Source organism: Peromyscus eremicus, chromosome 6 (genome assembly GCF_949786415.1).
Source record: "Peromyscus eremicus chromosome 6, PerEre_H2_v1, whole genome shotgun sequence".
Taxonomy (NCBI): domain Eukaryota; kingdom Metazoa; phylum Chordata; class Mammalia; order Rodentia; family Cricetidae; genus Peromyscus; species Peromyscus eremicus.
In genome coordinates, this window is record NC_081421.1 from 61,840,532 (window position 1) to 62,104,523 (window position 263,992).

At 48.2% G+C, this 263,992-nt stretch overlaps 6 protein-coding genes and 1 pseudogene across 9 annotated transcripts; 3 read left to right on the forward strand and 4 right to left on the reverse strand.

Annotated features, from left to right (window-relative positions):
- Positions 1–5,188: 5,188 nt before the first annotated feature.
- Positions 5,189–138,180, forward strand: Arhgef11 (Rho guanine nucleotide exchange factor 11). 2 transcript variants are annotated; one of them, XM_059265574.1, is made up of 41 exons: positions 5,189–6,364; positions 75,618–75,709; positions 76,636–76,734; positions 79,204–79,253; positions 79,901–79,958; positions 81,050–81,228; positions 82,010–82,081; positions 95,172–95,291; positions 97,227–97,272; positions 97,775–97,851; positions 99,086–99,223; positions 105,261–105,335; positions 105,554–105,655; positions 106,890–106,991; positions 109,329–109,371; positions 111,123–111,219; positions 111,331–111,453; positions 114,735–114,758; positions 115,787–115,931; positions 116,196–116,292; positions 116,997–117,026; positions 121,665–121,791; positions 124,729–124,908; positions 125,027–125,074; positions 125,488–125,672; positions 126,071–126,217; positions 126,485–126,564; positions 126,713–126,838; positions 127,316–127,433; positions 128,369–128,547; positions 129,105–129,180; positions 129,446–129,613; positions 130,325–130,415; positions 130,979–131,104; positions 131,553–131,614; positions 132,409–132,624; positions 132,902–133,252; positions 134,128–134,256; positions 135,085–135,299; positions 135,577–135,766; positions 137,199–138,180. In XM_059265574.1, the coding sequence occupies exons 1-41, from the start codon at positions 6,333–6,335 to the stop codon at positions 137,240–137,242; spliced, it is 4,659 nt and encodes a 1,552-aa protein (XP_059121557.1). In that variant the 5' UTR covers positions 5,189–6,332; the 3' UTR covers positions 137,243–138,180. The 2 variants fall into 2 exon arrangements, with proteins under 2 accessions (XP_059121557.1, XP_059121556.1); XM_059265573.1 differs by lacking the exons at positions 5,189–6,364; positions 75,618–75,709; positions 76,636–76,734; ... (14 more) ...; positions 114,735–114,758; positions 116,997–117,026 and having other exon boundaries at positions 115,712–115,931.
- LOC131912794 (small ribosomal subunit protein eS27-like) lies at positions 107,013–107,456 on the reverse strand (annotated as a pseudogene).
- A 936-nt stretch (positions 138,181–139,116) lies between the features above and the next one.
- Positions 139,117–148,712, reverse strand: Lrrc71 (leucine rich repeat containing 71). 2 transcript variants are annotated; one of them, XM_059265577.1, is made up of 15 exons: positions 148,178–148,712; positions 145,734–145,883; positions 145,522–145,650; positions 145,303–145,378; positions 144,917–144,994; positions 143,413–143,481; positions 143,097–143,256; positions 142,943–143,026; positions 142,778–142,870; positions 141,870–142,019; positions 141,586–141,679; positions 141,109–141,197; positions 139,983–140,097; positions 139,519–139,643; positions 139,117–139,327 (listed from the first exon to the last, which is right to left on the reverse strand). In XM_059265577.1, the coding sequence occupies exons 1-15, from the start codon at positions 148,335–148,337 to the stop codon at positions 139,217–139,219; spliced, it is 1,683 nt and encodes a 560-aa protein (XP_059121560.1). In that variant the 5' UTR covers positions 148,338–148,712; the 3' UTR covers positions 139,117–139,216. The 2 variants fall into 2 exon arrangements, with proteins under 2 accessions (XP_059121560.1, XP_059121561.1); XM_059265578.1 differs by having other exon boundaries at positions 139,983–140,094; positions 148,178–148,711.
- Positions 148,713–149,136: 424 nt separating this feature from the next.
- Positions 149,137–160,201, reverse strand: Pear1 (platelet endothelial aggregation receptor 1). Of its 2 annotated transcripts, XM_059265576.1 has the most exons (22): positions 160,039–160,201; positions 159,212–159,316; positions 158,821–158,921; positions 158,132–158,224; positions 157,743–157,986; positions 157,067–157,187; positions 156,748–156,884; positions 156,451–156,663; positions 156,021–156,195; positions 155,818–155,938; positions 154,869–155,032; positions 154,672–154,774; positions 154,438–154,584; positions 154,148–154,273; positions 152,503–152,631; positions 152,265–152,393; positions 151,916–152,128; positions 151,661–151,749; positions 151,423–151,546; positions 151,200–151,274; positions 150,866–151,111; positions 149,137–150,381 (listed from the first exon to the last, which is right to left on the reverse strand). In XM_059265576.1, the coding sequence occupies exons 1-22, from the start codon at positions 160,137–160,139 to the stop codon at positions 150,230–150,232; spliced, it is 3,108 nt and encodes a 1,035-aa protein (XP_059121559.1). In that variant the 5' UTR covers positions 160,140–160,201; the 3' UTR covers positions 149,137–150,229. The 2 variants fall into 2 exon arrangements, with proteins under 2 accessions (XP_059121559.1, XP_059121558.1); XM_059265575.1 differs by having other exon boundaries at positions 151,423–151,749.
- An 18,111-nt stretch (positions 160,202–178,312) lies between these two features.
- Ntrk1 (neurotrophic receptor tyrosine kinase 1) lies at positions 178,313–196,106 on the reverse strand. Its single transcript, XM_059264778.1, has 17 exons — positions 195,895–196,106; positions 192,908–192,982; positions 192,557–192,628; positions 190,775–190,843; positions 189,947–190,098; positions 189,626–189,768; positions 187,237–187,369; positions 184,754–185,083; positions 184,362–184,379; positions 184,149–184,204; positions 183,800–183,902; positions 183,230–183,376; positions 182,745–182,875; positions 182,433–182,605; positions 180,239–180,479; positions 179,786–179,944; positions 178,313–178,667 (listed from the first exon to the last, which is right to left on the reverse strand). Exons 1-17 carry the CDS (start codon positions 196,104–196,106, stop codon positions 178,482–178,484), a joined length of 2,400 nt encoding a protein of 799 aa, XP_059120761.1. The 3' UTR covers positions 178,313–178,481.
- Positions 196,107–198,303: 2,197 nt separating this feature from the next.
- On the forward strand, positions 198,304–217,166 carry Insrr (insulin receptor related receptor). The gene is made up of 22 exons (XM_059266529.1): positions 198,304–198,391; positions 201,290–201,841; positions 203,315–203,618; positions 203,716–203,858; positions 204,021–204,165; positions 204,966–205,180; positions 205,348–205,474; positions 209,628–209,866; positions 210,352–210,519; positions 210,608–210,803; positions 210,976–211,017; positions 211,096–211,316; positions 211,558–211,694; positions 211,774–211,936; positions 212,075–212,180; positions 212,650–212,702; positions 214,336–214,565; positions 214,960–215,070; positions 215,178–215,337; positions 215,638–215,767; positions 215,901–216,035; positions 216,580–217,166. The coding sequence occupies exons 1-22, from the start codon at positions 198,304–198,306 to the stop codon at positions 216,818–216,820; spliced, it is 3,906 nt and encodes a 1,301-aa protein (XP_059122512.1). The 3' UTR covers positions 216,821–217,166.
- A 34,562-nt stretch (positions 217,167–251,728) lies between these two features.
- Sh2d2a (SH2 domain containing 2A) lies at positions 251,729–258,104 on the forward strand. Its single transcript, XM_059264779.1, is given in 7 exon segments — positions 251,729–251,762; positions 252,312–252,466; positions 253,075–253,256; positions 253,788–253,884; positions 253,994–254,203; positions 256,414–256,545; positions 257,115–258,104. Coding segments are annotated over 7 exon segments (1,152 nt in total). The 3' UTR covers positions 257,457–258,104.
- Positions 258,105–263,992: the final 5,888 nt, after the last annotated feature.

Below are 263,992 nucleotides of genomic sequence, written 5' to 3' on the forward strand. Positions count from 1 at the left end.
CCAACGTCTGTCTTAGGGTTTCTATTGCTGCAAAGAGACACCATGATGGCAATTCTTATAAAGGAAAACATTTCATGGAGACTCACAGTTCAGAGGTTTAGTCCATCATGGCAAAAAGCAAGGCAGCATGCAGGCAGACATGGCGCTGAAAAAGCTGAGAATTCTACGTCTTGATCTGCAGGCAACAGGAAGGAGTCTGACTGTCACACTGAGCATAGCTTGAACAAAGAAGACCTCAAAGCCCACCCTCACAATGACACACTTCCTCCAACAAGGTCACACCTACTCCAACAAAGCCACACCTCCTAATAGTTTTACTCCTTATAAGATTATGAGGGCCAACTACATTTAAACTACCACATATGGTATGGTTTCTCCCATAGCCAGGATCCATGGGTTCAGGAATCAAGGGGTGGAAAAGAGAATAATTTCACTCACTATCACACTTAGTGACTACTAGGAAAATTTTCTTTCTGTTCCCATGACTTAAAGTTCTGCTAGCCTAGAAATTTTGATCCCACAGGAGGAAGTGCTCCTACCAGGAGCCACAACAAACATTATTGAACTGGAATCTCAGACTTCCCCCCTGGACACTTTGGACTTCTGATACTATTAAGCCAAGAGGCTAAGAAAGGAATAAAAGTATTAGGAGGGATGATTGATCCAGATTACCAAAGATAAATTTGATTGGTTCAAGAAAGATTATGTCTGCAATATAGGGGATCCTTTAGGGCACCTCTTAGTGCTACCATGTCTGGTGATTAAAGTCAATTGGAAACTACAACCTAATCTAGGCAGGATGACAAGGACACAGACCCTTCAGGAATGAAGGTATGAGTCACTCCTCCAGGAAAAGAGCCAAATGTGGGTTGATTTTTCTGTCCTGCCTAGCCAGCTCCCAAATAACCACACAGAGACTTATTATTAATTATAAATGATTGGCCAATAGCTTAGGCTTGTTAAAAACTAGATCTTACAATTTAAATTAACCCATATTTCTTACTATATTTTACCATGTGGCTTGGTACTTTTCCTCAGTACGGCATGTTCATCTTGCTTCTTCCTGTGTTTCCTGGTACTCTGCCTTTCTTTATCCCAGAGCTCTCTCTGTGTCTACAAGTCCTGCCTAACCTCTTCTGCCTAGCTATTGACTATTTAGCTCTTTATTAAACCAATGAGAGCAACACATCTTCACAGTGTACAAAAAGACTATTCCACAACAGCCAACATCTGCTGAGATGCTTGCTGAGGGTGGAGGAAATACAGAATAGTTAGTAGAGGAAGGTTATAAACACTAACTAAAGCCATGTGACCAGTTGCAGAAACAAGGATTATAATTGACATGAATGTTTCTGTCATATTTTGTTAAGCATGTGTTTGTACATATATCTGTGTTTTCTTTCCTTAATTTCTTTATAATGTGATATAACATCAATTAAGAGAGTATCAGAAGTTAGTATTTAAGTTTGAGATTCTAAAAGACTGTTCCTCAAGGGACAATGCCATCTATTCTAAATGTTTGCAGTTGTATGAGGGATAGTTATATCATGTTAGGTGTAATTATGATCTGACTTAAATATATAATGCATTTGCAAGTGTACATGGGACAGTTTTATCATGTTAGATGTAATTATGACCTGGTTATTGTTTTCACTTAGAAATTAAGCGTGACTTAAGGAGATATGATTGTGTGTCAAGTTGATAAGGAGTGGACTGTAATGGCTATTCTTGGTTATCAACTTGACTAGATCTGGAATTAACTAAAACCCAAGCTACTGGGTACATCTGTGAGGGAAATTTTCTTAATTAAATCATTTGAATGGGGATATCCACTTTTAATCTGGATCTTTTGAGGTGGAAGTTTCACCTTTAATCTGGGCCACATCTTCCAGTGGCAGCCTATATAAAGGACATGGAAGAAGGAAGCTTGCTCTCTGTGTTTACTTGTTCTTGTTCTGTAAGTCCATTCCTTCCCTGGCATTAGAGCTTACTTCTTCAGGATTCTAGCATATGCTGGAGACCAGCTGAGACATCCAGCCTCATAGACTGAACGGATACTGGATTCTTGTCTTGGACCTTCCATTGGTAGACAGGTATTGATGGACTAGCTGGACTACAGCCTGTAAGCCATTCTAATAAATCGATTATATACATATATATGTATGTATGTATGTATATATACATAGATATATAGATATATATATAGAGAGAGATTCATTCTTTAAGTTCTGTTCCTCTAGAGAACCCTAATATACCAGCATACCCAGCACTTGGGTAACTGAAGTGGTGCCTGCTCAGACACTGAGCCCAGCCTGAGATTTTATATTAATAAAATGCGGATTGGCCAGTAGCCAGGCAGGAAGTATAGGCAGGATAAGCAGAAAAGGAGAATTCTGGGAAGGGAAGGCTGAGTCAGGAGATGCCAGCCTGCCATCCAAGGAGCAGCATGTAATGGCACACAGGTAAAGCCACAGAATACGTGGTAACATATAGATTAACAGAAACGGGCTGAGTTTAAGTGTAGGAGCTAGTCAGTAGTAAGCCTGAGCTAACAGCCAAGCAGTTTTAATTAATATAAGCCTCTGTGTGTTTACTTGGGTCTGAGTGGCTTCGGACCAGGTGGAACACAGGAAAACATTTAGCTACAGAGGTACTCAGTGAAAACACTATCTCAAAACAAAAACAAACAAAAAAGCATCTAGAGATATGGCCTAGTTGGTAAAAAGTGCCTTGCAAACACAAGAACCTGAGTTCAATACCATTATGTGACAGACTTGCTCCGGAAAGGGACCAACAACAGATCACAGTACAGATCTGACCGAGGTCCAATGTGGTGAGCCAGTGAGTTTTATTAGGGTTGCTTACAGGAATATGGGTATGGACTTTCTTATAGGCACAGAAATGACTAAAACACACCTGTACCATCAAATGCCATCTCATCATGGGTGACAGACAGCTCACAAAAGCTCGAAACCTGGAGCACAGCACACGCTCTGCAGCAGCTCACCAGGCTGTAGTGTCCTTCCCAGATTGGTAGCTTAGTGCGTCTGACCCTCTTCCAGGCTGCTTGGTTGGTCTTAGAGTGCTCGACTGTCTGATGGTCTTCTTTGTACCTTGGCTCGTCTGAGAATGAACCCTAAGCAGTTCTTACTGCTTATATATGCTTGGAGAGGGATGGGCCTAGTGAATCTGGTCAGTTTCAGGGACTTCCTGAAGCTATTTTGAATTGTCTACTTCCTGTCTTAAGGAGCTTCTCTGTAGAATGGATGTTTTCCCTTCCCTTTGAACATCCTGCCCTAAAACATTCTTTTTCACCTCCATTTCGTGTCTTATGTTTTAAAGAGGAAGGTTTTAACTTGAGAGGAAACTGCCATACATCAAACCGCTAGATGTAGCATGATCCTAATTGGTCTTAATACTAAAAACCTGGAGTCAGATATTGGGGTAAATGCTGAAAGATCAGAGAAGTAAAGGAGCTAGTCACAGTCACTTCTTATCTCCACAACTCCTCAGACCGAAAAGGGCTGAGCTCCTGTCTCTGCCCAGCCATATCACTTCCTGTCTCCTGTCGGAACAGACCTCCAGACCTCTATGGTTAACTAATGGCTAGCTCCACCCTCTGATCTTGAGACAAGCTTTGTTTGTTAGAGCACAAAGTATCACCACACCTAGAACTCACACACAAAGGCCGAGTTTTGGTGGTATGAACTCGTAATCACAATGCTGAGAAGGCGGAAGTGTGGTGCTTGCTCACCAGCCATTCGGCCTACTCAGCACGCCAAGGCTGTTCAGAGACCCCTGTCTTCACAAAGGGGATGAGGCTGTTTGGCACTTGAGGCAGAAGGCTACCCACAGTTGTCCTCTGGTCTCCACAAGCATACCGTGCAAGAGCACACTAGCTGTTAAGATTCAGAAGGTACGCACTCAGAAATTTCAAGTCATTTCTAAAACAAACAAGATTCACAATACCCTCCCCAAGGTTAGAGAAGCAATAACAACTCCAACTGGCCCAACGACGGAGGTCAACAGTCCACTGTCCTCACCCATGGCTGGGTGTTTTTTGTTGTTGTTGTTGTTTTTGTTTTGTTTTGTTTTTTGTGGTACAGCTGCCTTTAACTGCTCATGGTCCTGAGAAGTAACCCCAGTAAATTCACTGGCTCACTAGGATAAGCTTCCGTAAAATTGTTGGTGTTCTATCTGATGTTCTATCTAATCTATCTCCCCAGGAAGTCACATCTTACATACACACATGCACCTGCACACACACACACACACACACACTCAAACTATAGCAAAGTTCATTCATCAGCCTGTGCAGGAAAAAAAAAATAGGGAAATCTGATTTTAGTAGGTCCTAAATAGATGCTTAATCAGTTTCTTTTCCCTTTTGCTAACACAGGTGGCAAGCTAGGAACTTGGAACGGGCTCAGGTAGGCCAAAACCGAGGCAAAGGGAAAGTAGTACAGGGAAAAAAACCAAAACAAAACCAACGCCTGCACAGCTTCCCCAGGCAAAAAGACAATTCCTCCTCAGTCTCAATGCTCCTTTTTACTTCAGTCTCGGGACCTCCTGATCACCGACAGTTACTTGAAGACATTTAGAAACCGTGATTTCACGAAGGGGGTGTGTGTCATGAAAATAGCATTGCCCTGGAAAAGCTTTTGCATTGAAGGAAAAACCAGCGCCCCAACGAGGCACCCAAGCTAATCAATCCGAGGGAAGCCGAGAGGGCAGAGCCGGCCGGTGGGCGTTCGGAGGGGCGAGGGCACAGCTTAGCGAGCGCCTGGTAACTGGGAAGGGGCCGCGACCAATGAGTGAAAAACGAGCCGAGAAGGACGGGGCAGCAGCGAGCGCGGCCGACGGAGGCGCGGCCGGCGGACACCGCGGAAACAAAGGTCGAACCTCTAGGACAGCAGCACCGGGAGCAGCTAGGCCGCACCGCGCGGGCCGGGGGCGCGCGGGGCCGCCAGAGGTTGGGCGGCGCCAAGGAGGGGCGAGCGGCCAGCCGGGGCGAGCGGAGTCCGCTGGCGGGGGCGGGGCGAGGCGGGGCGGGGCGGGGCGAGCGGCAGCGGGCCCGGCCTGAGCGAGCGCGCGCGGGGGCGGGGCCGGAAGCGCAGCGGCCGCGACGCGGACGCCGGGAGCGGCCGAGCGGGGAGGCTGTGGCTGGCGGGCGGGCACGGAGGCCGAGGCCGCGGCCCGGGCTCTCCGCGCCGCTGTGGAGGGCGCCCTGGCCCTTGCCGAGCCGCAACAATAGTGGGAGCGGGCCGCCGGACGCGATCGGCCGGCGAGGGGAAGCGGGAACGACGGTGCCGGGCGCTGCGGCGAGAGAGACTTTGGGAGCCTGGACGTGCAGGAGCACACAGCGCTGACTGAGGAAATTGTCTCAGAAAAAGGCCGATCCGAGGCTGGGTCTGAGCACGGGACTGGGCTAGGTGGAGGAACCTGCAGGTCGAAAGGGAAAAGAGCATTTAAGATATCCTGGGGTTTTGGCCAATGCTACCATTTTGAAGGTAAAAAGCATTGCGCTTCAGGTGTTTTGTGATTTGTGTGTGTGTGTGTGTCTGCACAATTGGCTCATTTCAGAATTCAAAACCTTTAATGTAAAAGATCGGTGTTTTGATTTTTAAGAAATCCACAAATTTTGCTTCCCAGAGCTCCACTGGACTTCGTGTTGTGTACATACTGCTGTATGGTTTTATTTATTTTAACTGGGCATATCATCTGGAAGATTTTTTTTTTTCCCCGAGTGCCATTTCGGATTTGTTCAGCCTTTTTTTGTTTTGTTGTTTTGTTTTCCTTCCCTGGCATTTTAAGCATTTGGAAACGAGAGATTTTTCAACCTTTGGAGCTTAAGGGTTCCCTTGTCAACAGAAGGACAGCTGGGAAAACTGGATTGAAAGGATGGTTTTTATCTGGCTACAGTTAAGACTGATATTTTGAAGTCACATTCTTTCTGTGGTTCGTTTTTTAGCCCAGAGTGCTACCCTTAAAGAGATTTGTGGTTGACGTTTTGGTTTCTAAGAAGGTCATAGTTTTTCCTCTTTTGTTTCTTTTTATTTTTTATTTTTATTTTTTTTCCACTTTCTTCTTTATTTTTTAAGACAAGGGAAGGGGAGGGTAAAGGGTCAAGAAAGGAGGAGACCATGTTAAGTGGTAGAAGTAGAACGGTTCTGCAGTTACCAGGCTCCTGACAGCTGGAGGAAAAAAAGGAATCAGTCTTCAACTTGGGAGGCCTTCCTCTCGCCTTCCTTAAGAATTGCAAGGGATTCAGGCCTGATCAAGACGCCCAGAGAAGCTACAGGATTCCGGAACTGTGGAGACACCAAGAAACCATGAGCATAAGATTACCCCATAGTATAGACAGGTAAGTTTGCAGATAATTTGGGGTTTTCCCAACACTTACTAAAAGGACTGGGAGGAGGTTCGCAAGGTGGGGACCGTGGTCTATGGGTATGTCAGTATACATGTTTATAGTCCCTCTCTGTGTGTCCATGTCCAAAACATACCTCCTAATTCTGAGTCGTTTATAACCAGTAAGCAGTGAAGCTGGAGAGGAGGGGGAGTGCTTTCAACAGCTTTTGCCTTAGACCAGGTGTAAGGCTGACTCTGAGTCCCCCACTTGCCAGCCTAGGGATTCCAAGCTTGGACCCAGCCTGGTCATGGGAACCCACAGGGTGAATGGGGACTAGCTTTAGATGTGTGAGGAGGGTAGGGGTGACTGGCAGGGTAGTGGGCCTCCATCAGGCTGACTGTTAGGGAATGGTGGGATACAGTGGTAGGGGTGGTTCCCATTTAAAATGAGGAAGATGCTCTTGGCCTGAAATGCTGGGACAGAAATGTATCCATATAATCAGAATTTTCACCAGTGGTTGATAGAGCTCCAAAATGTTTAGGCCACAGTAGAATTTCTTCCTCTTCAAGTTTAGAGTTTACGTTGAGACCCACCAACAGTCTGACGCTTCAGGTTTAATTTTCCAAGCTGTTCTTAATAAGCTTGACTCTGCAAAACAGGCCTTCCCTCTGCTGGAAGCCGGAAGGAGTGGTTTTGGCTCTTAGGCCCCTGAAATCAGCTGGAGGCACATGATGCCCCTTCCCCCATGAGCCTGATCTGCCTTCCCTGCTTCTGGAAACATTGCAGCTCCATCAGTCCGCCCTCCACGGGGCTGGTAGGACTTCGGCAGGTGTCTGCCTTGTCATTTCTTTCTTCTCCTCTTCAACTTAAAAATCCTCCGAGGGGGTGTGTTTCGTGGACATTCCATACATCCTGCCTGAACAGAGAGGGAGGTGGCTGGAAGAGAACAGTCAAACGAAAACATAGTATTTACGAGGTAGGGAAGAAAAGCTGTAAGTCAGCAGCTGCCCTGTCTGTGTCCGTTAACCTTTGGTTATACACGTTAATAGTAATTTCCTTTGGACTGCAGAATGCGGCCTGAAAATGCCTAATGACCTCCCCAACACTGCTGCTGTGTTTTCTCAGGGTCCCGGTTAGATCTGTTAAGTCGTTTTTGTGTAGGGAAACTGCCTTGCAATAGGGAAAAGGAGGCAACCACGAAGGCAGTGTGGCCAGTTGGCATCTCCCTTCCCCTTTCCGTTGTGGTCTTCTGTAATTTGCCCCTGGGAAAGGATAACTGAAACTGTCAGAGCAAGGGGGTGAAGGTGATTGCATGTCTGCCCTTTTCGTCCTTTTGAAGTTGGGGGATTAGTACACCCAAATTAAGATTTGGGTGTCGAACAGTTTCTCTTAATTCAGGGGTGTGAGCGATGGCAACCAGGTATGAAGTGGTGAGGGGCAGTGAGGGCTTGTGGGTTAACGTGAGATGTTCCTCTAGGAGCTTGCGTAACTTCACAGATACAGATCCCAGGGTCCTAAGTGCTTTCATTTCTCATGTGAACCTCATGATGTTTCTGTGAGGCAGGCAAACCAGATATTATTCACGCTTTGCAGATGAGGAGACTGAGTGGACTTCTGGTTTGTCCGGTGCCACTTAGCATTGTCTGACGGGTGTCAGGATCTAGTCTCAAACCTAAGTCTTCTGATTCTGAATCCCTGGGCCTTTGTGTTGCCCCTCCTGTCTACAGGGGTTTATAGACTCACCATCTAAATGAGTAAGACACCATTTTGCTCTCTCTCAGGCAGTTGGGTTAGGTGCTTGTCAAGTGTTCCCCTGTACTTTGGACCTATAATCTCCGGAGTTAAACACCATGTTCTTCCATGGGATGGTGCACTTTGTAGGGGAGACGTCTTGCCTTTACCGTGCCTGATTCTCTGCCCCAGTCACAAGGTCAGTCCTGGAACTGAGATCCCCTTCTGGCTTCCTCTAGCCAACTTCTCTGATCCTGCCGCGGTAGCTATGGGGTTACACTGTTGAACTTGTTGATGTCCTAGGCGCTGTACCTTACAAATGTAAATAAGTCACAATCTTTTCTTTTTGTCACTCAAACCGGCTTCCCAACTTGCTATGTATCTGGGATTGGCAATCCTCCTGCTTCCACCTCCCAGGGGAAAATTTAGTCTTCTGCTGTGCTTGTAGGAACGGATTAGATGGAAACATTCGTTGCAAATTATCATGTCAGGGCTTCTGTTCTTTTCGAGTTATCAATTTATTGTGTAAGGTTACGGTATGAGCGTTTTAGAAAAGTATTATTTCTTATTGAAAGCAGTCAACCTAATTGGGAAGTAGACATGATGGCACATGCTTATAACCACAACCCCAGTACTCGGGAAGCTGAAGCAGGAGGAGTTACAGGATTGAAGCCACGGGCCACAGTGGATTTAAGACCAGCCTGAGTTACACACCGAGACCCTGTCTCAAAAACACAACTCTCCCAAAGGCCACGTGGCAGTGCCACTGGTCTGAGCTCTGAAAGCAGGGGCTGTGTTGGCTTACGTGTTTTTGACCTGTCTGCTCAGTTTAGTGCCTGGTGTGTAGTCAGTGCTCCACAAATACTCAACAAATGCATGTTCGGATACGTGAACATGCCAACAAGTGTCGTGTCAATGACTTCATCACGTAGTTAATCTAGGGTACATTAGAGAACATTTCCTTGGTGATATGTATTCTCTAGAGGATAAAGGGACAGGATGGAGGCCCTTGTATTTAGAGACAATGTGGCTTCAATAAAGAAGACTGGGCTACCTACTTGGCAGCCTTTACGTCCGTTTTCTCCTAGGGCCATAGAAGGCGTCGAGTGTCTTTAGATAACTTTTCTCTTCATGATCACCAGTTGTTAGTGAAGGGTGAGAAAAATTGTGGCCGTCCTGTCCTTTGCAGTTTTTGTTCATAACATCCTTTTGGCCCTTCATCTGAATTGCGTTTGTATTGCAGATAGAGAGCATGTCTGATTCCTCGGGGTAAATGGTTTTGGGGGCTGGGTAGGTTAGGAGTTTGCATCCACAGAACAGCTTTTCTCTGCACAATGGTAGCTCATTGGAAGACCAAACCAGGAAAGTATAGTTATGCCAAGAATTCTTGCTCTTCTCCATTTCCTCCTGTATAAAGCAGAAGTGCCACACTAATGTCATCTCTAGTTTTCACGTTTACAATTGTGCCATTTGAAAATTGCTTAGTGTATCTCCCTTACAGGGCTGTTGAAAGACACAACTCAAATGAGATAAGATATTCCAAATTGCTTTTATAAATTGTGAAACTGTATAAACTAGATGGTAAATTCATGGATTTGGTTTAACTTTATGTACTACTTTATGAATTAAATAATCAACAAACAAATTAAAACTGGTGTGGTGCACACCTTTAATCCTAGCACTTGGGGGAGAGAGGCAAGTGGATCTCTGATTTCAAAGCCAACAAGGTCTACAAATCAAGCCTGAGGCCAGCCAGGACTACATATTGAGACCCTGTCTCAAGACAATAATGACAATAATTTTACAACTTAAGGAGTATCAGAAAGTTTCACTATTTTGAGAAATTGAAGAAGAATGAATACATTTTTTGTTGCAGAAATGTACAAGGTACATGAAATGTACAATAGTACTGAGTAGGGAGTATAGCTTAGTTGGTAGCATGCTTGCTGGAATGCAGGAAGGACTGGGTTTAATCACCAGTAATGTATGCCTATAATCTCAGCACTCTTGAAGTGGAGGTAGGAGGATCAAAAATCCAAGGTCATTCTTGGCTTCATAGGGAATTTGAGGCCATCCTGAGCTACAGACCCTGTCTCCAAAAGAAAAAAGCAATACTGATAGGTGGGTGTGGTGGCCCACCCTATAATCCCAGCAGCTGGGAAATAGAGACAGGAAGATTATGAGTTCAAGGTCAGCCTGAACTACTACATATAAGGTTAAAGTCAGTCCACTGAAGCCTTGTCTCAAAAGACCAAAAAGGAATAGTTTTCCAGTGGACACGAGAGTATATTTGTGCGCGCGTGTGCGCGCGCGCGCGCGTGTGTGTGTGTGTGTGTGTGTGTGTGTGTGTGTGTGTGTGTGTTTGTGTGTGTGTGTATACATATACTTGGTTGTGTGCACACATGTATGTGGAGTTCAAAGGTTGACATTAAGTATCTTCCTCACTCATATTCCATCTTACTTTTTAAGACAAGGTCCTCACTGAACCTGGAGCTTGCTGATTTAATGAGGTGAGGCTGGCTGACCAGTGGGCTCGAGGAATCCAAACTCAGGTCCTCATGCCTGCAGGGCCAGTGCTTTCCCTACCGTCTGTCTCCCCAGCTCCTCCCGAGGCATTCTGATGAATGGAAGAGACTTCTGCTTTGCCTAATTAGATGTTTCTTTGTGTGATACAGTTAGAATTTGTGGCTTTTGTTTTTTCCTCTTCGTTTTTTTCTTTCTTTTTGCATTGTAGGCAAGTACTCTACCACTAAGTTTCACTAGCAATCCCAGGAAATGTCTGATTGGTGATCCTATGCCATTGTAGAAGAATCTTTCAAAAGAAATGCAGACCCTCAAACTGTTACTGTCAGGGACCTCTTCCACCTGAGATTCCTGTCTCTATAGAACGCAAAAATCCCCGGATATTTAGTTTAGTGTATATTCATTCTTATTTAAAGTACTTTAGAAGACTGGTTTCCCAGCACAGCAATCATGATCTAGAACAGCAGAGTAAGTGCCCTGAATTGCTATGGATTTTCCACACATGGAAACCCGTGTTTCCATCTAGAATATGAGATAGGAGCTGACCGTGGATTTGCAGAAGAAATATTTGGCGATTAATCAGCATTATGAGCCAGCAGCAGGCTAAGCTTAATTTTGATACGCAAAATGTTCTAATAGAGCAAGCTAATACTTTTTTTCCTGGTCAGAATACTGTCTGGCAAAGAAACTGCCCTCCAGTTTAGGAGTATAAACAAAACATAAAGATGACCGCATCCATCAGAAGCCAAAAACAGATCTTGGTGGAGACTGTATAAGTATCTCCTAAATGAACACATAGATAAGGGGGTTCTAGAAGCCTACAGCCTCTGTGGAACAGGTTGTGGAAACTGGAGTCTGTGTCCCTGACTGCTTTAAAGATCCAGGACTTGTGTGTGTTTGAAATGGGTTGCTAGCTCTAAAATTCTGTAATACATGAGTTATTTTAATTTATACTGAGTCTGCGTCACAATATCATAGTGGCATTACTATTAAAAATAATATTTTACTGGGAGTGGTGGTATACATCTTTAATCCCAGCACTCAGAAGGCAGAGGCAGATGGATCTCTGATTTCAAGGCCAGCCTAATCTACAGAAAAACCAAAATATAAATTATATTTATATTATATTTGTAAGTTATTTATATTTTATTTATATTTCAAAATTTAAATTAGAAATTAAAATAAATATCCAGTGAATAAAAAAAGAAAAAAATGGAAGACATACAGCACCCAGGGATAAGTTTCTAATCCATATGATAAATCTTTCAATTAAAATTTTAAAATAATAAACTAGTAAAATATATTTTTGGGTTTGTTGTTGTTGTTGTTTTACTAGACAGGGTTTCTCTGTGTGTAGCCCTGGCTGTCCTGGAACTCACTCTGTAGACCAGGCTGTCCTTGAACTCACAGAGATCTGCCTGCCTCTGCCTCCTGGGTGCTGGGATTAAAGGTGTGTGCCACTACCACCTGGCTGATCACTTCTCCTCTTTAAAATTTATTTCTTTTTATCTTACGTATATGTGGGTTTTGTCTGCATGTCTGTCTCTTTGAATCCTCTGGCACTGGAGTGACAGATGGTTGTGAGCCATCATGTGGGTGCTGGGAATGGAACTCAGGTCCCCCTCAAGTCAGCAAGTACTTCTAACCATGGAGCCCTCTGTCTCTCCAGCCCTTCCTCTTTGTCTTAATCACTGTGTGGGGGAAAACCCAAGCTTAGACCTGTAAATGTCTTTCATGGCCCCTCCTTCACCCCAGTGGTCAAACAAGATAGAAGAAGTTGCTGATTCTAGTCTCAAAAAAATTAAAGACTATAAATCACATTGGAGTTTGTAGGGAAAATGCCAGCCTCTTGAGTTAATAGATATGGATGCTGTAGTCAGCTTTGCTTCTGGCTACATGGAAAAAATGCTTACCTACTCTGGATCTTCATTTTCTTAACCAGAAAAATTAGTCCATTGGGCTAGTCGGCCTCAAAAAGTTTTTCCTTGAAATTATAATGTTCTTAGAGCCTCTGGAAATGATGCCGTGCTTTCAGTGAGCCAGGACTTTTTTGTTTAGCAATTATTATCTTGTCTCCCTGAAAAGTCATGAAAAAAAGGAGGGAAAGAGTGCCTGATGAAAAGGGAAAGAAAAATAGAAATATGGGAGTGTGGAATGTGAAGAGGAACTGTGGTCCCTAATACAATTGGAGACAATAGATTTAGAAGGTGTTTAAAGACACCCAGGTTAGATGGATTTGAAGGGAGAAAATCACAAGAGTGAAAGAATGATATTGATAAAAAATGGTAGAGGATGGACTGGAAAGATGGCTCAATGGTTATGAGCACTTGTTGCAGAGGACCCTGGTTCGATTCCCAGCACCCACTTGGTAGCTCACAAACATCCATAACTCCAGTTCCAAGTGATTTGACACCCTCTTCTGACTTCTGTGGATACTAGGCATCATACGTGGTGCATAAACATGCTTGCAAGTAAAATACTCATATGCATAAATAAATCTGAAGAAAAAATTTAAATAGGCAGGAGAGGAGTAGTTAAATTTTTTTTAGGTGGAAGGGAGAAGCCATTTTGGGCAAAGGGAACATGAACAAAGCTAGAATGGGTGTGGACTGAAAATGGTATGCTTGAGGGTCTCTGGAGCAGAGAAAAATTAAGTTGATAATGTGTACAAGGTAGACGATAGTTCAGACTTTATGGAGGATTCTGCTGAGATTTATTATAGAATGGTTTTTAAAACAATATTTAAGGTCGGTTTGATGTTTCAGTGGGTTAAGGTGTTTGCCATCAGTCAAACAACCTGAGTTCAACCCCTGGAACCCACATGGTTAAAGGAACCAATTCCTGACAATTGTTCTGGCCTCCACGTCATGTGTGCTATGGCAGTTATGAGTGCACATACACACAATTAATTGTAATACAAGACTTTAAAAAGTGGTGGGTAAAGTTGCAAATCCTGGTGTTGATATTTGAATTAGAAGAGTTCAAATCTGAGAAGTCTAGCTGCAAGTTTTTATAGCAATCTTTGCAAGAGATGAGTCTCTTCTGTGTCCGGATAGATGGTGACAGTGAGAAGAAAGAAGAGGCTGGGTGCAGATGGCGTTTTGGAAGCAGAATCAATGAGGTGTGTTAGGGCTGCATCTAATGTGATTCCTGACTGTGAGACCAGTTGACTAGGAAAGGGACAGTGCTATTGATAGAATAGGAGCTTCATTAAAAGTCACTTGTCTCCCACTGGTACCCAGCAGTTCACTGAGTACAGAGTATTGAACAAATTTGTCTTGCTAAGACTCTTGGGTTAGGCCATTTCTTTCTTTCTTTCTTTCTTTCTTTTTTTTTTTTTTGGTTTTTTCGAGACAGCGTTTCTCTGTGTAGCTTTGCGCCTTTCCTGGAACTCACTTGGTAGCCCAGGCTGACCTCGAACTCACAGAGATCCGCCTGGCTCTGCCTCCCGAGTGCTGGGATTAAAGGCGTGCGCCACCACCGCCCGGCTGGGTTAGGTCATTTCTAACGAATAGTTTTTGAGTCCTTCAGTGCAGTCTTTCAGAGAGATGGGGAAAGGACAGTTGGTTTTGGGGTAAGCTCTTAGGAAATTGGGTCATGCTTTGAGAAGATTGGCATATATTTAATGGATCCTGATTAATCATTCATACTCTATTCCTAAATATCAGACCATATTCAAGGGATTTAGAAACCATACTAGTAGATGGGTACAGAAAACAGAGGACTTTAAGGACGAAGGTTGTTGTGTGAGCCCCACTCAGCCACTGACTAGCTATGATCAAGATAATTTTTATAAAGCCTTTTGTGAACTCTATAGTATAGTGGTAAGCGTTGTCAAAGAAATTGGTTGCCAAGGACCCAGATTAGCCTAAATTTAACCTCACTCGTCACTGGAAGACCCATGCTTGGGTTATCCATTCTTCTGTTGAGTCTCAACTGAGAATTGACAGGTATGGCTCTGGGATCATGGTGAACAAAAGCAGGAGTGGTTGAAAATCAGGTAGCTAGCTGGCATGGTGGCACATGCCCTTAAACCCAGCACTCAGTAGGCAGAAGTAGGCAGATCTTTGAGAGTTTGATGCCAGACTTGTCTGTACACTGAGTTCCATGTCTCAAGATAAGGAAGAAAGGAAGATAGATTACTTAGGTGTCTGAGATCTCAATCCAAGGCAAATTCTATTTTGCTTGAAACCTACTTGTTTTTCTTTTCTAGGCTTAGCTGTCTAGCTTGGAACTCATGGAGTCCTTCTTTCTTCCTTTCAGCCTACAGCTTGCTAATTGTGGTCATACTGTCATTTCCTACCATCAGGTAGATCAACCTATTTCTGAGCCCACTGCATTATTTTAACCCCTTTGTACCAAATGTTCTGTCTCCTCCAACCCCATTAGTCTTTTATTTCCTTAGTGATTAATACCACCAAACTCTACCATACATTTCTGTTACTCCTTCTTCACATACATATAGCAGTTTGATTCTATTATTCTTTATTTGTGCAAAAGAATTGATATAAAAGTTCATTTTAAAATAAACTTTAAAAAACTTGCAAATAAGTAAAAACATAACACATCAAAATTAACCAGACTCAGAACCTATGAAGCTGCACATTAAATTTATGCACCTATCCACCATCAAAACAAACAACAAAAAGCCTACAACAGAATTAGAACTAGAAAAGCAATTACCTGTGTGTCCTCTTTCACAACTTGGATTCATTACTTGTGTTTCTCATCCCCTTATATTAGCTTTTCTTGTTCTCTTTTCTTCATGTTAGACTGCACTCATCAGGTATCTTTGTTTACATATATATTATTATCTAGATCCCACATATAAGAGAGAAAATGTGATTTTTTTGAGATTATGTGACCTCACTTAATAGTATACATTCTAAGTCCATCCATTTTCCAATTTTTTAACTTCATTTTTTTCTCAGAGCCGAGTAGTATTCCATTTTTTAAATATATATATATATATATATATATATATATATATATATACATACCAAATTATTTTCATTATCCATTTTTCTGTTGTTGAACAACTAGGGTGATTCTAATTCTTTGCTATAGTGAATAAAGCAGCAGTAAGATAAAATCGGAATTTATGTAAAAGCTCATGCATAGCACCTAGCACGTAGAAGACTTTGATTAAAAAAAAAAGTGGTGCTGTCCCTTTCTTCACATGTTTTATGTCGATTGTCGTATCTTGTCCTGGCAGTAAAGGTTCAAGAACAGTGTGTCTTTTTTGCATTTCTGGGTGACCTTTAGTTCCTGGTTCTTGTTATATTAGGTGTTCTTTATACATAACAAATACTATTTCTAGACTTGAACTGTAGCTCACTTTTGACATTGCTGATTTCCTAAGAAAATGGCTCTAAACACTGCTGCCAGGTGGGATGGAGAGATGGCTCAACAGTTAAGAGCCCTCACTGACTGCTCTTCCAGAAGACCTAGGTTCAATTCCCAGAAACTAACAACTGCCTGCAACTCCAGTTCCAGAGTATCCAATGCCCTCTCCTGGCCTCTGGCTGGCACCAGTCATGTATATGGTACATAGACATACATGCAGGCAAGACACCCATGTGCATAAACACTGCCACCAGGAGCTGAGACCAGGAATCCTTGTTCACAGCTGGGCGGTGGTGGTGCATGCTTTTAATCCCAGCACTCAGGGAGACAGAGGCTGGCAGATCTCTGTGAGTTCAAGGCCAGCCTGGTACAGAGTGAGTTCCAGGACAGCCAGAGCTACACAGAGAAACCTGTCTCAAAAAAGAAAACAAAGAAAGAAAGAATTCTTGTTCATGTTGGATAGTAGGCCTTGGGTACTTGGTAGTTATTGTAGGGACAGGCCAATCTTGTTGGAATTGTTGCCTTCAGCTTATCAAAGTTTTAGGGGTTTCCCCATCGGCAGCTTAGTTTCTAGGCTACCTCTCCCCCACAGGAGTCTGAAGGCAGGATCTACCCTGCTGCTGTCTGTGCTGCCTACCCAATGCTGGCTCAATTCATTCCACAGAGTAGAGCCCTTAGAAGCTTCTCTCCAAGAGACTGCGGCTGCAGAGAAAGGCCACTGTTGTTCTGGGAGGTGGTAACTGAAGAGAGTATAGTGAATAGCTGTGTGAAAGGGACCTTGTGTTAGGCAAGAACTGCAGACCCCTTTTTCAGAGCCCCAGAGACAAAGGAAAACACCACTTAGGTTTCAGTGTCTTTACAGGAACAGGGGTTCAATATTAGGAGAATTCATTTATGTTGTCCCTCACATAAGGTTAACATAACAAATCCTCACATGCCATGGTGCCAAACACATGGATTCAACGTGAATAAGATGCCTACTGTCCTGTCAAGGACCAGATGGTTTTGTGGAGAGAAGACAGATGTGAGGGAGTACCTAAACTTACTCCTCTCGTACCATTTGGAATAGATGGGAAGGACACCTTGAGGTTTACAGACTTCCTGGAGGAAGAGACCTTCAGATTGGGACACAGAATGATAGCCAGGAAGGAGAGAGGAAAAGAAAATTAGGCAAAGAACATCTTCCTCTGAAGAGCAGTCTGAGCTTACTAGGTGGGTATCGTGGCCTTGGGAGTGTTGCTGGGCAGTGGTGAGGCAGAAACCACTTCATCCTGGGTTCAATGAGAGGAGAGGATAAGGAAATGGTGATAGACAGCCAGAGTTTAGTGAGAAAGGGAGAAGTCTAACTCCCTCTTTCTGACAAGAGGACTATTTTTCAAGATAGGACCATGTGCCCAGGCCAGAGGTTGTTTATCTCCAGTGCACATCAGAATCGGCTGGAAATCGGCCTGCTTAAAATATACACTGTTGGGCCCAGGTCCCTAATTCTGGCTCAGTAAGTCTGGGGCGAAGTTCTAGTCTCCTGAGAATTTACATTTTTAACGGCTCAGGTGATACTGATATCTGTGTTCCATGCTTTGAGAGTGTCAATAGTGCCTAGCGACATCTGTGCTGTTAATTAGCTCTTCATTTATGGGTGTGGAATGTGTGGTTTTTTCTGAAGCAGGGTCTGACTGTGTCAGCAGCCTCGGATGGCATAGAACTCACTTTGTAGCTCCAGCTGGCCTCAGACTCAGTGATTTTCCTGTGTCGGGCTCTGGAGTGTTGCCCCCGCTGCTGTTAGCTCTTGCATTCTTCCGGCAGCGCCTTTTTATTATTATGAACTGTCTGTGTCTAAACTTACACCGACATGGCTCTGCTCTCTTCTGTGAATTTCTTCAGTGGATGGTGAACACCGTGTCCTTACATTTACCACACTGTTAGAATCCTGTAAATAGTGCTTAAATGGGTTGAACTGTGAACCACATACATCACCTTCATCTGTGAAACCTTCCTCAGCCCTTTTCCTAGGATTGTTTATAATTCCAAATTCTGCTTTAGCCCTGCAGAAGTAGCAAAAAAATAATTCTCAGAGAAATGTCAAAGCTGACTGCCTAAATCAAATACATCTAATTTCAGTTTGGGACTAAATCAAGAGAATAAATTTCCTGACGTGATTCCCTAAACTGATGTGAGGTTCTGGATCATTCAATAAGAAGGACCTTTGGAATATCATTGATTTCTCTTAAAATGTTGGTACAAGTTCTCAGAATGTTCAGATTCCTCCTGAACACACTTTTCACTCTGTTGTTCTCAACCCTTGTAGTAGCCCACACCACAACCAGGCTTCTCTTCTCAAGGCTTTGAGGTTCTGTACTGGAGCCTTGGGCACTTCTCTTGAAATGGGGCCCACAGACCACACAGTAATGTTACCAGAGCACCCAGCCTTTAGTCTCTCATTGTGTCATGGGCAAACTCCATGATAATGGGATGTTTCTCATTATTTCTAGGTTCTCCATACCAGTGGCTCTGAGTCTGAGATGTAGGTCTAGATCAGGGTGATGGGAGATATACAAGGCCTGGCAGTTCCTGGGTCAGGGGTTTTTCTAACACTTCCAACCTTAAGGTCATTTAATTAAGAAATTAAAAGCCAGAAATCCTAGGCTGTGTGTGACAGCATATTCTGCCCTCCCCTGCCCCCAGCCTTAGGATAATAGCTGCTCTTCTGCGTTCCTGGAGACACACTCATAAAGTAGACCTGAACTTTAGGCCCGGCACGTTGATTAAGGAATAAGCAAGACATGGCTTATATATTAAGTGTTAGGCAGTCTTCTAGGCTCTGAGAACACATAGGACATTCTGTGGAAGCAAGAGCTTCAACAGGCAATTAAAGAATTACTAGTTGTAATGCAAAGACCTGGATTCATAACTCTTAGGAGAAAGGCAGGGGGAAAAATGTGACAGGATTAAAGGAAATATGAGACAAGACTTGACGTGTTTTGTTTTTGTTTGTGTGTTTGTTTGTTTCTTTTAAGTAGGGTAGGACAGTAATCACCGGGAGAAAAGGATTTAAAAGATGGAGATTTTAAACCGAACACTCTCATGACCCTGTTTCCCTGTCAGTGTGCTGCTAGCTGACCTTGGGCGTTGCAGAGTCCCAGCTCTGTTTTAGTTTATGTTTTACGTTTATTTACTTTTCTTGTGCATAGGGGGTGGCACATGCCATGGATCAAGACTGGAGATCAGAGGACCCTAATGACAGTTCATTCTCTCTTCCTACCACATGGGTCCTGCGGGTCAAACCCTTGTCATCAGGCTTGTCAGCAAGGACCTTTAGCTGCTGAGCCATCTCACCCCGCCCCCATCAGTCCCGTCTCATGGCTAGAGAATCGGGCTTAGAAAGCCTTGATGACTTGCTTAATGTCCGTGAGCTGGAAAGTTAATGGAGCTGGGGGTTTCTTTTTTCCTTTTTAATTCAGTGCTTAGCAAGTCCTGGGATGACTAGTACTGTTTCTGTTTTCCTATACTCTTGGCAAGGCTTAGGTGGCAAATAACTGCAAATCTTGTGAGGGAGCCAGACCTCACTGTTTCTGGACAGTGGTGAAGATGACCTCTAGGAATCAAGTCTCCTGAGTTGTTCCGTATCTTCCAGCTAAAATGTCCTTGCCTTACAAGCTGAGGTTTGTATTTGCCAACCAGGAAGAGGGTGACTCTGCTTTTGTCTTTGGGGAATGAGGAGTACCCTGGGGCTGGGAATTTCAGTGAGATTGAAGAAAATAAAATTTCAGAGTTGACTTGGCACTCTACCACCAAGCAGTGTGGCATCTTTAAGCTGCTCCAGGCTTATCTTCATATGTAGTACACCTGAGTAAGTAAATGATTGGTAAAATATACCAAAAAAATGTATAGCGTTTTAAAATATCTTTTACTTAGTCTTTGGCAGTTTCATAAGTGTATACAGTGTGTCTTGATCCTATCCACCTCTAGGACCCCTTCCCATTCCTTCTGGACAACTCTCCCAACATGTTCTCCTCCCCAATGTTTTATTTTTTATAACCCACAATGTTCAATTAATACTCCATGTGGAGTGCTGACTGCTCTTGGGCAGACTCTGTGCCCGTAATTATAAATGAAGTAGTTTCTGAGTGCAGCAGCCACATTATATCCAGAAGACAGCATTTCACATCACACCTCCCCATCCTCAGGCACTTAGGTTCTTTGTGCCCATCCTCAGGCTCTTAGGTTCTTTGTGCCACATCTTCTGAAATATTTCCTGAGCCTTGGGGTGGGGAGGGATGATACAGATGTCAAGTTTGGGGAGCTCCCAACAGTCAGTTATTCTCAGCACTTTAGCTAGTCATAAGTCTCTGTATTAATTGTTGCTGCCTGCTAAAAGAAGCTTCTCTGACCAAGATTGAAAGCAGCACTATCTAGAAACATAAATATTTAGAAGGCAGTTTGACAACATGTCCATTTGTAAAAACGTTGATGGGTTCTACCCAAGGGTCTATGACTTCCCAAGCCATGGGCTTTTGACTAGGTTCATGTACCAGACATGAATTCCCTCCTGTGGAGTACGCCTCACATCCATTCACAAAACAGTTGCTTATCCCATAACCTTCCTGTCACTGTTGGACTAGTGGGTACACCTTGCCTGGCAAATTGGTATTGTAGCATTTAAGATCCACTTCTGAGTAATACCACTGATGGCATTTCTCCCTGCAACAGCCTGACTGCACCTTCCCACACTAGGAAAGTCAGTCAGCAGGGAAGCAGTTTTCACATCAATTCCAGCTTGATTTCTCTGTCTTGTAACCAAAGTGTCTTCAGCTGTAGGGTCTTACCACTTAGCTATAATAGTCAAGCAAGAACAGTGACAATGGACTGTGCTACTTACAAGGGAGAAGGGTGGCCTCCAGCACTTGTAGGGAGCTACCCTACAACTGGCACTGAGATTTTTATTCAGTAACCCATGCCTCCTGGGAAAAGCATTATCCACATATGCAGCATGTTCATATTCTTTCTTTAAATTACACTTTTTAATTAGCGTACAAAGTAGTGGATTTTCATGAGGTTTTTAGACATCTTTAGTTTTGATTAACCAGTCACGCATCCTTTCCCTCCTTTTTCCTCACTCCAGTTCCTTCTTAAACCTTTAATCTCCAATATTTCCCCTCCTTCTAATTTCATGTCATGTGTACTTCTGTCCCCTCCTAACTCACCTAGGCCCTTTCTAGCTCTCGACCTCTGCCGACACTGCCGATTAAACACACAAATCTAAACGTGAAGCTAGGACCCACGTATGAGAAAACGTGACAGTTGCCTTGCTGGGCCTAGGTTACCTGATTTAGTGTAATGTTTTCCAGTTCCATCCATTTTCCTGAAAACAGTTCATAATTTCATTTTTATTTACAGCTGAGTAAAATTCTACTGCATATATGCAGTGTACTTTCATTATCCGTCATCAGTTACTGGGTCTCCAGTCTGACTCCATTTTCTAGCTGTTGTGGTTAGAGCAGTATGTGCATGGATGTCCATGTCTCTGTAAAACAGGGTGGAGTCCCTGGGTGTTTACTCAGGAATGATACAGCTAGGTTGTAGGGCCACCATACGCATGCTGGGAATTGAACCCTGGTCTTCTGTGAGAATAACAGTACCCTTAACCACTGAGCCAGCCAACGTGTTCAAGTTTTTGTAGAGACATATTTTCATTTCTCCTGAGTATATAGTAAGAGGGGAATGGCTGATGATACAGAAATCCAAACTGATTTCTAAAGTGGTTTCACCACTTTATGTTTCCACCAGCAAACTATAAGGGTGTGGTTCTGAATAGAACACCAGTGTCTGTTACTGCCTGCCTGCCTTGCTTCCCTTTTTCTTCTCAAATTTTTTTGTATATGTTTAACAGACTTACTTTTATTTATATATATGTGTGTGTGTGCCCTGTGTGTGTGGTTGTTCTTGGAGTCTAGAGTGGGCACCAGATTCACTGGAGCTGGAGACAGGGGTGAGCTGGGTGCTGGAGTCTAAGCTCAGGTTGGCTGGAGGTGCAGCAAGTGCTCTCAGCTGCCATCCTTCCAGCCCACTTTTGTTTTGGTTGGTTGGTCATTCGGTTGGTTGGTTGCTTTCGTTTTATTTTGTTTGAGACAGGGTATTGAATGTAGTGAGGGTTGCTTAACCTCGGCTTAGTCTCCTGAGTGTGAGGATTACAAGCGCACTCCATCTGTCTCCCTTGTTTCTTTCTCTTTTCTTTTCCCTTCCCCTTCCAATGTTTTTTTGTTTGTTTGGTTTGGTTTTGTTTTTTGGTTTTTTGGTTTTTTAGGGGTTTTTTTTTTGGGGGGGGGGTGTTGAGACAAGGTTTCTCCGTGTAGTTTTGGTGTGCCTGTCTTGGATCTCGATCTGTAGCCCAGGCTGGCCTCTAACTCTCAGAGTTCCGCCTGCCTCTGCCTCCCGAGTGCTGGGATTAAAGGCGTGCGCCACCACCGACCGGCTCCCTTCCATTGTTTTTTAAGTTGAGATCTTATGGGACTAGAGAGATGTTTCAAAGGTTAAGAGCACTTGCTGCTCTTCCATAAGATCTGAGTTTGATTCCTGGTACTCACATTGTGGCTCACAACTGTCTAACTTCAGTTCCAGGGGTAATCTGGCACCCTCTTCTGGCCTGAGGGCACTGGGCATGAGTATGATGCTCAGACAAACATACAGGTCAAACACTCATATACATAAAATAAAATAAAATTTTAAATCACACACACACAAATTCAGTCAGGCTTGCTGTGTTGCCCAGGCAAGCCCCAAGTTCTCCTGGGTTCTAGTAAGCCTCCTTGCCTCCACCTCCCTAGTGCTAGGACTACAGGTACAGACCTTTTTCTGTTTGATCACAACCATCCTTGTGACGTGAAGGAGTATCGAATTTGGGGTTGATTTACATTTACCTAAAGACTAAAACTGTCACACATCTTTTTTTATGTTTACTATTTCCATATCTCTTATCGGTGTGTTTATTCAGATCCTTTGCTTATTGTCTGTTTGGATTATGTTTTTAATTATTAAGGAGTGGAAACAGTTTTAAGGCTGGGGATATAGTTCTGTTTATAGTAGTGTTTGCTTAGCATACATACATGAGGCCTAGGGTTCAACTGTCAGTACCTCCTTGGTGTGTGTGTGTGTGTGTGTGTGTGTGTGTGTGTGTGTGTGTACAAACCTCAATCAAAGATACAGTTTTAAATTAAGCCCTTTAGCTTTCATTGGCCTCCATTTCATCAACTTTTTAAGACTGTATTTATTGCCTGGTGGTGGTGGTGCACACCTGTAATCCCAGCACTAGGGAGGCAGAGGCAGGCAGATCTCTGTGAGTTTGAGGCCAGCCTGGTCTTCAAAGTAAGTTTCAGGACAACCAGAGCTGTTACACAGAGAAACCTTGTCTTGAAAAACCAAAACAACAACAACAAAACAACCACATTTATTTATTTATTTATTTATTTATTTATTTATTTATTTATTTATGTGCCTGTGGGGTGGGGGGAGCAGGTGTAGTCAAAAGACAACTTCAGTAGTCTGTTCTCTCTACAATGTGGGTCCCAAGAATCAGACTCAGGTCATCAGGCTTATGGCAGATGCCCTTCTTTCCCGAACCATCTTGCCTGCTCTCATTGAGCTTAAAAGTGCAAAAGTTGGATTTGATTACAGAGTGGGTGTTGTTGTTGCTCTTGTCTCTCTTGTTTTGTGACCTGGTCTCATGTAGCCCAGTAGCTGGAGCTGGCCCTGGTCCTCCTCATTCTGCCTTCCAGGTGTTTGTTTTACAGGTGTGCACCACCATACCCAGCTTCAACTCTAGTAGTAAGTCTGTGGTATTGGGTTGTTACTTCTGAGTTTGCAATCATCATCTTGTTGCAGTACTGTCTATTAGGAGTATGAATTTTGTGTCAAATAGATCTGTATTTCTTGTTATTTAACCTTTTTAAGCCTGTTCTCTCTCTAGAAATTGAGAACAATAGTATTTCTTTCATAGGGGTCTTCTGAAGATTAACTGATACAGCATTAGTAATTCAGAATCCCATAGCTGCCAGGTTTTATTATCCCATCCTTTCCTCATCTGATAGTCTGCAGCTGGGATCTGCTCCCTGGATGACGTGTCCTGGTAGTGAAGCTTTGAATGGACCACTGTTGTTCACTCTAACCATTGCTCATAACAAACTGCAGCAGCAGGAACTTTATGTGATATTGCTCATTTACTTTGCTTATTTTTCAGAGGGTTGATTGGGCTGAGCTGAGCAGTTGCTCTCAGATGGAGTCTCTGCTACAGCTATAGTCATGTTGGAACAGGTCAGGGCTTCAGATACCACTCTGGAACCTATGTTGACAGGACTTAAACAGCCAGGGCCTTGCAACAGCTAGAGCTCCTTAGGCATCTCTTTCTCCATCCCCACACGTGATACAGAATCTCCAAATTTTCATTCTGTTTGGTGCTAGACTTATTTGTTGTGACTTCAGGCTTCTTGGGTAAGCATCCCAAACATTTGCAGAGCTAACAACCTAGCCTCAGGAATCTGCTAGTTGAAGGAGTTACAAAGGCCTGCACAGAATTAGAGAGAGGATGCAATGTAAGCTCTTAGGTAGCTAGGTGACTAGGTGGCTGGGTGGGTGGGAAGGAGGGAGGGAAGGAGTGAAGGAAGGAAAAAGAAAAAGTTTAGTTCTTTGACAGTTGGGAATATGAATGTGATATATTTTGGTCATTTCCCCCTCCATATCTTCCTCTTCCTATTTCCCTTAAACCCCTTCTTCTAAACAAGTGTTCTCCTACTTTCACATCTTTTTTGTTGTTTTGGTTTATTGTGACCTCTGGGTTTAATTAAGGTTGCTTTGTGTGAGCTTTGGAGGGCAAGGGGGCAGATACACTGGAGCGTGGGCAACTACCGGTGGCTACACCGCTGAAGAAAATGACTTGTCTCCCCCAGCAGCTATTGTCACCTGCTCAAGGAGGGCTCGGCTTCCTGATCCCCCAGCAGCTATTGTCACCTGCTCAGGGAGGGTTAGGCTTCCTGATCCCCTCCTCCGTCCATAATGGAATGGTGCTCCTAATCTTGTGTAGGTCTTATTCGGGTGGCAAGCTGCAGCTACTGCGAGTTCATGAGTCCAGAAGTGTTTTACATTGCTCCTCCACAGCATCCCGCTCTGACATTCTTTCCGTCCCTTCTTCCCCATGTTCCTTGGAGGGCTGATATAGGTGTCACTTTAAGTCCAGAGCTCAGCTTCTCGATGAAGAGTGGCAAGACTCTGGACAGACAGTTCACTCTTTCATCATTATTTTTGTTTGTCCCTTCACTCCTTTAAATACATGTTCAAAGTTAAAAGACTAATGAAATCTTACTGGATTAATCACCTCTCCTTAATTTGGGTTTCTTCTTTCTTATAGATCTCTCCCACATAGGTCCCTGTTGATTCTTACATGACATCTGATTATTTATTTTTGTGCCTATTATTTGTAAATACTTCCAAAATATCTGCAACTGGACCCTATATTATTTTTTCCTTTTTTAAGATTTATCATTTTAATTTTATACACATGATGTTTGGCCTGCATGTCTGTCTGTACACCACTTATGTTCCTAGTGCCAGCAGAGGCCAGAAGAGGGTGTTGGATCCTCTGGAACTGGCAGTTGTTACAGGCAGTTGTTAGTGGCCATGCGGGTGCTTTGAATTGAACCCCAGGTCCTCTGTAAGAACAATTAGTGCCCTTAACCACTGAGCCACCTTCCTAGTCCCGGGCTTTGTGTTCTTTAAGAGGTAACAGACAGCTGCCTGAAATAAATTATTAAGATTTCTAGTCAGGTTTTTCCAGTAACTTCAATGGTAACTACTTTGCTCCTGGCTAAAAGTTTTCATAGATTTTCAGACGGATCCTTTATACTAATACAGTTGATCCTGCACATTGGTGAGTCTATATATCACACTCCTTTGTTCTCCCAAATAGATCCTCCCATTAAGACATGTGAAAGGGCAGGTAGAGGGAGATCCATTTGCCTAGTACTTGCTCATTTTGGAAAGTGCTTTAACAATCTTTCTGATACATGTCTGTGACAGTTTTGTTTGTTTGATTTGTTTTTTTGAAATGAGTCTCACTGTATAGCACAAGGTATCTTAAAACTCACTATGTGGCGCAGGCTGACTTCGACCTTTAAGCAGTCCTCCCTCCTCAGACCTGAGTACTGTGATTACAGGAATGAGCCTCTGTTCTTAGTGAACTGGGGTGTACAGGCATTAAAGCTCAAAACTACATACAGTGAGCTTAGTGCTCAGACTAAGGAGGCAGAGCAAGTCATCTAGTTTCCCTTCCAGTTTGGTGATCTTACCCAGAACTCCAAAGAGCCCCCAAAGGGCTGACGTCAGGAATCTCTTTCCTACCTTCCAGTCTTTTTTTTTTTTTTTTTTTTAGATTTATTTATTTATTATGTATACAGAAGAGGGTACCAGATCTCATTACAGATGGTTGTGAGCCATTGAACTCAGGACCTCTGGAAGAGCAGTCGGTGCTCTTGACCTCTGAGCCATCTCTCCAGCCCCCTGCCTTCCAGTCTTGAAGAGCCTCTTTCCTCCACAGTGTACCACTCACTCCTCTAATGACCCGGGACTCTGGGCTTTGTTTCCTCCCATGTCTTGTCTTTGCTACTCTGAGATTTATAACAAGGAGTGTGTGGCTTGGAGCCCTATCAGCCCTGTCACTGTCCTGGGTTGAGTGGAGTACCAAGTACAAAACTGGCATCTCTGCCCGTGATAGCCCTGCCTCTAGACTGGCATTCCCAGCAGTGCAGTTTCTTCATTGAGGGTCTGGTGCATGTCGTTTCCTGGCCTAGTGTTTGGATACCTGGTATGTTTTCTTAGGGTGTAGATACTTGGTACTTTTTATTAGGGTGCTGTTGCCAGAACTAGGATGTAAACCAGGCAGAGAGTAAGACCCCACTTAATAATCACTGCAGTACCATTTACCATGGGGCACTTTTATTCAAAGCAGTCTCCATCTACTGCTGTACCTTATTCTCACCATCTGCTCGTGAGGGAGAGCTTAGGGATACAGAGGAAGGATTGCTTTCCAGGGAACTTTAGTTTCTGTTTTCTCATCTCCTTGGCTACCCAGGGCACTGCTTTTCACAGCTCTTTTAGAGTTGCCTCCCTTTTGATCCAGCCTGCCCTCCCTTGAATGGAGCACCTTCCCTCCCTCTTAGTGATTAACTGGGGAGCTACTTATCTGTGTGGTCACCCAGTTTGTCCCCCAGCTCTTGGAGAGCCTTTCCTATGCAAGCTATAAGATTAGAAAGTGAATTAACTAGGGCAGGAGGATTACCAACTCTAAGGCTAGGAACTCTTGTCAGAAAGATGCAGGGAAGGGGTGCTGAGGAGGAAAGATGAGGTAACGCCTCCTGGCGGCATGAGCCCTGCTGGATGGAGTCTGTGGTCCTTTTCCCTGTACCAGCCTTCTATACTGTCTTATGTAACAGCTGTCGCCCTCTCCCTGGCACCTTCTCTGGCCCTGTATTGTGTGTTCCTTGCTCTTCCACCTGCCTTGGAGAAGGTAATGAAGGTAAGATCTCAGCATTTGACTAACCTAAAGGCTAACTGGGAGGCAGAAGGCCTTAGAATCTAGAAGCAATGCAGTGCTTTCTAAGAGGGCAGGTTAAAGGCCTGGCCCTCACCAGGAATGCTCACAGTGGGGTTGGTAAAGATAAAGAACCTACTCTCCTTTTTTATTTACTTTGAAGTCATATTTGGCAGTTAACAGCTTCAAATAGAAATGTTTGTTGATCCCAAGTTGATGTGCTGGGTTTGCACTTGAGGCTGTAGGGATTTAATATTGATAAGCACATGCTTAAGCTACAGTATGTGGTCAAAATATGAAAAGAATAGTCATACAGGATGCCAGGGCAGTGACATCTGACACATCTTTTCAAGGGTCAGTGGGCCTAATTGCTGAATTAATAACCTCTAGTTATTTAACTGTGGCACAGATTTCCTACACTGTAGAGAGGAATCGGCTTTTGTTTCCTTCCCCTGTGCATTTAATCTTCAGTGTTGTTGGTCAGAGATGGACTGCAAGTGAAATAAATGTAAAACACTTAGCAGGCTGGGCACCTCCCTATCTACAGACACATTTTTTTGAGGATTAGTAAATTGGCTAGTTTAATTGCTACTTCATCTAACCTTCATGACTTCATAGTCCACAGCCACTTATTTTGAGTTATAATGGTCTCTTACATTTGTGCAACACTTTGCAGTTTTAGAGTTGTTGTTTTTTTTTAAACATATGTTCTTTTTATAAAACAGCTTTATTGAGATATCATCACACGATGAAGTTTACCCTTCAGGGTATGCAGTTATCATTGTAACCTAATTCCAGACATTTTCATCATCCCCAAAAGAAATCTGTTAGCTATTAGCACTCACCCCCACCATACACTTACACAGACCCAACCACTAATCTACCTTTTGTTTCTATGATTTACTTATTTAGGCATTTCATATAAAAAGAATCATACAGTATGTCATTTAGCATGATATTTTGAAGGTTCATTGTTTTATAGCATGCTTAATTCTTTGTATTGCCAGTTAATAAACTATTGTATAGTTAGTACTACCTTTTGTTTTTATCCATTCGTTGGTTGGTATATAGTTGGGATTTTTTTTTCTGTTGTAATATTGCTGTGAATATTTAGGCACAATTTTTTGGAGTCGTGTTTTTCTCTCTCTTGGGTATGTGCCTTTGACAGAAATCGCTGTATCATCATATGGTAGCTCTATAGTTAGCATTTTGAGGTACTGTCAGAATGTTTCTCAGGACTGGAGAGAGAGCTCAACAGGTAGAATGCCTACTGTGCAAGTGAGGACTGGAGCTCAGCTCCCCAGAACCCGTGTAAAGGGTGGGAGAGTGTGGTGGTTACTGTGCAAGTGAGGACTGGAGCTCAGCTCCCCAGAACCCGTGTAAAGGGTGGGAGAGTGTGGTGGTTACTGTGCAAGTGAGGACTGGAGCTCAGCTCCCCAGAACCCGTGTAAAGGGTGGGAGAGTGTGGTGGTTACTGTGCAAGTGAGGACTGGAGCTCAGCTCCCCAGAACCCGTGTAAAGGGTGCGAGAGTGTGGTGGCTGCTTGTAAACCCGTGTGAAAAGTGGAGATCGAAAATCTCTGGAGAAAACTGGCTTGTCAGAGCTGTAGGTTCACTGAGAGACCCTGCCTCAACACATAAGGTAGTGTGCAATCAAGGAAGACACCCGTAATCAACCTCAGGACTTCATCCACATGTGCTCTCACATACATAACACATACATATACCCCTCCTCCAAAAAATGTTTTCAAAAGTAGTCGCACCAATTTGCATTCTATCAGCAGTCTACGGGGGCTCCAGTTTCTTCAGTGTATGAGGGCTTCCAGTTCCCCAGCGCTTATCAGAGGTCTTTTTCCGCAGTCATCCTATGTGTATACTGGGATTTCTGTGGTTTGGGTTTGTATTTTTGTTAATGGTGTTGGACATCTTTTCATGTGCTTATTGGTCCTTTGTACGTTTACTGTTCAAATCCTTTGCCTTTTGTTTTTGTTTTGAGACCAAATATCACTGTGAGGCTCTGGCTGGCTTGAACTTGCTATGTAGACCAAGCTAACCTCAAACTTGTAGTGATTTTTCTGCCTCTGCCTTCAGAGTGCTGGGATTCCAAGCATGTCTCATCATACTTGGCTCTTTGCTCATTTTTAATTTGAGTTGTTTCTCCTTTTATTGTTAGTGGTAAGAGTTTTGTTTTATTGCTGTGCTTTTGGTGTCAGATCTAAAGCCATTGCCCAACCCAAGGTCTTCCAGTATTTTTCTTCTAGATGTTTTATTGTTTTTGCTCTGTTCTGGTTTTGTTTCCATTGCTGTAGTAAAGACCATGACCAAGAGAAAGTTGGGGAGGAAGAGTTTATTTAATCTTACATTTCCAGGTAACAGTCCACTACTGAGGGGAGTCAGAGCGGGAACTGAAGCAGAGACCATAGAGGAACACTGCCTACTTGCTTGCTCCTCATGGCTTGTTCAGGCTGCTTTCTTCTATACCACAGGACCACCTGCCCAGGGGTAACATCACTCACAGAGGGCTGAGGCCCTCCCAGATCAGTTATTAATCAAGAAAATGTCCCACAGACTTATCTACAGGCCAGTGTGATGCAGGCATTTTCTCAATTGAAGTTTCATCTTCACAGATTTAAAAAAAAAAAAATCTAGTCTATGGATCACTTGGAATAAGTTGTGTACATAGTAGAAGATAGGACTTTAACCTCATACTTTCATATGTGGCTATCTGGTTGTTCTAGAATTATTTGTTGAAAATGCTACTCTTTCTCCACTGAATTGTCTTAGTAGCCTTGTTGAAAATCAGTTAGCCCTTGGGGCTAGACAGATGGCTCAGTAGTTAAGAGTATATACTGCTCTTCCAGAGGGCTTAAATTCAGTTCCCAGTACCGCATCAGGTGACAAACAACTGCCTGTAACTCCAGCTCCAGGGCCTTAACTCACACCGCACATACCCATACACATGTACGCATAAGTTAGAAAATAATATGTCTTTTAAAAAAGAAGATTGCTGGAACTGGCCATGATGATCCACACCTTTAATCCCAACACTTGGGAGGCAGAGGCCAGTGGGTCTCATGAGTTCGAGACCAGCTAGGTCTACATAATATGACCCTGTTTAGGGGTGGGTTATTGAACCCATAAATGTGAATTTATTTCTAAGTCTTAATTTTAATCTGTTGGTTTATATATGTCTGCCATTTTTGCCAGTATCACATAGTAGCATAATGAATTTTGAAGTTAGTATGTATACTTTTCCAGATTTAAGTATTTTTAAAATTGTCTTGGTTATTCATTTGTATTTACATGTGAACTTTGGAATGAGCTTGTATATAAAGTTGTGGATTACTATCTTAACAACATGGAACCTCCTGATATCTTTCTACTTACTCGGGGTTCATCTGATAGGATCCCTAGTCAGTTGTAGTCTTCAGTGTACAAGTCTTAAGTCTTGGACAAATCTTTCAAATATTTTTGCTAGTCTTCCTTTTGTCTTTATAGAAAAATGTTTTCTTAGTTTTTTGATATAGATAGAGTGATAGGGAAAGATTGGTAGAATGACAGAGGTGTTGGGACAGTGTCAATGTAAACTGGATATTGATATTGTATCCTGCAACTTTGCTGAGCTTAGTAGTTTATAGGATTTGTTTCTCTTTCTTTCTTCCTTTCTTTCGTTCTTTCTTTCTTTCTTTCTTTCTTTCTTTCTTTCTTTCTTTCTTTCTTTTGTTGTTGTTGTTGTTGTTCTTCTTCTTCTTCTTCTTTGTAGAATCTTTGGGTTTTCTACGTCAAGATTATGTCATCTGTGCAGAGTTAAATCTTCTTTTCCGGGGCTTGGAGAGATGGCTCAGTGGTTAAGTGCACTGACTGCTCTTCCAGAGGTCCTGAGTTCAATTCCCAGCAACCACGTGGTGACTTACAACCACCTGTAATGGGATCAGATTTCTTCTGGTGTGTGTGTAGACAGAGCACTCATATACATGAAATATATTAATAAATAAATCTTTAAAAAAAACTTCTTTTCCTCCTTCCTAATCTGGATGGTTTTCATTATATCTTCTTGCCTTATTGCCCTGACTAGATCCTTTATTAAAATGTTGATTAGACATGGTGATAGTTATCATTCTTTATTTTTATTCCTAATCTTAGAGTCTCCATCTTTTTAACCATTACAAATGATGCTACCTTGAAATTTTTTTAGACCTCATTAGGAAGAGGAAAATTTCTTCTAGCCCCACTACTATGTTACTCTGACAGCAATTGATTGTCATACATTAAACCAGCCTTGCATTCTTGAGATAAATATATCTCACTTGGGCATGCGTCTCGTCCATTTTCCATGTTGTTAGATTCAATTTGCTAATGTTTTAATAAAGAATTTTGCATTTATTTGAACCTTACAACAATCTGTGATTATAGTCCTCCAGAAAAACTGAAGCATAAATTAAATAGTTTGCTTGTGACTACATAATGTCAAGACTGAAACAGGAATGAAGACGTTGCCCCTCGTAGCATAAATAACTCACTATTGGTTTCATTTCTTTGGACTGTTTGTTTGAGACAGGGTCTCACTATGTAGCCCAGGCTTTCCTTGAACTCAGAGATTCATCTGCCTCTGTCTTCCAAGTGCTGGGATTGAAGGCCTGTGCTACCATATGCAACCTGCTTACTTAAAAACAACTGTCAATACCATCATGGACTGGAAACTCCCAGAGAGGGCCTTTCTAATGCTCTCATCATGGCCATACATTAGGATATCACATTGATTGCATTTTGGTTGTTATTCCTGTGCTTTTCAATGTGCTCATTATGTCTCATGAGCACTAATGATGGGCAAGGTATGTGTATGATTCCACTTTCTTTTTTGGTACTCAGAACTGATGATGCCTGTCCATTCCCCTTGCCTCATATCTCTTAAACAACTCTTTACCTGGGATTGTGTACTTATCCCCTCCCCCTCCTCTGTCACCATAGCAACTGCTTTACCAAAGACTATAATTGCAGAGAATTTACTGAAAGAATCTCAAGATTAAATCCTTTCTTTGTCTACCTTTTCTGTTGTGTATACAGTCAGACTGTTACACATTTCACATTGAATCTAACCACTTAGATACCCGGACAGTTTTTTATGGCAGCTTGCAAGAGAGAATAGAGAATACAGGGCAGACATTTGCCCATGTACATGTTGGTGGGAGACACATGGATTCTTTTGAATTCTCAAAGTCTACATGTAACACAATTGCTTCATCAATTTCAGCATTGTAATTTTTTTTTTTTTTTTTTTTTTTTGGTTTTTCGAGACAGGGTTTCTCTGTGTAGCTTTGCGCCTTTCCTGGAACTCACTTGGTAGCCCAGGCCAGCCTCGAACTCACAGAGATCCACCTGGCTCTGTCTCCCGAGTGCTGGGATTAAAGGCATGCGCCATCACCGCCAGGCTCAGCATTGTAATTTATCCCTGCCACTTAGGAATTCCTGCCACTCCTATTCCAGCATACAGGTTCTTAACATTTTTAATGTGTATGTGTGTTTTGCTTGATATATGACTGTGCAACACTTGTGTGGTGTCAAATCCCCTGGAAATGGAGTTATAGATGGTTGTGAGCTGCTGTGTGGGTGCTGGGAATCAAACTCAGGTCCCCTGGAAGAGTAGCCAGTGTTCTTAATTGCTGAGCCATCTCTCCAACCCCTAGTATACAGCTTTGAAAAGACACTTCATGGACCAGGAAAGTGGCTAAGTGAGTCAAGACACCTGCTGCCAATCCTGATGGTGGAAGGGGAGCACCAGCTCCCAAAAGTTGTCCTCTGCCCTCCTCTTCCAAGCCATGACACACATACATCCACAACACAAGCATGCACACACACACACACACACACACACACACACACACGCATATTAAATTTAAAAACAATCGTCTTAGATCCTTGAGAGCATATCTTTTGCAAGCCATATACTAATGTATTACAAAGGCAATAAAATGCATTTTAAAAATTATATGTCCTGATTATTTGTGTTGCCTCTCCATTGATATGTGTATTTGGAACTTGCCTATGTATTAATCAATTAAATAACCATATGTATGTTTAAACATAAAATGCAAGAGTATATGTACTTACTAATTTTCTCCCATTTTAAATTCAAACAGCATTGCCTCATTTTATAATTTAACAGCATTCTGAAAAGGACTGACTTTTATTGCCAGCACAAAGAATGTGTTTCTACATCTCTGTATTTGAGGAGTACAGTTTATAGTCTCTAATACAGTTCCAGTGCTGTAGTGCTGTTTTTTCTTTTAATAGCTTTATTAAGATATATTTGTTTATATACATGCATAGATTTATAGAATTTAATTTGATGCATTTTGACATATGTGTGCATATATGACACCATCTCCCAAATCAAGATAAAGAACATAACCAACATTCTTCTCAAAAGTTTCCTCATGCCTCTTCCAGAATCATAATGTATACCCTCTTATTGTTAACAACACAGTTGGTTTAAAGTTAGTCTGTGTTGTCATGTATATCAGTAGTGTGTTCCTTTACATTGTTCAGTATTCTATTTTGTAGATATACCTTTTATGAACACCCACTCATGTGCAGGTCTTTTGAGTTTTTTTTTTTTCTTGTGTAAATATTAGAAAAATGGCTAGGTCGTGTGCTAGGTATATGTGTAATGCGTTGGTCTGGGCAGTCATACTTTATTGTTATAAGTGACATAGATAAACATCTGTATGTGTCTGTTTGCTGTTGTCTTAGTTTTCTTTGTGTTGCTGTGACAAAACACTGACCAAAACCAACTTGAGGAGGAAAGGGTTTAGTGTACAGACTAGTGCATCATCAAGGGAAGCCAAGGCAGGAATTGAAGTAGAAACCGCAGAGCAATGCTGCTTACTGGCTTATTTCTTCTGCTCAGCCAGCTTTCTTATGCAGTCCAGTCTACCTGCCTAGAGATGGTACAGCTCCACGCACACAGTGCACTAGACCTTCCTCCAGGGTCAATTAGCAAACAAGAAGATGCCCACAGACAGGCTCACTGGCCAATCTGATGGAGGCTACTCCTCAGTTGAGGCTTCCTCTTCCCAGGTCTGTCAAGTTGACAACCAAGATCAGCCATCACAGCAATATATATGTCCTTTGTCCTTCTTTCATGTGTTTAAGTCTTTTATCCATTTTAAAGAATTTTATTTATTTATTTATTTATTTATTTATTTATTTATTTATTTATTTATTTGTGAGAAAAGGCCTCATGTAGCCCTGACTGTCCTAGAACTCTGTAGACCACGCTGGCCTCAAACACACAGAAATCTATCTGCCTCTGTCTCCAAATGGTGGGATAAACGGTGTGCACCACCACTCCTGGCCTAAAGAAACTTTCTTTAACACTTATTTTGTGTGTGATTGAGGGAGGGTGATGGATATCAGAGAATGTGGTGGTTTGAGTAGGTATGGCCCACAGGGAGCACTATTAAGAGCAATAGAAACTCTAAGACAGGGAACAGCTTAAGAGTTTGTCCTTTTTCACCATGTTGGTTCAGGGGATCCAACTCAGGTCGTCAGGTTTAATGACAAGTGCCTTTACTTAGCCATCTTGTCAATTTTTAAAATTGGATATATTGCAGTATTGGCCCAGTTACTGCATTGTGAGAACTCTGTGTGTTCTGGACAGTTTCTGTGTTGGATGCCCTTGCTCTGTTCTCTCCTGGGCTGTGGCTTACTATGGCTTTGTTCTCTCCTGGACTGTGGCTTGCTATCTATGTCTTTGCTCTGATCTCCCTTGGACTGTGGCTTGCTATATTTTTGCCACTGTTCTCTCATATTCTTGTTTCATTTTGTCATAGAAAGATGTCATTAAATTTGCACACAGTGAAGTACATTGATGTTTGAAGAGCAAACGTTCTTAATTCGGATGAAATCTAGCATCAGTTTTTTCAAAAGTTTGTACTTTATGTGATTAATCTCTGCAACTTCAAAGTCTTAAGGTTTTCTTCTAGATATTTTGCTTCTGTCTTTTAACTGTGTTATGGTTTTGGTAACTTTGTACCATGTGTGACAGAGCAGTGAGGTCTGTTTTTGTATGGTATGCACTTGTTGGAAGATTATTCTCTGTCATTGAGTTACACTGGCACCAATGCAGAAAACTAGTCATCAGATACACTTAGTCTAGTCTACTCTGTCCATTGACATGTGCCAGCCACAAGCTTTTATGATTGTTGTAGCTTTAAACTACACCTAGAAGACAAATAACACAATTTTTCCAACATTGTTCTGCCTTCAGAATTATTTGAGTTTTTCTGTATTGTTTTCCTTTTCATATAAATTTTAGAATCAGCTTGTCAGTTTCTACACAAAAAAAAAGTAAATTAAAAAATGTTGAAGCTATAACATTTGGCAATCACTTTGGAGAAAATTCCATTTTAGCAATATTCAGTCTTTTGACCTATGGACATGGTATATTTCTCCAAATATTTATGTCTGTTTTTGTGATGCTGGGGTTGGACGCAGGTAGTAGGTTTTTTCACTATTTCACAAGCACTTTGCACATAGTAGCTCCTTCAGTCCTAGCAACCCTAAAAGGAACTATACAGCCCAGAGTAATTAAACATGAGAGTTATGCACCTTCCCCAAGGTCATGAAGCTGGTAAGTAGTAGAACTTGGTTTCAGATCCTGCCAGTTTGGCCACGTCTTAGGTTTCTATTGCTGTGATAAAACTCCATAACCAAAAGGAACTTGGGGGAAGGAAGGGGTTTATTTCATTCTACATTTCCACATCACTGCTCATCAATGAAAGAAATCAGGGCAGGAACTCGAGGCAGGAACTGATGCAGAAGCCATGAAGGAGGACTGCTTACTGGCTTGTTCTCTGTGGCTTGCTCAACCTGCTTTCTTATACAACTCAGGACCACTGCCCAGGGGAGGTACCACCCACATCAATCATTAATTAAGAAATTGCACTGCAGACTTACCTATAGGTGAATCTGATGGAGGTATTCTGTTAATTGAGGTTCCTTTTCCCAGATAACTAGCTTATGTCAAGTTAAGAAAAAGCCAACCAAGAAAGAGCTTTGGAATCTTGGCTCTTGATCACTATCCCATGCAGTCTCTGGAATTCCCAGAGCAGATGCAAACATGAGAAGTAGAAACATCTTTATCGTATTGGCAGAATTATTACTTAGTTGATTGGCCATGAGAAAGACGTAAGTGGGAGACAGAGTGGAGAATGGGAAATGAAGTTTTCAGTGTATTGGACTTGAGTATCTATAGGATATCCCCCAGGATGTTTCAGAGAGGAGTCTGAAACTTGAGAGAGTCTTAGCACTGAGAAGTATTATAAGGTTGGCTAAAGCAGAAACAGCCTGAAAAACATGAGAAACCCCAGGTAAAAGACATCAGCTTTGTTGAATGAAGTGAGACATCCATCTCAGTGAGATCTGATAAATAAAACCCTTCAGATTTTTCAGTTGATGGGCTGGCTAGTAATAATATTTTTTTTTTTTTTTGTTTTTTGTTTTTTGTTTTTCGAGACAGGGTTTCTCTGTGTAGCTTTGCGCCTTTTCCTGGAACTCACTTGGTAGCCCAGGCTGGCCTCGAACTCACAGAGATCCGCCTGTCTCTGCCTCCCGAGTGCTGGGATTAAAGGCGTGCGCCACCACCGCCCGGCTAGTAATAATATTATTGAAAATAATTTTATCAAAGTTCTGGCAGAAGCCAAATTGAAATTCCTTTGAGCAGTCAGTAGAAGGTGGAAAAATGGAGGTGGTAAATGTGCACCACACTCTAGATGTCTAGATGAGAGGCAGGCCAGGAGACTGCTTGGTAATAGCTAGAGGGCTGACTGACTGTGTCAAGCAAATATTTTTTCCTCAGGATAAAAAGGATGTGGTTGTGGTCTGAGTAGGTAGAGCCCAGAGAGAGCGATGGGGTCAGAGTCATGAGTGGGATATGAACTTGTACTAGAAGTAGAAGAGACTAGGTGAGTATTGGTGTAGTGGGAGAGGTAGAAAGTTGAAAAAAAAAAATGTATAAAGGCTCCAATTGTGTTGGTACTATAAGAGTATCTTTATATTTATTATAGCCTTAAAAATGGTAATTGAGAAGAGCCATCAAGTTTTGGAGTAGTGGAAGAACTGGCCAAGGCTAATAAAGCTGGACCATGGCCTTGAAAGCCTGACCATGGCTGCTGGCCTTGAAACTGCTTGCTACAATGCACAGTGGTATGATTTTCCCCTAGAAGTCAGAGCAGAGCCCACAGGTGGGCTCTTTGGTTGGTCAGATCCAATGAGAAAATTGGACATGCAAAGAATCAGGATGCCTGCAAACAAGAAATCAAGAAGCTGCTGTCACCTGAGAGAAAGCGAGACGGGTGTAGTGAGGTCTCTAGAAAGCCAGTATGCTAAGATTAAATATGTGTGGAAGAGGGGATTGAATCTGTGCATGTGTGTTTGTTTGATTGATTGATTGATTGATCGAGGATATGTTTATTGGGATGTTTCCCACTCATCTTGATTCAGATACTTCCACTACCGCTTCCTCCTAGAGGAGCATCCTCCTGGCAGCCTTGTTTTTATGTGTGTAGGTGGACAGGACAGTGGAGCAGTCAAGTCTCAAGACAGCATTTGGGTGTGGCCAAAGACCACGAGGATTTAAAGAATCTTGGGCATTTCACATCCATAGCATAGGAATTGGGGCTCTGCATCAGGCACTGCTTCTTCTGTTTCCTCTTCTGTTGGGGAAGGACGAAGGAGATCCTTTGTGAGAGGCATGTTAGGGAAGTCACCGTAGGAAGGCAAATCTGTGTTTTTGAACGTGGCCATGTTGTGAGTAATGTCAGGATCCAAAGTGTAGTTACACAGTAAGTACTAGAAGTGAAACCATAGGAATTAAAGGAAAGTGTATTTAAGGAATTCAAAATGGATTGTGAGACCCCAGGTTTTTTGGGTTTTGGTTTTTGGTTTTTTCGGGTTTGTTTGTTTGTTTGTTTGTTTGTTTTTTCTTTGCTAGACAGAATGAGAGGAGAGGGAAATATAAGCATTGTATCATTGATAGTATAATATTTTTATTTTGAAATAGCCCCACCCACTAGAAAAGGCTTTCGTTATGTGGGATATGGAGAGGGAGGGTTAGGAATAGACCCCAGTACAGTAACAAGATGGGAATGGAATTCAGCCCTGCAAAAAGACAGGTCTCCATAATATGGAGCAGCCTTGACCAACCTCAGTCCAAGTAGGTAGTCTGTTATTGATGTCCAGGCCCAGATGGCTCCATCCCCACCACCATGTGCCTGCCCAGTAGCTCCCAAGAGCAGCACCTTTACCTAAAGACTGGAGGACAGTACCAAGGAAGGGGAGTCTGATTTCTGTCTTGTCCATTTATCCCTTCAGTCTTGCAGCACTTCTTCATATAAACTGTTAATATATGACCTAAAAACGTGAAAACGGTGATGAGAATGATTACTCTGTGCCAGGCATTGATCCAAATGGTATTTAGTACTTAACAATGCTGTGGGGTAGGTTCTCTTTTTATCTAGAGTCAACATAGATGACCCATTAATACCTAGACAGAGCACTAGGCATCCAGCTAGCCTGTGTGTGAAATGTGAGGAAGTTGTATGAGAGTAAGTGCCAGGAAAGACCTTTTTGACATAGCCTTACTGAGATACATTTCACATGTCATAACCTTCACTCATTTGACAGTTAAGGGGTATTGGTGAAATTATTAAGGCAACTCCATGTAGTTAAAAGGGAGGTTTATTTTGTGGGGTAACTTACAAATGAAGGGATAGTTTACAGGGTCTGGGAAAGGTGTGGCCTAGTCCGGTGGTGTTCTCTGGAGAACTCTGCTTGGTCTAGCTCCAGTGTCCAGGATCCAGGCATGACCCTTACCGAAGCCTCAATGGGGGTTGGAACTTCCAGGTCAAAGCTGGAATGGCTACCCACTACAAAGGGGTATATTAGAATGGCCACAGTTTTGCCATTACCACTGCCAAGTTTCAGGATTCTTTTAAGGCCACAGATGGGAACGTCACAGTCTTTCCCTTTGCTACTCTTTTCAGCTCAGCCCTAGCTAGCCATTCTTTGTGAATTTGCCTGTTCTGAATATTTCACAGACATGAAATCATGCAACATAAAGTCTTTGTGGCTGTCTTTTGCTTGGCCTGATGTTTTGAAGGCTCATCTATGTTGTGGCTCCTATCACTTCTTTGTGGTTGTTTTTAACTGCCAATTAAGATGGCATTACTTGTTCATTTGTTAACAGACATTTGGGTTGTTTCTTCATTGGGGTTTTATACATTCTCTTGTTGGAATATATACATTTGTGTATATTTCAGGTGAATGTAGGTTTTGAACCTTGGGAGTTGACTGCTGAGCCATACAATGCCTCTGTTTATCTTTTTGAAAAGCTGCCTGTTTTCTGAAAGTGGCCACACTGCTTTGCATTCCTACCAGCAACTTGTGAGTGTTCAGGTTTCTCCGTGTCTTAATCTACATTATATATTTTTGCTGTGGCCATCCTAGTGGATGTAAGGTAGTATCTCATTATTGTTTTGATTTGCCTGGAAAGTCATAGGGAACTAATAACAAATTTTAGCTTTTAAGGTATTTATAGGCATGAGTGTGCACATGCATGTACATGTGGAGAGAAAGGTATATTCAAATATTTGCCTATTTCTAATCATATTTTTATTGTTGATGTCCAAGAGGTTTTACATATTCAGGTTATAACTTCTTTATACATATGTGATTTGAAAATATTTTCTCCCATTATGTGTGTTGTCTTTTCAATCTCTTGATGGTATGATTTGAAGCACAAAAGTTATTAATTTTGGTGAATTTCAATTTTTCTTTTTTCTGTGACTTACACTTTTGATCTCATATCTAAGAAACCATTGCATAACTCAAGAACACAGAGATACAGTAGATTTTGAAATCAGGAAGTGTGAGTCCTCCAAGGTTGCCCTTTGCTCAATGTTGTGTTAGCTCTTCATTCTCACATGGATTTTATGGGTAACATTCTGTGCCAAAAACACGTCATGAAAATCTGAGGTTCCAATAAAGCCTTTGTTGAATTGTAGCTTCATATTCCAAAATCTCCTTCCCTTTGAGCATACCTTTCTGCTTGATTTTTTTTTCAATATTTTGTGAATTTCGGGGTACAGATTTTTGTATATATCTTGTCAATTTATTCCTATTGCTTTAGTCTTCTTGCTGTTCACATGGGATTGTTTTGTATGTTTGTTTGTTTGTTTGAGATAGGGTTTTACTAGGTAGCCCTGGCTGGCCTGAAACTCTTTATGTAGATCAGGCTGCCCTTAAGCTCATAGAGATTTGCCTGTCCCTTTCTTCTAGGTGCTGGGATTAAAAGCATATGCCAATATTACTTTCTTAATTTCACTTTTATATTGTTCATTGTTAGATATAAAAATATATATACTTTTTGTTTGGCAATCTTGTATCTTTAAATTGTTTTTGTTGTTTAATGCTTTACTTTTGGATGACTGGTGTTCAGCATATCTTGTGTAGAATTGTGGATTTGGATGTATCTTTTTGCATTTGTACATTGCACAGAGTTAAGTTTGTTTTGTCTGTCTCCAGGCTTCTCAAGAACTTAAGTCTCCCAAGGACATTTTATACCTTAAGATATGTCCCAGATATCTAAATCATTTCTTTGTACCAGTCAGTACTTGTTGGCCATTGGCAAAGGTGAACATGATTGTAAAGGTGAGCCAGGCATTGTGACAGACACCTAGAATCCCAGCATTCAGGATGCTGAGGCAGAAGGATGGGGAGTTCAAGATCAACCTTGGGCTACAGAGTAAATTCTAGGCTATCTGAACTACAAAGACAAACTCTGGCTCAAAAATGTGATTTAAAAAAAAACACAAAAATCTAGGTTACTTAGGAAGCATATGAAGTATAAATTTGTTTCACATGTGATAGCAGATTTTTCATCAAGATGAAGAAGGTCATTTGACAGTTTTGATTTTAAAGGTCTAATGGTATACAAAAATCTTGGTATTAAACTGCCTCCAGGATTTCATTGAGTCCAGTCTTATTATTTACAGGGAATTTTTTACTTAATACCAATTTGTAACTCCTTTTTTTGTTGTTGTTGTTTTTGTTTTTTGAAACAGGGTTTCTCCGTGTAGCTTTGTAGTTCTGGAACTCACTCTGTAGCGCAGGCTGGCCTCAAACTCATAGAGATCCACCTGCCTCTCTCTGCCTTCCGAGTGCTGAGATTAAAGTCATGTGCCACCACCGCCCAGCCCAATTTGTAACTCTTAATCCTAACTGCAGCCTTGAGGCTCAATAGTAACTAGGAAGGGGCTGGGGAGGTAGCTCTGTGGGTGAAACTCTTGCCATGGCAACCTGAGTTGATCCCTGGGGCTCATGTAGAGGTGAATGGTGAGAACAATTGCACACGTGCGCTCAAACACATACACATCATGTACACGCACAACAATAATAGATTTTTTAAAATAGCTAAGTGGAAAAGCCTTTGAAGGCAAAACCATGCCTTAGTTTTTGTTCCTCTCCTTATCCTGTGAAAGAACAAGAAATGAAGCAGGGCTCAGCAGAAGCAGGTGAGAAGCTCTGGGAAGTTGAACAGAGGGAAATCTAGGATAAGCTGCCCATTTTTCCAGCTTCTCCTTATGTCGTTATCTTCACAATCTGGATGAGCCAACTGGTTACCCAGGGTAGAGTCCTGCATTCCAGTTCTCACTCTGCCACCGAGGGACCTCTGAAATGAGCTTGGGCTCTCTCTGTCTTGGTTCCTTTTCCTGTGACAAAATATCCTGACAAAAGCAACTTAGGGAGAAAGGGCTTACTCTGGCTCACAGTTTGAGAATGTAGTCCCATCAAGGTGGGAAAGTCGTAGTGGCAGGAGCTACATCCACAGTCAGGAAGGAGTACTCAGCTAGCTTTCCACCTCAGTCAATGTAATCTATATAATGCTCAACAGACGTTCCCAGAGGGTAACCTTATCTATGCCCAGAGGCTTGTCTGCCAAGTCGACAATCAGTACTACCACAGGCTCCTATAGAATACCAAAGACTTGCTAGCTTAAATAATAGACATTTACTTTTCTCAACTCTGAAAGCTAGGAGTCTGAGATTAGAGTGAGAGTGGGGTTGAATTCTGATAAAACATCACTGGCATGCAGTTGGTCAGCTTCTCACCCGTGCTGATGTGGCCTTTCTCCACACTGTGCTTGTGAAAAGAAACAGCAGTCTCTCTGGTACCTGTTTTTTTCTATGAGTGCTAATCCCACCGTAAGTGCCACACTCTCATGACCTCACTGACCCTAATCACCTCCTAAAGGCCTGTTGTGTGACAAAACTTTCCCTTGGGAGATACAACACACGTCTACCACCCCAGATAGGCAACCCATGACAGATACCATCGAAGTCCAACTTGGTGAACCAAGAGTTTTGTTGGGGTTACTTACAGTAACATGGGTGAGGGATTACTTACAAGAGCAGAAATGACTCAAAGACAGCTGCATTACCAAAGCCCACCCAGCAGGGGTGACAGCTCACAAAAGCTGGGAACCTGGAGCACAGCATACTCAGGTCAATGAGTTGCAGAGTGACTTTTCCAGATGCCTCAGGAAGCATCTTCCAGGCAGCTGGTCTAGTCTGAAAATCTTTGCAGCTTTTCTCCTCACAGAGTCTTCTTTGTAGCTCAGTTTGTCTGAGAGTCTTTGTCACTTGACTTCCCTCTAAAGGGACTCTGCTTTTATTGCTTACTCTGGCAGGGAGGGACCTAGTGAATCTGGTCAGTTTCAGGGACTTTCTGAAGCTGTTTTGAGTTGTTTACCTTCCTGCTTAAGGAGCTTCCTATAAGATGAAATGTTTTTAATCTCAAGGAAACGTTTACACTACAAGGCCCTCTCTCCAGATTCCATCACATTGGGGCTTAGGCCTTCAGCATATGAATTGGCTGGGTCCAGATGATTGTGTAGACACAATCACTCAGTACATAGGAAAGATTCATTCTGCTCCAGTTTCTCAGATGTGAAATGATGTGAAATTCTCTCTAGCTCTTAGCTTTTATATGTGAAAAGTGTTTTTGCATTGTTTTGTAGTTTGAGGTGTAGGAAGTATTTTCCCCCTATGTTCTCTGAAATAACGGAACTTCGTAAGATTGGATTCAAATAGCGATAGTCTTGTCTTGTTCTTTCATTCATTAGGTACTTTTTGAGTGCTTCTGCTGTGTTCCAGGAACTATTGCTGACACTGAGACATTAATAGTGAACAAAATGAACAAAACTTCTTGTCCACTTTGAACTTAACATTTTTTAAATTAAATTAGAGATGATTAAAAATATATGAGGTAATAATGACTAAGGAGGTAAAATGGGTAATATTAGCAATGTGGAGCTTACAATTTTAGAAAAGGTGATCAGAGAGAAGGTCACTTCAGGTAATATTTTAGTTAAAGGATGGGAACAAGTATTGACTTCTTTATGGCCAGATTGGAAGCTGAGATGCTCCAAGGGAAAGAGCCTTAATTCAGAATCTTACATGAGCCAAACCTGCTTCTTGTTCTTAGATGCCATCTACTCACTCCTGCCTGCACTCTGCTCTCCTCAGCACCCCTCCTGTGTTGTGTCAGACACTCCGCTCTGATTAACAGTTTTACAGCCTTTTGATAAAACAGTCTGTAATAGGATGTCCCATTCTTACACCAGCGCTGCCAGAACTGAGCACGTCTGGCTTGGCGTCTGCACCAGTGCCTGTGGAGTGTGCCGTGTAACTAGTTCTCTGGGCCCTTCTCCCCTCTCGATGCTCAGGTGCGTTTGCCCTGGTCTCTGCTTTCTCCACATCTTTCTGTGTCAGCCTCCGCCCAGGTCTTTACTCCCATTCCCTTACTCTAAGTCTGTCTTTTGTGCTGTCCGTTTTTCTCTTGCTGCGTTTCACTGCTCATCTGTGTTTCATCTCTAACTCGTACCTTCTCCCTGTGTTTTTATTCTTTCTCCATCTTGTACCTTGTGATGCGTGTGAGAACGAAGATAACCCAGGGGAGGAGTTCTGTCCATTTCTTCAGAGTAAGTCACATGTTGGTATCAGTAGCCTCCCCTGACTCAGCTGTCTGCACATTCAGAACCTGCAGGGGAAAGAGTCTAACCTTTAGCCTGTAGTCAGTTAGGAGAGAAGCAGCTGCTAATCTTGGCCAGCCTGGCCTTGCAAGAGTCTGTGTCCTCCGACCCACGCCCGTGGCACATTCACACTTAATAAATTATGGGGATGACATTCCATATTAGTCAAGTCATTAAAGGTTCAGTGTGATCCAGGGAAGGAGGTAGCAGCAGGTGAAGAAACTTGGCTGTCACTCTTGCCGCTGTCTTCACACTACCTCTCTAACATGAGCCTGCCGTTCCCAGGAACAGTCCTAAGTCTTCGTCTATGGCAGTCTTTTGTCCCTAGAATCTTTCAGTACCTTTCCCCCCAAGACCTGGAGAGACACAGAGAGGCAAGAGTCTACCCAGTTCTGTCCTGTTATTGCAGTGCTTTTGGTTGAATGCATCCTAGCTCCTTCCTTACCTCCTCAGTCTTCAGATCAGAGTTAGAAGGACTCTTGTAATCATCTGATTAACCAACCCTCAGATGCCTAGTCCATAAGATTGTGTGGTTCCATTTTGAATATCCCCAGTTTCTCTTTAGCCATCTGATCTCTTAGATTTGTGGCTATCCCAGTTGCCCATTGTCATCTGGTTTGCCAAACAGATGGATTGAACAATGCAGAGTGTATGAGTTCTGCATCTTGTGGTAGATACTCTGTATGTGCAAGTGTGTGCGTGCACTAAACTACCACTTACTCATCCAGCTGGCCAGCAGAAAAGGAGGGAATACAGAGACACTTTAAAAGTGGAAAGGTATCCTCTCCCTTTGAAGAGCTGATCCCCTCCTGGGGAAATGAGAGGTGTGGAAGTACACTGAGAACCCTTCAGTACAGTGCAGAACTTTGGAGAACCAGCTCCAGGATGAAGTGTTGGTATGTTGGTCGTGCTAGATGTGTCAAATGTAACTTACAGTGGTGGATGGAGCGGCTGTGTAATGTGTGGTTTTCCTCTTGATCTTGTTGTAAGAAACTAAGCGATGACGTGTTTCTGACAACTAAGATAAGCTAGCCTAGAGAGAAGATCATTCAAGAGGCACTAAATCAAAGAATACTTCCTGGAGTTAACTGTTTCAGGTCAGGTTTGGATGAAATTGGGTCTGTGCTCGATTGCTCTGGAACTTTTCTCCATCACTTGTGTCACCACAGTTCTGGGGGCTCTAGAAACTGTCCTGAGAACCTTCAGCTCCAGAAACCCTTTAGCATTTTTAAGTCCATTTCCTATTTGGAACACCATTCCATCCTTATTTTCTGTACCATCACCTTTGACATCACCTCCTGAGAGTCGCTGGAGGTGATCCAGTGTTATGTGACTTCCTAAAGGCTTTCAGCATTATCAAGCAGGGCTCGGTGGAAACCTTAGAGCCCTGAAAATCCAAGGAGCTGTAAAGGAAAGCATACACTTTTTAACTGATTTGTTTGACGCAGTCATAGAACTAAACTAAGCAAATCTACGTCAAGAAAGAGGCAGTACTACGGAGGGAGAAAGGTGGCACTGAGCGTGCTGCTGTGCTGGGGTTTGAATAAGGGGAGCATCAGTCCCGCCATTCAGGGTGAAGAGCAGCATGTTTAGAAATGAGGGCAGCTGCTGCTATTCTTCCTTCCTGAACCAAGTTAGGAGCAGGTTAGAAGAGAGCAGTGGTGACCCCTCCAGGACCCCTCTACTAGCTGAAGATAAAGTAAAAGTTAGAATCCTAGATACCTTTGACCTTCAATATGTCATATTCCACATCCTGTTTCCAGGACTAATCCCATTCTGGAGAGTTGGAGGTTGCTTTCTTCCTTCCTTTCTCCCCCACCCCCTTCAGGTTTATTTTTATTACTTTTGTATGTATGAGGGGTGGGGAGAGAATGTCATATGTGTGAAGGTGCCTGTGGAGGCCAGAAGAGGATATCGGATCCCCTGGAACTGGAGTTCCAGGCAGTTGTGAGCCACCATGTGGGTGCTGGGAACCACACAGTTCTCTGCAAGCAGCCGGTGTCTTAACTGCTGAGCAGTCCTCCAGCCTCGAGGTTTCCCTTTCTTGTTTCACAGATCCCTTTTCACATTTGGGAGAAGAAAGGACTCTCCTCCAGGAGGTCCTTTCCAGTGTTCTTTGTGAGGGGTAGGAGGAAGATGAAGGGTAAAGAATGTTTCTCTTTGTGTGAATGTTATTACCATTCAGCATTATTTATACACGAGAGTTAGGTTCTTTATTTTCTCTCTCTAATTCTTCAGTTTCCTGGAAGTGGGGTAAGGTAGGAAGAGAGGACAAATGGAAATTTCCGTTGCATCTCTCCACTATGCAGTGATTGAGATGGGGTTTGGGTGAGTTGGGGGTGGGGTAGAGAGAGATGGAGTCAGCCCTGGAGGGAGAACTGCTGAGCTGATGGTATGGGTCTAATTATTCCTCTGCTTTGAGCTTGCCTGTAATTGTGGTTTCTGGGAGCCAGCACGTCCTGGAAATCTGCTGGAACAGCAGAGATTTGGGGTTTCCGCCTGGGATGGAGTTGAATTTTCCACTTGGAATAGCTTGCCCAGCACCCATTTTTGGCTGGGAGCATGATGAAGCCCTAAAGTTCAGAAGGGACAGTAATCAGTATAGTTGTGCGACATAGAGCTTCCTTTGGAACTGAGTAAGAGTTATATACTCTGAAATTCTAGACATTTTTGAACGATTCAGAGAGGCCGTAGATAGCTGGGTCTGGTGAAGGGCAGATGCTGAAAAGTTAGATCAAACTCTGTCCCTTATCTCAGGCAGGGGATTTACATGTCAGTTCCTCCTTTTTATAGGGCTGTCCCTAAGTAATAATAGGTGGGGAAATATTATACTAAGTCATCAAGTTAACTTCTCATTTCTCATGGTAGTAAGGTGTGGTAAGAGCTGGCATATTCTGAACATGTATTATGTACCCTGTACCAAACACTTTAGTGAATTCCACCATCTAACTTCCTAATGATGCAGTGTCATAGTTATCTCAACCTCAGATGAAGCTGACAGGTTAAATGTCTTACCTGAGGCCGATGAGGGTGCACTTCTGGGTTTGCACCTGAGACCTGAGTTCAAGTGCCAACTTGAGGTCTCATGAACCCCGGAGTCTCAGCCAAGTACTTTATCTTCTATAGATGTTTTCAGAGTTGCTCTGAGTACCAAATACAATACTTTCTACTCAGCCTCTGTGCCACCCAGTATTTAGTAAATGATAAAGAGTTTTTTTAATTTTCTGTAGTACTGGGTATGGAATTTAGGACCTTGTGCATGCTAGCAAGCTTTCTATCACTGATCCCTACTCACCCATCCCTCAGTTTTTTCAGACAGGATTTCACTATGTATTTCAGGCTGGCTTCAAACTCAAGATCTTCCTGTCTCCACTTCCTGCATGCTGAGATCACAGGTATGTGCTCTGTATGGTCATAATTTGAATTTGAATGCAGAGAAAACAAGCAGCCAACATTTGCTTTCCTGAGTTTGAGATCTGAGGTTTCAAAAGTAAGTTTAGACAGATCTGTGATAAAGGAAAGTAGATGTTGAGGACTCCATGTTTCTCTCTAGCCAAAGAACAAAGCATTGGTGAGACATTCCCCTGTGGTACTGGGAATTAAACCCAGGTTTTCATGCATGCTAGGCAAGTGCATTTTTACTAAGCTACATCCCTAGCCTTTGAAAGCAGTGTTTATAGAAGATGTGCTCTTACACTGAACTGCTTAGGTTCAAATACCAGCTCTATCTTACTGGATGCTTGTAATCAAGCTTGCCTTTCCATAGTCCTGCTTCCTCATCTGTAAAGTAGCAAAGTTGTGTCTGTCTGCTCAGGGGAGTTGTAACTGAATACCAGAACCTGGCTTGAGCATTTTAAAGGTGTGTTTTTAAATAATCCAGTCGTAGAAATCCTGTGAAGTAATGGGTACCATTATTATCTCTGTTTTATGAATAAGGAAGCTCAGGCAAGTTATTAAGTAAACTACTTGAGGTAACATTGCTAAGAAGAGTCTGGGACATTAAAGACTGTAGAAGAGGCTCAGGAGCCTGTGCTTATAAGTGTGCTTTGTTTCAGTAAGTGCTTGAAAACAGTCTACCTCTTGCTTTTATCATTACTCTGTAAGAGCTTGCTAAGCATATGCTCAGCACTGTAGGATTGGTCAACACAGGAGATGGCAGGCAGGATTTGGGCTCTTAAGTTGTTTATTATACAGTTGGAAGGAGACAGGACCAATACTGATGAAGTAATTTGAAGTAAAGTAATGCAGTATGAACTCAAAACACACTAAAAGTTAATTTCATTCTGAAAAGGTTATTGAGGAAGTTAGACCAGTTAAGAGAACTTATTGGAGATTGTTGTATTTGAATTCAGTCATAGGAAACTGTGCTGAAGGGCAACAGTGAACCATTTGGAGTCCTGGGGTTTGGAAAAAGTTTGAATTTCAAAGTTAGTCATTCATCATTCAACACATTTTCATTGAGTATATATTTAGACACCACACATTGAGGCTTTAATCATCCTTAGACCACATTTCTGATGATGGTTCTGTAAGATGTTATCACCCATTGATGTCATAGCCATCTTCGTTTGTCTAAGTACACTATGATGTTCAAATAGCAATTAAATCACCTAACACCCTTCTTGGGATATGTCCCTGCATTAGGCAACACTCAGTGGAGACTGAGATCTAAGTGGATTGCTCAACTGCAATTGCTTCTCCCCATCCATCCAGATTTATCTTCTAGAGATAACTTTTGCAGATTGACATTTTCCAAGTTGAAGTACTGTTATTTCCATACTGTGGGTGGGCCCTTGTCATAATAAGAAATCATTATAATGTGACTTGTGCCTGGATAAAATCAATGTATGTCCCTGGTCCCCAGGAAAGAAGTAGAGTGTATCTGGGTCATTCATTTCTTCTATCCATTACTCCCCAGCACACCACACTTTAGAACTAAGACTGTACTCTAAATTCTCAGACCCATAGTGTACCTTATTTAAACCTCTCTGCTACCTGATAATAAACTTAGTCAAATTGCATGCTCTGAAGCAGATGTTTGTCATTTATGTTAATCTATGGAAAGTACTATAAGCCCACTTTCCTGAACCAGTAATTTTTGTCTTAATACTCTTTTCATTGTTCTCCTCAAAATAAAATTTGATTCAATAGAAGAGAGTGTGTGTGCATGTGTGTATATGTGTGTGTCACAGCAACATTGGCTGGAAGTAGCAGAAGCTGTTCTACAAACCCCTTATCTTCCACAAAATGGCCTTGGACCTCCCCCAGTAGAAGACAGCAGCTGATTTCCTCTTTATGTGAACAGACTAGCCCTGCAGACTTGAAAGACCTGGATGGGCAAGACTACTGGAGCATTCTCTTGGTTTGTAGCCTGCCTGTTCCACCTACAGTCAGGCAGACACAATCAGAGTTTGTTGCTGTGGATTATCTTAGGCTAGTGTGGTAGATTGAATGTAATTGGCCCCTATAATCTCATAGGCAGTGGCATTATTAGGAAGTGTGGCTTTGTTGGAATGAGTATGGCCTTGTTGGAAAAACTGTATCACTGGGGGCAGGCTTTGAGGTTTCATATGCTCAGAATACCTCCCAGTGTCTCAGTTGACTTCCTGTTGCCTGCAAGATATAGCACTCTCAGCTCTAGCACCACATCTGCCTGCACAGCGCCATGATGATAATGGACCGAACCTCTGAAACTGTAAGTGAGCCACCCCAATTAAATGTTTTCTTTGTAAGAGTTGCTGTGGTCATGGTGTTTCTTCACAGCAATAAAAACCTTAACTAAGACAGAAGTTGGGCCGGGCGGTGGTAGTGCACGCCTTTAAACCCAGCACTTGGGAGGCATAGGCAGGCAGATCTCTGTGAGTTTGAGGCCAGCCTGGTCTACAGAGTGAGTTCCAGGAAAGGTGCAAAGCTACACAGAGAAACCCTGTCTCGAAAAACCAAAAAAAAAAAAAAAAAAAAAAGACGAAAGTTGGTACCAGTAACTGGGATATTGCTGTGATAGGCCTGATCATGTTTTTGTTTGGAGTGATAAGGACTTTGGGATTGTGGATTAGAAAAGCAGTAAAGTGTTGCTTAATGGGCCATACTGGTAGTAGCATTGAAGACAGTGGTGTTGAATTGATTTGATGAACTGTGAGGGACTTGCTGAAGAAGTTACAGAGGACAAGAATTTTAGTATGTTGCCTAGAGATCATTCTTGTGATATTTTGGTGAAGAAAGTGACTGTTTTTTGCCCTTGTTCGAAGAGTCTGCCTGAGGCTAAATTGAAGAATTTTTGGATTAATTCCATTAGCAGAGGAAATCTCAAAACAGCCTAGTAGAGACTGTTTTGTGGTTACTAGTGAATGAAGATATATAATGAAAAGGAGCAAGCTGAGCAAGGATTTGAGGAGAAAAAAGAGCACCAGAAAGTGGACTGGAGTTCTAAGTCCTGTGTTCAAGGAGATAAACAGATTAAAAAATGGAATAAAGGGAGTTGTGACCTCAGAGCAAGATCCTGCCTAGCTAACTTTATAATTTGTGAAAAGGAACTAAAGAAAAGCTTAGAGCCAGGTGTGGTGGGACTAATCCCAGCACTGGGAAGGCAAAGGCAGGCAGATCTCTGAGTCTGAGGCCAGCCTGGTCTAGGGATCCACTGTCAGGACAGCCAAGCTTAGTCAGTGAAGGACAGAAAGCTGGTGAGATGTAATAGAACAAGGGAGCCATGTTCCAGCCTCAGCAAGCAGCAGAACTTGGCAGCTTCAGCCATGTGGTTCTGGCTTTATAGAGTTAAGGATAGAAAAAAATGGGTTATAGAATTTGCCTCAGTACCTAAAGAAAGCCTCTGAGGTCAGGCATGTGTCAAGGGTGTCCCCAGATGGAGGCCTAGTAGAGAGACCATTGCGTGAAGTTGTAAAATTGAATCCTGGATTGCCTTGGAGACTCCAAGATGTTGGAGATGCCAGAGTTAGTTGTGGGATACCTGCCGAGGAGAGCTGCTAACAGGGAGTGGAATTCGTCCCCAAAGAAAGAAGTGTGTTACAGTCAACAAAGCTGAAAGGGGTTGGAGATCTGAAGAGCATTTCAACATCAAACTTGGAGATGCAGAGTTTGGAGTTTGCCCAGCTGGTTTTCAGTCTTGCTTTGGTCCAGTATTTCCTCACTATGCTCCCTTCCCTGTGTTTTGGAACAGTGATGTATATCCTATGCCATTACATGTTGGAAGTATGTGATCTGTTTTTGTTTTTTTTTAATTTTTTTATTTTACAGGGGATTACAATTAAGAGATTGTATGCATCTCAGAAGAGACTTTGAACTTTGGACTTTTAAACATTGTTGAGACTGTGATGGACTATGGGGACTTTTTTTTTTTTTTTAACTTATTTTATGTGCATTGATTTGAAGGTGTCAGATTCCCTGGAACTGGAGTTACAGACAGTTGTGAGCTGCCATGTGCTAGGAATTGAACCCAGGTCCTCTGGAAGAGCAGCCAGTGCTCTTAACTGCTGAGCCATCTCTTCAGCCCCAACTATGGGGAGACTTTTGAAGTTGGACTAAATGCATTTTGCATTATGATATTGTTACAAGCTTATGGGGCCAGGGAGTGGAATGTGGTAGTTTGGATGTAATTGGCCCCCATAATCTCATAGGGAGTGGCACTACTAGGAGGTGTGGCCTTGTTGGAGGAAGTATGTCACTGTGGGAGGCAGGCTTTGAGGTTTCCTGTGCTCAGGATACTGCCCAGTGTCTCAGTTGACTTCCTGTTGCCTATAAGATGTAGCACTCTCAGCTCCAGCACCACATCTGCCTGCATGCTGCCATGTTCTCTGTCATGACAATAATGAACTGAACCTCTGAAATTGTAAGCAAGCCACCCCAATTAAATGTTTTCCTTCTAAGGGTTGCTGTGGTCCTGGTGTCTCTTCCCAGAGTGAAAACCCTAACTGAGACAGCTAGGTAGGTTTGTGCCACAGACAGTGCCTTGTTTCTGTCGCACCAGCTCATCAGTCAGCCCAAAGGGATGGTGAGGATCAGAAAGAACCAGAAAGATCTCTTGCTGATGGAACTGTAATGAGAGCTGCAGAATCTGGCTACAGGAGAAATTGATTCAATTTTCCCTGGTTGGCCTTCTGTCAATATCCTAACCAAATATGTGTTAAATTGGAAAATCCATGAGGGACAAAGAATTATGCAGTATTCGAACAAGAAATGACCCATAATAATTTGTCTCAGCCTTTCACTGAAGGGAAGACAAACCAAGGAACAGAGAAGAAAGAGTGGATTGAGTTCCTACGCTATCAATTAATAGTTTTTCTCAATCTCATTACTTCATCTGTAGAAGAAAGTAGCAGTGTTACCTCACTGTGTTATTGTCAGGATTATGTGAGTTCCTCATTCATATTTATGCTTGTTATTTACCATTTCTTCTGACTTTTCATGGGCATACAAAGAGACATAGAGTTGATTTAGAACCCAGGTCTCTCACTGAACCCTACCCGCTTGCTTCCAGGCTTTGTCCCTTCTCTCCTGTGGCAGCCTCGGTGATTTTCTTCTCTTGGGCTTTGTCTGCCTTAACCACTCTCAGGCAGATCTTAGATCTTCTGAGACTTGGTTTGCTTATGATGTCAACTTGTACAGCTTGTAAGTGGTAGAATTGGTACCAATGTCCCAGTCTCCTTATCTTCAGATGCTATCTTAGATACTGTTCTTTTCATCAAAGGTGATCATTTGCTGGAGGACACACAACAAAAACAAATTAATGTTGATTAAACATGATGGACAGTAGTGAACCATTTATATTAGAGATCTCTAAGATGGGCATATCTATGTTGGATAACTCAATTCATGTATTTTGTTTTGCATGACAGGATGACAGGTTGTAATTGTTTTGGCAGCAGCAAACTAATTATATTTGTCTTCAGGCCCTATAACAAGAATAGCAGCCTTTTATAAAGTATTACTATATGCTGTGCATCTGCTAGATACTTATTAATTATGCCAGTCTTGTTTGTTTTTGAGACGTCTCACTATGTAACCCTGGCTGGTCTAGAACTCACTGTGTAGACAAGTTGGGCATCAGAATCTCAAAGATCCATCTGTCTCTGCCTCCTGAATTCTGGGATTAAAAATATGCACCACCACACCTGGATGTGCCAGTTTTTAAATAGTGCTGTATGATGGTTAGTTAGTATTATAGTTTTGTAGATAAGAAAACTAAAGTATGCAGAAAGTAAATTATTTGCCTTAAGTCACAGATATCAAAGATAAAACCAGGGTGCAAACCCATTCTGTTTAATTCCACAAATCACCACACTGCTCCTTGATAATAATTTGAATTTCCAGACAGCTCAGAGACACTATGTCAGACATAGCTTTATATGAAGAATATGTAACAAATAAAGTAGAACCCATTGGAGGAGCTAGGGAGATAGTTCAATGGTAAAGCACTTACCACACAAGGATGAAGACTGGAGTTTAGATTCCCCAGCCCCCACATGAATGTCAGGTAGGTGTAGGAGCCCTCCTGAAATCCCAGAGCTCACGGGGAAACAGCAAATCCTTGGACCAAGATGGCTAACTAGACTTGCCAAATCAGCAAGTTCTGGGTTCTAGTGAGAGGCCCTGTCTCAATATATATTAGGTGGGGAACAATTGAGGAAGACAGTTTGACATCAACCTATGGCCTCTACCCCCCACCCCACACACACACACACACACACACACACACACACACACACACACACACGTACTGGAGATCACACACATGAGCATTCATGCATAAGCACACATAGCAAACATACATACACACACAAAAGAAACCCCATAATGATATCTAATACCTTGTGTGGTAGTTTTACTTTTTAAAGACTTGTTTATTTTTATTTTATATTTATTAGTGTTTGGCCTGTATGGATGTCTGTGCACAGTGTGTGTGTGTGTCGTGCCCATAGAAGCCAGAAGAGGGTGTCATATCCCCTAGAACTGGAGTTAAAAACAGTTATGAGCTGGTACGTGCTAAAAATCAAACCTGGGTCCTCTAGAAAAGCAGCCAGTTCTCTTAACTGCTGAGCCATCTCTCTAGTCCCCTGTATGCTAATTTTAAAAATTAGGAAAAAATATTAATTGTGAGTCTGTTCTAATAAAAGCTGGTAGGCCAGTGTAGTGTTGGTTTAAAAGTGAAGAGACGATGCACAGCCCAGAGCTATCGTGATTGTTTGTTTGTTTGTTTGTTTGTTTCTTTAGATGATATTTTTCCTTTGTTTATTCATCTGTTGACATCATCTAGGCTGCATCCATAAATTGAATATTCTGAGTAATTGTTTGGTAAACATGAATAAGCAAGTAACTCTAAGCTTTGCTGACTGACACACCTTTGTCATGTTCCAAAAGAGGTACAGATGGCCCAGAGGACAGTTCAAGTTTTATCAACTGAAGCAGCCATATTTGGCCCCTCACAGTGACTGCTTTAGTTTCAACTCATACTAGAAATGTGTATAGGCTCTGTCTTTCCTCTGTACATGCTCACTGATTTTTCTCTTTTTTCTCAGTTATATTGCAGCTTTTACTTTTTTTCTTTAAGAATTTATACAATACATTTTAATCATATTTACCTCCTCCCAACCCCTCCCAGATCCATCCTCATTCCATACCCATCCAACTATATGCATTCTTTTTTACCCCCATGATTGTCTCTCATTTGAAAAGAACAGGGTTTTAAGAGATAACAACCAAACATGACAAAATAAAACATAGTAAGATAAAATAAAAACCATTACATTGAGGCTGGACAAGACAACCCAACCGAAGGAAACGAGCCCCAGGAGCAGGCACAAGAATCAGAGACCCACTTATTCACACACTCAGGAATTCCATAAAAACACTAAGCTGAAAGCTCTAATATATACGCAGAGGTCCTGGTGCGGACCCTGTGCTTGCAGCTTCAGTCTCTGATTTCATATGAGCCTTGCTCAATTGATTTAGAGGGTCTTGTTCTCCTGGTGTCCTCCATCCCCTCTGGTTCTTACACTCTTTCCACCTCCTTTCCTCTGGGTTCCCTGAGCTCTGAGGAGAGGGATTTAATGGAGACATCCTATTTAGAGCTCTGTGTTCCATAGATTCTCTCTCAGCATAGTGTCTAGCTGTGAGTCTCTGCATCTGTTCCCATCTTCTATAAGAGGAAGCTTCTCTGATGATGACTGAATAAGGTAGTGATCTGAGTAGAGCAGAATATCATTGGGAGTTATTGTATTGATCCCCTTTCTTTCTTTCTTTTTCTTTCTTTCTTTCTTTCTTTCTTTCTTTCTTTCTTTCTTTCTTTCTTTCTTTCTTTCTTTCTTTCTTTCTTCCTTTCTTTTTTTGACCAGTAGTGTTCGGCTTTTTCCCAGGTCCCTGGGCTATCTAGTCTCTGGTTCTTGGTCACCCAAGCAGTGTCAGTCAGATATGGGTTCTATCTCAATGCCTAGGCCTTAAGTTAAATCAGACATTGGTTCGTTACTCCCACAAGTTCTGTGCCACCATTGCGCTATCTTGCAGGCAGGGCAGATCGAAGGTCAAAGGTTTTGTGGCTAGGTTGGTGTTTATGTTTCCCTTTTGGTAGCCTAACAGAGTACCTTCCCCCACCAAAGACACTAGAACATAGGGGTGAAGGCTCGATGTAGGCACGAGCTCTACTTCTCCATATTCAATGAGTTGTGTGAGTGTTGTTCTCAGCAATGGGGTCCTGCTGTCCATTTGCAGAAACAACCTATTGTCTTAGCAATGGCCTGGGTTGTTTGAGGCAGCTACTTTTGCTTCTACAACTGAAAAGCAAAGTTTATTTTTAAAAAAAAAAAAAACTGTAGAAGTTCAGCTGTAGAAATTCCCTGGGGTTGCTTATGTATACTATCATATCGTCTGCAAATAAAGATACTTTGACTTCTTCCCTTCCTATTTATATCCCCTGATCTCCTTCAGTTGTTTTAATGCTCTAGCTAAGACTTCAAGTACTATATTGAATAGGTATGAAGAGACAGACAGCCTTGTCTCATTCCTGATTTTAGTGGAATTGCTTTGAGTTTCTTTGCATTTAATTTTATGTTGGCTATAGGCTTGCTGTGAACTGCCTTTATTATGTTTAAGTATGTTCCTTATATTCCTAATCTCTCCAGGATTTTTATCATGAAGGGATGGTGGATTTTGTCAAAGGCCTTATCTGCATATAATGAGATGACCATGTGGTTTTTTTCCTTTAGTTTGTTTATATGGTAGATTACATTTATTGATTTTTGTATGTTGAACCGTTCCTGAATCTCTAGGGTGAAGCCTACTTGATCATGGTGGATGATCTTTTTGATGTGTTCTTGGATTTGGTTTGCAAATGTTTTATTGAGCATTTTTGCATCTATGTTCATAAGAGAAACTGGTCTGAAATTCTCTTTCTTTGTTGGGTGTGTATGTGGTTTGGGTATCAGGGTGACTGTGGCCTCGTGGAATGAATTGGGTAATTTTCCTTCTGTTTCTATTTTGTGGAATAATTTGAAGAGTTTTGGTGCTAACTCTTCTTTGAAAATCTGGTAGAAATCTTTGCTAAACCATCTGCCCCCCCCCTTTTTTTGGCTGAGAAACTTAAAGACTGCTTCTATTTCACTAGGGGATATTGATCTATTTAAATTGCTTATCTGATCTTGATTTAACTTTGATATGTAGTACCTATAGAGAAAATTACCCATTTCTTTTAGATTTTTCCAATTTGGTGGAGTACAGGTTTTTAAAGTATGTCCTTCTGATTCTCTGGGTTTCCTCAGTGTCTGTTGTTATGTCCCCCTTTTCATTTCTGATTTTGTTAATTTGAATATTCTCTCTCTGCATCTTAGTTAGTTTAGGTTTGTCTATCTTGTTTATTTTCTCAAAGAACCAACTCTTTGTTTCATTGATTCTTTGTATTGTTCTCTTTGTTTCTATTTTACTCATTTCAGCCCTCAGTTTGATTATTTTTCTTGCCATTTACTCCTCCTGGATGTGATGGCATCTTTTTGTTCTAGAGCTTTCAGGTGTGCTGTTAAGTTGCTAGTATGAGATCTCTCCGGTTTTTTCTTTTCTTTTTTTTTTTTTTTTTCTTTTTATGTAGGCACTTAGTCCTGTGAGCTTGCCTTTGTGTCTCATAAGTTTGGGTATGCTGTGTATTCGTTTCCATTGAACTCTACGAAGTCTTTCTTGTTTCTGTCTTGACCCATTTTTATTCAGTAGATAGTTGTGCAGTTTCCTTGAGTTTGTGAACTTTCTATTGTTTCTGTTGTTGAAATCAAGCTTTAATCCATGGTGGTCTGATGGGATGCAGGGAGTTATTTCTATTTTTTTTTAATTATACATTTTCTTTGACCATTTCTTCTATCATATCTTCAGTGTCTGAAATTCTCTCTTCCATCTCTTGTATTCTCTTAGTGAAGCTCGTCTTTGTAGTTCCTATTCAAATTCCTAAATTTTTCATTTCCAGAATTCCCTCAGTTTGGGTTTCCTTTATTGATTCTATTCCCATTTCTAGGTCTTGGAAAGTTTTATTCATTTCCTTCCACCGTTGGTGTTTTCCTGGATTTCTTTAAGAGGTTTATTAATTCCTTCTTTAAGGACCTCTATCTTCTTCATACAGACAGTGTTACAGTGGTTTTCTTGTGCTTCAGCTATGTTGGAATACTCAAGGTCTGCTGTGGTAAGATAACTGGGCTCTAGTGGAGACATAATGCCCGGCTATTGTGTTTTTACACTGGCATCTAGGCATCAGGGATGAGATGATTATAGGTCTAGGTGCTGGTTGCTAGGTTTCTCTTGGTTGGGTGGGTACCTTGTTTTCTGTTTCCTCCCTGGATTTTCAGAGTATGATGGCTGTATGTTGCCTGGTAGGAAATTTTCTTTGAACTTGATAGTTGTCACTGAGGGTTCCAGGTAAAATGTGTTTCTGTGTATTGAGAGCTGACACTTAGGAGTGGGGATAGGCTAGGAGTCTAGGGGTTCCAGGAAGGAGGAGAGCAGAGTGTACAAACAGGGTCTGTTTATTTTGTCTCCTTAAAATTGGGGAAGACAGTTAAGAGAGGTCACCCAGAGGGTCGGCTATGGCACTGGGGATGAGACTGATACATTGGCTCTAGAGGGACAGAAGGAGAGGGGAAGATCTGCAGCCTACCTGCTTTTTTGGCAGGGGTGGTTTTGGTTTAGCAGGGAGTGCCTACCGGAGTTGGGGGCTGGGATAAAGCAACAAGTGAGGGGAGGAAGCCTTGGTAGGAAGGTCTGTGGGCTCCACAGGAGATGGGGACGGAGGGGAGGAAGGCTGCAGCTGGTGTTCTGTTGCAGAACTAGGGATAGGACTGGGAGATTGGGTTTGGAGGAGAAGAGGGGGTGGGGAAGGTCTTCATTTAGCTTGTCTGTTTCCCAGTCTGGTCAGCTAGTGTGTTGGAGGCTGGAATACTAGAATGAGTTGAGGGAAGGAAGGTTGAGGAGGAGATCTTTGTGATCCATCCATTGGGAATGGGGTCAGAGAGGAATGGAAGACCCAAGCAAACTTTCTGCTGGGGATGAGACTGGGGGGATTGGATCTGGAGAAGCAGAAGGAGACCTGTGGCCTACCTGTTACCCTGACAGGATCAGCCCTTAGGTTAGCAGGGGTACCTGCTGGGTTAGGGGCTGAGGTAAAATAACTAGTGGGGAGAGGGAGGCTAGAAGGTGAAGATCTGTGGGATCCACAGGAGATAGGAAGCGGGGGCAGGGAAGGCTGCCAAGCTGTTCTGCTGCAGAGCTGGGCATGAGACTGGGGGATTAGATCTAGGAGAAAGAGAAGAAAAATCTGCAGGTGGCCTACCTGGTTTTCTGGTAGGCGAGGCCTGTGGGCAATACAGGTTTTGACTGCCAGGAGTTGAAGTTGACCTTCAGGACATCTCGGGCTACCAACACAGGAGTATAGTTGGCAGCTACATGGAAGATGCTTTGCAGAAATACCTGCTAGGTGCTGTAGGGAGCAAGTTGACCGGAAGAGTTACTTTCCCTTCCTTTAGTCTAAAGGGCTAGAGGCTCTGATTGCAGAAAAGGGCAGAGCATGGTTCATCTGTGGCCAGAGTTGACTAGACCAGTGCTGTTCAATGGGAACAACTCTGTGGTTTAAATTTTGTAGTAACCACATAAAAGTGGTAAGAGACAGGTGAAATTAATTTTGGTGGTATGCATTTCATTTAACTGATTACATTCAAAATGCTGTTTTTTCAATATAAAAGGTTATTGAGACCATTTATTTTTTACACTAAATCATTGAAATCTGGTATGCATTTTATTTTTGCAGCATATTTCTGTATGAACCAGGTACAGTTTGGCGGGTACTCTTAACATGTACTATTCAGTGCAAGACAAGGCCATAAAGAGCACCCAACATCAGCTCCTGACAGCCTGCCTGTAGGACTCTCTCCCTTGCCTTTCTGGCATATTCCGACTGATAGTCCTCTCCTACAGGTGTATGTCCTCTGCCCTACTCAGTCTCTGGGCTCTGGTGGTTTTTCATCAGTACACTCTGGTCACTGGTAGTCAGACTCACCTTTTTAAAAAACTCTATATGATCTTACTAGATATGTGCTATGCCTTTAAGTAAACCCACATCTCTTCCATGTAAGGATGATATGTGTGTAACCTGTCCCAGTCCTGCTTCCTACCATTCTGCTTCCTACCATTGCTGTGTTGCTTTTCAACTTGCAGAGCTTTTGACATACTAGATCTCACTTAATTTTCATAGCTGCCGTATGAGATAGGAAGGGCAGAGCAAGTAAACCATTTATCCTATTTAGGTGGAGAAACAGACTTGAGGAACTTAACAGGAGATTTCCTAAGATTCTCCTAATAAGCAGCAGAACCAGGCTGGAAACTCATGTCCTTGGAGAATCTTTCCAATTCTATCTCTTGCTAGTTTCGTTTCCTTCTCTTTCTGTAGTGCATTGGCGCTGACAGTTCCCCGGGGTTGCTGTGTCTTTTACTTTTTTCTGTGCCTATATATGTTATTTCCTCCCTGTGTGTCCTTCCACAACAGAGCCACTGCCAGAATCCTGTCCTTTCCTGAGTACCCTGGGTAAAAATCTTGCTCTTTACGCATTCCTACTTTGGCCGGTCAATTCTCGACTATAATATGTAGTTACAACACATTTAAACATGTTTTTGCTTGCTTAGCAGATGCCTCACTGATTAGTGTATGGGACTGCATCCTTTTCTAGTGGAAGATGACACATTTAGGTATCCTACAGTGGCTCATATTTCTTCCCTTCTTTCCCATGGAAAGCCTTCCTACTTCATTTAGTCTTTATTAAAACTATGAAGTTGTGAATTTAGTTTTAATGTATATGCATGGAAGAGGTCACCCAAAGCCAGACATGCTTTTGATACTTTGATGTCTGAAATTTTGTTGCCTGTATTACCTACTATAAATGTGTCCTGTGTTATGTCTTCTGGGGCCACTGTGTGCTTTAGAGTGCAAGCCATGACCACTGTTGAACTGGAAGGGTAGATACTAATCAAAAAACACTCATATAACAATTTAGTTCGTGTTGAGGTTGGCACCATAGAGGGAGGGTTTGGGGAAATCCAGTGTAGCTTCCCTGAAGTAGACCTAAAGCTGAATCCTAAAGAATGAATGAGTCTCAGAGAGTTGAAAACTTGTCAAGGGGAGTGAAGCGAGAGGTAGGGACTTGTAAAGTTCCTGCAAACCATGTTCAAAAAATGTCAATTAAAAAAAAAAAAACAACCCAGGAACCTCTAGGCTGGGCATGGTGGCACACACCTTTGATCCCAACACCTGAAGGGTGTTGAATGTTCTGACTCATTTCTCTAAAGGACAACTGTGAGGGACAAGCAGTAGCTCCTACAATAGTTGAAGCTGAAAGTGGATGGAAGGAGGCCAGGTCTTCTGAGGTGAAGTCAACGGTGCTGTATGCCATTGTTGAGGCCGTGCTATGGAGGTGGATTCCTGGGATGCCAGGCCGTCATGTGAGAAGGGCTCAACTGATTCAATTACAGATCAAGGAACTTGTATTTCTGGCATGGGCCTGTATAGCACTGCTAGAAAGGAGTGTGTGTGGCCAGAAGCAGGGCTGGGCTGGGCCTAAGGACATTGGCTTCAGTTTTAACATTCTAGCTTTAAGGAGTTGCTGAAGGTGATCTGGTCTTTTTTTTTTTTTTTTTCCCATAGCCTTTGAGAAAGCTAGTGGTACCACATTTTGTTGTTGTTGGGAATCAGATCTGGGGGCGCAGGGGGACTGAACCTAGACTTGGGATTGTGTTTTAACTACAGAAGCTGTGGGGGTGGAAGAGATGTTGTTGATTTGTTGTGTTGTGGTTTGTACCACAAGGAGGAGTATATGTGCCCATGCATATATGAAGTCCAGGGGTAAACTGCTGGTGTCATCATCTGTTGTTGTCCAACTTAGTTTTTGAGACAGGTTCACTGACTGGCTAGAGGCTGGCCAGTGAGCCCCTGGGTTATCCTAGCCCTTCCTCTGAGCACTGGTATTATAGATGCACAAAGTACATCTGAGTGTTTTGATCTCAGCCTGTCCCCCAGCCTCTAAAGCTGTGTTTTTAAAACCATGTCACATTGTTTTGTGCTCTGGTGTTGACAAGCTAACCAAGCCTCAGCATGCTAGTTGTGCCTGCCTCCTCCACACACATTGCTCCGCTAGCCAAATCCTCCTCCTCTAATACCCTCCTGAAATTAGAAAGGAGAGCGTTCCTGGCCATGGCCTGCCTGGGACTGGAGGCCTATGGATCTTGTTCACCTTCCACATACAGTACCCTTGTTCATTCTAGTCCTGTTTCTCTTACCACTGACATTTGTCACGCATAGATCACTCTGATCCTGGGAGGAAAACCAAACAGTGGAACTGTTTGTCTGGGATTTTCAAAGCACTTAACCGATATTCCCTCTTTCAGAGTCCTCACAGCAGTTCTGGAAGAAAGAAGGTGTATCTTGCTTCATTAAGTGTACTTGGAGTAGGTGTGCCCACTCCACACATGGCATTGTGTTGGAACTTGTCCCGTAGCACAGGACTATTCTGGGGAAGGCCTCAAAGTAAAGACAGACAGGTGTTATCAGTATGTGTTCATTTCACACTTGAGAAAACTGATGATACTTCAAAAGGATTTTGGTGTTTGTTTTTTTAAATTTTATTTTGTGTCTATGAATTTTTGTCTGTTTGTATATACACCATATGTATGCAGCACCCGCAGAGCCCAGAAGAGGACAGTTGTAAACAGCCATATTGGTGCTGAGAACTGAACCCCAGGTCCAGTGCAAGAGCAGCATGTGCTCTTAACCACTGAGTTCTCTCTCCATGCCCCAATAAATTCAAAAGTTAAGGGATTTGGGGGGGGGGGTCAGAGATTTAGTGCTGTGAGCCCAGTATGAGGAGGGCACACAACTAAAATTCTACCACTTGTGTATGTGTTGCAGCTCAAATGGGAAGGGATCCTGGCAGTTGGGAGCCAAGGAATACCACAAAAATCCATACTATACAACAATCCTTACACAAGCTATTTTGGGGAAGGAAACCCCCAGGAGGGTGGCTGAAGCAGTAGAGAACTGGGCAGAAGACAGGGATTATATAGAGGTTTGGGGGAGGAGGGGCAGAGGGCGGAGAGGAGCTTTCCAGGGTGGCCCAGGATTGGAGGAATTATGTGGCCTGATCTTAAGGCAAACTCGGAGATTGGTGGTATTTTTTTCTGTAGGGTGGGGGCTGGCCACTGTCCTCAAGGGACTGGAACATAGCTGTTAGGGAAAGTTAGAAAAGTCTGGGGATGGGCCCTGGCCTTTGGAGCTCCTCAGGGGCAGGGCCTAGCCATTGAAGATAGACTTAGAGTCAGAGGTGGAGCCTAAAGGGGAATCTCTGTACAAGGCCTGAGTCAGCGGGACTAGCCAACACTTAGAAGGTGGAGACAGGAGGCTTGCTGCAAGTCAGGGCGATCATGAACTACATAGCCAGACGTAACAAAACAACAAAAGTTTTAGACCTTTACTTAAAAATAATTTGGTCAGGGCCTGGAGAGAAGGCTCAGAGGTTAAGAACACTGGCTGCTCTTTCAAAGGTCCTGAGTTCAATTCCCAGCAATCACAAGGTGGCTCACGACCGAACACCTGTAATGAGATCTGGTGCCCTCTTCTGTGCATGCTAGCAGAACACTATATACATAATAAGTCTTTTAAAAAAATTATTCGGTCAGCTTGATGAGTAAAAATTGATTCTATTCCTGAAATCCACATGGTGCAAGAAGAGAAGTTGTGTACACACACACACACACACACACACACACACACACACACACACAAAGTATTGGGTTTTTTGTTTTTGTTTTTTTAATTTTGGGTGGTGGGGGGGCGCTGAAGAAATGGCTCACTGGGTAAAGCTACTTGCCACCAAGCCTGATCGCCTGAGTTCATTTCTCATACTCAACATGGCAGAAGGAAATTGTCCTCTGACATTTTGGTGTGCACTATGGCACACAGACACATTGATTTGTGTGTGTGTGTGTGTGTGTGTGTGTGTGTGTGTGTGTGTGTGTGTAAGGAAGGGGGAGACAGGGTTTCTCTATGTGGCCCTGGCTGTTCTAGAACTTTCTATGTAGACCAGGCTGGCCTCAAACCCAGAGATCTGCCTGCCTCTGCCTCTCAAATACTGTGTGCCACACCATTTGGACACAAATGAGTTCTGGGACATCCAGGGCTACAAAAAGAAGACCTTGTCTAAAAAATGATGATGATGATGATGATGATGATGATGATGATGATGATGATGATATGCAGATTCATGAAGCATTTCATGCTTTTGAGTCTCACTGGATGTATGAACCACTCTTAAGGACAGGCCCCATGCAGAGTAGTAGGTGACAACACAAAATGAACTCAACAATATTTTTATAGACTTTCAGTCTCATATTCTGCTTTGTTTGGACATTTTTTTTTCTTTCTGGTTCTTTGCTTGTAGATTATGGTTTCCAATTTTATGCTATTATAGATTTTGTCTGTCTGTCTGTCTGTTTTTTGTGCTTTTTCTTTGTGTTTTTCAAATTTTTTATCCCAGTTTGTTTGTTTGGCTTTCCTGATTTTGAGAGAGAGAAAGGTGTAGAATTGGGTGGGTGGGGAGGAAGGATCTGGGAAGGGTTTGGGGAGGGGAACCCTGATCAGAATATATTATATGAGAAAAGATATTTACAGTAAATACATATATGTACATAATACATACATATATGATAGTGGGTAGAATGATAACCTGTTACTGCTGACTATGTGAACACCTTAGAATCACCTCCACTTTTTAAAAAAAAAAAAGATACAAAGCAAAGAACAATCAGACTGCAACCCATAGAACCAGGGAGGCTACATAGCAGGGGAGACCCTAAGATGACTGTGGCTTATAGTAAGTTTTGGTTTTATTCAATCACTGGGCAAGCCTCAGTGAACCATTTCACTATTAGGATAAGAATTTGTACTATATCAAGCTGATAATAGGAAAATAAATAAATAAATAAATAAATAAAAATGGAAAAAAAAAAAAAGAACTACAATATAGCTGGGAAGTAGTGGCACATGCCTTTGATCCCAGCACTTGGGAGGCAAAGACAAGTGAGTGTCTCTGTGAGTTTGAGGCCAGCCTGGTCTACAAACTGAATTCCAGGGCTGTAACTTGAGTTTTCCTGCCTGGCCCATAGTCAGGACAAATCTCTCTCACCTGCCAGTCCCACAGCCGCTCAGACCCGACCAGGTAAACACAGAGACTTATATTGGTTACAAACTGTATGGCCGTGGCAGGCTTCTTGCTAACTTTTCTTACAGCTTAAATTAATCCATTTCTATAAATCTATACCTTGCCACGTGGCTTGTGGCTTACAGGCATCTTCACATGCTGTTTCTCATCATGGCGGCTGACAGTGTCTCTCTGACTCAGCCTTCCACTTCCCAGCTTTATTCTCCTCCTTGTCCCGCCTATACTTCCTGCCTGGCCACTGGCCAATCAGTGATTTATTTATTGACCAATCAGCAACACACTTGACATACAGACCATCCCACAGCACAGGGCAGGCTCCAAAAGCTACACAGAAAAACCTTGTCTCAAAAAACAAGAAAAACAAAACGAAAAAAGAACTACAAATGTGAACTGTCTTATTGTGCTAGTGAGTCCCAAAGCCTAGTCCTTGTACCTTGCTCCCCCGGATAAGCAGATAGCAATGAAGACTTTTTGAACCATTTCACCTCTTATTGGTATATTTATTAAAAATATGGGTGGCAGAACTTGCCAGGAAGTTACAGGGGACTGGCTGTAAGCTTGATACCCTAAGTTTATTCCCTGGGAACCATATAGTAGAAGGAGAGGTCTAACTCCCAAAGTTCTCATCTGACCTCCCCCTCTCCGCAGGCCAAGGCAGGAATATTGTGATGTGCATATGCACACACAAGATAAATAAATAAAATGCAGGGGCTGAGGAATGGCTCATCAGTTCAGAGGGTTCACGGCTCTTGAGGAGAACCTGAGTTTGTTTGCAACTCCAGTTCCTCAGGCTGCCTCAGGCTGTGCACTCCCAAGCTCATACCCGCATCCGAATCTACATAGTTCAAAACAATAAACCTATAAAATGTAAAGAAAAAAAAAAGGACCGTCTTACTATGTAGGCATGCACTATCATAATCATCTTCTAGAATACTTTCTCAGATATATATACTCACTTGCCTTTTGAGTGTGAAATAATGAGAGTTCCTTTTATATAGCTTACATTAAAGCTAAAGTTATCCACAGTAGAGCCAGCCTTGTTGGCGGAGGTGTGGGTGAGCCAGCCCTGAAGTTGTAAGCGTGGGAGAGTTGTTCCCACTACTTGTCTGCTATATGGTGTGTGAGAGGGAAGAGATGCCCCCATTACCCCTTACAACCCTTACCACCTGCAGTAGAGGAGAGAGCCGACCATGCCCTTCACCAAGGCAGCACAACAGAGCTGCCCCGTGGTCAAAGGTGAGGGTGACCCAGCCCCCATATTATGAGCAAAGGAGAGCTGTCTCCATTATTCATCTGACGTGTGGTTGCATGGGCAGAGGAGAAATGCCCGCCCCCCACCTCCTGCCCATCAACGCCTGAGATAGATGGAGGAGCTGGTCCTGGGGTCCTAAGAGCAGGAGGGCTGTCCCTGCCCCCCACTAGCTGCTGCACTGGGGAACACAGGTAGGCAATACCTACCCTAATGATGTAGGTGTGGGAGAATTGACCCTGAGGATGTGAAAGCAGGAGAACGGCCCCACCCCTCACTCATTGCTGCGAGAGGTGAATTAGCCGGGACAAGGCTGGAGAGCTCACCCTGGTGGTGAGGGCAGGGGAGAACTGGAGGGCTGACCAACTCTACAGCTGCCCGGGCCCAGAACCAGGGTTATGACTTGACCTACCCCAACATCCACCCCATCTGTCTGCTGGAGCACATGAAGAGACCTGACCCACAGACCCAAAGCTCCAGGATCTCCACAACACAGGGCAACAACAGAGTATCCAAGAAGAGTCCTAGTGTAATAGAAACTAGAGTTCTCGAACCAAACCAATGACTTTTTGCAGTGAACACTTGCAATTTTTTTCTCTTAAATTTTGTTTTATTGGGGGGGGGTGTGCAGGGGCAGAGGGCAGATTTGAAGGGACAGGGAAATGAATAGGATCGAGATACATCATGTAAAAGACACATAGAATAAATAAAAACAAATTAAAAAAAAAGCTAAAGTTGTCTTAGAACCTGGCATGGTGGAGCACTCTTGTAATCCTGGACTCTGGAGGATGAGACAAGAAGATCTAGAGTTTGAGATTAGTGTGGGCTCTGTGGTGAGATACTGACTTAGAGTAGTTAACTGGTAAGAAAGAACATTGCCCCAAACCCTTTACATTCCATCTTCACCTCTATTCAAAGTCTTTATGTAAAATTGTGTCATATATAAAATGGAATGTTTCCAATGAATTATCATTAATCAAGCATTAACATTTTTTATTTGTTAATAATCTGGAGTAATTCATGTACTGAATCTCAGATTTAGTCTGAGGCCAAAAGAAGTGAGGAAACCTTGATTCAACGGGATTATTGTTACTGACACTGTAGTAATTCTAGAGACCATCTTGGTTGTATTATGGAAGAGAGAAACCAAGTAAATATACTGGCATTGTTCAGGAGAGGGATTCTCACTATCTGAAAAGAAAGAGGAAGTTTAGCATGGAAGGCTGGGAATGTAGCTCAGCAGTAGATTGCCTAGCATGTGTGAGTCCGAATTCAGTTCTTGACAGTGAAAAGAGAAAAAGTATGGAATGGAGAGAGTGAGGAAGCATCCTGTCATACTGATATCAGTTTGGAAGTTGTCAGTTTGAACGTAAAATGTGGGAAGTATGTTGAGAAGGGCACTCGGGAGCAGTGTCTGGCAGATCCTAGCTGCTGTGTCAAAGTTCATTTCCTATCCTACTTAAAGGAACCAGGGGTCCTCAGAAAATCATTTTATTCCAGGTCGACATACGGAACAAGGTGAACTGGAGTGTCTTTCTGTGTCAGAGAACAAAGACATTGTCAGTGGCAGATGGGGACTTGTTAAAAGAACACAGGGGTCTTGTTTGTAGACGTTCCCATTTCCTAGTTGGGACTTTGTGTTTCTCTTTTATTTGCATTCACTTTATGCTGAATTTAAAGTTTAGCGTTACAGTCCATATTTTTTAAAAGATACTATCTTTAATTATGTTTTTATGTGTGTCCATGGGTTTGTGCCTGAAGTTCCTGCAGAGGCCAGGAAAGGGCATTGGATCCCCTGAAGGTGGAGTTACATGCACTTGTGAGCCACCCAGCTTGAATGCTGGGAACTGGACTCAGGTCCTCTGGGTGAGCAGTCCACACTCTTAACCAGGTCCCTTCTTCAGCCCTTCTCCAGTACACACACAACCTAGGGCATATCCATGGAAGTGAAAGGACAGCATTTAGGAGTTGGCTGTCTTCCTCACCTTGTTGGGTCTGTCATGAATGTCACACTCTAGGCCAGCTGACTTTCCTGTCATTCACCACCTCCTTGTAGGAATGCTGGGATGTACTACTACATCTGGCTTTTCATGTGGGTTCCAGAATTGAAACTTAGCTCGGCAGGCTTATTTGGCGCTTTCAGCCACTGAACCAGGGAACAAACAACAAAAAAGCATTCTAATCAATCCCAGCACTCTGGAGGCAGAGACAAACAGATCTCTCTGGGTTCGAGGCAAGCCTGGTCTACATGGGGAGTTCCAGGCTAGCTAGAGCTACACAGTGAGACCCTGTCTCAAAACAACAGTAACAAAAACTCAGTACTCTTTTTGGGCCACCAACCCTGTGTCGAGCCCCAGAGTTTGGCTTGGCACACCTCCCACCTATGCCACTATATCAGCCAAATGGTTCCTTAAAGAAACATCTTTCAGGTACTTGGTGGCTTTTCATCACTCATACCTGTGGCATCCTAGGCAGTAGTTTCACGAGTGTTATTAAAGGAATTGTGAAAATGTGAACTTTTTTTTTTAATGTTTTTTTGCGTTTTCTAGGTCAAGTGAATCATTTTCACAAGTCACCCTAGACTGCTTATGGGATGAGAAGGCAATATTTTAAACATTGTTTTAAACGGTGGGAGGAGATTTCAGGTGCAGCTCTATGGTAGAGCCATGGGCTAGCATGCAGAAGGCACCAAGGGGGCAAAGGCTAATGAACTGGAATGTGTAACTTCAGGGGAGGAAACATAGGTGTGATCACTTGTTATCGGCTTAAGAGAGCGATGGAAGTGTTTCAAACGAGGAGCAGTAGTAGAGAGAGCCGGCTAGAGGGACGGCTCAGCCGGAAAGAGTTCAGTCACCGACATCAGGCAGCTCACAACCAACCCCTGTTACTCCAGCTGCAGCGAGGCTGATGCCCTCTTCTGGCTTCCATGGTCACCTTCATACACATGGCAGAAGCACAGACAGCACATTAATAAAAAGAAATCTTTTAAAGTAAAAAAATAGTAACAAATATAAACACTTGGATAAGTGGTTGTTAGAGAACAGAATTCTCCAAACACAGCCAATTTAAAAGGAAAGAATAGATTTTTACCGATGAGAGATCTCAGGTAATCATGATACTGTCATGTTACCAACATCACTTACAGTGTGTCAGAATATTCAGCTTGGGTGGGCATGGTGGCCCATCCCAACAATAACAATGCTTGGCAGGCTGAGGCAAGAAGATAACTAATTTTAGTCTAGCCTGGGCTACATAGTAAGTTCCGAGCTAGTTTGGGATACAGAGTGAGATTCTGTGCCAAGCAAACAAAAATATTTAACCTGATTTTAATCATGAGGAGACATCAGACATTTCCCAAATGTATGCCATTCATTCAACAGGACAACTGGCTTGGACTCTTCAAAATATTGTGTAGGGGTGGGGAGATGGCTCAGTCGGTAAAGAGCTTGCTGTACAAATGTGAAGACCTGAATTCAGAGCCACAACACCCATGTGAAAAGCTGGAGCTGATAGATCTGTAATCCCAGTTCTGGGAAAGCAGAGACATTGGAATTAGGGGACAGATGGCAGTCAAGGGACAGATGTAAAGAATATTGATAAGACAGATGGGGAAGTTTGAATACTACCCCATGTTAGATAATACTCTATCAAAGTTAGCTTATCGGGCATGCTGATGACAGTTCCTATAGAGTCTCTCAAGGTACTTAGTATGTATACACTAAAGTAATTAAAGGTAAGATGTCACGATGTCTCTACAATTTTTAAATGAGAAAAAATGTATAATGTAGAAGAAGCAGTGGATGTGGGCTGAGGATGTGACTCGGTTGCAGCGTTTACCTGTGCAAGCATGAGGACTGAGTTAGGATCACCAGAGCCCGTGGAAAAGCCAGCACACGTTTGGGGTTTTGTTGTAGTTGTTTTGCTTTATGTTTTTGTTTGTTTTTTGTTTGTTTGTTTCTTTGTTTGGTTTTTCAAGACAAGGTTTCTCTGTGTAGCCCTGGCTGTCCTGGAACTCTCTCTGTAGACCAGGCTGGCCTCAAACTCACAGAGATCCTCCTGCCTCTGCCTCCCGAGTACTGGGATTAAAGGCGTGCGCCACCACTGCCCGGCTAGGCCAGTATAATTTTAATTCCACTTCTGGTGTACAGAGAACTTGCTGGCTAACCAACCCTGCCAAATTGGTAAGCTCCAGGTTCCATGATAGTTCCTATCTCTAAAACAAGGTGGAGAGCAATAGAAGATGTCAGCCTCTGCACCCCTCCACCCCATTCTGCCCCGCCTGCCGTGTGTATGCACTGGCACAGGCACTTCTATGCACACATATACCACAGGTTGTCCTTTGACATCCACATGCCCCTCCCAAAGATAAAGAAGTGTAAAGCTTATAAGTGAAAACAGAGGGAATGGAGGTGAAAAGAAGGGAGAGACTGGCAAACAGTGTGACAACAGGTGGGTCTAGAGCAGGGTCCTCACCTTCCTACTGCTGTGACCTTTCCTCATGTTGTGCTGACCCCAACCATAAATAATCTCCCTGCTACTTCAGAACTGTAATTCTGCCACTGTTAGCAATTGTAGTGTAAATATCTAATATGCAGGATATCTGATATGTGACCCCTGTGAAAGGGCCGTTTGATCCGAAAGGAGTGGCACCCCACGAGTTGAGAACTACTGATCTAGATGAAGAGTGTTACCGTCTTGCTCCTTCAGCTTTAGTACTGCTTGAAATTACTCAGAATTGAATATGGACTAGGGTAACTTGATGGAGAGGAGAAGGGTGTAAGCGATTAAAAAGGAGGATGATGGAGAATGGGTAGAGGCCATAAGTGAACATAGCATTTCTTAGGTCTCTTAAATGTAGAGAAGTAGTCAGGGATGAATTTTCCAAGGTTTTAGGTCCGCCTGATGAAAGGTATTTATTCACACATCTAATTGTGTAGGTAGTTAAAGGCTGAGGAATCGTGTTCTTGAAGAGCTGAGGGAATGATGTGCCAGAGTGGGAGAGTGAAATGAGGTGATTTGAGTTGGTAGTGGTAGTTTGTTGGTAGCTCATTGGTTTATTCCAGTATTTCAGGCTTGAGGCAGTGTACCTACTGAAGGTGTCATTGATAACATTTAAAAAAGACAGTCCCCAGTGTTAGAAATAGGGCTTCCAACTGACGTTTCTGAACAAGGCAAACTTTACTCTCAATCAGATATGCTGAGTGAAGAGCAAACACATAGAAAGAAACAGGAAATTTGTCATGCTAGAAGAAGGTTCTAAAGGACATTGAAGTCTCTAGTTCGATAATCTGCATCAGAAAACCTGTCTCTGGAGAGTGCATACTTGAGTGGAAATCTCTACTCTCCAGGTTGAAGCTAAATGGAACCTGACCTTTGGTGCTACATTTCTATGGAGGAAAGACCTGCACAAGCTCTGTTTTTCTCCTGACCACCTCAGTCTCATGCCAGACTACTTTATTTTCTCCTTTACCTCCTCCCTGGTCTCTCATGTTTTAACCTGAAGTCTTCCTCCCAGATCTGTACTCGGACTTGAACCCAGGATGACCCAAACTTTCTCTTTCTCTTTCCATCTACCAGGCCTGCCTAACATAGGCATTTCTTCCTCCTTCACTTCATCGCTCATTTTCCCTCTTTAAGCTCTTAGTTTATTTAAAGTAAAAAAAAAAAAAAGTATGTGTTTGCTTAGGTAAGGGTACAGTGAAACCACCAAATTAGACCACTCCATGGGTAGAAAGAAAGGTTTATTGGTGATCAGACTGCCAAGGCTATTTCTCAGTAACAGAGAAGAACAAAGTGGTGGAAAAGTAGTCGGATTTTATGTGACATCCAGCAGGGTGGGGTCTTTGAGCTGATACTGGCTGTTCAGATTGATGGGAACTGAATGCCCTTATAGGAAGTAGTTAACTTTTTGGGTAGGATTAAGGGAGGTTCCTGGTGGTTTAAGGGAAGTTCCTGGTGAGCAAAAACCCACCTTTAGGCCTTTGCTTAGCCCATAACAATCCTGTTTACCAGACCAAAATCATTGGAGGTCCAGGGGTTGGGGATGGGGACCTAACATGACAATCTGCTTGTTCTCCATCATACCTGCCCTGTTGTGTATTGTTGGTTTGGTTTTTTAGTAGAGCCTATAGTGGCTGGTCATGTCAGCTGATCTTTGTCCATGCCCCCAGCAGTCTTCTTCAGTAGATAATTGACACTTGCTTTCAGTTTTGTAGCCCTGATCATGCCACAGCTCAAATGCAGTCCACTAAGCTTGAACTCAGTGTTAGACTTCATGCTATAGACTCAGTTCCCACCTCTCAAAAACAGAAAAGTGTTTCCAAGTTCAAATAAACCTCAGTTTTGCCGGGCGGTGGTGGCGCACGCCTTTAATTCCAGCACTTGGGAGGCAGAGCCAGGCGGATCTCTGTGAGTTCGAGGCCCACCTGGTCTACAGAGTGAGTTCCAGGAAAGGCGCAAAGCTACACAGAGGAACCCTGTCTCAAAAAAAACAAAACAACAACAACAACAACAAAATCTTCTCAGTTTTGATAGGGGTATGGAAAGCCAGTTTCTTTCCAGAGTCAAGAAGAAGGTAAGAGGAGGCCCAGGGTGTACCAAGGTAAAAATGGACTTGCTCTGGAAGTCTCTGGGTGGATTCAGAGCCAGCTTGAAATTGGGAGGAGGATGTTATGGGTACACTGCAAAAAGCAGCGAGCGGTTGGCACCAGAGACAGTCTTGACAAGCCCTTTCCAAGAGGCCCTTTCTGGCAGGGGCTGCGGACCCTGGGGTTTAGACTAAACCTGCTTGTCTGTATCCCTATTGCCTGGCAGTGTCTGAAGCAATGCTGTTCAGTAACGCTCCCTGTTAGAGGAAGACAAGATACTGGACCCCATAGGACAGTTCAGAGAAGCACCTAGACAGACATCAGGCCATACCTCCCATTAGATGCTGTGGCTAATGGCCTGGTTAGTATTTACTCCTGAGGACAGGATGAGGCTCTGATGAATTTTTTGTTTGTTTGTTTTTGTTTTGTTTTGTTTTGTTTTGTTTTTCGAGACAGGGTTTCTCTGTGTAGTTTTGTGCCTTTCCTGGAACTCACTTGGTAGTCCAGGCTGGCCTCGAACTCACAGAGATCCACCTGGCTCTGCCTCCCGAGTGCTGGGATTAAAGGCGTGCGCCACCACCACCCGGCCTCTGATGAATTTTAAGTAGACAAATAGGTGAATTTGCATTATAATAAGCTCATCACTATCAACTCCCGGCTCTGCTTGGTCCTTAGTTCTATTGAGATTTTTCTTTTGAACTAACCATCTCCAGTGTCTTGTCTGTTTTATGTTGTTTTGTTTTCTTTCTCTTTCTTCCTTCTATCCTGCATCACTCTCTCCTGGGTCCTTCTTCTTTGATGTCTTCCTCTCTCTGACCCAAAGATCAGCCAGTAAAAAGCAGTCTCACCTGTCCAGGTAAGAGGGATGCCTCTGGTGGAAAGATCCCCTGCTTGGCATTTTTAAATTTGTGTAGGGTGGTGGTGGTGGTGGTGGTGGTGGTGGTGGTGGTGGTGGTGGTGGTGGTAGTGGTTGGTTGGAGAGTAGGGAGTACTGTTTTGTTTTTGACACTACAGTCTCACGGTATAACCCAGGCCAGTCTGAAAAGGCCAGACTGCCTTAAACTCAGCAGTCTTCCTTCCTCAGCCTCCCAAGGGCCGGGGTTGTAGTCGTCTACTACCTCATCTGGCTCTCTTGAAAAGTTAGTATCCTCACAAAGTTCAGAATTAAGCACAAAAAGAATATAATGAGACGTCTCCAGTCCTGTGCCTATTCCCCAGGCAACCACTTTCCCACCTCGGAGACAACCAATGTTGTTTCTTTTGTACTCTGCAAAGATATGCTAGATATTTGCATATATAGCAAATATGCAAACATACCATCTTTTCCCTTTTTATCTACTGCTTTAAATGCCCACATAAATCTCATCTTTTTCCTTAATAGCATCATAGAGGTCATTCGTTACACACAGTTCTGTAAGGACAAGTTCTGTATTGTTATATAGATATGAGCTCATTTCTGGTGCTCTCATTGTGCACAGGGATTCTGTACATAAGCTTTCACTTAGTCACTATTTACAGCTAGGAAGGGAACTGCCCCTTCCTGAGAGCAGCAGTACTGATTCTGGAGCTGTGAACTTGAACTCATTCTAAAAAGCCAAGCCACAGCAGTGTTCTAAGTTTGTTTTCTGTTCCTGTATCAGCTCTAATTAAAGAAGAGATCAATAAATAAATCTATCGGTTGGTGATATGTGGTACTTAGAGGGTTTGGGGTCTTAAATTTTAAGCAGGATACCACAGGCTAGCTGTAGGGATGGTCTGATTGTGAGGTTGGAGTACATGGTCACCAATAGACCAGACTCCTATTCATTCTTCCATGGTATCCAGAAGATAAATTGACTTTTCAGAGGCTCAGGCTATTGGTATGCTCCTGTTCAGGTTGCCATTTCCCTGGTTTGTTAGTTCTAAATGTTCAGGTGCCACCTTAGAGAGGTGAGATTTTCAGGGACAAAGAGATGAAGCCATTCAGTGCTCTGCTGTGCTCATAGAGGCCTCTGTATGTGCCGGCCCACCATGTCCTTCCAGTCTCCTCCTCGTTTGCAGATCATCACCAAACACTAACTAGCTGTTTGTTTTTCTTGCATTCATTTTCCCTGCTGCTCCGTTCTGTTCCATCAGCCCCATTGCAGCCTGGTAAGACCCAGCAAGCACATGGATGTTTGCACAGTCCTGCTGTTGTCTCTCTGTTGTCTGACTCTCTTCATACCTGCTGACTATTAAAGAGACCATTCTAGCCCTGCCCAGCCAGGATTCCAGACAGGTGGTGTTGCCAGCAGCATAGACATGATTAATCTCTTATTGGGATGACCAGGTTACAAAGTGGGTGGGTTAGCTGTCATTGTTCAAGACTCTGGGCCTCCTTTAACAGAGCCTCTTCCACTGGTCCCTCCCTGCCCAGCTTACTGGTGTGTTTTCTTTATTTCTTCTCCAGGTTAAGTAGCCTGTCTTCTCTGGGAGACTCTCCACCTGAACGCACGTCCCCCTCCCACCACCGCCAGCCTTCTGACACCTCTGAGACCACAGGTAACTACCTACCTTATTGATTGATACCAGCACATAGACACAGGTGTATACCCCATAGAGAAATCCTGTACACCCACATGTAAAACACCTGAACTTCATGGTGAGCACATATGTGTGTTGGGTTTTATGTTAGGAGTTTTATATCAGTTGTCTCCTTATGCCAACCTAGGAAGTGGGTTTTATATTCTTATTTTGCGGATAAGGAAACTGAAGCATGGAGAAGTTAGGAAATTTGCCCAACCTCACCCTTACTGGAGACAGAGTTGAGGCTTGAAACAAGTTCTATTCTAACTCTAGAGCCAATGCCCCTATCATCACAGAGTGCTGTCACATTGTACAGTGTCTGGTAAAAATCCGTAGCAAAGACAGTTTGTGTCCACCACCCCTTTCTCCTTTCCTTCCTCCCTTTTTATTCTGTGCATGAACATTGATATGAATAGAAGATTTCTCCGGACATTTATCATTCCCTGGACTTGGCAAGGAAACAACCCTAAGTTATCTTCACAAGTTATCCAGCTCTGTAACATCAGTCAACAAGCTTTGGAGTCCCATTTGCTGTGTTCACTGGGTATAACAATGTAAAATTTCCAGTCAACCCACAGGGCTACTACTTATCTTTAATACTAGACTTGAGGAGCACTGCTGGACTTAGCCCTACCCCTTCCTCAATCAGTATCATTCATACAAGCCTAAAGGGACAACCATTTCAGCACCTTAGAGAAGGGTCACTTCCCTTATAGAAAAGAAAGTCGATTATAGGTGTTTACCAGTCACTGAGGATGGTATATATTACAGCAGTATATGTGGACAGGGTGAATCTGGGGAAATGGGTTAGTCTGGGGAGGCTACTTAAAAAAGAAATTGGCTGGCTTAGACACTGACCTCCAGTGTGACTGCCTGCCCAAGTCCTACCCTCCACCTCACAGGTCTTGTTCAACGCTGTGTCATCATCCAAAAGGACCAGCATGGCTTTGGCTTCACAGTCAGCGGGGATCGAATCGTGCTGGTGCAGTCTGTGCGCCCTGGTGAGTGCTGTGACCCTCCTGTCAACAATGGGCAGTTCTCAGAAGGCTGTGTGTGTGTGTGTGTGTGTGTGTGTGTGTGTGTGTGTGTGTGTGTGTGTATAATGGTGCTGTGTGACTTGGAGACTGTTTGAATGGGGGGGATCTCCAAGAGAACAGTGAATGAATTATTCTAGAACTAGCAGCTCCCTATGGACACATGGGGAAGTCTCCATCATACTGAGCCAGTAGGTAGAATTTCCCTCAGTTGTGTCCAGCAGCTTCATTTTTGGTTGATTCCAGATGTAGTCAAGTTGACAACCAAGATCAGCCATCACAGACCAAGTGGTAAAGTACATTGTGACATACACACACACACACACACACACACACACACACACACACACACACACTCTAAATAAATAAATAAATAAATAAATCGTTTTAAAATGTGCTGTATATGGAAAACTACTGGCAGATAGCTTGTTGTTAGATTTTCTTTTACTCTAGCCCCACATTGGAACACCAAAATGTAGTCGGTTGTTTTTGCTCTTTTAGGGGGGCCTGCCACCCGGCTTCAAATAAATCACTCATGGAGGCTTACTCTTAATTATAAGTGCCTGGCCTTAGCTTGGCTTGTTTCTTGCCAGCTTTTCTTAACTTTAAATTATCCCATCTACCTTTTGCCTTTGGGCTTTTTCCTTTTTCTCTGTGTATCTTACTTTCACTCTTACTCCATGCCTGACTGGGTTGCTGGGTGGTTGGCCCCTAGTGTCCTCCTCTCCTTGTTCTTTTGCTCTTTCTTCTTTTCTTCCCAGATTTCTCCTTCTATTTATTCTCTCTGCCTGCTTGCCCCACCTATCCTTTTCCTGACTCACTATTGGCCAGTCAGCTCTTTATTAGACCAATCAGGTGTTTTAGACAGGCAAAGTAACAGCTTCACAGAGTTAAACAAATGCAACATAAAAGAATGCAACACATCTTTGCATCATTCAACAAATGTGCCACAGCATAAACAAATGTAACACATCTTAAAATAATATTCTACAACAGTAGCTTGAAATTAGAGAGGAAGTAGCTATCTTGGCTGAATATATAAACATCAGGGTACTTCTAATAACTAGTAATTTAAAAAATTAAACTTGAGCTGGGCATGGTAGAACACACTTTTGATTTCAGTACTTGGGAAGCAGTAGACAGATCTCTTTATGTGTTTAAGATCAACCTGGTCTACATACTGAGTTCCAGTATGAGACTACATAGTGAGACCCTATTTTAAAAAACAAAACAAAAAAGAAAAACCTCCAGATGTTTTGGCACATACCTTTAAACTCAGCACTTGGGAGGCAGAAGCAGGCCAATCTCTTGAGTTTGAGGGCAGCCAGGGCTACACAGAGAAACCTTGTTTTAAAAAGCCAAAATAATAATAAATAATAATATAAAAACCTACCCAAAGAGGCCAGAAGAGGGCATAGGATTCCCTGAAACTGGAGTTACAGGTGGTTTTGAGTGATTCTGGGTACCAACCCAGGTCTTCTGCAAAAGCAGCAAGTACTATTAACCACTGAAACATCTCTCTAGCCCTAAATAGTACATTTTAGATGAGGGGAGTCTTATTTTCTATTTTTAAAAAAAAAAAAAAAAGCTATAATGGAGAGTAGACTTTATATACCAGAACCATTTAGATGTACTTTGTGAGGAGTTTAACAGATGAATATAACTTATAAGATTTAATGACCATCTTGGGGCAAATTTACAAAATATAATATTTATGCTTCTCATTAACTTGTTTTTGTTAAGTGTTCTTGTGCTTCTTGGGTATAAATTAAGGCTAAGAATAGAAGCTATTTACAACTATATAGTGAGCAAAACCTCTGCACCCTCAGTTGAAAAGGGCAAGAGCATATTCTTCCGAGCACCTCTCTTGGTCAGCCAACATCAGAAGGCCTTAATATGATCTGTCTCAAAATGGTCCATCTCAAATGAAGAAACTATCAATGGTTTAAAAGGTCATTTTAGTAGAATGTCATATCATTATCTCTAGTGATAAGAACCCAGAGAATGTCTTTATGAACTTCTCAAGACTTATAAGCCCCCAGTTTGAAAGCTATTGTTTCTTCAGTTCTTAATATTACTTTACTACCTATATTTAATACAGTAAACTTACCTTTCCCATGGAATAATAACAAATAACTCTATCTGACCTTAAAACATTCAAATGAAGCAAAAATACAGTCTTCTCAGTTCCTAGCCGCACTTGTCTCCCACATTAGCTGGTTGTGAGAGCTAGGTAAAGAGCAGCAGGTGTGACTTTATGAAGTCCACTCTAGATTAAAAGTCATCATGTTGCTGGAGCAAAATTGGACGTCCACCCAGGATTTGAAGTTCTGATATAAAATTTCAGAGCAGGTAATCTAAGACTGACTTTGGTATAGATCTGGTGGCTTTTAGGAGTGGTTATAGGACTTGGCTGACTGGCTCTTCTCCCTCCAGGAGGTGCAGCCATGAAAGCTGGTGTGAAAGAGGGTGACCGGATCATCAAAGTGAGTAAACTTGACCTCTCCTCCATCTTACAGTGGTAGCAGGTTCAGGGGCTGCCTAGTGATTTGGCCTATCTTGTACTTCATTTCAGTACTAACTCTGGCAGCCAGTAAATCAGGGTGGTACCATAACGGGGAGGGATGAAGATAGCTGGCTTTTATGTTCTAGGCTCTTCAAGTTCATTGACCTTGAAGCATTCTGGAATAGGTTTTATTTATCCATACTTCACAAAATACAAAAAATAAGGTTAAGAGGAAGCAGCTGTGGCCTTCGGGTTCTTACCTTAGTCTGACCTCACACAGTGCTGACATGAGAGAGTCTTCTGAATGTAGGTCTGGCTTTGCAGAATGGAGTCCTGACTACATTAAAGAAATCCTAGCTGCAGAGACTTCTACTTCCCCAGTAAGGAAGAAACCCATAGGGCCAGTAGATACACAGGTGTAACTGAAAAAAATTCATGGATGGAGGCATGGGTCTTATCCCTGAAAACTTAGAAGCCAGTTTGGAACAAACTGACAGTGTGAATTTGAGTAAACACATAACCAGAGGTAACTAAAAGCGTTGGGAAATGGCTTCCTAAAGAAATAGCATTTTAGACTTGGAAAAGGTTTCCAGCACTGTTACTCAATGTTATTTGTCCCTCCAACAGGTGAACGGAACCATGGTGACCAATAGCTCACACCTGGAGGTGGTGAAGCTTATCAAATGTGAGTTGGTTAGGGCATAACAACTAAAGGAAATAGACTTGGTGGATTCTGGGACAAATTGGCAGGTTTACTGACCTGAGAGGCTTCATTTGTAGGTAGTAGATATTGAGGCAGCTGAAATCTCATATTTAGTCTTAACATGAGTGATCAGCTTAAACTACTGCAGAGCCCTAGTATGATGTCAAGTAGCAGCACTATTAGTGTCCCAATAGATAGCTTCATTTTTAGCAGACCATCATTGCCACCACTCCTGACCATATCCTACTAAGACCACATTTCATTTAAATGTCATTCTGTTCCATTCACATCTTCCTTATTAACTTCCAAAGGAGGCAGAAGAGGGCCAAAAATACTCTAGCCAGGAATACCTAACAAGTGAGTCTATACAGATAATCAAATAGAAGCAACAATATTAAGGAAGTAAATAAAGAATGTGGGAAGTTTTGGGAGAATGGAGTTTGAGTGGCTGTTGTGTACCAGACATGCAGTGTGCTAGGCTTTACACTGGTTCAAAGTTTAGTGAGATTAAGAAGGGAGCTGGGCATGGTAGTGCACCCACACAATCCCAGCGCCTAAACTGAGGTAGGAGGATCTTGAGTTTAAGGCCGTTCTTGGCTACATTGAAAGACTACCTTGAGCTGGGCGGTGGTGGCACACACTAGTCCCAGCACTCAGGAGGCAGAGGCAGACGGATCTCTGTGAGTTCAAGGCCAGCCTAGTCTATAAAGCTAGTTCCAGGACAGCCAGAGCTATATTCAAAACAAAACTATCTTGCGGGGCGGGGAGACAGACTATATTGCAAAAGCAAAAAGTGGGGGTGGGGGCAGGGTTGGGTGAGGTGGCCCATAGGGAGTGTTTCCAGAGACATTTATGGGTGGAATTTTGGTTGAGGTCTCTGTAAAGATTGAGAACTTGGTTGGTGCAGGGCAAGAGGGCAGAAATTAGAAAATGGCTAAAACTACAAGGAGGAGGTTTTAATCTGTAGGATTGTGGGACTTAATGAAAGGAGAAAAAGAATTTTCTTTGTGGTTTAAGTAACTCCTCTTCTTGAACAGTGGCATTCAAGCAAGCCTCTTTTTCTCTTCTTCTAGCTGGTGCTTACGTTGCACTTACCCTCCTGGGCTCTTCTCCTTCCTCCATTGGTGTCTCTGGGCTCCAGCAGAACCCATCTCTGGCAGGAATACCCAGAGTTAACCCCATGATTCCTCCACCACCTCCTCCTCCACCCTTGCCACCTCCACAACACATTACAGGACCCAAACCTCTGCAGGTAATAGTTTTCCTGATGCCTACTGATCACTCTAGGCCCTAGAGTCTAGAGACTCTTTGAAGATCTCCCTCAGTGGAACTTAAATTGAGTGGGCTGTGGTAAGCAGAGATAGGCCTTAGAGACATGTGAATACCACCAAAAAGTTAAACAAAAATGAAATCTGCATAAAAGGACATTCATACCTTAGTGTCCTACTCCTTTGTGAATGCATATGAGGCTTTACAATAGCATCCTCACTGTGTGAAGACTCTCACAGGGGACCTACCCGGGCCCCAGGCATGGAGAGAAGCATCCTTTAGAGATTGTTGCCAGTTGGTGTTGGGAGGGTGTGCTTGAAAGTCCAAGAGGGAGAGACTGGCTTTCCAGAGCAAAAGGGGGTTCCTGGAAGAGTGGACTGTGGAGGACAATCAATAAAGGAGAGAGTCAGAAAGAAGAAAAATAGGTAGTCCTCAAGAGTAGAAAGCCTGTGTGAAGGAAGACTTGAAAGAGGGCAAGATGAAGAGATGTGTAAGGAACAGGATTCTAGGTTGAATAGAAGACTGAACCAGTTCTTTGAGAATTTAGAAAATAATTCAGTATTAAAGCTGATTACAGTCAGTAGTTTAAAAAAAAAAAAAGAAAAGAAAAGATTGCGTGTTTATTTCATGCTAGCAAGGTGTTGAATTATCCAGAATGTGCTCCTGACTCAGCACCTTTCCTCACTCAGGAATGAGCACATATAAGAGAGTTAAGCTGTTGAGCTAGTCCCCAGGTCTCACTGCTGTTATATTTCCATTCCTAGGATCCTGAAGTTCAAAAGCATGCCACTCAAATCCTCAGGAATATGCTGAGACAGGAGGAGAAAGAGTTACAGGTGAGATCACTGTTAAAGATAGCTGGCCTTTACCTTCGTGAAGGAATCTCTAGCACAGCAGTCTGCCAGTGTGTGCAACTGAATTTTGTAGACCATATCCAATTATAGTAAAACATGTGGTAGAACACATACTTGAGACCCTAGGTTCAATCCCCAGCAAACAAAACAGTACTGCCTCAAGACCATTAAAGACAGGACAGGCACCAAAGCTACACAGAGAAACCCTGTCTCAAAAAAACAAACAACAACAACAAAAAAAAAAACATTAAAGAGTTGCCTTTGGTCAACAGAATTTGTTAAAGCAGACTGGTAGAGTGAGTAGTGCGGCGCGCCCCGACCAGCGGGGAAGCAAGACACGACTCCAAGATTCTTCCTCTATCACGGTTTATTGAACGCTGCTTGGTTGTGGCTCATCGGGAGAGCTGGTGTGGGAAGAGGGCCCCGGGCGCCGGGGCAAGCTGGCTTATATGCAGGTTCTGGGGGCGGAGCTTGGGCGGTAAGCTGATTGGTCAGTACTATATGGGGTGATACCACGTCAAGGTTGCATCAGCCTTCGGGCGGGAGAGCGACACGTTAGCATTCGGGATAAACAGGAAACCAGCGCCATCTTGTAATGGCGTTTGAGCCAGCGGACTGCTGCAGTTCCCCCTTTTTGTTTTTGGCAACCCAGAGCTAGGAGTCTCCTCATGATGAGCTTCCTGCTCGATGGGCGAGTGCTGAGTAGGAGGAACAATGATACTCTCTAAACGGGTGCAATGAGCAGAGCTCTCCGTGTGCAGGAGCAGTATCATAGGCTTCCTAATCGGGTGCAATGGGCAGAGCCCTCCGAGTGCAAGGACAGCCTACAGTTCCCTCAGCTGGGCCAACCAGATACTTGGGGAACCGCCAGCATCCAGGGCGGCCATAGCATAAGTGTACGCTCTGTACGATTGCGCTTTATCAACCTACAGAGGATCCAACCCAGTATGACTAGACCAATCAAGCCCACTGTTCCCATCGCCCACACCCCAGCCCATTCCTTCACATAAGATACAGCTGTGACCAAAAAATCAGTAAATTCTCCCAAGGTGGTCAAATGAGCACGCGTCTGATTTAGGGCAGCAATAGAGGCGGTGAAATTCAATTGTAACATTTCAAATTCTCTTGACCAATTGCCAGCCAAATATCGCCCTAGAGTAGCAGATTCATTCAAAGAAGCGGAATAAGGAGTAACACACATAACAGCTGTGCGATAAACACAACTCATAGAAATTATCTCAAACATCCTATTAATCTCATCCTGAATGATGTCTATCCTTTTATTTTGTTGTTATATGCCTGAAACAGGGATCCTAACTTATTCTTGGCTGGTTTAAAAGGTTTACTGTTTAAGCACTGTTTTTGAACTGGAAAATAAAATCAGTGCTATTATAGCTTGAAGTTTGATAGGTGGTAGGATAACAAACTTCATCCTCCAGCCTGCAGATGGTGGAATGAAATTGTGGAAAGAGAGTATCCGTTAAAAACACAGGAGCGGGCACAGGCCAGGCTCAAAGGAAAGCCCAGAATATGTCATCCTGAGTCCAGGCCAGATTCAGGGAGAGGCTGATCGTCAGGAAGGTCAGCATCATCTTCTCCATCTTCCTCATGTTGTTGTACCCCTCGTGTTAGTCTTGTCGGCACCCAAATCGGGTCTCTTGCATTCTGTGGGAAAACACAAAGAGATCCCCTTGACCTACGTAATACGGGGTCAGGGCCCATCCATTTATTTGTTAGCACATCCTTCCATAACACCATCTCCCGAAGGACTGGTGTTGCGCCCACATGGCGATCAGCAGAGGTCTTAGATGCTTCATCCAAAGTTAAAAAATTAAGAGTGAAAAGAGCCAAGGAGAGGCGCTCGCCAGGGGTGCGCCCTATTCCCCCTTTTTGTTTTTGAAGCAGTTCTTTAATAGTACGATTTGCACGTTCCACTATGCCTTGTCCCTGTGGATTATAAGGGAGGCCAGTGGAGTGTTGAACATCCATTGTTGCACAAAAGGAATGGAATGAGGAAGAAGTGTAAGCCGGACCATTATCCGTTCTCAAGAACAAAGGCTTACCCCAGCTGGCCCATGCAGCTAGACAATGGGCAATGACATGGCGTGTCGTTTCACCAGTCATGGCAGTGGCAAAAATAATGCCAGAAAAGGTATCCACTGAAACGTGAACATATTTTTGTTTCCCAAACTCTGAGATGTGGGTAACATCCATTTGCCACGAGGCTAGGGGTTTCAGCCCTTTGGGGAGAACTCCTATATGCGGTGGATGGTGAAAGGCAACACAATGTTGGCAGTTTTTGACAATCTTACGAGCTTGTTCCCTGGAGATATTGAACTTCAGGCGCAAGGTGTTAGCAGATACATGAAAATTATCATGGAACTTTTGTGCCTGTTCACAAGGTGTACTCATAATCCAAGCAGCTATGGCTATGCGGGTGGCCTCATCTGCCAACGTATTCCCGGCTGACATTGGCCCTGGAAGCCCGCTATGTGCTCGAATATGAGTCACATAAAAAGGTTGAGAGCGAAGTAACATCAAGGCTTGAATCTGTCTTAATACCGGCGCCACCATACTAGAAGGTTGTATATAGGCAGCAATTTCCAAATTTTTAAGTAAATTGACAACATATAGGGAATCAGAGACCAAATTAAAAGAAATATTAGGATATTTCTCAAAAACCTTTTGTATAATAAGACATTCTACTACCTGAGGGGAGGTGGTAGGAAACTGGAAACTGTAGGTCTGACCATCGATGGACATGGCACCCTTGCCGGTCTTTGAGCCATCAGTATAAATTACAGGGGCATTCATGATGGGATTTTGAGATGTGATTCGAGGAAAATAAACAGTATCCTCCGAGGCAAATGTTAACAGTGGATGTTTAGGGTAATGGTTATCAATATATCCTGCAAAACTAACCACAAGAATAGCCCACCATGAGGTCGCACCTGTTAAAATCTCAATTTGTTCTTTGGTGTAGGGCACTATCAATGTTGCTGGTGGCTCGCCGAAAAACTCAAGGCACCACTTCAGGCCATTTAACGCCTGCCTTGCCACTAAATCAGGATAATAGTGGACATTTTTAGATCCCAATCCTTGTCCATGCAGCCACCAAAGAGGTCCATTCTGCCAAACCACTCCTAGAGGGACAACCTTTGTAGGGAGGATTACTAATTGGAATGACTGAGTATAGTCTAATCTTTTTAATTGAGCTGTTTTTAACGCTTCCTGTATCTTTTGGATAGAATTTTGAGCTTCCAATGTCAATTGTCGGGGAGAGGTCAAATCAGGATTACCTTCCAATATCTTATATAGGGGCATAAGATCTCCTTTTGGTATTTTCAAATATCCCATTAGCCAATTAACATTTCCTAAAAATTTTTGAAAATCATTCAATGTATGAAGGCATGAAGTTTGTAAGGTAATATTCTGGGGCATAATCTCATCTGGGGAAATACGGGTACCAAGAAAATCAACAAGTATGCCCTTTTGTAACTTCTCAGGGCTAATATAAAGCTCTGCATTTGCTAAAGCTTTCAAAAGGCTTTGCAAGCATTCTTCTACTTGCTCAACCTTTTCTCCAGTTATAAGAAGATCATCCATATAGTGTATAATTTTCAAATTGGGAAACTGACTTCGAATAGGGTCAATGGCGCGGCCAACATAAAGTTGGCACATAGTCGGGCTATTAGCCATGCCTTGTGGTAAAACTCGCCATTGAAAGCGTTCATCAGGAGCTTCATGATTAACGGCTGGAACTGTAAAAGCAAATCTAGGTCTATCCTCTTCATGAATGGGAATAGAAAAAAAGCAATCCTTTATGTCTATTGTTATCACAGGCCATCCTTTTGGTAATGCTGTAAGCATAGGGAGACCTCGTTGTACGGGCCCCATAATAACCATCTGTGCATTTATGGAGCGTAGATCATGTAACAATCTCCATTTTCCTGATTTCTTTTTAATAATAAAGATGGGAGAATTCCACGGTGACGTGGAAGGCTCAATATGATGTAACTGAAGCTGCTCTGCAACTAATTGTTTTGCCGCTTGGAGCTTCTCTTTTGACAAGGGCCACTGAGGTGTCCAAACGGGTGTATCAACTTGCCAGGGTATCTTTAATGGTTGCTTATCCTCAGAGGCCCCTATGAAAAACCCAACCCTTCTCTATACCTATGGGATGACGGCTGAACTGGACTACTTCTTCCCTGAAGGTTCCTTCCCAACCCCTTTCCTGGAAAATATCCCTGTTTCCTCATGATAGCTTGTGATGCAGGGGAATACTCATTGGTAAGCTGCAAATGCATCTGTTGCTGCACATCCCTCCCCCATAGATTAATGGGGAGGGATACGACAAAAGGTTGAAATTTTCCGTCTTGTTCTTCTGAGCGCCAAGTAAGTTCTTTAGCACTCATGCTAGGTGTTTCTTGGTATCCTAAGCCTTGAAGGGATTGGGAGGCGATAGTAAGTGGCCACTTTGAGGGCCACTCTTCCTGTCTTATGACACTCCGGTCAGCTCCTGTATCCAATAATCCAAGGAATCGCCTTCCCTCTATTATCAATTCTAACATAGGTCTCTGATCCAAACCCATGGCAAGCATGAAGGCATTTTTCCCTGTAGCTCCAAACCCATTAAGGCCTCGTTCCCTATCAGAAGCTGGAAATCTAGAATGATGAGAGGGGAGAACTAACATCTGAGCTATGCGGTCTCCTGGAGCAATTGAAAACAATCCCTTGGGAGACCAGCACATAATCTTGATTTTCCCCTGGTAATCAGGGTCAATAACACCTGGCAAAACCATCAATCCTCTAATGGAACTACCTGATCTCCCAATTATAAGGCCCACCTCATTTTTATTTAATGGATTCATAAGATCAGTTTCAATGGCCTGCACCCCCATAGAAGGAGTCAGTACCATTGAGGAGGCGGCACACAAGTCCAACCCTGCGGCTGCTGACGTGGCTCTTTGCCCTGATTGGAGGGAGGCGGGGGGAATTCCCCCGATGCCTCGTTCTGAATAGCCCCGAACACTTTCGGGCCCCGGGGTCGCGGGCCCCGTGATCCGTTTTTTGAGACCGCAGGGAACATCGGCTGGAGGGGCTGCCCATTAACATCTTTCACTGATCTACATTCATTTGCCCAATGTTTTCCCTTTTTGCATCGGGGACAGGTGCCTGGCATCCTCTGTTGGTTTCCTCCTGAAGGAGACCGACACTCTTTCTTTAGATGTCCTGGCTTTCCGCAATTATAACATTTTCCTTTAGAGCCACTTCCTCGGTTGACAGCTGTCATAACTGCTGCAGCGAGGCCAGCATTGGTGAGAGGGCCCCCTATCTCCCTACATGCTTTCAACCAAGCCTCAAGCCCCTTCTGTTTCCAGGGCGTGATAGCCCGTCTGCACTCCTTTGTACATTGTTCATAAATAAGTTGCTGCGTTAAGGGGAGAGCTGTTTCCATATCCCCAAAAATTTTTCCCGCAGCATCAAGCATCCGGGCTACGAAATCAGCAAAAGGCTCATTTGGTCCTTGAATGATCTTAGTAAGGTTTCCACTCACTTCTCCTTTTCTGACCAGTTTTTTCCAGGCGGATACGTGTATCTCTTTCACTTGATTGTAAATTTCAATGGGGAAGTTTATCTGGTTATTTACCCATTGTCCTTGACCCAACAACATATCCGCCGTCCAGGCTGGCTGGCCATTTTGTGCATTACGCCGGGCCTGAATTTGGGCATGGTCTGTGACCAGAGACCTCCATTCTAGATAAGTACCAGGGGGTAAAGCTGCCCTTCCAACTTCCTGATAGTCTGCCGGAGTCAAAACATCCTTAGCTATTCTGTCTAAAATAGACAGAGGATAATGGGCAGTTGGGCCATAGGTCTGAACTGCTTGTACTAGATCTTTTAACATCTTGTAAGATACAGGCTCATGAGACCTGACCTGTGTGTTTGGGTCCTCGAACACCGGGAAAGCATTTGCTAGTTTAGTCCAGGTTTTGGGAGGAATGCGATGACTTCCTGCGCAGCTTCCTGTACTCACTTGTGAGTTAGGAGCGAAGGGCGGTGGTCGTGATAGCTCGGCTCCGGGCCCTGGGCCATAGCGTTCACGCTCATACTCCGCAGCCTCCCTTTCTAGGTCTATCTCATCCTCAGTATCTAACTCTGAGTCAGAATCAGACAAATTAATAGCGGCCAGCTCCGACCATGGGTACGCTGGCGCTGAAGGTTCCTTTTCTGTATGTTGTAATTTTTGTTTTTTCTTTTCTCTTTTATTTTCTTTATGTTTAGAATTTTCTTTGCTAGCTTCTGTTTCCTTACCGGTTTCGGACTGACTATCCTGCCATTCTGCCATAGCCTTTCTCCCCTTTGCTACTGCTTCCTGTGCCTTTTCCTCATCCAGACAAGATTTCACCAATCTCCAAAAAGGCAAGGTGGCTTTTCCTAAATCTTGTTTGTGTTTTTCTAAATCTTTTCCTAGCTTTTCCCAGGAACTCATCGTGAGATCACCGGATACCGCGAACCATGGCGCATGTTGATCTATCTCTTTAAGCGCCCTTTTTATAGAACCGGAGGAAACATTAATATCCCTTGCACCCAGTAATTCCTTCACAGGTTTGACAAAAAACTCAATATGTGAGTCAAAGTTCCCCATCTTTGAAACTGATTTATCTACACCAGGTTTACTCAAAGAAAACAACGAGCTAACGAAAGACTGTCTTATCTCCGGCAGTCCCCACTAAGGAGCTTTACTTTCGTTTCGCTCGCAGCAACACAAACAAGTTTCCTCCGCGCGGTGGCAGCGCAGCCAAAAGCAGCACCCAATCACCAAGATAACCCACACAAAAAATATCAACGGGAAAAAGTCCAGCAAAAAGGCAAGATTGGTGTCATAGGCGTCAGTCATACCTTATGAGTACTCACCGTTCCCGTGTGAGGTTCTGAATCTTCGGCCCTCCTCCGAGTCGTTCGCAAGGTCCGAAGTTTCCCGGGTTTCGGCACCAGTTGCGGCGCGCCCCGACCAGCGGGGAAGCAAGACACGACTCCAAGATTCTTCCTCTATCACGGTTTATTGAACGCTGCTTGGTTGTGGCTCATCGGGAGAGCTGGTGTGGGAAGAGGGCCCCGGGCGCCGGGGCAAGCTGGCTTATATGCAGGTTCTGGGGGCGGAGCTTGGGCGGTAAGCTGATTGGTCAGTACTATATGGGGTGATACCACGTCAAGGTTGCATCAGCCTTCGGGCGGGAGAGCGACACGTTAGCATTCGGGATAAACAGGAAACCAGCGCCATCTTGTAATGGCGTTTGAGCCAGCGGACTGCTGCAGAGTAGGATAGCAGAATCCCATGGCTAATACATTAGGATGATGACTGTGTAAACTAATGATAAATAAATAAACAGACTAAAATGAGGAACTAGTAGAACTCAGGAAAATTGATGTTCATTGGAATAGTTCTTAAGAGGATTCCAAGGAAGAGAAAGGTAAGCATGGGAGATAGGGATGGGCAGATGAACGCTGGGCTAGACTGATGAGGGAGAGGATGAAGAGAGATTGCCAGTCTAGGAAGTGATGGGCACAGAGACCAAGAAGATTAATTTGGCTGGAATAGGTCACTCTGTAAGAACTTACTATGTATAAAACATCGCTTTAGTTCCTGTGGTATATAAAAATGGAGATGAGGTAGTTCCTACCTTCAGTGTGCTTCAGATCTAATGGGGGAAATTTCAAATTCTAGTAAGAGGGAAGTAGGAAGAACAAAGAGTTTGTAATAAAAATTGAAAGGAAGAACAGTTACAGTGGCATGTAAAAGCTTCACGGTAGAAACGGTGTTTGGGTGGGGTTTGGAAGAGTGGACTTTAGCAGATAAAAAGAAGTGAGGGATAGCCAGGAATGATAGCACATACCTTTAATTCCACCACTTAGGAAGGAGAAGTAAATGGATCTCTGTGAATTTGAGGCCTGCCTGGTCTACATAGAAGTTTCAGGCCAACCATGGCTGCAAAGAGGGACCCTGACTCAAAAATAAACAAAATTTAAAAGAAAAAAAATATTTGAGGGCATTGTTAGTGAAGAAACAGTTTAGGTCAAACTGGAGTTGTGAAAACACACTTAATAAGTAAGCATTGTGTTCTTGCCGTGTGCTAAGTATCCCGTTAGAGCAATGACTGGGGTTACCTTAGGGTAGGAGTGGGAACGGTTGCAGAGATAAAGGAGAAGTTGCAGTAATACCACAGGACATGACGGGATAAATGAAGGCAGACTACATTATGAAGTGTTACTTATGTACTCACACTGGATTACTAAGTCACTGTTACAATTTAAGGCTAGACATATAAGTCAATGGACTAGAATTCAGAGCTCTGAAATTAATCCATACATTTACGGCAGCTTGTTTTCAACAATGGTACTAAGACAATTCAGTAGTGTTTGTCTTCTCAACAAATGGTACTAGATCAACTGGATATCTACAAACAAAGAATTAATCTGTACCCTTATGTCACATAATTAACAAAATTTAATTAAAAATAGATTAATAAAATCTCAACAAATAAGCATATAAAACTCAAGATGGAGAAAGGGGGACTTGATCTGAACTGAACATGCACAGATGTTTTTCTTGTCATTATTTCTTCAGTACTGTATGTACAGAGAATTTCCATTATGTTAGATATAAATAATGAAGAAAGGAAAATATTAAACTTTAGAAGGAAACATGAGTATGAATCATCATAACTTTGGATTAGCCAATGGTTTCTTTATGGTACTAAAAGTACAAGCATTCCCCCCAAAAAGATAATTGGATATCATCAAAATTAAAACATTTGTGTATAAAGAAATAAAATAAAAAATAAATAAAAAGGCAGCTCACAGAATAGAAGAAATATTTCATAATCATACATCTATTAAGAGTCTTATTACCTTAGAATATGTAAAGAGCTCTTCCACTTCAAGAATAAAAAGACAAATAACAGGACTGGAGAGATGGCTCAGATACTAAGAGCACTGGCTGTTCTTCCAGAGAACCCAGGTTCAACTCACAGCACCCACATGGCAGCTCTCAACTGTCTAAATCTAACTCCAGCTCCAGGGGAACCAATGTTCTCTCTGACCTTAGTGGGCCCTTCATACATGTGGTACTCAGATACACATGCAGGCACAATACCCTTACACATAAAATAATAAAATAAAACAAAACAAAAAAATACAACACAGTTAAAAATTTGACAAGGGCTATGATGTTTTCCAGTGGTTGGAATGCTTGCCTAGATCCTAAATTCAATTTCTACTCATCACTAGAAGCAAGCAAACAACGACCAAACTTAAAAAAAATTAGGTAGGAAGCTGACTAATTCAAAATGGTATTTGAATATTTTAGATATTTTTATAAGCTTTGTTCTTTTTGAAGTGTTTTTATTATTTTGTTAAGAGTGTGTGTGTTCAGGTCCCTCAAGGTCCAGAAGAGGGTGTCAGATCCTCTCTCCAGCCCCATAAGCTTTGTTTTTATACTAAATAAAATGAGCAAAGAATTTGAATAGTTCTCTAAAGAAAACACAGGCCAGGCATTGTGACATATACCTGTAATTCCAACACTTGAAATCTGAGGCAGAAAGATTGCAATTTGGAGGCCAGCGTAGATTATGCAGTGAAAAACAGCCCTAAAAATAACAAAGAACTACAAATGGCCTATAAGCATGTGAAAAGATGGGGAACTGCTTCTCAAAATGACAAGATACTAGGATTTTTATAGCCAGAATAATGGAAAGTCGCATGCTGTTAAGAGTTGTAAACAGGGGCTGGAGAGATGGCTCAGGGGTTAAGAGCACTGACTGCTCTTCCAGAGGTCCCGAGTTCAATTCCCAGCAACCACGTGGTGGCTCACAACCATCTGTAATGAGATCTGGTGCCCTCTTCTGGCCTGCAAGCCTACATGTAGGCAGAATATTGTATACATAATAAATAAATAAATCTTTAAAAAAAAAAAAAGAGTTGTAAACAAACCTGAGAAGTATTTGTTTATGTTCTGTCTGCAAGCTCATTATCTAATCTATTTGCATCACTGATGGTGGGAATATAAAATATACAGTCACAGGGAAACATTACGCAGTTCTTCCTAATGTTAAACACAGATACTGTATAATCCAATAAATCCACTCCTAGATAAAGGCCAAGAAGAACTGAAAATACACATTCACACAAAATTTGTACATGAACATTCATGACAACTATCTCCGTAATAGCCAAAAGGAAACAACCTAGAGTCTATCAACTGATAGAAAAATGTGGTATATCTATAACATAGTAGGATATTTAGCCATAAAAAATAATGGAGTACTGATACACGCTATAAGTGGAAGAACCCTGAAGGCATACTAAGTGAAGAAAGACAGACAAACATTCACAAATGTTACGGTTCCATCTATATGGAATGTCCAGAATAGGCAAATGCTCAAAGACAAAGTAGACTTGTAGTTACCAGAAGATGGAGAGTTGGGGAGGTAGACTGACAGTGATTGCTTACAGGTACCAGCTTTCTTATTGAAGTAATGCGAATGTTCTGGAATTTGGTAGTGAGAATGGTTACACAATTGTATAAATATACTAAAAACCTCTGTATTATATACTTTAAATAAGTTTTAATTATATGAATTATATCTTAATGACAAACTTTAGAATAATTATTGGGCACCATGGAAGCCTGAAAGCATGAGTGATTTATGCAGTACCTATCAAAGCTTTCAGGAGGTAACAGTTGAGTGGGGTTCAGTCCACTGTGACCAAAACACTGAAATAACAGTGCAGGACAGTGACTGGGAAGTGATTCGGGTCACTTAAAGATCTTGGAGTTTCTCCTAAAGACTGTGGGAATTAATCAAAGATTTTCAAAGCAATCTTCTTAAGAGATGTGTGGTTTTGGAGCTGGAGAGATGATTCTGCCATTAAGAGTACTTAAGGGGGGGGGGGGAGTGCTGGAGAGATGGTCCTGAGTTTAATTACCAGCAACCACATGGTAGCTCACAACCATCTGTAATGAGATCTGGTGCCCTCTTCTGGCCTGCAGGGATACATGCAGACATTACACTATATATACAATAAATAAATAAATCTTTGAGAAAAAAAAAAAAAGAGTACTTAAGGGTACTTGCCGCTCTTGCAGAGGACCAGAGCTCAGTTCCCAGCATCCACACTGGGCCACTCACAACTGCCTGTAACTCCCTTTTCAAGGTACCAGATGCCTCCTCTGGCCTTTGCAGGCACCTGCACATACATAGTGCACATGCGTACACTGAGGCATGTGCACACACTCTAAAAAAAATAAAAATAAGTCCGTGTTAAGTGATTGACATAAAGAAACTTTGGTGGCGGCTACTGTAGTGTACAGGAGATGATGACAGATTTGACAAGAACTAGACGTTAGAACAAAAAAGAGAGAACAGGAAAGAGACGTCTCAGAAGTCACATTAGGGAATCTTACCATCTGGTAAGGAGAAAAAAAGAGTGAAGGATGGCTCTGAGTTGGGAGCCTGGGGTGCCATGGGTGGAGTCAAATAGGTCACAGGAGCAGGCCTTACAGGACAGAAATGAAGGTCAGCTTTCGGTGAATTAAGCATGCCTGTGAGGCACTTAGGTAGATATCCTCTGGAAACAGCTCTGGAGAAAGGAGATTAAGGTATCCTCAGCAACAGTATAATCACTGAAGCTGGGATCTGGCTGAAATCAACACAGTAAGTTAGAGAGGCAGTATCTAAAAATTGATTGAAGATTTGTGTGAGCTGTGGCAGTGTACCAACCTCTGACATCCACATCGATTGATTGAAGATTTGTGTGAGCTGTGGCAGTGTACCAACCTCTGACATCCACATCATTTGCTGCTGTTTGATCTTTTAAGGGGTAGCTGCTGAGGTGGTGAGGAAAGCAAGAAAAAATGGGCTGTGGCTTAAAAAACAATCTGGATTGACAGAAATAATTGTATTGTGGGAGTTTGCTTTTAATTTAGGGAATGTAGATGTCTTTAAAGGGAAGGAACCACTTGAAAAGGATTTTAAGGGTATCTGGATGGTGTCTAAGAAAGACTCAAAGCAATCAGTGGTTCAGAGTGGTAAAGAATTTGACTTCTGAGTCAGGAGAAAAGATGATGCAGATGTTTTGAAATGGAGTAATGTTGGAAAAGTTCTTTTCAGATAATATTATCTGCTGAGACAGGGAATGTTTGGGGCTTGATAGGCATGGAAAAGATAAATCTAAAATGTAAGGAATTTTAACAAGGTCGGCAGGTAGCTGGAAGCTTCAGATGAAGTCAGTTCATGTATAAACCTAACATCTTCCTTTAGTAAGTTTTACTGCTGGTTCCTTTTGTACAAAAGCATATAACTGCCACAGCCACTCTGGCGAGCATGTTAGACGGTGTTATTCACATCTTAGGGTCATCTCATGATACAGATACTGTCTCCATTCTTGACAGATGTAGTCAAGCTTGCCTAAGCCTACACAGCTAGAGGTGCCAAGATACAATGCCAGTCTCCTCCGCCCTGTGCTCTCACTCTGCTGCTGCTATAAATGCATTAGAGGAGGTAGAATAGACACTTCTAATGAAGCAAAGCTTCTGGCTTCTCTAATTAAACTTTTCCTCTCCTTAGTGGACATTGTCCTGATGTTAGGTTTGCCTTAACATTTTCTGTGTAGTGATCTGGATAGTCACTTCAATACTTCACACAAGTGCAAGGTGAGGAAGATCTCATGTACGATGTGGGACCTCATCCAACCCTTAAAAAATAGGTCAGACTAAGGAAGGCCTTTTGGTTTTTTGGTTTGATGTTTTTGTTTTTTTCCTTTCTTCAGCTGTTTCATATATTCTGTTTCCCACCAGTCACCCCTTTTTTTCTGATCCTAAATGATGCTGAAATAGCAGGCATCTGCTAGCAGACAGAAATCTCTTCTCTGTTTTGTGATAGCTGTCTGTTCTTACTGCTGGTAAGTCATCTATCCTCTACTAACCACTCCTCTGCCTTTCCCTCTCCTCCTCCTCCTCCTCCTCCTCCTCCTCCTCCTCCTCCTCCTCTTTCTCCTCACCCCTCCCTAGCGTATCTGTGAGGTGTATAGTCGGAACCCCGCCAGCCTGCTAGAAGAGCAAATCGAAGGTGCCCGGCGGCGAGTCACTCAGTTACAGCTGAAGATCCAGCAGGAGACTGGTGGCTCAGTGGTGAGTGAGTGGTAGTAGGCGTTGCTCCAGGGACAGCACCATGCAGAGGGACTAGATAGAAGGAGAAAGGCAGAGCAGAAAGCCTCTGGGGCCATGGCAGGATGAGCACCAAAGAAGCTGAGTATTAGTGCAGTACTACTGGTGATACCATAGAAAGACACAGCCCTGTTTCATGCCCTCCTACTGAGAAGAAGAAATAGAAATCAACTAGTCTGCTTCCGTCTACTAATTACTCCTCCCTTCTGAGTAGTTTCTTCAAGAGTATATATTCCTACTCTGGCATCACTCAGCATCATCTGGTAGCTTTTCTTTAAGGATCTCCTCAAAGGAACCCAAGTCTTTCCAAGTCAGCCTCAGTTAAGGGTCCCAGTCAGTTGAGAAGGAGCTAAATGTACTTTGTAGAAAATGCCACACAGGAGGAGGTTGTTTATCTATTCTTCTCCTCAGGGACTTTACTATTACTATCTTGCTTATATCCATCAAGCCTCAGTTCTTTGGGTAAGTATAAGTACTAACATTAGGAAATTATGGTATCCAAAACAGTAGTTTCCCTAACCCATAGAAATGTTTAAGGTGGAGTTGGAGAGATGACTCGCAGTTAAGAGCACTAGCTGTTCTTCCAGGGGACCCAATCCCTCCTCTGGCCTTCGTGGGCATAGCACACACATGGTACACATACATAACGTGCATGCAGAATACCTATACACATAAAATAAAAATAAATAAATCTTTTTAAAATATTTTTTGAAATTTGTGTAAGGCGTTTGGCTTTCGTTTTAAACTGTTCTGTTCCGAAGTTGGTAAGAACACAGGCAAATAAAACTTTAAAAATTCACTTTTCTGAAGGAACTTTCATATCATGTGGTAGATGGCTTAGATTATGGACATAGACCATCTAGTTTTAATTACCAGGTCCTGTTCCCCTCAGCTTTCAGACTCATGGCCAAGTAACTTAACCACTAAGAGCCTCTCTTCATTTTCTTATTTATAGAAGGACACAACAATCTACCTAGTAAGATATTGCAGAACTGAAGCACATCACCAGCACGTGTGTGTGTGTGTGTGTGTGTGTGTGTGTGTGTGTGTGTGTGTGTGTATGGCTGCTGCCACTGTCAATGTCTGTGTAACAGGAACCTGAGATTCTGAGCTGAGAATCAGGACACCAGGGCTCTAGCCCTAGTTTTTTGTTGTTGTTGTTGTTGTTGTTGTTGTTGTTATTGTTGTTGTTTTGTTGTTGTTTTCATTTAGAATGTGGCTTAGAAAGATCAGTAAACATCTGAGCTTCTTTCTGTCTCCTTATTTGTAACATGGGAATAACCTCTTCTACCTGGAGTTGCTGAAAGATTGAATGCAGTTAAGGACTGAGCTCCATGCCAACACCAGTACTTCTCCACAGACATGGATGTTTTTTAAACAAATCTTTTTATTATTTATTTTTATTTTATTTGCATTGGTGTTTTGCCATGGTTGTCTGGTCCCATGGAACTGGAGTTACAAACAGTTGTGAGCAGCCGTGTGGGTGCTGGGAATTGAACCTAGGTCCTCTGAAAGAGCAGCCAGTGCTCTTAACCACTGAACCATCTCTCTAGCCCCGACACAGATGTTTAACATCTTTCCTCAGTGCAGGCTTGGGATTTTTTTTATTCCTTGATGGTTAGAAAATCCTTTCCTGTATCCAACCCAAATAAGGCCTTTGAAGTCCAGGGTGAAAAGTGAAGGGAGGTTTTTGTTAAATTTTACCATGATGGTAAAGCTCCTTTCCACCATTAGGGGTCACCACCTCCTCAGGCTACACATGTAAAGCGGGGCATTTCCCAGCAGTGAAGCAGAAGTGGCCATGTGCTATAAAAGCAAGCACAGCTCTGACTGGAAGAAGGAAAGAGGAGAGGGAGAGGCTCGGAGAAATTTCCCACCATCTGGTCTTCTCTCTTTTAGGACATTCTTCCAGTCTATGGTGACAGCAGCCAGAGAACATCTGAAGGTAAGTCCCCATCATCCTGTGGTATATATGAGTTCTCTCCTATGTTGGTCTCTCCCAATAGGGCAGATTCTAGAATAATGAGGAAAAAGCGATACCCATACACAGGGCAGTTGGATGTAGAGAAGTAAGCGATGGCTGAGTAAGAAACAGGAGCTCCTGGGGTGACGGGTCCAGACAGCAGCTGGCTTGACAGATGTGGCACTTAGGAAGAGGGCCGGTGACGAAAAGAGGGTTAGGAGTGAGCTGGAGACTAAGAGCGGCTGTAAGAGGACGCCAGGGTCTTATTTTAGGACGTGACGTGGTCTGTGCCCAGATCCAGACGGAAGCAAAAGCTGGCTATGAGGAGAGTAAGAGAGAGTGTGCCAGAAGCCTGCAGGTCCTGAGATGAACGAGTTGAAGGGAAGATGGCAGCTCCCCTTCCTGCCTGGTGCCCAAAATAAAGGCCGTTCTTCACTCAAGGCCTGAGAACTTTTCTAAACTGTCTGAACTGGTTTCTTCTCAGGCCGCCTCTCTCTGGATTCCCAGGAGGCCGACAGTGGCTTGGACTCTGGGACAGAACGCTTTCCCTCCATCAGTGAGGTGAGTGCCAGCAGGCACGGGCCCATTTAAAATGTGTGCATTCAATTTCCCACCCTTGGGGCACTAGACGGCTCTGCTGCTCACTGGCTGCTGAAGGCCCTGTCCTGTCATCTGCACACCTCCTCTACAATTCTAGTTTTAGGGGTCTAGTCACTGTGCTCTGGTTCCGAATGGCTTTGACATGCGTCCTTATGCTGGATTATCACATCCGGCTTGTATTTTATCATGGGTGATTGGCTCTGTTGTGATGTAAAGTGTGAGGTGAAGAGGTGGGCAGTGTTATCACTGTACTCAGCTTTGAGAGCAAGTTAGTGAACCCCACCAAGTCAGGTGGGGTGCTTACTTTTTTTTAAAAAAAAGATTTATTTATTTATTAGGTATACAGCATGTATGACTGCAGGCCAGAAGAGGGCACCAGATCTCATTACAGATGGTTGTGAGCCACCATGTGGGTGCTGGGAATTGAACTCAGGACCTCTAGAAGAGCAGCCACTGCTCTTAACCTCTGCACCATCCCTCCAGCCAGTGATGCTTACTTTCTTTGCTGCACATCTTTTTCTACTTCAGTCATAAATTTTCAGGTTTTTTTGTTTTTTGTTTTTTTGTTTTTTGTTTTGTATTTTTTACCTCCAAGGTTATCTCTCTTCCAGATGCTCTCAGTTGGCATATAAGATGAATATAAAAATGAGAGAGAATAAAATGAGTAGAAGAATGATGACAACAGTAAAATGTCTATTTAGCCAGACTTATTAAACATGGAAATAAGTGTTAAAAAAAAAACATACTAAAAATGTAATTTAGGTCACATTTGGAATTTCCTTTTCTGAGTGCTGGTGACTGACTATTGGGGAGAGAATGACGGATAGCTGTAAGAGAACAGATATGTGGGAAAGTCACCAGAGAGTGGCGGGATGTACTGTGGGCCTAGATAACCTGTAGTTTGCATACATGCCAGGTGATACATTTGTCAATGAAGTGTGTGAACTGTGACCGAAACTTCCTGATTGAATATATACTACAAGCTCTTTGGCCTTCAGTGACTCTCATGACCTTTCTGAGGCCTGGCTCCCTGTGGGAAAAGTGGGTTGAGTTTCCCTCATGAGCTGTTAGAAGGTTAGTGGAATAATAGATAGTCAAAAATGTTGTGGGTGTCAGCGCAATACCATTACAAAGCAAGCTGAGCCCAGAGTGTTGTCTGAATGAGGTTCCTTATCACAGAATTCTCTTCCTCTAGTCTTTGATGAATCGGAACTCAGTATTGTCAGACCCTGGACTAGACAGCCCTCAGACCTCCCCTATAGTCCTGGCGAGAGTGGCCCAGCACCACAGGCGACAGAGCTCAGATGCACCAGCGCTCCCACCCGACGACCAGGTGAGATGGGAACCACCCCAGTTTGTCTTTCTGCTGTAGGCTAGGGTTATCACCAGTATGTAGTCTTGAATAATCTGACTAAACTCTGCTCTGACAACCCACAAGTTGAGATAGTCACCTAGAGAACAAATAGAAAAGAGTGAACACGGTGTAATAAGGAATTCAAGTAGATCGGTTTCTGTGTGAAGAGTCAGTAGATGTGTCTGTCAGAACACCGAAGTTAAGGGAAAGACTGCTGGTAGATCTTTAATGTCTGGAGAGAATAAAAAGTAGTATCTGTTCAGAATACTTACCTTCCCTTAGCAAAACTTTGCCTCAGTCAAAACTGAGGGCAAGGGGATGAATAACAGTGAAATACAGTGATGTAGCTGTATGAAAATGTCATATTGAAACCCATTTTTGTGTATTAAATAATAAACCTTATTATTGGAATCCTAATACAGAAAACAAATAAAAGTTCAGCATGCTTGGGATCTTTCCTTGTTCAGCTACCTTCCAAGCCCCACCCTCAGGCTCCTCAAAGAGTGCAGAAAGTGACTTGAAAGGCCCTGCTCTCAAAGGTGGGACTAGGTCTGGGAATATTTCAGAAAGACGGATATTGGCTCAAGGCAAAATCCTTCAAAGAACCCAAGCTGTGTAGCCATGGGTGGGATTGCCTGTCATAGTACAGATAGATGCTAACAGACACTGGCTTCCTAAAACAGTATTCTGTAAAATTCACCACTGTACTAATGTTTTTCCAAATCCACGTTCCAGTTGTATAGTGTTATTTTCCTTATAATGTATTTTCTTCTAGCTTAATTTTTTATTTCTTTTGTTTGTTTGTTAGAGACAGTGACTGTGTAGACCAGACTGGGCTTAAATGCACAGAGATTTGCCTGCCCTTATCCTGGGGTGCTGGCATTAAAGGCATGTACCACAATGCCAGGCTAAGCTTACTTTCTTAAATTCATTTTAAAGGATATTTGTCATTGCTTCAAATTAAAACCAGTATCGCACACTGTAAATGCAATGTAAGTGTAAGTAAGGCAGCACACATGTTTAGAAATTATTTTGTAAAGCCTCATCTAGAAACATACAGAACAAAGGAGAAAGAAAGCTGCCATTTATGTTGAAAGGATGCCTCCCTCATGAGCCGTCTCCGGATGAATGCATAAGAAGCTGACAGCTATTGCCTCCAGAGCCTCAGAACAGAGGAAAGACATCATTGATTTACCCTTTCTATCATTTCGGTTCCCAAACTATGTGACTGTATCATGAATTATAAAAATACATAAAATTCAGGGCTGGAAAGATAGTTCAGCAATCAAGAGCACTGGCTGTTCTTCCGTTAGGTTTTCAACATCCACATGACAGTTCACAGCTGTCTTAGTTAGGGTTACTGTCACTGTGATGAAACACCATGACCAAAAGCAACTTGGGGAGGAAAGGGTTCATTTGTTTACACTTCCACATCACAGTTCATCATCAAAGGAAGTCAGGACAGGAACTCAAGCGGAGCAAGAACGTGAAGGCAGGAGCTGATGCAGAGGCTAAGGAGGCATGCTGCTTACTGGCTTGCTTGGCCTGCTTTCTTATACAAGCCAGAACCACCAGCCCAGGGATAGCACCTCCACAATGGCCTGGAACCTCCCTCATCCATCACTGGTTAAGAAAATGCCCAACAGCTGGCTCTTCTGGAGGCATTTTCTCTCAGTTGAGGTTCTCTCCTTTCAGGTGACTCTAGTCTGTTATCAAGTTGATATAAAACTAATCAGAACAGCAACCGTCTGTAACTCCAGCTCCAGAACATCTCCCACCCTCTTCTGGCCTCCATAGTCACTGCGTGCATGAGTATATAGACATACATGCAGACAAAACACCCATACACATAAAATAAAAACAAAGAAATTAATAAAAACACATAAAATTTATCTATTTAAATTTAACCTAAAATATTTTAATAATAACAAAATTTATCTATTTAAATTTATTATCTATGCATAAATTTTGTATATTATCATATTTTCACTCTGGCTAGATTCTTTTCCTTGTAATTAAGTCTGAGGTGGAATTTCCCTTTGTAAAGATACAAAGATAGACTAACAGCAGGCTGAAACTTTATTTGGATTAATCAAAGGGATTGAATGGGAACTGAAATTAACTCTCTTACACTTTGACTGACTACTGTTTAATATCATGTCTAGGTACACTAAAATTGTTCCAGCCTCACCAAATATCACTTCACCTGAAATCACCCAAATCAACCAGTGGTAAATTTCTTACCCTGGAAGGCATTGGTGTAAGGAAGTTCAAAGGTGTTATTTCCAAACTATCACTTTTTGATGGATCATTTTAGCAGTAGTAAAGGTCAAGAACAGTGTTTATTGTAATGAAGTAGAATCTATTAGTATTCAATTGATTTTTTTTCAGTAAAGAAATTTTATAATGTAAGCTGGGCATGGTGGTGCACAGCTTTAATTCCAGCACTTGGGAGGCAGAAACCGGTGGATCTCTGTGAGTTCAAGGCCAGCCTGGTCTACAGAGTGAGTTCCGGGAGAGCCAGAGCTATGTAGGGAGACCCTGTCTCAAAAGGGGGGGGGGGGAGGAAGGAAAGGAAGGAATTGTATAATGGGAGGGGTTTTTTTGGTTTTTTTTTTAAGATTTTGTTTATTTATTTTATGTATATGAGTATTTTGCCTGGGTGTATGTCTGTACCACATACTCAGAGGCCAGAAGAAGGCATTAAATCTCTTTGAACTAGAGTTACACATATGCATAAGTAAAAATAAAATAAAATCTAATTGAAAAAAATACCTAAAGTATACAAATATCATAAAAAACTAAGAGAAACTTTAAAAAACAGCAAGAAATCAAAAACTCAGTTAATAAATGGGCTAATGAAGTGAAGGAACAGTTCACAAAATATGGGATACAGCCGGGTGGTGGTGGCACATGCCTTTAATCCCAGCACTCGGGAGGCAGAGGCAGGTGGATCTCTGTGAGTTTGAGGCCAGCCTGGGCTACAGAGTTCCAGAACAAGCTCCAAAGCTACACACAAAGAAACCTTGTCTTGAAAAACAAAAAACAAACAAACAAAAAAATATATATATGGAATACAAATGGTCAATAAACTTGAAAAGATATTCAACTTCACTAACCATCAGGGAAATGTAAGATGTTGAGATCCATCTTATCCCATACAGAATGGCAATTATTAAGAAAACAGGGCCGGGCGGTGGTGGCGCACGCCTTTAATCCCAGCACTCGGGAGGCAGAGCCAGGTGGATCTCTGTGAGTTCGAGGCCAGCCTAGGCTACCAAGTGAGTTCCAGGAAAGGCGCAAAAGCTACACAGAGAAACCCTGTCTCGAAAAACCAAAAAAAAAAAAAAACAAAGAACAAAAAAAAAAAAAAAAAGAAAACAGGTAACAGGTTGGTGAAGATGTAGATTAAAGGGAACCCTTATATATTGCTGGTGGTAGTATAAACTAGTCCTAGCCACTGTAGAAGTCAATATGAAGATTTCTCAAAAACTAAAAATAGGTCTTCTGTGTGACTGTCGTGTGACACTATTTCTGGGGCAGCCTGAACAAACATCTGCTTAACCCAGATAAAGAACAGATGTCAGACTAAAGTATGGATACCACCAAAGTTTAACTTGATGAACTTGAGTTTTGGTTTTTTTTTTGTTTTTTGTTGTTTGTTTTTTGTTTTTTGTTTTTTTTCGAGACAGGGTTTCTATGTGTAGCTTTGCTCCTTTCCTGGAACTCACTCTGTAGCCCAGGCTGGCCTCGAACTCACAGAGATCCACCTGCCTCTGCCTCCCAAGTGCTGGGATTAAAGGCGTGCGCCACCACCGCCCGGCGAACTTGAGTTTTTATTGGTGTTACTTATGGGAGTATGGGTGAAGAGTTAGTTACAGGAGCAGAAATATTCAAAGATAGAGGCATCATCAAAAGCCCACCCTAGCATGAAAGCGGGAAACCTAGAGTATAACTTACAGTCAGCTTGACAAGTTGGAGAGTGTCTCTTCCAGGTCTGAGGGTATTTCTCAGCAGTCTGTTTTTGTATGCCTGGGGAAAGAGTGGCCTAGTGCATTTGGTCAGTCCCAGGAATTTCCTGAAGCTTCTAAGCTGTTTACTTCCCGAGTCTTCAGGAGCTTCCTGCAGGATGGACTGTTTGATCTTAGAGAAAATTGCTTTATAACAAATGATGGTCTGTACCACTCCAGATTACAGACACTTGCACGTCCATTTTTACAGCAGCACAGTTCACGGTAGCTGAGTTAAGGAACCAGACTTGGTGTTGAGCAACAGAGGAATAAAGGAAATGTAGTGCATGTACACTGTGGAATTTTTCAGCCAAAATGAAGAACCAAGTCTTGTCATTTGCATAAAAATGGATGCAAATGGAGCTAATTACAAGAATAAAGCCAAGTTAAGAGAGACAAATAGCGTATGTTTTTATTTGTCTGCTATTTTTTGACTTTCAATAGATATAGAAAATCATGTATTATGTCTATGACATGACTGTCCCCATAGACAAAGGGGACCAATAGGAGGAAGAGGCACTAGACAGGGGAAAACATGGAGCAGGGGAGTATGCTCAGTATCCTATAGATACTTGTACAAACACTTCCTTTAAATAAGTTTATTTCTGGGCCGGGCGGTGGTGGCGCACGCCTTTAATCCCAGCACTCGGGAGGCAGAGGCAGGTGGATCTTTGTGAGTTCGAGGCCAGCCTGGTCTACAGAGCGAGATCCAGGAAAAGGCGTAAAGCTACACAGAGAAACTCTGTCTCAAAAAACCAAAAAAAAAAAAAAAAAGTTTATTTCTAAAAAAATCTCCCCGAGCAAGCTAAAATCTGGTCTTGTTGGTGCTTCTGCCAGAGCCTAGATAGCGTGGGCTTCAGAGACTGGGTGATACAAGGCTGGAGGGTCTTGGATGTGTGAGAGGCTCTCAGGGCCTCCCTCTTCCAATACTTTCAGGGTCTTTCAGTCACTCTGGGGTTAGAGGTAGGTGACTGTCCAGAAAAACAAGATAAAGAAAAGCGTTAGGGAGAGCTCCTTGAGAAAGTGCGTGAGTAAAGTAGGTCGGTTCCAGAAGCAAAGCCTTCTTAGAGAATCACTAAAAATGGGGCAGTGTAGTCACTAGAAAAACATTGATAATCCCAGCATGTGGGTGGCAGAGGCAAGAGGACCTTGTGAATTTGAGGCTAGCCTGGTCTACAGAGTGAGTTCCAGGACAGCCAGGGCTACATAGTGAGACCCTGTCTCCAAAACAAAACAAAAAAGCACATTTGGTAACTCAGGGAACCTTTAGAACAATCTGACATATAAAGCATTTGAAAAGTTCATGTAGTGTGAAGTCTCTTGGAGTCATTACTGGTATGTCAGTTAGGGTTAGTATTTTATTAAAATTCATAGAAAAAGAAAAGAAAAAGAAAAGCTGGGGTAAAGGGTTTGTGTTTTAACAAGGAATAAGGATCTACCATAGATTGTTAAGCAGACAAAGGAAATAATAATGCATGTTAGTGTTTGAGGAAGATCAGCCCCATCCTTCCTCATTGAGGGAGAGGCAGATCTGCTGCTCTGGTGTCTAGCAGTTACTAATCCATATGCTTGCTTGTCCACACTAGTCAGCAGCACTGTGGTGATTGCATTATTAGATTTGGAGAGTGTGTTTAGGGAGAACGGTGGGGATTTGGTCTGTTTAGGAAAACACAAGTCTCCAACCCAATAGTCCGTTAGGTGCTGTCAGCTAGTTCTTTGTTAAAGGACACTCCTTCCTCATCCTTTGCAAACAGAAAGAACATTTTTCTTATTTCCCATCTTCCTGTGTCATGTGACCAAGCAGTTCTGTGTCTAGTGTGCCCCACCCAGAAGCAGTTGTCTTTCTGCAAGTGGAAATGGATACATCTGTGCGAACCTGGAGGTGCTGGTTAGACCCGAATGGCCTCTCTAGAGTTAGGCTCCTAAAGAGATGCCACTGAGGAGGTTGAATCCATGTCTTCCATAATTTCTCATCTCTACGTCTCAACTCTCTCTCTCTCCTTCAGGGTGTAGATCAAAGCCCAAAGCCTCTGATTATTGGCCCAGAGGAAGATTATGACCCAGGTTATTTCAACAATGAGGTAACCGTTTTCTGGTTTACTCCTTTTATCTTCTTCCCTTGCTTTGCCCATACTGCCCTTGACTGGAAGCAGTTTGATTGGCACCAGCTATGAAATGACCCTATGGGAAAGGAGGCTCAGCTAACAGAGCCCAGAAAGTAGAGAGTGTGAGAATAAAGTTGGCTTTCTGTCTCCGGTCTCTGTGCCTCCTAGCCATTCTCAAGTTTTCTGCCTTCCAGAGCGACATCATCTTCCAAGATCTTGAGAAACTGAAGTCACATCCAGCTCACTTGGCAGTTTTTCTGCGTTACATCTTCTCTCAGGCAGACCCTGGTCCACTGGTGAGTCTCACAAGTGTCAATCTTGTTTGAGTGCCGCTTGTACTCAACAGAGAGAATCTCTGACCACTGTGCCCGAGTTCTCTGTATCTAGTTTTTATGTCAGATCCATAGCAAAGTCAGGCATCTCAAGGACAGAGACAAAACAAAAAAGAAGATGAAACCTATTGTATCATGTGGCTAGCCATACCTGTACCTTGAAGAATATCAAGAAGACCTAGGCCAGGAACACTGTCATTCTTCATCAGTTTAGGAAGTCTTCAGAGTTTTTAGATGAAAGTAGATACAGATTGACTGAGGAGCTGAGAGAATCACCCTTGCAGATTTACAATGTTGCTATAAAGAATTTTAGCAGGAGCAACACACTAAAGAATCTTCCATGTAAGATGATGGCAAGAAGAAATACCAGCAGGGCTGGTGGCACCTTCCTTTAATCTCAGCACTCAGGAAAGAAAGGCAAGTGTTCTCCGAGTTCAAGGCCAGCCTAGTCTACAAATTGAGTTCCAGGCCAGGGCTGCACAATAAGACCTTGTCTCAGGGGCGGAGGAAAGGCATCCGAGGAGATGGATGAAGTCCACGGTGCCCCAAGGTGATGCACAGAGCATCACCTTACAGCTGCTCTCGTCCCTCCTAGCTGCGTAGAAACAAGGGCTGATGGTAGAGGAAGACTGGTGTTGTGTTCTCCAGAGTAAGTCTGTTGTCCAAGTAATGAGTTGCTGTTTTTTTTCTTTCTGGAAATACCACAATTAGAGTCCAGAATGAACACTGATTTGATCAAAGGGAATTCATTGAATACCTGTTTGTTTAGTCCCAAATGCTGATGTCTCAGACGCATTCCTGAAAAAGACAAAGCACATCACCAAGAGAAACAAAACAAAAGCCCTTCAGGAGCAATACATAAACAAGTGAAGACACCACTAACAATGTCAAGTGTGGAAGGAGACAGAGTAGAGGAGTTATCAACCTGAAACATACTCATGGGAAGGAAACTGAAATCGTTTAGGTTTTCAGCCTCAACGTTGTTGACAGTTTAGACTGGAGAATTCTTTGTTGTAGGAGCTGATCTTAATTTGGGGATATTTAGCCACTTACTGGACTCTACCCCTAGATGACAGTAGGAACCACTCCCTAGTAAATTCAGCAACTCAGAATATCTTGAGACATTACCAGACATCTTCCAGGTAAAGTCATCCTGATGAAGATCCACTGCTCTAACCCAGTTTCTCTGTCGTTCCAGCTTTTTTATTTGTGTTCAGAAGTTTATCAACAGACAAATTCCAAAGATTTCCAAAGAAGTTTGGGGAAAGACATCTGGAGTATTTTCCTAGGGAAAAATGCGGTAAGGCTGTCATGGGTTAGATTACAATTCCATACTCTGCATCACAAGCAGAGGAAAACCAAACAAAATATTCAAGCCAAGTAGAGACAGGTTGTTTTGTTTTGTTTTGTTTTAACAAAAATGTGTTTCTTGGGCTGGTTCCCACTCATCTTGAACCAGGTGTGTCCAGTGCTGCCTCCTCCTGGAGGAGCATCCTTCTGTCAGTCTTGCTTTTCTTCCTATAGGCTGACAGGACCCTGGGGCAGCCAACACACAAGACTACTGTTTGTGTATGGCTAAAGACCATGGGGATTTGATAGGATCCTGGGCATTTCCCTTCCATAAAGTAGGAATCAGGGCTCTACACCAGGTGCTTTTTCCTCTCCTCCTCTTCTGGAGAGGGATGAGGGAGATCTTTTGCAAGAGGCATGTTCTCGTAGAGAGGTCGTCACCACCAGAAAGCTAGAGACAGGTTTTTAAAGACCTTTGCTCACTAAGAAATTAAGATTCCTGGATTCTGTTCCTGCCTCTCAAAGTTCTACCTCCCCTAGGGCTGGAGATGGCTCAAGGGTGAAGAGCACATGTTGCTCTTCCAGGGGACCCAGGTTTGATTCCCAACACCCACATGGGAGTTCACAAACATCTGTAACTCCAGATCCAGGGGATATGACACCCTCTTCTGGCCTCCACAGGCACTAGCCACCCACATGTTGCACAGACATACATACAACAAACTCCCAAACACATAAAATAAAATATTTTTTTTTAGTTTAAAGGATTTATCTCCTCTGTATGTCTCTTTATTTCCACATATAGAATGTACACTACCTTTCTTCACAATATGTAGAGATAGAACAGTGGTTCTCAACCTGTGGGTCGAAACCAACCCTTTCACAGAGGTCACCTAAGACCATCGGAAAACACAGATATTTACATTATGATTCATAACCGTAGCAAAATTACAGTTGTGAAGTAGCAGCAAAAACAACTTTCTGGTTGGGGGTCCCACAGCATGAGAAACTGTATTGAAGGGTCGCGGTTAGGAAGGTTGAGAACCACTGAGATAGAGGGTTCTAACCACTTTCCAAACCTTGTCTGCCTTTCCTTTCCTGGTGAAGAGACAGGCCCAGGAGCATCAGGTGATCTGGATCAGTGAGGCAAGGAGAGTGCAAGTTTCTGAGATTCAGCCAGACTTGCTGTCATTCCCTAAAGAAGGAGTCGAGAGAGAGAGCTTGTAGTGTCTGGAAGGAATGAGCCTCCCTGCATCTGAACTGGCTTCTCAGGGAAGTGTCAGGATCCCGCCTGGAACATCTGCCTGCAGATGACATTCCTTATCTTGACTTTATAATCTGATCAACTAAACTAATTCCAAAATGATTTTATTCTTCTTGCAGTTGGCTACTAGGGCTAATGAGGTTAGGGAAATTTGGTTTTCCTCAGTGTTTTGCATTTATGCCTTCAGTGGGTCTTGAGGAAGGAGGTTAGAGTGCCAAGTACTCTCTGCCATCCTTTACAAAACCGTATCAACATCCAGCCACATGGCAAGAGATCATGCTAAGTGCAGGACTAGGTGACACATACCCAGTTTCCGTTGGTAGCAAAGGAGAAAAGCAGCAATCCATCAAGTAACAAAGGTTGTCCTTTTGGAACCACTCAAAGTCAAAGGAAAGTCTAGCAGTTAATTTAACAGTGGTCCAGTTTTAGGACATGCCATTCTATATTCCGTGCTTCACAGTAAAAAACCACCAGGCCACCCTCAGAATGTAGCATCAACCTGTCTTGTAAACTCATGTGCCATTTCCCAAAGGCCTAGCCTAGAATTAAAGTCCGTAATTGAAAGATGAGAAAGACGGTGTTGCACGAACCCTCAATGGTCTTATAATAAAAACCCGGAGCCAGATAGCAGGGTGAAAGCTGAAAGATCAGAGAAGCAGAGCAAGCCACAGCCACCACCTCTTACTTCACCAACTCCTCAGCCTGACACAACCAGGCAGTGGTGGCGCACACCTTTAATCCCAGCACTAGGACGGTTGAGACAGGAAGTGATATGGCTGGGCAGAGAAAGGAATATAAGGCAGGAGGAGACAGGAACTCAACTCTCTTACAGAGGCTCTGTCAGGCTGAGGAGTTGGTGAGGTAAGAGGTGGTGGCTGTGGCTTGCTCTGCTTCTCTGATCTTTCAGCTTTCACCATGATACTTGGCTCCAGGTTTTTATTATAAGACCATTTAGGGTTTGTGCAACAAGAGGGGAAGGGTAGGTATACAAGAGAGAAGATAGCATCACCAGGTCCTGTGTACCTGTCTAGCTGCTTGGTGCTTGCAACCTCATTACTTCTGCCCCCACTCTTTGTTTTATAGCCTCTCAGAGTGAAGATCCCTGAGATGTTGCAGGCCGAAATCGGTAAGTTCACTCATGGGTCAGGTTGCCTTTTTTAGTGCCCTTCTTATACTGAACTCTCGGGAGACACCAGAGACAGAGTCCCTGTCCCTGGGTAACTGTCCTGTACTGGGGGCAGAATGCAGAGATGGTTACTCCAAAACACTTCACACTTAGAACAGGCATGATTAGACAGCACCCTAGAGCTCACTCTGCCCTGTCACAGGAGGATATTGGATCGGCGTTAGGAGACCTGAGCTCATTTCTGCCAGCTTTCCATGGGACCTCTGGGCCTTACCTTGTAGGCTCACTTGTATGAAGAGGAAATTAGACTTAACCAAGGATTTCTAAGCAAGGACAGATTGCTAAAGGTAACTTGTAAAATTACAGAGACCAAGCCTTACTCCATCCTACCTGCTAAGTCAGAAGCTCTGGAATATTGTTTTGAGTGGATTTTTCAGTTGGTTGATTCTAGGGTGGTTGGGTTTTAGTTTGCAAAGTTCCATAACAATACAGATAACAGGAGTACCAGAGTCGGAGTGGGACCAAGGACTGGATGATAATGCTGTTCCTTCCAATTCCAGAATAATTGAGGCAGTGTAAAGAAGATAGCAGCTTGGGGCTGAGGATGCAGCTCAGTTGGTAGAATGCTTGCCTAACATGCACTAAACCCTGGGTTTGAATCCCAGTACCCCGTAAACCAAGTATAGTGGCACACCTCTGTAATCCAAATACTCAGGAGGTAGAGACAGGAAGATCAGAAGTTCAAGATCATTCTTAGCTAGACAGCACATTTCCAAGGCCAGTCTGGGAAATATGAGACTCTGTCTCAAAAAAGAAGAACACCTTGCAAAGTTAGGCACAGGTAGTGTTTTATAAGCTGGAACTGGGAGTCTGCATTTGAAAAGAAACAGTTAACGGCAGAGACACAGGGAAGACAACCTACATGTAAACACAAAGCAGCTTGCTCAAAAACAGACTGAGAAGCCTGGCATGGTGGCACATGCCTTTATTCTCAGCACTCAGAAGGCAGCAGTCAGAGCTCTGTGAATTCGAGGCCTGGTCTACATAGTAAGTCCCAGGACAGCCAGGGTTATGTATTGAGGCCCTGGAGAGAGAGAGAGAGAGAGAGAGAGAGAGAGAGAGAGAGAGAGAGAGAGAGATTGATTGACGTTTCCAAGGCCTTGGCCTAGCCTGCATGATGCTAGATGGCAGAACAGGAAGGGCACACCTCTTGGTTCCATGAAGTGTGAAAGGCTTCTGGTTTTTTAGGCCTTTGAAATGGTATCAAGGCAGTAGAAAGAGTAAGTCTATAAGAAGACTGTATGGTGATGTCAGCAGACATTTAAGCATATACCCAATGAGAAGGGGCTTCAGTATTTCCTCTCATGAAGCATTAGATATCCAGAGAATAATTTTGTCCTTGACTTTGATAGGACCAGAAGAATGATTCAGTCTTAAGCCTGACAACTTAAGTTCAATTCCTGGAATCCACATAAAGGTGAGAGGGGAGAACCAACTCTACAGAGTTGTCCTCTGACCTCCACATGCACACCACAGCACATGCAATAATAAGTGAAACATGTTTTTAATTAAATAAGAAAGAAGACAATATCAGGGTGGAATGCAGGCCTCCACTGCTTTCAAACTAATGGGCCAAAAAGCCAGTTTTTCCGTGCAGCATCACAGGATGCAAACACCACTTAAGGTGCTCAGAAGTTATCTCCTCCTCCCCCAACCATACCTGTTCTGCCTTCCCTGCCCTCCCACTACAGACCTGCGCCTGCGGAATGGCGAGGAGCCTCGAAGTGTTCTCTGTGAAGCTCAGGAGGCGGTCACGCTGGAGATCCAGGAGCAGATCAGTGATTATAGGTTTGCAGAGCCCCTCTGTTCTCTGCGCCCTGGAGTGTGTGTCTGGCTCCCCTTTCTGTGTACACACGTGTTCAGTGTCACATGTGTTTCCCTGTTGTATCTCTGGTGTAGATCAAAGCGCACTCTGGGGCTGGGCAGCCTCTATGGTGAAAATGACCTACTGGACCTGGATGGGGACCCTCTTCGAGAGCGCCAAATGGCTGAGAAGCAACTGGCTGCCCTTGGAGATATCTTGTGAGTATCCGATTTCACTGATACCCTCTGAACTTCCCAGACAGGTTGGCAGATCTTGTAGGACTGTTTTCTACTTCCTTCTACATCTTGCATGATCTCTTTCACCAAAAGACAGGAGATCCTGCTGCATTTCCTGTGCTGAGGGCCCCACTTTCCAGCCTAGAGCTCCTGACATTCACTGGTGGTGGTGACAACACGAGGCTCCAAGAGTACAGTGAGCTTTCTGCTCCCCTTCCAGCCTTGTCGTGATCCTCCTCCTTCTTAGCCTCTGAGTTCATGGCTAATACTCAGATGAGACTGCAGCCTGCCAGGGGAGGGACGTGTCTTCAGGAGGTGGTCAGGATTGACTTAAGGAAAGCGGCCAGTTTTTCACAAGCACAACAGAAAACTAGAGCTCCTCCGGCTGTGCTTGTCCAGTACTGTTTTCTGTTTGTTTGTTTGTTTGTTTGTTTTTCATTTGATTTCATGTATGTGAGTGTTTTGCCTGCATGTATGTCTGTGCATCATGTGCTTGCAGTACCTACAAAGGCTATAAAAGGGTGTCAGATCCCCTGTAGCTACAGTTACAGACAGTTATAAGCTACCATCTGTGTGCTGGGAATCAAACTCAGGTCCTCCAGAAGAGCTGCCAGTGGTCTTAACCACTGAGCCATCTCCCCAGCCCCTCGAGTCCCGTTTTCTAAAGCATGTGTTGAATCCCAGGGCAGGATTGATTGATGACTTAACTCTGAGCCTAGACAGCTTTTCTTCCCAGTATTGTCTCCTGCTCAGGAGTGACCCTAGTCAACCTGTTCTGTCTCTCTGGGCCTCACATACTAAATGACAAAAGTTAGCCTGAGTGACCTCGGTAGTGTCAATAACATGAGCCTTTCAGTTTGGCATATATCATATGTGTTTCCACTGTGCCAAACACTTCTACATGCGGCATCTAGTGAACAACGTGGTCATTTCCTTCGTGGGGATTATGTAATGATGGAAAGAGACGGCAATATGTAAGAAGTGAGTGGACTGGCAGTATGTGAGAGATGCCGCTGGGGGAGGAAATAGAGCAGGATATAGACAGCTGGGAGTACCGGAGTCGGTAGGTTGCAGTTTTAAATAGGCTAGTCCAGGTGAGCTACCTGGAAAAAAGAGACTGACTAAATTACCCTTGACATCTGGGAAAGAGCATGGCAGACAGAAGATGTCAGGTAGAATGTGCTCAACACTGAAGGAACAGCAAGGAGAGCAGTAGAAAGAGAGAGCAAGGAGAGCAGTAGAAAGAGAGAGCAAGGAGAGCAGTAGAAAGAGAGAGCAGGGAGAGCAGTAGAAAGAGAGAGCAAGGAGAGCAGTAGAAAGAGAGAGCAGGGAGAGCAGTAGAAAGAGAGAGCAGGGAGAGCAGTAGAAAGAGAGAGCAAGGAGAGCAGTAGAAAGAGAGAGCAGAGAGAGCAATAGAAAGAGAGAGCAGGGAGAGCAGTAGAAAGAGAGCAGGGAGAGCAGTAGAAAGGGAGAGCAGTAGAAAGAGAGAGCAGGGAGAGCAGTAGAAAGAGAGAGCAAGGAGAGCAGTAGAAAGAGAGAGCAAGGAGAGCAGTAGAAAGAGAGAGCAAGGAGAGCAGTAGAAAGAGCAGAGAGAGCAGTAGAAAGAGAGAGCAGGGAGAGCAGTAGAAAGAGAGCAGGGAGATCAGATCAGTAGAAAGAGAGCAGGGAGAGCAGTAGAAAGAGAGAGCAGGGAGAGCAGTAGAAAGAGCAGAGAGAAGAGCAAGTGGTGGAGCCAGGTAACTGGAGGCGCAGGGCTGTGGGGAAGATTGTCGTCTTCACTTAGCAAGTGGGGAGCTGTTGGAGCTGCAGGAGGCTGCACTGTACAAGAGACGGGAAGCTGAGAAGTTCCGTTGCAAGGCTCCTCCTAGGAATCCCCACAAATGATAGTAAAGCGACAGCTATGAACATTGTGATAGCTCTTGGTGGAGTTGAGGAACAGAACCATTAAGAGAACTTCCTAAAACTTGAGTGTGGGGTATGGAAGAAAAGTCAAAGGAGAGATTCCAGGGATTTCTTACCAAAGCACTACAAAGACCATCATCGGTCACTCTGGGTGCAGTTAATAACACAGGGAGCAGTTTGGGACATGTTAAGTCCGAGGTCTCTCTGACATGTCAAACTGCAGTTCTGAAGACACAGCTGCTTGTGTGAATCTGTCATGTGGTGACAGAGCTGGGCTAGCGGGGGCTAGGGTTACAGCTCAGTGGTGGAGCAGTTGCCTAACAAGCACAAGACCCTGGGTTCCATCTCACTAAAAAATAAAAAATAGCTGAGCCTGGTGGCACACGCCTATAAACCCAGCTATTTTGAGAGGCTGAAGTGACAGGCAGTGGTGGTGCACACCTTTAATCCCAGCACTTGGAAGTCAGAGGCAGGTGGATCTCTGAGTTCGAGGACAGCCAGGGCTACGTACACAAAGAAACCCTGTCTTGAAAAAAACCAAAAAGGGAGTGGGGGCTAAGACAAAATTCAAGGCTTCCCTGAGCTACTGAGAGGTTCAGAGCCAAACTTAGTAGGATCAAGATATATTAAAAAAAAAAAAAAAAAATGAAAGGCAGAGGATATAGCTCAGAGGTAGAGTGATTGCCTGACATGTACAAGTCCTGGGTTCAACCCCTAGTACTAATGAATAATAAAGAAAGAGGAAAGAGGCGTGGAGAAGATGGGCAAGAAAGGACAGGAAATCTGGATTAGAAAGAAAATCACACAGAAAGCATGGCCTTTGCAATCCAGCCTCCTGGCCTTCAGTAGTGAGGTGGCATGAATTACTTCTGGGATGCAAGCAGTAGCTGACTGAGCCTGTTTGGAGAGTCTAGGGACCCAACTTACAGTAGTTTCTATTTTTAAATAATGTAATTCTTTCTTGCCAAATGGGAGCCTTTTTGTGCATAATTTTTAAATTAAACGGTTTGTGTATAAATAGCTTATAAAAATGTCTGTCCCATAGTAATACCCAAACATTGGTTGCTGCTGCCTAGATGCGGTCTCCAGGTTTCATCTTGTCCTTCTGATGACTTTGTACTTGACACAGAGCCGAGGCTGGATTTGCTGTCCCCCTTTGTACTAGAAAGATGTCATTGTCATTGTCGTCATTGCCAGTTGAATCCTTGAGGAGGTAACTCTCACCTCCTGAGCTTCAAAGGCTCCCGAGCTATGACCTTGTGTCCCCTACCAACCCTCCTCTTCCCTCCGAGCTTGGCCTTCCAGCCTCTGGCCAGAGGCCAGCCTGTCTCAAGGTCTGAGTCACCTGTCCTTCATTGCAGGTCCAAGTACGAGGACGACCGGAGGTGAGCAGACCCAGTGTGGTTCCTTTGCAGCGTTCAAGGTGGGAAGAAGTGGGGCTGAGCTCCTCTGTGCTTTTATGTCTGCTACTCACAAGGAAGCTGTGACATTCTAGGACATGAGTCTGTTCAGGGTCAGTCCCCAGGTAACTTCCGTTAACATGCAGGACTTAGAAGGTCCAGATCCTTCATGCATAAGGACTACTGCCTGGTATATGAGTCTACTCCTTGGTGTGACAGGCTGGCCCTCAGCTCCTGGCTTCCCAGGCCTGCTTCTGTACGTCTACCCACAATACCCCTGAGTCTGTCTTCCCAGTTCTTTCCCTGAAGAGAGATTTCACCTCCCAAAGAAATAATGGTATTAGAATCAGTCTGTGATGGTGGCTCCAGCAGAGAGGAAAAGCATCTCCTTTCTTTTTTTTAATCTTACAGATTGACCTTACTATTTTTGTCAACCTAAAATGTGTTTGCATTCCCTGCCTGCACACACTTTGTAAGGGAAGAGATGGGCCACGCAGCCAAAGTGGGATGTTGCTGTACTGCTTCACAGAGCAGACAGTCCGCCAAATACATTGTGAGCACGGAGCTCTGGACAGTTTGATTTGTTAGCGGCAATTAGAAGTGCCGTGACAGCCCTTTCCTCTTTCTCCTTGTTCTCAGGATGGGGGCAGGCAAAGGCAGCCTGCCTACTTCAGACCCCCATCTATGTGTCTGAGGGTGTTGGCTATAGGCTTAACCTGTCCTCCAGGCCTTAGATTTTAGGGACTTTGTATTCCCATCCCTGACCATCATCCCTTCATGGGGAGAGAATACTGCTTAGATTGCTCATGGGAGCAATGAAGAGCTTTTGGCCAGCTTCTAACTGCTGTCGCATTTGGCCATCCAGACTTCACTTTGAATATGTTAGCTCATAAGAACCCCTTTCCTTCTCCAAGGGTTGGCTGTGAGGAGATTGTCCTGAGCTGGGTTTTGATCCTTCAACCTTCTGTTAAGAAACATGACTTGACCTGGTTCACAACACTCCTGTCTTGCAGTGTTCCCATGGACTTCGCCCTTAATACCTACATGAGCCATGCTGGGATCCGTCCTCGGGAGTGGAGACCCTCCAGCACAGCAGAAAAGGCCCAGTCTGCTCCTGACAAGGACAAGTGGCTGCCCTTCTTCCCTAAGACCAAGAAGGTAACAGAGCTGCCCTAGAACACAGCTGACTTGGAGCAGTCCTCCCTGCTGAGTAGACCAGGAAAGCCATTTCACAGCTTTCCCGCTACATCTCCCTCCTTTCTCTAAACCCGACCATAGGTGGACCAAGTCCGTTAGGATAGAAACCTGAGTCGGCTTTCCAGTTATTTGTTTAGGGCCAGTCTTGGGAACAGGGCAAGAGTGATCAGCAGTCATATCTGAGTGTTGGAACCACCTCCAAACTAGTGTCTCCTGTCTCAGCAGAGCAGCAATTCCAAGAAAGAAAAGGACGCCTTGGAGGACAAGAAGCGGAACCCCATCCTCAGATACATTGGGAAGCCCAAAAGCTCTTCTCAGAGCAGTGAGTATTTTGGAGAGCAAAAGCCTTGGCCATCTTTTGGTAGAGAACTCGGCTCTTCGCCTACACAGGAAGTGGAGGAGGGGCTTGCTGTGTTTCTGAGAGCTAAGGCCTCGACCCTGGAGACTGTGGCTTCCTCTTAGTACGGCTGCCTTCTCCCCTTGCCACGTCTAGTGCAGTCTCACTGAGGGAAGGTGAGTGCTAAGAGCCAGAGGGGCCGAGCTTACCCTTGGAGATCAGTCCGGGAACTGGGAAGCAACTGTAGCTACTGAATAGCTCTATGGAAGAACTTCTGCCCCGGTGATCTGTAGTTCCCTCTGTCTCATCCCTGGGGTTCATGTGATTTTTGTGTTTTGGGCCCTTGACGAGGGTTCGAGTGACTGTCAAGTAGACCGGCAGGGGTGGCCAAGCTCCCTGATGCCATCGGTGACTAAAGCACTGACCCCCCCCCACTGGTTTCTCATCAGCCGTGTGTCAGATGTTTAGAAACTGTCAGTGTTGTCAATCCTGAGCTTCAGTGGGAGTCTGCGTAGTGGATTAGGCCTGCACTGAGCTCGGTGACACTGGGCAGGGAGGAAGAAGGGACTCTTCCAGATCTGTTTTGGTTTTTGTTACTACCTTTTCATTTTCTAGCTTGATACAGTTTTTATTTTGACTCTTGTAACATTAAATTGACTTTTCATGGTTTACTTTTGTTTTTCTTTTAGCATTTCATATTCCCTTGTCCTCTGTGGAAGGTAAAAGGACCATTTTCTTCGGGTTTATCTTCTCATTAGCATCAATTTTCCACTCAGAGTTTTTGCTGTCCCTTTTCCATCTGGTCCTATCCGGTCCCTCCTTCCTCCCTCCTTTTCTTCTCTTCATCTCTTACATATTCTTCCTTTCTGCTACAGCTCCTCTGTGACACAGACGGCTGGCATCTCTCTTCTCCCCTGTGGTAGCTGCCAGACCTTTTACCTCATTTGGTTTCTTCTGGGTGGGAATCCCCTTCCCCCAGGTGGGGTTCCCTTGAGTTCTGGCAGAGACCAGCCTTCTTGGCCGCAGCTTCCCCGTGGCCCTGGCCTTTGCCCTTTAAGGTGTGTTAGCTTGTTGTCGCTGTAACAAAATATCGGAGATAAACAACTTAAAAAGAGGAAGTTTTTATCTGGTCTAATAGTTTCCAAAGTGTCAGTCCATAATCACTTGGCCCTGTTGCTTTGTGGTATGGTTTTAAAAAAAAGTGCATTGTAGCTAGGCAGCACACCTTTAATCCCAGCACTCAATGCAGAGGCAGGTGGATCTCTGTGAGTACAAGGCCAGCCTTGTCTACAGAGTGAGTTCCAGAACAGCCAGAGCTACACAGAGAAACCCTGTCTAGAAAAACAAAACGAGAGAGAGAGAGAGAGAGAGAGAGAGAGAGAGAGAGAGAGAGAGAGAGAGCGAGCGAGCGCATTGTAGCAGCGGTGTGTGGCATATGGCAGAGAAAATCTACTTAACTCATGAAGTAAAACAAGAAGGTGTGCTAGAGTGCAGGTGTCATTTTCAAGGGCATAGATCTCCTTGTGACCTCCTTCTAAGTAGACTAACACCTCCTAAAACACTACCACCTTCCAGTCACATCATTAGCTGGGACCAAGCTGTAAACATGCAAGCTTTTGGGAGACTGTGTATAGACCCTATTAGACTGCAGTGTGTACTACAGGGAGATAGAAACAGGAATGCCTCAGGTTTCATTGACAATTAAAATAATAGTTTTTTTTTTAATTAAATTGCAAGTTGCTAAATTAAATTACAATTACGGCCTGGCGGTGGTGGCGCACGCCTTTAATCCCAGCACTCGGGAGGCAGAGCCAGGCGGATCTCTGTGAGTTTGAGGCCAGCCTGGGCTACCAAGTGAGTTCCAGGAGAGGCGCAAAGCTACACAGAGAAACCCTGTCTCGAAAAAAAAATAAAATAAAATAAAATACAGTCAAATTACAATTACAAAGAAAAAAATTATAATTTTTCTTTTATTGTATCCCCCATTCCTGCTTAGGCCCTTCAATTTAGTGAAGGGGCATGTTGAGCTGGAAGCCAGACCAGGCTACATAGTTGAGTCAGTAAAGTACTTGGCACAGAAGCATTAGAACTTGAGTTTGATCCCCTATACTCATAAAAAAAAAAAGCCAGGTGTGCTGGGGCTGGAGAGATACTCGGTAGCTAAGAGCACTGCCTGCTCTCCCAGAGGACCCGGGTTTGATTGACAATACACATGGCAGCTTAGAACCATCTGTAACTTCAGTCCCAGGGGATCTGAGGCCCTCTCTGGTCTCCAGTGACAATAGGCACAAAAGTGGTACAGAGATATACATGCAGGCAGAGCACCCATATACATCAAATAAATTAATTTTTTTAAAAGCCAAGTAGAGTGGTGTGCATGTGTAATCCATCAGTGAGGAAGAGGCAGAGGGTTCACTGACCAGCCAGCCCAACTGAATCAGCAAACTCCACGTTAGTGAGACCCTATTAGGACGGTAGTAATTTCCTGAGAAATAACTTTCAAGGTTAGGTTACACACAAACTCACTCACTCTCTCTCTCTCTCTCTCTCTCTCTCTCTCTCTCTCTCTCTCTCTCTCTTTCTCTCTCTTCAAAAACAATAACTGATATAGGGCTATGAGAGTGGCGCAATAGAGCATATGATTAGCACATGTAAAGTCCTGGCTTTGATCCCCAGCACAGCAAAAATAATAATAAATTATACATATTAACCCATCAGAAACTTATAGCCTCCATCAAAATGTCACAGGATCAGGCAAGTTTCCATCAGTGAGGTCCATGTGTATACAATTAAATGATATTTTCAAATTATGCATGCTGACATAGTCCTGTAACCCTAGAAATTGGGAAGTAGAAGCAGAAGGATTAGGAAATCAAGATAAGCCTCAGCTACATAGCCTGCGCTACATGAAATCCTGTCTTTAAAAAAGGTACAAAAAATGTCTTCTAGGTTCTACAGTAGTTTGTACATAGAGAAAGAACAATGGAATACAGTCAGATTCTGTTGCTGGAATTCATTTTATGTAAAAATGGCATTTTAAAATAGTATCTTTGGACTTATTTTAAGTTACTGACATATCATGCTATCTTAAGCCATAAAAATAATTCTTGAAAAAAGAATTTTAGCTGTGGAAAAACAAAAGAATAGCCCTGAAATCCAGGCCCATCATTGGAACCAAGCTACTCTACCTCTGAGCTGCGTTCCCAGCTCCAGGCTCATAACTGCCAAAATCGGTTCTCGTTTGCCCTGCCAAGGAAAGTCTGAGGCACTACAGGTTGTGCAGAGCTGAGCAGCCCACTGAAGGAGCTTGCTTTGTCAGCTTGAGAGAGAACAGTTGTGCACAAGGTGGAGTAAGGTTGCGGAGCCCAGGAGAACAAGATGGAGATGCCAAGGGTCTACGTGCTCTCTTTGCAAGATTGTTTTTCTTATTTTTAATTGTGAGTGTAGGTATATGCAGGTGATTGCAGAGGAGTTAGATACCCTGGAGCTGAAGATTCAAGCAGCTCTGAGCTGCCTGATCTGGTTGCTGACAGTCAAACTCTGTTTCCCTGGAAGAGCAGTGCACACTCCTACCATGCTGGACCTCTTCAGCCCCATACCCCATCAGTGTGCTCCTTAATTCAGATTTTATCACTCTGATTGCTTGATTTGATTTGGGCTTCTAAAATTCCTAGGACATCAGACACCCACTGCTAGGAAGGCTCAGTTGACACTTAAAATCATCTACTATCACCTGTTTGTCTGGTTGCTAATAGCATAATTCATGAGGAGGGGGCCTGTGGAAGTCAGAGGTCAACCTCAAGTGTCAGCCCTCATGAGACATCCACCTTGTTGTTTTGTGATGATCTCTCTCACTCGGGCCTGGGGTTCACCAATCTGCTAGGCAGGCTGTCTCCGTCGTCCTAGTACTGGAATTACAAGCACTTGCCACCACACTGGCTTTATGTGGGTGCTAGGGGCTCAGCTCTGGTCCTCACATTCATGCAGCAAGCACGTCAGTGACTGAGCGATCACTCCAGCCCACACAATTCACTTTTTCTTAGTTCTGTTGTCATTCAGAGACTGGAGGAAGGGGAGCAAAAGTCTACTAGTGAAACTTGGCTGGATAAAAATGTGCTCCTTCCTGTTCCCCCTTGTTACGCTGCACGACTTAGCCATACCAGATCTCAGGGTTACACCTGCTTTTTGCCACAGCCACACTCTGCACAGAGCATACCTAGACATTTTTCAGGTAGCCCGTGAGATAGGAATAGTAGATTCTGCCTCATGCTGTCAGTTTAGGCTATCCCTAGGTTCTTACCTAATCACCCAGACAAGGCCATCGTGGGTACACAACAGACCGTTGAGTCTAGTGACCCCAGGCCAGATGCACATTCAGTCTAGGACAGGTCCTAGACAAAAGCAAGTGATAGTAACAGCCCTGCTAAACATACACCCAGCCGTTTCCTTAGGAAGTGTGAGAAAGGGGCCACCCTAGCCATCTGCCTCAACGGTGGGGCTGTAAGTGTAAAAGAGAATAGACAAGTTTTTTTGTTCTCTCGGGCTTGGGAATCTTCCTGTGAAAGTCAGATTTTTGCAACAAGGAGGTCTGTTTCAGACAAGGAGTCTAAACTGTACATGTAGAATCTCTAAAGTCAGTCTTGATGTCCCAGTTCCCTGGGATACTTACCCTGCCTCCACCCTCTACCCAAGCCCTGCTCTAACCTCACATGACTCAGTTTTGACATGAAGATGAACTCTCTATCTCCTCTCTGGCCCCATTTGCAGGGTTTCCAAGTATTATGTCTTAGTGTCTTCTCCCTCTCTGTCCCTTGCTTTTTCTTGAACAGGACTGGCTCCCTAAGCTGTTAGCTTGGGAAAAGAGCTAGAATTCAAATACCAGAGAATAATGTGCTACCTGTGCTCCTAAGAGGCCATCTCTCATCGATTCTTTAATGATGGAGCTCAAGGCTGGCAGGAGGAACGGGATGGAGAGTTGTGGGCAGGGAGGGGAGCATGTAAAAGGGAGAGAAGTTTGAAAAGGGCCCGAGATTTGGCAACATGGACAGACTCCATGTACGTGTGGTTTTGGTCTTCCTGGGTTTCTTTTTTCTTTTTTTTTAGACCTGCTGTGTGACTTCAGGAAAGCCTAGTCATTGTTTTCAGGTAGAGTGTGAAAAGAAGACCTAGGAAGGGAGAGTGTCCACCCAGGAGCACACAGCATGATCAGAGAGGAGCCAGGACTAGGCCACATCCCCTGTCTTCTGGTGCCATGCTGTTCTCATCTATGCTTGTTCACTGCTCTGTCCTCTGGGCTAGAGGGAGTAAGGGCCCTGGAACAGAAAGCATAGTACCCTTCATTCTCTTTTTGCCTGCAGTTAAGCCAGGCAGTGTGAGGAACATCATTCAGCACTTTGAGAACAGCCATCAGTATGATGCCCCAGAGCCGGGGACACAACGACTCTCAACAGGAAGCTTTCCTGAGGACCTGCTGGAGAGTGACAGGTAGCTGTAGCTGGACGGGGCCCACCAGCTGCCCAAGACATAGGGCATGGGCAGGCTTCAGCACTAGGGTTTAATTCCCACTGCCTTGCTCCTCTCCACTAGACTATGAGGTCGCAATTAGAGCCTGCCCACCCTAAGTAGCTGCAGAAAGCATAATGTGTTGGCAATTAGGCCAGTGGAAGGTCAGGAAGGCAGCCTTCAGGTTGACCCCCTAACTACTGAGCAGCTCCATCCCAAAATGGAGCTGCTGAATTACATTATCCAGCAGCCAATCAGGAAGCACTGGGTGATGTGGATAAAAGACTTTGGAGGGGACAGAGGGAAGTCTTGGAAAATAAAAGGCCCAGAGAGGCACAAGAGTCTTTGCCTATTAAGAAGAAAGTTTAAGCTAGGTGAGATGTCGCACACCTTTAATCCCACCCAGCACTAGGGAGGCAGAGGCAGGAGGATCTCTGTGAGTTGCAGGCCATCCTGGTCTACCTTGTCTCTGAAAAAATAATAATAATTTTTAAAAATGCTTAAAAAGGAGTTTCTGCTGACACTTTTAAAGACAAGCAATAACTGGGAATGAGTCATCTGTCTCAGCAGACCATAGTGTCAGTTGGCTCAAGACAGATGATTCTTCCCTTAGAAAAGAAAAGGAGGACAGGTATGGTGACACATGTCTGTAATCTCAGCACTCCAGAGACTGAGACAAGAGGATCACTAGGAGTTCTAGGCTACAAAATAAGACCCTGTCTCACAAAGGGTGGGTTGGGATTAGACTGTCTTGTTTTCTGCATCCCCGTCAGGTATCAGATTCTAAACAAGGATGTGTGTGTGTGTGGTTTTAACGCATGCTCTGAGATTTCCTTGCTCCTGACTGCCTCTAGTCAGAAATGTCTGTGAGATTCCTCAAGTTGTCCTTGAAGTACAGTACTGTAGCCTTTTGTATAGGAAAATAATCCTGTTGTACAATCAAGCACTGAGGAATAGAGGTAGACAGAGAGGCAAGTTCGAAGGCAGTAGTGTAGATATTCAAGCCATTTTGCCTTTAAAATAACCATCTAAGTCAGACATTCTTGCTTGAATGCAAGTTTATTCTCTCTGTTTTATATTAGCCCTTCATAAAACTTAGTGCATGTCAAAGGATTTAGCCATAGTAAGAGTTGACAAAGATTTTGGAACAGTAACCTTTAGATTTGTACTGTGGAGAGAGGTTGAATTCTAGCATTTGTAGGTAAATTAGATACAAATTACAGAATTGCTGTGACAGATGTGATAATTTGGATATGTCAGATATTTTAAGTTTGGGAGACGTCAATACCTTGAGAAAACATTTGGAAGCACTTACAGACTTGCACTCTTGCCCTTGCTAGGTAGATTTGCTCTACCTGAGACAGTCACCAAAATCTTAAAAAATAAAAATGAAATCCAAAGCAGAAGCCTTTGGATTTTATTGTAAATTCCTTGGCAATCTTGGGAGAATAGTATGCACAGGAAGACAGTTTAGATTGCTGTAGATACTTGGCAAGTGTTGAGTGTCCAAGGGTTCTTCTAGGAAGTTCCAAAGCTTTGCAGCCCTCTAGCCCTACTGGAAGAGGTTTGTAGTGCTGACTGAGAACACAGGAAACAATGCGAGTTGGTCTGGATTAGAACTGTTCTCGTAGCTTTCTGAGGAGTAAGTTCAGTAGGACATCAGTTGTCAAGATGTTTGCAATCCTGAAGACAAATTCAGACCCTCACGAGGTGAGCTCTGTGCTGACTCCTCTGGCCTTTTAGAGAAAGTATAAATGAAAATTCAAGGTACTTGGCTCCTTGTTGCAGCAGCCTGCTTTACTATTAAGTGCTCTCCAGACATCTCAAGGCCTCGTGTGGTTCCAGACACAGAACAGGACATAGATTAGTAACAAAGGACCAGCCCAGCAGGGCCTGGTGATGCATCCAGGGGCATCTAGGGGTCAGAGATGCCCACTGTGTTGAGGCCGATGCACTGCAGGACTCAACAGAAATCAGTTCTCAGTTGTCAGCATCTCACCAAGCCCCAAGGATGCTTGTTAGCCAAGCAGGACATCCAGAGATGAAGCCCTGCCTGTCTGTAACCCAGCCCTGGAAGCATTTTCCCAGCCATTCCTCCCTGGAAAGGAAATAGAAGCACCTTTAGGAAGGGCGCTGTCAGAGTAGGGAAAGGAGAAATCTACGTCACAGCTAGAGATAGAGTGCTTCAGCAGACATCTTCTGACACACAGCCTGGGGAATTACAGAACCAAGCTGTAGGAAACATAACTATACCTCCCACAAAGAGGATCAGAGTCAGAGAAGAGAGTAGCTGGTCCAGAACAGGCAAGGTGTACTGGCCATGGGATGGCCTCCAGGGCAGTGGACCTTATGGCTCCTGATGAAGGACTGTAGTATCCATGGGTCATCTGAAAGGATCATGGTGTCTTAGGCATCTGGACACACCACAGAACTAATTCTCTTAGCCTAGCGGTTCTCAGCCTATGAGTCGCAACCCTTTGGGAGTTGAATGATGACCCTTTCACAGGTGTTGCCTATCAGATACTTACGATTCATAACAGTAAAAAAAAAAAAAAAAAAAAAAAATGCAGTTGTGAAGTATCAGTGGAAATAATTTTGTGGTTGGGGATCACCACAACATGAGGAACTGTATTAAAGGGTCCAGCAGTAGGAAGGCTGAGAACCGCTGTCTTAGTTAGCTCCTGTCTTCACCTTTCTGATAGCTCAAGGTGAAGAAGAGAAACTGTCCAGTAAGCCCACCGAGGAGAGCAGTCTGTAGAGCAGTCAGAGTGGCTTGTCACTGTGCAGCTTCTGGACCCTAATGTTGGGGCCTTTCAGGGCCAGGTGGAAAACCTGTGGTATTGAGGCACCTTTGAAGTGGGATGACAAGTAAAAGCTAGCCACAGTGTCGGATCTCAGTTTCCTGTCCCTCTCTGGCAGTTCACGCTCAGAGATTCGCCTGGGCCGCTCTGAGAGCCTCAAGGGACGGGAAGAGATGAAGCGATCTCGGAAAGCAGAGAACGTGCCCCGATCTCGAAGTGATGTTGACATGGATGCTGCTGCTGAGGCCACTCGTCTTCATCAGTCAGCCTCGTCCTCTGCCTCCAGCCTCTCCACCAGGTGAGTAACCTCCAGTGATGACTCTATTGCTGTTTAGTGTGGTCAGATGTTCTTCATCATCATCATCATCATCATCATCATCATCATCATCTATTCAGAGCTGGTATTTTCTCCTCAGGTCTCTTGAGAACCCAACTCCTCCCTTCACACCCAAAATGGGCCGCAGGTGAGTGGTGAGCATTGTGGTACCTCTGTTTGGTATCTCTGGGGCACATCTGTGTTCAGCCACCTTCCACACATCTAGAGATGGCCAGATGTGTGTCTCTTCTCCATAGACCTGGTAAAAGCAGATGGGGGTGGGGGGGCAGGCTGGAAAGATGGCTCAGCAGTTAAGAGTTCTAGCTGCTCTTCCAGAGGTCCTTAGTTCAATTCCCAGCAACCACATGGTGGCTCACAACCATCTCTAGTGAAATCTGATGCCCTCTTCTGGTATAAAGTCGTAAATGCAGATAGAGCTCTCATACACATAAAATAAATAATTTATTATTTTTTTTAGAAGAAGCAGGTTGGGTAGGAAAGTGACAGAGTCCTTGAATGTAAGTTACCTACAAGTGAAGCTGAGCTCCCCATTTTCTCCAGGAGCATCGAGTCCCCCAATCTGGGGTTCTGTGCAGATGTCCTTCCCCACCTTCTGGAGGATGATCTGGGCCAGCTGTCTGACCTGGAGCCAGAGCCAGATGTCCAAAACTGGCAGCATACAGTGGGCAAGGATGTGGTGGCAGGGCTGACACAGAGGGAGATTGACCGGCAGGAGGTCATCAATGGTGAGAGTCTGTGGTCCTCCTCATCTCCACTCTGGCCTGTGTGGGTAGACAGAGTCTCCAAGGTCACCTCGTTCTGGCCTTAGCCCAAGGGGAGAGAAACCAGCACTCCACTTCCCCAAAGAGAAGTGTGGTGTGGGGACCAGGTGGTGACTCCAGACCAATGGTTCTCAGTCTGTGGGTCTCATCCCCCCAGGGGGCCGCATATCAGATATTTACACTACAGTTCATAACAGTAGAAAAATTACAGTTATGAAATAGTAACAAAATAATTCTATGGTGGGGCTCACCACAACACGAGGAGCTGTATTAATGGTTGCAACATTAAGAAGGTTGGAAACCCCTGCTCTAGACACTTGCTAATCTTTTCCCCACCTCTCCTTGTCACAACCCCTACTCAGAGCTGTTTGTGACAGAAGCATCCCACCTGCGCACACTCCGGGTCCTGGACCTCATCTTCTACCAGCGCATGAAAAAGGAGAACCTAATGCCTCGGGAAGAGCTGGCGAGGCTCTTCCCTAATCTGCCTGAACTCATAGAGATTCACAGTAAGGAGCCTGCGTCCCTCCAGTCTATTCTGCCACCTTCCACTCCATTTCAGTTTGAACCCCATCTTGATCCTCCTAAGTAAATAACCCCCACTACTCCTGCCAAGAGAAGCTGATGGATAGCTTGAAATTAACCCTGCAGATCCAAAGTAAAGGTTCCCAGACTTCTCCATGGCCCTACTGTCAAAAATGCCTTTTCTCCTAGTCATAAAGTGTCTAGCAATGTGGCTCAACCCAGGCATTTCTGCTTCTCCCTTCTTACCACAGATTCCTGGTGTGAAGCCATGAAGAAGCTCCGGGAGGAGGGTCCCATTATCCGAGACATCAGTGACCTCATGCTGGCTCGGGTATGGCAGGGAGGAGATTGGAGGAAGCAAGATCCCTTTACCTAAGACTAAGGAATTTGACAGAGAAGAGGATATAGCCTGGGGGGGGGGGGGTGCTGCTCCCTGGCAGGAGTGTGATACCTGGACCGTGTCCTTTCTGCCTCTTCAGTTTGATGGCCCTGCCCGAGAGGAACTCCAGCAAGTAGCTGCACAATTCTGTTCCTATCAGTCCATAGCCCTAGAGCTAATCAAGACTAAACAGCGTAAAGAGAGCCGGTTCCAGCTCTTCATGCAGGTATCCTGGGCTGTGTCTTAACCCTCCCTCAGCTCTGTTATGCTCACCAAAAATCTCCTAACCTCTTCTGGTCCCAACCTTATCTCCTCTACTGAGGAGAGCATCTAGCAGTGACCTCTGACTACCCACATCACTCATACCAGTACTGTAAAGCATTGCCTCTAGAGCCAAAGACGCCTTGGGTTGAGAAGCACTCTGAACCAGCAGGCCAAAGGCCTGGCTTGCCTACCGGAACTCGTGTGTACTTTTCTGTAAAATGGGAATGATACTGCCCTTCTGTTCTGACCGTCAAAAGACAACAACCTGGCAACCTCAACCCCTCCCTAAATGTTGAAGGAAAAAACTGCCACCATTTTCAAGTGGCCCATCTGGGGTTAGGACCTACTTGGCATTTTTACAGCCATCCTAGCCCGGAACCCTACAGGCAGCTCCCACTCACTCGCTGACCCTTTCCTCTGTCTGCTTCTTGCTGTCCAGGAGGCTGAGAGCCACCCTCAGTGCCGGCGGCTGCAGCTTCGAGACCTGATCATCTCTGAAATGCAGCGGCTCACCAAGTACCCGCTGCTGCTGGAGAACATCATCAAGCACACAGAGGGTAGGGCGTGGGGAGGACTGGTGCCGTGTGGCCTCGGATATCCTTGCTTTGTCACAGTTTTGTGATCTTAGCAAGCCTAGACCTTGTCTTCTTCCTTGTCCTGGTACAGTAAGTCTCAGAGAGAATGATTGTAAATGTGGTTTGGAAATACAGAAGGGAGAGCAAGGCCACTCCTGGTTTCTGGGGCCTGTGGGAGCCCAGCTGGGAGACCGGCTCCCACATTTTACAACAGGGTACTCTTGAGGAATAAGGGATAAGAGATTTAGATAGAAGGACAGAAGGGAGAGAAACAGAAACACAAGATAGCCTCGGGAGGGCCTGGAACCTTATCCACCGGCCCCTCCTGACTCTTCTAAAGGGCTATTTATAGGAATACCAAGGGGTGGAGCAAAAGACCTCCCCCTAGCTCAACTAAGTGTAGACCCTTCCAATCACCTAGAAACCATGCACATGGTCAAGCAATCCTCTAATGTATCTCTGCTGGGTAAAGCAAGCTCAGATCTCACTAGGAAACTTTTGTGGGCCTCCACAGGGGCCTTTATAGGAATCAGGAAGCATGGACCCAGGGGCTGGCCCTTGAGGGCGTCTTGGCACCTCTGGGCAACTATGAGCTCCTACCAGGGCTATACTGGATTTTAGACCCATTAATACCTTTCCAGATGCCTCTGCAAAGTACAAAAGCTATAACCAGGGGACTAACAAGATGACGCAACAGAAATCCACAGAAAAGGATAGAAGGAGAGAACCAACTTGACAAAGGTGTCCTCTGATCTTAACATATGCACTGTGGCATGGGTGCCCACACATACACATACACAATAATAGTAAATAAGCAAATAATGCTAAACCATATATAACACAGAGTGAAGAGTGATGAGCGTATGCACTTGGCAGGCAGAAGCACTAACAATCGCACACTTTCCCCTGTTTGGTAGGTGGCACATCTGAGCATGAAAAGCTCTGCCGTGCCCGGGATCAGTGCCGAGAGATTCTCAAGTTTGTAAATGAAGCAGTGAAGCAGACAGAGAACCGTCACCGATTAGAGAGCTACCAGAAACGCCTGGATGCCACTGCCCTAGAGCGGGCCAGCAACCCCTTAGCAGCAGAGTTCAAGGTAAGAGGTGAAGGCTACAACACTGGCAGCCCCTCACACATCCTTCTTGGGCTCCCTTAGGAGCAGAGTCAGGGCCCAGAGAGTCTTAGAGGGCAGAGACATGGACTGCCTGTGATAGGGTAGCATGGTCAGGCCCGGGGAGACACACCCTATTAATGTCACTCATCCCTAAATGAAGAAGAATGGACAGCCTCACTAAAGTAAAGACTAAATGTTGGGACTCAGCCTAAGGAAATAGAATGGGGTGGGATGTGAGGTAAGGTGTAATAATGTAAAGGGAATAAAGCTGAAGAGAAGGTCAGGAAAAGCAGCGCTGTCTCCTTGGGACAGCACGTAGTAGGCCACATGAGATCCCAAGTCAAAGCCCTTGGTGTGTGCCCCAGAGCACCACAGGCACAGGGCTTCATAGCACACATCACTTCTCTCCATCCCTGCAAGAGCAGGGTTACGGTAACAGTCATTTCCTACCCACTGATTCCAAGCACCTTAGCGTAATATCCCTACACAGTGGTCTCTTAAATACTTGTGTGAATGGAGTGATGGTGTCTCCTTTACAGAGCCTGGATCTTACAACAAGGAAGATGATCCATGAGGGGCCCCTGACCTGGAGGATCAGCAAAGACAAGACCCTGGGTATGTGCCAGGGACTAGAAGTGGGAGGGAACCTGTGGTAAGTGTGCTTCTCTGGGGTTCGTTCTTGTCTGCTGCTCTAACAGGATAGTGGGATGCTGGGGAGGCATACATAGTGCAGCTAGGATGGCATTATGCACCGTGTGGGAAGGGAGGACATAGAGACAAAAGAGGTGAAGGCACTGGATTCCTATGGCCTCCTAGTCCTGGGCATGGGCATCTAATAGCCTCTGGGTGAGTGAGCAACAGGGATTGTCTTCATTCCCAGACCTCCAGGTGCTGTTACTGGAGGACCTGCTAGTGCTGCTGCAGAGACAAGAGGAGAGGCTGCTGCTTAAGTGCCACAGCAAGACAGCTGTGGGCTCCTCAGACAGCAAGCAGACCTTCAGCCCTGTGCTAAAGCTCAACGCTGTGCTCATCCGCTCCGTGGCCACAGGTACCCATGAGGAGATGAGCCAGCAAGCCTGGGGTTCTACAAGACTTAATGTCCTGTGTTCCTTTCCTATCCTGACCAGTCTAAGCAGGAGATTTAGTCCAAGATGGGCAGGGTGAGGGGTGGATAAGGGACCAAGGTGAAGATGGACAGCCTGATGCAGGGGGTGGTCAACCTTAAAGGACCATGATGGATGGGATGGGTGCACTGGGTGGGGCTGATGACAAAAGCAAGATTGGAAGAAATGGGAGTCGGCATAAAGAATAGGACAGATCTTGTTGCAAGAATGCCTTGGGCCGGGCAGAGTTTGGAAAGAAACCACACTACTGCACAGGCCCAAGTCCAGGAGTTTGAAGTTGCAGGGCAAAAGCATGATACAATTAATAAAGGCAGGAGTCAGCAACCACATTCTCTGGGGTCACTTTCTTCTATGACACCTGACCTCCCTAAGCAACTCAAAAAGGATGGGGTAGACATGAAAAGATTCGGTAAGCCCTAAGCACGGTATGCACATCAGCCCTCAGTTAGTAGAGAAAGAGGGAAGTAGGAATGACCCTGACAGATGTCACTGGGGACCCATAATTGCCAGTATCTTTTGTTGCTGAGTACCAATTGATTCTGATGATCCAGCCAAATCTCATAGTGTTTTCTTCAAGTTGGGGCCCATGTCTGCCATGCCCAGTGTAGACTTTCTGCCTTCCTTTCCTCACGCAGATAAACGAGCCTTCTTCATCATCTGCACCTCTGAACTGGGCCCTCCCCAGATCTATGAGCTGGTTGCATTGACATCATCAGACAAGAATATGTGAGAATTGATTGTGGGGTCCCATGTAACTTCTGTCCCCTTGGAACCAGAGTGGTGTGTAGAAGGATTTGAACAGTGAGGCCAGGGCTGGGCCCCAGAGCAGTTCCTGGATGGAGGACTAAGAGAAGTTAGGAGGCGACATAGGCACAGAGCAGCAGAGGCCATCACCCCAGGATATAACCAGGCCTGGGCCAAGAACAATAAATCCATGTATAACCCAGGCCTTGACTCTTCCCAACACTGACTGCCCGAGGTGGCCTGGCACAATGGGCAGAGATAGGTTAAATCAGACAATTTCTTCCCCTCTGGGTTTTCATCTGTATAGTGTTATTTTGGAAGCGGGGAATGGGGTCTATCAAAGTGTTAGGGTAGCTATGAGTCATACAAACCCAGGGGAATAGCCAGTAAGAAGTGTTGATGGAGACAGAGACCTGCTAGCAAAAGGTCCTTAAGACAGGATGTGGAGAGGGCTTTGAAGGTTTTTGGCAGTGGGGTCCACAGAGGACAGGGGGTGTTCCTGGCCTTATTCTTACCACTGTTCTTATGTTTCTGCCGAACAACAGATGGATGGAGCTCTTAGAAGAGGCTGTACAGAATGCCACCAAGCACCCTGGAGCTGCCCCAACACCCATCCATCCCTCACCACCAGGATCCCAGGAGCCAACCTACCAGGGCTCCCCCACTAGCAGGTGTGGTGCTCAGCTCTCCAGTCCCAGCACTATCCCCATCCAACCTGCCTCTTTCTTGATGCTCCTCAGCCTTTCGTCACTAGGGTAGACAGCTTCCACGGGGAAATCCCACTGGGAAACAGCCCCGGGCTCTGACAGATAGAGGCACATGCCTCTGCTTCTTGGCCTCCTGACCTCCCTGCCCTCACCCACTACCTCCCACTTGGATATAACGCAGACTGCCCCTGAAGCAGGGGTGTGGTGTAGAATGCAGCCAGGGAAGCTAGGCCCACGCCACCTGCTGCTTCGCCAGCCTGTGCTGCCCATTCAGGTGATGGGGCCCAGCTCCTTCCTTGCACCTGCTCCTTCATTGCCTATGAAAAATATGAGGGAACCAGTCTGGATCTCATGACACCTTGAGCAGGCTGGCAGAGCTAGAAATTAACACCAGGTGGGTTTCTTCCCTCAGGGTAGAAATAAATGACTCGGAAGTTTACCGTACTGAACCAGAGCCCAAGGAACTGTCTGGAGGTAAGGCCACTCGCCTTCTCGTGGGAAACCAGCATAGTCCATTTGTTTCTTGTAGGTATGGGTCAGATTAGGGTCAGGTGATGGGAGAGTCCATCGGGGTCAGAGACATGAGTAGAGGAGAAACGGGAAAGTAGAGTCCAGGAGAAGCAACTGACATCTTGACCGACCCCACTGCCTCTGTGGGTGACGGGTTAGCAGGAGAAAGGCCCTGCCTGCTGTGGACAGAGTGAGAGGAGTGGGTAGCAAGAAGCTAAGACAGCATTTTTGGGATGGGATGTAGAAGCACAGTTTTCAGGTAACTTCTCTTGGAGGTTGTTTGTTTTTAAATCACTTCAGATCTTGTGTGTGAAGAAAAATGTAGTTCCCAGCCTGTGTCACTCTGTTTCCTTCCGCTTAGAATGTCTTCCTCTGTCCCACATGTCCTTCATAGCTCTGTCCATCAGCTGTTGTTGTGTGTGTCAGTTCATAGTATAACCAGCACTGCTAATGCCCATGCCCTGGTCTAGTCTGTCTGCTTTCCATACTACTCACCACCTTCTAATAAATGCCCCATTTCCTAGTTTATTTTGATTCCGAGTCCCTCCACTAAGACCTTAAGGCTCCACCCCAGGCACAAGTCTTTATTTGTCTGCTAGTATGTGACAGGGGTCTGGTGTGGTGGTGGCCGCAGGAGGTGCTCCATGAATTTCCATAGAGCTTATCAACCAGTGTTCCCAAGCCCTGGGTCCACAGCTGGACATGGGGCCACCTCATACTTCTACTCTCCCACGCCCTAACACACTCATCCAACACAGGCCCTGGGCCCCAGCAGAGACTTCAGGAAGAGCCTGAGCTGGTAGCACAAGAAGAGCCTGAGCAGGAGGAGGATGCAGAGGAGCTGAGAGCCCTGCCTCACCCTTCCCCCTCCCTGGATGGGGAAAACAGAGGCATCAGGACAAGGGACCCTGTCCTTCTGGCCCTCGCAGGCCCTCTCCTCGTGGAGGGACTTGCTGATGCTGCCCTGGAGGATGGTGAGTAGACCTTGTCATTGGCCCCTGGGATCCCAGTAGCACAGCCTGTATGAATTTCACCTTCTACCTACTCAGAGGTTCTCACTAGTTATACTCAAGGGGAGCTGGGTGCAAGAACACCAGCTAGTTGGCCAGAAACCCACCAGCTCCCCGCGTAGACTGCAGCAGACGGACTGTGTTAGTGGCCGGAGCAATGTCCACTCACCTCCCCTGAGCTTTCCCACTCCTCGGCTGTGTGCAGTCCTTCACTAGGGAGGCGTCACTGTCGTTCCTGCAGTGGAGAACTTGCGGCACCTGATCCTGTGGAGCCTGCTGCCCGGCCACACTGTGAAGACTCAGGCTGCTGGCGAGCCTGAGGATGACCTCACTCCCACCCCTTCCGTCACCAGCATCACCTCTCACCCCTGGGACCCAGGATCCCCAGGGCAGGTGCTCACTATAGGTGACAACACCCAGCTTCTGAGGCCAGAGGAGGAGGAGGAGGAGGATGTGGCTCTCTGGTCTCTGGCACGCCTGCCCCCAAGGACCAGAAATTCTGGCATCTGGGACTCTCCTGAGCTGGCTGGGAATCCAGCTGAAGAGGCTTCAAGCACAGGACCAGCAGGAAGTTACAAAGTTGTAAGAAAAGGTAAAATACGTTGTGTCCATTGTGTTCACACTTTTGCTGGGGTGGAGATGAGTGTTGCAGGCAGACACCTCTTTCCCCATCTTTCTCCTGGATACTGTGTGAGCAGACTGGCATTAGGACCTGGGGGAAGAAGACATGTTGATGTGAAGAGACTTTGGAGTCAGACAGGCAAAGCTCAAAGCATATCTCATTTTCCGTCTGTAATATAGAACATTTTCTGCCTCCCTCCTCAGCCAGCACGGATCAACTTCCATAAAGGCTTTTTGCTATTCTTCACTGATTATGTAGTCTAAAGAAAAAAATGTCACTTTTCTTCCCAGGAGACTCGGGCTTAGAAAGATGAGGGCAAATGCCTATAGCCTGTTATTCCAGAAAGTGACTGAGCACAGAGGGGTTCAAGACAACAGTGGGAAGACCTTTGGGGCTGCTCTGGGAGCAAGTACACAGAGTGGTAGAGGCTATCCCAAGTTGGGGACACTGTGGGCAGCTCTGTGACAACCCCAGCCAGGTTTGAATAGACCAGGAAAGCTGTGGAGGAGGGAAGGCTCCCTGAGGAGTGTGACCAGAATGGTGACACCAACCCTGGGCCACTGGAGGCTGAGAGGATTGTCTGACATCAGTCCCTTGTGCCTTTGCTGCCCCCTGCCCTGTTGGCCAAAGGCGGCCTCTCCTGGGCTTCTGGGAACTGACCGACCTGCTTCCGCTCTCCCAAGGTGACTTGGTGGAATGTTCTCTGCAGCTCCTGGGACATGGCCATGTATGATCTTGTACTCACTTTGTTCTTTTCTTCCTTTATTCTCGTTATCCCCCGACATGTCCACTTCTTTCTCCCTCTCCTTCACGCTCTCTCCCTCCTTCCCTACCTTGTCTCTCAGTCTCTCTTCCCACTGGTGGTGGTGTCGGTGCAGCCAAGGTGGCGGGCAGCAAAGTTACCCCTGCACTACCAGAGAGTGGCCAGTCAGAATCTGAGCTATCTGAAGTGGAAGGCGGAGCACAGGCTACGGGTAATCAACTTCTCCTTGAAGCCCAAGCCAGGCCAGGCCATAGCAGGGGTTCCATGGGTTCTTTACCCACAAACGTCCTCTGTGCTCCCTGAGCTGTCTGAGACGGTTGGGAAGTAGCTCGTGAGCCCAGAGACAGGAAGGAGACCTGCACCTCCAGCTCTGAGAAACCGCCCACTGGGAGACACAGAGCCCATTTCCGAGCTTTCAGCCTAGGCTCAGGTCTGGAAGAAAGCAAGAAACCGGCCAATGCCCACACTCCAGTGTACTTCCCCTGACATCCTGAGCAACCACTTCCCAACCCTGTCCACTGCTCTAGCACCGCGATGAGAAAAGCTTTGCATGGCTTTGCAGGTTCCTTGTGTTTCTCCATGGTGGGGCTCTCCAGGGACCCTTGACATACTTCTGCCAGCTATCAGTGATGTTTCTAGGGGATGGTGACATGTAGGGCAGTGTTGACATGCATCAGTAGAATGTGAACTGAGACCATTGAAATACTGCTGTCTGCTGCTTTCCGGGGGGGCCTAAACCTCTTGCCCCTTCCTTTCATGGATGGAGCCGCCCTCCATCTCCCTCAGCATAACACCTCCATCTTGCCCCTTCTTCACTCTCATCACTGAGCATCTTCCCCTGGCAGGTGGCCAGCCTGAGAGCCGTTGCCGTCTAAAGAGAAAAGGGCCTCTGGGAGCTGGTGGGCAGCATGGGCCTGCATGCACCAGGTTGTCTGTAGAAGCCTCCCTGGCTTGTTCTGTCACAGGGCACACTGAGGGAGTGGGAGAATGACTTAGGCATCTCTGCTTGTCTAATTTCTTTCTCTTGCCATCGGTACAGGGAACTGTTTTTATGTCAGCATGCCAACAGGACCTCTGGACTCCAGCACTGAACCTACCGGGACACCCCTAAGTCCCTCACAGCCTCAGCACCAGAGGAGGGCCGTTGGAGATCAAATGTGTTCCAGCTCTTCTCCCCACAGCCTGGTCCTCAAGGATGTGGATGTGATCTTCCGTACCATTGAGCAGCTTACCATCAAGCTTCACAGACTCAAGGTAAGGAGCATGGCCTTGGGTCAGAAAGCCTTCCGTCCATCACCTGGGACAATTATACATTCACATAGTAAATGTTTTTGGGTGTGTATAGCTATGTGTATAAATGTGTATGGAATTGAGCCTAGGGCTTCATATATGCTAGACAAACATTCTACCATTAAGCTACATCCCCAACTCTGGAAGTGTGTGTCTTCACTGGACTCCTAGGCCACCTTCATCTTCAGCTTACCCTGCCACACCCTCTGAGACTCAAACACTCCTCCTACAACTCTTCCAGGACATGGAGCTGGCCCATAGAGAGCTTCTCAAGTCCCTTGGAGGAGAGTCATCTGGTGGGACCACTCCTGTAGGCAGTTTTCACACAGAGACAGCCAGATGGACAGACCACTGTCTCTTTCCTCCAGCCAAGGAAGCCCTGGCCTCTGACTCCCAAACCAGTCAGGAACAGGGGTCCTGCCCTGAAGAAGGTAAGTGAAGCCAATTCCTGCATGTGCCACCTTGAGAGAATGCATAACCAAGCAGTGAAGGGTGGTCCCATGACTCGTTCCCCTCAAGGTGTAACCAACACATCCCTTCAGCTTCAGAAAGGGATCTTTGCCAGGCATAGTGGGACACACCTTTAATCCCTGCACTCGGGAAGCAGAGGCAGCTGGATTTCTGTGAGATGAAGGCCAGCCAGGACTACCTAGTGAGAAAAGGGTGTCAGAGAACCACCTCAGCTGTCCGTCCGTTCATGCCTTCCACCCGGAGGCAGGATCTGTGTTCACCACTGGGTAAGCCAGGCTCACTGGCCCATAAGTTTCTTGGGGGTTCTCCTGTCCACTGTCTCTATTGCCAGAGACGCGGGGCTACAGATCTGCACTCCTACATCCAGGGTTACGTAGATTCTGGGGATCCCATCTCCAGCCTTCAGGTTTGCATGGCAGTGCCTATCCACCAAACTCTCGAGCCCCAGAAGGGGATCTTTTCAGGGAAGCCACACAGAGGCTCCCTCCAAATAGGGACCAGAACAGAACCCCCTTCTTAAAATCCTTTAAGTGTATGTGGATACTTTGCATGTCAATCTGTATACCACATACATGCAGTGCCTAAAAAGGCCAGTGATGACTTTAATACCGTGGAACTGGAGTTACAGCTGCTTGTGAGCTGCCATGTGGGTGCTGGGAATTGAACCTGGGTCCTCTGAAAGAGCAGCCAGTGTTCTTAACTGCTGAGCCACCTCTCTAGCCCCCAGAACTCTCTTTTTATGTTGAGGTGTTCATGCACCAGGAGGGCCTGATTTTACCTCTGCTGCCGGTTCTCAGTGGCTCAAATCTGGATTAGGAGGGAAGGCCACTGCCATGGCCTGACTTAAAACACTGACCTGTCTTGGTTTTGGAGGCCATACAGAAGTGGCGTTCTCATGGACCTGCTAAAGTCCCACAAGAAACAAGGATTGGACTGACAAGGTGGCTCAGTGTTTAAAGGCATTTGCCACCAAGCCTGACCATGAGTTCAAGCCCCAGGACTCACACGGTGGAAGGAGAGAACTGACTCCTACAAGTAGTCCAACTTGCACACACACTCCATACACATAAGTAAAATTATTTTCATACAAATAAAGGAGAGCCGGGCGGTGGTGGCGCACGCCTTTAATCCCAGCACTTGGGAGGCAGAGCCAGGCGGATCTCTGTGAGTTCGAGGCCAGCCTGGGCTACCAAGTGAGTTCCAGGAAAGGCGCAAAGCTACACAGAGAAACCCTGTCTCGAAAAAATAAAAAAATAAAAAAAAAAACAAATAAAGGAGAATTTCTGGAGAAGAAAGCTTTGTCACTGACAGCTAATGTTGAAGAGTAAGCCAGGGACTTGAAACATCATCACAAACCTAGCCAGCTTCTCAGCCCTCACCTTCCTCCCACAGGCTCCGACAGTGCCACAGATACAGCTCCATCACCAGGACCATAGCCATCCAGACAACCAGAGCCTCGGGTTCTCCACTCTGCCAGAGTCTGGCCTGAGCCAGAGCACAACACTAGGAGACCCAAGCCTCCCTTGAAAGATGCTGCAGAGGCCCAGGGGGAGACTTGCATGTTGCTTGGTCTGTTCACATTGGACGGAGTCCAGTTTCAGTGTCTCTTCCTATTAGCCAAGTCTCCATGGTTTTCATCTCCTAAGCATGCTGAGCACCACAGAACGGCCTCCTACAGTGATCGACCCCTTTACCCCACATAGCTCCCTGCATGTGTGGGGTGTGCTGTGTGCATAGTACCCTCAGGTGTGCAAGTCAAAGGAGGAGGCTCTTGTGTAAATGCACTTTTTTCCTCTCCTTCTTCCGAGGCCCGAGACAGCTGAGTGCCTGGCTCTCCTCTCTGTCCCTTTAGTTTCCTATAAATATGTCTATTGTATGTGCGTTTTTGCCGTTGTAAATAACTTAGCCATTTTTCTGTCCCTGGCATGCTCACCAGTCAGAGACAGCTAAGAGGAGAGCCAGTCAGCAGCCCAGCAGGGGTGGTGACTGTCTGTGTCCCAGACTCCAGCCCTGTCAGGCGCCGAGGCCTTCTCATTGTCAGATGAGCCTCTGGGGAGCGGCTTACCTGACCCATGCCCACCCTTCCCCACTTGCCCCCTAGAAACAAATACAGCAGGTACGGAACTCAAAACAGACCCTAAGAGAGCAGAGTCCCTGAGATACTTCAGGACCCTTCCCCAGGGTTCTCCATGTCCTCACTCCACTCCCCACTGATGAACATACACACTGTGCTAGGTGTATATATACATATATATAAATATATATAATATATAAAATAGAGATATGGAAATGACTGTTTTGCTGTTAAAATAATGTATACTCTTATTTTCCTCCTTTCATGGTTAAGATTTTTTTAAAGAAAAGTTAAATATTCCTCCATTGTGGTTGTATGATTCTTAGACTGATACAGGATGTTGGTTGTGACTGGTCAAGAGTGGACAGAGGGAGCCAGGAGAGGCCCTGCCATGCCATCCCACTCCAGGGCTTCCCACCTCTCCCCAAGTTTCAGGTGTGTACCTTCTCAGAAGAGGTTGGGCAAGTGACCCTGGCCCAAAAAAAGATATTGTGGTTACTTCACACAAAGGAACAGAGATCTCAAGACCTACCCTCAGCTGTAAAACGTGAAGAAAGATCACCTCACTGCCCCCATACCTCTCCTTCCCATAGATCAGGATTAGCCATGGCTGTTGATCAAGTGTAGGGCTGAAGACAGAGCTTTAGAGGACCTGGCAGACGTAACTGGAGAAGCCATAATGAATGACCATGGTGCACCTTGACAGTGTGGGGACTCAGAGCAGTGGGAGATATCCCTGCAGCCAGTGCTGAAGATGGAGCTCTGGTAGGCAGAGGGGCTAGAGATGAGGGAGGTGTCCTCTTTACCTTAGTTGGAGATTCCCTACAGGTTGGCATGGGCTCTCCAAAATTTAGCGGAGACAGCCTGGCAGCCCTGACTAGATGTCCATGATTTCAAGTTGCTGACCTGCCGTGTCTAATGTTTGGCCTTTGCTGTGCAAATATGAATACAATACCCTCTCCCAAGCCAGGCAACATGGGTTGGAGCTAAGCAGCAGGGAATGCTGGGAGATGATAGTTCCAAGCCTACTCCCTCCATCAGTTGTGCTGACGGACCCCCATCATCCTAAGGCTGTGTGTATGCTGGCAGAGGTGGTCTGGGGGATGCTGCTGGGACACTCGGGAGGTAGAGCAGCCAGGAGCTCAGTTCATCCCCCAAACAGAGACATGGTGTAATTCAGGCCACCACTCTGCCACGTCTAGCCAGGCAGTATGAACAGACACAAGAGCCCAAATGTTCCAAACAGTTCTGGAGTGATTTTCAAAGAATAGCACAGCAACAGACTATGTTATTGGTCCGTGGTATCTCCCAAGGAGATAGGGCTGCCCCTGGAGGCCTAGGTAGCTGTGGCCTCCTCCTCCCTGACCTTGGCCTTCACAGGGTCCCTTGGCAGCATCAGTTCCTGAATCATGGTGTATGTTGGACACTGCGGGTCAAAGCAGTTTTTCTGAAAGGAAAAAAAGAACATTAGCAGGACTGAAGATTTGTCTTCGGGAGAAAACAATGCCCTGAACAGTGTTAGGGCTGGTGAGCAGAGGAAGGCAGTCATGCCATTGCTAACTACAGAAAACAAAGGTTGCTGCATTGAAACAGGGGATCAGGACAATGAGACCTTCTGGAAATGGGCTAGGCACTCACCGCCAGGGACAGCCACAGCAGCCCCAAGGGGCCCTTGGACGAAGAAGTCCTGGACTTGGAGACCTGAACCTGGTATTGCACAGCAGTGAGGAAGCCTTCCAGCCCCACCTCTGTGATTCGGTTCCCTAAGAGGAGGCATGGAAGTGGCATCTGGCATCACATCTGGCAGCCTGGCCCCCAAGTTCGCCAGGCAGGACTGACTTTTTAACTGGCCCTCTACCCCATTCTTTCTGCTTCCCACTTTCCCCTCACTTCCCCTTCCCGCCCAGCTGTCTTACCCCTGTCACTGCTGCCCTGGATCCCCCCCTGACCCAGCACTGCCTCTCAGCTCCAGCCCCGAGGGTCTGACAAAACGATGCTCAGCTATTGGAGAGTCGAGCACACTCCATGCTATGGCAGCACTCCTTAGCAGGATGGAGCCTGGGCAGTCCCACGGTAAGGGCAGGTAAGGCTCGAAAACATACGGAGGAGGTTGAGGTGCAAAAGGACCTTGTTCCCAGGCATGAAAACCTTCCCATCTCGGTGCTCCACAGGCTCCAGGAGAGGGTTAACCATCTCTGTAGCTTCAACAACCAGCTGCTAAAGCAGAATACTAATTGCAGCAGAGGAGAAGGGAGCTGGTCAACAGGCCATTCATTCATTCATTCAACATACAGTTTTTGAGTGCTGGTTATAATTCAGGCTGTGTCCTAGGTGCTGGAGAAACAAAGATAAATAAGCCCATACCCTCAAAAAGTTCCTTGATGTGGGGAGCCACAGGATTAAACAAGAATGTGGTGTGCCAGGGCCCTTGAGAGCAGACTGTGGGAGTGTAGGCCTTAAAAGAGGCAGCCTGAGAGTGGAAGTTGAAGGTGTGCAGACATTGAGATGAAGAGGGGAGGTTCCCCCAAGCAAGGAGCACAGCAGGTGCAAAGACCCTGGAGCCCTGAGGCCACATGGGACTGGGGTTAAATAGGATTTGTAACCCTTCCCTTAAAGAGCAGTGGGAAACGGATGGTCCTGTTGAGAAGGAGCAGTTTGCCCAAGACCAAGGCAAAGACTGTAATGTGGGGTGTAGAAAGCCATCCTCCTTCCATCTGACGGGTTCTTCTGCCAGAACTTGGCTTGGGTGCCAGGAAAGACTCTTAAAAGGACAGGGCTGTCCCTTTCAGGAGTATGTGATGTGACAAGGTTGTGGAGTCTCCTCGTGGAGAGAATGGAGATGACAGAGAACTGGGAATCAGGAAGTAGGTGGCCCAGGAAGGCGGAGTCACACACAAAGCATGAAAGGGGATCCAGCAGCAAAAAAAAAAAAAGGGGGGGGGGTCTCTGAAGGAGAGTCCTGCATGGGGCAGTGCAGTGACAAAGTGCCTCAGGGAGCCCCTGAGGGGCAAAAGCATCCTTTGTCCCTTTGCAATGTTGAAGGGGCTGGTGGTGAGCTGAGGACCTCAGAGAACAGAGCCTCAGTTGTGCAGCAGACCAAGTGGGGCTTCTAGACATGGAGGTAAAGGGGCCTGCCACCTGGGAAGGGGAACGGGGAGTTGTGAGCGTCATCTAGAGACAGCCGCCAAAGCAGTGAGATGGGGTGACACATTCCCGGGTGTTACGTACCTCTGACTCCAGGAGGATGCTGCGCTTCTCTTTGCTTCCCATCTTCATCCCTTTTCCCTTGCTCATCTTCTGCTCAGGGATGGTTACCTCTGGGACCAGAAGAGGAGCCAGAATGCACAGAGCAGACCCCCCTGACACCACCCAAACTCCCCAGATAAAGGAGCTTGGTAAGACAGAGTCCCTGAACTTGGGGGGAACATAGGAACATCAGCAGTGAGCTCCTGTCTAGCTGGATGAATTATTCCTTTTCTGAGGACAGCCACAGAGGCCTAGTCCTGAAAGATGGGGTAGTGGATCACAAGGTCTAGGCCAAGTGGAGGGTCACCATCATTTCAAGGTGAGGAATAAACAAGGCCTGGGGATATGAAAGAACAGCTCCTGGCAGACACAGCCAGGCCCAAACCAGGCTTCTGCACGCTGCCCAAGGCTCTTCTGTGTGGGGAAGATTCCCATAGAAGGGTGGGTGCTCACACTTACTCCCCTTGCCTGCCTTTGTGGCATCTTCTTTCTTAGGGGTTCCTTGTGTAGGGGACTGCCCGGGGCCTGACTTCTCTTCCTTCTTTACAACTTCCTACGAAGGATGTGAGCAGACATAATGGATATCCATCCTGCCTCCCGCAGGAAGAGTATATGAAGGCTGAGCCTGAGAGACACCTTCAAAGGCCAAATCCACTTGCCCGTCTTTCTACCACCCTGTGTACCATGGAAACTCCTCCCCTGCCCATTCAGGGCCAAGGTTCCCTTTCACCCAGCACACCTACCCCTGACTTCTCCTTTTTCTTGCCCAGACCCTTGGGTGTTTTTAATGTCTGCATCTTTTCTGGCTTGTCCACCAGAGTAGCATTGCTGATGGCCGCTGGCTGAGACTTTTCACGTTCCGTCTTGGAGTCTCCATGTCGGGAGGAGGAAGGCTGTACTCACAAATGGGGGCGGGGGGTGCAGAGAAGTAACTAGATCCTTGCCCTTCCCTACCTCCCTGCCTATCAGTTGGTCTGGGACAGAGTTGCTGTTGGCAAGAAGGATCCCAGAAATGGGTGAGAATGAGCTGGAGGCTCAGGTTTTCATCAGGAGGGAAAATCGCTCACTTTGAATTTGTTTATCTTTGTTGTTATTTGTTTCAGGACTGGGGATCAAACCCAGTGCCTGTGTGTGGTAGGCAAGCACTCTGTGTACTGTACTATACCTCCAGAACTGGGTTTTATTGAGCCAGGGTCTTACTCTGTGGCTCAGGCTGTCCTTGAACTCATCTTTCATCTGCCTCCTTGCTGACAAGGTTTACATTATGCCCAGCCAGCAGCTTTTGTTGAGCTAAGTTCTAGGCAGTATTCCAAATGCTTTATAGTAACTCATTTAAATCATCTCAGTTCTGTGAAGAAAGTAACAGTTACCCGGCCTAGTTGAGAAAAGTCAGACTCAGAGGTTAAGCGGTGAATTCAAGATCAGAAACTGCTGACGTGGTGGGAAGGATTTCAAGCCCAAGTGGTCTGAATAGTATCTTTTAACTACACTCGAAACTGAAACTGCCAGAGTGGCTGTGTAGTTAGAACGCCAAGTTGGGCTTGGTAGGCACGGGGGTCTCCAGAATCCAGAAGGGCAAGAGGGTGGAGGGAATTTGAGTCATGGGCAGCGGGCAGGAAAACACCCTTCCGGGCACCAGGCCGCTCCTCACCGATCGCGACGACCGCTCCTGCGTTCCTTTCTCCAAGAGCAGACGCCGCCGCTCCACCACCTCCGTGTGGGTCAGCTCAAAGGGGCGCAGGACCTGAGGCAAGGCCAGCTCCCCACGTCAGACGCCTGCGTCTCAGCCCCTGCCCCTCCCGGCGTGCAGACCTACCTCAGCCAGCTTCAGTGCGCCCTTGTCTTGAATACGGTTGTGCGCCAGGGACAACCAGAGAAGAGAGCGATTCAGTCTTAGGCCCTGGAGAACAGAGAGCCCTGTAAGCCAAGGGCAAGCCAGCATCCCCAAGCCGTCCAGCCACAGCACGCACATCTGCAATGTAGCCCGCTCCCTCGTCCCCGATGTGGTTGAATCCCAGGTTCAGCGAAACAAGGGTCCGGTTGCTGTTGTTCAGTGTGGACAGTGCCTGGCCTAGGAGCTGCGCACCATGGTCATTGATGCTATTGTTCCTCAGAGATAAGTGAGAGATCCTGGGACGGGGAGAGAGGACCAGCGGTACTGGGCTTGCTTCTATCTGATCTGTAGGTGGAGGGGCAGGGATCAAAGGTCCCCAGGAGAGGGAAGGACTAAAGATAACCTCAGGTGGGGGTAAGCCAAGAAAGGAATGTGAAGCCAAGGAGTCTCACGTGCTGTCCAGTCCCATGAGCTTGTAATAGGACTGCTCCGGTAGTGGGTTTCCCTCCAGAGATACCTTCCTGAGAGTGAGAAGGGGTCTGAAGTCTAGGAATCACCACTGAGGCCATGCAAGGCGGAGGGGAATAGAGTGGAAGTGTGGACCTTTGGGGAGCATCTAGAAAACAGAGCCTAAGGATATCCCCCAATATAGGAAGTATATCTATGACAGTTCCCCAGACTCAAATTCCAGAAGCATGACCATGTGAGGAGCCAGTTCCCTGAGCTGACCTGTAGTACAGTGGTCTCTAAGATGGCCTTCGCTGAGTCCTATGTCTGGGTACTCAGGCCCTGTGCCATGGAATCCTGTCCTCTGCAGTGTAGCTAGAACTAGTGACAGTTCTTTGTGTGTTTGCGTTTTGTTTTTTGTTTTTGTTTTTTTCCAGACAAGATTTCTCTGTGTAGCCCTGGCTGCCCTGGAACTCCCACTGTAGATCAGGCTGGCCTCGAACTCACAGAAATCCACTTGCCTCTGCCTCCCGAGTGCTGGGACCAGAGGCCTGCGCCACCACCTGTCTCTCCTGGTTGTTTTAAACCGCTACATTTTGGAGTTACTTTGTTACATAGTAATAAATCACTACAGGACCCTCTATGAGACAATAGCTTCTCTCACAGTCCTAAGAAAACGAACCAATGGGTGGAAACTTCTCTAATATTTCACATTGTATACAATTCTTGCTCAGCCTTTTGGACTGCCTTGTTTCATATAAACAATTCATTTTACATCATCTTACGCTGATGTAGCTGGTTCTTACTTTAATGAATTCACAGTTCTTTTTCTATTAGCTTGTTTGTCTCTACTTTCCCAGCTAAAGATCCAGCCCCTGTGCTCAGGGAGCATCCATCCAATACTCAGAAGGAAAGCCCACGTGGGTAGCACTGAGGGCCACTAATTATGAAGCAAGAGTGTTGACTCTAGGGGCCTGTAGGAACCTGAAAAGGGACAGACAGCTCAGGTGGCTTTGTCCTTTGTACAGCAAGCTGCAATTGTAGTAGGCTATCTTAAACCTGGCTCTGCCTCCTACCCATCCTACCCATCCACCCCATGATGCCCAGAAGGCTAGCTTAGCACAGGTCTTCCTGCACAGACTCATGGGGTGGGCAGCACGCCCTTTTGTGTGAGCCGTCCCTCCACATCCACATCCCCACACTGCTGCAAAGCAGTGTCTGTTCCTGGGCCCTAGGCCCCTCGCTCCCTGCTCGCTGTACTGGGCCATTATACAGGGCTGATGGAGCAGAAAGAGGGTTAGACCTCAGAGGGCCCTGTGGATGCCGCGTGGACTAAAACCGTGGTCTCAGGTGTGAATCCCACCACCCAGCAGACACGAGCTGAGCCCCATTTCCACACAGGTGCCAGCCTAGGCCTACAAATGGGACTTGCTAACTCTGCAGGCAACTGCTTCCCCCTCATACACCCCAGCCAGGCCACTTAGACACTGGGGCCTGACCACAACTGACCTGAGTGTGGAGGAACAGAGAGGCAAAAGGGCAATGAACGTGGTCAGGGTCTTATCCGTCAGCCCCACCTTCCACAAGCTGGTTTTAGAAACAGAAACAGCTGGGCACCACCTCGTTAGGAAGCCCCTTCCCACAGTCCCCCAGGCACACCCTCCCCCCTCCCCAGCTGAACTTACTCTTCTCTCTCTCTCTCTCTCTCTCTCTCTCTCTCTCTCTCTCTCTCTCTCTCTCTCCCTCTTTCCCCCCTCCCTCTCTCTCTCCCTCCCTCTCCCTCCCTCCCTCTCTCCCTCCTCTCTCCCTCCTCTCTCCCTCCTCTCTCCCTCCTCTCTCCCTCTCTCCCTCCCCCCCTCCTCCCCCAGAGGCTGACCTCCCACAGTGCCTCTCACTTGATAGCTTGCAGCTGGCTGAGGGAGGGCAGACATTTGGAGAAAATACCCAGAATCCGATCCTCAAGTTTCCAACCTAAGGAAAGGCCAAAGGCATCTCAGGCCTGGGAAGGGCCTGATGTGAACTGCTGTGAGCCAAGTAGTGGGAGGTGATGCTCAAGGGGGACGGGTAGGGCTGAGGGAGGTGGGGCGGCAAGAGGTGGGGCGGGCGGCGCTCACCTCGGATGTAGATCTCTTTCACCACCTTGCTGTCCTCCTGCTCTGCCTCCACCTGAATGGTGGGCCGGAAGAACACGTATTTGCTCTCCAGGCTGTTCTGGCTGCAGGATGCCGACAACCGCTGGTCGTCTGGAAGACCGGGTAGAGTGTGAAGGCGTCCACGGCTGTGGCTCGCCCCACCCCGTGAATGAGTTGGGCGGGCTATGGCTCACCTTGGGTGGGTTTTTCTGACATGGAGGCGGAAAGGACAAAGTTCTGGTTGGGCCGAGGCCGGGTGACAACTTTGGGAAAGTCCGTGTAGCCTGACCGTACGCAGAGCTCGGCGAAGTCTGTCTCCAGGATCCCAGAGCACTGGTACTCCTCTGCGGGGGGAGGGGGGGGAGGGGGAGGGCGGCAGAGTGAGCCCGCACTCAGCGCAGCAGCAGGGACCTCCACGCTCACAGCAGCCCCCAGTGGAAGCTACTTTGCTCAGACCCATGGAGGAAGGCGAGAGCTCTCAGAAGAGGGCTACGCCTAGCCAGCAGGGCGTAATTCAGTCTTGCCCCACCGCCTGCTATCCCGAGGCTCTGCAAAGCTGGTGTCCGACACCCCCAAGAGACCCCTGCTCTTCTCAGTTCTCTCCCAGGTAGCCCAGGGAGGGTTCCTGGAAATGGGAAATTCCCGCCAACCACCACCAACCCCACAGCAGCACCAGGCCACCAGCAGGGGGCACTGTCAGCTGCGCCTGGCCGTCTAGGTCTGTGCAGTAGGGAGCCTGGTCCCAGGTTCCCCGGAGACTCCATGACACAGAACGCCCTTTGAGGAACAGGGTGAGAGGAGCTTTGCTCCTGTACCCAGCTGCCAACGGGAACTCGGGCACATGGGAAATGTTCAACCAGTTAGTCCAATTTACCGATTTAACGGTAGGAGAGCCGGGGAAGTTGGGTGGCCCCTGCACAGCCCTGTGCATGCTCAGGCTGCCTCTCCTCTGTTGGGTGTGCCCCTCACCCTTGGCATCACTCACCTCTCAAGAGCAGAGTCCCTCAAACTTTAACATCCGTAGAAATCACCTGAAGTCTTAAAGCACCCTCCCGGGCCCATGCCCAGGCTCTCACAGTTCTCTTCCCTGTGGGGAGTATCTAAAGGAACGCACTCCTGCCCTCCACTCCCACACCAATGCTAAATGGCCCCACTCACAGCTTGAGAAATGGGCCATCAGATGGAGTTTCCTCTAAATCTACACACCTATCAGGCATCTCTGCCCCATGTGAGACCCACGTCCGCCCCTGCCAGGCCATACAATGGCAACCGTAAAAGCCTCTGTGCCCTCCACATTGCCCACATTGTCCAGGGTCCCTTGAGTTCTCCCCTGCATCTGCCAAGGCTGCCTAGGCTGTCCTTGCCAGAGCCTTCTTTATATCTCTTCGGGCAGACTTCCGACCCATCTCGGGGAATCTCAGGTTTGCACATCCCAACGCCCTAGCAGTTCCCAACGCCATTTCACCCTGCCATTCATTACTGCTGAGCTTCACTCCTCCAGGCCCACCCTTGCATAGTCCTCCTTCCGGCTTTCTTCCCGTCCATCTCCACCCAGCTAGCATCCCAGGCTAGAAACCTGGGACTCGGTCATGCTGTGCCCCTCACCTCTCTCTCTCTCTCTCTCTCCCTCCCTCCCCCCAGTCCTTCACCAACTCACTTCTACCTCCCAGGAGTCTCCCCCACCCTCTTGCACCCTCACTGTCCGGTGCCAACTACCCCTGTCCCTGGACTAGGCTACTCAGTCACAGCTCCGCTTCCTGCTGCCCGTCTTCTCTGCTTCCTCTGTGCACTGCCAGTGTTGTTCTTCCCTGTCACCTCCTGGAGATACAGTCTTGCTTTGTATACAGCCCAAGTTTTCTGAGGACTCCTGCCTCAGCATCCCAAGTGCTGGGGTTACAAGTGTGCACCCTTTATGTGCCCAGGGAACTCAACCCTATCTTCTCTTCCCTGTGAAAGATGCTTTTTGTCCAGGTCTTCATAATCCACCTGTCCCTGGCCACTGGTAGGGACAGGGAAATGGCACCTGGCAAAGGGTGGACCATCAAAGTCTTCCCTCAGGTTGTTTTATCTCCATTCCAGGGACAGCAGGGTCCTGACCCTCTTTGGTAACAAAAGCATCAAGTTAGTATCAAGACACCCTCTGACAAATTCCCTTTTGCGCTTCATTGGTGAAAATTGGGTTCTGGCACTTGCAACAAAAAAAGCCATGGCCCTATTCATCTAACTTTAACAGTTTTCTTTAAATATGCCAAAGCAGAACTGTGCCCACGGCCACAGGGCAGATACTCAAAAAGTAACTGCTGTCTAAACGAGTATCTAGAGAGCTCTGTTCAAGACCCCGCTCACAGCACCATGGGATCTTCCCACCCCTAACCGGGTCTTCTTTGGCATCTCTTATCCCATCTTACTGTGTATGTCAGCATCCCCGGGGAAATGTGTATTCTTTAAAGCCAACCCCTGAGGAGATCCACCTTTGATCTCAGCGGAGATAGAATTCTGAGTTCTGGACCAGCCTAGTCTATATAACAAGTTCCAGACCAGATTTGATTTAATAATAATAATAATAATAATAATAATAATAATAATAATGCCAAGCTCCGGGGCTCTGATTAACCCGACCCTAGCCCTGCCAACATACCGGGATTTTTCGGCTCCTCCTCGCCCAACGGAGGCAGGGCAGTTGCTGGCTTCTCCTTAGCAGCCCGGTCCCCCTTCTTGGTTATCGCGCCAGATGACTTCTGGGCCCCAGGACGCGGTGTCCTAGGTGAGGTCCCTGGAGCGCTCGGCTCAGTTGACATACTGGTGGTTCTGGACCCCTCAAGTGAGAAGGAAGATGAGGCAGGGCTCTGCGGGCCTCACCCTGAAGATCTCCACTCACCAGATCCAACTGGCCAGAAACCGCGGGATCTGCGAGTCCCTCTCCAGGACAACCGAGCTCGGTTGGGTGGCGCTGCTGCGGCCCCAGCAACGGCAAAGAGTGCACGTGATGGGCGCCTGATGGCCCCGGGCCGGAGCGAGTGGGCGTGGTTTGGTACTGTTGGGGTCCGTGTGAACAGAAGGGCTCAGGCAGCCTAGGATCCCTGCGGAGCCCTGACAGAGTGGGTCTAGGGCAGAGTGGGCGGGCACCTAACAGTCCCCACTCACGGAGCTGTGGGCAGTGGGGGCGACACTGAGCAGGGAGGTGGTAGTGGTTGGAGAACATTCAGAAGGGGAACTCAGGTTCATTCTCTAGAGAGAGTCCCTAGTGGTAAGGGCCCAAGCAAGCTGTTCAGGATGACACTGAGTTCTCTCCTCTACCAGCTAGTTCTATTCAGCCTACTGGAGGACTGGGGGCCCAGTCTGATAATGATTTGATCCAGGAGGTGCCCTCCTTACCATTTTGCTATCCCGGGCTCTTTTGAGTTGCTTTGCTTCCTCTAGCCTGGCACCCCATTCAGTGCCGGCCGCTTCATGGCCCCCAGCACTGAATTCAAACACTGATGCGCTGCTCCCTGCAGAGAAGCTACTTCTGAGATCTCCAAACGAGGCTCTGAGGGGCACTGAGAACGCAGGAACTGGTATTTACCACAGTTATCATTGGTACTATCACTCAGCCACTCAGCTTTGAAAGGAACATTTATTGACTGCCATGTGCCAAGGGAAACCAACAGTGAGCATAAACATGGAGTCCTGCATCCGGGGAGCTTGCGGTCCACCTCCCTGCTAGGGGGAGGCAGAGGGGCTGATCTAGGACCATGGAGATCACATCAGAGTGCAGCCTGAGTTAGCAGTGCGTGTGGCCCATGCCTTTCAACCCAGCACTCAGGAGGCAGAGGCAGGCAGACCTCTGAGTTCAAGACCGGCCTGATCTACAAAGTAGAGCTCCAGGAGAGCCAGGGCTGCATAGTGAGACAATGTCTCAAAAACAAACTAATAAATCCAAGTCCTGCCTGGTACCACCCCTGCCTTCTGCAGGTGCATGGAGAAGAAACCAGTAGCTACAAAGGAAGAGATGTGGGGTGGAGTAGGGACTCTGTGGGGTGCCTGAAGGACAAGCAGGAGTCAACAGGTGACCCAGGAAGGCTGAACTCAGATGTGCCAGTCCCTGGGGGAGGAAGAAGGATGGCAGATAGCCTTCTCTCCAGAAAAGAGTAGAACGGGACAGAAGAGGTAGACTGCAGGGCCACTGAGGCCTGGGAAATTTGACTGTGTGTAGCCCAAGGAGTACCAGGAGGATGGACCACACAGGCAGGGAGCAACCCTCCCAGCAAAAACATGGAGGATTACCACGTGAAGGGTGGCAGGTAGTAAGGGCCTGCTGTTGGAGCTAGTTAAGCTTGGAGGCTGGCCGCCTGGGAAGTGCGCAAGGCAGAACCTGTGCCTGGCACCCTCTGAAGTCCACTAGACACACACACACACACACAGCCCCGCCTGGGTATATACACAGAAAAGGTACCCAACACATACTTTTAAAATCCATCTAAAATCAGACTTATATACAACAACATTCAGCCCAGCAACCATGTCCACAGAGCCTCGGGGACTCGAACAGTGGGCTGGAGAAAGGGAGTTGGACGGTTGGCCAACTAGTGTCTCCCTTGGTGGAAGCGTCTCTCCGTTCACTTCGTCAAATGTGCTTCTTCACGGCCTGCTGGTCCAGTCCCTGCTCCCGGCAGGGTCTACGGGCACTATCCCATCCCACGCTGGCTCCTCAGCGGTCCTGGAGCCGAGGCGGAGGTGATGGAGGATGCCGTACCGGAGGCAAGTCATAGTGTCCAGGGATGTGGCTGTTCTTGGGTGAGTCATAGTGGCCAGGAGGCAGGCCTGGAGGAAGAGGGGGCATGGAGCCCCCAGACTCTTGATCTGAAGACAGAGAGGACAGGATGAGGTGACTCCTCCACCTCCCCCGGCTTCTCCTCCTACTCCAGGCTCTTTCTACCCACAGAGAGGTGAATGGCAATGCACATACATGGGCTGGCTGGGCCAAGCGCCTGCATGGACGGCTCTGAGCAAAGCCCTCCGCTTCCCACCTGTCCACCTGTCCACCTCAAAGGATGTGAGGATGCCGGCCCACAACTTGGTCTCCACTTTTCTGGATGCTAATTCTACCCCTCTGGTGCTATACAAGCACCATCTCAAACGCTCAGCCTCCGGGTGAGGAACGGACCCGAAGAAGCAGGGCAACGCCCCCAGTGCCCTGCCTGGTTTGAGACCAAACCGCCCAAAGGCCTTGCCCTTGCCGTATCATGTCACTGTTTCCGTCTCTCCCCTGCCCTCCTCCTTTCCGACTTCCCATGTGCCAGGGCCCTGCAGCCCCTGCTGGGGGCCGGGGGGGGGGGGGGCTCACTATGGCTCAAGGGGGTGGGCTGCTCATAGGTGCCACTGTCCCTCTGTGGCTGCCGTTGGTGCCGCTGGCTGTGCCGGAGATGAAGAGGCTGCCTGGGAGGAGACACTGACGGAGGGCCCTTCATCTCCACATAGCTGCTCTCCCGAGGTTCCCCAGGCAGGCCCGGCAGATCTCTGATGGTAGCATAGGGGTTCTCGGTGCTCAGGGACAGAACGCTTGCCCCCAGCCCCTCTTCAGAGGGGGGACCTGAGGGTCAAGGAAGGAAATCAGCCTCCTTGGAGGCCCTGGCTCCCTGACCCAGCTTCCCTTCCCCTCCCTGGCTCTCTACTCATACCTTTTTGACAGAATGGTCCTGGGCCATTCCTGTGGCCATAGCTACAACTATAACTTCGGTCCAGGTGGCTGGAACCTGAGGGAAGGCAGAGAGGACAGACCTCTGGTCCCTTCTCAGGCCTCTTCTGGAACTAGGCTCTTCCCCCCGTCCCAACCCCACCAAGACGACCCAGCAGGGAGGCTGCACACGTCCACCCCCTCAGCCTCTGCCTCCAAGTGCCTACCTCTGTCATGGGGTTCTCGTCGGTGCTTCCAGTCAGCGGGCAGAGTAGCATGGTTATCACGCCCATGGGCTCTGCCCGGCCGCTCGGGTGCCTGGGAGCCGACAAAGAGCTGACCACCTGGGACCTGATGGGGGAAGGACGCCTCAGGGAGGGAGGGCACAGGTGCGGGGTCGAGGCTTTCCTGAGAAATGAGTTGCCCCCACCCACCTGCAGAGCACACCCCCCACAATGCACTGACCTTGTTAGGGGGTGGGGGGTTGGGAGAGCACTGAGACAGAGTGTGGTAGCTAGGGTTGGAGTAGTAGTGACTATAGCTCGGAGAGACATCTGCAGGACAAACACGGGTACCAAGTAGCTCAGAGACAGGCGGAGGCCAGGACCACAGCCGGTCTGGCCTCCCTGACTCCTTCCATTCTTCCACCCCACATGCCCTGGGGGAGGCGTCAGCCACACCCCACTGCCCATCGCTCACTTCAGCCCCGCCCCCGCTCACCTGGCACGACATAATCCGAGCCATCCAGCCGCCCAGAGCTGTAAGCCACTGCCAAGTGCTCGTGCTCTTTGCCCTTTTGCCAATGGCGGTAGCCAATGAACAGCGCTACCAGGGCCACCACAAGGGTGCCCAGTACTGCAATGCCAATCACGGCACCCAGTGAGTTATGGATCACAGGAGAGGTGGGCATTATGGTGGAGGACTCCTGGCTTCCTGTGAGGATAAAGCGGGCACCGAGATTGGCAACTTAGTTCTGCTAGTGAACGTGGGTGCACATCAAGGAAGGCAGAGGTGGTATGGGGACCCTGGCTCACAGAACCTTGGAGGGTCACAGAGTCCAAGAACTCACCTATCTTGCAGGGTGCACCACTGTGTCCTGGGGGACAGACACAGGCCCCAGTCTCTGGGTGGCACCTCTCTCCAGGACCACACTGGCATGGCTGGGAGCAGTTGGCACCAAACACTCCTGGTGGGCAGCCTGGACAGAGCCAAGGAGGCAAGGAGGGGGTCACAGAGCCGGCCAACTGCAGCCTCCTCTTGGATAAGGGCTACGGTGTATTCAGGGACTTAGCTCTCCATCACAGTACCTTCCAGGCAGTAGGGTCCGGTCCAGCCTGGGCTGCAGGCACAGCTCCCGTCCTGGGGGTGGCAGGTTCCGCCATGATGACACTGGCAGGCTTGGGAGCATTTGAGTCCCCAGTGGCCTGGGGGACACGCTACAAGAGACAAGGGGCTGTCAGGCAGGGCGGGGCCACCCCCTCTGCATGAACTCTCAGCCCTCGGTACCTCTGCAGTCTCCAGCTTGGCCTTTTCTTGGGGACACCAAGGCTCTGAGGGGCATCTACACTCTGATGACTCAGATGTTCATTTCCAGCCGTCTTGACCCACCCTGACCCACCCACTTGACATCTGCTCTCGACTCCCTAACAGCCATTTCAAAATAATATACCCAGTGCTGCGGAGCCAGAAACTTCCCAACAGCCCCTGGGGGGCTCAGCACGGGGCTTGTTTGTTTCTCTTTTCAAATATCTGTCTCCTACCTGGGTACTGGGATTACAGCCTTATACGTTATCTGTGTGTGTGATCCTAGCAAATAGATTATAGTAGACACTACTGAATTCTATGCAGAAAACCAACCAACCACAAAAACACTGCCCCAGAGCACTTCCTTTACGTCCTGACTGCAGAAGTGCGGTCTCTGGGCAGCCACTTCTCCCTTCAAAACATGCTTCTGCTGCCTAGACGAGTCGGCCCTTTATCATCGTGTAGTTATGTGGGAGATAACACACAATCAAAATAATGTGGGACAGATATAAAACAGCCATGGCTGCTGGGGGAGGGAGACCCATGTTCCAGTCAATAGCCCCACCGTCCACACAGGCCAGCAGACTGGACTCAGTGGGTTACAGAAAAGGAATGGACATTTGGTAGGAGAAAGACATATTAGGGGTTATAAGGGGGAGTGGGATTTGGTCAAGACACATAGTATATGTGTATGAACTCTCCAAAGAATAAAATTAATAGGTTTTTTTTCGTTCTTGTTTTTGGGTTTTGGTTTTTCAAGACAGGGTTTCTCTGTATAGCCTTGGAGCCTGTCCTGGAACTCACTCTGTAGACCAAGCTGGCCTCGAACTCATAGAGCTCCACCTGGCTCTGCCTCCCGAGTGCTGGGATTAAAGGCGTGCGCCACCACTGCCCGGCTAAATAGTTTAAAATAAAAAAATATTTTTTTAAGGGGCTGGAGAGATGGCTCAGAGGTTAAGAGCACTGACTGATTCTTCCAGAGGTCCTGAGTTCAATTCCCAGCAACCACATGGTGGCTCACAACCATCTGTAATGAGATCTGGTGCCCTCTTCTGTCCTGCAGTCATACATGCAGACAGAACACTGCATACATAGTAAATAAATCTTAAAAAATAAAAATAAAAAAATATTTTTTTAAAGGAAGAGAAAATAATATGTCCAAGAGGGAAGTTTTGGGGATTTGCTGTTCCATAAATACCCTGCTCTTCCCAGGTTCTAGAAAGGCAGAAAATTTCTCCCTCTGACATGTTCGCTGCTGCATCCTCCACTACAGTTCCCAGCATGAAGGTGATGGCAGGATTTTTCCCACTGTACAGATAACCAAGTAAGGGGGGGGGGGGGCTTCTGCCCAGAGCCAGGAGACTGAGGTTGCAGGGCTCAGCCACGCAAGCAGCAGGCACACCTGCTCCCACACAAGCTGCTACGCACATTCAGAGCAGTCGGGGCCTGTCCAGCCTGCCAGACAGTAGCAGGTCCCGTCCGAAGGGTGGCAGGAAGAATGATTGTTGCACTTGCAGGGCACGCAGCGTTTGCCGTAGCGACCAGGCTGGCAGGCTGGGGAAGGGGAGGCACGGTGACTGGGGGGGCCTTGACCGGGGTCTCCCTTCCCACCTCCCCCTGGATTAACTGTCCCGGAGATGGGAGGCAGAGGCAGAACCCAAGGGCTGGAGTGGGGCTCCTGCATCTGAACTGCTAACAGGAGGGAGTGGAGTGCTCACGCCTCTGGCAGGATGGGCCTCGGAACCCTGGTGCGCACACACAGTTGCCATTCTCGGGTACACAGGTACCCCCATTTTTGCAGGTGCAAGTATTGCTGCAGTTAGCTCCCCAGAAGCCCTCAGGGCAAGGCAGGTGGCAGCGTGAGCCTGTGGGAGACAGCTAAGGGTCATCTCCTGTGGAGTACACTCCCAACTCCACAGCAGACCTGAGACCTCGACACCCGGAATGCTCACCCATCCAGCCAGCCTGGCATCGGCAGTATCCATGAACAGGGTCACAGCCGTCAGAGTGGTCACAGTCACAGACACTGGCACAACCTTCACCAAACTGCCCCTTCTGGGAGGGTACAAGGAGGGGAGAGTAGCCCAGTCAGCTGAGGGGTGATGCTGCGCCCTCCCCTCCCCCAGGCAGGTGGGCTGTGATCACTCACCGGGCAGGGGAGCTGGCAGTGAGCCCCATGCCACCCAGGGGTGCAAGTGCAGGTTCCAGTTTGGGGACTGCAGGTTCCCTCATGGGCACACTGGCAACTGGCATTGCAACTGAAGCCCCAGGTGCCAGGGGGACAGGGCACAGAGCAGTTACCACGCTGCCAACCTAGAGAAGGCAAGCAGGTATACCCTGGGTAAGGGTTGTGCCAGCTTTGTGCTGTGAGCTGGGCATGAGAAAAAGCACATGAGCAAACAATTGTCTGGGCCTCCTGTGACTGCCACCCCGCCTGGGCCTCCTCTGCCTCTCCTACAGAATACAGGAGGCTGACAACAAACCCAAGCTCATAGTGGACCCCACGGGCCATCTGTGGGGTGACAGGGAGAAATGGGGGCTGAAGACTGGATGCTTGGTTGAGTCTATACCACAGGATCTGAGCAGGCGGAGGAGGGGCCCACTTGCTGTCCCCACCTTGCTGATGTCGGGGTGTTCTCGCCATTTACCTGCCCCAGAGGACAGCCTTTGGGAGAGCTCACTGGTACAGTCCTGGGACATTTCTATGGACCTGAGGGCAGGAATGTTCATCATAGAGGTATCTTTTGGTCTACACCTTGTAAGGACAAGTATGGCGTTTGTAGCTAGAGAAAAAGCAAAATGACTAGGGCGTTTGGGCTCTGCCTGTGATCCCAGCACTCGAGGCTGAGGCAGGATGGGTGCTTGGACTCTGAGTCTATCCTGGGCTATATAGTGAGACCTCGTCTGGGGAAGAAAAAAAAAGCAGGACGGGAAAGAGAGAAGGGGGCAGGAAAGACAGGATGAGAGAGGACAAAGAAATGAAGTGTTGTAGCAGGAACTAGCCCGGATCCGTTCCCACAGGCCCACTTCCAGTAAGTTTTGCCCTGGTGCTCTCCTCACCCCCCATCCCGCCCCTCCCAGAGACCCTAGTCCATTACCTTCCTTGCAAACGCATGTGCCGTCGATGGGGGAGCAGGCGATGGCATTTTCGCAGGAGCAGCGGGAGGAGCAGTTGATCCCGTAAGTGTCGGGTGGACAGAGGTTAGCGCAGTGCGGTCCCTGAAAGCAGGGGGCGCACGAGTGAGGGGCCGTCCAGGCTCCACCCCGCTCCTCCTTTCCCCAGGGCGGCGCACAGCCTCACCGTGTAGCCCGGCGCGCACCGGCAGAGGCCGCTGTCGGCAAGGCAGACGCCACCGTGCAGACACAGGCAGTGCTCCTGGCAGCCTGGCCCGTGCGTGTCCTGTGGGCAGCTCTCGTTACAGTGCAGGCCGGCCCAGCCCGGCTGGCAGGCGCACTCGCCGTGCATAGGGTGGCAACTGTGGGCGCAGGAGGGGACACGAGCGTCTGAGACGTATGACAGGGGTCCCTTCCTCTGCAGAGCCCGAGTAGGGAGCCAAGGAGCTCCGTGAGATCCTCCGGAGAGCCAGGCTGGGCCAGGAGCAACGCCCAAGCCGCTCCCGCCCCGTCCCTAGACCCCTCCTCGATCCTTCTGTGCCACCGATGCCGCCCTTAGCTATCCCCTGGTGCTTTCTGTTTCTCTGTCTCCCTTGACCGTGTTTCCCGCAGCCCACCTGAGACTATGTTCTAGATCGCAGGTGCAGGGCTCCTGGCAGCTGAGACCGTAGAGGCCGTCCGGGCAGAGGCGTTCAGTGCAGCGGTCGCCTGTGAAGCCATGTTCACACAGACACGCGCCATTGGCAGGAAAACAGCGGGCCCCAGGGGCGCAGTCGCAGGGCTCAGCACAGTCTTGCCCGAAGCGGCCCACAGGGCACTCTTCATGGCACCTGGGTACCGGGTTAAGCACGGCTGTCTAAACCGGGCTCCACCTCCTCCTGGTCCACCCCAGCTCCCTAGAGCCACAAGCTCACCGATCCCCGACATAGCCAGGAGCGCAGTGGCACTGCCCAGTAAACCGGTCACAGAGACCACCGTTGTGGCAGCGACATTCTTGAGTACAGTTGGGTCCATAGAAACCCTCTGGGCAGGGCAGGGAACAGATGACACCCTGTGGGTGGGTGGAAAGTCACTTAATCCCCTTCTCATGGCCACAGGCTGTTGGACACCCCCATGCACTCAAAGCCCTCCAACCTCGCTGGGGTCCTGAGAGCCCACAGCCCTGTCCTGAGCCACCCTCAGAATTCTCCTGAGAATCCCAAGCCCACGCACACAGCCCCCACCCCTTCATACCATCCAGCCCGGCGGGCAGCTGCAGGAGCCTTGGGGGACCTGGAAGACACCTCCATTTTGGCAAGGATAGGTTCTGGGGCAGAGGAAGCCAGCAGTGCCCTGTGAACAGGGCACATTACAGCTGTGGAACGGGATGAGGTCAGAGTGTCATCAGGAAGAACCTTCAGCTGGTCCTCCTTTCTCCCCAAGGCTGGCTACCTGCACGGCAGGAGCCTCCGGAGCAGGGAAATGGCGAGGACACCCCGACATCAGCGGGAGGGGAGAGCAAGCGGGCCCCTCCTCCGCCTGCTCAGATGGTCCCCTCTTCACATCTGCTCCTACTACAGTTTTTCTACCCTGGAGAGCTCAACACCCCAACCCTCTCTGCGTGTGACCTCGCAAGCAGTTCTGCCTAAGACCTCAACTCAGCCTCGCTTGACGACAGGTTCTCTCTCTCTCTCTCTCTCTCTCTCTCTCTCTCTCTCTCTCTCTCTCTCACACACACACACACACACACGCCACTCACACACTTCCCCGCGCTGTGATTGTGGCAATTGTTCTAGGGAACAGTTCACGAGGCGTTGATGGCTGCTTGAGGCGGCTTGGCTGGGACCCAGCAGAGCCGGCCTAAGATCTTGGTCTCTCAACTCCATCATCTCCTCACGTACGGTCCAGTGTCTATGGCCCCGTCACACACCTGGGTCCTGTTCTCCCGGGGGGGCAGAAGCAGGCTCCGTTCTGGGGGTCACAGGATGCCCCATGGCAATGACAACCAAACTGGCAGGCGGGGCCATAGTGGCCAGGGGGGCAAGGCTGGAGGCAGTTGGGGGGCTGGAGGCCAGAGGGGCAAAAGCACTCCCCACTCTTGGGGTCACAGGAACTGCTGTTGCCACAGTGGCAGAGCTTGTCACACCTGGGCCCCCACTTTCCCGGGGCACACTCTGTGGAACAGAATGAAAGGCACTTAGCTTCCAGTTAGATCCAGTCTTACCGCCCCCACACCCACACCCTCTACCCCATCTCCAGGAAGGGCAGCTAACAGCGACGGACTCCAATAAAAAGCCATCTGAGTCACCAACAACTCACCGCTGGAACAGTCATCACCCCGCCAGCCTGGTGCACACTGGCACCGATTAGGAGCCACACAGCGACCATGGACACACTCCTGGGCACAGAGTGCTGTTGGCCAGAGATGGGATGAATGAGAAGATGCCTCCATCCCACCCTCCCACCTTTGATCTATGAAGCCAGAACCATTCCCTCCCATGCCAGGGACCTGCAGGTCCCCAAGCACCAGCTCTGTCTGAGATGAAGACTTGGGGTGCGACCCCAGGGGTCCAGGCTCCCTGACCCCTCTCTGTGAACATGTCTAAACATCTTGTCGGGAAATGGGGGGATTCTCAAGTGGGTAGTTGGATAGAGACATGGTCAGAAAGGGTAGGGGCTGAGGTGAGGGCTAAGTCGGGCTAGGAAGCTGGCCTGCAGAGCCTGGTGACAGAGCTGAATGAAGGGTCAGGGGACGGCAGGGGCCCATCCTTAGATAGGCTCACAGGAGGCTAGGGAACACGAGACTGAACCATAGTGAAGCCGGTCCGGCCTCCACTCCCAGCCCCTCTTCCGGCCCTGTTACCCCAACCCCAGCTACAGCCAAAGGGGGGATCTAAAGGAGCAGACAGCAGCACCCCACCCACCATACCCCTTACTAGGGCAGGGAAAAGTTCCGACGGATGGGTCCCTCCCGTCCCATTCCCACCACGACCCAACGCAAGACTTACGGACACAGACCCCGCTGCTCTCGTAGTAACCCCCACAGCACTGAAGACGTGGGCGGGAGTCGGTCTTAACCACCTGACGGTACACAGTCCGGTAGACAACCCTGCAGTGGCCCAGGAGGTGGCCATCAGTGCAGAGGCCCCGGCTACCCCACCTCTCCCCTCGCACCCCCATCACACCTCAGTGAGGCACTAGAGGGGTTGAGTGTTCCTTCTCTGCCCCACGTCAGCCACACACGTGTACAATGAACCAGACACGCCTTCACAGGCCACCTGGGTGCCCACTATGGACAGCTGAGTGCCTTGAGGTCGGAGTGTCCTCTGAGCATCAAAGGTTCTGAGAGGGGGTCAGGCCTCAGCCAGCTGCGGGGTCATAGAAGGATAAAGCACTCACGTGGGCCGAGGACAGCTGTGGAGGTCCTCCCAGGGCCTGTCACAGGACTCGGCTGGCAGCAGGCTGAAGGGGCGTAAGTGGGACTCCTTAGTGGTGGTGGTGAAGCTGTGGGATGAGAACAGTCAGGCCCAAGGAGAGCCCTGGCCTGCGTGGGCAGGGTGCAGCAGAGAGCCAAGGCCAGGCTTCACCATGCAGAAAACCAGGACCCCAGTATCTGGGCTTCCCCATCCCACTCCCCACCCGTCCTGTCTAGGGGCTCCTTCTAGAACCGGAATGTTCTAGGAGTCCTCCCACCCTAGCTGTTTCTCATCCTAAGGGCCAAAGCCATCTACACACACACACACACACACACACACACACACACACACACACACACACACGCACGCATGCGTGCACACATGCACGCGCACGCACATGCACGCACGCGCACACGCACGCACGCGTGCACGCACACGCACACGCGCACACGCTTGCACACCTCCCAATGAGGGAAGCTTGAACTTGTCTGCTCAGTCTTGATGCAGCGGTGGACTAAAGCACTTTTGGCTAACCCTGGGCCCTGTTTCCCAGTCCCGTCCCTACCTTCCCCCCCATCCCCACCCCCACCCCAGCCAGCCCCTCTGCTTGGGCTACACTACATGGCTCCCTCCCACAGGGATCCAGGGACAAGGACAGGTAAAAATCAGGGTCAGAGATAGGACAAAGACTGAGACAAGGGCAGAGGTGGGAAAGGTCAAAGGCCATGGAGGGACACAAAGACACCAGAAACAGATCCCTAAGAGGAACCACTCATCCGGGACAAGCATTCAGCTTGGGGGCCTTCTCACCTTTCCCAAAAGGTACAGACATTGGGATCGTTGGAGCTGAGCGTTCTGGCCAGACCCAGGCCGAGGGCCAGGAGGAGGAGGGGCCGCAGAAGAGGCGGCATGGCAGAGGCCCGCAGCAGGGCACACAGCGACTGAACAGCGCAGCCAGCAGCCGGAAGGACGCATCTGCAGAGAGGCAAGCAGTGGGCATGCTGAAGAGACCAGCCCACGGCCTCCGTGGTCCTGTGGTCCACGGGGCAGGGCTCCAGCTCCCCCAGGACCCCAGAACAGTGATCCTAGCACACTTCCGTGGCTCCAGATCTCGGCTCAGTTTGAACATTCTGACCCCAGCCCTCATTATTCCTGGAACTCTGTGCCACCTTGCTTTTCTGTCTGCTCCCTGACAGCTCCACCCACCACCACCCCACCACCTCCAAACACACACACACACACACACACACACACACACACACACACACACACACTGGCTGGCGGCATGCTCATCTCTTTTAGAGCCTCCTCGTACCGTTCACTACATATCCATGTCTCGCATCACTTGACCACCCCCTGGCCTATAATAAATACCAAGGACACTGAAAGGTGTGCCACGGTGTGAACTGCCACGGTGTGAACCTGGGACCGATGAAGGAGGTTCTAAGGGAAGCCAACTTGGGCCCAGTCCACGAGAACTTTCGAATGGCCAGGACAGTTCACCATCGGATGCCACGGACAGCAAGTTTCCACCCCTGTATGTGGGCAGCCGGGAGCCAAGGCCACGCTAATGAAGTATTGTCAGGAGGCTCTTGCCACAGGGGGATGGCAGTGGGGCTGCGGCTGGGCGACCACACAGCCACTGGGGTGCTCCAAGGGGCAATTTCCATCTTTCTCTGACAGCTCAAGGAACCTGGCTCCTCCTCATCTCCACACCTAGGCCTCACCCCCGAGGGTGGGAAGAGTCAGGACCCCGGATGGGATGGGTTTTTCTCTGACCGCCCAGGCTGAGGAAAAGCTGACAGCTATTGCCCAGACTCCCTGCTCTACTCTCCAGAGATACCACATCTGCTTGTAATTTTTCTTCCGGAGGGGAGAGGTCGCAGTTACTGGCCCCTTACACCCCTGAGTATCTCTGGAATGTTGTTGCAGCCCCATCCCTGGCCCCCCACCCCACCCACATATTCTCCAGATCATGATTCTCTCAGCTCAGCCAGGGCACCTTCTTCTCAGATGAACACAGACTCCCTGACTGAGCCCCATTCCCTACTGTGGCCCACCCCCAGCTTTAACCCCTAACGGCTGAATCCCCCCCCCCCCCCGTCATCCCCTTTGCTCCTGCTCCTGCTGCCCAGAGCAAACTCCCAGCTCCTTCCATGGGCCAGAGACACTACACCCCACACATCCCCTGGGGCCCAGCTGCACCTCTAGCCAAGTCTCAGTCGACCAAGCATCTCACCAGTGATGCCAGCGCGGGCCTGGGAAGCCAGATGATGTCCTGGGGATCCCACTGCCCAGGGTCTAAATCCTTAAAAGAGGAAACCCAGCTGGCTCCACCCTCCCCTACCACCCTGTCAGGTGTGAAGGGCTCCCATTTGGCTGGCTTGGCTACTGGGCTGGCATTGTGGCCTCGGGAGATGGGGACATGCCCAGGGAGCCACACCATGATCAGAGGTACCCACTGCTACTCACAACCTGATCCAGTGGCTATACCACCAAACAAGTCCCCACCCCTACAAAGTCAGTTCCTTCTCTCAAGGTTCCCAAACTGTCTCCTCCAACCTTGCCCTACTCACTGCCCACCAACAGGGTTGGCTCGAACTGGTCCAAGCTACTCTTCCCCACTCGCCCGAGGGTGTTCCACAGCCAGGGCCATGGGGCCATGGGCAGAACCCAGAGCTCTCCACATCTCTGCCCTGAGTCTGTTCCACACTCCATTCTTCTAGAATCTTGGGCTCTTGTCAAGATGCAGTCTCACCTACGAAGTCACCCATGAGACTCAGTGCGCTGCCCTGTCCTGTCTGTTCCTAGAGTCCCTAGCGGGAAGATTGAATAAAGGTGGAAGAAGGTTGGGCTGTGGGCATAAAGTCCTTCCCAGGCTCACCTGCCCTTACCCCAGGCCACAAGTATCAAGTGTTGCCCCATCTCCCCTTTCAGTTCAGCTGGGGGCTCAGGATGGCCCTGCACAGAACAGGGGGTACAGTATTACGGTGTAATACGGGAGTATTACGGGAGATGACTAACTGGAACTCTGCTAGGTGGCTAGTTGGGTGAAGAAGGGCTATATACCTTCCCTCTTCCCAGAGGCCTTCAGGGTGGGGCTGCATTGTGGAGGAGGTTTCAGCTGCTCTGCTGTCCAGGGCGAGAAGCCAAGGTGGAGCCAGCAGAGACCAGCGGGTGGACAATAGGGAGGGGAGATGGAGGGGGGGGGGTCCTAGCAGAAAGCGGAAGGATTTTACCTGACCATTCCCAGCCTGAGAAATAAACACAGGCCTGATGAGGACCCCAAAGCCTCCAAAGCTGGCTTCCCCGGGGGGGGGGGGGGGGGGGAGCTGGTGCAGCTGATGCCTGTCCCATGAGCCTCCAGCTCCCAGTAGCACCCAGCCTCTATGACTATACACCCATCGAGGTGCTTAGTCCTTCGTTCCTGGCTCCCTGCCCCAGGAGACCCCTCTCGGGCCCCTTCTGCTCAACCTCCATCTCCCAGGAAGCTTCTGTTTTGACCAAGGGCTTCCCCTCACAACAGTTAAAATGTGGCCCTGTTCTGTTCTGAAATGGGTCAGGCAGGCGGGGAGTGACTCCCATAGGCCACCTCTCCATCAGCCCTCGTGGAAAGTGCTACTCTCCAGTCCACAGAGGAAGCAGACTCAGTAAATACAGGAGTCCGCCCCGGAGCCACAGAGTGGTGTCAGAAGAGGGATCCAAACTCCAGCAGCGGCGGAGGCCTCCCAATAGTTTTATTTCTGGACGGGGATTAGGAAACCCAGGGGCTTGATATCTTTACAGGCCCAGTTATAGGAATGGGGAGCTGGCCAAGGGGAGGGGAGGGGAGGGGAGGGGAGGGGAGGAGAGGGGAGGGGAGGGGAGGGGAGGGGAGGGGAGGGGAGGGGAGGGGGCCACTAGAACATGATCAGAGGCGTGGGAACCGCGCTGAAGGCAGTCAAAACGAACAACTTTTCTCTCCCACCTCCACATGCAAATTGCTGGGCTCTTGGCCAGGCTCAGCTCCATTTCCTGCCTGCAAGGCTGCAAGCTACATTCCTGCCTAGAGAGTCCAAGTCCCACAGGGCCCGGCCTGTTCCCTCTACAAGAGCCCCTCGACCCTCCCTGCACCCCAGCCTCTGGGAGGAGGAAGTGAGTCTAGGGCCTCTGGGAGCTGGGAGCTGAGAGAAGAGGGTCCTTAACCAGAAAAGGGCAAACGGGAATGGTGGAAGCAGACGCGGGAACTTCTGCAGGCTTTCCCAGCTCCCTCACCCTCTGAGGATTGGTGTCGCGCGTGGGATAACCCTTTGTACTCTGGCCCTTTTATCCCAGTTCCGGAGAATGGTAGCATACCCTGCCACAAGGTTACCGTAAAGATTAACTGGGGTGGCACACTTGGGGCCGATCTGTAACATGCACTGCTCCATCCCACAGTAGTTGTACCCAACATCCACAGGACCCCCTGTGTTCCCCTGGCATTCATTCCAGGAAAAACTGAGGGTTTTTTTTTTTTTCTTTTTCAAGAACCCCCACGATGATCCGGGAATAAACAGGGTTGAAAATGCTGACAGGGAGAAAGGAAGTCTGGGGTGGGAGGAGGCCAGAACCTGATCCCCCAGAATGACGGGCTGCCTGCCAGGTGCATCTTCAAGCTAGAGCCAGTAACAGGGCAGGATCCCTGGATTTCCTCCCCTCCCTCACCTGCAGTACCAACCCCAACTCTCTGATACCCCCCCCCCCATTTTGTAGTCCAGAGATTCTAATTCTAGTGTCACAAGCTGTGTGACTTTGGTTAAGTCCTTGGGCCCTCTGAGCCGCCATCCACACATCAGCCTCCCTCATAACGGACTGTTTAAGCCTGGCCATGTTCCTCACACACCTTCTCCTGGTTTTCCTCGGCACCCTTTCCTTCCATCCTGGTCAGTGAGTCTCCCATTCTCCTTTTTCCCAAAGAAGGGTGGACAAAGGGACACCCAGGCTGCCCTGCAGCTTAGCTTGGTGCCGAGGTGGGCATTTGAGTCCCTGTCTCTCTCTGCCCTTTGCCACCGAGACACGCTGACATAGTCCTCCCCAACCAGGAGTGAGACCCCAGCCCAGACCTGCACGTTCTCCCCACAAAAGAGAACTCTGCCAGCATTGACTGCCCAGTGGCACCTCACACCACCGTCTCCCCAAGCACACAGGGCCCCTCCTACATCCAGCCAAGCCGGGCTCGGCACGCCAGGCATGTCTGCCGGATGGAGGAACAGGAAGCCTGAGAGAGGCAGACTGGAGGCTGGGGCAGCAGCAGGAGCAGGGCAGGGGTGAGCCGCTGGCCTGCCGCTGGCTCAGGAATGGCTCAGGAAACGGAGGCTAGAGGGTCTACCAGGGACCTTGTTTACTCATCAGGAAACAGAGAACCAGCAGGGAATCTGACTCACAATCCCAACCAGTCCCCGCCCCAGCCCTGACGACCACCTGGAGAGAGGCGGTCCTTCTCACCAGAGGAGGCGTGGAGGGTCTTCCTCAAGTGAGTTCCCCCCAGGGCTGTCTGGCCACCAGACTGGGACAACGCCTGGAGGGCAGCTTTCTCCACCGGCCTGCCTTCCTCACCACCACGCAGAGATGACCTCCAGAAATGCTAATTCTGGCAGGGCGAGATGGCTTTTACCTATAATCCCAACACTCCGGAGGTTGAGGTAGGAGGGTAATTTATTCCAGGTCAGCCTGGGCTACATACAGAGTGAGCTGGAGTTCAAAACAAACCAACCAAACCAAAGCACATAGGGCAGTTCTGGCCACTGCCCCCCTTCTACCACCTTCTGTGGCTCTCGATTTCAGGAAAGGCCAGCTATACCAGCGTCTAGCCTTGTGACATGCCTCTCACCATGCAGCTCAAGCCTCCTCAGAACGTCCAGGTGCCCCCAGCCTTCAAGAGCAGCTCCACCAGGAAGCACCTCAGTGTTCAAGCCTCCCCTCCTCTCCCTGCCCTGCAGACAGAACGGGCATGGCTCCCATGGCCCAACGGAGTTCTGCCTGTTTTCCCCCGAGTCTGCTTGTGCCTCCTGGCTCCAAGTGGGACGCTCCCCCTGACACAGGAGGATGACCCAGCCAAAGTCAGTACCTGTGTCCCTCCTCTGGGAGCAGGTAGAGCTAACCCAGACCACTCTAGGTGGCTGTCAGAACACTGTAGTCTAGGGAGGGACTAAGGGACAGCCCTCTGTGGCAGCTACAATCCACCAGCCTGCTCTCAGTCTCCCCTCCCTATGTACAACACACTCCAACATCGGCATGGACCGATGTTTCCTCCGAACTCAGCCCCAGGGCCACAGTGGGCTCTTTCACTGGCCTGGGCTTGCTTGGTTGTGCTGCGAGTGGAACCCTGGTCCTTGAGCATGCTAGCAAATGCTACACCAGTGAGCTGTACCCTAGCCTGCCCATAACGCTTATCCACGGCTGTCTGCCACTGTGTCAGAGCTGGCTTGGACAGGGCCCTTCTCCCACACACCTGGGTGCTTAGCACCAGCAGGTGGACACCCCAAACTGAGTACAGAGCACTGCAGCTTTCCTTCCGAGGCCTACCAGAGGGGCTGTGGCCTCCCCTCAGCTCCCCTCAGGCCTCCCAGAGCCCCAGACACGGTGCAGTGTGACTGGGAAGAGAAAAAGCAGATGCAGAAAGACTAACACCGCAGGTGAAAGATAACCCCGCCTCTGCCATACCGGCCTGGGTCAGGAACTCCTCAGGGTTGGCATCCAAGTTCCCAGGTGCTGAGTGGGACGAGGGTACAGAAATGCAAGGCTCTGAGTCACCGTGCATGTAGGGAATATGGACTAGATAAGAGTCCTCATCCTGGGTCTGGGGGCCACAGGAGTCTTCCAAACACAGGGACTGAGTCCCAGATGCCCCTCTGCGGGTGGGGGCAGCCACAGGAAGATGCCCACACTCCGGATCCTGCTTCCAGGCCGCTTCTCAGGCTGGGTGCAGGCGTGTAACACTAGTTATCACCCTGGGGAAACACAACGAGGACTAACCTTTTCCTCCCCTTAGCTCTTATACCTCCTATTTCAGAGATGAAGAAATGGGAAGGGGGGGTAATTTGACCTTCATCACACAAGCCACCCAAGCACAGCAGGGGCTGGACCAGGCCTGCACACCTTGTGTGCCCTTCCTTCCATCTCCGTGGCTTCTCCTCAGCCTGTGATCTTTGTCCTCAGCCTCTCTCCTACATCCACAGTTCTCCCCCTGGGGCTTGTCTCACCCGTCTGTGTGTCTGGTTTGGCCTGTGTCTGTGTTTACGTCTGTCTACCCCCTCTCCCTCCTGCCTGTCTGCTAGCTTCCCCCACAGAGCAGGTACCAGGAGTCACAACCTGCACCAAGCTGGAGACGAGGCCACAGGGAGCTTCTTCAGAGGAGTCAAGATATTGTAGAGACCCTTACCTACCTATCTTTCTTCCTCTAGGTCTCCGCTGCTGGAGCGGGGTGCCTGGGGAGGGTTTCCTCTTCTGGGAAAGTCTGATAGGGCACGTTGGTTGGTGTGGAGTGGAGAAGCAAAAGCCAACCCTCCCTCTTCACCTCGCTCTGAGAAGAAAAGGGCAAGGGGGAGGTGGCAGGGATAGGGTGGCAGGCTTTGGAAGAGGTCGTCTGTTGGAGAGCAGCAGGGGGCAGACTGGGAGGGTGGGAGGCCTGTCCACACCCACCTCACCCATCCACACACAGTTATACTATGGGGTGGAGTTGAGTTTGGAGAACAGCCTCCATCCCTCTAGGCCCAGCACAGGCAGGGGTTGAGAACTGACCCCTTATCCTGCCCTGCCTGGAGCCGAGGCCTGGCTGAGCCTGGGAGTCTCAGCCAGCACATGTTGTTCCCATCTCTTGGGACTAGGGTCACAGTCCCCAGCTGGGGCAGGGAGCTCCAAAACAGGGAGTCACGAGTTCATGGCTAGAGGCTGGAAATAGGGATGAGAAGCGAGAGAGGCCTTGCTGGAGCTTGGGATCCTGGGCTCCAGGGCCTGGCAACAGGCCCACATCACCCAGGCAGAGAGCCTTCAGAGGCTATGGGTGCCCATGGCTGACCCCTCTCCCACAAGGTGGGAATCTACAAACACTGAACAGAGACCTTTTCCAGGAGATACGCTTTCCCTCAACCACAGAAGCAAACAGGTACAGTGTTTTGTTAGCGCCTCCAGAAAGAAGAAATTGAGGGATGGAGGGAAGACAAGGTTTAGGATTCCTTTTCAGGGTTTCAGCACCACCAAGGTTCCAGCAACCTGCACACTGGAACCCAGGAGGCAAGCCTTCCAGGCTGCCTTCCCCCGGGGCGAAGAGAACACTCTCCCAGGCCGGCCCTGGGTTCCTAATCCTCACAACCACAGTAGCTTTCCTTCCCACTTAGGTGGGTCTCTCTCTCTCTCTCTCTCTCTCTCTCTCTCTCTCTCTCTCTCTCTCTCTCTCTCTCTCTCCCTGTCCGCTCGCTCTCTCCTTTCCCTCCTCTCTCTTTTTACTTAGCTCTCTCTATGCAGATCCTTCTCTCCACTCTCCTATTATCTTTCTCTCCTTTCTCTTTTCCCTTTCCACTTAGACGGCTCGCACTCCCTCCACCCCCATCTCCTCTTTCCACTCAGCTCTATGCCGGGTTCCATCCCAGCAGTCTCAGGCTCCAGAGCCCAGGGTTGGGCTGGTCACTCACCTGCCTCGGAGCTCGGAGCTCGGAGCTCGGGCGGTGCGGGCGTGTGCACCGACGACGGGTCCCGCTAGCCGACAGAGCAGGCTGCACGGGCAGGAAGGGGGTGGGCCTCCGCCCGCGCCCAGGCAGGAAGTCCGCGCAGGGAGGCTGGAGCCGGGCCGGGTGGGGTCAGGCCTCCGCACGCCTGTCTGCGAAGTGGACGAGGAGAGCCGCCCAACCTGACAGCCTTCCGATCAGCGCCCGCTCTGCTCCCGGCGGCGTCGCTGTCCACCCGACGCCCCTCTTTCCTGCCCGGCGGCGCCCTCTGGCGGCCCTCGGCGGAGGGGCGCCCCCGCCTGTCCGGTCAGGTCATTGCGACCTTTGCGTGGGTTGAAGCAGGATATCCAGAGGCCAAGGCAAGATCTCAGCCGCTGTCCATCCGATTGCTCCGAAGCACTCAGCGACCCACCCTAGTCAGGGTGTAAAGCAAAGACAACTTGGGACTGTGGGTGTGGCTCACGCTGCCGGTCCTGGGTTGAATTCTCAGGAGCAGGGCTACCTTTATTTAGGCGTGATGGATATATAATAAAAACGAGCCCAGTTGGTTTGATAAGTAGTGTCCTAAAATGGCAAAATGTAAGGTTTATCCTTTCAACAAATGTTAAGCGAACAGTTCAGTGACATTAAGTACTTCACGTGTGTGCAACCTTTGGTCCTATCGATTTCCAGAGCTTTCCTCTCATCCCAAACTGAAACTCAGTCTACATCCCCTGGCCCTGCTAACCATCGTGAAGTCAGACGATGATACCCCAGCTCACTCTTTGTCCCTCCACGTCTAGCTTATTCCACTTAGCATGGTGTTTCATTGGTTTGGACAAATGTGTTCGTCAGATAACTACCATCCCAACAAGAGCAGGTTTAAAACGTCCATCTCCGGCTGGGTGTGGTGGCACAAGCCTTTAATCTCAGCACAGAGGCAGGTGGATCTTTGTGAGTTTGAGGCTAACCAGGTTAGCAAGTTCCAAGACAGCTAGGGCTGTTACACAGAGAAACCCTTTCTCAAAATAAAAAATAAAATAATTTTTTTTTTTTTAAAAAAGCCATCTCTGGGGATAGTGAGAGGGCTCCGTTGGTAAAGGCACTTGCCACCAAAACTGATGACCTGAGTTTGATCCCAGGGACCCACGTGGCGAAAGGTGAGAATCTCAAAAGTTCTCTGAGCCCACAGGGATCCCATAGCACAATCCTCTCCCGCTTACGACATACATATAATATTTTAAATGACCATCCCCCTCAGTTTACCTAATCCACTCTGCAATAATGACCCGGATTCCATTCTCACCCCTAACCCAAGCTCATGAAAATTTTGATTTGTTTTCTGTCACTGTAGATTTTTTTCTAGAGCGTCTGTGTAAACGCAATCATACAGTATGTACTCACTTCTGTCTGTACCAGGCTTTTTCTTTGGGGCCACCAGCCAGCTCCCAAATCATGACACAGAGACTTAAAATGCTTGTCCTTAGGTTAGCTCTTTCCTTGCTAGCTCTTATAACTTAACCTGTTTCCCTTCATCTACGTTTTGCCTCTGGGCTTTTTACCTTGTCTTACTTTCTTGCTGTCTGTCTGGCTGTCTGACTGGTGGCTACATGGCTTCTGGCCCCTGGCATCTCCCTTGTTCTCTCCTCCTTCTCTTGTTCTTCCCTCTCGAGCCCAGATTTCTTCTCCTATTTATTCTCCTGCCCGCCAGCCCCACCTATCCTTTCTCCTGCCTAGCCATTGGCCATTCAGCTTTTTGTTTTGTTTTGTTTTTGTTTTTTCGAGACAGGGTTTCTCTGTGTAACAGTCCTGGGTGTCCTGGAAATCACTTTGTAGACCAGGCTGGCCTCGAACTCACTGAGATCTGCCTGCCTCTGCCTCCTGAGTGATGGGATTAAAGGTGTGTGCCACCACCGCCCGGCTGGCCATTCAGCTTTTTATTAGGCCAATCAGGTGCCTTGGGCAGGCAAGATGAAATGGATGCAACACATCGTGTCATAATTAAACACACATCCTTACATCATTAAACAAATGCAGCATAAACAAAAGTAACACACCTTTACGCAGTTATATTCTGCAGCATAAACAAATGTAACACATCTTTGCCCAGTTAAAATAATATTCCACAACATGTGTCTATCTTCTTTCCCTCACCATAAGGTTTCCGGGTCACTGTGTGTCCTCTACTAGCAGGTGATAACACTAGGCCTTTTACAGTTGGGACTGCTACAGCTAGGTACTGTGAGCCTGTGAGCACAGATCCTGAGTGGCCTCCATAGTCTCTGCTCCTGGTAGCTATTCAAGAATAGGATTGCTGTGTCCTGACGGTTACTAATTCTTGGGCATTGTGGTTTCAAGTCCTTTGTGTATAATATTTGCTGAGATTATTTCTTTTTTTTTTTGGTTTTTCGAAACAGGGTTTCTCTGTGTAGCTTTGCGCCTTTTCTGGAACTCACTTGGTAGCCCAGGCTGGCCTCGAACTCACAGAGATCCACCTGGCTCTGCCTCCCGAGTGCTGGGATTAAAGGCGTGCGCCACCACCGCCCGGCGAGATTATTTCCATGTGGAGAATCAAGCTAAGAGACAGGCAATGCTGTTTAATGATTGTTTTTGTGGTAGGTTGTTTTTGTTGTTGTCTTGTTTTATTTTTGTTTTTGTTTTGTTTTGGTTTTGTTTTTGTTTAGGGGGGGGGGCGTTGTTTTGGTTTTTCCTGACAAGGTTTCTCTGTGTAGCCCTGGCCATTCTAGAACTTGCTCTGTAGGCCAGGCTGGCCTCAAACTCAGAGATACACCTGCCTCTACCTCCCGAGTGCTGTGATTAAAGGCGCGCGCCACCACCCAAGGTAATTGCTGTTTTGAGCTCAGGTGCACTGGATGGTACCAATGCTTCGGGAAGGAAACACCAAGTTGGACTTTGATGCCTGTAGCTGTCCAGCAGGGGGCAGTAGAAACCGTCGTATCACTCAAGGACAGGCAGCAGAAAACCCGCGTTCTGTAGTAGGAAGCTGGTGGCTTTGGAAGTTAACAGATCCTGCTCATTTATAGCAACCAATGGGGGAGGCTGCGGCGCAGAGAGAAAGTGAGGCATGCACGTGGTTCAACTTGCACTCAGACACTCAGCTCCACGCTCTTGCTCTGGGAGCCACGCTCTGCCCCCACATCCCATTCTTGCTAAGAAAGTTTAACGCTCGGGCCCCAGAGATGGAGCTGCTTCTACTGTTTAAACAGTGGCACGAGACTGCCTTCCAAACACCCACATTTACACTCTTAGAGCTTCATCCACCCTTCATCAGAAACGCTTAGTGCGGCAGCAGGCTGTGGTGAACGCAGACACACGGAACCAGCCAGAGTGCCGAGAGAACGTGGAGGACTGGCCCCGACTGCGACTGCTCTAACACCAGCCCAGAGAGCCCTGCGGAAGGAGGGCGGAGAGAATCCACAGGAAAAAGATGTCTGCGGGACACGACATGACTGTGGCACACAGGAGCTCAACATTTCCTGAGGGCGCATGAGGCCCCACGCCTCCTGGGGGACAGTGGAAGGTGAGCACTTACTGGAGGGGGAGTGTCGCTGTCTCCAGTGGTGTGGACACTGATGAGTTACCCTTGCCTTGAGGAACTTCCCACCCACACTCAGGCAAACCACTCTAGCTGAACTCAGTGGGCCATGCACAAGAAGACATGGCGTCAGTCAGAGACGGAGGGGACAAGGCAGTGAAAACGACTGAATTTATTATGTAAGTGTGTGAAACTGACCACTTTCACCTCCCCATCCCCACTCTTACTGCAGACCTTTCAGCCCTCGATCAAACAGGGTGGAAATGAGGGCTGATATCTGAAGATGTTCTCTGTACACCCACACTGAAACTAGCATATGTCTCTCACACACACACACACACACACACACACACACACACACACACACACCGCTAACCCTCTGCACAGAGCGGCTTACAGTACGTGGTGAGGATGGTGAGGGTGGATATTAAAGACAGGGGTGTCAGAGCCAAACCTCCAGGAACCTCTTAGGCCACAGGCGAGCTACTGGAGTTTGCTCTGTGTGGGATGAGAAGCCATTGGAATAGCTTGACCAGAGGCAGGCATGATCCTCACAGGAATATTGCTGTGCTGAGAACAGGCTGTAGGGAGAGGTGGAGTCCTCGAGCCTGGGGAAGCGGCTGCTGTGCTGATCCACATGAGCTCAGGGATGGATAGACCAGAAAAGCTGCCAAGGAGCCAGAGCTGGAAGCCTCCCCCACCCTCAGTGGGGATGACCTTACAAGGAGTCGTAGAGACCTCTGCCTTTCAGGAACTTTGCTCAAAGCATCCCAACTCCCAGAGAAGGCTCCCTGACAGAGGTCCGAGTGGATACTATGAGTGGAGACTGTAGGTACTGGCCAGCCTGGCCTCTGGAGCAGAGGGGCCTCTCAGGGAGGAAACATACTACTGCCCACTCTCCTTTCCAGCCAGTCCCTCATGAACATCTGGTTACAACTGCTGACGGGCAGAGTAAGCTTCACCCTTGCAGAGGAGTGCCAGCCGATTACCCAAACCCTCCTGAGGTCAAATGCCCACTTCTCAGTCTGCCCCACACCCGGACACACACACTTTAGACTTCCAGATTTCTGCCCCCAAGATGGTCACTGTTCTGCGTCTGCCCCCAGGTTCCAGCCCCTCCTGCCCCTGCTCTGCCTCTGCCTCCCGCCAGCCTGCCTGGCACTCAGATCAGATCTCCATCTTCACCCCTCCACTCCAGCTGCAATCACAGCTCAGCCCAGCACACCCCCTGCATGAATAATTGGGGCTGATTTAGGGGCTATCGGGGAAGGGGGGCTAATGGAGCTTGTGGGGGGACACCCTGGTGATGAGGGGAAGGCTGAAAGGCAATTAGCTGGACAGGCAGCCCGGGAGTCACCTAATGTGCCTGTCTGCAGGAAGGGCTAGTGAGGGGCCATGGAAGGGGGGATGGCCTGGTTCACCCCCACCTACATCCAGAGACAGACTTGAACTTGAGGAGAAATTGGCCACTTCCTCAACAGGAGGTTCAGGAATACACCAGGAAGGAGGTCCAGGAAAGTCATGGCAAGGGGTAGGAGGGTTACGTGGAGGCACTGTGGAGGGCAGGAAACTGAGAAAGGAGTCAGGAGTTCCTGCTGCCCCACAGCGCGCGCACACACACACACACACACACACACACACACACACACACACACACACACACACACACACATTGGCCCAGCTGAACCTGATCCTTCACTGGGGACTGGGGACCAGCTCCTGATTAATACCAACATTAGCCCTGAACATTCACTGTCCATCCTCCCGACATTAATTACCTCCTCTCCCACCCCAGAAGAGGGGAAGCCAGCTCCTCTGGGAAAGAGAAGTGAGCAGAGGAGTCCCTGAGCAGAGGAGCACCAGGCCCTTCTCATCCGAGTTAAAGGGAGGCTGGGAGGGAAAAGTTTGCTTCTGTGGCCGCCATCATACCCTCGGTACCTCCCTCTCTCAGCCTCCAGCGGACACCCAACAGGGGGGCCTGCCTGGAGAAGGTGGGCCTGATACCTAAGCCCTTCTGGCCCACATCCATCTCAAGATGAAGACAGGAATGTGCAAAGCTCTAGGTGGAGAGACAAGGCTGTACCAACCATCTCACAGGGCGTCCCATGCAAATAGGAAGCTGGACACACAAGGCCAAAGTTACTCCCCCATCCCGTGGGAAGAGCCTGCTCAATAGCTGCCTGGGGGGGGGGCAGGTAAGGGCTCAGGATGGACCAGGAATCCCCCCCAGATCTCTTCAGCAGCTCTAAGTGTGCTCACATTCTCTCTCACATGCACACAAAACAGTCCAGTGCTAGAGCACCAAGACCTGAGCCCCCTCAGCTTTCCTACGCCCCATCTCCCCAGAGCTCTCACTCACAAATCCTGTCTCTACTGTCATCCTTGGACCAGACCTTGTGTAGCCGCCATTCCAGAAGAAGGGGTGGGGGCTACGTGGGATCCTTCTGTGCCCCTCCCAACACCTCCATGCACCCCATTATAAGACCAAATGGGCCTGGAGACCCGGCAATCAATATCCCTCAAAGATGAAGACACTAATAACTTTATCCTTCTTGTCCTCCACTTCTCACTTGCATTAGCCCTGACCACAGGCCCCAGGCAGCTGAGACCTGCTGTGGGCAGGCCCGGAGTTGAGTAACCCCTTCAAATCCAAGTGAGAGGCACAAAGGTAGACTGTAAGAAGGGCTTCCGGACACTTGGAACAGCAGGCTACAGGGAAAGGGAGCAAAGTCTTAGTACATTTTCCAGTCCGACATCTCTAGTGACTGCCAGAGACCTGACCCGGCCAGTAAGGGGCCATAACCCAGAATCATCTGTCACAAGGTACCAAGGTCCCTATCCTGTCCCCCAGGTCACCCAAACAGACAAGTCAGGAGAGACATCCCTGCTAGGACAGCCAGGGAGTTTGAGGGTTGGGGCTAAGAAGACAGCGGGCATGGGGCTTGGCCCTGTCCTCCACACAGCAAGAGAAGGGCATTAAGAGTCAGTGCCACAGCCCTCCACACCTCACACACTCCACTCTGAAGCGATTGCAGGTAGAGGGGAGGGTTGGAACTGGGGTCAAAAGCATCCCTTCTCAAACACTGTAGTCCCCAGGATACCCGCTCACACTCAGGATGGGATAGATTACCATCCTGAGTACTAGCAGGGCCCCAGCTGGGCCCCCAAAGCCTGAGACAGGCTAGAGAGGGGAAGGAAGAGAGAAGAAGATGAGCAGGAAAGAACACTGACCTAAGAACAGTCTCTACTGGGCACCGGCTGGAGGTCGGGCCCCATAGGGAGAGCTTTACACGCGGATCTCAGCCTCCCAGCATCCCTTTTTTTTGGGGGGGAAGGGTCTGCTGTTATTGTCTATCCCCACTTAGCAGAAGACACTAAGGTACAGGAATGCCAGGTGACATTATACTAGTCAATGGCAGAACTAAGCTCCAGAGTCTAGAAGTTTACCTACCAGGGCACATAACCCAGTAAGGAGCAGAAGCGTTCAGCTTAGTGGGCGGTGGGTGACGAGCACTCTGGTCTAGGGGCCTGGATTCCAGGCAAAGAAACGCAGACCGTCTCAGGGGCTCTGCCCTGCCGGGTCCCGGGGCTCCTGGCTGCTGTCTCTTCCCCTCCTGACCTCTCCTGGTTGGTTCCTGCAGCTATGGCCTCAGCTTGTCCGTCTCTCCCCACTCCAGCCTTCACTACTGGTAACTCTCCATTTTTCACAGCTTGGAGCGGGCAGAAAGACGGTCTGGAAAATTCAGAACACACGGCCAGTGCACACCCTGCTGGAGGCACCTGGGTAGCCTGGCACATCAGCAGCACAGGAGGCTAGAACCCAGGGTCCCGGGTCCTGGCTTCTCTGCTTCTGCCAGCACTGAGCAGTCAGTCCAAGGCCACACAGGAACACGGCAAGCTCCCTCCAGCCGCTACTTACAGCCCCAGGGCCTGGGCAGTCAGCTAGGACCTGTCCTCAGCCTGAGGGGACTCAGGCAAGGTGGGATACCCTCCCAAGCAGCCCTAGAAACCTGTCTGCAGGGTCCTGGAAATCTGGCAGCTATCCTAGCCTCCGAGAATCCAGATCTGAGGGAGCAGGAGAACTCCAAGTTCCTCAGAGGCCTGTCCCGGGGCAGGAGACCCGAGGCACTCACTTCCTTGACCAACACTTGGTCCTCCTCTCGAGAGTGAGAGTGACTGAGGGGAGCCTGGTTCCTGTGCTCAGTGCTCCACAACACCCCAGCCTCTCGGAGCCTCCTTCCAGCCAACAAGGCTCTGGTCGGACAAGGGAGTAGAGGGAGGGATAATACTACCCTATGGCCCCAGGTTGCTGTCTCAGTCTCAAGCCCCCCAAAATCCCCAGGGCCCCATTCCACCCATCTCCTTATAGCTATCCATCTCAACTGGTGCTCAGCCCCTGGGACTGAGGGCAGCTAATGGACTTGGCACAGCCAGGAGGTAATTAACAGAGAGGGGGCAGGGGCCACAGTGGGACAAGGACAGAGTTAATGGCAGTGGGGCCCAGCGGCAGCGGAAGGAGTGCTATTTGTATGTGCTTCACATGCACAAGCCTCCATTCAGGCCAGCTATGTGCCCTAGGTGGTCGGGTGCTGTGGGCAAGTGTCTGAATATCCATTGAGGAGGAAGCCACTAGCAGACCAAGGATACAGTCCCTTCTTGCCCCAGGGTGGAAGCCCACAGAGGCTATCTAGTGAGACCTTACTCTGGGTCAGAGAATCTGAGCTTGCTGTACCCAGCAGGGCTGCATAAGGAGATGATTTGACCACGTGTGTGGTTACTAGGTGTTTGGAAGGGTCTGCACTTGGCTGTATGGTGTGCTTTGATCTTGCAGGGGGAAGTCTTTTGCCTCTCCCCTTGGCATATTATAAAAAGCTCTTCTGAATAAAGGACAAGGCTGTTGGGGTATTGACCCAGGCCCTCCTGAAGCTATCCCGTGTCTGTCTTTCTTCTTGTCGTCTAGGTCTCTCTATCATTTCTTAATTCCTCTCTCCTCCACCTAAGAACCCTTCAAAAGGTGGGAGCAGGCCAGAGCTGGACTCCCACAGACTCCCACACCCTAGTGCAAGGCTTCAAACCCTATTACCTGAAGGACTGGTACTCATCTCTGCTATTCCCAGATCTCTCTGCCACTTTCCCAGAAGGTTCCCTTTGCCCAAGCCACACTCCCAGAACTCTGTACCCCTTTGTTCAGCTTCTCCAGTAATCCTCCAGTGGGGTTCAGGCGTCTCCCATGCCCCATAATCAACATTGGAAATAGCTCATAAGCTTTTCAGGTCTTTTCTGCTCTCTGGCCTCTGAGCCCTACCCAATCCTGCTCAGGGCAGCAAACCTCAGAGCCCTGTGTCCCCAGCAGGGCCTCCAGGTCTGCTAGTACCCACTCCTCACCCGCCCCCTGCCCGCACAGGATCAAACAGGAAAGGACCAGGCAAAGCCTGTAGGGGTCCTGGGCTCTTAGGACTCTGCCGGCCACCGCCCTCCTGTGCCTGTGTGCTCCCGCCACCCTGTCCCTTTGTGTCCCCGTCTGTCTTTGTTCCTTCCTCTGTACTCCGTGAGCTGCAATATCTGTAGCTCTCATCCACGGCTTCACCTGCCAGATCTGATGCCTCCACTCTGTCCCCCTTCTAGGGTGAAACAGCACCGCCTATCCCAAGGCAGGAAAGGAAAGCCTGCCAACGAGGGCCCTGGGGACCAGACCCCCCCATCAATCAGCCTGCCGCCCTGGGCTAGCCCTCCATTAGCTGGAACCAGCCTGGACAAGAGGCAGACACACTGCAGGGCCCGGCCCAGGGCGATAAGAACAGATTGAATCACAGGGACAAGGCAGAGAACTGGGCACCCAGGGACAGGAGACAGCCGGCCCAGGAGCTGTGCGAGTGAGCATGTGATATCGCAGGAGCCCAGCAGGTGATGGGAAGTGATGGCTGGTGGCTGCTCCAGCTCCAGGGCAGAGGCAAGTCTCTGCAGTGACAAGGAGAGTACCTGGCTCTGCTCCCCGGATGTGGTAGAGTTTGGGGATATGAATGTGATAGAAGCTAAGGTCACAAAGGAAGGTAGACCCCATCTGCCCCAGGAGTAGGATAGGACAGCACCAGAGGTCTGTTCTTAGGAAGTCTCCTTACCCAAGCCCCACCTCCAAGTATTAATCTCGAAGCAGCAGGACCAAGAAGGGAAACAGAAAGGAAGGAACGGGGTCCTGACCCTTCATCTCCAGGCTCTCCCCCATCCCCACCCTCCCCACACAGTACCGGGATTTGAACCCAGGACCTCACACATACCAGGCAAGGGGGTCTACCACTGAGCTATTTCCCAGCCCTCTCTTTACTTCTTGTTTTGAGACTGGGTCTCCCTAAGTTGCCCAGGCCGTCCTTGAACTGACTCTGAAGCCCAGGGAGACCCTTGAATGTGAGATTTTCCTGCTGCACTCGGCCTCCTGAGTAGCTGGGGTTAAAGGTGTGTACCACGGTTCTGCTCCTTTAATCCTTACCCCTGCCACAGCCACATGTATGTACACACACACACACACACACACACACACACACACACACACACACACACAGGGGGGTGGGTTTCTCTCTGTCTTGTTCACTTGTTCTAATGTGTGCCTGCTCTCTCTACCCCCAGCAGCAGCGGATACCATCCCCAGGGGCCCTACCCCCCATCCCCAGCATCAGCCTTCCCGAAATCTAAACACAGCGAGGGTGCGGAGAGACTGTCCCCAGGTGAGGGGTGAAGATAAAGCAGAAGGAGCTGCACAGAGTAGGGCAGCAACCAACCAAAGGGACCAGCACGAGAACGGACTCCAGAGACAGAGCACAGCCTCTACTGAGCCCCAAAGCCCTTCTCCCCAAGAACGGGCAAGAAACACAGCCAGGGATAATAAATATAATTGCTATTATGGTGGATGCTGGCCACGAAGCATGGCTACCGTCCACTCCCAGCCTGCCAGTCCCCTCCACATGCTGAGGGTGAGAGGCCTGAGTGTGGTAGCTGCTGGGTGCTGAGGGACCTGAGGGTGGCCTGACAGCCAGGCTCAGCTCCTAGCCCAGGACATCCAGATAACTGGGGGGTGCCTGCGCCAGGGCCTGCAGACGTGCGTGCACATCCTTCATGCTGTGGCGTTGCTGCGGTTCACGCTGCCAGCAGCTGCGCATGATGGCGTAGACATCAGGAGGGCAGGCGCGCGGCCGCTCCAGCTCCCGACCCTGCGTGATGCACTCGATCGCCTGGGCCACAGGAGAGACAGAGAGGAGAGTGAACTGGGGCCTTCAGGGCGTGGAGGTTACAGGCTCTCCCACGGATGGGTCCCGGCGGTCTGCCACACCCCACAAACTCTGAGGCTCCTTCCCGCTCCGACTCTAAGAAGTAGGAATGACTAAGGATTGCCTCCCTCAGGCTAGTGTCACACCCAAAGACCACTCGCCAGGCGGGGTGAAGAGAGAGGTCATGACATTGCCAAGACCGCCAGCCTCGGCCTCAGCCTCCACCTCCCAGCTGCACAAGGAAAGAGCAGTGTGGGACCACAGCTATAGCCTTTGTGCACCGGGACCTGGCCACACGCAACTGTCTGGTGGGTCAGGGACTAGTGGTCAAGATTGGAGGAAAGGGGGGAAAAATGGCTGTTTCGGCTTACAGCAGAGGCAACCCTTGCTTCTCCCTTTTGTGGGCGCCACTCTGAGGGGATACAGTGGAAAGAAACTGTAGCAATGAAGATCACAGCCAGACTCCAGGAAGGGCTGCTGGGGTGGCTACAGGATCTAACGGAGACGGGGACAGCGGGATAGTTGGAGAAGCCGCCTGGAGCCTCTCCCCGCTTCTCCCCGTCCCCATTAGAGGACTTAGATTATGGGCAGCACTAATTCCATTCCTTCTCTCAGTGCTTGAGAAAATTAAAATCTATAACCCTCTCCCCCACCCCACCAGCCTCGGGGGAACAGACTGCATTAGACAGAGAAATGGAGACTGACATCTGTGAGCCAAGGAGGCGGGCGGCTTGGGGAGCTGCTGGGAGACAGAACACCTGGGGTCTGCTCTGACGGTGGCCAGCCAGAGGGCAGGGACGGCAGGGACGGCCTTCTCCATCTAACCTCCAGCCTCCCTGCTGTTCTCTATCAGGACCTCCCTCCCACCCTCCGCTCTGCCCTGTGACTGCCCACTGTGACCTATAAAGCACACACAGGCATGGCCTGGACTCCAGCCACAGTGATCTCTAAGGGCCCACCAGGAGCCGGCTGGGCTTGGGTTAGGGAGCCTGAGCAAGAGGAGGACCAAGAGAGGAAGAAAGGAAGCGGGGAGGGGGCTGAGGGGAGAGCACGGGGCCCCCAGGGTTCCCGGCAGGGCTGACCTCGGTGTTGGAGAGCTGGTACCAGGGCTGCTTTCCGTAGGTGAAGATCTCCCAGAGCACCACCCCAAAGCTCCACACGTCACTCTCGGTGCTGAACTTGCGGTAGAGGATGCTCTCAGGTGGCATCCAGCGGATGGGCAGCATGGTCCGTCCTCCCACCTGCCGAGATGCACTGCGTCACCTCCAGTGGGGGCAACCACAGGGCCATCCCACCACATTAAACAGACAGAAGGTGTGCAGGACCAGGGCTGAGGGACCAGACGATAAGACAGTTTCCCACCCAGGGCTGAGGTGCTGGAAGGGATGGGAGACCAGAGACCAGAGACCAGAGGCCAGAGGCCAGAGCCCACGCTACTAGAGGAGGAAGACGGCAAGCTGGCCAGTGCAGGATCTTACACTCCAAGTCAGGGTGTGCACAGTATGGATGCTGGGAGAGGGTTTAGGGACCCTTACGCGGTAATAGTCTGTGCTGTAGATGTCCCTGCTCATGCCAAAGTCTCCAATCTTGACCACTAGTCCCTGACCCACCAGACAGTTGCGTGTGGCCAGGTCCCGGTGCACAAAGTGCAGGCTGGCCAGGTACACCATACCTGCAGCCACCTGGCTAGCCACAGCCAGCAGCTGCCCAAGGCCCAGAGGACCAGGAGCCACATCCTCACCAGCAGCCAGCAGCTTTGCATCAGGTCCATGGGACCTGAGAAAGACAGGGAGAGGGAGAAGCTAAGAGAGAGAAAGAGAGGAGGAGAGGGGGGAATCTAGTGGACCCAGGAGCTGTGGAGGGGATGCCTGGAACTGGGTGTGATGAAGGGAGAGACTAGGGGCAAAAATGGAGGAAAGGGAGGAGGAGGCAGCTGTCTGGAGAGTTGGGGGAAGGGGGAAACAGAGTTGTCTTTCTCCATGACCAAGCCCACCCCAAGGATACTAACTCCACAGTCCTTGGAAGAACTCAGTCCCAGCCTCCAGCTGGCCCTAGTCCCCATTATTGCTGTCAGCACCCAGGCACAGCCTTTGCCAAGCTGAGCTGTTTTTGCCCCCATCCCACTCTGCCCCATGAAGGGAGCCTCCCCAGCTCCAGGCCAGCAACTTGAGTCCCCCACTTTTGCCCTTAGTGTCCAGCTGTTCCTTGGATGGTTCTCCTTTCAAAGGTTTCCGGGGTGCCCCACAGCCCCCAAGTCCCAGCTGTCCTGATCACTTGGTGCCACTGCCCAAATACTTCCCCTTCCTAGCCTTTCTTTCTACTGGTTGCTTTGCTAGTAATGCCTTTTCCAACTTGCCAAGTGTTTGCCGAACACTCTGAGACCAGGGCACTGGCGTAGAGAGTGGAGTATGAGTAAGCACATGCCGGGGGGGGGGGGGGCACCGAGAAGGCTTCCTGGAAGAAGAGGCATGAAAACTGAGACTCCAGTCGGGAGGCTGGGCCAGGAGGCAGCGTAGCTGGGAGAGAGGTCCCATGTGTCATCAGAGAAAGCTGGAAACACGAAGGCCCAAGCCTCCTGCCCAAGGCCTTCCAGGCTCGCCTCAGATTCTCTCCTTCCTGCCCGGAGCTTCAAGGAGGATCACCAGCTGCTCCTCACACAGCCTGGGCCCCATCTGATGACATCTCTCTGGCTCTCTGTGGCCTTCCCTGGACACTGGCTCCTCTGCCAGTCCACCTCCATGCATCTTAGGGCTGGCTCGCCTGAGCCACCCAGTGCCCCTACAGAGCTACACTGTCTCGGGGTACACTCCTCCTAAGGGTCTCTCGTAGCTAAGTCGTATCGACGGCACACACGTGCCTTCTTCACTCCCTAGAGCTGCTGGGACATCATCAGCATGAGCATCAGCTGCACAGTGCTTTCTCATCCAGGACCACGGCTTCCTCCAACGGACACATGTGACCTCCCTCCCAGCTACGCTGCGTCCTGGCCCGCCTCCTTTTCCTGGCTCTTGAATGGAGTCTTGGTTTTAATGCCCCTTCCTCCAGGAAGCCTTCTCGATCTTCATTCCCCTGGTGTGTGCTCTTGGCCAGAAAGGAAGGTTCACAGACATGGTGGCTGATTCTGGACCCTGATGCTCCCACTAACTAACTCTACCTGGTCCTATGACTACCCTGGGGGGGGTGCTATCACAGCCGGCATCCTTCACTTCCTGTGTGCCCCCGGGCGGGTCTGGTCACCCCTAAGCCATCTTGTGAAGTCACACATTTCTCAAAGTGACTACAACTATCAACTACTTGAACATCAGAGTTGTTCGACCCAAAGCCAAAGAAGTGCATTTTGTGGGACCCCCTTCAAATATACATTGCTTACATGCTTGGAGACTGAAACATACAGCACTATACACACACACAGAACACAGAAGGGGCCTGATGGCTGCTTGGGGTCAGCATCCTCCCATGCCACATCTCCCTGCAGGCCTGGCCCCTATGCATACAAACGCACATACACTCACTCTTACAGAACCATGGTCCCAAAGCTCAGAGCTCCGGCCTCTAGCAGCTGTCCTACAGACATGCCCACCTTCACACACCTGTCCACTCTACTTCCCTGGGGGTGGGAACTGTGCCTTCCTGACCCTTCCTGGTGCCTCCCCCTTAACCAGGCAGACAAGCAAAGGTATTCTTGCAGGGAAGGGACCAAGGACTGAGCCGGGGGCTGGGTCCTTATACCGGAGGAAACGGTTGAGGTCCCCGTGACGCATGTACTCAAAGACCATGAGCAACGGGCGGCCCTCAGTGCAGACTCCGAAGAAGCGCACAATGTGCTGGTGCTGTAGCATGGTGAGCAGCTCCGCCTCACGCTGGAAGTCCTGCCGAGCACTCTCAGATGCCTGCTTCAGGGCCTGGGGGAAGGGACGGGGACGGAACTGGAGGGGACCCCAATCCCATCTCAAGTCTCATTCCATTCAAATACCCGCCATCCTGACACGATGGTCCTCTGAGGGACACGGGCCAGCAATCCCTACAGGACCCTGGTCTCACCTTGACAGCCACCAGCATCTTGTCCTGCTCATTCAGAAGGTTGTAGCACTCAGCGAGGAAGACCTTTCCAAAGGCTCCCTCTCCTAGCTCCCACTTGAGAACAATGTCCCGGCGCTTGATGTGATGGACACCTGGGAGGGGCTTGCAAAGTCAGAAGGCAGCCCAGGCGTGGGCAGGATGGGGCAGTGGTAAAGGGCAGTGCAGCCACAGGAAATGGGGTGTGGGTGGGTGGGAGGATCTGGCCAGGGAGAGTCCAGTATGGGCGATAAGGCCCTAAACAGGGTTGGGGCCAGGAGTCAGGCTAGACTTTGAGTTAGGTGGGGAGAGTCCTGGGTCAGCACAATGATGGCCCAGGGACTTTACAGACACAGACAGACACAGACACAGACACACACACACACACACACACACACACAGACACACACACACACACACACACACACACACCCCACCTCGCACTCGCCTACTGTAACACAGTTCCTCACAGGCATCACTGAAGTACTGTGGGTTCTCCATGATGTGGCCCTGGAGTCCGGAGACTTTGCCCTCAGTAGGGGAAAGAGAGCTGCCACCCAGTGTCATGAAATGTAGGGACATGGCCAGCCCATCCTCTGGAGCCAGCACAGCAGGGCCTGGGGAAGAGACACACCAACATGGACCATCACAGCCAAGGTACCATCTCCATCACCCAGACTAGCCTGAAGAGTGCCAGGCTCTTCCCTGGCAGCAGGGAAAAAGTAGTGCCAGAGCAAGACAGCAGGCAAGGGAAGGGAAGCACCAGGGCCTCTGTGGACTGGCTCCTGGCACCAAAGCACTCCCCTGCTCCTGACAGAGCCGAGCCCCACAGACCCACTCAGTGTCCGACAACAGCCACCCACGATCTAAACCACCTCTAAAACGAACCCGCCCCAGCCCAGCCCACATCCAGCCTGAGCCCCACAGACAACCCCTCAACAATACGCCGAACACAGGGCATAGATGGGAAGAGCCAGTAGAAAGCCAAGCCAGTGGGATAGATGGACAGACAGACAGATAGCCCTCTGCTGCCAACTCACGGTTGATCCCAAATTTGCTTCTCTGTCCACATTTGTTGAGCACGAGGAGCAGGGCAGAAAGGAAGAGGGCCGCGGAGACGGCCAGGCCCACAGCCACAGAGACCTAGAAGCAGGGTCAGTCCTAAGGGCTTCTGCACTCTAGCACAGTTCCACCCTACAGACGAGTCCAGAGCCAGGCCGCCAGCCCCGGGCCCTGCTTCCCTAGTGACCTCAGCCTGGCTGGGAAAGCATCTAATCAAGCTCAGGACACAACAGACTGTCCTGCTCTAGCTCCAAACGACAGCCAAAGGAGCCACGCCGGCCACCCCATTCCACGTCCTGACCCTCAGCTTCCACAGCCCACACTCACCCCAAAAGGTGTTTCATCTTTCTTCTCCACTGGGTCTCTTGATGTGCTGTTAGTGTCTGTGGGGACACAGGGCACAAAGGGTGGGCCTTGGCACAGACTGCCATGTGTCCTCCAGTCGCTCCCCACCCTGGCCAGAGTTCAGGGTCCCAGCTAGCTGTCCCCTGTGCTTCAGCTCGGAGACAACACAGCTGCCCTCCAGCCCAGGTAACTCACCCACTGGCGAGAAGGAGACTGCGGCAGGAAGGAGGGAGAGAAATCGGTCAGAGGGGAGAACGGTGAGGCCCCGCCCGCCCGCCCTCCAGGATGTTCTTTCTGGGGTGGGGTAGGCTGCTGGGCCTCGGGAAAAGAGGGAGCTGGAACTGCCTGGAGGGCACAACCCTCTCCTCAGCCTGGACAGACGGAACAGCTCAGGGCCTCAGCAGGTCTGGCTTGGGAGAGGGGCAAGGAGGAAGTGTAGAGCTGGCCACCAGCTCTTTTGTCCAGGACAGAGCACTCTAGCTCTGGGAACCAGGGTCATGGCAGACGAGGCCAGACCTCCCTGGATGGCTAGATCTCTACCCAGGTGCCTCCCACGAGCAGGGCAGGGTTCAGGGCAGCTCTCACACCAGGGATGGGGTCCTCGGGGTTGAACTCAAAAGGGTTGTCCATAAAGGCAGCTAGGATGGAGGCCGCAGCCTGGCCGTAGGGGTTGGCCGCCAGCAGCGTGTAGTTGCCATTGTTGACATGGGTGGGCTGGTTGAGGCGAAGACAGCCGTGCCGCATGGTCTCATTCGTCAGCGTCGACTCCAAGAACTGAGTGAAGATGAAGCTGGTCTCGTTGAGCACGGAGCCGTTGAAGAACCAGCGCAGGGAGGGTGCCGGCTGCCCATCCACAGAGAAGGGTATGCACCAGTGGTGCTGCTCCACTGCCATGCCCAGGTGCACACTGGCTGGGACTGTGGGAAGAGGGCACGTGACAGGAAGTGGGCAACAGGCTGGAAGGAATCCAGGGGAGGGAGAAACCAGGAGTGGGGTCAGGAAAAACAAGTCATCGGATGCTAAGAACTTCTCTAGGAAACATATCTGGGAGAAAGTCAGCAGAGGATACCAAATGTGGCAGCAAACAGACAAAATTCAGACGCTTAAGGGACATACATGGAGCCCGGTCCAGGCCTGGTGGTGATGGCCTGCCAGCCAAGCTACTTGGGAGGCAGAAGGGTGCAGGTTCAAGGCCTGAGTAACTTGGAAAGACCTTGTCTCTAAGCAAATAGACAACAGCGCTAGGGTGTGGCTCAGTAAGAGAGCACTTGGTAGGCTAGGATATAGCAGGTCCTGGGTTCCATCCCAGGACATTTATAGCACTGAAGGAAAAAAAGAAAAAAGAAAAGAAAGAATGAAAAATAATCAAGAAACATGGCTTTGAGACAGTCACAATCCTGAAAAACAGAAAGCCCCTCAATAATAGAAAAAAAGTATGTATGTGTAACATATGTGTATAAACACATACGAATTTATGGGAAATCTCAGCAGCATTCATACCATGAAATATATGTAGTACATGAAGAAATTATAGTTACTTTTGTTGCCACAGATGGATTTCACAAGTATGAGGGTTGTACAAAAGAAAATAGATAAAAATAATGGAGTAATTTTTATATATATTCATTTATATAATGTGTAAAAAGAAACGAAATTCTTCTAATAGGGAAGCAGACATGTAGAAAAGTATTATTATTGTTGTTATTATTATTATTATTACCCTTTTTTTTTTTTTTTTGGTTTTTACAAGACAAGGTTTCTCTGTGTAGCTCTAGCTGTCCTTGAACTCACTCTGTAGACCAGGCTGGCCTCGAACTCACAGAGATCTACCTGCCTCTGCCTTTCAAATGCTGGGATTAAAGGTGTGCACCACCCCATGCCCAGCTTGAAAACTATTATTTTTAATATTTACTTTTATTTTATGTTTATCAGTGTTTTGCCGCGTGTATGTACATGTACCACATGTGCACCTGGTGACCTTGGAGGCCAGAAGAGGACATCAGATTCTTTGGAACTGGAGTTACAGATGGCTGTGAGCTACATGTCGGGTGATGGGAACCCAATCTGGGCCCTCTGGAAGAGCAATCAGTGCCTTTAGACAATAGAAAATGCTCATAACTGCTCAACTTCCAGCCCCTGTGGAAAATTACTCCCACAAGGAAGTGTTGAACATAAAAATCAGGATGGAGAGATGGAGTTGGGACTGAGGGAGGATGGCTTCTCAAGTCCCGGCAGGAGTAATTCTTGCTTAAAGTACATATGCCAGCTAGGTGTGGCAATTCTGTAATCCCAGGCCTTGGCTGAGGCAGGAGGATCGTGAGTTCCAAGGCTACCTGGGTTTCATGGCCAGACCCTGTCTCTGAATAAATAAGTAAATAAATGATGTGTATGCTTGATGTGCGTGACTACGTGTATTTCACAATAAAAGAGGGACGGTGCTGGAACACAGATTAAAGACAATTCGTTGGCAAAGCCAGAGAAATTAGGCAACAAGCATAAAAAGGAACTGCAGAGAGGAATTCCCCTCTTTAGGGATGCTTATCTACGGCTGTGCCCCCTCCATTAAACCAAAGCTTGTCCAGGAACAGAATGCAGAACTGACGTAAGCCTCCTTCACTAGAAGTGCAGCCCTGAGCTCATTCTCCCCACAATGTTCAATTTGCACAAATGTCAGCCTAGGCTGGAAGTTCACTCCTGGGCTAGAGGAGGCTTCACCAGCTGTAAAGTGGTTCTCCCAAACCTAGACAGCAATCCTGAGGGGCGTAAACGAATAAGGTGGTAAGACAAAAGCCTTTACAGAGGACCAGGCCGTGGGGCCAGCCCGCAGCTGGTGCCGAGGGCCTCAGGTAGCAAGCTTGGGCAGCATGCCAGAAAGAAATCCATCTCTAACCCTCTGGCCTTGAGGAGCCTCCAGGACTTCCCAAGTAGGATCAGGTTTTCGTGGGAATCTGGAAACAGCTGGGAGGGAGCAGCTGTAGAGACGCCCACTCACCCTCCCATCTACCCCCCTCTCTTTTCAGGGCAGAGGAGATGAGTGGGGGTGGGTGCAGGGGCCGTCACAAGAGCTTACAGGAAACGCTGACTTGGGCAGAGACCTCAGCCCGGCCCACATCATTCTCTGCCCAGCACGTCACATTCTTCTTGTTGAGGTCACTGGTGACATTGACCAGGGTTAGCCCCAGGGATGGCAGATCTCCAGATTTCTGGACCAGGGAAGAAAGACACATCAGAAGGGTTTCCGCAGACAGAGGCAGGAGGCAGGGGGGTAGAGCTGATGTGTTTGGGAGCCCTATGACCCCATATGGAAGGAGGCAGAGCTGGCTGGGGCGGCGAAGGGAAGGGGGAGCAGATCTGTGGCAGAGAATGGTCTACTTTGCAGTTTGCAGAGGAGCTCCTGGGTTGGAGAAACCTAACGCCCAAACAACACCCTCAAGATAGGTAATAGTCTAAAAGGGGGCCGCAACCAAGGAGCCAGACAGCAGCCACGGAGCTCCAGCCACCATATCCACATCAGCTCCTCAGAGCGCCAAGCAGAACCTTGCCAACTCATTCCTGGCTCACAAGGTTCTATCAGACTCAGTCTCAGTCCAAGGAAGGTCAGAAACAAAGGGACTGTGAACAGGTCATAGCGGCTACGGAAGCGGCTTCGGCAACAGCATCACGTCCTTGGGCACAGGAAAAGGATGCCGGTGAGTGACACCAGAATCGCCACCGAAAGACTAAATCCAGCTCAGATTATCTTCCTAGGAAACCGTGGCTGCACCACATGTAAAGTAGATGACCTTTCAAGAATTCTCAATCTTGGTGAGTTCAGCGATTGTCTATAAGTTGGAGTAGGCAGAATGTTCCGATTTCCTCCCCCCGACCCCCAGAAACTGAGTCTCACCATGTAGCCCTAGCTGATCTAGAACTCACTCTGTAGACCAGGCTGGCCTCAAACTCAGAGATCCACCTGCCTCTGCCTCCCCACTGCTGGGATTAAAGGTGTGCGCCACCACCACCACCACCCATCGACTTTAGAGGTTTGGTCACAATTTTACTGGGCTCTGACAGTGGGCTGTTTCTATTCAGAAATTAGGAAGTAGACCTATGGGATGAGGGACCCCCCACTGTAAAAGGAGAGTCAGCTCCAACTGCTGGAGACCCCTGGGGCAGTGCTGCTGGGCGGCCCTTCCCACTCAGAGGGCAGAGTTGCTGCAAGTGAGTAAGGGAAAGGGGACAGGTAGAGGAGAGTCAGATGCCCACTTGTGGAGACATCTTGAGACAACTTCGGGAAGTCCCGGTTTCTGGTATCTCTTTGAGGGATTGACCTGTTACTCACACCTGTAATCTGTTTCCTAAAAACTTCCATAGAAAAGCCACACCCTAACCTTAACTGGGGTGTGTTTAGGGGGAGAGAGCAGCCAGTTCCAGGACAACCAGAGCTACACACAGAACCCCGGGGGGGGGGGGGGGCAGGGACCTCTGAAGTCAGCTGTAGCTACGGCAGTGGCCTGTGGCCGGCTTGAGAAAAGATGCAAGGCCTGGGAAGATGCTCAGGTAAGAGAGACAGAGGCCAAACAACTCCTAGAGGCAGGGAGGATGTCAGAGGGCCACCATGGCTACCTCAGTTCACAGATAAGAAAACCAAAAGGCAGGTAGAAACAGGGAGTGTGAGTGTGTGTGAGTGTGTGTGTGTGTGTGTGTGTGTGTGTGTGTGTGTGTAAGTTATTCCAATAATTAGTGGGGACTGAAGGGATAGCTCATGGGTAAGGCACTTGCCATACAAGTATGACAGCCAGAGTTTGGATCTCCAGAACCCACATAAGCTGGACTCAGCATCATGGTCCTATCATTCCCGTGCTCTTACAAGTGGGATGGGAGGCAGAAACAGGAGAGTCCCTGGGAGCTCACAGACAAGCAGCAAAGAAAAGGAAAGAAGATGGAGGTGAGGACCGACATCTGAGCTTGCCCTGACTCCACGTGTGTGCCAATGCACGTGTGTGCCAATGCACATGTATGCACAGTGGGAGCTGGAACCAGCTGCCCTTCACTAATGTGTTCACAACATACCCAAGAGAACACTGCTTCCTGAGTGTCCAGGAGACGCCAGAAGCCCTAGTAATTGCCTCTGGGTATGGAACACACACAGATCCTGTCCTGTCCCCAGGCCTCAGTTTCCTAAGCTAGAAAAGGAATATATGGGAGGAATGGCCTGTTAGGTCCCTCCTGGGTCTCGTATGTGTGCCCTAGCCCCCTCTCCTGCAGCCAGCATTGTGCTCAAAGATGGAGCCCCAGAGCTGAGGTGGGGGTCTCCAGTAGACCTGTCCTGAGGACCTGCTGTTCCCACTGTCGTTTCCCGCTAGCACGAGGTCTGAGCCATCTCCGCCCTTCCGGCCTCCCTGTGTGCCCCTTTATTGCTTTTGCCGTCTCTTATGGCCTGATCTTCATCTCCTTTGAGGGGCTGCACGGCTTCTCACCTTCACTGTGGCTGTCCCTTCCAGCTCTATGAGGATCCAGCCAGCCTGCTGCAGGGTCTGCCCCTCCACCTGGCACTGGAGAAATACGTCATCCCCCACCTCCACAGAGTCGTTGGGCATCTGGATCTTCACTGTGGGTACACCTGCCACCCGGGGTATGGAGGGACATTAGAACCTAAGGGTGGGCTCGTGAGCCCCGCCCTGCTCATGACCCCAAACCTGAGCAGTACGCCCGGCCTCCAGGGTCCACAGCCCCTGCCAATGCTATCCCGAGTCCCTCCAGGCAGACCCCAGGCTTTTCCATCCGACAACAGCACCTACCACAACTGGTGTTGTGTGTGAGTGGGAGGAACTGGTCCCCAGGCCCAGATCCCTGAAGCTCCTGTGTGTTCACGCCACACAGTCCCTCCTGCTCCCAACGCTGGAGCCAGGACAGGGCACAGGAACAGTGCAGTGGATTCCCCGACAAGGTCCTGGTGGGTAGGGGTTGTCAGGAGTCAGGGAAAGAGGGGGCAACAGGTCTGAGGAGCCAAGAGACAGTGCCCTGGAGATGGCTGACTACAGGGGGGTCTAAGCAGAAGGGGGCCAGGCCCATAACCAGCACAGTAACAAGACTTTACCAAAAGAAATAGGGCAGACTGTTGTAGATGCCAGTTGAGGGCTTCATGGGATCCGTTTACCCCAGCTCTAAAGTGAGAAGCCAAGCATGGTAACAAAGAAGGGTGTCTGGCCATGGCCCACAGGCTTTAGGTACCCATCACACACACGTGGACTATTATGTGTAACTCCCTTCCAGTGCGTGCACTGGGAATCGGTCTACTATCCTCAAGCACCAAGGTGGGCCTGTGGTCTGTGCAACACAGCTCTGAGCCTAGTCTCTGAACACATACAGCTGCTCCTCCACCCTGGCTTCCGAGACCAGACCAGACCAGCCCAGCCCAGGACAGTCCCACAGTCTCTGCCTTGATGGAGGGGAGTGGATGATAAACATGCACATAATCCCCAGTGCAAGCTCACAGACACAACACTGTCTCCTACCCCTCCCCTGCTCCACACAGACACAGTAACACAGAGTCCGGCAGACACGCACACACACACACACAGCCCCATATCACACACGCTGGCCCCTGCCCCTGCCCACACACTCACAGGTCCTGTAGCGAGAGGCCCTGCACAGTTTTCCAGGAAAGGGACTCCAAAGCATTGGAGGACAGATTCCTGTGGGAGGACAGATGCCCTGAGCCAGTGACCTCACTCTGACCCAGTCTGAGGCAGAAGCATGAAGGAGGCTGCTGCCCCCCACCCACTCCCACCCACCCCCAGCCCAGGCAACTAGAACAGGCCCGGAAAAGTAGCTGTGCTGTGCCTGTGGACACGTGGGAATGTAGGAACAGCAGCATGGGCAGGTACGTCTTTCTGAGTATAATCTTCTCCTTGGGACAAGAAGGGTTAATCCCACTTAACCCCCTCCCTGAATGACCCCAGGGAGAGGGATCCAAGGGAACAGCCGGCTACCCTCCCCCCACACCTCAGCCCCAGCTGGCGAAGTGCTGAGGCCACAGCTGGGGTAAGGGGCTCCATCTGTGCTCCCCACCAAGGAGGAGAAGAGGACTACAGCCCTCACAACCCCCTCCCCTGCCTAACCTCAAGACAGGGATGTCAAAGTACTTCCTCAGGCCCCCTCCCCTTCCTTCCTGTTCCTCCAAAGGCACTTCAAGCAGGAAGAGACGGAGGGACCTAGGGTCATAGCTCCCCAGGTAAAGGAGAGAGCACCCAGCCAGGGCTCCGCTCCTGGGCCCCTAGGAAACTGCTTCAGGAGCTCAGTGCCTTGTGTCTACAGCACACTGCCACTGCCAGGACCCTGGGCTTTGAGGGACATGCCCTAACCACTCGCCTTGCCTAGCCACCCTTGACTTAATGGAGACTGGGTTGAATAGAAACCCTCACACAAGGCCCCAGAAGACCACCACCTTGGAGATAGGTTAGAAGTGGGTGGGTGGGTGTCGCACCTGTCCCGCCATGTATAGCCAGGTGACCTCGGTGAAGAAACAACTTAATTCCCAGAATCTTCATCTATCAAATGGGGACCCTACCATCTCTGTCCCCACGTTGACTACTGGGGACAGTCACTGCCACGGGCATCATGAACTGCCACCAAATACACATTTAAAAATTCTTTTTAAGGTTTTTGTTTTGAGACAAAAGGCTGGCCCGGAACTTGTTGCGTAGCCATGGATGACGTGGAACTTCTGATCCTCCTGTCTCCACTTCCCCAGTGTCAGGACTATAGGCATGTGTCACCACACCTGGCTTATGGTGGGGGGATCAAACCCAGGGCTTTGTGAATAGTAGGCAAATACTCTACCCTAAGCGCACATTTTAAGCCAGTAGATACAGTAGGTAACACAACATCGCTCTCTCTTGTGGTTAAATCCCCGGACCCCTCTGAGGGTTTAGAGGACCCAGCCCAACTCTGTGAATGACGACCGGCCCCCAACCCAGGGAGGGACTGCCAGGGACCAAACTGTATCTTCTACCCACTCCATGCCCCTCTCTGTCCTCTACAGGACAAGCAGCTGTAACTCTCAGGAATGAGAAGGGTGAGGAGTAGCAGGCCGAACATGCCATCCCCCAGGGGGGCCAGGTCAGCACGCCCCACAGGAGAGGAGACGAAATTGTGACCAGAACTCAGAATCCTGCCCCTCAGTCACTATGAACTCCAGGCAGAGAGCCCGGGTGGGCGCTTATGAGCAGTGTCTCTGAGGCATAGAACATGGAAGGGAGGCTACAAGGATTCTAGTCTGACTGGATGAGAATCAGAGCACCGCGCCCTCCCTGATGCAGTTCCCTGGGGAGCACAAAGCCTATCAGCACCCCAAGTCTGGAGGTCCCCCTCAGTCCCGGCCCCGCCGATCCAGCCTGTCCACTCACAGGTGACTGAGCCGAGGAGTGAAATGGAAGGCATCTGGGGCCACAAAGCGGAGGCCACTCTTCACGATGGTTCTAGGGGAGGGGTGAGAGGAATTTAAGCTCTGCCCTCTGCCCACCCAGGCCAGATACCCCTGTGGAGGCGCACACCCCTCTCCATCTCTTACTTTCCACAGTTACCTGGACCCCCTCAAATCCCTGAGCCTCCACAGCTCTCCCAGACTCTCAGGTCTTTCCGAGACCCCAATATACGAGGGCACCCACCACCCTGCGCCCAGTCCCACCCACCACCCTGCGCCCAGTCCCACCCACCACCCTGTGCCCAGTCCCACCCTGTCAACCCTTAGTCCTCACAGGCTTCTCAACTCCCCCAGGCCCTGCAAGTCCCCGAATTCCAGGCGCTGCAGCTGCTGCTGGTTCTCCACATAGCTGCAGGGAGAGGGGTGGGTCAGCAGGGGAGAGGGGGGGATCAGCTGGGTCAGGACCTCAAAGGAGTTACCCCATGCCCACCACCCACTCACCTCCCTCACATAAATAAACACATGCACCATTCACACACAGACCCATTTCACAGACCCATTCATGCACATGCCCCCACATGCTGACCTGACTCACAAGTCACACACGTGCCTACATGCACGCATGCCCCCTCACCTTTATGTACATGCAGACTCTCGCATGCCTCCTGCAACACATATGCAAGTGTCCAGAAGCACACAGGGGTATCCTCATAACCCTCACCCAAGGACACACACGAACAAAGCTCACATAAGCTTCTCCCATGCATACACAGATGAGAAGGTGTGAAGACACATTAGTCAATGCACACCGCCGGCCGCCATTCTCAGCTTGGGGCTCCACCTCTCCAGCAGGCCTCTCCAGCACGCGCGCGCGCGCGCGCACACACACACACACACACACACACACACACACACACACACACGCTCAACAATAGGGGGTCGGTCGTGCTGGGGCTCACTTTCACAAAGGGCAAGGCTCCACCCAGTGCCCCAATTATCATGCCAATGTGTGCTCCCAAACACAGCTCAGTGCCTACTATCTGGGTCTATTGACATCAAACACACACACAGAAACACACACACACACACACACACACACACACACACACACACGTACACACTACACTCCCCAAATACACCCCACCCCCTCGGTCCCCTCAAAACCTTTGGTTGTCCCCCACAGCAACCCCTACTCTCCCCTCTCCAGCACTTCTGCAAAGCCAGCCAAAAGCACAGAGCTGTTGGGGACCCCCTAGCCCCTCCTTAATCCATGAAGGGCTCAGGAAGGGAGAGAGGAGCATGGACCTGACGGAGTCTGAGTGTGTGGCTGAAGAGAGATGGAGATACGGTGTGAGACAGGAAGGCTGAGTGAGGTGGCGGAGGAGGGCGGAAAAATAAAGTCAAGACAGAAGAGACTGACAGGAGAAAGATGCTTGGGTAGTGGTGGTGGGATGGACAGACAGATAAGGACGCGGAGCCACGGAGACAGAGATAAGGGAGAATTGAGAACCAGGGAGAACTGAGAGCCAGGGAGGCCGAAAGCGAAGGACGGGGAGCACTCGGGGGTGGTGTGGCTGTGGCTGCAGCCCTATCTTGTGGATCTGGGAGTTCCTGCGAACTCACTCCCCTGTAGTGACATGTCCGTGTTTTCCTCTCCTCTCTCCACCCCCGTGTGTGGCAGGGGCCCCTGACTCACTAACAGTTCTCAGAACTCTTCCCCTCTTTTTTGGACCTCTGCTTAGTAAAAGAGCAGCAAGGAACAGATTCGGTCCAAGCCCAGCACCCCGCCCCCGCCCCTGCCCCACACTTCCCTGATCCCAGCCTTGACCCCAATAGGACGGTCCGTGTCCATCCTCACCCTGGAAGTCTAGGGAGACGCAGCTAGCCACTTTGGGGGAGGGCCAGATCCCTGTTGTGCCCCAAGGGTTTCAAGCTACAGAGACCCAGGGAGTTGGTAAGATGTGAAGAGCCGGGTAAATATGGGCTGTCAGGCAGTGTGTTCCACGCCGCCTCATTTGTTCGGATTCATAATCAATCTGTCTATTCGAGTCCATTAGCTCCTCGTTAGCTATGCGGGTGAGGGAGGAGGGAGAGGGCCGTGCAGGAGGAGGCGGGAGGATCGGGCCCCACCCAGGGGGACATCTCCGCTCACCACCCTGCCAACCTCCTCTTCTACAGCCCCGGCTCGCCCACTGCCCCTGTCCTGGACTGCCCTGAAGCCTGGGAAGTCACTGGGGAATGAGAACGCTGAGGGGAACAGTCGGGAGCCTGGACTCTGGTTTGAATGGACAGGCCTGGGAGCAACAATCTAGACCTCCTGCCCCATCCCATCATGCAGGAGCCTAGGCCAGACCAAGACAAGGCCATCTCCTCTCTTCCTGGTCTCCCTAGGGGCATTAGAAAGAGATGGAGTATCTCCGTTAATTACCACAAGATGCCCGAGTAACTCGGTGCCAATCACTGCAGGCTGCTGGCTCCACCAGCATGCAGAATACTCGAGTATTTTCAGCCATCACGGTGATGCTGAGTCCCTCCAAGTCAATAATGCTCTCATAGGTGTCACCGGCTGCTAAAAAGTACTTGAGCATTTTGTAACCAATTATTGCAGAATGTCAAAGTACTGCAGAGCTGAAGGTTCCTCCCAGCTCTGGACCTGGAAGCGGGGAGAATCTCAGCAACAGCCCTGACTCCCCGATCCAGGTAGGGAGGCGTCGGTGAAAGGGGAGATGGGAGAGAAGCAAAGTGCTTTCATTTCCCACATCCAAATTAAGAAGTCTTGGGGTCAGTGGAAAGGAGGGAACGCTCAGACACCAAGCTGGTTCCTCACCGTCTCCCATCAACTCCAGCTCCATCACAAATCCAGAGAAGACCTGATACCCTGGTCATGACGAGGAAGAGGTTGGGGGCTGGCTTCCCCCTAAGAAGGGTACGATGGCAAAAGTACAGAGTGCCGAATTCTCCACACTAACCACTCCTCCAAGGGGCAGAACTTGAATAAACCCCACAAAGAGCTCCTAGATCGCGGGACCAAGCCCAGGTCTACCGAGTTCCCCTCTTGCTCTGCCCCAAGCTAGCACCCCAACTACCCTTAACCCTGGGCGACATCCAGACAGTGACTGCGCGGCTTTGCCAGGGTGGTGGCAGCAGCAGCAGCAGCAGCAGCAGCAGCAGCAGCGAAAGCCTCTGCAGCACAGCCAAGGGCTACACGTGCCAGCCTCCTAGAGCAGCCAAGCCTGGCCCCTCCAGCCAGAGGTGAGTGCGCGCCCTCGGGGAAGGGCTGTGCCCTCCTGACCCCGCGCCCCTCCCCCGCCACACACTCACAGCTCGGTCAGGTTCCCGGCGCCCCGCAGGCCGCGGAGGGTATCCAGGGTCCCTGCCCTGGTGCAGCGCAGCCCCGAGGGGCCCGCGGGGCAGCAGGCCTCCCGACAGGACGCGGCGCAGGCAGAGGCCAGCATCAGCGAAGCCAGCAGGCCTCCTAACCCCGCGGCCCGGCGATGCCAGCCCAGCTGCCCGCGCCGCTGGCCTCGCAGCATCGCGGCGGCGCCCGCCAAGCTCGGGCCGCGCGGCCGTCCGTGCGCTCTTAGCCGCCGCCGCCGCCGCCTGCCCGGCCGGCCTCGCGCGACACGTGCGCGGGGCGGTGTTAAAGAGCAGCCGGCAGGAGAGGGCGGCACCCGCAGCCCCGCCCCGCCCCGCCCCGCCCCGCCTGCCGATGCCCCCCCCCGTGCCCCCTCCCTAATGCCAGCCAGCCTCCTTAATGTCCCTCGCGGCTGCAGGAGACCTGGGGCGGGGGACTGCCACAGAATGCCTCACAAGTGTCTTCTGAGCCTGGAGGTGGAGGTTGGGGCGGGGGCGTGCTAGGAAGCTGATACGTTATTTCTCCCAGGAAAACAGCTGCATTTTCAGATTTGCGGGGACAGGGAGAGACTGAGCAAGGAAGAGGTTGAAGTCCAGGTCATCCCGGCCAGCTTCACGGTGCACTTGCCTAAGAGAGTGTGCATGTCACTTGGAATAAGTTTGATGAACGCTCTCCAGACGCTAGCAAGGGAAGGGAGAGGGCCCCGGAATAGCCGGCTGGACGCAGAACCTGGGGAGGAAAACAGAAGGCGCAGAGAAGAATTCTCTGAACACAGCGGGAGAGTGGAAAGTGGAGAGCTCCCGGTCCGCCAGAGGCCACAGGGTGGCGCTAGAAGCCCTTGCGCCGCGGCGTTTGCTCCCGGCCTGGGTCTTCGAGGGCCCGGGAGCGCGGTTCGCAACCCTGCGAGGATGTGCCTTCGGTCTTAAGGTCCCCAATCCAAGCCAGCCAGCTGGGGCACCAGAGCTGGGTAGGGCCAAACAGAGCAGGACTGGCATCGATCGCCGTCCTGACAAGTGCATCGATTTCTAAGAGGAGAAATTAATAGGTCTCTTAGCCCTTCGGACGCGTGAGTTGCCCGCGGGTAGAGCTGGGAACCGTCGGCCCTTGGTATTTGTGAACGTGGGAAGTCCCAGGATCCCAGCATTCAGGCCATCAAAGGGCAGGTCTCGCTCATTGGCCTTCCAGGCTGCAAGTCTATAAGTCTCATGCTTAAGAGAGGGAGCAGGTCGGTACTGGGAGTGAGCAGAAGTGAGTAGGACCCAGCTACCCAGTGAAGGAGTCCTAGTGGGAGGTAGCTTTCTGCGCCAGGCCCCAGGATAAATAGTCCCCCAAGTGCCTCCGAAAGAGTGTACATACAGAGACCCACCAACCACCCCGAGTTCTTAAAAGTAACCAAAAGAAGGCAGAATCTCTTCTCATAGGGATCTGAGCCAGAACCAAGGGACTTGGCAGGGACACACCCCGCGCCAAGGGGTTATGGTCAAAGTGGCCTCGGGAGGCTGGGAAGGGCTGCGAGAGGCGAAGGTCTGAGATCTTCAGGTTCCACAAGGGAGTCCGACCTGTCCAGGCTGCGGGCTGTTACCCTCTAGGGTGTCAAAACACCTGTTGGACTCCAGAACCTCCGCTCCTCAGACCAGGGCGCCCAGTCACTGCTCCAGGTCTGCAGCCAGCGGAGGCGGTGCCGGGGTGGGAGAGAGACGCCGCCAAGATTCGGGAGCTCAGTTCTTGGCCCCCAACCCCTTCGGTGTTTTGGCCTTATTTCCCCCAACACATCTATCCCCCACCTCCCTCAGTTGACAGGCTAAATATTTTTACATGACTTTGTGGGAGGGGCGGAGAGAACAGAGAAGTCGGCACAAACCAATCCGTTTCTGGAAAGGGCGGGAGCTGGGCGAGGTCCCTGCGTTCCTGCCCCAGGAGCTGCGCCACCGGAGGCTGGAAGTCTGTATGCCCAGGAGGTCCGCGGAGTCTCGGGGTGGAGTCCTGCGCGCCTCCGGACCCCCACGGGGCTTCCGCTCCGCCTCTCTCGGGACTGTCCAGCCCCTGGACCCTTGTGTTCTGAATCCTGGGTCAATTTCTCTTTCTGGAGGCCTCTCTGAGGCTCTCCTGCTCCTGACTGCATCTCTCTCTGTTCCAGCCCTTGTCTGTGGATCACACCGAAGCTGTGTCCAACTGCCTGGCACAGGCTTTGTTTCCTCTGGTCCAAAATTCTTTTCTATCTCCTGCTGTCTCTACTTGAGATCTCCAATCCCTTTGCCCCTGTGCCTCACCCCCCACCCACCCACCCACCCCCCATCCCCGACTCCGGAACCTGGGTCTGCATCCCATGAGACCCTTTCCCCCTGGAGGACACCTGGAGGACACTCAGGGCAGAGATGGTGGCCATGCCTGCTCTGTGGCCCTGGGGAGTACACTTGCTTATGAGCCTGCTGTCCTTGGGATCTGGCCTGGACACACTAGAGGGTGAGTCCCCAGCAACGTCTTTCCAACCCCCATCTCCCTCCAAGAACACATCTACTTAGTTTGTTTTGTTTTTTCCTGACAGGGTTCTATCTGTGTAGCCCTGGCTGTCCTGGAACTCGCTCTGTAGACTAGGCTGGCCTTTAGAGATCCACCTGCCCCTGTTGGGACTAAAGGCGTGGGCCACCACCTCTGGCTTCTATTTAGTCTTTATTGGAACTTGAAGGCTAGGATTAGCCCTCAAAAGGACTTTTCACCAGAAAAAAAAAAAAACTGTTAGATGAAGCGTTTTTTTTCTCTCAGCTCCCTAAGAGTTAAGGAGTCAGAAATGGAATGAACAGGTGTTCTCCAACCCATTGCTGTTTGTGAAACTGTGATCCCGGTAAAGTCTGAGTTTGAACCGAAATGAGACTGTGAGAATTAGAGGTCTTTTCTAGGACCACTGAATGATAAGGGGCAGGCTGGGGCCAACAGCTGAACACCAGGCATCATTAAGCAACTTGACCTATTGTGCGGATAGGAGGCTGAGGCTGGCGGGGCAGCCCCAGGGCAGGTCTTGAACTCTAGCACCCCAGGCTTTAGTCCTGTTCCCCACCCTGGGGGTTCACCCACTGTGGGCAGAAGGGCTGCCTGAGAGAGGACTCTGTCCTGTGTCTCAGTGCTGTCCCTACACACATTTCCCACCAAGGGTGTCCAGGAAGTGTGAGCGGGACCATGTAGACCAAACTGCCCTCAGAGGCTTGCCAGGGGCTACGTGGGAAACAGAAGCAGCCCTAGAGGAACGGTTAAGGGCACCCCTCCCTCATCTAGCCTGCCTGTGTCCTCCACACAGGGAGAGCTTGGGAACTCAGCACTCTGGAAGTGTGAAGGGTCTTAAGATGCTCTTCTAAGTGGGGCTTCCAAAACCGAGGCAGGGGCTCCCTTTCCTATACAGATAATGCAGATGGACCGGGGCAAGGTGCCCTCTGAAAGGGGCCAATCACAGAAGATTTGCAGTGCATGCTGATCCACCTGAGCACCCTACCCCTGCCCCTTCTGTGCCAGGACACAGCACAGCAGATGCCAGGCAAGAGTACAGTTGTCACAATAAAGCAGCGAGCCCGGGACTTAGTGTTTGGTCCCGGAGCACAGCTGTTGTTTCCCAGTGAAGCTCTGCCTGGAGCTTGTCCTGAGGAAAGGCAGGAGTTAACCTGCAGAGGTCTTGAATTTGTTTTTCCAATGTCTCGCATTAGGGGAGCTCTGGAGAGGCTAAGGCATGATGGGAAGTGGGCGCCTGAGGGAACCCCCCCACCTGCCTCAAAGAGCCTAATTGGCTTTCACAGAGGGAAGAGAAGTGTTTTTCCTTCTCGTCCTTTTTGTGTGTGTACCTGCCTTGCCTAGTGTGTGCACAAGCATGGGGGGGGGGTGCGCGCGCACACATCCAACAGCTAGACAGTCAAGCATGGACCACAGAGAGAAGGCACAGGGAGCTAGGCTTTCCTGTCCCCCAACCCATGCCAACTGTCCCTGACAAGCTCTGAGGCGGGGACAGGCCTGGCCTGTATGGGAGAATGTGGGGCGTGGTGCCAGTGTGTGATATTTCTAGAGGGCCAGATGAGGAGAGAGGAAACAGCCCTGGGTGTTAAACGGAAGCATTCAGATGCATGTCTTCTATGAAGAGCTGCAAGCTCTCCCTAGGAGCAAGTGGAGCCAAGCATCCAGCCCCTATAGGGAAATTAGCCTGACGGCCTTGAGAACAGAAAGGCGAAGGGACTGGGTCCCAAAGGAAGGGGTAGGTTTGGGATCCGGATGTTCATGGCCCATAGTCCCTGGGTGCCCAGAAGTTCCAATCCTGAGCTGGGTACCATGGTAGATGCACACTTAGAACCAGGGCTTTGAAGAGCGTGGTGGAAATGTAAGCAGCCCTGCTGGACAGCACCACCAGTATGTATGTATTCCCACGACTCGCCGCTGAACTCAGGGTATTTTCTCCTAAAGGGGTAGTGGTGCAGAGCCAGAGAGCTATGGAAAGAACACCAGGCCCCAGGATTGTAGGCCAAAGACCTAAGGAGCCTTTCTGGGTCTGAGGCTGGAGAGATGAATGGGGACTAGCTTGTCTACACCCCAGAATATCAGGGTAAGGTAGTCACATGAGGGCCTTTGACAAGGAGGAACTATGGAATGTCCCTTCAAAAGCAAGAAAGAGTTAGGTACCAGGGGGCTGGCTCCCTGAGGACAGAGACAGAAGCTCAGTGCTCAGTACTCACTCACTCAGTACTCAGTACTCACTCAGTACTCAGTACTCACTCAGTACTCACTTCTTCCCAGGCACAGTGTACATTCCTGCTCTCACCAAACATTCACTGAGCACCAATTTTGCATCAGGCCCTATACGTGAACTAGGATATAGCAGTGAGTTAAACAAAAATTCCTGCCCTCATGAGGCTTGCAGTAAGCAAAATAAATAAGCAAATTATATGTAGGTTAGCTGGGCACTAAAGGGAAACTGGGTGTGGTACACAGACTCAGGAGACAGAGGCAGAAGGACAGAGTTCCAGGCTCTCGCGGCTACACAGTAAGATCCTGTCTCAAAACACCATGGACTGGGGATGTAGTTCAACGATATGGTGTTTGCCTAACCAGCACTGAGCCCAGGAAAAGGGCAGGGGGAGAGCGGTTTAGCAAGGTAGTGGGAGAAGTCTTCGCTGAGGTGACTTTAGAAGGTGGGGGAGCCATGTAAGGGCAAGTGTTCCATTTACAGGGATAAAAGGCACAAAGACCCTAAGCCAGGAGTCTGACTGGCTTGTTTGGGAGGAGGCACAGCTTGGTACCCGTCCATTCTGCGCCCTCCTGCCAGTGTGGTGCCAGGACAGGGTTCTTGGTCTGCACTGCACTCATTTTCCTGCCCACGTGTGCCCACAGTGTGCCCCAGCCTGGATATCCGCTCTGAGGTGACCGAGCTTCGTCAGCTGGAGAACTGCAGCGTGGTGGAGGGCCACCTCCAGATCCTTCTCATGTTTGCAGCCACTGGAGAGGACTTCAGAGGCCTCAGCTTCCCGCGCCTTACGCAGGTCACGGACTACCTGCTGTTGTTCCGAGTCTACGGCCTGGAGAGCCTTCGAGACCTCTTCCCCAACCTTGCCGTGATCCGAGGGGCACGCCTCTTCCTGGGCTATGCCCTCATCATCTTCGAGATGCCCCACCTACGGGACATCGGGCTGCCGTCGCTCGGGGCCGTGCTGCGTGGCGCTGTGCGTGTGGAGAAGAACCAGGAACTCTGCCACCTCTCCACCATCGACTGGGGCCTGCTGCAGCCTGCGCCTGGGGCCAACCACATTGTGGGTAACAAGCTGGGTGACGAGTGTGCCGACGTGTGCCCTGGTGTGCTGGGTGCTGCCGGTGAACCCTGTGCAAGAACCACCTTCAGTGGGCACACTGACTACAGGTGCTGGACCTCCAGCCACTGTCAGAGAGGTGGGCATTTGCACGGAACATGGCTGTAGCCACAGGGAGGTCGGGCTGTCCCGCCTGATATTGTTTGGTTTTTGAGCCAACATATAATGTAGCCCAAGCTGGCCTGAAACTTGACACGTGGCTGAGGTTGGCCTTGAACACCAAATTCTTCTGTCTCTGTTTCCTAAGCGCTGGGATTACAGGTCTATGCCTGGCTTGCTGCCATTGTTTTTAAATCGTTACCCTTCCTATGGGACAGGTACCTCATTATCCCATTTTACAGGAAAGGAAACTGAAGTTCAGAGAAATGAAATGATTGATGTGGCATCAGGCAGGCATAGAGTAGGTGAGGAGGGGCTTTGGGAAGAGGGGGTAGACACAAGTGGATAGAAGTCAGCCCAAGAAACTGTCCCCAAGGATGCAGCCCGGCGACCTGGGTTGACCTCTGATCACTAGCCAGGCTCACCTGGCATCTCCGCCTCTGTCTCCTCTGAGCAATGATCGGGCCGTGGGGAGGAGCCTGCACAGCATCAGAACAGAGCCGGGGTCATGGTATCAGTTCTGCACTCCCAGGAAAAGTGGTCTCAGCCCATGTGATTAAGGGGGGAGCTGGTGGCAGTGAAACAGAGAGATGAGGTATTGAGGGCAGAAAGGAGGGGGACGGGATGGAGAGCCTTGGGCAGGCAAGGCAAGCATGTGACCTAGGAAGTACACTCATGGAGGCAGAAGGAATGCAGAGGAGAAAATGGGCAAGTAAGACCTTCCAGAGGCCAGGAGCAGATCTGGGGATCCCTAGCCCAGCCAGGAGCCTTTCTCATACTGCTCAAGGTCTGTGCCCTCACCTCTAGCCTCCACTCCGGGCAGGAGAATAACCAGATCCCTGCTGTATCAGCAGTGAGCTGCCTCCCTGTTGCCTGTAAACACAGCTGCTACATGTCCTCTCAATTTGTGTACCATGTCAACAGGCCCTGGCTGGACCCACCTTGCCCTGGCCTAGCTGATCAGGAGTGGCCAGCTGGTTCCCCTTGGCACCGTACCAAGTCACCACGGGACAGCCTAGACAGGACAGCAGGCTGCAGAGCAGCAAGCCTGATGGATAAGGTCACTGCTCCATGCCGAGTTCTGAGACTCTCTCTTTCTTTTTTTTCCTGGGAGAGGGTCTCTCCGTGTAGCTTAGGCTAGACTGGAATGCACTTTGTAGACCAGGCTAGCCTCAGGCTCACAGAGATCCATCAGCTTCTGCCTCCCAAGTGCTGGGATTGCAACACAGGCCAGCTTGAGTTCTGATATACTCTCAAGGTGGAGCACCGAGAGAGGCCTCCTGCTTGCCTTCCAGCATCCATGATGGAAGGAAACAGCCAGTAGTGTAATCTGAATCCAGAGATACCTAGGGCCGAGAAGGTCATCTCAAGATGGGGTGGTCCAGGGTGGGAAAGGGGCATCATTGAGGGGTTGCTGAGGGGCAGGTAAGGTCTTACAGCCCTCTGCCCGCAGTGTGTCCCTGCCCCGGTGGGCTGGCCTGCACAGCAGGCGGTGAGTGCTGCCACAGTGAATGTCTGGGGGGCTGCAGCCAGCCTGAAGACTCCCGTGCCTGTGTAGCTTGCCGCCACCTCTACTTCCAAGGAGCCTGCCTCCGGGCCTGCCCGCTGGGCACCTACCAGTATGAGTCCTGGCGCTGTGTCACCGCTGAGGTCTGTGCTCATCTGCGGGAGGTGCCTGGCCGCACTGCCACCTTCGGCATCTACCAGGGCAGCTGCCTGGCTCAGTGCCCTCCAGGCTTCACCCGTAACAGCAGCAGGTGAGGGGCATACCCTTGGGGTTGTCGGGGGGGGGGGGGGGGGGGGGCTGAGCAGTTTCATCGGACCGCGGCTTAGGCTCTCTGCTTGTCCCGCCAGCATTTTCTGCCGCAAGTGTGAGGGACTGTGCCCCAAAGAGTGCAAGGTGGGCACAAAGACCATCGACTCCGTCCAAGCCACACAGGACCTGGTGGGCTGCACCCACGTGGAGGGGAGCCTCATCCTCAACCTCCGTCAAGGCTGTCAGTACTCTTCCTGAGCACGCCCTCCCTCCCTCCCGACTGTAGTCCATGCATGGGGCTCCCCCTCATCCAGGGTCCTATCCCTCTGTCCCTCCAGCTCCCTACCCTGTGGACCCGTCACCTTCCCTGGCCCTGCTCCAGTCCTATATTCCTCATCCCCAGACAACCTGGAGCCAGAGCTTCAACGCAACCTGGGGCTGGTGGAGACCATCACCGGCTTCCTCAAAATCAAGCACTCGTTTGCACTCGTGTCCCTGGGCTTTTTCAAGAACCTCAAACTAATCCGGGGAGATTCCATGGTGGATGGGTAAGGGGTCAGAATCGGGCTGACCAGCCCCCTTTTCCTCAACCTTCTTGGAAGAATGGGGAAGGCAATGGGTTCTGAATCAGTTTGCTAGTAACTAGCTGTGTGAGTTTGGGGAGGTTCCTTGACTTCTCTGGCCCTCGGGTTTCCCATCTGTAAAATGAAGCTTGTGCTCCGGGATTGTGGTTGCTACCTCTGCTGTTGGGTGTGGAGTGCTGTCAACAGTGACTAGAACCCAGTACATGCGGCACTAGTTTCCTGCTGTTCCCGAACGGTGGGCCGTGATTGCGTCACCCGATCAGTTTGGTGGCTGAGTGAACCTGACGGGGTGTATAAACCATCCTTAGCACCCAGCAACCAAGGCCTGCTCACAAAGTAGCCAGTGTTCTTCAAAATGAAAAGAAGTTTAAACCACCACCACTCAAGCGGTCCCCTGTGGCTTCCTCTGTCTCCTGGCACATTATCGTGTCCCCCTAGGGGTACCCATACCCAAACTGGCCAGGCATAGCTTCTGTGTCCCCACAGCCAGTGCTGTTAAATGTGAGATGAAGGAGGGAAGAGACAGACAAACTCCTGGCCTGGCTTCACTGGCGAGTTCGGCAGAGGGAGGGTGGGTGAATTTCATGATGTCACATTCCGGGTCAGTGGCACAGAGGGGGTGCTCCTGAACCCCCTCGTCGATGTGAATGGACTACAGATTATACCTGTGCCCAGAGCAGCCTCTGCAGGGGAGCCCATGACCCAGCCTCTCTCCTGCCCCAGCCCCTGCCACTTTGCAGAGCGAGGCACCTGGCTTTCTCCAGGAACTACACTCTGTACGTGCTGGACAACCAGAACCTGCAACAGCTGGGGTCCTGGGTGGCCGTGGGGCTCACCATTCCTGTGGGCAAAATGTACTTCGCCTTCAATCCACGCCTCTGCTTGGAGCACATATACCAACTGGAGGAGGTGACCGGGACCAGAGGACGACAGAGCAAAGCTGAGATCAACCCCCGCACCAATGGAGATCGAGCTGCCTGTAAGGCCCCGCCCAACCCGAAGAGTGTGCGCAGGGCAACAGACGCGCACACGTACACACGCACTGAAACACTGAGGGGGTCACCCAAGGGGGTGAGCAGCCGTGGTGTCAGCAAGAGCCTGTGGCAGGCGTGCTTAGAGCGGACGCTTTCCTTTTGCCCTGCCCAGGCCAGACTCGCACGCTGCGCTTTGTGTTCAACCTGACTGAGGCCGACCGCATCCTGCTGCGCTGGGAACGCTATGAGCCACTGGAGGCCCGGGACCTGCTCAGCTTCATCGTCTATTACAAGGAGTCGTGAGTAGAGAGTGGTGCCAGACGGAGGACCCTATTTTTTTTTCTTTCTTTTTTCTTTCTTTTTTCCTTTGAGACAGGGTCTCACTATGTAAACTAGCTTCCAACTGTCAAAGATTCTCCTGCCTGGATCCCAGCCTCCAAGAATGCTGGGATTCCAGGCCTGTGTGCTATGTAGAGTCCAATTATTTTCAAGACCAAAAGAGGTGAGAGCATGGCCCAGCTGGGTTATGGACGGCCTGAAAGCTAGGACCCCTGAGGCAGATCCAGCTTGGATCTGCCTCACCTTCTCTGGTCCCCCATGCCTCAGTTTCCCCTCAACAAATGAAATGAAGAGGACTGCCAGGGTTTCCAAGAGCCCAGAAGATCATTTTGCTAGAAAAGCTTGGCTAATTAAGCTTCAATTCACTGTGCTAACGTTTTCTGCTGACCACATACTCTTGCCCCAGCAGCGGTTTGGGAAGTACCCACTAATCTGGCCACTTTTATGAGCATTTTTACCAGCATTTCATTAAAGCCTGGAGCGGGAGAAGAGCAGGGACCAATCTTCCTTCCTCCTTCTTCCCTTTCTTCCTTTCTCCTCTTCCTCCTCCTCCTCCTCCTTCCTCTCTCTCTCTCTCTCTCTCTCTCTCTCTCTCTCTCTCTCTCTCTCCCTCTCTCAAAATAAGACAGTGTCTCATGATGTAGCCCCGGCTGTCCCAGAACTTTCTATAGACCAGGCTGGCCTTGAACTCACAGAGATCCACCTGCCTCTGCCTCCAAGTGCTGGGATTAAAGGCGTGCGCCACCAGTGCCCAGCCCTTTCTTTCTCTGAACAGGGTCTTAAATATCCTGGCTGGTCTCAAACTCTTTGAACTTCTCCTCCTCCTGCTTTTGACCCCCAAGTACTGCACACCACACCCTGCTTATGTGGTGCCGAGGATTAAACTCGGGGCGTTGTGAATGTTAGTTAAACACTGTACCAACTAAGCTACACTCCAGCCCAGAATGGGCCATTTCTTTGGGGAGAGTGGATTGATTTTAGCAAGAGAGGTACCACAAGAAGGACTTCTCTCAAAACGAGTCTAAGATTCAGCAGGAGGTGTCCCAGCCAAGCTTTTAGCACAATCATATGAACAGAATGAAGGAGGCTAAGACAAGAGAATCCTAAATTCGAGACTGCACCGTCCGCCTAGTAAGATCTTGTCTTAAAACAAAAAATAGAAGGCCTGGATATGGAGCTCAGCGGCAGGATGCTTGCCTAGCATGAGAGGCCCTGGTTCCACCCCCAGGACCAGGGTGAGAGAGCCCCTTAGAAGAGAGAAATGGATTTTTGATGGGTGGGAGCGGGGAGTAAGAAGTGCTTGCCTTGGTAGACAGGGTCTGGACCACCCATGCTGGAGGGGCTTCCTGCAAATTCCAATTGAGAGGTTTTACTGTAGCACCAGCTCAGGCTGTGGCTGGAATCAGGTAGAAAGCCCACAGAAGCAGCGTGCTCAATTGGCCCAGGCTCTCCTAGGTCTCACTAGCAGGAGAATGTCTAATGTGGGGGGAATGGAGAGTGTGTTATATACAGATTCCCATGCTTCACCCAGACAGTCTGAAGGTTAATGTCAGGTAAGGTCTAAGAACTGTAGTTGGTGTTTTTACTCTTTTTTTTTTTAAAGAAGAATTTTCTTTTTTAATTTAATTTTATTTTATGTGCATATGAATGAAGGTGTCAGATCCCCTGGGACTGGAGTTACAGATGGTTGTAAACCACCATGTGGGTGCTGGGAATTGAACCCGGGTCCTCTGGAAGGGTGTTTATACTCTTTAGGGGCCCACCACCCAGCTCCCAACTAAATACACAGAGACTTATTCTTGCTTATGAATGCCTGACCTTAGCTTGGCTTGTTTCTAGCCAGTTTTTCCAACTTAAATTATCCTGTTTCTCTTTAACTACGTTTTGCCTCTGGGCTTTTTACCTTTCTTTATTCTAAATATCTTTCTTCCCTTCTTACTCCATGGCTGGCTGTGTGGCTGTGTGGCTAGCTGGCTAGGTGGCTGGTGGCTGGCCCCTGGTATCCATCCTCCTCTCCTTCTCCTTGTCTTGCTCCTGGCTCACTTCCCTAGATTTCTCCTCCTATTTATTCTTTCTGCCCACCAGTCCCACTTATTTCTCTCTCCTGCCCAGCTATTGGCTGTTCAGCTCTTTGTTAGAACAATTAGGTGTTTTAGACAGGCACAGTAACACAGCCTCACAAAGTTAAACAAATGCAACATAAAAGAATGCAACCCATCTTTGCATCATTAAACAAATGTTCCACAGCATAAACAAATGTAACACATCTTCAGCTAATATTCCACAACAGCGAACCTGCATTTCTAACAAGCTCCCAACTGAAGTTGAGACTGATGAGTCATGGGACCCACTTCAAGGAGTTACTGACATGGGCAGCAGTGTGAATCCCTCCCACCTATGTTCATGCAGGTCACAACCTACATAATGACGCACAGCTGCCTCTAGGCGCTAAGAGCAGAGGATCTTGGGGTTCCTGAGGAAGCCCCCACCAACAGCATCACTGCTTTATTGTATGACTATCACGTGCTCCCTCAGGGGCAGACACTGAGAATCCTGGTCCAATTCTGGTTTTGACCCAGACCTCCTCGGTGTGTCCTGTCTCATGAGGCACCTGCCCTCATGGTACCCACCCTGTAACCCCATACCGGCTCCTGGACCATCCTGCCTCTGAGTTCCATCAAGAACAGGCCCTTAGAGCCGGGCCTCAAGCGTCTCCTCATCTCACTCGACCTCCCTCGTTTCGTTCCATGGGGCCAGCGAGATGGCTCAGTGGCTAGGGTGGGGTTTGCCGCACAAGCTTGAGGAACTTGAGGTTAGGTCCCTGGAACTCACATAAAGGCCAGGTGTGCCTCTGTAAACACCAGCACTGGAGGGCAGAGATGGTGAGCCAGGGGCTCGCTGGCCAGACAGCTTAGCACAAAGAGAGAGCGCCAGGTTCAGTGAGAGACCCCATCTCAAAATATAAGGTAGAGAGTGATTGGGGAAGACATTTCAGCATCAACCCCCAGTCTCCACACATCTGCACCAGTATATCAGTGAGGAGATCCCCACATATACACCATCACACAAGTGCACGCACGCACGCGCACACACAGTTTTTGTCCCTGGCTCAGCATAATTCCACCCCTCTGCCTCCCATCAAAGAAACAACAGATATGAACATGGATGCGATGCCTCATGGTACCCCAAAACTTGCTGATGTCCTCCACACAGTCCTGATTCTCTTTGATCAGGAGCCAGCCCTCCTTGTATCCCTAAAACCTATGGTATCTCTCCAAGGCCTCCCTCTGGTCTAGTCCCCAAAGTCTGCCTCAATTATTCCCTTAAGGCAGTGGGTGTTGGCTTTGGAGATCTACTTTTAAGACGTGAGAGCTAGCCTGGTGTGGTGGCACATATCTTTAATCCCAACACTCAGGAGGCACAGGCAGATGGATCTCTGAGTTCAAGGCTTGCCTGGTCTACATAGGAAGTTCTAGGACAGCATGAAAGCTAGGAACCCACTGCTGGAAAGCTGTTTCTAGAAACACAAACACATGCAGAGCTGTGCCTGTCATCTGGGAGGCTCTCAGGCTTGCAAAGTCAGTTCAGGGACCTTGGCTAAGACACTCTGCTCATTGGAGTGGTGGTGCAGGCCTGTAATCGTGGCAAACACTCAATGAGACCAAAGCAGAAGGAGGGCTGGTTCAAGACTAGACTGGGCTACTTGGAAATACTCTCTAAAACAGAACAAAACAAAACAAAAGCAGATTGTTCCGCCCTCAGCAAGAGAGTGCTTTCCCAGTCCTGGCTCCAGGGAAACTCCCTAGAGATGAGAATGAGCTGCTTGTTTGCCTGCACCCACTTTCTAGGTTTTGTTTTAATACAGTTCAAACCTTTTTTTTTTTTTTTTTTTTTTTTTTGGCTATTCTCATTAGGACAAAAGCTCAATAATCCCTGCTAAGGATGAGGGGTATTTCCTTACAGTTTGTAAGGTGTGGCAGGATCATAAGCCCCACAGGGTAGGTGTGTCCACATGCAGAGTGGGGAAATGTCTATGACAGTCCTGCGTAGTGGGGGAGGGTTGGTTAGAGCCCCGAGATGGGTATCCCCCAGCACTGGGGTTGGGGTATCCAGTCCATTCCAGAATGCCACAGAACACGTGGGTCCAGATGCATGTGGAACCCAGAGCTGGAACCTGTTGGATGTGGAACTACCCCTCAGCCGCACCCAGGAGCCAGGAGTGACCCTAGCCCCGCTCAAGCCCTGGACACAGTACGCCGTGTTTGTGCGGGCCATCACGCTGACCACTGCTGAGGACAGCCCCCATCAAGGAGCCCAGAGCCCCATTGTCTACCTTCGAACACTGCCTGCAGGTGAGCTGAGGGCTCCGGAATGAGACGCCTGAATCCTGGTGAGGAAGGCACACGGGTGCCAGACACAGAGAGGCTGGGAGCCCTAGAGGACAGGAGGTCAGATTCTTCGGCACTACAAAGAAGTCTCTGAGCCTTGGGGGAGGCTGGGGTTGGACTTGCAATGGCTGAGTGAACTCAAAGGCCTGTGAAGGACTTAGAGAACTAAAGCCTGAGTTCTGCTCTCCTGTATGACAATATTGCCTCCCCAGGGTTAGGGCCACGGCACAGTCGGGAGAGGGCTTGCCTCCCATGAAGGAAGCCCTCAGTTTTCATCCACCCTAGTTTCAGGAACAGAGAAAGGGCAGGATGATTTCTAGGGAAGGAGGGCTGAAAGTCACAGATAGATCCCTCCGGAAAAGGACGGTGGATCCAAAGAGAGGGGCTCATTATCACGCTGTGTTTGGAAGGGGCCCCACCTCTGAGCGTCACCTTCTTCACAATCATAGCACCCACCGTGCCCCAAGATGTCATCTCCACGTCCAACTCCTCTTCACACCTACTGGTGCGCTGGAAGCCGCCGGTCCAGCGCAACGGAAATATCACCTACTACCTGGTGCTGTGGCAGCGGCTAGCCGAGGACGGGGACCTCTACATCAATGACTACTGCCACCGCGGTGCGCTGGGGGTGCCTCGGGCCGGGGGTGCTCAGCAGTGGCGGGTGGACCACTGTCCTCACCTCTCGCTTCTCCACCATGGCCACAGGTCTGCGGCTGCCCAGCAGCAGCCACGACGCCCGCTTCGACCGCGAAGACCCGGCGCTGGAGGCTGAGCCTGAGCAAGGCTGCTGTCCTTGCCAACACTCACCTCCTGGGCAGGCCCTGCCCGCACTGGAGGCGCAAGAGGTCACGTTCCAGAAAAAGTTTGAAAACTTCCTACACCATGCCATCACCATCCCGAAGTGCGAACCTGGTGGGGAGGGCCTGGGGGGGGGGGGCGGTAGCTGGAGAGGGTGGGACTTTGTGGGCGGGGCCTGTTATGGGGTGGGCCTGGCCTTGGTATGGTGGGCGGGTTTGGAGGCGGGGCGCAGTGGCAGAGCGCACTGGAGCTGAGAGGTCCCCTGGCTTCCCCAGGTCCCCATGGAAAGTAACATCCATTAACAAGAGCCCCCAAAGGTGAGTTGGGACGGGAGGCGGGGCGGCGGACGAGGCTCTGGGAACAGGCCTGCTGGCTCTGACCCATCCCATTTCCAGGGACTCGGAGAGGCACCGCCGGGAAGCTGGGCCTCTCAGACTAGGGAACAACAGTTCGGATTTTGAGATTCAAGAGGACAAGGTTCCCCGGGAGCGAGCGGTGCTGAGCGGCTTGAGGCACTTCACAGAATACAGGATTGACATCCACGCCTGCAACCACGCGGCGCACACGGTGGGCTGTAGTGCTGCCACCTTCGTCTTTGCCCGCACCATGCCACATAGTAGGTGCCCCCTCACACCGTGCACCCCCACTAATGACTCCAAGAACTGCCCAGTCAGTGCTCTGTAACCAGCAGGTTTACCCTCCCACTAATCTCAGAGCCTCGCTCTGTTCGGCCGTTCCCAGTTCCCACGATTGTGGGACTTCTCCAAACATCCCAACGTGGCCCCAGTGTAGCCTGGGTTCGAACGTGAACAAGAGGAACTGCTTGTGGCCTATTTGCCAGATGCCTCCTCCTGCAGGAGAGGCCGATGGCATCCCAGGGAAGGTGGCCTGGAAGGCAGCTGGCAGGAGCAGCGTCATCTTGCATTGGCTTGAGCCACCTGACCCCAATGGGCTCATCCTCAAGTATGAAATCAAGTACCGCCGCCTGGGAGAGGTATGTACCCAGGCACCCTATCCCAGACTGGGTCCGCGCCTCCACTCCCTTCCCAGCCTGCTGTCTGTCCTGCCTGCAGGAGGCCACAGTGCTTTGTGTGTCGCGGCTTCGATATGCCAAAGTTGGTGGGGTCCAGCTGGCTCTCCTGCCCCCGGGAAACTACTCTGCTAAAGTCCGGGCCACCTCGCTGGCTGGCAACGGCTCCTGGACAGACGGTGTTGCCTTCTACATCACTGGTCCAGGTAAGACAGACTTGCTTCCCAGTCTGCCCAACTGGCCTCTGCCTCCCGTCAGCCCTGCCCATGGCCTTTCTCCAGTGTTGCCAGGGAAGCAGCGTCCACCCTAACCTGTCCATTCTTCTTCCCACCCTCCACCACCAGAGGAAGAGGATGCTGGGGGGCTACGCATCCTCCTCACCGCCACCCCTGTGGGGTTCATGCTGCTCATCATGCTTGCTGCCCTGGGTTTCTTCTACAGCAAGAAGAGGTGATGACAAGTCCCACATCTCTCCCCCCGCTTCTCCCCCTCAGCCGTCTCACAGGGACAGCACACTCGGAGGGCAGTAGTTTATACAACAGAAAGGACTTCCTTAAAGACAGTAACTCTTGCCCTGGAAGGCATAGAGGAGTTGTACCTCTTAGCCAGGGTAACAATTCATCTTTGTTCACCTGGAAATGTTTTGTATCCTGAGAAACGCCTTGGTGTGGGCACATGGGGACTACTGGTCACCATACCATTAGCTCAAGCTGAGAAAAAAAAAATGAAGTTGGTTCTGCTATGACAAGAGGAGACAACCCTAGGATGTGCCTCCATAGACGTCACCAAATCCCTCTGGGGCTGAGCACAAGAGGGCCCACTGAGAGAGGACCCCCCTCTATCTACCCCTGGCTCCACCTATTCCCAGCTGTAATGCTGGTGTGTTCATTTTCCCCTTATCTACTGCCTCCCATTGCAGAAACCGCACACTGTACACGTCTGTGAACCCCGAGTATTTCAGTGCTTCCCACAGTAAGTCCAGGGGCACGGTGGCATGGGAAAGGGGGCGGGAGCAGGAGAGCAGAGCTCCAGGGGCCTTCTTAGAGAAGGTGGCTTTGAGAACAGAACACTTCAGAAGTCCAAGGGCTGTGTGTCTGTATTTCAGAAGGGTGCCTGAAATGACCTTGTAGCCTTCGGTAAAGAAACATTGCCTTAATTTGATGGTCTGGGGGTGATGGCTTGGAAGATGATTCAGTGGGTAAAGGTGCTTGCTCCCAAGCATGTGTGCCCGAGTCTGAATACCCAGCACCCACATAAAAATTTGGTACCACTGTGCATGCCTGTAACCCCAGCATTGGTTGTAGAGACAGGCAAGGATCCCCCAGAACTTGTTGGCCCCCCAGCCTAGTCAAAGCATAGAGCTTCCAGTTCCATGGGAGACCCTATACCAGTGCAATAACTCAGCAGCTACACCTGCACACACACATACATCACACACACACACACACACACACGCACGCACGCACGCACACACACACACGCACACATACACACACACACGCACACACACACACACACGCACACATACACACACACACGCACACACACACGCACGCACACACACACACACACGCACGCACGCACACACACACACACACACACGCACACGCACACATACACACACACACACAATTAAACAAAAGAACAACTGGAAGCTGAGGAGGTGATTCACTATTAAAATGTTTGCCACAGCAGTTAAGAGCACCGGCTGCCCTTGCAGAGGACCCGGGTCCTGTTCCTAGCACCCACAGGGCGGCTCACAGCTGTCTGTAATTATGGTTTCAAAAATCCTATGCCTTCTCTGGCTTCAAGGACACCAGGCACACATGTGCCACATGGACATATATGCAGACGAAAAACCCATACACTTAGAAATAATGTATAAGAATATAATAAGTGAGCCAGGCGGATCTCTGTGAGTTCGAGGCCAGCCTGGGCTACCAAGTGAGTTCCAGGAAAAGGCGCAAAGCTACACAGAGAAACCCTGTCTCAAAAAAAACCAAAAAAAAAAAAAAAAAAAAAAAAAAGAATATAATAATTAAAATGTTCTCCGCACAAGGGTGAGGCCTCCAGATTGTTCAGATCCTCAGAAATCTTCATAGATGCTACATGGGCATAGTGGCCCACAGGTAATTCCAGCCTCAGAAAGTGGAGACAGGGATCCCCAGAGCAAACTGGCTAGGACTAGGCATATTGGTGAACTCTGGTTTTGGTTAAGAGTCCCTGCCTCAGTGAACAAGGTAGAAGAGCAATTGGCGATGATTTCTGACATCAACCTGTGGCCTTCACATGTCCTTACCTATGTACGCACACACACACACACACACACACACACACACACACACACACACACGCCATGCACACACGAAAAAAGAACAACTGCCCTAATTTGAAAACAACTACCAAGAAGCCGGCATAAAGTTGACACTGATATGAATCTATAGTGACCTAAATGTTAAAGCATGAACAATCTTTAGAAAAGTCGTTCTCTTTTCACATTAAAGTTGGATAGTAGCTTTAAGAAAAAAAAAAAAAGAGTTTAAGAGGCAGGTAAAGGCAGGACAGAGAGAGGCGCTCCTGCCTCCTGACACGTGGCTCCTCTCAGTGTATGTCCCTGATGAGTGGGAGGTGCCTCGGGAGCAAATATCCATCATCCGGGAGCTGGGCCAAGGCTCTTTCGGGATGGTCTACGAGGGGCTGGCCCGAGGGCTTGAAGGTGGGAAGGAGTCTACACCTGTAGCCCTGAAGACAGTTAATGAGCTGGCCAGCGCACGGGAGCGAGTGGAGTTCCTCAAGGAAGCATCTGTCATGAAGGCATTCAAGTGCCACCATGTGGTAAGGTGTAGGGTAAAGGTCATGTGGGAAGAGGAAAGGGTCTGAAATGAGGTCAGGGTTGGGACTGCAGTTAAAATTCTAACAGGAACAGAGTCAAATCTAGAGCTGAGATCAGTCAAGGTCAGGGCACAGTATTGGGTGTGTAGAGAGTTGTTAGGGTCTTGATTGGAATCAAGACCAGAGCTGGGCCAAGTTCATGATTGTGATGATAACCAGATGTGATCAGGGTTAAGAGTTAAAGTCGGGGTAACTTTTAAGGTCAGGATTAGGACTGCAGCTGTGGCAGGGGTGAGGGTTAGGATAGGCCTCTGAGTCAGATTATGATCACAGAAGGTCGAGGTTTTGACCACGTGGATCAAAGAGAGATCTGCGACAAAGATCTTTGTCATCCCAGGTTCGTCTCCTGGGTGTGGTGTCTCAGGGCCAGCCAGCTTTGGTCATCATGGAGTTAATGACCCGTGGGGACCTCAAGAGTCATCTCCGATCTCTGAGGCCTGAGGCAGAGGTTGGACCAAGGAAGATCCTGAGCCATATGAGTCTGGGGAATTCGGAAGAGGTTGGGCATCGTGTGGGTGAGGGGCAGTCCTTCACCAGCCCCTCTCTTGCCTGCAGAACAACCCTGGCCTCCCGGAGCCAGCACTCAGTGACATGATACAGATGGCTGGTGAGATTGCAGATGGCATGGCCTACCTTGCTGCCAACAAGTTTGTGCACCGGGACCTGGCAGCCCGCAACTGCATGGTGTCCCAGGACTTCACCGTCAAAATTGGTGGTACAGCGAGCGGGTCCCGGGGGGACGAGGGAAGCCTGAAGGTAGCGAGTCTTCGCCGAAGCTAGCCATAGGAGACCAGGCCTGACTCACAGGCTTGACAGGCAAGCTCGCCGGTCCCGATCTCAGTCTCCATGTCCAAGAGCAGGGATGACCTCCGGGATCCCCTGAGCTCACGTATTCCAGGACGCTTAGGGACTAGAGTGGATAAGGATGCTTAGAGACTAGAGTGGATAGGTTTGGGGACTGTCTTCCAGGGGAACTGGTGCGTGACTCCCATGCCCCTAAACTCTTTCTTTGCAGACTTTGGGATGACCCGGGATGTGTATGAGACAGACTATTACCGCAAGGGTGGAAAGGGGCTACTGCCCGTGCGCTGGATGGCCCCTGAGTCCCTCAAAGATGGAATCTTCACCACTCACTCAGATGTCTGGTAGGGCCTGGCAGGAGCAGAGGGTTCCAGGGATGTGCCGGTGGCATCTGGGAAGGGCCTGGGACACTTCCTGGCTGGGGGTGCTGAGCAGCTGGAAGGGTGCTGGATTTAGGCCGTCCGTCATGTGCTCCAGGTCCTTCGGTGTGGTGCTCTGGGAGATTGTGACCTTGGCTGAACAACCATACCAGGGTCTGTCAAATGAGCAGGTGCTCAAATTTGTCATGGACGGCGGCGTACTAGAGGAACTGGAGGGCTGTCCACTTCAGCTGTGAGTCGTCCCTGCTGCCCCCACCCTTCTTCATCTCTGCTCCGTGCTCACCACCCTGGATTCCGACCCAACTCTCCCGAAGCTTCTACTCACTGACTCCTGGTTCTCTAGTTGTTTGTTTGGTTTGGTTTTTTGGTAGACCAGGCTGGCCTCAAACTCAGAGATTCTCCTGCCCGTCTCCTGAGTGCTGGAATTAAAGGTGTGTGCCACCACTGCCCAGCTACTCCCAGTTTTTGTTTTTTTGTTTTTTTTTGTTGTTGTTGTTGTTGTTTTGTTTCTCAAGACAGGGTTTTTCTGTGTAGCCCTGGCTGTCCTGGATCTTGCTCTGTAGACCAGGCTGGCCCCGAACTCACAGAGATCCCCCTGCCTCTGCCTCCCGAGTGCTGGATTAAAGGTGTGCGCCACCACCGCCCGGCTTTACTCCCAGTTCCTAACTCACCTCCGTTCCTCACGTATTCATTCCCCTCTGGTCCCTTCCTTCCACCAACGGATACTCGTGGCGTGGGAGGCAGAGCCGCGTCTAACCCCACCTCACCCTCACCAGACAGGAGCTGATGAGACTTTGCTGGCAGCGCAGTCCACGCCTGCGTCCCACCTTCGTCCACATCCTGGATCGCATACAGGATGAGCTTCGGCCCTCTTTCCGACTCTGTTCCTTCTACTACAGCCCAGAGTGCCAGCGGGGCCAGGCCTCCTTGCTGCCTACTGAGACAGAGCCTGACTCTCCACCAACCTCAAATGGAGCTCCAGACTACAGGCCCCCAAATGGGGACCCAGGACACTGAGAGTTACCCATTCCCCACCTGACTGGCCTCCCAAGGGCAGAGAAGACAGAACCCCACCCCTTATAGCCATGTGTTCACCTCTCACCCTGAGTCTCCCTCAGGCAGGTCTCAAGAATTAGCCCGGCACTAGCAGAGAACAGGAGCCAGAGAGGGAGGCGTCTGAACGGACTCACAGAGCTAGCCTGTGGGAAAGCATGAGAGCCCACAGCAAGAGAGGTCTGCTCAGACCACAGCGGGAGTCCTGCCCTCAGAGTGAGACACTGTCCAGACTGAGGAAGCTAGTCCACCGGAGGCAGAGACACACCCCCTCCAAATCTGGGGGTTTCATCAACAGTTTGAAAGCAAATGAGTGGCCAGAGGCAGGCCTGGAGATCGCTCTACTCACTTTGGGGCCTGGAGACAAGTATCCATATCGCTGCCTCCTCTTCCCTCTGTGTCCATCACCTCTCCTCTGCCCCACAGACCAGGACAAAGCTGGAACCCTAGGACCCTGAGCAAGTGGGTTCCCACTGGTCCTCACTTCTCCCCCACCCCCCACCCCCGCTCTGCCCAGGGACCCCAAGCTTTGCACCCCCCCTCTTGCCTCAAGGGCATCCTTTGATGCACAGTCGCCCCCTTTCCAGTTGTCTCCCGGATTGCTAGCCCTGGCTACTAAGGCCACGCAAGCCTCACCTTCCTCCTCTCCCATCTCCCACCCCAGCCCTCCAGGAAAGACTGGGAGACACAATAAATACTGAGGTCTGTTTGTACTCTGGCCCCAGACAACCCACTATCTCTCCATGGACAGCGTCAACTCTGGTAGACTTCCTCTCTCCTTCTGAAGGTGGCAATACAGGATAAACACACTGCTATGAAACGTCACCTCCATGAGGACCCCAGCAGCCAGGATTGCCACAAGAGTGACACAGAACAATCTTGTCATTATGGGACTCTCATGGTCAGAAGTGGCTGAGGCCCTAGGGAACCCTCTGTATCCGGCCTCTCAGAATCAACCAGTCCTCACCCCCCCACACACACACACCCAGTCTACATTTTGTCCATCGCTGTATCTGACCAATGGACAGGCTTTCAGAAGCTCACAGGATGGACTTTCAGTGGCCAGAACATGGAGTAGAGAGAGGCCCTGATGACACTACCTGCCCCTACTAATGCCCTAGCCAAGGCAGGGAACACACACCTAAGCAGGGTCTGTGGCAGGCTCCCTCCCTCCTTCTGGGAGCCCAGCATGTCAGCTTCTGTCCTGTATGCCTTTGAAGGATGCTAAAGCTGCACAGGGAGTCAAAACCCGGGCCTCAAAGCTTTTTAGTACCCTGCACCCAGGCTGATGCACCGCACCCCCATCCACTGAGCAGGCTTGCACACAGTCCTGCAGCATCTAGGGAAGCCATAGAACCATCAGGACAGGACCTGAGTGGGGCAGGTGATGAGTTGTGTGAAGCCATATCTAGTTCCATAGATATCCTGTTTCCTTGAGACTCTAGTTCCCCGGGGTACTGAATGGGGGGTGCTGACTCTCAACCCTTGCCTGCCATTGTGACTGAAGCAACACTGACCCCTAATGGTTGCTACCAGAACTGCATCTATCTTGGTTATATAGTGAGCTCTGGTCCAGCCTGATCTACAGAGCAAGCCTGTCTTACAAGCAACGAAAGAAACAAACAAGTAAATAGCCAACCAACCTGGACCCGGAGCCTGCACACTCACACAGCACACAGATACATAGCAGTATCCATCAGCCCCTCCCACACACGCTCCCAACCTCCTGTGCTGGACAGCACATGCTCAGGATGCCATGGCAACCTGGAAGCCGGGAAAGTTCAGGAAAATAGTAGAAAAATAGATGCTGGTCTGCACTTTGAAAGATGATAGCCAGCCCAGAGGGACAAGCTCTGTTGTTCGAGTCCTGAAAAGCAGTGAATTTAGCAGGTAGGAAGAGCTGAAGATTGAACTCCAGTGGAGATTCCTCAACTATGCAGGAGCCTTTATGGAGGGAAAGCATGCCTTCTTTCTCAGAGACAACAGGAGACCTGATAGGTGGGACTTGGAGGGAGGGGTAGATGCCTACCACAGAGAAAGAAGGGTAGACAATCCAAATAGGATAAAAAAGCAACTTCTTGGCTCTCTACCAGCTTTCAAATTCAGGCAACTCACAAGTAAGTGACCAGCTGCTAGCCAGCAAAATGGTAGCAGACATGGTGGAGACAGAGACATGCCCTCTAGATTGTCTCTGTAGCTTTGCCACAGGTCCCCAACCTGTGCAGAAGTGTGCTGGCCATGTGTCTTTTTAGGGGTAGGGAGGAGTCCTCCAGGAAGAAAACTCGGGGACCCAAGGAAACAGTAGAGGCACTTGAGTGGTCCTAGGTGGAGTAGTGGTCCTTGGTGGAGTAGTGGTCCTTGGTGGAGTAGTGGTCCTTGGTGGAGTAGTGGTCCTAGGTGGAGTAGTGGTCCTAGGTAGAAGCAGAACCAAGACGTACCCTAGCACAGGCAGGGTGGGAAGTACCTGGGGACCCCAGAGTGTTTAAGGAGGCAAGCTTGAAGGTCATTAGAATATTTGTCCGTGAGACTCTGGCCTCCAGTGGTGCCCATTAGCAAGAACAGTGAGACTTTTGGCCTACTCATTTCCAGAGATATGGAGAGCAGAGGGCCCATCCAGATCTGTCCTCTCAGGGTGTGTCAGGCCTGTGTCCTCAAGCAAAACTAGACCAGAGGAAAGTCAGGTTAGAGCTGAAGGCAGAGAGACCAGAGACAGCTGAGACTCAAAAATTAGAGTGACAGATGAGAAGAAATCCAGGGACTTGGGGCTAGAGAGATGACTCAGCAGTTAAAAACACTTGTTTCTCTTTCGGAGGACCCAGGTTCAATTCCCTGCACTCACATCAGACAGTTCACAACCAGCTGTAACTCTAGTAATCCAGGTAATCTAATTAACTCCAGGTAGTCCAACATCCTCTTCTGACCTCAGCAGGCACCTGCACATATATGGTACACATAACATACACTCAGGCACATACAATACACATAAAATGAAATTAATAAACTTTAGCAGGCTTTCTCGGACCACCAGCTCCCAAATCATGACACAGAGACTATTAGCTGTGAATGCTCGGCCCTAGTTTATGCTCATCTCTAGCTAGCTTTTATAACTTATTTTAACCTGTTTCTCTATGTATCCACTTTGCCTCGGGGCTTTTTACCTTTCTTTCAATCTGTATGTCCTACTTTTCTGCTTCCCCCATGTCTGGCTGGCTAGTGGCTGCCTAGCTGGCCCCAGGAGTCTCCCTTTCTTTCTCCCTCATAGATTTCTCCTCCTACTTGTTCTCTCTGCCCACCAGTACTGCCTATCCCTCTCCTGCTTAGCTATTGGCTGTTCAGCTTTTTATTAGACCAATCAGGTGCCTTGGGCAGGCAAGGTGAAACAAATGTAACACCTCTTTAGACAGTTAAACAAATGCAGCATAAACAAATATAACACATCTTTACATAGTTAAACAAATGCAGCCTAAACAAATGTAACACATCTTTACATAGTTAAGCTAATATTCCACAACAATAATTTTTTTTAATCCAGAAGCTATGAAGAAAGGTCCAGAAAGGAATGAGACAAAAGGAGCAAACCTGACCACAGGGTCAGACAGGAAGTGAAGCTGGTGGAGGTTCCAACCTCCAAAAGCCAGTCTGAGGGGGACATCAACTCATATGGAAGCAGGAGGGCTGAGGCAGCACTGTGGTGATTTTACAGGGTGGGAAGCCCAGGCCTGACGTGAGATCATGGATGACATGTGCTTTGTAAGCTCGGGAGCACCACAGCCATCATCATTTGCTCACTGTGGCATCATTTGAAAAGATGCTGCAGAAATGCACACAGAGGCATGGAAAAATGGCCACAGTGAGCTGCAAAATGAGTTTTCTGCATTTACAGGTGCAAATTCAGGAAGCGCCTGTGAATGTGAATACATGTCTGCGTTATAGGACTATCTGTGAATTACATCTTTGCTCTGCTGGTCTGTGTTCTCTCTCTCTCTCTCTCTCTCTCTCTCTCTCTCTCTCTCTCTCTCTCTCTCTCAAGAATATGCATCATTTATAGAGTGAAAAGCAAAGAGTTTGCTTTTAAATGAGCAATCTCCAGAGGCTCACATGGGCAAGGGCAGGGCTACTGGACTGACTTTGCTCTAGTTACCGGCTTTCCTACCATGTACTACGGGGTTGGCTCACACTCTTTCTCCAAGGACATTTTTTTCTTCCCGTGACATGGGCAAAAGTAGAATTTCTTGGATTCAGGAGTAGCAGTGTGACTTTGTAACCCTGTGATGTCTTCCAGCTGGAGAGAGAGAGACAGGTGGAGGGAGGCACAGCAAAGAAGACAGTTTCTAGGGGTTCCCAGCTGTGAGTTGATAGCCCTCTGCTTATAGCATCTTTGGGGTCACACATAGTGGGGAAGGGCGCCCCCAGTGCTGTGGGATCAGCTTCCACCAGAGCCACTATATGCCAGATATGGCTTCCCACTCCTCATTACACACACGCCATACCTATGCCCGGTCTAGTCTCCTTTTCCATCCTTTCCATGGCCCTCTGCTCACCCTCTCCGCACATGCACGAATGGACATTATACCCCTTGAAGCTCCCATCCAAATTCTCCCCACTGTGGCCCCACTCAGAACCACACCCCAGATGCTCCTCTCCACTTACCCACAGTATCTCACACTAGTGAACAACATTCTGTGTCCAAAGTGTATTTGTTTGTACCTATTTTTCAGAAAGACTGCATCAGTGGTCTGAGAACCAGAAGGACTAGCCTGAGATCACACAGCAGATGATGAAGATCCAGCCCACTCTGCCCTTGAGATCCGAGAGGGAGAGGCATTGCCCTCTCTGCTTCCTCACTCCCCAGCCTTGTCTCTAAACTGTACCTCCCTGGCCTCTAGACTCTGGCATTGAAGCCTCCCCCATCCCACCGCAATGGGCCCTTCCAGGGTAATGAGATGCCCTGCTTCATACAGATGCTACCTTCAACCCAGCCAAGAGCTTCCTGTCTCCACTTTGCACAGTGCTGGCCATCACCAGGCCTGGCTCGCATCCCGTGAGACTTCCTCCACACCTGACCCTTCCCTCCCCCCAGCGTTGGTCTTCAATAAATCTCTGAACTGCCTACAGGGTGCTTAGAACCTGCTCTGGAGTGTCCTGTGTGACTGTGAGGAGTCCCCTTAGGAAAACAGAAGCCGTCCTAGGCGATTCCCTGGAGTGCAGTGATATGAAGGATTGGCTTTAGTGCTGTGAAGCTGAGAAAGCAAAAAAAAAAAAAAAAAAAAAACAGTTGTGGGAAGAATCTTCTAGCTCAGGCTGGGTGGTGGAAGGGAGGATGGGACTGTCAGGGGAGGGGAGGGGCTGCTCACAGGTTGGAGCAGGAAGCAGCTCGAAGCAAGTATCCCTACAGCTCCCCCTGTTGGTGGAACTTAAGAGAGACCCAGATGGCAAAAGAGAGAGTCTTCACGGTGTTGCTCACGTTTTACAGATGGGGAACTGGGCCTAAGGGGATCGAAATCGACATGCTCAGAGACCACAGCTGTCACTCATAAGTCTGCTGACACCTGTCCCACCCTATCCCTTGCCTATGAGGTGCCGGCAGAGTGCTGTGGGACAGGTGGCCATGAGTCTATAGGAATGGATGTCTGTACTGTCCCAGCACCAAACAACCTCGAGCACATAATGCCATGCTGAACTTCAGCCTCCAGCAGATCCTGAAAAAAAAAAAAATCACAGAGACGGGACAGGGCCAGCCCTGCCCCAGGAGCCCACTGTCTCCTAGGAGAGACGTGGGGACAAATAATGGGGGGGGGGGGGGGCGTGTGCATGGTGTGGCTATAGAGGAGCCAAGTGTTGCAGGAGGAAAAGGGTAGGGCAGAACTCAATGTTCAGCACGCCAGCTAGCCGGCCGCTACAGCTCCCCAGCGCCAAGGAGTGGATGACAGAGCCTAGGGGCAGCGGCTCCAGCTTCCGGTCTGGAGCCTCCTGACTCACTTGCATGCGGTCCCAAAGAGGTCCTGTTAGGACTTTCCGCCCTCCTCAGGTGTCAGGACACCCATCTCTGCCTCCTGCTGGCTGTGAGGGCTTCTGCACCTCTGTAAGTCACCCCTCAACTGTGGCCTCCTCTCTGAAACCTGTCTTGACTTCCACCCATCTAGTAATTTCATCCCTGGGCAAAGGTCTACTCCTTGGACCTTTTGACCTTACCCCCGTGCTTCTAGCTCAGTTGTCACCCTAAAATATCTGTATTTATTGACCTTTGTACACACCTCTGCTCTCATGTGTCTCCTGTATCTTTTATCCCGCATGACCAGTATTTTATAGGCGCTGGATGAATTCGTGGAAAAAAAATTTAAAAACAGCTGAGGCCAACTTAAGCCAAATCTTAAACATACGCACCAGAATACCAGAACAATTCATGGTCACTTACTGTGCCATTTAGCACATCTTCCAATTGAAAGTCTACCTCACAACTCACTGAGAGGTATCGGACCCAAGACATCTTCAGGGCTTCCTGCGGCATCTTTGAGGTCAGCCCTCGGGCTGCAGCAGAGAATCTGCAGGTGACTGCTACGCTTTAGAACCAAGTTTACACTCTGGGTCGTGCTAGAGAGAACGTAGGAGCCCTTGAGTCTCTCATCCTCCTGGCCTTCAAGCTCGACCCTGGGTCTTGCTAACGTTGGCTGCCCTGGCCACCAGATTCTTCTATGGACTTAGCACGAGAGTCCCTCAGAGTATATGGAAGTTCCTCGCATTCTCCGAGGAACCTACCAGGATCTTCTGTATGTCTCTACTGGTCTCCCATCACCTCCAGGTCACTCTCAAGTAACAAAGAATCACTCTGTTACTCTCTCCAGACTCAGAATCCTTGGCTCTCTTTTTGATTGCTTTCCACCCCTCCAGACACTATGGCTCCAGCAGCATCCATGCGGGCCTCCAGGCACAGGAGCTCCAGCTGCTCCAGCCTCTTGCAGGACATCCCCTCTGTTCCTACCCTAGGCCCAGACCCCACCTTCCCACGGCTTCCAGCAAATCGGGTCTATGGGAACTTCCAGCAGCAAAGCCTCGCAGAAGGGAGAAGAAGGAAAGAGGAGTGGCTGGTGAGATGGCTTACCGGTTAAGAGCACTGGCAGCTCTTCCAGAAGCCCCGGGTTCAATTCCTGTTTCCCTGGCCTTTAGATTGAACCCCTGGAAGGGAATGGCAAGCTCTGACATTTGGGACCCCTTCCCATCCACCCATCCCAGCCAGAGGGAAAACCTGAAGCCTGGCCCTCAACCTACCTGTCAAGGGTAAGCCATTGTATGTCCCCATCATGATGTTAGGAGCTGGCAGAAGGGGAGGGGACAAAGCAGGGCACACTTAGCTGTAGTCCCAATTACTCAGAATGCTGAGGCAGGAGGATCACTTGAGACCATGAATTCAAGGCCTGCCTGGTCAATGCAGTGAGACCAGACTCAACAAGGTAAAAACAAGGGACCAAGACGTCTGAACTTCTTCCAAGGCTAGACCGCCGCATGGCTAGCTCCATCTGCATTCACAACCAGCCTCCCTCTCCTGCCCACTTCCCACACAGATGGCTGGGTTTGGAGAGGAGAAGGAGCGCCCCATATTCACCAGGCCGCAGCGGGTAGAGGACAAACCCTAGGCTAGGACTCTGTCAAGCTGACTCTACCCGGGTGAGAAGTTGAGCTCTGTGCTGGATTGTTCTATGTCAACTTAACCCAAGCTAAAGTCATCTGAGAGGAGGGAGCCTCCATTAAGAAAATGTCTTGGCTGCTGGGCAGTGGTGGCACATGCCTTTAATCTCAGCACTCGGGAGGCAGAGGCAGGCAGATCTCTGTGAGTTCGTGGCCAGCCTGGGCTACAGAGTGAGTTCCAGGAAAGACACAAAGCTACACAGAGAAACCCTGCCTCGGGGAAAAAAAAAAAAAAAAAGAACTATGAAGAACAAGCCAGTAAGCAGCACCCCTCCATGGCATCTGCATCAGCTCCTGCCTCCAGGTTCCTGCCCTGTTTGAGTTCCTGTCCTGACTTCCTTGGATGATAAACAGTGATGTAGAAGTGTAAGCCAAATAAACCCTTTCCTCCCCAAGTTGCTTTGGTAATGGTGTTTCATAGCAGCAATAGAAACCCTAACTAAGATGGGTACACACACATTCCCATACTCTGGTCTCTGTGCAGACCACCCTGTAGATGAAAATTAGCCATCCTTGGATCTATGGGAGCCCTTAGTAGCCATGCTCAGGCTTCCCAGAAAGAAAGCACGCTGTCTTTTTAAAACGTAAAAGTGTTCCTATTGTGTGCGTGAGGTGGACACAGATTCCAGAAGCAGGCTGCACAGGGTAGCATTCCATCCTCAAGGGCAGAGCAGAGGGCTGGGCTGGGACTCTGCTGCCTGGTAAGGGAAGTTTAGACTTCTGATTTGGGGGGGTCACAAGCAGACATCTGAAGTACAAAAAGTAGACTTGCTACTCTTTTATAAACGGAAAGCATCCGTGAGTTAGAGGGGAGAGTGGGAGGTGGATGTTGAAGACCAGGAGGCCCCAGTACTGAGTTCTAATGTGGAGACAGGCCAACAGGGATCTGGAACTCCTGGCCGACTTATGGGCCAAGGAGTCCTACGTTCATCTACATTTCTCCCTCTCCACCTGCCTTCCCTGTTACATTCCAGCTTTCCATACTCCCATCACCCAGCCCTGTCTTGGAGAGACAGCAGCGGAAGGCTGAGAGAGAAACCAGGACTGGCAGATCTGGTGCGGGAAAGGTGTCCTTGAGCCGCTCAACGAGGCCCCCTGTGGGTAGGCTGGGGAGACTGAGGACTGCTCTAGACCGTGGTCACCAGACCCTTAGAGGCTAGTTGCCACTCACCCGGCCTCCTCCTCCAGAGGCCTTCCAGATGTATTATAAACCCCGAAGCACCTGGCTCCACCACCCTCATCATTCCAATTATGAGAAAAGTACCTTTCTCTTTTGCTCTTAGACTCCCTCTACTTCCCAGAAAGAAGGCTCACAGAGAGTATGGCCAACACATCTCACCTCCCGATGGACGCCCCCCCCCACCCCCACCTATGTGCGCATCCCCACATGCTCCACTCCGGGAGGCCCAGCTATGCTGGATGAGTGACTGGCACAGGCCTCCATTTCTTAGTATATACTGATATCATGAGTGTAAAGATGATGTACACCAGCGTGCAGCAGCCTCGTGGGGTTGGCAGAGCTTTGCAATGAGTCACTGCTCAGTTCCTCCACGTGCTGACTTAGGATGGCTTATTCCCTTTTCCAGAAGTGGACGCTGAGACTCAGGACCACAGCATGTGCCTAGACCACAGGGCTGTACTGCTGCTATACTATAACAGTTCATCAGAACCTGACTCCTATCCTCTCTCTCTCCTTCTCCTCTTCCCTTTCCTCCACACAACACACACACACACACACACACACACACACACACACACACACACACACGGAGTCCTTCTTCCTTGGTGACCTTGGAGTGGCCTCTGAAGGACAAGCATGAAGGGAGGTGGAAGTCACCTTGAAGCTGCCTTGCCTACAAGGGCTATTTGTTAAAATTTTCACTGATTCCCTTAGAATGTCTATGTACAGTTAGTGAGCATGCCCTATATGCCAGCAGTTTGCACAACACTGGGAATTCCACAGAAATCAGAGAAAATTTCTACCTCAAACAGCACTCAAGAGGCTCAGGCAGACAGATCACAAGTTCCAGCACAGCCTGAACTACAGAGTGAGAACCCCCATCTCCAAAATTAATAAACAAATGACGTGATCCATGCGGGAAAGGGTTTTTCTGATTTACTGAAGAAGTTGAATGTTTAATGACGACAGATAGTGATACAATCTCCCCCATTCCAGAAAGCGCTAGAAATGCAGAGTGAAGAAGGAGCCCGGGCGAGGAACCCAGGAGACACCTTCAGTGATCGATGTGAATGTCATTAACAATGGGTATCTAATTATAGTCACACTGTGGGCTGCAGCGAGAAGAGTCAGAGTCCCTTCTGTGATGCTCGGGCCAAAAACAAACAGTCCAGACACCGCAATAATGATGCACCAGAAAATCCCAACGAGAGACAGTCTGCATTAAAATTTTTAACTCAAGGAGTCCAAAAAGACTGAGAAATGTTCCAATTCTTTCAAATTCTGAGTGTCATGTAGTAGTTACATTCAATGTTCCAATTTAATCAGGAGATGATAGCATACATTACCAATCACAAATGGTTTAGAGGGGAAGGTTTTTTTTGTATTAGAGCTTGGAACTTGTCTATAAGACTATTTTTTTTAAAAGTTAATCAAAGGTGAATTTTTTGTTTTGTTTTTTGAGACAGGATTTCTTTGTGTACCCTTGGTTTTCCTGGACCAGGCTGGCCTTGAACTCAGAGATCCTCCTGCCTCTGCCTCCCTAAATCCTGGGATTAAAGGCATGCACCAAAATACCTGCCCAGCCAAAGGTAAATTTTTATGGGAAAAAGAGAGAGAGAGAGAGAGAGAGAGAGAGAGAGAGAGAGAGAGAGAGGCTCAGTGTGTAAAATTGTCTGAGCATGAGGATTCAAGTACAATCCTTAGGACCCAAATAAAAAGCCAGGCCAGCAATGGGAAGTGGAGATAGGCGCATCAAGTCATCAGTGTCATGTGAGATTCAGGTTCAGTAAGAGACACTATCTTAAAACATAAAGAGGAGAGCCAGGCAAGGTGGTGCACGCCTTTAGTCCCAGCACTCTAGAGGCCGAGGCAAGTGTGTCTCTGTGGGTTGGAGGCCAGCCTGGTCTACAAAACAAGTTCCAGGACAGCCAGGGCTGTTACACAGAGAAACCCTGTCTCAAAAAAACCTAAATAAATAAATAAATAGGAAAATGATAGAAGAAGACACCTATAGTGATTTCTGGCCCACAGATGAGCATATACATACAAATAAATAAGTAAAAATTAAAAAAAAATAAAGCCAGAAAAGATGAGCAGGGTGTGGTGGTGCATATCTTTAATCCCAGCACTCAGGAGGCAGAGGCAGGTGGATCTCTACAAGTTCAAGACCAGCCTGGTCTACATAGTGAGTTCCAGTCAGCCAGGGCTACATAGTGAGATCCTGTCTCAAAACAAAAGGACCATAAAAAGTGAAAAGCCTTGGGAAAGTATTTCTTCATGAAAAAACTATAAAGTACTGCTCAAAATGACAAGGCTAAGGAAATGAAAATGTTTGAGAGCACTGTGACAGTCGAGCTATGATGGAACATTGATGATGTATGCCAAAGGAGTATCACCGAAATCTTTAGGTAGGTACAGCCTGTGCTTCTACATGCCCAGGGCAAAGGGCTTGTAAGTTTATGGCCATCCTGGGCAACCACATCTCAAAATAATTAGGTAGGGGTCGGAGAGACGGCTCAGCAGTTAGGAGCACCTGTTTTTGCAGAGGAGCCCTTGTTAGAGTCCCAGCACCCACAAGGTGGCTCATAAGTGTCTGTAACTCCAGTGCCAGGAGATCCAGTGTGCTTGAGCACCAAGCATGCACACACTGCAAATACGTACACACAGGCAAAATACACATGAGATAAATCTAATGTTTAAATTTTTATAAAGCATACTTGGGCCTATATAGAGCAATAAAATTTAGAAAATATAAATCAGTCCCCACTAAAGCAATGCTCAACTCCACCAGACTATTAATAGCAAGGTGGTTGTTTAGGTGTTAGTTAAGCACCTGGAATTTGGAACATTTGGGGTCATAAAAACTCTTAACATGGGTTTTCATTTTCCAAAACTACTTAAAATGAGTTTAGATCTTGAGGGAGAGTCATTTTCTTTAGGGGTATAGCCACTGGAAAGTTGCCCACAGCCTGGTGAGTAGTTCCTACCCAAGCTCATACAGGCAATCCTAATTAAACTTAGTGAGTCAGAAAAGAGGGAGAAGGTGAGATGGTCCATGAGTAAAGACACCTGCTGCTAAGCAAGAGGACCTCAGTTCAAGCCCTGAGAACTCCTGCAAGTTGTCCCCTGGCCTCCACACACCCACCTGAGCACACACGTGTGCATATATGTACCCAAAATGCACAAACATAAAACTGTTAAAAAGACAGAGAGGAGGCCGGGCGGTGGTGGCGCACGCCTTTAATCCCAGCACTCGGGAGGCAGAGGCAGGTGGATCTCTGTGAGTTCGAGGCCAGCCTGGGCTACAGAGTGAGTTCCAGGACAGGCTCCAAAGCTACACAGAGAAACCCTGTCTCGGAAAAAAAAAGAGAGAGAGAGAGAGAGAGAGAGAGAGAGAGAGAGAGAGAGAGAGAGAGAGAGAGAGGGTAATAAAGGATTAATATGGCCATAATACTTTGTATTCCTGTACAAAACTGTCAAAAGTAAAAAATGTTAAAAATTAGTTTGGATGCCGTGAAAGATTATATGACACAAATATAGATTATAAACATTATATGATGCTGAGACAGAGTCTCTAACAGGATACGAGATTATTTTCCGAGGTCACGGAGATGGCTCAGTGGGTTAAGTGTACTGACTCCACAAGTCTGACAACCTCCTTTGACACTGGAACCCATGCAGAGAGCTGATTGTGGCAGCAGTGAGTGGGGTGCGGACTGTACTGCCTGACAGTTTGCCGGCCAGCTGGCCTGGAAGACACCGGGCAACAGCAGAAACAAAAGAGAAACTCTGCTTCAAGACCTTCTCCAACTCCTGAAGGTTGTCCTCTGACCTCTGTGTGTAAATAAAACTTTTACAAACATGTTTTTCTTCAATAAAAGTTTCAAGTCATAATAGGAAACAAGGTGTCATATTAACATTATACTAGTCACCTCTGTGGTTGTTGTAAAAAGTATCTTGCAAAAGCTACTTTTAAGGAAAAAGACTTGAAATGTGTACTAGTGTGTGTTCCATGAGCCTGAGGCGTTCATTAATCGCCAGGAGCTGCAGTTCCAGACTGTTGTGAGTTGTCAGACGCCGGTGCTAAGAACCAAACCTGAGTCCTCTAGAAGATAAGAAAGTGCTCTTAGCTGCTGAGCAATCGCTCCAGCCCCAGGAAAGCATAGCATGAGGAGCAGGAGGTAGCTGCTCACGTTGCTTCCACAGTCAGGAGGTAGAGCTGGGCTAGTGCTGAACGACACTTCTGTCTTTCAGCCTGGGACTCCAAACCCGGTATTGAAGGAGATGGCGCCATTCGCATGGAGGGTGGGATTTTCTGCTCAGTCAAACCTTTCTAGAAAACCAGAAGTGTGTTTCCATAGTGATCCTAAATCTCATCCCATCAAGTTGACAAATGCAACCTAACCATCTAAATGTCCAAAAAGTAAAAATTTCTCCCGAATGTTTCCTTTGTCTGTCTACATTTCTATATATCTTGATTTGTTTCAGAAGGTAGGTGTTGACTCATCTTAGTAGATACTAAAGCGGAAGGTCTAAAAACATCCGGATATGCTTCTGTATATAAAAACACCAGTGGCTTCTGTACTTTTTCTTCTTACACTTATTTTGCAACTCCAGATGCCTCTGCTTTGTTTTCCGACTGTTGTTACTGTAGTCTGCTGTCTGTCTTCCGGGAGGCAATAGGCATGCTAACCCCACAGAAGGCTGCCCACCAAGAAGACCCCAACCATCCTGCTAGATTCCAGACACCAGGAAGCAGTCTCTTACAGTAACATGATTGTGCACTTTTAATCCCAGCACTCAGGAGGCAGAGACAGGCAGATCTCTGTGGGTTCAAGGCTAGCCTGATCTACTTGGGGAGTTCCAGAACAGCCTGGTCTGCACAGTGAGACCCTATATAAAAAAAAGTGGAGCACTGCCTGAAGACACCTGAGCACCGCCTGGAGCCCTTCCGCCCAGGGCAGGCCCGTACCACTGCAATAAACACGTATGTGATGGAGAGATGGGAAAGACAGAAAAGAGGAACAGTGAGTGCACTATAGAGAGAGGCAGAACTGGAGATGAGATGGAGGTGACAGGTGAGACAGAGGGCTGAGATCGCGACATGCTGTCATTGCCCAGTAGGGACTGCGGGATGACGTACAACAGCCTGGAGCTTATGCAGATGCAGACTCAGCCTTTGAACCTGCTGCCTGGCCACGGGATCCTCTGGCTCTGGGCAACGATGGAGGCCTAAGATAAGGAAAGGTTCGCTGTCTGGATCGACTTCCTCCAAGGACCACCGTGGTCCGAGATGACACCAGAGACCATGTCAGTGTCTGTGGTCCATGCTGCTGCCCCAGGCTGTGATTAAGACAGATCCAGAGGCCATGTGGATGTAAGCAGTCTGTGGGACGCCTGATGCCTTAGTGATGTCCTCAGGCTATTCTGCCTGGGAGAGAGAGGCCACCCTGATGGGAGTGGCCTATGTAGCTACCTGAGGCCATATTGAGACCTATGGCCCATGCAGCATCCTGATACAGCCAAGGGCCATGCCAATGTCTGCAGCCTGTGTTACCACCGAAGCACATGCAGATGTCTGTGGTCTGGGCTGCCTCCTGAACCCATATTAATGTCCCAGGGCCTCAGAGAGCTGGCCCCGCCCCCCTCCAGCCACCGCATGGCTTCTAGCAGAGATGAGATGCAGGCGGAAAGAGACTCATCCTTTTGGGGGCTGGCCACTAGGAATTTGACCATGCTCCACTGAGTATATGGACTTATGCCGGGCGTTGGTGGCACACGCCTTTAATCCCAGCACTCGGGAGGCAGAGCCAGGCAGGTCTCTGAGTTCAAGCCCAGCCTGGTCTACAGAGCGAAATTCAGGACAGGCACCAAAACTACACAGAGAAACCCTGCCTCAAAAAAACAAAAAAACAAAAAAGGGGAGGGGGGAAGGGGGGGCTTGTTTTTGTTTTCTCTTTTTTTTTTCTTTTCCTTTTGGTGGGGTGGAGGTCATAGGGGAGGGGTGGCGGACATGGGAAGACTGGGAACCGAGCACGATCCAGGTGCATGATGTAAGATTCCCAAATAACCAATAAAAATAAGTAAATAATTGTGTAACAATACAACCTGAGCTGCACAGTCACCATCAATGTGCTCCAGCACTGGTCTCATGTAAAGTGACAATTCTCCCACAGAGAGTCCACAGTGCCATTGTGCTGGCTTCCTCAGAACCCGCTCCTCTCCTTCCATGATCCTGCTCTTCACTGGCTTTTTTGTCGTGATTTCTGTCCACCACTACTACGTGGCATCAGGGGAAGAAAACCTCAGAAGCAGGGTGTTACCGCTGTGAGCCAGGATGTCCTTGCCCAGACCTTCACCCAAGTCCATGGGCTCCATCTGTCTATCAGTGGGATTTGAAAATGGAGGCCCCCAGCTAGTCATCTCAGGCTCATGATCCCTTTCTGCTCATTCATTTCTTTCGTCACTACTCCTTTCTCATATGAAATTGAGGCATTCAAAGACTAATATGCGGGGCTAAATAAATAGCTCTGTGGTTACTTCCTGCTCTTAGAGGACCAGCATTCAGTTCCTCTGGACACCACCACGATGGATGTCCCCTGCTCTAGCGCATCCTGCTGGTGGTGGTCTGAAACATCAACTAACATATAGCATTCCTCCTTTCCAATTATTTTCTCAGGGATTTTTCACAGTGACAAAACACAGAAATTGGTGCCTGAAAGAGGTGTTGTCATGTACCCCTGTGACCCCAGCAGTTGGGAAGGTGAAGCAGAAGGCCATCCTGAGCTCCATAGGGAGCTGCAGGCCATGCTGGGATAGAGACTCAGTTTCAAAAACAAAAAAGGGCCAGGCGGTGGTGGCGCACGCCTTCAATCCCAGCACTCGGGAGGCAGAGCCAGGCGGATCTCTGTGAGTTTGAGGCCAGCCTGGGCTACCAAGTGAGTTCCAGGAAAGGCGCAAAGCTACACAGAGAAACCCTGTCTCGAAAAACAAAAACAAACAAACAAAAAAGGAATGAAGGAAGAGAGGAAGGGAGAGAGGCAGGGAGGAAATTGGTATTAGGGAATTTGGGTCATTGCTGTGACTAAACTTGATCTTGTACTTAAGAAGGCTTTGGAATTTTTTATTTGTGGGGACCCCAGAATCCAATCAAGGGTAGTGATTCCTAGCTCCAGAGAATACTGGTAGGCTGGGAGGCCCAGGAGCATCAGCTTCCCCGGACCAAGTGGGGTTGTGGTAACAATCTCGCTGGGGCCTCCAGAAATGTTTCAGGAAGAAGCACTTTCTGGTCTAAGCGCTTCAAAGCCTTTCGGGAGCTCTCCTGGCTTTGGTCCACTGGTGATATCTCCTCTCTTCCACTCACACTGGTGTCAGAGTGCTGATTCCAGAAGGATTCTCACAACAGTGCTGATCCCAGAAGGATTCTCACAACATTTGGAACTTGTTTGTAAGAGGAATTTGGAAAAATGTGGAGAAAAAGGCTTAAGACAACCTAGAACGCAGAGGCTGGGGAGACGGTTTCACACTTGATGGGGTCTGTAATGACCAGTCTTGCCAACTGACTCTATCTGCAATTAACTAAAACCCAAGCAGCTGGACACAACTCTAAGGGATTTTGCTTGACTGGATTACTTGAGATGGGAAGACCCACTGTTAATTGGGCCACACCTTCCCGTGGCAGGCTCTATTAAAAGACGTGGAGGAAGCAAGCTTTTGCTTTTTGCCTACTTACTCTCACTGGTAAGTTTATCATCGATCCTGCTGCCGAGGCATTCCTACACTGATGTCGGAACCTACTTCTTTATGATTCCACCATAAATCTATGGGAAATATCAAGTATGAGTCTTTTCTATCAAATAATATAAAACTTGTGTTTGGGACAACGAATTCAAATCTTTCATTTCCCCCACCTTGTAAGACTTTTATGAAAATGTTTTAATCCTCCCCTCCCAGGAAAACCTTTGTTTACACAAAGGCCCAGTACTCTGTACTCTAGGAATTTGATGACTTGGAGCAGGGAACATTTCCCCCTTCTTCCTTCATTTACTGTTTGCCCATTCTTTTCAGACTAGTTAACGGAAGAAGATTGTGAGGTCCGACCCTAGGCAATGGAAAAAAGACACAGCCACCACCTGAGTTAGAATAAAAACCAGCTGAACTTCCGGTCTGGGGGTATTTGCTTTTCTGAGCATGCTCTCTTGATCAGGGGTAAAGTGTGCCTTGTCCAGACACTTCAGCTGGAATGGTGGTCTCTTTCTTTGCAACGCTGAACTCATTTCTAACAGACCAAAGACCAGCTGAGACACGCATCCTCCTGAACTGAACAACTACTGGATTCTTGGCCTCTCCGTTGGTAGATGGGCACTGGGAACCAGCTGGACCACAGCCGGTGAACCACTCTAACAAATTCCCTTTTAATATAGACTCATCCCGTCAGTTCTGTTCCTCTAGAGAACTCTGACTAATACAGACTATGGTCCAGGAGTGGTTCTAGAGAGACGCAACCATAAGAATGAATATTTTAAAGTATCTGGAACAGGCTTTCCAATTTGCTGATACCTACAGTGACCAAAGCCTCTCCTAGAAGCACAAAGAGCATTAAAACGCCATGGTGTGAACTATTTAATCAATTTTTCAGATAAATGCATTTGATTATCCTGATTCACCTAGTGTGAGGAGCAAGGAATTTAGGGAAATAATGAAGCTGGATGATTGCTTTTAGCATCACTAGATAAGTTGACAAAGAAAAAGAATGAGCTTTATGATAAAATTGAACAGCTCCAGATTCACGTACACAGTATAAAGGTTTCTAAGCATGCCCTGGAAGGGAATCGTCTGTCTGGCAGCCACAGAGCTCAAGTTGCAGAAGCCCTGATTTTAAGGTTAGCTGGATTACAATGAAAATTCAAGTCCTAGCCGTGGAAGGTGTTGGCAGTTAAATAAGGGTACTGATTAGTAAACAATGGGATCCTGAAACTCGGGATGGAAATGTATGTGGGCACCCTAGCGAGGCTGAGGATTTTGAACACTCAAATTCTGAAGAAGTCTCTCCACCCTTAGCAGAAGATACACCCTCATCCCCACCTTCGGAATATTGCCTTCTCTGTCTTTGCCAAGGGGAATTAATCCTTCACTGTCTGCTGAACCAGAGGTAACCTTCCCTAAAGAAAAGGCCAGGCAAGGGAATACTGGTGTTGCGCAAGGCCCACCAATAGTTTCCTCTAGACCTACAACCAGACTCACGGTAAAGCAGGCTCCTGGAGGGGAGGTAGAAAGTGTGGTCTGTGAGGAGGTGTGCCACATGACTAAAGAGCTTAATAAGTTTGCTAATTCATTCAAGCAAACATCTGGGGAATTTGTGTGGGAACAGATTTTTAAGAGAGTTGGGTAACGGTAGGAGGATCATAAGCCTGGGTCAGGCTGGGTTTGCTACGGACCCACGGAGGGGAAATTCTAGGTTTGACATGGAAACTCACACAGTGTATTGAAGAAAAAAAAATGTGTCAAAAGTTTGTTTGAATGGATGGCTGAAGCATTTGTCAAAAGCTGGCCTACTGAAAGGGAGTTGGAGATGCCTGAAATCCCTTAGCTTAGCATTGATGACAAGATTTTAAGACTCAGGGAGATCACAGTGTTAGAGTGGATACGCTGTGTAAAACCCAGTACTCCACAATGGGAAGGCCCCGAAGACATGCCCTTCACCAAAATCCCATAAAATACAAAATGGTGACAGGGCAAAATGGTGACAGGGCACCAGCACATGTGAAGGGCTTTATTGTTGTTTTTTTCCCTTGTGCCAGGCCTTAGGTTTAGAAATGGGGTCACCTAAGACCATCGAAAAACACAGGTATTTACGTTATGATTCATAACAGTAGCAAAATTACAGTTATGAAGTAGCAATGAAAATAATTTTTAAAATTTATTTATTTTTATTTTATGTGCATTGGTGTTTTGCCTGCATGTATGTCTGTGTGACAGTGCCAGATCCCCTGGAGCTAGAGTTACAGAGAGTTGTGAGCTTCTATGTGGGTGCTGGGAACTGAATTGAACCTGGATCCTTTGGAAGAGCAGCCGGTGCTCTTAACCTCTGAGCCATCTCTCCAGCCCCGTCAACAAAACGGGTTGTGGAGAATGACAGACCTGTGAACTTAACTGAGCAGTGACTGATTTGCAGCTACTGTGCCGGATATGTGGTGTTGCCGCCGCTTGAGCAGATTAACACATCGCCTGGTATGTGGTGATATTTCGTTTGTGCTCTCACAAATAAAGCTTGCCTGGAGGTCAGAGTGCAGAGCTAGCCACTAGAGGCCAGGCAGTGGTGGCACACACCTTTAATCCCAGCTCTTGGGAGGAGGAAACAGGAAGTGATATGGCTGGGCAGAGAGAGGAAGTGATAAGGCAGGGTGGAGACAGGAGCTTGGCCCTTTCAGTCTGAGGATTCCTAGAGGTAAAAAATCTTTCTAGTGGCTGGCTGCTCTGCTTCTCTGATCTTTCAGCTTTCACCCTGGTATCCGACTCTGGGTTTTTATTATTATGACCAATTAGAATTCACCCTACATCTGGTATCCAACTTTTGGGGCACAAATCCACGAAAAAGCCACTTGCCTATGGCTTTGCAGCTACCAGCACAGGCTGGAGCGACACGTGGCCGGAGTCACTACCCCACCAGCTAGGTTTCCCTTTCTTTTGGGATTTTTCTGTTGCTGCCTCTCTGCAGCAAACTCCGTAGGTGGTTGGACACCAAACGACACAGGAGTTAGCTGCTTTTGCACGTTCCCCGTGCAGATGGCTGGCTCTTTGGCTTATTTCCTCCCAGTGGGTTGTGGGTTTTCCCTGGACCCCCTCCTTGGGCTGCAGCCACACTATGTAACTGCCTTGAAAACCCGCTCAGGCTTCTACTGTTGTACACAAAGGCAGTCAACCTCACATCTTTATCAGCAGCAGCAGATTTGATGAGACAGTTGGGAATTTTTAAAGGGAGGAATTATTAAAAAGAGAGGTTTTTTTTTTCCCCCCACATTAAAAAAATGGGAAACACTATTACAATGGAGGGAGTTAGGTCTCTGTATGATAAATACATTGGATGATTTGAATGTGGAACAATTAAATGAAGGGATAATCAGTTTAACCCGGATTGACATAATATTAGTTATTATTTTGATAATCTTTATTGTCGGTTTGATAATTCTTGGTTTATCTCTAAAAAAGTTGGCTGATATGAGTGCCAAGATACAAGTTTTAAAAAAACTTATTAAAACAGATCATAGAGATATTCAGACCCAGACAGAGGAATTTAAAGGAGAACCAAGCATTATAAGGTTAGAGAGGAACAGCCTAAGGTTTTCAAACAACCAACTTCAATTTATCCAGTAACCGCTATCCAGGAATTGCCAAATGATAGATATCCCCAAGGTTGTGTAAGAGCTGAATGGACTCCTATGCAAATGTTAGATTTAAGGATATTGAAGGAGGTGATAGTCTCATAAGGCATGCATTCACCTTTTATGAAGCAGATGTTAAATTTGTGGTCAACTTGTAAAAGAATTATCACTCAAGACTGGAGAGACTTGGTTACAGCAGTCTTGGAGCCTGGTCCTCAATTACAGTGGAGGACCTGGGGGAAAGATGAGGCTAAGACCATTGAACAACAAAGTGGGGCTAGAGGTACGGAAATCTCCCAAGACCAATTTCTTGGAGAGGGCGATTATGCTGATGTACAAAGACAGTCTACATATGATGACCACATCCTAGCTCTAGCCGTGCAGCAGCTTTGAATGCTTGGGACAGAATTGAAGAAGTAGGAAAGAAAATAGAGTCATTTACAGGGCCCAAAAGAAACCTTCACTGATTTCTTATAAAGATTGACTTCAGCAGTAAATAGAATGATACCAAATTCAGAAGCAGGCAAATAATAATTGAATCTCTGGCTTTTGAAAATGCTAGTGCACAATGTAAAAGGGTAATTAGGCTGTTAAAGGCAAGAGCAGCACCCTTGGAGGAATGAATCCAAGATACAATCAATATTGAATCTCATGACCATGATGATGCTTGGATAGGAGAGGTGATTTCCAAAGGTTTGAAGAAAAATTGAAGTGTTAGGTGTTTCAATTGCAGTAAACAAGGTCATCTAAAAAGGGACTGTAAACAGGGCATTCCTAGAAACAATGTTTTTCCTAAGCATAATCCAAACAGAATGCCCCTCCCTTCTGGATTATGCAGTAGGTGTGGCAAAGGCCAGTATTTGAATGTAGATCAACAAAGGACAGACAAGGTAACCCTTTGCCATAGAGAAATGCCTTGAGTGGCCTCTGGCAGGCCCCCATGTCAAATTCAGTTCAGTGCTTTCCTGTCATCATGGAGGAAACTCCTTCCCAGAGCAATTAAAGAACCTAATGCCTATTGTAAAAAAAAAAACAAAACAACAACAAAAAAAAAAAAAACCATACTGTTCTGTATGATAAAACAGTTTAGAAGAGAAAATGAAAATTTCAGGAGAAACCATGAATCAAAATTGATAAAGGTTAGATTTGAACAAGAGAAACCTCTTAATTAGAAGAGGTAATAGTTCATCAAACAGTGTGACCATTCAATCTAAACTAACTTATAAAACTAACAAATGCTTTTCATTTGATCAGATATAACTTGCTAAAAGGAATATAACTCCCCAAAGTTAGGGTTGGGGCAGGGTTTTGTTTTTGTCTTTTCAGAAGAATGAAGGCATCCAGTTACGGAATCTGAAGATCACTGAACAAATGAGATATGTGAAGAAGAAAAAAGACAAATCATCCAAAAAAAATCCCAAGAAAAACAGTAAATTAGTGTATTGATATATCACATTTCCAACAGGATAAAATTTCATGAATCTTCACAAATGTTTGTTTCTGCTGTTCTCTACAGACACTAATGCAAATGGTCTTTTTGTAGTCCCAGTTCAATTAAAAATTAAAGCTGGCTTTGGAGTTGGAGTGTGACTCTCTCCCTCTCTAAACCCAAGCATGCTTGTTAAAGTGAAATCCAAAATCTCTGCCTCATGTCAGAAGATCCACCTGATATGGGACAGAAGAAAAACCAAATTTAGGGACTATTCTATTGCTACTAATCCCATGATCCTTTGGTTTTATTTTGACTCTTTAAAACTTTTTCATAAGGTATGAATATTATCTCAAGATTTATAAAATTAATATATATTTTTGTAAACTTTTTTCACAGTATTAATAGTCATATAGAGTATTAACTAATTCTAGAAAAAGGCTTCATCTAGCTTCCTGTACATGATTTCAGGTTTGAGTCTCTACCAGGTAACTGGGAATTAAGATTTTGTACTCTGGATGTAAATAACAAATATTGATTCTTTAACTTCTTTGAGATCTGCTGCATATGACATTTAAAATGTTTAAGTTTTCTGCAGTGAACCATGACCACACCTAACAGCGACCTTTGAACTGTCCAAAAGGAGGATGAGACCCCACAATGACTATTCCACATGAACTATGATAACACCACTAAGCTGACAAACACCACCAAAAGATGGCTTTGAAGTACAAACTGCTCAGGACCATTTCAAGGTGGCTAGCTAAGACGATCCAGCCTCACAGACTACTATAGCCAAGACTTGAGACAAGCCCTGCACTTTCCCATTACACAGAGACTGGACAACAAATGATAGAGCTACCTCTCCCAGGACTTGGGTTATGGATATTTGTCATTGTTTTCTGTGGTTGGTTACAAGTTGTTATTGGTAATAGTAAAAAATAGAAAAAAAAAAACTTTTAATCTCAGCACTCAGGAGGCAGAGTCAGGTGAATCTCTGTGAGTTCGAAGCCAGCCTGGGCTACAGAGTGAGTTCCAGGAAAGGCTCCAAAGCCAAACAGAGAAAGCCTGTCGCAAAAAAAAAAAAAAAAAAAAAAAAAAAAAAAAAAAAAAGAAAGAAAGAAAGAAAAAGAAAGACAAGTTAGTATTTAGTCACCTATTACAATTAAACTTGTAGTCATGTTAGGTATGTTTTCAAGGTCCAACAGATATATTTTAGGTAGACAGGTGGTCTGCAAACATTTCAGAGATCTACAGAATATGGCATTTAAGATGTTTTAATAACATAGATTCTTTTATATTCTGACAATGAGGCATGTCTGCTCTCTCTTTTTTTTTTCCAGAGAAGATGATGGGCATCGAAGAAACTCCATATGGTATTTACTTTCCTTGTAGAAAAAGTTAGCCAGTGGGCAAGAAAATACCCTTGCCTCAATTGCTGACAGTATGCTGTCCAAAATGGACAAGCAGGACTCAAAAGAAAGGACTGTTGAACTTTGCCAAGGCAAGGTGGGACAGTCCTTCAGAAAATCCTGCCAGATATGTCTGTCATACATTCTAGGCCTGTAGGCTGAAGATGGATGCCCCAACATTGCAGAGGAACCTTCTTAGGTGACTGTCCAAGCAGCCAGCTGTTTCTGTCATTTCTCACATTTTTTGGAAGTCACTTGCTTGCACTTCTTGCTTACTCAAGTAATATTATTTCCTTCTCGGGTCTCTGATGGAGTTGAAGACTTTACAGTTATAATTTTTCTTGTTGTCAGATTCAGAAAAGCAATTCATTAAAGAAGTGTAAAGTGTATATAGTTGAGAGACATTAAAAGATAATTTTGTGCCAGGCAGTGGTGGCCCATGCTCTTAATCCCAGCATTCGGGAGGCAGAGGCAGACAGATCTCTGTGAGTTCGAGGCCAGCCGGGTCTACAGAGTGAGTTCCAGGACATGCTCTAAAGCTACACAGGGAAACCCTGTCTCGAAAAACCAAAAAAAAGGGTAATTTTGGTAATAAAAGTTAGAATAGAAAATGAAAAGTGAATTAGGTACAATCTTCTGGACTTACCAAGATAGGATAGATACAGAGTATTTTCCCTGAATTTGTCAATTGTTAAGGGACTAGACATTGTTTAATTATTTATTGCCTGTATATATCATATATAGTTATTATACTTATTATATATAGTTTTTCTTATATTAGTTATTCTTTTTTATTTTAGACAAAAAAGGAGAAGTGTGATGATATTTTGTTTGTGCTTTAACAAATAAAGCTTATCTGGAAATCAGAGTGCAGAGCTAGCCACTAGAGGCCAGGCAGTGGTGGCACACACTTTTAATCCCAGCACTTGAGAGGAGGGCATAGGAAGTGATATGGCTGGGCAGAGAGAGGAAGTGATAAGGCAGGGTGGAGACAGGGGCTTGGCCCTTTCAGTCTGAGGATTCCTAGAGGTAAGACGTCTTTCTAGTGGCTGGCCGCTCTGGTTCTCTGATCTTTCAGCTTTCACCCTGATATCTGACTCCAGGTTTTTATTATTAAGACCAATTAAAGGGCTAGAGAGATGGCTCAGCAGTTTAGAGCACTGTCTTCTCTTCCAGAGGACCAGGGTTCAATTCCTAGCACCTACATGGCAACTCATAACTGTAACTCCAGTTCCAGGGGATTCAACACCTTCATACCAATGCACATAAAATAAAGTTTAAAAAAAAAAAGACCAATTAGAATTTGCACTACAGTGGTACATGGCCTGGATTGTATGCAGCTATTGATATAGAAATGCTTTTTTCTAACCTGTCCATAAGGGCCACCAGAAACAATTTCCCTTTAGTTGGCAAGGCCAGCAGTGTGCCTTTACAGTTTTACCTTAATGGTACATTAACTCTCCAGCCTTGTATCCTAATTAAGTTTGAAGGGATCTTGATTGTCTTTTCCACAAAATCTCACACAGGTCCACAATACTGACAACATTATGCTGATTGGACCAAGTCAGTGTGTGGTTGCAACCATTTTGGACTTGTTGGTATCAGAGGATGGGGAATAAATCCAACCAAAATTCAAGGACCTTCTACCTCAGTGACATTCTCAGGAGTCCAGTGGCGTGGGGCAGGCAGAGATATTCCTTCTAAGGTGAAGGATGAGTTATTGCACCTGGCCCCTCCCACAACCAAGAAAGAAGTACAAGGCTTAGTGGGTCTATGTGGATTCTGGAGACAGCACATTCCTCACTTGGGTGTGTTACTCTGGCCCACATACCAAGTGACATGGAAAGCTGCTAGCTGTGAGTGGGGCCTGGAACAGAAGGCCCTTCAATAGGTCCAGGCTGCTGTGTGGGCTGCTCTACCACTTGGACCACATGATCCAGCAGATCCAATGATACTTGAGGTGTTAGTGGCAGATCAGGATGCTGTTTTGAGGTGAATCACAGAGGAGACCTTTAGGATTTTGGTACAAGGCTCTACCCTCATCTGAAGAAACTATTCTCCCTTTGAGAGACAACTCTTGGCCTGTTATTGGACCTTAGAGGAAACTGAATTTTGACAACGGGCCACCAAGTACCATGGGACCTGAGCTGCCCATCATTGAGCTGGATGTTATGTGACCCACTGAGTCACAAAGTAGGCATGTACAGCAGCAATCCATTATCAGCTGGAAATGGTGTATACGTGAACAAGACCTTAACACTGAGTCCTCTGGCCTCTACATGCAGACAGTCACACACGAGAAAGCCTAGAAAACAGTAAGCAGAGATTAATAGGCAATTCTGGGGGCCGCTCAGAAAACCAAACTGGCTGCAGGGTGCCTGTGGCTTCTCACAGGAACAGGAGTTCTATTGGAAATTGAATTAGAGCCCATTCTTGTTACATTATAGCAGAAAACCTGGTTATATTTTCCCCAAGCCTTGTAGCTGGAGTTTTCTCCAGTCCTGCCTGGCCCACGGTCAGGACAAATCTCTCTCACCCACCAGTCCCACAGCCGCTCAGACCTAACTAAGTAAACACAAAGAGACTTGTATTGCTTACAAACTGTATGGCCGTGGCAGGCTTCTTGCTATCTGGTTCTTACATCTTAAATTAACCCATATTAATCTATAAGTTGCCACGTGGCTCATGGCTTACCAGTACCTTAACATCTCCTCATGACGGCGGCTGGCAGTGTCTCTCTGCCTCAGCCTTCCACTTCTCAGAATTCTCCTCTCTGTTAGTCCTGCCTATCCTTCCTGCCTGGCTACTGGCCAATCAGTGTTTTATTTATTAACCAATCAGAGCAACACATTTAACATACAGAACATCCCACAGCAAAGCCTGAAACTTTTTGCAAGGCTATTTAAAGGTGGTAGACATAATACAGTGAAGACAAGGAGTTTCAATATACTCAAAAACTTTGAAATAACACTGTTGGTGAATAACAGCGCTGAATGGAGTCTTGAGCAAGCCCTAATAAGGTCCAAAGCATGTGTCCTGAACAAGGTCCTGTCTCTTTTTCTTACTTGAATTAAACTCTCAAAACCAGATACACTTATGCTGTTGGATCCTCGCACAGACTACATGCCTGGGCAATACACAGTAAGTGACCTCAGGATGCTGAGGCAGGGAGGTGGCTATAAGCAAGGCCCGCTTGGCCTACACACTGAGTCTGAGCCTAGCCTGGGCTACATAAGGATACCTTGTTACAAAACAAACAAGCAACTAAGCTAACAAACAGTTGGACATGTAAATTAGTAATCTACTAATTAGTAAATTAGTATGTGGTGAAAATGATACATTTGTACCAGGCTTGAGCTGGTCTGGGACACATAAGTAAATTGCATGAGCGGGTGGTAGCACAAAGAACTTGCCTTTATTGCATTATTGATTCTTTTCCAAATCACATTTTTTGGCCTCACATTGGGTGGGAGGGCCCTATATAATAAACTGACAGATACACCAATATGGCAATGTTGGTACTACCCAAATGTATAACTCCACTCAGGTGCCCTGAAGGACAGTGGGAAAGGGGCATGCAGTGTCATGCACTTTGTGTATGGAGACTGACAATCCAGAGTAAAGATGGATACGCATGCTCGGAAAGTGGGAAATCAGCCAACTATTAGTCAGGGCCCTGGAAGAAATGAAAGAGGAAAGTTGGGGGAAAGAGAGTGAGGAAAAGAGAGAAATGTGTGGAAGGGCCATGACTACAGGCATTTTCGGGACCCCCAAGAGTGAGTACCTCAAAGCGTATGGTCCAGGCACCTCACTTGCCCCACTCAATGCCAGCCCTGACGGGAACTGATGGACCCTGCACACAGGATTCACATCTTTGGGCCTCAGCACCAAGGAGCATCTGTCCCGGAGGCCACGAACAATGTGGACATGATAACTGAGCCTGTGCGGGTTAGCCAACCTTCCACTTCAGACACCAGTCAACCCAACACCAGGACAATGAGCTGACAGTCACACCAGACTTTCTGGCAAAATGGAAGCTTTGCCTGGGCCCAGGATCCAGCTGTCATTTCACCACTGATGGGAGCTAACGCTGAGTATCGAACGTCCTCAATGCAGAGATTAGCATGAGCTCTCTGCCTGGCACTACGCTTTAGTGGGGCGGGGCGGGGCGGGGCGGGGCGGTGTGGGGGAATATCTACCCATGTGGCATCAGGAGGGATTACAGCAGATTGCTTCCTTTCTGAGCAGACAGCAATTTTTATAACTCAAGCATCACCAACCACGTGCGTGCGTACAGAATGCCAGTACTCCTCCATGTGGCCCTGTGCATGGCCGTCCCAGACCGAGGGAGCACTTTGTGGCAGAAGCACAACTTGCTATACAGCCCAGAGTTTTCTGGTCTTATTCCATTACCCAGAATCACCCAGTGTATGAAATGATGGAATGACCTGCCAAAGCCTCCGGCAAGCATCACTGGAGAACAGCCCTGCATGAGGCTGACACTCTCTCGGCAGACAGGAAGTGTGCTTTATGCTGATGCTCCCAAGATGGTCCTATGCCTCCTATAACCAGAATACACAGATCTGGAGACAGAGGGCAGGAACTCAAAACGGTTTCTCTCAGTATCAGTATGTGTGAACTTCCTCTCACCATAATGCTAGGGTTTTCCAGGCTACAAGGTTTTCCTAATTGACCATAGGAAAATATTTCTACCAGTTGGTGGAATAATAATTCCATTAAGTTGGCAGCCATGCCAGGTGGGGATCACACTGTGATCCCAGCACTCAGGAGCCTAAGCAGTAGGATGGCCACAAGTTTGAGGCCAGGCTTGACTACACTGTGAGTTCTAGGCCAGTCTGGACCACAGAACGAGATGCTGACTTACAAAACTACCCACTTCCCCAAAAAGGAGAGTTGAAAACTGAAAGTACCACCCACTCATCGGTATCCTCACGCAGTAAACAAACAGCCCAGAGGAGGAGTTTCCAACACCTGCTAAGAGAATCAAGTCAGGGGCCTGGAGAGATGGCTCAGTGGTTAAGAACATGGGCTGCTCTTCCAAAGGACCTGAGTTCAATTCCACATGGCAGCTCACAACTGTCGTAACTCCAGTTCCAGGGCATCTGACACCTTCATACCAATGCACATAAAATAAATTTTTAAAAAAACTCTGCCTTTGGTCATAGCACTCAAAAGGCAGAAGCAGAGCTGGAGAGATGGCTCTGTGGTTAGGAGCACTGGCTACTCTTCCAGAGGACCCAGGTTCAATTCCCAGCCCCCACATGGCAGTTTATAACTCCAGTTTCAGAGGATCCAACACCCTCACAGATAAATGTGCACATAAAATAATAAAGTGTATTTAAAAAGAAAAAAAGACAGAAGCAGGCAGATCTCTGTGAGTTAGAGGCAACCTGGTCTACATAGCAAGTTCCAGGCCACATAGACTCTGCCTCAAAAAAGTAAAAATAAATAAATAGGCTTTTGGGGATTTAGCTCAGTGGTAGAGCACTTACCTAGCAAGTGCAAGGCCCTGGGTTCGGTCCTCAGCTCCAAAATAAATAAATAAATAAATAGGAAGACAGACGGACAAGAAAGTCAGTCAAGGTGGCCACGATGAGTTGGGGTGGCTGCTAAACAGTGGGGCAGGAGGAGAATGTCCTAGAGGCAGACACTCCCTGAGGGATCTTTGAATACCACATCTACTGATGAGTGTTAGCAGATAACAGATTAACAACAGGGCCAGGACAGCTTAGGATGTGGACATCTGAGAAATGAAGCTCCGGACTCTCCTAGCTGGAAAAAGCTCGGACCTAAGTGCTCCTGGAGATGGGTGTGAGGAGGAACTTCTCACTGTCGAAGCTTCTGGACCAGTCCCGATCAGAGACTGCATCTACATTACTGTCTAAGAAAACTTTATCAGCCACCATTCCAAAGGGAATGTTGTGATTGGCTGGGTCTCTAGCTCCCTTCTTGGAGGGGATAAGGAGTTAAGAATATTAAAAAAATAAAAATAAAACCCTTTCTGAAACAGGGTTTCTCTATGTAGCCCTGGCAGTGTGTAGATCAGGTTAGCCTCAAACACACGGAGATCCTCCTGCCTCTGGGACTAAAGATGTGTACCATAATGCTGAGTAAGAATGTCTTCTATTTTTTAACAGGAAAAAAATTAAATAGAAAACCATAGAAAAGGTCAAAGGATTGACTGTATTGAACATAAAGCTTGTATTCAGCTTTAGGATCCTTTCTTCTTTTTTGGGGGGTGCGGAGGGTGCTTGTTGAAGCTCACAGGCTACAAGAATCTTTTTGAAAGGCAGGGTCTCAGATATCCCAGGACAGCCTGCAACTTGTCAGGTAGCCCAAGGACGCCCTTGAATTTCTGATCTCCTGCTTCCACCTCCTGAGTGCTGGGATGTCCTGCTCAGCGTTCCCTTTACATCATGCCTGGTTTATGTGGTGCTGGGGATGCTAGGCAAGCACTCTACCAACTGAGACACACACACACACACACCGTCAATGTCTTTTGACTCATTATTTCCAAAGCGGATGCCTAGCCCTGGAATCTCTACACCACTTGTCAAAGCCTCATTCCTCACACCTTTTTTTTTCTTTTCTCGTAGCCACAACTAGAGTTCAAGTTGAAGTCCTCAGAACGCAGTCTTCACACCCCATGTACAAAGCTGATCTCTCTGTCTCACCTTCCTTTCTCATTTGTTTGTCTCGGTTTTGGTTTTTTGAAACAGAGTTTCTCTGTGTAGCCCTGGTTGTCCTGGATCTCTCTATAGACCAGGCGGGCCTCGAACTCGCAGAGATCCACCTGCCTCTGCCTCCCAAGTGCTGGGATTAAAGGCCTGCGCCACCACTGCCTGGCTCAGCTTTCAATGTTTTTTTTTTTTTTTAATTAAAAATCATTGTTTTGTAATGAACTCAAACAAAAATACCACACAGCTAAATTAAAGTAGCCACTCAAACGCTTGTCCAGTCCCAAACTTTGTCCACCCCAATGATCTTCTATGCCGTTAGAATGGCCATTCTGGGGGCTGGAGAGATGGCTCAGAGGTTAAGAGCACTGAATGTTCTTCCAGAGGTCCTGAGTTCAATTCCCAGCAACCACATGGTGGCTCACAACCATCTGTAATGAGATCTGGCGCCCTCTTCTCTATACATAATGAATAAATAAATCTTAAAAAAAAAAAAAAAAAAAGAGAATGGCCATTCTGAAACTGTGGGGCTTTGCTCACGATTTTATACATTAGCTGTCAATCACATTTTTATGCATTTAACCATTACAAAAAAAGGACCTTGGCAGGGTTGAAACTAGAAAAGCAATCAGCTTTGTATGCTCTTTCACAATTCATGCGTCCTTTGCCTACGTCCTGTCCTCCTCATCACCCTCTTTCAGTGTCCTTTCTTTTCTTCTTTTTTTTTTTTTTTTTTTTTTTTTTTAAGACAGGGTCTCTCTGGGTACCAGTCCTGGCCATCCAGGAACTCACTCTGTAGACCAGGCTAGCCTCATGCTCATAGAGACTGCCCTGCCTCTGTCTTCTGAGTGCTGGGATTAAAGACATCACTGCCTGGCTCCTTTCTTTTTTTTTTTTTTTTTAATTGAAAAAAATCTGTAGGCTATATCTTGATTATGTTTTCCCCTCCTCCAATTCCTCCCAGACAGAGCCCCCCACCTTCCTACATCTATCCAACTTTATGTTCTTTTTTCTTTCTCTTTCAAAAACAAACCAAAAAAATAAAACCAAAAAAAAAAAACCTAAAATCAAAACAAGCAAAAGACCAATAAGAGGGAAAAAAAGCCAAAACAAAGCAAAATGAAACAAAATGTCCTCAAAAATACCACTGAGTTCATTTTGTGTTCGCCAACTACCCACTCTTGGGCATGGGACCTACCCTGGAGTGTGCTTGATAAACCCAGTGACATTGCATTGGAGAAAACTGGTTTTCCCTTTGTCAGAAGTATCAGGTGCAGACAGCTTCTTGGTTAGGGAGCGCATATCCACTTCCCCATCTTACTGGGACCAGCGGGTCCTGTGGACGCTGCTGCCATGGTCTCTGTGCATTCACATGTGCATGAGTGCTGTGGGGTCAGGAAGACACTACTTCCTTGGAGACATCCATTGCCTCTGGCTCTTACAGTCTTTCCATTGCCCCATCTAAACAGATCCAGAGCCTTGAGGGGAGGGGTTTGATGAAGACATCCCATTTAGTTCTGAGTACTACAAAGTCTCTCACTCCTTACACATTGTCCAGTTGTGGGTCTCCATGTTAACTTCCATCTACTACAAGAAGCAGCTTCTTTGATGTGGGTTGATCCAGGCACTGACCTGTGGGTATAGCAGTGTGTTATTAGGAGTCTTTTTTAAATTTTGTTTAGTTTTGTTTTTGTTTTGTGTTTGATGGCAGAAGTAAGTATTGTCTTAAGTAATAGAGCCTTACCATCAAGGTATGAAGAATAACCAAGAGCTTTGACAACAGCCTGTGATGTTTGGAGGTTTCCATGGGGCCCCTTAGGCCAACAGTTATCACCTTTCTAAATGTTATACCACACCCACACTTGCAGCTGTTACTTGTGTGTGTGTGTGTGTATAATATGTGTGTGGGGGGGGTGTGGGTGTGTGGGTGTGGGTGTGTGTGGGTGTGGGTGTGTGGGTGTGTGGGTGTATGTATGCTTTATAGTCATATGAGGGAGAACATGCTGGTTTCTTTTCCTCACTTAATATTGCACATTCTAAGTCCATCTGATTTTCTAAAAATTTTGTGATTTCATTTTCCTTTGTCACTGAATAATATTACATTTTACATATATACAAGATTTTCATTATCCATTCATTTGCTGATGACATCTAGGTTGGTTCCACTTCCTTGCTAACGTGAATTAAACATGTTATATCTGTGTAGTAAGGTAGGGAGCTCTCGAGGTGTGTGCCCAGGAGTGAATAGCTGGGTCATATGGTAGTTCTGGTTTTCATTTTTTTTGAGGAATCTCCAAAATGATTTCCACAATGGCTGTATTAATTTGTACTCCCACCAATGGTGAATAAGATTCCTTTCTCTCCACTTCCTCTCCAACAGTTGTTGACACAGAGAATTTGTTGACAGTCATTCTGACTGGGGCCAGGAGGTATCTCACAATAGTTTTAAATTGCATTTCCCTGATGATAGGGATGTTGAACACCTTTTAAAACACAAATGACCATTTGTATTTCTTCTTTTGATAATGTCTAGTCAATTCATCTGCCATTTGTTGATTGGCAGTTTCCTTGATATTTAATTTCTGAAATTCAATATAAATTCTAGATATTAACTCCTTTTGGGGGTCTTGTTTTGGTTCTGTTTTTTTTTTTTTTTTTTGAGACAAGGTCTCTATATGTAAGCCAGGCTGGCCTTGAACTCACAGAGGTCTGCACGCCTCTCAAGTGCTGCGTACAACCATGCCCAGCTTCTTATAGTTTCTTTTGCTGTGCAGAAACTTTTATTTATGTGTTGTGCCATCTTTAATACTCAGGACCAGTTCCTGTCATGCTGGTATTCTGTTCAGAAAGCTCTTACCTACCCCAGTGTCCTGCAGAGTATTCCTTATGCTTTCTTCTAGAAGTTTCCATGTTTAAATTAAGGTCTTGGATCCATTTTTAACTGATTTTTGTTCAAGATGAAAGATGTGAATCCAGTTTCGTTATTTTGCATGTGAATATCCAACTTTGCCGGCACCGTTTCTTGAATGGGCTTTTTTTCCCACTGGATGGTTTTGTCTCCTTTGTCAAAAATTCAGGGGACACAGCTTTGTGTTTGCTTCCACGGTCTCTGTGCCCGCTGCACTGGTTCAGTCTTCTGCTTCTATACCGGTTCCAGGTGGCTTTGATCATAGCTCCGCCTGAAGTTGGCTGTTGTGATGTTCCAGCTGTTGTGATGTTCCAGCTGTGTTCTTAGTCTTTGGGATGCTTTGCTATTTGTGGTCATCTGTGGTTCCAGATGGATTCTTGGATTGTTTCTTCTGGATCTGTAAAATATGACATTGGGATTTTATAGGTATTGCATTAACTCTGTAGATTAATTTTGGCAGTACAACATTTTCATATTATTAACCCCGCCAGTCTAGCACCATCTAGAGCCTTCTCTGATTTCCTTTTTGATGTCTCGAAGTTCTCCTTGTAGAGGACTTGCTCTTCTTTGGTTAGGTGTGTGCCTCCTACTTAACTTTTTGGAGCTATTACAAATAGGAGATTTTTCTCTCAGAGAGTACAGTGTTGGTATATATAAAGGCTACTGTTTTGGTATTGATTTTGTATCCTGCAACTGTGTTATTAGATCTAAGAGTTTTCTAGTAAATTCTATAGGGTCTTTTTCTTTTTCTTTTTTTGGTTTTTCTAGACAGGGTTTCTCTGTGTAGCCCTGGCTGTCCCAAAACTTGCTCTGTAGACCAGACTCAAAAATTTGACTGCCTCTGCCTCAGAGTGCTGGGATTAAAGGCATGCACCACCACTGCGTGGCAAGTCTTTTCCACTTCTTTTTTTTTTTTTTTAAAGATTTTTTTTTTTAAGATTTATATATTTATTATGTATACAGCATGTATAACTGCAGGCCAGAAGAGGGCACCAGATCTCGTTATAGATGGTTGAGAGCCACCATGTGGTTGCTGGGAATTGAACTCAGGACCTCTGGAAGAGCAGTCGGTGCTCTTAACCTCTGAGCCATCGCTCCAGCCCCGTCTTTTCCACTTCTAAGTAATGTTAAACACCATGTCATGAGTCACATGAGGATCTGGTCTCCTGGGTTGACACCAAAAGGATGCCGCCTGCTCCGTGTGACCTGTTTCTGGTACCCGGTTCTACCTCTTAAAAGGCCCACAGCTTCCCAGGACAGCACTCACTGCCTGCTTGGAATCATATGTTCAAAGCACGAACCTGTGGAGACAGTTCAGATTCAACCACAACTGCTAATCCTGCCACTTCTAACAGTGACCTGTGTAGTTAGAGAATCCCCCGAGGTAGCTCCATTATCTGCTCAAAGATGGATGTCAGGCTCCTTTTCTTGAACTCAGTGTCTCACGGATCTCATATGGCTAAAATAAGTCCCCCCAGCCTCCGGAGCAATGGCTCCATGGGCAAAGCTCCTGCTGTACAGGTTTGTGGACCCGAGTTGGGAGCTTTAGTGTGCACATAAAAACTGGGCACATGTCTGAAACCCCAATGCTGGTTTAAGGGGAGATAGGTGGATCCCAGGGGGTTAACTGACCAGTCAGTCCAGCTGAAATTATAAGCTCAAGGCTCACTGAAAGACCCTGTCTCAAAAATGTAAGGCCGAGAGTGGATGAGGAAGATCTTGCTTCACCCTTTAGTTTCCATGTACACACATGGGTAAGTGCACCTGTGGTATAACACATATATCACATAAACACAGACACATACACACAGCAAAATTCTTCCAGAAGTCTAACCCACATCCTTCCTGTTGCTGCCCTGCCCCTCCGTCCTCACGTCTCTCCTCAAAGTAAAACTCTATGAATCTCTGAGAACTGGTAGACAGCTTTCAGAGAAGGGGGAAAGGTCAGATAGCAAGACCTCCTCAACACTCAACAGAGTGAGCCACCAGCACCCCGTTGCCCGCCTTCCAGGGCCAGGACTGTCTGTCGTCTTACTGGGCTTTCCATGACGTGGGTCCTCTTCATGACAGAGGAGGTGGGTAAAGCGACAACGACGTTTCCTGTCCCCGGGGGAAGGAGTGAGGGGAGATGAGCTGCTGCCGAGTGTGCCACCTCCTTTGAGAGCACACACACCTGCCGCTATGGAGTTCTGCGTGGCTCAGACATGCCCCCAAGGTACGTGTGAAGTTCCAGGCTCTCCTACCCCTTCGCCCTTCCTGGGCCTGAGCTCCCACATCCCAGTTACAGCAGCTGACCCAAGCCAGAGCGGCCATAGTGTCCACAACTCCTGCTCCATCTCGGGGGCTCCCTACTATGCATCCCTGCGGGCAAGGGACGGGGGTCTTCTGAGATTTTTAGGAGACCGGAACAAAAGGGTAAAAGAAGACCAACAGGCGGAAGAACCTAGACAGGAGAGGGCCTGGCCTGAAGGGTTCACCTCTCCACCCAGCTTCCAGGCCATCAGAAGGCCAGCCTAGTTCCCAGGGGTTCTTTTTTATTGACGAGTCTTCTCTGGCCGTCAGTCCCTCTGGACCCCCTTGGCCCCCTCTGGACCACCCACTTCCCCGGCATACACTTACACTTACGCTGTCGTCCTGACTGCCCCCATCAGGAAAAGCCCCTTCAGGGATGCTTGAGAGACACTCTAAGGCTGGGGTACAGGGGAGAGCGAGGGGCACCGCCACCACTCCCGAGAAACCCCGGCAACCCCCTTCATTCCAACAGGGAATCATGAAGCCCCCTCCCCCACCTTCAGCACCTTCCAGCCCATGAACTTGACCCAGGGGAGATGCCAGGACCTGAATTTGGGGAGCAAGCCCAGCATGCAGGCTCTGAAGGAACAGGAGGTTCAGCTCAGCCCCACGGCCACACACACTGTGGTAAGTAGAAACATGGAGGGGTACAGTTGCCTCATCCACTCCCACCCCCTCAAGGATGAGGGCAAGCACATGGATACAGGTCAAGAAGAAAGGCAGCAGGAATGAGTGGCTGGCTGAGGACAGGGATGGGTGCAGAGGAGGAGGAAGTGGGGGCGCCTCCTTCCCGTGCACAGCGGCCCACCTGCCCTCAGTTTCTGTGAAAGCTCAGGCCCAGTCAGCAGGTGACCAGGATATGGTCAGGTACTGATCCTGGCCAGATGCAGCTGTCTGCATTCTGGGTTAGCACCTCCATGAAATGCCCAAAGCACGTAAGATCTTGTTTCAGTCCCTTCCCCTCCCAGCCACCAGCTCAATGTCCTTTTCCAGAGAAGAAGCCACCCTCTCCTACCTGGGGCGACTTCCTATACCATCCCCTGCCCTCTGAGGCCAGTATGGAAGGCCATCAGAAGGCCAGAAGAAATTTAAGTCAGTGGCCTTAGGAAGGACTTTCTGGACAATCTGACCCTAAAATAGGTTGAGGGACCGATATGAAGATAAAAAGGAGGCAGCTTGGGGTCAGAAGCCCTCAAATCATAGCTGTTTCTGTCCCTGACGTCTCTCATGTCCAGGCTTCTGCCTCAGCCCCAGGAGCCACCTGGGTCCTAGGGAATGCTGACAAGGAGGAAGAGGTACCTGGGAATGCTGGTCTGTCGCTGCAAGCTGAGACCAGAGCATGGGTCCAGAAGACCCAGTCCCACTGGCTCTTGCTCAGGACCGCCCCTGTTTGGTTCCATGGCTTCATCACCAGGAGGTGAGTCAGTCACAGGGGACAAAACCCCCAGAACGCACAGGGGCTGTGGATCTGAGTCAGTCCGGAAATCATGACAGCCAGGACTCTAGTTTCCCAGGCCTTTCGCTTAGGGGGAGCTCTGGTTCAGTCCGCTCTGTGCCTCAGTTTCCCGGGGCTCATTTACCCTACTGGCTCTAGGCCTCCTATTTTCAGCCCCTCTCCCTCCATCTCTATCAGCTCCGTCCAGCCCTCTCCTCTTTCTTCCTACCTTTGCAGACCCTCCATGTCTCAACCCCACTTTTCCTTCATCTCCTCAGTCCAGGTTCCGACTTCTAAACTCCAGCACGGTAACTGCCATGCCTGTTGAGGCTGCAGCTCCCCCCTCCCCCCAGACTGTCCTGCAGGATGAAGCCCAGGGCCCTTTAAGTAGGATCCCACCTAGCTGTGATATACTTGCTTGGTGGGGGTGAGGGTTCCCTTAGGAGAGCCTGAGAGACAGAAAGGAGGTCGCAAGAGTCAGAACGGACCCCACACTTCTCTCCAACTGTACAGGGAAGCTGAGAGGCTCCTGCAACCCCAGCCTCAAGGATGCTATCTGGTGCGCTTCAGCGAGAGCACTGTGACCTTCGTGCTATCCTACAGGTAAGGGGTGGTCCCTGACCATCTGGATGTGGGGCTTTGTGCTAACCAAGGGGCGGGCTCCTGTGCTGACCTGCACTCTCCAAGGAGGGTTCGGGGCTCTTCCCTCAGCATGGTAGGGGGAGAAATGGGGGTGTCTGACTCAAAGTGGCCCCTCCAGGAGCCGGACCTGCTGCCGTCACTTCCTCCTTGCCCAGCTAGGGGATGGGCGTCACGTGGTGCTGGGCGAAGACAGTGCCCACGCGCAGCTTCAGGACCTGCTTCAACACTACACAGAGTTTCCCCTCAGCCCCTATGGGGAGACGCTCACCCAGCCCCTTGCCCGCCAGGTGAGCCCTTACCCTAAACCCACAACTGAGGCCAATGTTTGTCGTTGCTGCCCCCTCCAGGATCACAGTCAGGTCCAGGCTACTGGCATCTGCCTTTCCCATCCCAACCCATGACCGGGCACACTTGCCTACCCACACCTCTTCCAGAAAGGCCCATGACCAGACCAGCAGGGCAAAGGGAGGCAAGCCAGGCAATCGAATTAAATTAAGCTAGGTTTACTGAGTCTCCGGGGCAAGGTGAGGAGAAGTCCTGTAAACAGAACTATGGCCATGACAGGTGGGCATCTCACTCATAAACCTTACTTACCGTAGCAACGACAGACAGTCCATTGATGGGGTCAAGTGCGGAGACTGTGGCGGATGCCAGGGGATGCAAGGCCCAACCACTTCGCTTGGCAGGAATTGTCAGGGAGCCCCCACCTTCAAAAAGTGCAGGTGCCTCTGACCACTGACAAGACTGACTCCATGAGTAATACAGAGAAGAGACTGATCGCAGAAACAGTGAGGGCTAGGAAGAGAGCCAAGCGGTGATGGAGAGTTCCAGGGTTGGCACTGTCTCACCTAGGGACAGCAGAGAAGTTGGGGACATCGAAACAGAGACCTGAATGAGTGAAAGGGGGAGGTTTGAAGACAGCTGGAGGAAGAGCATTTGGAGCGAAAGTAACAGCCACACGCGGCCAAGGCCCTGAAGCGGGAGGTTGTTTGAGGTGTTGGAGGATGATGAGCAGTGAGGGAGCTGCCGAGGGTGGATCAGGATGGCCGATGGAGGGAGAGCCGGAAATGGGGTCAGAAGAGTGAGGTGAGGGGGCCTGCGGCTCTTCCAAGGGTCTGAGGTTCTATTCCGGGTCCGATTACACTGGACAGTTAGAAGCAAAGGCCTGATCAGACAAGTTCATGAGGGCCAGACAGGGCGGCTGGAGAGGGAGACAGCTGCGGTGTTTCAGAAGGTGAGGGGGCGGGCTAGTGCAGGGGAGCCGACGGAGTAAAAGGGCCTGCTGGCTGTTGAGAAGGTGGAGCTGACAGGGTCTTTGCAGAACTAGATGAGGAAGCAGGAAGATGTTTGGATGAGGACAAGAAGAGGAGCATGGCTGATCCAGAGAGAAACACGTGTCAAGTAGGACACGTGCTGGGGGGTCGGGGTGTAGCTAGAGGGTCTTGTCTAGCTCCAGGCCCTGGGTTCAAACCCCAGATCCACAGGAGGAAAGCAGCTGGAGCCCACAGAGCTGGATCCAGTCTGGAACAAAGGTCAGAATGGGAACTGGGCCCAACACTAACCAAGCTTGAAGGTCTGGATCCTTCTAGAGCAGGAAGCCTGTGTGTGGATGGAGAGATGGGCAAAAAGGCTGCTGCAGAGAGTGGGAGGATTCAGTGCAGGTGGGCGAGTCACGTACCTAACGTACCTAACGACGGTGCTAGCTGTGTGAGAGCCTGGAGAAGATGTGCAGAAGTGAAAGACCCGGCGGCGGGCAGAGCTGATCTTCGGTTGGGTTTGAGGTGGGAGGGTGGTGAGGAACTGAGGCTGATTTTCCTGCCGATTGGGCAGCAGGGTGAATATACGACGGCTTCCTGGGGGAAGGGCAGGGAAGGATGGACACCAGGAGGAAGAGCGCTCATTTGGATCTAGAAAGCCTTGAGTGGATTGTAGGAGCCTGAGGAAGTCCTATGGCCTTGGCCTCCGGAAGCAGAGGGCACATGGAGCCCTTTATAAGGCTAGCCTTAATGCTGAACTAAAAGCTTAACTACCCAGGGGTAGTTACCAGGGAATAACTACCTAGGGGTAGTTACCAGGGAAGGCTCATTTCTCCTGAGGTGGTCTCTGCCCCTAGACATTTAGTTTCTGTCTTCACATATTAAACTTCTCGAGCCTAAAGAAATAAGGCCCAGCTGTCATGGAGGTGTGCCCCCATGCGGATTGTTCTGAAGGTAAATTCTCCTAACGCCTCCTGTTTCTGCAACTACAAGCATAAAGACTGTCTTGGCCCTGTATTCTAGATGAATGAAGTTGAGCACACCTGTGACCAGAGTTCATTTCCATCCACAGTCCCCAGGCCTCCTCAACACCTTCTCTCCCTCTTCCTCACACAGAGAACTTGGCCCACGCCACACTTCTCTCTTCAGCTCTCCTTGCCTCTCAGACCTGACTGTTTTTCCTCCATTACCCGTCATCCCCACCCCACCTCAGTCCTTCAGGCCTCCTTCTCTCCCTGCAGACTGCCGAGCCGGCTGGACTTTCCCTGAGGACCGAATCAGACTCTGGAAGCAAAAGACAGGAAGATCCAGACAGCCAGAACAGGCTGCTCATCCAACAGGGGCAGGCCCAGGCCCCAGCACACAAAGAGGGAGTGTGGGCCTCCCAAGCCAAGGAGGTACTATATGAGATGAGTGGGCCTGATGGCGAAGGGATCAGCATCTGGAGAGGGGATCAGCATCTGGAGAGGGGATCAGCATCTGGAGAGGGGATCAGCCTCTGGAGAGGGGATCAGCCTCTGGAGAGGGGATCAGCCTCTGGAGAGGGGATCAGCATCTGGAGAGGGGATCAGCCTCTGGAGAGGGGATCAGCATCTGGAGAGGGGATCAGCCTCTGGAGAGGGGATCAGCCTCTGGAGAGGGGATCAGCCTCTGGAGAGGGGATCAGCCTCTGGAGAGGGGATCAGCATCTAGGGAATCAGCATCTGGAGAGGGGATCAGCATCTGGAGAGGGGATCAGCATCTGGAGAAGGGATCAGCATCTGGAGAGGGGATCAGCATCTGGAGAGAGGATCAGCATCTGGAGAGGGGACACAGGACAGAGGGAGAGGCCAGGAAGTTAGGGACTTCATGGGTAGATGCTCAGGCTGAGACAGACCTGAGCTTAGACCTCGTGTCTATGGTTCTCATCACTTCTCTCCCCTGGCCTGGCCTTTTCTCCTAGACTTCACAGGGATCCAGACCCAGGCCTCCCATTCCTGCCAAGCCCCAGCTTCCTCTTGAAGTCTATACACGTCCTACTTCACGAGCCCATCGGGTTCTACCCGTTCACCCCATCTACCAGGAGCCTGATGAACCCATAGCCTTCTACGCCATGGGACGGGGCAGCCCTGGAGAAGCCCCCAGTAATATCTATGCTGAGGTAGAGGGGCCATCGGGAATGGCACCCACTGGGCACCCCACCCTCCAGAAGTGCTGGTCCAGGCCTATCTCAGGAGGCCAGGCAAAGGGAGTACAGGGGAAAAAAAGTTCAAGAAGGCCAGCAGGAAGAGGGAACCCCTCCTGAACAGCGGGGCAAGGTGAAGTCGGCGGGCTGAAACAGGATGGAGTGGTCCATGCGGCCGGAAACCTTTGCCCAGCTCCAGGCCTGAGACTGCTCTGTCCGTTCTCCTGGACATTCCCACGGGCTCACCTTTGCCAAGCCGTACCTGCCCCTACTTCAGAAAAAAAAATTAAGGGAGACAGGGTTCCCTCAACCTTCCTCCTCCCAGCCTGCCTCTTGACTGTCAGGCCTTCCTCAAACAGAGAAGGACACCTAGAATCCCACATGTCACCCCCAGGGGACTCAGAGGAAGTGGCCACTGCACTCTGTGTGCTCACCCCTTTCAGGCTCCCCACAGAGAGTTTCAGTCACATCTGAAAGTGGTATTGCGATGCCATGAGTCAGACTCCCCATACTTCAGGTCCTTCCTCAGACTTCCTCTCTGCGGGCACCGAAGTTCCCTGCTCTGCCTGTGCCCGCTGAGCTCACCTGTGCCCCCTCCACCTTCTGCCTCCACAGTCCTGTCTCTATCCAGGCTGCCCATGTAGACAGTGTTTTCTTTGGGTTGCCAACCAGCTCCCAAATAAAGATATGGAGAGTTATTATTAATCATGAATGCTCGGGCTTAACTTAGGTTTGTCCCACTAGCTCTTATGACTTAATTTAACCTCTTTCTATTCATCTACGTTTTGCCTTGAGGCCTTTTACTTTTCTTTCATTCTGTATGTCCTACTTTCCTGCTTCCTCCATGTCTGGCTGACTGGCCCCGGGCATCTCCCTGGTGTCTCTTTTTCTTTCTCCCTCAAATCTAAATTCCTCCTCCTACTTATTCTCCCTGCCCAAAGTCCCACCTCTACCTCCTCCCTCACTATTGGCCATTCAGCTTTTTTAAAAATTTATTTATATTTTATGTGTGTTGGTGTTTTGCCTGAATGCATATCTGTGTGAGAGTGTGGGATCCCCTGAAACAGGAGTTAGACAGTTGTGAGCTGCCATGTGGGTGCTGGGAATTGAACCTGGGTCCTCTGGAAGAGCAGTCAGTGCTCTTAACCGCTGAGCCATCTCTCCAGTCCTGTCATTCAGCTTTTTATTAGACCAATCAGGTGCCGTAGGCAAGCAAGGTAAAACAGCAACACATCTTTACATAATTAAACAAATATTCCACAACATAAACAAATGAAACACATCTTTACATAGTTAAACAAATATTCCACAACATCCCCCTCGTTCCAAAGCCACTCAAATGTCATTCAGGCCAATACCTCTCTCTCTCTCTCTCTCTCTCTCTCTCTCTCTCTCTCTCTCTCTCTCTCACACACACACACACCACACACACACACACACACACACACAAGTGTCCTCCTGTGTTCCACATCCTTACCTCCCAGAACCTCCAACCAGAGATGTGGGGTCCCTAAACATCTCCACCCTTTTCACTTTAATCTCTCTCTGTAGGTCGATAACATCTGCCCTCTCCCCCAGTTCTAGCCCCTGCCATTTTCTCATCAAAACTTTTCTAGGAACTATATTTTTGTTGGTGTTATTTTTGAGACAGGGGCTCACTGGCTGGCCTGGAAGTCACTATGTAGACCAGACTGGCTTAGCACTTACAGATAGCTGCTTGTTTCAGCCTTCCAAAGGATGCTGGGATGATGGGTGTACATCAAGCTTCCATCTTACTATGAAGCCGATAGACCTTGAACTTCTGACCCTACAGCATCTACCTCCTGCATGCTGGGATTACAAGTGTGTGCTCCCGAGCAGTTCATACAGCACTAGGGATCAAGCTCGGGGCCTGTGAAGCTAGACAACCTCTTCACCATCTGAGGTATACCCCAGTTTCTCTAAGAGCTTCTCAACTGGTCTCCTTCGTACCAAGCTTGTCACTTCTGACCCATTCTTCCCTGAGGAACCCAGAAGGGGCTTTCTGAAGCAGCTGCCTGCTGCCCCCGCCCCCAGGTCTTCCACACGGAGGTGAGATCCCACGTCATCAGGCCCACTTTGAGCACTCCCATCTCATCTCTCCAAACTCACCAAGAGCTACCAAGCCTCGTCTAGTTTACACGCATCTGTTCTGCCTACGGCAACTCCTACAAGCTTATCTACCTGCTGCCTGGCAACCCTTAACCCCACCTCAAGGACATTTGCCCTTCTCCCTGGAGAGTCTTCCCTGGCCTGACCTCCTAACACACTTGCTGGGCCCCTGGCCAGCTGGGACACCCCTTCTTCCTTTTTATCTTCTGTCTCCCCCTTTCCCCACTGAGCATGACTCACTAGGGGTAGCCCTGGGGAATACTCAGCTCTCTCTAACGTACCAGCCCAGTGCTTGGCACAAAGCAGGTGCTTAGGAAGGGAGGGGGAATGGAGAGGAGGGGAGACAGAGGGAATGAATGGACATGGGTGGGATCTAAATGCCCTCTCTGGAGGCCAAAGGGTTAAGACCAAATACCTCTTCCTAGAGACAGCATATCAGCCAAAGAGGCAGACGGTATGACCCAGGGCTGTCCTTCTGTCTGCAGAAGACAGGAGGTCCAGAGCTGCATTCTGAGAACTCTGTGACAGAGCAAGGCCCTCTCCCTCCTCATCAGCCCTGCCCCTGGAAGCATACCCTTTGTAGACAGGTGCTTCAGAACAGAGAACAGGCATGGCTCCTCTCCGGCCTCATCATTAGGTAGTATGTCTGATCTGAGAGAGGCTAGCTTGGGGTATTTTGTGCCCTGAGACCTTCATATTCACCTGGTCCTTTCTTAGGAAAGGCAGGTGGATAGACTACAGGTGAGCTGTGCCCCTTCATCTACCGCAAGGATGGCAAGGAGGTGTCATGCCGCATGCCAACTCCAATCCATTGGTCTCGGCTGCCTAGAGCGCGGCATTGGAAAGGATATTAAGGTCACGTCCCAGCTCAGCAGAAAAGAGCACCATGACTGATGAGTGATGTCTGCTGTGGGTGCAGGAGCGGCATTTCTTTTGCCTGTATCAATTAAGTTCAATTCCCTCATTATGCAAATAATGAAACGAAGCCAGAGAGGGAGAAGGTCTGGACCAAGGTCAAGGATTAAAACCTCTGTTCAGGGTTCTCTGTCCTCAGCCTGAATTCTCTCTTCTCCACAAGAGACAGAAGAGATTTCCTCAACTAAGAAGCCTGCTTGCTTTCCAGAGTTCTGTACTGGGGCCTCTCTGCACCCCAGCTTCTCGTGTCCCCTTAAGAAGCCTGCCCTCCTACCCCAAAGCAGCCTGGAGGTCACAGGAACAAATGTGGGATCTTCATCACAGCAGCACACACCCTGGCTCTCCTGAGAGTCACCACAGACCCAATGCCAGGAAGTGTACTAGGGAAGCCATCCTGTCTCCTATGCCCTGGTTTTTCTCCTGAAGAAACTGGACTTTAGGAAACCTTGGCCCTTCTGAGCCTTCGAATCTGGGCCCTAGACCAATGCTACTGTTGTCTGAGGGATGGTTTGGTGAGAACAGATGTTAGAATTTGTTTGTTGGTTCTTGTCTGGCTAATAAATCATCACCAACAATCTCCCTCCGCAGAAATCTGTCCTTCCAGCTCCTCCTCCACCCTTTCCTCTCTCCCACTGTGGTTCCCAAGGGTCTAGGGGTTCAAAGACACTTAGGCAAAGTTATAGATCTTTGGGCTGGAAGTTGAGAATCACTAGGGCAAGGCTCCCTTTGCCAAGCGCTTCTCCCCTAGCTGGGGTAGGCTGAATGGGCAGCCAGGGGCCTGGGAGTGAATGCTATAGAGACGGGGGTAATGATGTAAGACTCAGAAGAAGGGCACCTTAGGAGTTTGTGAACCCTTGGAAGATGCAAACTCCTGAAACAGCTCCATGATTCTCTTGGGACTTCTGAAACTCCAGGGCTTAGGCCCTTGCCTCACTCAGGAGCCCATTCTCTGCCCTGCCCCACCCTGGGGTGTCTTCTCCCTGCCCTGCCCCACCCTGGGGTATCTTCTCCCTGCCCTGCCCCACCCTGGGGTATCTTCTCCCTGCCCTGCTCCACCCTGGGGTATCTTCTCCCTGCCCTGCTCCACCCTGGGGTATCTTCTCCTTGCCCTGCCCCCCCACCCTGGGTGTCTTCTCCCTGCCCTGCTCCACCCTGGGTGTCTTCTTGTCCTGCCCCCCCACCCTGGGTGTCTTCTTGTCCTGCCCCCCCACCCTGGGGTGTCTTCTCCCTGCCCTGCCCAGACTCACTTCAGGACTGACCTCCTGCCCCAGAGCAAAACTCCTCTCTGGGGTTCTGGCCAGGGAGAGATCTACCCTAGGTCCCACTTCCATCTCACTGGAGGCTTTCCGAGGCTGGCCATGCATGGTCCTGCTGGCTCCAGAGTCCACCTGAGTCCCTGGACGTGACCTTTACCGCTGCTCCCTACCTGGCTGGCATTCTGATTCTGCTAAAGCTCATTTAAGGCAACACGTGCCCTTTGGGTCACAGGCTCTTCCCTCCAGTTTGTTCCAGACAGCTGGGTGCTGCCACCATCGCAGCTCCCCCAGCCTGGCACCAACGCCAGCTCGGGTGACTAGCCAGTTTTCTCTTTTCCACTCCTGTGCTGAGGCTGAAGAGCCGTAGGTGCTGAGTCAACAGTTAGGGTTCCTTGTCTGCTGAAGATCTAGAGCCCTCCTAAGCCCTGGAAGATGAGAGTGGGGAACACATGCCCCCACCCCAGAATCAGAGAGGAGGCCGAAAGCACAAGAAAGGTCTCACAGGACACTTGGGTAGTCACTTCAGGGTAGGTTCCGAGCAGGCAGAAAAGAGTGACTGAGGCAGCAGGAGATGAGAGCAGGAAGTCAGAAAGCAAGGAGCTTCGCTAAGCTTCCAGATAGAGTGTGGTGGGCAGGTATGTCTCCTTAGGGCATTCTACTGTTGAACAGTGCAGCCTTTGGCTTAGACCAAAGGTAGGCCCAAAGACGAAGTGGGACTGAGGCCTCACCAGCATATATGGGTCTCACATGAACAGCTTTGACTAGTATGACTACTGAGGGGCTTTGGAGATCCTTCATGACATCTACAGAGGGTTGTGGGGTCAGAGAGGGAGGTGACCGAGTCTTGACACCAAGGGGTCCCACAAATAGAAGGATAAGGTCCCTGCCCTGCCAAGGCTCTCAGAGGTAGCCCAGCCCTGAAGATGGAATCAGGGTGGGTATAACTCAGAAGTAGGGCGCCTGCCTTGCACCCATAAGGCCCTGGGCTCAGTCCCCAGCTTATGCATACAGAAATAAAATCCAAGGTGCTGACTCTCCCTGCCCTGCCAGCTTCACTACAGACCTGAGGTCTAGGGCTGCAATGCGGCCCGAAGATGAAAGGTAGAATCACCTGAAGATGGAAAGGGAGTTGTAGGGAGCAGGCCCCTCTCCTCAGACTCCTCACATGGGAGGGGGGGACCGGTTCAGTCTTCTCTGGCCATCTGCTACGGCTAGTGTCAACTGGACGGAAGCTAGTCATCCAAGGACAAGCCTCCAGGCACACCTGTGCTGCGGGGGCAGTGTCTAGATTAAGGCCAGCTTCTAAGAATGTCTGTGAGTGACATTAATTAATTAATCATCAATGTGGGAAGATGCACCTTAATTATGGATGGAACCTGCTTCTTCGGTAGGGGATCCTGGACTACGAGGAGAAGGGAAGCTAAGCAGCACTCACTCACTGCTGTTTCCTGGAAAGGCGGAAGCAGCGGCTTCAGGTTCCTATTGCCTTGGTTCCCCTGCCATGACACGTTTGCAGTGTGAGCCGGAATAAACCCTCTCCTCTTGGATGTTTTTGTCAGAATACCTTGAAACGAAGACACCAACCCTTCTGCCCATTCCGGGCACTCGGGCCCAGACTGCTCCACATCTGCCAACGGTCTGCTCCCCAGTGGAAAGCCTTGCTGAGTGCAGGCAGTTCCCACTGCAGATGCAGCAGTCCTCAGACCCAGCCTTTGGCTATAGTGACTGATCCTCATTTCACTTCCATTTCCCCGCTCCCTCGGCGAACATATGTCGGTAATGTCACTTGTGGTCGTCTCAGGGCAGGGAGATTGGAAAGCAGCAGCGATCTATCCACAGACGCACTCAAAAAGGGCTGTGGGCTGGTCATCCTGAACTACCTCTACATAGCCCTCCCCTGAAAGCAAGCTATGGACCCTTTGCTGTTAGCCAACTGTGGCTGTCTGGGAGGCTCAAAGCCCCTCATGACAAGATCCCCATCTTTCTGCAGTTTGAGTCCAATCTTCAAACACCTCAGCCTCCTCGGTTCCTGTCCTGGTCAATGTGACTCAACAAAGGGGATGTTGTTTTATTTTGAGGTTTGAGGTAGGGTCTCATTCTGAAACCCAGGCTGGCCTTGAACCCAAAACCCCCTGCCTCTGCCTCCAAGGGCTAGGATACAGGAGTGCAACACCACAACCCAGGACCCATTTGTGGTCAAGGCCTCTCACCTTCTAGCCTTAACTGTTGCTGTTAGGCCAGTTTTAGCCAAGTATCATTCCTACTGCTCCTCTCTCTAGTCCACACCTGTCTTCTCTTCCCTGTTAACCAGAGGCCAGGCTATCACCCCTGGGAAGTGCCTTGTTTCTTTCCCCC

What these genes read in the sequence shown, in the direction of transcription:
- Arhgef11 (XM_059265574.1), top strand. Translation starts at nt 6,333, where the DNA reads ATGAGCATAAGATTACCCCATAGTATAGACAG. An exon ending in TGAACTCATAGAGATTCACA is followed by an intron (nt 126,218 to 126,484) that starts GTAAGGAGCCTG and finishes TTCTTACCACAG; the next exon opens with ATTCCTGGTGTGAAGCCATG. An exon ending in CATCCGCTCCGTGGCCACAG is followed by an intron (nt 129,614 to 130,324) that starts GTACCCATGAGG and finishes TTCCTCACGCAG; the next exon opens with ATAAACGAGCCTTCTTCATC.
- Lrrc71 (XM_059265577.1), bottom strand. Translation starts at nt 148,337, where the DNA reads ATGTCAACTGAGCCGAGCGCTCCAGGGACCTCACCTAGGACACCGCGT. An exon ending in GTCAGAAAAACCCACCCAAG is followed by an intron (nt 145,651 to 145,733) that starts GTGAGCCATAGC and finishes CCGGTCTTCCAG; the next exon opens with ACGACCAGCGGTTGTCGGCA. An exon ending in GCGCACTGAAGCTGGCTGAG is followed by an intron (nt 142,871 to 142,942) that starts GTAGGTCTGCAC and finishes GCCTTGCCTCAG; the next exon opens with GTCCTGCGCCCCTTTGAGCT.
- Pear1 (XM_059265575.1), bottom strand. Translation starts at nt 160,139, where the DNA reads ATGCCGCCTCTTCTGCGGCCCCTCCTCCTCCTGGCCCTCGGCCTGGGT. An exon ending in GGGTGATGACTGTTCCAGCG is followed by an intron (nt 157,987 to 158,131) that starts GTGAGTTGTTGG and finishes TCTGTTCCACAG; the next exon opens with AGTGTGCCCCGGGAAAGTGG. An exon ending in ACGAGAACCCCATGACAGAG is followed by an intron (nt 151,275 to 151,422) that starts GTAGGCACTTGG and finishes GCCTTCCCTCAG; the next exon opens with GTTCCAGCCACCTGGACCGA.
- Ntrk1 (XM_059264778.1), bottom strand. Translation starts at nt 196,106, where the DNA reads ATGCTGCGAGGCCAGCGGCGCGGGCAGCTGGGCTGGCATCGCCGGGCC. An exon ending in ACAGTACTTCAGTGATGCCT is followed by an intron (nt 182,876 to 183,229) that starts GTGAGGAACTGT and finishes AGCCCCTCCCAG; the next exon opens with GTGTCCATCACATCAAGCGC. An exon ending in GACCTCAACCGTTTCCTCCG is followed by an intron (nt 180,480 to 182,432) that starts GTATAAGGACCC and finishes TGTCTTTCTCAG; the next exon opens with GTCCCATGGACCTGATGCAA.
- Insrr (XM_059266529.1), top strand. Translation starts at nt 198,304, where the DNA reads ATGGTGGCCATGCCTGCTCTGTGGCCCTGGGGAGTACACTTGCTTATG. An exon ending in CCTCAACCTCCGTCAAGGCT is followed by an intron (nt 203,859 to 204,020) that starts GTCAGTACTCTT and finishes CCTCATCCCCAG; the next exon opens with ACAACCTGGAGCCAGAGCTT. An exon ending in CTCTGAGGCCTGAGGCAGAG is followed by an intron (nt 215,071 to 215,177) that starts GTTGGACCAAGG and finishes TCTTGCCTGCAG; the next exon opens with AACAACCCTGGCCTCCCGGA.